Source organism: Salmo salar, chromosome ssa14, assembly GCF_905237065.1.
Source record: "Salmo salar chromosome ssa14, Ssal_v3.1, whole genome shotgun sequence".
Taxonomy (NCBI): domain Eukaryota; kingdom Metazoa; phylum Chordata; class Actinopteri; order Salmoniformes; family Salmonidae; genus Salmo; species Salmo salar.
This window is the reverse complement of record NC_059455.1, coordinates 31,559,984-31,848,341: the sequence shown is the minus strand read 5'-3', so window position 1 is coordinate 31,848,341 and position 288,358 is coordinate 31,559,984. Positions and strand designations below refer to the sequence as shown.

Genomic DNA, 288,358 nt, shown 5'->3' with positions numbered 1-288,358 from the left:
AAAACAGATAACAAAACCTACTGATTATAAATGTATACATGAATTGATCAGTAATCACAACAACAAAATATACATTTTTGTTTTGTTTAAATGTGTGTGTGTGTGTGTGATAGTTAGGTTAAATGGAGGAGATTACTGAGTAGTTTGGTTCATCAGGCTGATCCAGTCTTTGTTTGAATTTGTTGAGGGATGATATTGTTTTGGTAATGTGAAGATAAGATTTTCAGTGTATGGTACCTTTATATCTGATAGAGAATTGACTATGTAAGGTGTGGAGGGTGAAGTTTACCGCAGTGTCTTGTGTTATATACAGTACCAGTCAAAAGTGTGGACACACCTACTCAGTTTTTCTTTATTTTGACTATTTTCTACATTGTAGAATAATAGTGAAGACAACAAAACTATGAAATAACATATATGGAATCATGTACTAATCCAAAAAGTGTTAAACAAATCGAAATATACACTTTAGCTTGAAATGAAACCACTTTCTGTCAAAATTAGAGACATGTAATATCTTAAAATGTAGCTAGCTAATGCTAGACTATCTTGCTCATATACATCATCATGCATGATGAACGTGTCTCCTTGTCACGGATGCCATGCCACGGTTTCCTTTAGTTTGAAGATGTGATCTGGAGACAGGTGTTTTCTCCATCTCTTTAGCTATCATACTCTAATTCCACTGATTTCAAAACTTGATCCTCCAGAAAGTGGAGAGCAACACTCCACTACACAATACATTTTTTAAAAAGCCACGTTCGACAGGGTTTCCAACACAAACTGACCAGCTCAAATATACAGAGGCCTTCTATATGGCAGACCAATCCAAACTCCTCTCTCGGCATGTCCAGCCCAACAAATTGAATATGATCTTTCCAGGATAACTTTTCATCAATTAGAACTCAGAGGAATCTAGTGGATGTGACTTGTTCCATTTCATTCCTACCAATTGAGAATCTGGCTCTTTTTTTGTTAAATTTTTTTTGAACATTATTTCTTATTCTTACTAGGGAATACAAGAACATTTTTGTTGTAACAGTATACTTTTTTAAAGAATATCTTCAGTGGGGTAATTGATATTACCAAAAATAAATACAAAAACTTTGGCAGCCATGCCATTCTAAATAGGTTTATTCTAACTGTAAGATTTATCGGAAGATTATTAAAATGCTTTCATGTTGTTGAGTAATGGAATAAAGTTATCTGTATTTGTTGTTTGTTGTCACTTATTAAGCATCCTAAGTATTTCATATTTTTTTGTGGTCCACTTATAGGATTGCTGTAGATCGTGAGTTATCTTTTTTAATGTTGCATTTTTCCTATTGCAATTATTTCTTTTTTTTCTTGTACATTTTATATCCTCCGATTTTTTTTTTTTTTTTTATATTATGAAAATATTTTTAGCAAAGGGGAATTGAGTTTTCAATATTGGTCAGGTATATCAGGAGATCATCTGCAAATAAGTTTAGTTTATATTCGTGTTTACCAATAGTGATACCTGTTACATTTGGTTCCTGTCGGGGGAGAGGGGACATCCCTGTCTTGTGCCCCTTTCTAAAGCAATATAATCAGATAAAGTATTATTTGTGTATATATCTGCTTTAGGACATGTATACAACCTTTTTATTAAATGTATTATTTCAACTAGAAATTTGAAAGCTTCCAAAGTTTTGAATAGAGAAGGCTATTCAAGACGGTTGAAAGCCTTTTCAGCATCAACAGACATTCTTGATAAATCTATCTATCTTGTTTTTTTGCGTAATGTATTCAACTGAAACATGTTCTTGTATTTGTTTGTGTCTCTTTTTTATTAACCCTGTTTGATTGATATGAGCTCCCGAGTGGCGAAGCGGTCTAAGGCACTGCATCTCAGGTGGTGGTGTCACGACAGACACCCTGGTTCGATTCCAGGCTGTATCACAACCGGCCGTGATTGGGAGTCCCATAAGGGCAGCGCACAATTGGCCCAGCATCGTCCGGGTTTGGCCAGTGTAGGCCGTCATTGTAAATAACAATTTGTTTTTAACTGACTTTCCTGGTTAAATAAAGGTTAGTTTTAAATAATAATAATAAAGTCTAGTAAGACTTTTGCCATTTTATTGCTTATAAGCTTGTTCCCACAGTTTCCATGCATGCTTTTCAGTACAGACTTATCATATCAGAAACCACTTCGCAAAAAATGGAAACCGCTCTGTATCAGTGAGTGAAATAACACCTTTCTATCAACAATTTGCAGGTAAAGGAGGAGAAATACCCAGCACACCTTCCTTCCTTGTTAAAATAACAAAGCTCCCATATGCTAACCTTTTTTTCTTGGTTGGTTGGTTTGTTTATGCCTTGCATTTACTTTTTTCATACAGTAGCGTGGAATTTGGAATTGAAACAACAATAACTGTTCCTTTCTTAACCCCTCTCTAATAACAGAAACATCTTATGAGCACATGGGGTTGAACTGACCTTTGGCTTTCAGACAAAAAAAAAGAAGCTTATTCATCATGACAGTAGTTTCAATTTTCGAACAAACCATGTCCCCTGTAGTACTTCATTATTTCTTCTACAAGAGTGCATATATTTTCCACATAGAGGGCACCATGAAAAAAGAAACACCTGGTACATATCAGTGCAATTTCAAGGGAGGAGAGAAAACCATATGCAGTACCAATCTTCAAAAGAAGTTAGAATGCATATCTAAATGCATTAGAAGATTCAAACAATTCTGCATGAAATGTATCGCTGAGCTGAAATGCCTCTTTACCCTTGACATTTGTAAACACTGGATAGTTTCAAAGCAATAATGGTTTGTCCAAGCATCTGCGAAATTTGACAGTTATTGCCCATGGCATACCATGTGTGTTTGCAGACATATTGTGGTATTGAGATAATTGCTCTGTTTGATCCCAGCTAAACAGACTAGAATCAAATCAGTACCCACTGGAAAGGCCGGTCAATATTTGTGACCTTTTACTTATTGTTAAAGCAGGCCTTTGCTCTAAAATATCACATACATATTAGCTTTTTATATATACACTGCTCAAAAAAATAAAGGGAACACTTAAACAACACAATGTAACTCCAAGTCAATCACATTTCTGTGAAATCAAACTGTCCACTTAGGAAGCAACACTGATTGACAATACATTTCACATACTGTTGTGCAAATGGAATAGACAACAGGTGGAAATTATAGGCAATTAGCAAGACACCCCCAATAAAGGAGTGGTTCTGCAGGTGGTAACCACAGACCACTTCTCAGTTCCTATGCTTCCTGGCTGATGTTTTGGTCTCTTTTGAATGCTGGCGGTGCTTTCACTCTAGTGGTAGCATGAGACGGAGTCTACAACCCACACAAGTGGCTCAGGTAGTGCAGCTCATCCAGGATGGCACATCAATGCGAGCTGTGGCAAGAAGGTTTGCTGTGTCTGTCAGCGTAGTGTCCAGAGCATGGAGGCGCTACCAGGAGACAGGCCAGTACATCAGGAGACGTGGAGGAGGCCGTAGGAGGGCAACAACCCAGCAGCAGGACCACTATCTCCGCCTTTGTGCAAGGAGGAGCACTGCCAGAGCCCTGCAAAATGACCTCCAGCAGGCCACAAATGTGCATGTGTCTGCTCAAACGGTCAGAAACAGACTCCATGAGGGTGGTATGAGGGCCCGACGTCCACAGGTGGGGGTTGTGCTTACAGCCCAACACCGTGCAGGACATTTGGCATTTGCCAGAGAACACCAAGATTGGCAAATTCGCCACTGGCGCCCTGTGCTCTTCACAGATGAAAGCAGGTTCACACTGAGCACATGTGACAGACGTGACAGTCTGGAGACGCCATGGAGAACATTCTGCTGCCTGCAACATCCTCCAGCATGACCGGTTTGGCGGTGGGTCAGTCATGGTGTGGTGTGGCATTTCTTTGGGGGGCCGCACAGCCCTCCATGTGCTCGCCAGAGGTAGCCTGACTGCCATTAGGTACCGAGATGAGATCCTCAGACCCCTTGTGAGACCATATGCTGGTGCGGTTGGCCCTGGGTTCCTCCTAATGCAAGACAATGCTAGACCTCATGTGGCTGGCGTGTGTCAGCAGTTCCTGCAAGAGGAAGGCATTGATGCTATGGACTGGCCCGCCCGTTCCCCAGACCTGAATCCAATTGAGCACATCTGGGACATCATGTCTCGCTCCATCCACCAACGCCACGTTGCACCACAGACTGTCCAGGAGTTGGCGGATGCTTTAGTCCAGGTCTGGGAGGAGATCCCTCAGGAGACCATCTGCCACCTCATCAGGAGCATGCCCAGGCGTTGTAGAGAGGTCATATAGGCACTTGGAGGCCACACACACTACTGAGCCTCATTTTGACTTCTTTTAATGACATTACATCAAAGTTGGATCAGCCTGTAGTGTGGTTTTCCACTTTAATTTTGAGTGTGACTCCAAATCCAGACCTCCATGAGTTGATAAATTGGATTTCCATTGATTATTTTTGTGTGATTTTGTTGTCAGCACATTCAACTATGTAAAGAAAAAAGTATTTAATAAGATTATTTCTTTCATTCAGATCTAGGATGTGTTGTTTAAGTGTTCCCTTTATTTTTTTGAGCAGTATATATTGGGATTTTACATTGTTTGTGGGTTATTAGTTGCAAATCTATTCAGATAAAGTTAATGTAATAACAATGTATGTAGATTGACCAAACAATGCTAATAGTAGTCCAACAAAATCGATCATGATTTATTAGTTGAATTTACCACTGATGGTGTCTTTCAGATTGAAAGTATTGTGAATCGAGTCAAACAGCGCAGTCATTTCCCGGCCCTGCATATGAAGGTGTCATTTCATAACAAATAACATGTAGTGGGTGGGATGATGAGGAGGGAGTACTCACTCTCCTTGGGACAGAGCATACACATGGAAGTTAGATAAACTTCAAACAAGGCCTGGACATCCTGAGTGTTGGACAGTGGTTTGGCATGTCTCATTGGACCAGAGAGGAAAGAGTTTTGGCTGTGTTTCGAATGGAGAAGTCCCTGCTGATAAGATGTATTTGGGATGTCTAAACAGAGTTGGATATATTTGCTGTGTTTCACTGCTTTAAATGAGCCAGTCAGCATTGTAATCTTTATAAAATTGTCATTGCAGTTTAAATATTTATCATGGTGAATTTGCAGTCATTTGGAATATTTGGATTTCCCAGGCTTTTTTCTTAGCCGTACGCCACAGTATGATTGGGTTACTGTCTTGAGATCCTCACTCTGCAGCACCTGATTAGAGGATGGTATACTTATGTCTGGGTATACTTCTGTAAAGACACATGTTCTACATTATGATTGATTAGAGCACATCAATCTATGAGTCTTGTTTATTACTATACTGTACTGTTGCTGTGGTCTCTAGAACTCTGCACATCTCAAAGTCTTGTTTATAACAGTGTTATAGACTGTAGCTTGATTACTATTTAATCTATTCTTTGTGGAAATGTTTATAGGCCTCTCTTTAGGGCAAAGGTAAATGAAATATTGGCAATAATAATCTATTCACACAACAGAGTAAATACATGTAAATGTTGATTATACATAAAATTAAATATTGAGAAGGTGAATCATGAGGCCAGCATGAGTCAATTAGAGACACAGCTATTGTGAAATAAATTAATTTCCCCCCAATTTTAGGCAATTATCATGAATATTAATTCAACATGAAAGCAATTTTGAAAGGGCAGGATAACATAAGGTATTCCTATTTTCCCAAAGTCAAAGTTTCCACTTGTTTCTGTTCTATTTGGCTTGGTTCGAAAGGGAGAGGACATGAAGCAATTACTCCGTGTTGAGATGAAATGAGAAAGGTTTTTCCTTTTTGTTTTACTCTCTGCTTCCCTAATCATGCCAAATGATTCAATCATGCAGTGTCCCAACACTGCATGATTAGTGTAAAACCAATGTCTATAAGCCTATAATCATATTCCAGTATATTATACTGCACTGCAAGTGTTGTGTTGGTATCCACTACTTAGAGGTAAAATACATTGCATAAGTTTGTTTACTGATTTAGATTTTCATATTGTCACATCCTGACCAGTATAAGGGGTTATTTGTTATTGTAGTTTGGTCAGGGCGTGGCAGGGGTGTGTTTGTTTTGTGTTGTTGGGGTTTTTGGGTATTGTTCTATGTTTTGTATTTCTATGGTTTTTCTATGTTGTGTATTTCTTTGTTGGCCCGGTATGGCTCTCAATCAGGAACAGCTGTACATCGTTGTTGCTGATTGGGAGTCATACTTAGGTAGCCCTTTTTTTCACTTGTCTTTTGTGGGAAGTTGTTTTTGCATAGCTGTGTTAGCCTGCAATACTGTGCGTTCGTTCGTTTTGTTGTTTTGTTGTTAGGTGTTCAATAAAAGTTCAAATGAGCACTCAACCCGCTGCGCCTTGGTCGAATCCTTATGACGCCCGTTACACATATCTTCAAAACAAAGAGAGATTGGGAAAAATGAATTGCTTAAAGTTGCCAATTATTGCATGATGTATCCATATTTTAATTACATGTACATTGAGATTTTAGTCATTTAGCAGAAGCTCATATCCAGAGTGACTTACAGTAAGTGCATTCATCTTAAGATAGCTAGGTGGGACAACCACATTCTCACTAATTGGTAGGGTTTCAGATGTTTTTGTAAGATGGGCAGGGACTGCTGTCCTAGTTTCAGGGGGAAGCTGGTTCCACCATTGGGGTGCCAGGACAGAGAATAGCTTTGACTGGGCTGAGCGTGAGCTGCCCTTCCATAGGGGTGGGCCAAGAGACCAGAGGTGGCAGAACGGAGTACTCGGGTTGGGGTGAAGGCTTTGAGCATACCCTGAACTTAGGGAGGGGCAGTTCCTCTTGCTGCTCCATAGTCTTGTAGAGGATGCAAGCTTTGATTGGAAGCCAGTGGAGTGTGCAGAGAACTTGGTAAGGTTGAACAGCAGGCGGGCTGAGATGTTCTGGATAAGTTGCAGAGGTTTGATGGGACAAGCGGGGAGCCCAGCCAACAGTGAGTTGCACTAGTCCAGACCGGAGATTACAAGAGCCTGGATTAAGACCTGCACTGCTTCCTGTGTGAGGTGGGGTTGTACTCTATGGATGTTGTAGAGCATGAACTTGCAAGAGCGAGTCACTGCTTTAATGTTTTACAGAGAACGACAGGGTATTGTCCAGGGTCATGCCAAGGTTCTTTGGACTCTGGGAGGTGGACATTGTTGAGTTGTCAACCGGAATGGAGAGGTCTTGGAGTGGGCAGGCTTTCTCCAGGAGGAAGAGCAGCTACGTTTTGTTGAGGTTGAGCTTGAGGTGGTGGGCCGACATCCAAGGGGAGATATCTGCCAGGCATGCAGAGTTGTGTGTTGAAAGGGGGAAGGAGAAAAGTAATTGAGTGTTTTCTGCATAACAATAGTAGGAGAGACCATGTGAGGATATGATGGTGCGGAGTGACTTGGTGTATAGAGAGAAGAGGAGATGGCCTAGAACCGAGCCCTGTGGGACACCAGTAGTGAGAGTACCTGGTACAGACACAGATCCACTCCATGTCACGTGGTAGGACTGGCCTGCCAGGTAGGATGCAATTCAAGAGTTTGCGGAGCCTGAGGCAGCCAGCCTTGAGAGGGTGGAGAGGAGGATCTGATGGTTCGCAGTGTCAAAGGCAGGAGATAGATCTAGGAGGATGAGAACAGAGGAGAGAGTAAGCTTTGGCTGTGTGGAGCGCCTCCGTGACACAGAGATCAGTCTCGATTGAGTGAACCATCTTGAAGTCTGACTGGTTAGGGTCAAGAAGATTGTTCTGAGAGAGATAGCGAGAGAGTTAGTCAGAGACAGCATGCTTAAGTGTTTTGGAAAGAAAAGAAAGAAAGGATAGTTTTTGATATCAGAGGGGTCGTGTGTTGGTTTCTTGAGGAGGGGAGCAACTCTGGCCATTTTGAAGTCAGAGGGGACGCACACCGTCAAAATCAATACAAATCAAATAATGTATTTTTAGACTAACAGTGAAATGCATACTTACGGGCACTTCCCAACAATACAGGGAGAAAGAAAATAGAGAAATAATAATAAAACACGTAATAATAAATACACAATGGTACCAGTACCAAGTCGATGTGCATGGGTTCTAGGTAATTGAGGTAGATATGTACATATAACTAGGAATAAAGTGACAGATAATAAACAGTAGCAGCAGCGTATGTGAGTCTAAAAGGTTAGTGCAAAAAGGGTCAATGTAGAAAGTTAAATATTTAACCAAAAAGCTACCCGGACTAACTATTTAGCAGTCTTATGGCTTGGGGGTAGAAGCTGTTCGGGGTCCTATTGGTTCCAGACTTGGTGCATCGGTACCGCTTGCTGTGCGGTAGCAGAGAGAACAGTCTATGACTTGGGTGGCTGGAGTCTTTGGCAATTTTGACACTGCCTGGTATAGAGGTCCTGGATGGCAGGGAGCTCGGCCACAGTGATGTACTGGGCTGTATGCACTACCCTCTGTAGTGTCTTGCGGTTGGATGCCAAGTAGTTGCCATACCAAGCAGTGATGGAGCCAGTCAAAATGTTCTCAAAGGTGCAGCTGTAGAACATTTTGAGGATCTGAGGGCCCATGCCAAATCTATTCAGCCTCCTGAGGAGGAAGAGGCGTTGTCGTGCCCTCTTCATGACTGTGTTGGTGTGTGTGGACCATGATAGATCCTTAGTGATGTGGACACCGAGGAACTTGAAGCTCTTGACCCGCTCCGCTACAGCCCTGTTGATGTGAATGGGGGCGTGCTCGACCCTCCGTTTCCTGTAGTCCACGATCAGCTCCTTTGTCTTGCTGACGCTGAGGGAGAGGTTGTTGTCCTGGCACCACACTGCCAGGTCTCTGACCTCCCTATAGGCTGTCTCATCATCGTCGGTGATCAGATCTACCACTGTTGTGTCATCGGCAAACTTAATGATGGTGTTGGAATAGTACAAGGCAACGCAGTTATGGGTGAACAGGGAGTACAGGATGGGATTAATCACACACCCGAGGGACCCCCGTGCAGAGGGTCAGTGTGGTGGATGTGTTGTTGCCTACCCTTACTACCTGGGGGTGGCTCATCAGGAAGTTCAGGATCCATTTGCAGAGATAGGTGTTTAGTTCCAGGGTCCTTAGCTTAGTGATGAGCTTGGAGGGCACTATGATGTTGAACGCTGAGCTCAATTAACAGCATTCTCACATAGGTGTTCCTCTTGTCCAGGTGGTAAAGGGCAGTGTTGAGTGCAATAGAGATAGCTTGGATCTGTTGGCGCGGTATGCAAATTGGAGTGGGTCCAGGGTGTCTGGGATGATGGTGTTGATGTGAGAGATGACCAGACTTTCAAAGAATTTCATGGCTACATATGTGAGTGCTACGGGGCGATAGTCATTTAGACAGGTTACCTTGGCATTCTTGGGAACAGGGACTATGGTGGTATGCTTGAAACATGTAGGTATTACAGACAGTGGTAAGAGATGAGTTGATGAGGGAAGAGATGAATGGGAGAAGGTCTCCAGAGATGGTGCATAATGATGGAGGAGTTATCTGTAATGACAGACCATATTGTTGTTTCTTGGGTGGCTTAGTGGCCAATTAACATTTAAACCATATGGCTAAGGGATCATCATTAAGGGTGCGCCTGCCACCATTTAGATGTGGGAACAAGATGTGTTTTATAGCCGCTATGTTTCACTAAGATAGAGGCACTGATCACCGTAACTCAGCTAGCGGCAACCTGCTCCTCCTCAGGCGCGCAACCCTCTACATATCATAACAGATAACTGGATACACAAGACTTATTCATTGACGCTAGCGAGCATGTTGTTTAGCTAGCTCAGCTTGAAATGGTGGCCATTGTTGCTACGTGCAACTCCAGTGGATGCCCTTCAGTGGATGGTTTCTTCAGGTTTGAACATTCCACTTTAGAATGTCAAAATATTTGTAATTAAGCAGGTACGATGCATCTTGTAAATGGGTGGAAATTAGCATCTCTCAGATTTGCGGCTATTGCTAACCAGAAAGTAAATAACCAGAAACATCTACATTTACCAATTTTTTACTGTCTTTATATATACTGTGAACCACTGAGTTCATCTTAACACCATTAAAGGACAGGTTGCACGATCTATTTGCACACATCTAGCAGGCCTCATACACTCCCTGTTTTCCTGTTTATGTAAAGTGTTTTACTTTACGTCATGCTCACCTCCTACTGCACCAACACAACCACTCTCTCTTTCTCTGAGTCACTTAGCCTTCCCTGCCTAAAGGTCCTGCACAGCCTCCTCCAGCCTCCACCCTAACAGAATAGCCTGCATGCGTGGCAGGAGTCAAACTTATACCAACAGATAGCATCATAGTAACTGTGATTACAGCACAGACAGTGAGCGATGATTTCCTCTTCACTGGAGATGGTGTAGCATGCTGCTTAACATGGAGAGGGGATTTCAGTGTACATTTTAGGCCACCCTTGATGGCTTGAAGCTGAGGGTGTCCTAAAATGTACACCATAGTAGAGTTCCCCAATTGACTTCAAGGGTTTGGAGTCCTCAATGAAATACAGTGTTGCCTGGACATAACAGAAAAGCTCCTACATTCTGATGTCGGAGCTTCTCATGACGTCACAGCTATCACCTCAGAGCCTGTTTGACCAGAGGACGCCCTCTTAGAAGAGTTTTCAACTGTTTTGCTCAGTTTAGACTGCGGGTAACAAACTAGTCATAATTTGCTCATATTTCATCCTTACATCCATCCAACATGCATCAGCAACATGTATATTAAAGCAAACAACTGGGATTGCTGGAAGCTGGGTGGGTTTGTGCTTTGGTTTCAAACATTGGCTCTTCTCTTCTCAAAGGTGGGGGAAAAACTGAGCCTGAGCAGGGACGGCCACGCCTGTGCAGTCAGTGTCAGTTGAGTCATTTTATGTGGTAGTTCAGGTTGTGGTCAGTCTGAATGAGACCTGGGTTCAAATATTATTTGAAATAATTTCAAATACTTTAGCTGGGCTTGATTGAGCGTGGCTGGCACAATACAACCAATTGACTAGGCACAAAACTGCAGACCCTGCCCATCTGGCACTCCAGGCAAAAGCTTAAAGTATTTGAAACATGTCGAGTACTGTTTGAACCCAGGTCTGGACTGAAGTGCTTGGCTCGTCTTGCAGGAGCTAACGAGTCATACCATGCAGGAGGGCGAGAGAGGGGGAAAAATGGTGTATACTTAATTCATCCTCTTGTGACAGGTGTTGTTTGTTTGTTTTTTACCTAGAAATTAAAGTAAGCCTCTTCAGAGTTGGAGCAGAGGGTACCGGACCTTGGTGACTGGGCCAAATTACTGCCTCTACCACTTTGAAGGATTCAAGGTCTCTGTGTTTTTTATGATTCAGGTTACCTGTTGGAATGCTGTCATTTTAGAATATAATATAAGATATGCCATTGAGCAGACGCTTTTATCCAAAGCGACTTACAGCCAAAAAATAATTACGAAAGGGTGGTCCAGGGAATCAAGTTTAAAGTTTAAAAGTTGATTTGTCACATGCACAGGATACAGCAGGTGTAAAACAGTACATAAAGTAAAGTATAAAGTACTCTTATAAAGTAATATTATCAAGGCAGAAGAAGTGTGAAGTACGAACATGAGAAGTACGAAAAAACACACAAAAAACACGAGAATGCAAGCTATATTCAGGGTCAATGCCAGTACCGTAATTACAATGTGCAGGGTTACTGGAGTAGTTGAGGTAGATATGTACGTGTAAAAATGTCAGGATAAATAATAATGGTAATAATAATCAATAATAATCAATATAGCAGCAGCGTAAGTGGTGAGTGCATGGTGATGAGTGAGTGTGTGTATTTCAGTGCCTCAGAAAGTATTCACACCTCTTGACTTTTTCAACACTTTGTTTTGTTACAGCCTGAATTACAAATGGCAATTTAGATCGATACCCAATACCCCATAATGTCAAAGTGGAATTATGTTTTTAGATGTAATATTTGTATTTTTTTAAAAAAATTGCTGAAATATCTTGAGTCAATAAGTATTCAACCGATTTGTTATGAATATCGCTTTGTGCATAGTGAAGTTATCAATTACACTTTGAATGGTGTGTCAATACACCCAGTCACTACAAAGATTACAGGCGTCCTTCATAACTCAGTTGACAGAGGGGAAGGAAACCACTCAGGGATTTCACCATCATGCCAATGGTGATTTTAAACCAGTTACAGAGTTCAATGGCTGTGATAGGAGAAACTAACTGAGGATGGATCAATAACATTGTATTTACTCCACAATATTAACCTAAATTACAGAGTGAAAAGAAGCATTTAAGCATGATGGTGGCTGCGTCATGTTATGGGTACGATTGTCATCAGCAAGGACTGGGGAGTTTTTTGGGGGATAAATAGAAAAAGATTAGAGCTAAGCACAGGCAAAGTCCTAGAGGAAAGCCTGGTTCAGACTGCTTTCCAACAGACACTGGGAGACAAATTCAGCAAGACAATATCCTAAATCGCAAGGCCAAATATACCAAGATGACATTGAATGGTCCTAGGTTACAGTTTTGACTTTAATCAGCTTGATCTATGGCAAGACTTTAAAATGGCTGTCTAGCCATAATCAACAACCAACTCAACAGAGCTTGAAGAATTTTAAAAAGAATAATGGGAAAATATTGTACAATCCGTGTTTTCAAAGCTCTTAGAGGCGTACCCAGAACGACTCACAGCTGTAATCACTGCCAAAGGTGATTCTAACATGTATTGACTCAGGGGGTTGAATACTTATCTAATCAAATTATTTAAATGGTTTTTTTTTCTCCATTAATTCAATGTTTTTATTTTTTGGTAACACTTCACTTGGCACCAAGTGTATGTCATAATATGTCATAACAGCTGACATAACTTGTCATAACCTGTCATAATATGGTCATAACACTGTCATGACCCATATATTTACACATGTTGCGACATACATTGTGTTATCTTATGGCTGCTTATGACACCTACGTTAGAGTGTCAAAACCCACATGTATTCTAATTTGTTTTTTACTTGCAAAGAAGTTTCCTTTCATTTGAAAGTTTGTTTCTTAAATCCTTTGTTATTGTTTTTTAATCATATTTTAAATCATTTGTAGAAAATACACTCTATGACACTGTCATGAAGCATTATGACCATCCTGTGTCACTTTACTTGGACTAAAAATATACACTTTATCACATTGTCAAGAAGTGTTATGATCATCTGTGTCACTTTACTTGGACTAAGGAAATACACTTTATGACACTGTCAAGAAGCATTATGACCATCATAATAATTTAAGCCAGATAGGCCTATCACGTACATGCCCTTATATCAGTCATCAGTCAAAAAGAGGTTGTCTTTTCCTGGTCCTGAAATCTGCTCCTGCCTTCATCCCAGTCATCAGCAACAGAGCATCGGGGTAGGTGTATGTCTAACATCAATGTGTGCGCAATTACAATGTCAATTACAGTGTCAAGTAAAGTGTTACATATTTTTTCTTTCACTTTGGCATTGAGTATTTTGGGTAGATCGTTGACAAATGACAATTCAATCCATTTTAATCCCACTTTGTAAAATAACAAAATATGGAAAAAGTGTGAATACTTTCTGAAGGAAATGTATAATGTGTGTATGGTGTCAATAAATTAGTGTATTTTTGTGCGTGTGTGCACGTACGTGCGCGTGTGTGTGTGTGCGTGCGTGCGTGCACGTGCATGTGTGTGCCCGAGCATGTGAACAAGAGTGTCAGTGTAGGTGTGTGTGAATGAGTGGCTATAGACCTGTGAGTGAGCATAGAGTCAGTGCAGATAGTCTGTGGGAGAGGGTGAGCAGACGTTGTGTAGCTATTCAGCAGTCTTATTGCTTGGGGAAAGAAGCCGTTGGTCCGAGACCCTATGCTCCGGTACCGCATGCCGGACAGTAGCAGAGAGAACAGTCCATTGCTGCGGTGACAGGTGTCTTCAGCAATTTTTTCGGGCTTTTCCTCAGACATCTGGCATTGCAAGAGCCATGCTCTATCACCCGAGCTTTTGTGGTTATAATTAAGCTGATCCTTCTGTATAACGATTCATATTCATCATTTAGGGTCAGTGTTTACTTGGTTGCAAACAAAACAGTGCCTATACACAATCAATTTCTGAAGAGTAAAAACAGTACGATGATGTCCTCAGTATTTGATTTTCCCACAGCTATTACACCAAACCTGTAATGTCTCAGAGTGAATGGTGATACAATTAAACAGGAATTTTTATGCAGATTATCAAGTGCTGCAAACCAAGAGGAGGCAGGAGGAGGAGGAAGAGATAGGGAGGGGGGGGGGGGGCAGCTAGCAGGGGTTGCATGGGGAATTTCCAGACATGTGTTTTTGTTTTAAAATAGATTTATAAATCTCTTTGTTTTAGAATCCAGGGGTTGACCTATAGTATACCTCCCCGCCTTCTCACCCTCTCCAATCTCGTTTAAGCCTTTAATCAAATGCACATCTGGATTGCATTGCGCGGCTGCAGAGAGAGAGGCCTGATTGCTGTTTAGCGGACCACGCGATGATGTCACTTCTCATTTATAACGATGCTGCCCAAAGCAGTCACATGTATCTTCCTCTCTGAAGATACAGGACACGGCAGCAAGCTGGGTCACACCATTGGTCAAACTCAGATAACGAGAGTTCTCTGCATGGCAGCTGCTTCGCCAGAATCACTCGAGGAACACACAACTGATAAGGGCTGCAGGGTGATGCTGCAGTGCATTTCCTCATCATGTTTAATTTGATGATTATGATTAGTATGATTAGTATGATTGGTAATGGCATAAAGTATCATAACAATACTTAAAAAATAACTTACAAATTCGTAACATATCATAACAATTGCAGGACGTAACATATCACACAAAATGGATGACGTTGTGCAAAATTGTGCACCATTTTCAGGGAACTCTTTTTGGCTCGTGAGCGCTACTTTCAAAACTACTGGCTGAAGTTATGCAAAACCTTTATAACTCATCTTAAATATGATGTGATGAGAACAAAGCAAAAAGAAAGTTAATAAAAGTTGGTAGAAAATTAAAAGGCTAGCAAAAAGCCAAACGGAAAACATTGATTGGTAGCACATCTTAATTGACCTGCTGAACGTTTTACAAGGCTGTCAAGCAGACATAACATTGGTCAGGAGACAGCATGTATTCACGACTCTTCAAGTTGATGAGGAATCAGGAATTTCTAGGATGACTATGACATTGCGTGTGTTACAAACTATCCCACCGACCAACCACCTCCTCAATAGCAACCTAGGCCCCCCACACAACACTGGCATTCTCCTTTCTCAATAGAGCTTAATTAGAGCATTTCACTTTCTAAGGAACCCACGGAAGTCGAGAAGTTGTGGACAAAACACTGACTGACTTTCATTACCAAAGCCTCCTCCAAGCGACTGGGCAAAGACAACTCACGCGGATTAAGACCACACAGCAGCGATGAGATAAAGGAAATAATAATGCTGTGTTACACTTTCCTAACATAACACTCAAGACTGGTATAATGAAACAAAATCTTCATAGGCTGTGTTTACACAGGCAGCCCAATTCTGAGCTTTTTTTCACAAATTGGTCTTTTGATCAATCAGATCAGATCTGATGTGATTGGTCAAAAGACCAATTAGTGGGAAAAAAAGATCAGAATTGGGCTGCCTGTGTAAACCCTGCCTTAGTAACTGGCTGAATGCCTTCAACACGGAGGGTGTGAACATTTGCAGGACATTGAGTGCAGTTTGAATCTAGTCATGTACACCTGTGATATAGCTAACATGGGCCTAGATTCAAATTGTTCAGCTTTAACATGTGATAACCGACATTCGTCAACAAAATTGTAATAATAATCGATGTTTTTTTTATATATACAGTATCTGTCAAAAGTTTGGATACACCTACTCATGCAAGGGTTTTTCTTTCTTTGTACTATTTTCTACATTGTAGAATAATAGTGAAGACATCAAAACTATGAAATAACACATATGGGAAAATGTATTAGCCAAAAAAGTGTTAAACAATCTAAATATATTTTAGATTTTAGATTCTTCAAAGTAGCCACCATTTACCTTGATGACAGCTTTGCACACTTTTGGCATTCTCTCAAACAGCTTCACCTGGAATGCTTTTCCAATAGTCTTGAAGGAGTTCCCACATATACTGAGCACTTGTTGGCTGCTTTTCCTTCACTCTCAGGTCCAACTCATCCCAAACCATCTCAATTGGGTTGAGGTCGGGTGATTGTGGAGGCCAGGTCATCTGACACAGCACTCCATCACTCTCCTTCTTCGTCAAATACCCCTTACACAGCCTGGAGATGTGTTGGGTCATTGTCCTGTCGAAAAACAAATGATATTCCCACTAAGCACAAACCAGATGGGATGGCGTATTGCTGGAGAACGCTGTGGTATCCATGCTGGTTAAGTGTGCCTTGAATTCTAAATAAATCACAGTCAGTGTCACCAGCAATTCGACCACGAAGGCCTGATTCCCGCAGTCTCCTCTGAACAGTTGATGTTGAGATGTGTGTGTTACTTGAACTCTGTGAAGCATTATTATGGGCTGCAATTTCTGAAGTGCAGTTAACTGTAATGAACTTATCCTCTGCAGCAGAGGTAACTCTGGGTCTTCCTTTCCTGTGGCAGTCCTCATGAGTGCCAGTTTCATTATACCGCTTGATGGTTTTTTGCGACTGCACTTGAAGAAACATTCAAAGTTCATGACATTTTCAGGATTGACTGACCTTCACGTCTTAAAGTAATAATGGACTGTCGTTTCTCTGTGCTTATTTGAGCTGTTTTTACCATAATATGGACTTGGTCTTTTACCAAATAGGGCTATCTTCTGTATGCCACCCCTACCTTGTCACAACACAACACAACTCAAATGCATTAAGAAGGAAAGAAAATCCACAAATTAACTTTTAACAAGGCACACCTGTTAATTGAAATGCATTCCGGGTGACTACCTCATGAAGCTGGTTGAGAGAATGCTGGTTTGTTTAACACTTTTTTGGTTACTACATGATTCCATATGTGTTATTTCATAGTTTTGATGGCTTCACTAATATTCTACAGTGTAGATAATAGTACAAATAAAGAAAATCCCTCGAATGAGTAGGTGTATCCAAACTTTTGACTGGTACTGTATTTTTGGTAACAGGAAATTGTACCGTTTATTGATGGGACAATATACAAAAGTTTTTGAGAAAAATCATTTGAACAATACAATTCTATTGAGTAAATGTATTTATTGGTTCCATTTCATTTTGATAAGAGATGAAAATGTAATGATTTGAAGGTTATTTGTTGATGTAAAAAATGTAATTGACAGATTTTAAGGTTGTCATTAGATTTGGGATGGGCTGGGGTTGCGAGATATTCTTGGGAGAAAAATGGGGTCCCCAGAACTTCGGGCCAAAAAAATGGCGGCCCCGCTGAACAAGTTTGAATACTGCTGGTCTACACGTTTTCATTCTGAACATCTTACCTGAGTGGGACAGGTGTGGTTTTGTGACAATGACCACAAGAGCACCCATTGACTGATTTGACAGCTCTAACGCAGTTAAACTCCAACATCGCTAAAATAAAAACAGTGACATGCAATGTGATATTCGGTTATCGCGTATTAATGCAGAACTGATTGAATTTATGCCATAGTCTATTTGACATCTGACAAACATTCAGTCCATAATTCTTCAGAGCTTTTGCTGTATTTTAATTTGTCTTCATCATGGTGAAAAAGAGAGAGACAGCATACGAAGATTATTGCCCATGGTCATCGTCATGGTAATGTCAATAATTAGTTCCTATTTAAGTCCATATTATAAGGTCCCCACACTGTGTTAGAATTAGGATCAGAATATGTTTGATAATAGTATAGTAACAGCGCCAGGTTTCATTCCTCTGCCCAGTATCTTGCTGACATGGTCTTGAACTTGAACAATTTGGTAAGACATTTTTCAAATACTGCTGTTCTATCAAAATATCTTTAATTATATTCAAATATGTCTTAATAACATGACAGGCCAAGAGAGAATTTGGAATCACAGTTAGTACATGACATTGGCCTCCAATTCTTTTCTTAGTTTGAGTCAGAAAGAGTTTTTCATCCGTCTCTCAAAACGAATGAGTTTGATAGCCATGTAACGTACAAACCCACTCAGACAAACATTCCAGTAAAGTGACCAATTGAAAACATGGGACCTCAGATCCAACATCACTGATTGTTCGGGGATTTTCCAAGCATACTGTAATCATGATCTGAGCCTTTACCTGGCATCATGGAAGTTACTGCAAATGTTAACAACGTGCCTATGCATTAAGTCCATGATTACTCTGTTGGTGATAAAGTATAGGGTTTCACTATTAGAGAGTCCTGTGGATATTATTACAACCCCCCAACTAATTCTCACTAACGAGTGAAAAATGTGGCTTTTTATCTACATAGATTGAAATGTTGATATGAATCTGTTTTTATGAAGAATAACCCTCTTTTGAATACATTAACAATCTTTATTGTCAGAAGTGGCTGTAATTGAGAGAATGACCTGCTATAGGAGGGAAGGAGATGAGAAAAATAGTCTGAACAAAATATAGTTGAAGTCCATTATGTTATTGCCTTTATGGTAACCAGTTATATGACCTCCTCTAACAGGGCCTAAACAGCAGTGCTTTAAGTGAAACCGTATGTGGCAATTTTTTCAGTTACTCTGGACAACTGTATATTAAAAACAGCAGGAAAGCTTATGCTGGGTGCTTTGTAATTTTGACACCACTTGATGATTTATTTTAGTGGAAAATCTTTATCCTGACTAAATTAAATAACTCCAAGGAATGTGTCTTTAATAATGTTTAACAATTGGCTACAGCCATGAAAAGGCAGCAGCGATAGAAGAAAAAACATTTATTTAGAGAGAGAATGAAATGCTATGAATCCAAACACGTATTTGTTAGAACAATAAAACAATAAATACTGTACATTATGTAACCACAGTGTAGTTATGCTGTATCTAACTGTGTAAATATCATGGAATTACACAGATCAATGGAAAGGGTGACTGTTTAAGTCTGCAACCATATGAACTCTGCTGAAAGAATCTAGGAGCTGCATCATAGGTGTTAACAAACACATGTTCCTTATTGTTCAAAGGAGGCATGCTAGCTATAGAATTTCAGGATGTCTAACATTCTATTGCTGTGATACTCATATAGCAGCCAAAAGGGATATCCGGCCAACACACACTTATTTTTTAATGTCCCCCTTGCTAATATAATTGAGTGTTAGTGTTATACTATAATACTTGGTGATGAAAGGCCACATAAGTACCGATACAGTGTCTTATACCTTGTAAGTACTGGCCCATCACTGATTTGTGAGGTCCCATGTTACATGGACCAACCTTTGAAGCGGATGTTAAGGCAATACATCACAGCACTTTAGTGAATAGAAAACATTTCATGTCTTTTAGCAGTTTTAGGCATCCCATTAACATCTGCTTTCGATATTTATAAAGTCCTGTCTTCAGTCTCAATGACGCCTTGTAGTTTTTCCTCTGTCTGCTGCATGCCTTTGAAAGATGTGGACATCCCAATTTCCTATAGATTGCATTTATCTCAAACATATGAAACGTGCAGCTATGGATTTCCTTTATAACCTTGATATTTGTGTATTTAACTTTAGAGCTTAAGAGACAAGACTGTAATCGGACGAGGGAATTAAAGGACATTGGCGGTATTTCTGAACCTGCTTTTCTTCGTCAACGAAGTACAGTTGAAGTCGGAAGTTTATATACACTTAGGTTGGAGTCATTAAAACTCATTTTCAACTACTCCACAAATGTATTGTTAACAAACTATAGTTTTGGCAAGTCGATTAGGACATCTACTTTGTGCATGACACAAGTCATTTTTCCAACAATTGTTTACAGACAACTGTATCACAATTCCAGTGGATCAGAAGTTTACATACACTAAGTTGACTGTGCCTTTAAACAGCTTGGAAAATTCCAGAAAATTATACCATGGCTTTAGAAGCTTCTGATAGGCTAATCGAAATCATTTGAGTCAACTCAGTGCCTCTTTGGTTGACATCATGGGAAAATCAAAAGAAATCAGCCAAGTCCTCGGAAAAAAAATTGTAGACCTCCACAAGTCTGGTTCATCCTTGGGAGCAATTTCCAAACTCCTGAAGGTACCACGTTCATCTGTACAAACAATAGTACGCAAGTATAAACACCATGGGACCACGCAGCCGTCATCCCGCTCAGGAAGGAGACACGTTCTGTCTCCAAGAGATTAGCGTACTTTGGTGCGAAAAGTGCAAATCAATCCCAGAACAACAACAAAGGACATTGTGAAGATGCTGGAGGAAACAGGTACAAAGTTTCTATATCCACAGTAAAACGAGTCCTAAATCGACATAACCTGAAAGGCCGCTCAGCATGGAAGAAGCCACTGCTCCAAAACAGCCATAAAAAAGCCAGACTACGGTTTGCAACTGCACATGGGGACAAAGGTCGTACTTTTTGGAGAAATGTCCTCTAGTCTGATGAAACAAAAATAGAACTGTTTGGTCATAATGACCATCGTTATGTTTGGAGGAAAAAGGGGGAGGCTTGCAAGCCGAAGAACACCATCCCAACCGTGAAGCACGGGGGTGGCAGCATCATGTTGTGGGGGTGCTTTGCTGCAGGGGGTACTGGTGCACTTCACAAAATAGATGGCATCATGAGGTAGGAAAATCATGTGGATATATTGAAGCAACATCTCAAGACATCAGTCAGGAAGTTAAAGCTTGGTTGCAAATGGGTCTTCCAAATGGACAATGGCCACAAGCATACTTCCAAAGTTGTGGTCGGCTACCCAAAACATTTGACCAAAGTTAAACAATTTAAAGTCAATGCTACCAAATACTAATTGAGTGTATGTAAACTTCTGACCCACTGGGAATGTGATGAAAGAAATAAAAGCTGAAATAAATCATTCTCTCTACTATTTTTCTGACATTTCACATTCTTAAAATAAAGTGGTGATCCTAACTGACCTAAGACAGAGAATTCTTACTAGGATTAAATGTCAGGAATTGTGAAAAATTTAGTTGAAATGTATTTAGCTAAGGTGTATGTAAAGTTCCGACTTCAACTGTATATCATACTCTCTATTTTCTATAAATATCACGTCCACTCTGAGATCACATAAGCAAAAAAAAATAAACTGAGTGAAAAAAGTCAACAGTCACTTTAATAACAACAGACACTGAAAATGCAATTGATGATCAGCTGACAATGAAAAAGAGCCTTAACGTACATTGGAGATATGTGACTGTCCTAATATGGGCACTGTATCATTGGTCCTTGTACTCGAAGGTGAGGTTGGTTTAGCATGGACTGTGTCCACACTGACCGAGGGGGCAAAGAAGAGCTGTCCTCCTTGGAAGAGCAGACCTAACATTAATGAGGGTAATGGGTTTTAAAGTAAAAGGGTTTTGCTGATTACGCTGCTTATCCAAATGACGAGTATAAGACATTTCAAAAGAGGAAGCCATTTATCTGTGCAGGACAGCAGCACTGGTCTGGAGAAGCTCACTGTGCTAACTCTTATCACCAAAAGCCTGAGGAGAATCAGTGCATGATGGCACTCATTTGATCTCCAAGGAGGCAGTAGACTGTCTACTGTCAACTACTGACCTCGGCTGCTCTATATCCATTCACCCACATGTATTTATCTTCAGGGAGTTTCACCATTCTTTGAGATAAATTGGACAATTACTATTTTGCAAAAACACTCACGCAGGGGTTAGCTGTAAAAAAAAACTCAAGCAGATTCTACTTGGACGGGACACTTGAACCCCGAGAGAGAACTTGTCAATAACACTGTGAGTTGTTTCACCCCTAGAAATGAGTCGAAAATACTTCCACGAAATACCTTCCAGATTTGGGAATAAATAACACGCATGTCTAGTTTCTATCCCCGAGCAACAGCTATGCTATGATCATACACAGACCTTCTGTCAGTACAGAAATCATTAGAGAAAATGTGCTTCTAAAAAAAGATGAAAGCGTTGCAGCTGGAGCAGCGAGGTGGCCTTAAGCAGGTCTGCAGTGCTGTTGCGTGCTATCTGCTTCATCTCTGGGCACCTGGAGGTATAGAGGATGAACAGAAACACATGTGACCTGCAGGAGTGATTTCTGACAACATTACAGGTCAGGTCATTCTCCATCTTCCTCTCTGTTTGAAGACAGGAAGGTAACACATTCTTTGAACCGTTAGGGGCCAGAAGCCCACATAACACTATCATAAACATAGGAGTCTTTGAGGAGATGAATTCACAATCTAGATAGGCCACTGAAATATGGCCAAGATATTCCAATGGACAATATACTTTTAATGTTCTATTTGACAGCTTTATGGTACGGTATGAGTAGTGGGATCATATGCATAATTCTTGTTCTTTGCAATCTAGTTTAGTAACCATGCATGAGACGTTCCTGAAGCTAATGCCTAGGCTTTAGCTCAGAGGGCTAATGCAGTTTTTAGTTGTTTAAATGACCCTGGTTCAAAACCCAAATGGGGCATCAATACTATCTGTGGTATCAGATTTCCAATCAATTTTGTCATTGTTTTGACCTTTTCTAGCATACTCTTTTCCAAATGATACAATCACTCAGTTTTGGTGGCCAATTTTCACTACATTGTGTGATTAATGAGAAAAATAACTGCCAAGTTTGTTATCAACAACTTCACTCCCAGAAATGCAATCCTCATAATCACACCGTTGATCTGTAAATTAGCCTGGTGGGTGAGAAACTACACTTTCCATAACCTGTCAAGACTACTTAAGATGGTAAATTACATTTTGTTTTGGCCAGACCAAACATATTAAATCAATAAAATCCGAGCTAAATTTTCTCTGTTATTTGTATCAAGAGCCTCCTCATACCCTAATTTACCCCATGACCATATTCCTATCCCTTAGTAACAGACACAACCCTGTCTAACAAGGCACCATGTACACATAAATTCCAATTAGTCATTGATCTCTTACTAACAGACACAAAACGGTATACAATATCCTTCCCAAGAACATGACCATTTTTAATAGCCCACATTACAATAAATCAGCAGTGTCTCCTCTGAACCAAATTGTAGTACTTCTGACACTGACATGTTCACTCCTTACCATTACCACCAGTATGGTGCAGGTGTCTCTCATTGGGGGAAATGAAAGCCACCGACGTGATTCCAAGGTTTGTCTGTCAACACCTTTCTCTCAGTACCCAATGGCATCTTCTCTCCTCTGTCACTCCCTTGCCCCCCCCTCCCAACCCTACATTATGTAACGGTGTTATCTCTGTGGAGCCCTTTCCTGAATCCTGGAAGGTTGGCAGAAGGGAAGTATTTAGTAACTGGTTAATAATAGGTTGCCATTAAGAGGAAACGGGCAGGCCCCGACGCTAACTGAGGCCTGCCAGACACTGACTGGCTGCATGGTGGTGCTACTCTAAATGGAACCCCTATAGCGGATAATGTCTGTACGTCCCACACTGTGTGAAGTCTACTCTACAGCCCTTTCCCCTTTGAGACTCAGCCAAAGTACATGACTCAATATTAATTCCTTTAGTCATTGATGGCCCCAGAACAAAATATGTGGTATATTGTTTTAATAGGGGAGTAATAGTGACGCAAGGAGGGAGTGTTCTGACATCTCCAAAGGAAAGGGGTGGGGGGTCCTTTGTCTCAAATCAAATGAAGGTGGCATTGAGAGTGGTTAATTTGTTTGGATTCTCCCTATTAACTTTCATTTGTGTATTAACTGCATTTGACCTTAAGTAGGGACACATACTTTATTTGTCTTATCGTTTTTCTAAGACAAATCCCAGTGTAACTGACTGAGAAAGGGGGAAAGTAAACTGGAACATTATGGATAAGTGAAGGACCAGTTGCATGTAAAGTGTACATTTGCGTGACTTGTTGTTTATTTCCCACATTCGTTTCGTGACTGTCTTCCATATTTGTGCCAAGACTGAGGCCACATTCTTAAATCTCTTTCTCCAGTTTGTTGCTGGAGAGATTTTTCTCTTCTGGATTACACTTGGAGATCTCACATCAACTTGTATATTCCAAGAGATGTACTGTATATATTACATAAATATCCATCCAATGGAAACAATGTGTGACATATGCTAGCGTGAGATAAGATTATCCAAAAAGATACTTTAAGCTCATGCAAGATGAGACTATACAGACTTGTCAGCTTGTATCAATACCCAAACAGAATATACATCATTTTCATCACCATGTCACTAATAGAACTATGTTGATATTAGTATACGATATCACAGCACCTATTATAGCATGGCCATTCTCCATTATATATTCTCTGTTATTAAAATGAAATAAACTTCAGTTTAAAGTAACTGTTGATTAGAAATTAAGTTGGCCAGTGGTCATGTGTCATTGACATTGATGCAAATTGAAACTGCTCATCTTCTAACTTGATACATCTAGGAGGTGGACCTGGCTTTCTCTGCTCTCACACTCGACTGATACACAAAGAAGAGAAGGGTGGAACCCTGTCAGATCCCACCGTCATTGAAGACATTACAAGTGCAAGTCCACACATTTTGTAAATTATGTTCATTAAGGAAAGTTTTTCATAATGCAATTTCTGTTGGTGTTCCCACAGTGATGTGCAGCCTCTCTCTCCCTCTCTGATCTATGAGTTAGTTATCTTTGGCATGGTTGCCGAACACGTAAATGTCTTTGGCAGATGGAAAGTGTGGTTCAGTGACTCATTCTCAAGTGTTAGGTGTTAGGTATGGTGGGGAAAACTCTACCAATTCACATTTTGTCAAAGATGCCCCTGCCAATAGGATATTTTTAGTTTTGTTGCGCTGCCAATCAAATATATTGCATTACGGTGTGGGGACACCAAAACGCATACGCTACCGCTTACTTATGGGGTCAGTCTTTTAAAAAATTGTGCCTTAAAAACTGATGACGTTTATATCTTTCCTTGGAGGTCTGGGCTATTTCCTTTAACCTCTGTCATTCACGGTGTGCTCTCACGGAAAAGTGTGGCTCCGTCTTGACTTCTGCCAAATCTGAAACCTTGGAGGTTAATGGACCATGATTATTTAATTTTCTAAGAATGGAATATATAGGCCTATTTCACTTAGAGTAAGGAACAACATTCATGTACTATTACACAGCATTTAAATGTGAAACAATAAGCTGACGAGCCCAAAATGTCCATAAAATATAGTCAATGTTGCACAATTGTGTTCTGAAGGTGTCTCAGGGAGAGTTGGGATATGCAAAAAACACATTTCCAATTCGCATGCGTATGAATACACACTTGTACAAATATAAGCACCCACCAAACTATTATTATACAATTGTGTTCTACATTATAATCAGATCCAGTATACAGTATGTCAGTAATCAAGCAGGCAGAGTAATACTTCACCTTCAGTTGATGGGGACACCCCCTTTTGTATTTGACCTGTAATTTACACAGTAAAACTAGAAACCTGATAATCAATGGGTTTACAGATTCTACCAGTAATCAACCAGCGTAGGCTCTACCAATATACGTAGGCCTCACACGTCAGCAAGCAATTACTTGACAGCGTCATAGTTTATCAGACGACAGTCTCTCTAAGAACACTGGGAGGGTGTGTCAAGGGACCAATAATTACAGTCCCATCAGAAGGGTGATCATCATTTCAGTGCCACTTTTATATACTTTCCCACAGCCTGTCCCTGCTGTACCCAGTCCGAGGGGACACCACTGACGATGCTATCTGTGACCATGTTTACTTAAAATGGCACAAGAAAAACATAAAAATGAAATAATGGCAGACCACACAGACCATGGTAGAAAGTAGTCAGTTATGGAGACCAGAACATATTATTATATTATTAACACATTGTGTGATTTCAATATAAATGCACATTGAAGAGATGTGACACAAGTAAGTACACATTATCTGATACAAGTGGAGCTAATCCAAACACTGACCCACCCAGCGATTGAACGTAATTTGCAGATTGTCTACCTTCCCCATGTCCCATTCACTGTGGTGGCTATGATCATGTACTAGCTTACATTTCGTTTCAAAATAACATCTGAATCACAGAGATTGGGTGAGTTAAGACTCAAGCAAGCTGTTTTTCAACAAATGGGATCTTTTTAGAGCAAACCTTTTGCCTGTTTGGTGAGCTTGCCTGTTTGATGAATTTAACAACCTAACTTTGGATTATCTTGTCATTGTGAGCCAAAAGGACACATCTAGTTTTCCCGCAGCACTAAGAAAATACTACTTGGAACTACTGAATGTGGCCTGACATAATTCCTCTCATTAATGCTGTGTTAGCACACTGTGACTATGATTTAGTAATAGGGCTGGGCTCAACTCAAATCTAGAGGTCACATCCCTCAATATTTGTCAAGTTGATATACTGTAGGCAACCTAATTGAAAGGCAGTAGCTTAGTGGACTGGCAGATGGAGTATTTTACAGAAGCATGTGTTGTTTTCTTTGGGTGCATGGTGAATCCTGAAACTGCAAGATTTTTTATATTTTCCTGTATGGATTTCACATTTGCATGGAAAAATATTTCTTGTGTGTTTGGATTTCCATTGTGTGGACAACATAAAGGGCTCTGGGATGGGATGTGGGGAAAAGGGAGTGTGCAGTTTGCCTAAGTGCATGTTTGGGTGTCTAGTTGACAGCCTTGGTCATTGGACTGATGTCAGTGGATACACAAACTCAATGGCCCATCCTTTCCCGCTCTAGGTTTTTTCTTTTCTCTTTTTTTTGTTGCTTTCTTTTATACATTAAAGGAAACCATTGAAGAACTGCCACTGTAGATATCCCAGCTCCCCACATTATGGAAATCTGGCTTCCGTCCAACACATACAATTTTCAATCACTACGTTTAGCATTTTAAACAAATTAGACCTTTGTGGTTGCAGTGAAAAAAAAAACTCTTCAGTACAGGGATTAAATTAGCCAAGTGGCTTTTTGATGGCCACTTTGTCTGCCCAAAACTTAAGTACTTGAATTTCTTATATTTCTGAGGCTACCTTTTCACAATTCTGGAAGGAAGTTTCCCAGTCATAGATACTATTTTTCTGATAAAATGTGGTAGGCTAGCCTAACCATCCTTGTTGGCGCAACATTCTTAATGTAGATCACTATTCACAAGAATATTTAATATTTCAAAAAAAATATGATGGATATATGTTTAAATTGTTGATTACTAATATAAGAGGACAATGCTTTGCCAGCATGAACTATAATTTTTGCTTTTTTCTGTGGGCTATAATAATGTGGAAATACTGTTACAAATATTGTAAAAAAAAATGTCCATGGTATGATATTTCAACCCGGCACCATTTTCTCTGCCACCTTCTCTCTGCCATGTGACGTGGGTCATGGGGTCAGGAAAATGTCTTTCTCATACTTTAACATATTTTTCTAAAGCAAGAACCATCGAGGCATAGCGAGTGTATCCTCTGATCCAGATTCATTGGCCGGATCCCCTTTGTTGGTTTGAGGTGATCTTGCCAAGGCTGAGCCACATGCCAGAGGGCTGGCCACACCACATCCCATCCTCTCAGCAGACCTGGGTTCAAACAGTTTTATTTTTCTTTCGTATACTTTCAGCGTTTGATTGAGCCTGCCTGGAGTGCCAGATGGGCAGTGTTTGAACTTTTGGGAATATTATTTTGGTCCATGCACCACCCGTCAGGCAAGGTCAATGAAACACAGTTAAAGTGTTTTTATTTGAACCCAGGTCTGCCTCTCAGTGTGCATGACAAAGTCCAGAGCTGTGACACACACCACCTCATCAGGGTTAGCACAGTGATCACATAGGTGAAGAATCTTTAACATGAGAGGTGTTGTCTATCCCTCATTGAAAACTCTTTAAATTAACTGGCCTATTTCACTCAAACCATTCTTGTCTGGGAGGGATCCCCTCCTTCCCTCCTCGTCTTTTTCCTTCAAATCAAATCAAAGTTGATTTGTCACGTGCGCCGAATACAACAGGTGTGGACCTTACAGTGAAATGCTTACCGACAGGCTCTAACCAATAGTGCAAAAAAGGTATTAGGTGAACAATAGGTAAGTAAAGAAATAAAAACAACAGTAAAAAGACAGTGAAAAATAACAGTAGCGAGGCTATATACAGTAGCGAGGCTATAAAAGTAGCGAGGCTACATACAGACACAGGTTAGTCAGTCTGATAGAGGTAGTATGTACTGTACGTGTAGATATGGTTAAAATGACTATGCATATATGATGAACAGAGAGTAGCATTAGCGTAAAAGAGGGGTTGGTGGGTGGTGGGTGGCGGGACACAATGCAGATAGCCCGGTTAGCCAATGTGCGGGAGCACTGGTTGGTCGGGCCAATTGACGTAGTATGTACATGAATGTATAGTTAAAGTGACTATGCATATATGATAAACAAAGAGTAGCAGCAGCGTAAAAGAGGGATTGGGGGGGGGGGGGGCACACAATGCAAATAGTCCGGGTAGCCATTTGGTTACCTGTTCAGGAGTCTTATGGCTTGGGGGTAAAAACTGTTGAGAAGCCTTTTTGTCCTAGACTTGGCACTCCGGTACCGCTTGCCATGAGGTAGTAGAGAGAAAAGTCTATGACTGGGGTGGCTGGGGTTTTTGACAATTTTTAGGGTCTTCCTCTAACACCGCCTGGTGTGGAGGTCCTGGATGGCAGGCAGCTTAGCCCCAGTGATGTACTGGGCCGTACGCACTACCCTCTGTAGTGCCTTGCGGTCGGAGGCCGAGCAATTGCCGTACCAGGCAGTGATACAACCAGTCAGGATGCTCTCGATGTTGCAGCTGTAGAACATTTTGAGGATCTCAGGACCCATGCCAAATCTTTTTTGTTTCCTGAGGGGGAATAGGCTTTGTCGTGCTCTCTTTATGACTGTCTTGGTGTGTTTGGACCATTCTAGTTTGTTGGTGATGTGGACACCAAGAAACTTGAAGCTCTCAACCTGCTCCACTACAGCCCCGTCGATGAGAATTAATTAAAATGCTCCTGTCTTTGTTGTTAAAATAAATGCCGGGGGATTTAAAGTGTTTAATGAGTGTCCATAGTTCCTGGATAACAAGAAATAATACATTCCAATACATTAGTTCAATAAACACAAAGTATTACTATTCATCAATAGTTAATGAGAGAAAAGCGTGTTTGGCACGAGGCTGGCTCATCGCTGTGATGTGCCAGGAGCCTCTGTTCTGTCATTGAGAGAATCTGGGCAGCAGACCACCTCTTGGCACTGCCCACTGCAGTTATATTTTCACATGATATTTAGCAACTGACTGTGAGTCTGGTGACTTTTCTTCATATTTTATAATGGGGACTGATCTTGTGGTCCGACCGGCTATGTGGAGTCACTGACTAAAACTGGGCGGTGAGGTAAAGTGGAGTAATGTGAAGTTTAGAACAAATATCTTTAGTCCAATTGTTCTCATACACTGTTCTGCGGTTGCGTCAAGGTTCAGGATTCCTCGCCAAAACTCAGATATGCCAGGGCATCGGCCGCTCTACAGTTCTAACAGAGGCAGCACCAGCGGCGTGCAAGTAAATGTCACCCCGTCCGACCACATCGAAAATACTGTGGTGTTGGCATGAGGGATTGAAATACCATTCACAACCCTGTGATTGATGTCACCTCTGCAGGCTAAATAAAGCTGCCATAGACGGTGTACATCGTTACACAAACAAGTTATTTAGGCCATTCAACTTTCCCCTCTGCTCATGTGAGAGGGGACAGAGGCAACAGCGAGGTGTAGTGTTTCTCAACCTTTCATTTGAAATAATGACATGTCGGCGTTTGCAAATGAAACAGCACTTCAATGCATTTACTGTATATGCATTTGTTTAGACATTTCGGGGATAGGTAGCACGTTTATGGAAAACGGTGTTTGCACATTTAAACAAAGCTAAATTGTTGCATATTCAATCATATCAATAAATTCAAACTCGGGTTGTCAATCACTCAGAAATGTAATTCAGACAGTAATGTCAACAAATCATCTTTACTTCACTATTGAAACACCTGAAACTAGACCGATTAGGCAGATAATGGGGGCAACAGCAGCATGTTGCAATGACACACAGTTTGTGGCAACTTCTCCTCAACCCATGTCTGTGAACTGGAAAGTGAATCCTGCTCCCCTGTGCCAAGCACAATAGAAAACATGACATGGGAACATCTCAACTGTGTGGTTCTCCAACAGTGGACACCATGAGTCAGGTCTGAGAGGTGAGGCCCAGGTCTAGCCCAGTGGCTGCGGAGAGCTGTTCACATGAGTCTGATATGAACATGCCCTTGCCTCTCTGCCCCTGCCCGTATCCTGTTTTTCCTTCCTCGTCTCCGGGCCTCCACAGCTCTGCTACCAAGGAACCACACGTTCTGGGACGGAAAATGACAGTCCTTGTGTCATGTTCTCAAACAATACGGTCGTCCCCACGGCTCGCCCCAAGGCGTGATGGGAAAGAGAATATCTAACGGGTCGGCAGATGTGGGGAAGCTCGCCTGGAGCAGGATGCTCATAAATACTTCACACCCACTAATTTCTTCAACTCTGTGTCGTCATTACTGTATCAATAACAATCAGTGGTACAGTATTTGAGAAACTCAAGTACTTTCGTAGATACTTTCCTAAATTAGGTGTTTTCTTGAACTTTTAGAACCTTAGGTATAGGAAGTAATAATTACTAGGCATGCTATGCTGTCAAAATAAATTATTTTGGTAGAAGCTACAAGGCTTTTAATGAAGACATGTCATGTACCTTTCTTAGGTGAGCAGCAGGATTGGGGTCAATTCCACAAGCTAAATTCTAATTCAATTCTCTCTCCCTCTAAATTCCATGAGTTCAATTTAAATTCCAGGTCAGTCTTTGAATTCAGAGAATTCAATTCCTCTGAATTCCAATGTTAGGTCAATTCCAATAATTATATTTCCAATTCAATATTATCACTAACAATTCCACAATTTCCAATTCAAATGTAATTCCCCCAGGCTTTCAGGCTGATCATGTCACTGTTCAGACAACCTAGCTATACTGTAAATATACAGGTAACTGCCAAATACAGGAGGTTGGTGGCACCTTAATTAGGGAGGACTGGTGGTAATGGCTGGAGCGGAATCGGTGGAATGGTATCAAATACATGAAACATATGGTTTCCATGTGTTTCATGCCATTCCATTTGAGTCGTTCCAGCCATTATTATGAGCCGTCCTCCCCTCAGCAGCCTCCACTGCTGCCAAAATAATGGAAACACTTCGTTAAATGAGGGATACAAAGTATATCGAAACAGGTGCTTCCACACAAGTGTGGTTCCTGAGTTAATTAAGAAATGACCATCCCATCATGCTTAGGGTCATGTATAAAAATGCTGGGCAGGCTATTATTTTTCCTACCATGGCTAAGCCCCATAGGATGTTAATGCCCCCATCCACAGGGCACGAGTGGTCATTAAATGGGAAAATAACCTCTAGCTTATTAAACTGATGGATTTTTGGGATTTTTTAACAATGTTACTTAGATTGATGCATTTTCCATATTGAATTCCAATTAAATTCCAAACAGTCTAATTCCAATTCAATTCCAATTCCATAACTTGAAGATTGTTTTAATTTGAGTTTAATTCTATGTAATTTCCCCATTTCTTGAGTGAATTCAATAATTGAATTGGAATTTCAAATTAAATTGGAATTGACCCCAACCCAGGTGAACAGTTTTCACTTTGAAACCATTTACATTACCTTTCTTCAGACACCGTTCTCACATAATGTTAAAATCACTGTAAAGTGAATGGAAATTCCATATGAGACCCTCTGTCAGTTTGCTCCAAGCTAATCCCAACACGTAACCACCCCTGAGGTTTCCCACTGAACTAACTGAACTGCTATTTGACCTCTGAACCCTCCTGGTTCCCACCACTGCTTTGGGGATTACAGAACCTGCCACAACCCTGGCTCATACACAGAGGGCGCACAAATACTACTTTCCTCTGTTCCTTTTGTTCCTCTGAAAAACTCGCTAGCTTGTGTTAGCTTGATTTAGCTGGCTAACTTTTAAAGAGTTGATCTTTGTCCAAACTATTCAGATGCTGCTTTCACTAATTTCTTTCAAATTCATTGTGATAGACACTATTGGCCTCTTTAAGGACTAATGACTATGTACTTTTTACCTTAGTCTTATAATTAATTCCCCAAATCCTCTCTGTCAATACTCCGTAGTTTGACCTCTGGCTGCCTCATCTATGGGATCACTGTACAAGCCGTCTGCACCTCAGCTTTAAATGTCATGGGAACAAGACTTTCCAAATTACTTTATTAGGAAGGTCCTCCTCAATCTCTTCTCTCTTCTCCTCATTCTCTCATCATATCTTTGCATTGTTCTCTCAATGCATCATGGGCACATGTCTTTCATGATCGTCATCCTCTCAGAATTTCAGTGTCTGGCTCAAATCAACACCATCATCCTGGAAACCATAGACCCACTCCAATTCGCAGAACGCCCAAACAGATCCACAGATGACACAATCTCATTTGCACTCCACACTGCTCTTTCCCACCTGGACAAAAGGAACACCTATGTGAGAATGCTGTTTATTAACTACAGCTTAGCGTTCAACACCATAGTGCCCACAAAACTCATCACTAAGCTAAGGACCCTGGGACTAAACACCTCCCTCTGCAACTGGATCCTGGACTTCCTGACGGGTGGTAAGGGTAGGCAACAACACATCTGCCACGCTGATCCTCAATGAGGGGATCCCTCATGGGTGCGTGCTCAGTCCCCTCCTATACTCCCTGTTCACCCATGACTGCGTGGTCAAGCACGACTCCAACACCATCATTAAGTTTGATGACGAAACAATGGTTGTAGGCCTGATCACCGACAACGATGAGACAGCCTATAGGGAGGAGGTCAGAGACCTGGCAGTGTGGTGCCAGGACAACAACCTCTCCCTCAATGTGAGCAAGACAAAGGAGCTCATCGTGGACTACAGGAAAAGGAGGGCCAAACACTCCCTCATTCACATCAAAGAGGCTGTAAGGGAGCGGGTCGAGAGCTTCAAGTTCCTTGGTGTCCACATCACCAACAAACTATCATGGTCCAACACACTAATACGGTTGTGAAGAGGGCACAACAATGCCTCTTCCCCCTCAGGAGACTGAAAGGTTTTGGCATGGGTCCTCAGATCCTCAAAAAGTTAAACAGCTGCACCATCGAGAGCATCCTGGCGGGTTGCATCACCGCCTTGTATGGCAACTGTTCGACATCCGACTGTAAGGCACTACAGAGGGTAGTGCGTATGGCCCAGTACATCACTGGGCCCAAGCTTCCTGCCATCCAGGACCTCTATACTAGTCAGTGTCAGAGGAAGGCCCCAAAAAATGGTCAAAGACTCCAGTCACCCAAGTCATAGACTGGTCTCTCTTCTACTGCACAGCAAACGATACCGGAGCGCCAAGTCTAGGTCCAAAAGTCTCCTTAACAGCTTCTACCCCCAAGCTATAAGACTACTGAACAAATAATCAAATGGCTACCCTGACTATTTTCATTTGCATAAAAAAAAATTCTCTGCTGCTACAGTACTTGCTGTTTATTATCTACGCATAGTCACTTTACCCCTACCTACATGTACATATTACCTCTATCTCGACTAACCTGTAAATGATTTCCTTAACTATATTTTAAAACTGCATTGTTGGTTAAGGGCTTGTAAGTAAACATTTCACGGTAAGGTCTACACCTGTTGTATTCGGTGCATGTGACAAATACAACATAATTTTTATTTGATTTGGTAGGACTGTTACATGTCTGTGAGGTCATACTGTAGGCCAATATATAAATAACCCACACATGCAGCCTTATAATTTCCTCTCAGTAGTTCTACTCCAAAACTCATACAAAGCCACATCACCCAACAGAGCCTCCCCCCAGCACACAGCCCCATCACCCTACAGAGCCTCCCTCCAGAATACAAAGCCCAATCACCCAACAGAGTCTCCTTCCAGCAGACATAACCACAATCCTGTTGGAGAACCAAAATAAGAAAGGGAGAGGAATTAAAAGAAAAGGAAATAAAAGAAAGTGGTGGATCAACGTAAGAATCAATGGTCCAGTGTCAGGAGGATTGACTGGCATTCTAGTTTCCCAGGCAGCCTCCAGCCTGGCCCGGCTCCGATGGGCTCCGTGCTCACAGGGGGGAGCTCCATCCAACTCCTGCTGGCTTCTTATGGGCTTAGGCCACTGGACTGGTGGCACCTGTCTCCTCTTCAGCGCCAGCCTGGACAGGGAGACTGCCCCGCTAGCCCTGATCCCCACACTAATTACGCTCAAAGCAACCTGGATTTATTGGGCTCTTCTGCAGGCGCCAATAGTGTCGCAGCATAGCAGCTCACACCAGAGAAACACCTATGTACTGTTCATCTTAGAGCGTCACTTGGATGGTCTGTCATGTCTCGAAAAAGTACATTTTCTTCCATTGGCAGGACACAATGATAACCTGGTTCATATATTCCTTTGAGAACCCCAACCCCTCCAAGTCATATTCTGATGTTACTGGGGGATTCAACAAAATACAAAATGCTAAAAAAAAATCACTGAATTCAAGTGTGAGACTGAAAATAACACAGATATTTCAGTAGCTACATCATTTATATTTGGAATAAGAATAGCCTGTATGTTAATAAGCAATTACACCAATCATAACTAAGCAAAACTTCAGCTAATACACTAGCTTAACCTGTTCAACTCTATCACCCTCTGGTGGCATTTTCTAAATGACGTGTAATATTGTATACTACCCTCATAAAGTACATTTTGGCTTCAAAACTCCTAGAAGTTCTACAAATGCATGCAATTGGGGGAGGGGGGTCCCCCAATTGTCAAATGTTGAGAATTAAGAGATTTAAAAGTCTAGGTTTGACATAAAATATCTCACCAAATACTGTTCCAAAACCTTTTTGGTTTTTAAATTAAGAAAACAAAGTGAGATCTTTTACCTAATGGTGACGCTCTAAACATGTGTAAATTCCCATAGGAACACAGACATTTTAAAAGTGCAGGGCTTGTGAAACGTCATTTTTCGGAATAATATACACTACCGTTCAAAAGTTTGGGGTCAATTAGAAAAGAAAAACTTTTTTTTGTCCATTAAATTAACATCAAATTGATCAGAAATACAGTGTAGACATGGTTAATGTTGTAAATGACTATTGTAGCTGGAAACGGCTGATTTTTAAAGGAATATCTGTCACGTCTGCTCCCGCTCTCCCCCCTCTGGTGCTTGAGGGCGCCAGGCTGCCCTGCATCACTCACTCCTATCATCTATTACGCACACCTGCCTTCCCTCGTTACACGCATCAGCGATATTGGACTCACCTGGACTTACTTATCATCTGTTTATTACCTCCGCAATATTTGTCAGTTTCCCTGCTCTGTTCCCTGCTGATGCATTAACTGTTTTTGTCTGTGTTATCTGTTTGCTGACGCTGTTACTGTCTTGTTCCATGTCCGTTCTTTATTAAATGTTTTACTCCCCGTACCTGCTTCGTCTCTCCAGCGTCATACCATGTGACAATATCTACATAGGTGTACAGAGGCCCATTATCAACAACCATCACTCCTGTGTTCCAATGGCACGTTGTGTTAGGTAATCTAAGTTTATCATTTTAAAAGGCTAATTGGTCATTAGAAAATCATTTTGCAATTATGTTAGCACAGCTGAAAACTGTTGTCCTGCTTAAAGATGCAATAATATTGGCCTTCTTTAGACTATTTGAGTATCTGCAGCATGCATTTGTGGGTTCGATTACAGGCTCAAAAGGGCCAGAAACAAAGCACTTCTGAAACTCATCAGTCTATTCTTGTTCTGAGAAATTAAGGCTATTCCATGCGAGAAATTGCCAAGAAACTGAAGATCTTGTACAAGGCTGTGTACTACTCCCTACGCAGAACAGAACAAACTGACGCCTCACAAGTCCTCAACTCAGCTTCATTAAATAGTACCTGCAAAACACCAGTCTCAGCGTCAACAGTAAAGAGGCGACTCCGAGATGCTGGCCTTCAAGGCAGAGTTCCTCTGTCCAGTGTCTATGTTCTTTTGTCCATCTTAATCTTTTCTTTTCATTGTTCAGTCTGAGATAAGGCTTTTTCTTTGCAACTCTGCCTAGAAGGCCAGCATCCCGGAGTCGCCTCTTCACTGTTGACATTGAGACTGGTGTTTAGTGGGTACTATTTAATGAAGATGCCAGTTGAGGACTTGTGAGGCATCTGTTTCTCAAACTAGACACTCTAATGTACTTGTCCTCTTGCTCAGTTGTGCACCGGGGCCTCCCACTCCTCTTTCTATTCTGGTTTGAGACAGTTTGTTCTGTTCAGAGCCAGTTTGCGCTGTTCTGTGAAGGGAGTAGTACACAGCGTTGAACGATATCTTCAGTTTCTTGGCAATTTCTTGCACACCATGTCTACACTGTATTTCTGATCAATTTGATGTTATTTTAATGGACAAAAAATAGCTTTTCTTTCAAAAACAAGGACATTTCTAAGGGACCCCAAACTTTTGAACGGTAGTGTACATATGAACAGAAAGCTGAAGTCTCTACCTATCCATTGATGTAAATATATCCCCTGTATGATTCCCAGGTCATCCACTAGATAGCCGCAGGTGATCGCATGATGTCTCTTTGCCACTTGGATCCAGTTGCGTCTGGTTTGGATAGTGAGTCACTGTGCCAAAGTGGGAGAATGGATTTTCAAAGTATTTGTTCCACTCCAAAGGAAGCGAACCGTAAAACACACCGTTGTGCAGTGACCCTTCATACAGTAGCCTATTCTCTCTAACTCTTTCCTTTGCCCTGAAGTTGGACTGGGTCATTAATTTTACTAGTTCCTTATGGCTTAATACATCCTTTGATGTTTTCCAACACACTGCACTTAACAGTCCCCTTGTACTTCTGGTCACTTGTGTGTGTTGAAGTGACAAAAAAATAACCCATGTACCGTGCAGTTATCCATACACCATGCAGAGAAAAGTTAGAAAAGCAAAGTGTCCGAAGCTCTTGGCCCTCTGCCATCATATACTGCTGAGATAAGGTCCCCGTTTGATGATGTCATCGGAAAGAGGCCAGCTCTGGGAGGTCAGTGTACTCTTGACCCGGGCACATGCAAGCACACCTACTGAATATAATGGGTCAATTGACACAGGTTCAGGTCTGTGGAATGAAAAATATTCCTTCCTTGTTCCTTTCATTCAGTCCTTTCACATATGACAGCACCCGGAATGTATCATATACCTCACTGGTTCCAAATATTTTCTAATAAATAACCTGATAAAAATCATATTGATAACATTGCATGAAATCTCACATCATGATTCAAGGGGAATCTCCTAGCTTGATACATGGGTACAATACATCTCTGTTGCAGCAATACTCAGTTTGTCATGAAATACACTATATATACAAAAGTATGTGGACACCCCTTCAAATTAGTGGATTTGGCTATTTCAACCACACCTGTTGCTGACAGATGCATAAAATCGAGCACACAGCTACAGTGGGGGGGAAAAGTATTTGATCCCCTGCTGATTTTGTACGTTTGCTCACTGACAAAGAAATGATCAGTCTATAATTTTAATGGTAGGTTTATTTCAACAGTGAGAGACAGAATAACAACAAAAATATCCAGAAAAACGCATGTCAGAAATGTTATAAATTGATTTGCATTTTAATGAGGGAAATAAGTATTTACCCCCTCTCAATCAGAAATATTTCTGGCTCCCAGGTGTCTTTTATACAGGTAACGAGCTGAGATTAGGAGCACACTCTTAAAGGGAGTGCTCCTAACCGCAGCTTGTTACCTGTAAAAAAAGACACCTGTCCACAGAAGCAATCAATCAGATTCCAAACTCTCCACCATGGCCAAGAAAAAAGAGCTCTCCAAGGATGTCAGGGACAAGATTGTAGACCTACACAAGGCTGGAATGGGCTACAAGACCATCGCCAAGCAGCTTGGTGAGAAGGTGACAACATTTGGTGCGATTATTCGCAAATGGAAGAAACACAAAAGAACTGTCAATATCCCTTGGCCTGGGGCTCCATGCAAGATCTCACCTCATGGAGTTGCAATGATCATGAGAACGGTGAGGAATCAGCCCAGAACTACACGGGAGGATCTTGTCAATGATCTCAAGGGAGCTGGGACCATAGTCACCAAGAAAACAATTGGTAACACACTACGCCATGAAGGACTGAAATCCTGCAGCGCCCGCAAGGTCCCCCTGCTCAAGAATACATATACATGCCCATCTGAAGTTTGCCAATGAACATCTGAATGACTCAGAGGACAACTGGTGAAAGTGTTGTGGTCAGATGAGACCAAAATGGAGCTCTTTGACATCAACTCAACTCGCCGTGTTTGGAGGAGGAGGAATGCTGCCTATGACCCCAAGAACACCATCTCCACCATCAAACATAGAGGTGGAAACATTATGCTTTGGGGGTGTTTTTCTGCTAAGGGGACAGGACAACTTCACCGCATCATTTGACGGGGCCATGTACTGTCAAATCTTGGGTGAGAACCTCCTTCCCTCAGCCAGGGCATTGAAAATGGGTCGTGGATGGGTATTCCAGCATGACAATGACCCAAAACACACAGCCAAGGCAACAAAGGAGTGGCTCAAGAAGAAGCACATTAAGGTCCTGGAGTGGCCTAGCCAGTCTCCAGACCTTAATCCCATAGAAAATCTGTGGAGGGAGCTGAAGGTTCGAGTTGCCAAACGTCAGCCTCAAAACCTTAATGACTTGGAGAAGACCTGCAAAGAGGAGTGGGACAAAATCCCTCCTGAGATGTGTGCAAACCTGGTGGCCAACTACAAGAAACGTCTGACCTCTGTGATTGCCAACAAGGGTTTTGCCACCAAGTACTAAGTCATTTTGCAGAGGGGTCAAATACTTATTTCCCTCATTAAAATGCAAATCCTTTTATAACATTTTTGACATGCGTTTTTCTGGATTTTTTTGTTGTTATTCTGTCTCTCACTGTTCAAATAAACCTACCATTAAAATTATAGACTGATCATTTCTTTGTCAGTGGGCAAACGTACAAAATCAGCAGGGGATCAAATACTTTTTTCTCCCACTGTATGCAATCTCCATTGACAAACAATCTCAGTGACTTTCAATGTGGGACCGTCATAGGATGCCACCTTTCCAACAAGTCAGTTCGTCCAATTTCTGCCCTGCTGGAGCTGTCATGGTCAACTGTAAGTGGAAATGACTAGTAGTAATAACAACTCAGCCGCGAAGTGGTAGGCCACACAAGCTCACAGAATGAGAACTTGTTCTCAACTAGCCTACCTGGTTAAATAAAGGTGAAATAAAAAAAATAAAAAAATAAAATAGGCTGATAAACTGTCTTGTTTCTTATTGACCAACTGACAGAGGTGCTCTAGTTCCTTATCGCTTACAGGTAAGAGGCCTTCAAACCATTCACCCAGCATCCCAAAGGGATCCTAAAAAAAACAAACCACAGTGTTTGACCTTTTCAAGAGACTCTTGTACCAACAGGCTAGGCTCCCCTTACAACTCATATCAGCTTCCATTGAAGTCCAAACAAAGGCTCAGTAATAGAATCCAAATAAAATACAAGCTCTGAGTAGGAGCCCTGCCGCTAGAGCCAAGGTACCAAGACATTGTGGGACATGTGAATGCTGCAATGATGCAGAACCAGCCATCCAGAATTAACATTTTGGCGTCAGACACAGTCAATACAATATATCAATTAAATTGGTGTTCTCATTCTTCATCCTCGCACAGTATTTATACATAGAAGCCACAGTACACTAAGAGAGAGAAACAAAGTTGTCCTTTTTGGATATTATAATTGATCACTTCTCAGATATTCTCAGTTGTGTCCTAGTTGTGTTTTTAAACTCTCTGCCTTGGCGACAGTGTCACGAGTATGGCGATTTCTTTTGAAATTGGGTCTGGTATTTTTGGAGATCGTCATATTAGACTAGAGAGGGACGCTTTCTTTCTTTCTTAGGAAGTTGGGAAAGTCTGGGAAGATCTGTAATAATTGATTTGAGGAGCCAAGGAGCCAAAGGTTTCTGGCTGAGCGTGAGTCTACTGGTCTATTGGGTGAATGAGGGATCCAGCACCAGGTTCTTGTGGCGAGACATTGGAGATGTTGTGATGAAGGGCTAGGCTAAGCTCTTCGGGTGAAGGGCAGCGATCCCTGTGGTTGGGCACCGAAGGAACAACTACTGGAAGAGTTAAAAAGGGTTCATGATGAGCATTAGGCTAGAAGTTGAAACAGAGATGTTTGTTTTTCCAAAATACTGTAGTCTGTTTTAGATGTTGAGACATTTTTGTGAATCTCATTCAAAAGGTGGGATGCAGAAAGAGAAAGAATGCCTGTGGTTTAATCTTTGATCTGTTGTTTCAAGGTGCAGACCCAAACCAAAACATCCAAAATAAGGGAAACAGAATTCAATTCTGAAATTATCCTAAAGGGTTTTGTTTCCGGCCAAAAATTAAACAAGAGCAACGTTTTGGGGAAGGCATGATAATAGGGTTGTCAAAACATAATCCTGGAAATATTTCACCATCGCTGATTTTTCTTTACAAAGAAGATGAAATATGCGGTAAATTAATGGGTGAGAGTGTTTACTTAAATTGTGGTGTCATCTATCAAAAACCCCTCCCCATCAACCCTATGTCCAGACATCTTCCACATGTGTAGTGGAACACAGCATTCAAATGAATTGGTTTCTGTGATTCCATCTCCAACGTTAGTAGGGCTGTTATCCCAGTAATCCATGCACTGAATCTTCTATCTCGGGCAAAAATCTTAGCACAAACCAGCCTGAAGAGCCAATGACGAGCTGGTCACACAAGTATTATGTTTTATGTTTCCCCATTACTGTCTACTGTTTCACATCGAGGTTAGGACCATCAAGCAAATTGCAGCTTACAAAATAATGGGCCCATTGATTCCCTGAGGAATAATTTTAGTGAAGGGAGAATTTAGCACAGGCCAGTTAAAAGAGAACTAGCTTCTTCTCCAGTTCTGTGATCCATGAATGGGGCGCCTCAGTCTTAGTCAGAGGGGAGAAAGGGGACCCTAGACTGGCGCAGATTCATTCCCGTCACCTCAGTGTGTGGGAGTGATGAGGTCATGTTTAGAACGATGTTTGTTTGTTTCATTCCAGAGCATAAGATGGATATGTCGGCTGCCTCCTACCTGGAATTCGGTACAACATAATTAATCAGTGTCTGTTTTAAGATATGCCAACGTAAGATAAGCAATACCTATGAGATAAATACAGTAGTTGTTCATTTCAAAAAGTTATTGGGTTGTTCCACCTCAAAAAGCACAAGAACAAGGACTTTAACACCCACCATTTCAGTTCTGAAATCGTTTCTGTTGTTAGATTAGCATTCCTGCAACATTATTTTGTTGAAATTTAATGTAATCTCTGAGAAATTAACCTAATTGATTGCACACAAATTAGCCATTTTAATTTATAGGATTCATATAATATAGAATAAATATAGTTCCTAACATTCCATTTGGACCAAACCTTTTTCTAACAAGGAGTTAGACTTGAGGAATCCAAAGAAATGGTGAAAAGCCACCCAGGGATCCACCACACCCCATGCCAATCCCACCCCAACAATGAGTATACACTGAGTATACACTGAGTATACCAAACAGTAGGAACAACTTCCTAATATTGAGTTGCACCCCCCCTCAGAACAGCCTCAATTCGTCGGGGCATGGACTCTACGAGGTGCTGAAAGCCACAGGAATGCTGGCCCATGTTGACTCCAATGCTTCCCACAGTTGTGTCAAGCTGGCTGGATGTCCTTTGGGTGGTGGACCATTCTTGATATACACGAGAAACTGTTGAACGTGAAAAACCCAGCAGCGTTGCAGTTCTTGACACAAACCGATGCGCCTACTACCACAATCCATGTCTCAGTTGTCTCCAGGCTTAAAAATCATTCTCTAACCTGTCTCCTTCCCTTTGTATTGTTTCTTCATCATTTTTTCTCAGTGAATTTGATGTTTTTTTTCCCCCCACTTCAGAGAAATTAGTCATTGAAGCTGTTGGTTTTATGTCCCATTGTTCATCCTAATATTACCAGGTTCTGACCATTAGACTGTAATGTTCCCGCTATTAGGTGACCCCCCCCTATTTTTAAAGGGATAGTTCACTTAATTACAAAATTACATTACCGTTCAAAAGTTTGATGTCCTTGTTTTTGAAAGAAAAGCAATTTTTGGGTCCATTAAAATAACATAAAATTTATCAGAAATACAGTGTAGACATTGTTAATGTTGTAAATGACTATTGTAGCTGGAAACGGCAGATTATTTTATAGAATATCTACAAACAGTAGGCGTATAAAGGCTAATTGATCATTGAAAATTATTTTGCAATTATATTAGCACAGCTGAAAACTGTTGTTCTGATTAAAGCAATACAACTGGCCTTCTTTAGACTAGTTGAGTATCTGGAGCATCAGCATTTGTGGGTTCGATTACTGGCTTCAAAATGGCCAGAAACAAATAACTTTCTTCTGAAACTCTTCTAGTTGCGCCATTTTTCTTTGCAAATGCACAACATCAAAATCATAAGTGCACTTCTAAATCTATACATTGCATGACCTTTATATGCAATATGCATACTTTTAAAAAACAGTGACATATCATAGGCTTACCATTTAAACAGCTGCAGATTAGTGGCTGTAATACAGTACAAGGTTGTTAGCAGTCAGATAGGTCATGTTCATTGGAGTACGCACTCAGCACTCTAAAACAACACTGTAACACTCCTGTCGTCCATCACCTGGTCGTGAGCTGTGCAGCACGTTGTACTGTGGTGAACTGTCGACACCTGACTAGAGGAAATATGTGCTCTCTGTGTGCTCAGCCTCTTAGTCAGCCAGTAGAAATATCGTACTACGTTTTTGAAATCCCCCCTTCACTTGAAACATCTTGAATTTCAGAGATCTTTTCAGGTAGAATTTTTTCTCCATCTAATGGTGATGAAAGTAAGACCAATGTAACCTGTTACCAGGTAAATATGCCTTCAGAAAGTACCAGGTAAATACTCAAACTGTATGTTGAATATCTAGACATATTAAAGTACAGGCCTACTCTGCTGTATTCAGAGTTCATAGAGTGCATAGATCCAGAATGAAAAAAAAGCCAGTCCTCCAACAGTCTTTGTTACATCGAGGCATCACTTCATTCCACATAAAAACAAACTTGACAAAATGGCTGCACCAGGCCTCATTTGTCAGCCAGATCATTTGACTAGTTTTGTGTGGAGTTGACCCAAATCATGACCCGCTGTCATTGTGATCAGAGAATGCAAGGTGCACCCAGCTAACTCCCCTGGCCCCGGTCCTAGCCGGTTACAGCCAGAAGAATGGAGTGCACAGAGAGAGAAGGCACTGACAGCTGTGGAATAGTGATGAGTAAAATTAATACATGGGAACACACAGCGAGGGAGACAGTTGCTCAACCTGTCGACAGAGTCTTCATAATTCAATAAGTCAAGGTGGAGGACCATTCCTGTGTCACTGCAGCACATCCATAAATACATGTATATGTCAGGCTTGTGAGGTTTTTTTTTATGGTATTCTCGCCTGTCTCTCTCAACAGGTCTGCTAACGTAATTGAAAACATTGTGAAGGAAAACAAGAACCACTGACACAAGGAATGTCTCTTTGTCCTGGTCTGCTATGTGTGTGTTTGCTCTCCTGTTTTAACACGTCGCCAGAATCTCCCAATCCGTCTACGGGTCAACTCGTTTGACAATGCACCCCTTGTTCCTAACAGTCTCGCCAAATGAAATTATCTATCACTATGTGTGTGTTTGATACAGATGATGACAATGTTTGAATGTTTTGCATCGCTATGGAAAATACTCTTTGGTGGCATGATTTAACAATATATATTTGTAAGACATGGCAATGACTGCTTGGTTTTTTCCTCAGTCAATTTGTCTTTTTGACATGTTGTTTAGTCCAACATAGTTTAGTTAACCTTGATTACAGTCTGGCAAAATTGTCTAATACCTTACCATTCAGATCTTAATCTTCTTATCCAAGTAAATGTGTGATAATAAAGATAAAGTACATTGACTAAATTGGTAACAATCATGTTCAACTCCATTGCATTGATCAGGTAGCGGAGATGAGGAGGAGTATCCATGGAATTGGTTTTATAGTGAAACAAACCTACCGCAGACCACCGTTCCAATTTCCTCTTCAGACTGATCTTCAAATTCCCTCTTTTTGTCAAAGAAAAGCAGCATTTCAACTTTCCCACCATCTCTTCTCAATATCTCCCCCCCAGTCCTCATTGTGACTTAAGTCTCACTTGGAACCAGGCCAGTGTGTTAACTCCTGCAAAATCAATGGATTAACGAATTTCACCCCCCTGATCTTAAAGGGCCGACCTCAGCCAACAAATGACCAAATTCACACAAAATGGAGCTCCGCCCCCTCGCTCCATGTCCTTCTAGAATAGATCCCCCTCCTTTATGAGAGGTTCCCATTGAAATCCAGCAAGCCACACTTTGTTGAGTTCTTGGTGACAGATATTTAAGTGCCTCTTGGTTAAACAAGACCCCCCTATCCACTGGGATTCAATTTGGTTGGCAAACACTGGCCTTGCCGACAAAACCAGCCAGTGTGGGAATTCGCACTAAGGCAAACTATCTAGCATTTCTGGTTGGGATTACAGCAGTAGCTAGTGCTATAGGGTTGTAGTGCATTCCTCAAACTCACTCACATATCTATCACGTTTCATTATGTCATTTACTATTGGCATGTCTCAAGGTGTTAAAATACAATGGAAAAGAAAAAACTATTGGGGATAGACCTTTATTTGCACAATAACATAATTAACTATAACACTGTTGGTTGACAATGAATAAGACAACATTTAATTCAGTAAATTGAAAGTGTGTTTGAATTGGCATCATGGACTTTGACATTGACTCAAATGAGTACAAATGTGACAGTGCTCCGTGAGGTTCTCTATTAATGTAGCTCACTAAGTAGACTGTTTGAATTGCACAGCTGGTGAGACAGAGGGTGTCTGCCCACTGCCTTTCATCCCGGACACTAAATCCCTGTTCTGCTGCAGCTCTACAAGGGAAAAGGTTTCCTTTATACAGCAGTAGTGTTTAATATTGTTTACTACTGTCGATAGACTACCAGAAAGATTCTGAGAGTCATCGAGAGAGTGAGACAGATAGCGAGGGTGAGAGAGAGGGAGGAAGAGAAAAAGAAAGAGAGAGAAAATGTGAGAGGCAGAGGGAGAGAGAAAGCAAGTAAGTAAGAGGCACTGCACACTCACAGGTTGAGCAGAGAATATTTGTGTTAGAATATCTGATTTTACGGGCTACTGCAATCCCTACCTTACTTAAGCTAGTGCTGGTTATGACCCATGAGGTCAGCGTTTCTGTTGACTCTGAGCCATAGTGTCTGGTACTGTGTGTGTGTGGACTCCTTGAACCATGTGCAGCTGTGCAAGGCTCTGAGCTGGAGGGCCTCGGGTGCTCACAGCACACACCATGCTGTCACACTGTTTGTCATTCCACATGTCAGTCAATTCAAGCTCTGCCCAGCCAACATGAACACATTTCGGTAAGAGGTGGAAAGCCAGAGTTCTTCCTGTTAACGTCACTGTTTCCCATGTTTTAAAGCTTTCCCATGCTTCCCATCAGGACCTTGTAAGTTATTCCGCTTTGTAGAAATCAATGACTTCCCAATAGTTACTCTTCAGTGAGAACATGTATTCGATGTTAATCGGCTGCAAAGGGAACTTGCTATTATGGTCATTTGGACTGTATCAGAATCAACACATTCATCTGGGTGATTTCTCTGCCTACATGGGCTGATATTTCTCAACCACCAGGGTTGTCCATGGATGGGGTTTAGTGTGCCCATTCCCAGCCTCATGGTGTGTTGTGCCCAATCCTGCCCATCCCATCTCATCCCATGGTGGCATCACCCATCCCATCTCCCATCACACATTCCCAGGGTGGGCCAGAGGCGCCTGGTCTAGCCACAGTGCCATGTGGCCTAATCACGTAAGCACAAAGCCTAATCCTTGGGACAGCTGGATAATCTTTACTGGACAAACTTTATCAGGATCTGCTATGGACTGCAGACTTCAGCCTCACCGTCCGCATCGCCATCCATCTCAACCCCCTGATTGATCAGACTTTCCAACAGGCTACAGGCAGGGCATACACCTCTATATAGAAACAACCTAATAATGGTCCCATAGTCAATGATCTTGCAGAGAGACGATTCCATGTTTACTAATTGGCTAAATTCTAAAGTGGGTATAGAATTTCGCCAATGTTTTTAATTTGATTTTTTGTAGATGTTTGCGGTAAATTGTGTCATACAGTATTAATGTTTACCATGTTGAACCTTACCATGCCCTTTGTTGTTCTTACATAAAGCCGGTTGAGTTATTACATACAACCGAAACTAACTTTTGGATATCAGAGCGGCAGTAACTCACCAGCATTACGAACAGGAATAAGACTTTCCCGAGTTGGATCCTTTGTTCGCACCTTCCAGGGCAATTTAATTTATCCCAGAGGCTGTTCCAACACACCACCGGTGGAGAAGAGGTATTCAGAGTGGACTTCTAGTCCGACTTAGCAGGCAGGCACACCATCCACCGCTTCAGAGTATATTATTTGTTAATGTTCAGTCTCTAGACAATAAAGTAGATGAGCTCAGGGCGAGGATTTCCTTCCAGAGAGACATCAGGGACTATAACATACTCTGTTTCACAGAATCATGGCTCTCTCTGGATATACTGTACCCGTCCATACAGCTGTACCCGTCCATACAGCTAGCTATGTTTTTTTTTGGGGGGGATGATCTCCAATTAGAGGCAGCTTGGATAATAACATTGATGTATACATGGTCAGGAAGTGTATAGGGGATGTTGTTCCCACTGTGACTATTAAAACCTACCCAAACCAGAAACCGTGGATAGATGGCAGCATTCGTGCTAAACTGAAAGCGAATTTAACCATGGCAAGGTGACTGGGAATATGGTCGAATATAAACAGTGTTGTTATTCCCTCTGTAAGGCAATCAAACAGGCAAAACATCAGTACAGAAACAAAGTGGTATCGCAATTCAGTGGCTCAGACAAGAGACGTATGCGGCAGGGCCGACAGACAATCACAGATTACAAAGGGAAAACCAGCCACGTTGTGGACACCGACGTCTTGCTCCCAGACAAGCTAAACACCTTCTTTCGCCCGCTTTGAGGAAAAAACAGTGCCATCAACGCGGCCCGCTCCCAAGGACTGTGAGCTCTCGTTCTAGCCGACATGAGTAAGACATTTAAGCGTGTTAACCCTCGCAAGGCTGCCGGCCCAAATGACATCCCTAGCCGCGTCCTCAGAGCATGCGCAGACCAGCTGGCTGGAGTGGTTACGGACATATTCAATCTCTCCCTAGCCCAGTCTGCTGTCCATTTCCAAAAAAGAAAAGGTAACTATAGCCCTGTAGCACTCACTTCTGTCATCATGAAGTGCTTTGAGAGTCTAGTTAAGGATCACCTCTACCTTACCTGACACCCTAGACCCACTTCAATTTGCTTACTGCACCAATAGATCCACAGACGATGCAATCGCCATGCACACTGCCCTATCCCATCTGGACAAGAGGAATACCTATGTAAGAATGCTGTTAATTGACAATAGCTCAGCCTTCAACACCATAGTACCCTCCAAGCTCATCATCAAGCTCGGGGCCCTGGTTTTAATTCTGCCCTGTGCAACTGGGTCCGGGACTTCCTGACGGGCCGCCCCCAGGTGGTGAAGGTAGGAAACAACACCTCCACTTCACTGATCCTCAAAACAGTGGCCCCACAAGGGTGCGTACTCCTCCTGTACTCCCTGCACAATTGAGAGCATCCTGTCGGGCTGTATCACCGCCAGCTTCGGCAACTGCACCATCCACAACCGCAGGGCTCTCCAGAGGGTGGTGGGTCTGCCCAACGGATCACAGGGGGCACACTGCCTGCCCTCCAGGACACCTACAGCACCTGCTCCTCATGGACATCAACCACCCGAGCCACGGCCTGTTCACCCTGCTATCATCCAGAAGGCGAGGTCAATACAAGTGCATCAATTCTGTGGACGAGAGACTGAAAAATAGCTTCTATCTCAAGGCCATCAGACTGTTAAATAGCCATCACAAGCCGTTCTGTGCGTGATTTCCTGCAAGACAGGAATGTCAGTGTTCTGCCATGGCCAGCGAAGAGCCCGGATCTCAATCCCATTGAGCACGTCTGGGACCTGTTGGATCAGCGGCTGAGGGCTAGGGCCATTCCACCCAGAAATGTCTGGGAACTTGCAGGTGCCTTGGTGGAAGAGTGGGGTAACATCTCACGGCAACAACTGGAAAATCTGGTGCAGTCCATGACTAGGAAATGCGCTGCAGTACTTAATGCAGCTGGTGGCCACACCAGATACTGACTGTTACTTTTGATTTTGACCCCCCCTTTGTTCAGGGACACATTATTCAATTTCTGTTAGTCACATGTCTGTGGAACTTTTTCAGTTTATGTCTCAGTTGTTGAATCTTGTTATGTTCATACAAATATTTACACATGTTAAGTTTGCTGAAAATAAACGCAGTTGACAGTGAAAGGATGTTTCTTTTTTTGCTGAGTTTAAATAGACATGGATTCACTGGTCACTTTAATAATGGAACACTAGTCACTTTATTAATGTTTACATACTGCTTTATTCATTTCATATGTATGTACTGTATTCTATTCTACTGTATTTTAGTCAATGCCACTCCGACATTGCTCAACCTAATTTTTATATATTTCTTAATTCCATAATTTTATTTTAGATTTCTGTGTATTGTTGTGAATTGTTAGATATTACTACACTGTTGGAGCTAGGAACACAAGCATTTCGCTACACCCGCAATAACATCTGCTAAATATGTGTGTGACCAATAACATTTGATTTGATTTGATGTACCTAGTTTGTTGAAGCCTGCCATTTCATTTAAAGTAGACTACCTGTGGATTTTGTGAGAAAGCACAGCCTATCCTCTCGTCCAACTGGTCAATATTTCATGCCTCCCTGATGCAAATAACATGTGGAACTCCCCCCCACCAGTTTTGTTATAGTCCTTGTTTTTCAATACTTAGCCCAGATACTTCTACACTGTAGGTCCATTCACGTCCTCTGAAGAGGTCATTGTACAACTATTGAGTGATGAAGTCAATAGGAAGTGTGTATCCCATATGTCCTTCAACTTTCACATATGATATGCGTTTCTTTCCTGGTTGGATATCTATGGGGATGAATCGTTTTTATTCGGACTCGTCTCTGCTAGAGCATTTAGAGCATCCAACCCCTCAGAGAACATGATGAATAATGGAGAAATAGAAGGAATTTCCTCTCAGAATAAAATGTTGCTAACCCTGCATCTCTCCTGGCAAGTGCACCAATTCCCCCGATGCAATCACGAGAGCATCAGCTCTGCCAAGCGTAAAAGGCTTCTACACAGATCTATGTTTATCCAATCCCCCTAGAAACCCTGCTATTGGATCTCCAGGGCTTTTCTCACTCCCTAAGTATGTAAGCCAATGAAAGAAACACATTCTCCATTATTATTTATAGATGTATTTATTTTGAGGATATTTTTCCTGAAGGAACATTTTCAAAAGAAAGTGAAAAACAGCCCCAGACCATTATTCCTCCTCCACCAAACTTTACAGTTGGCACTATGCATTGGGTTGGGGTAGGTAGCGCTCCCCTGGCATCCGCCAAACCCAGATTGGTCCGTTGGACTGCCAGACGGTGAAGCGTTATTCATCACTCCAGAGAACATGTTTCCACTGCTCCAGAGTCCAATGGCGGCGAGCTTTACACCACTCCAGCCGACCTTTGGCATTGCACATGGTAATCTTAGGCTTGTATGCAGCTGCTTGGCCATGGAAACCCATTTCATGAAGCTCCCAATGAACAGTTCTTGTGCTGACGTTGCTTCCAGAGGCAGTTTGGAACTCGGTAGGGAATGTTGCAACCGATCACAGAAGATTTTTATGTGGCACGCACTTCAGCACTCTGCGGTCCTGTTCTGTGAGCTCTTGTGGCCTGCTACTTCTCAGCTGAGCCATTTTTGCTCCTAGACGTTTCCACTTCACAATAACAGCACTTACAGTTGACCGGGCAGCTCTAGCAAGGCAGAAATTTGACGAACTGACTTGTTGGAAAGGTTGCATGCTATGACTGTGCCACGTTGAAAGCCACTGAGCTCTTCAGTAAGGCCATTTTACTGCTAATGCTTCTCTATGGACATTGCATGGCTGTGAGCTCGATTTTATACACCTGTCAGAAACGGGTGTGGCTGAAATAGCACGCCACACCATGGGGCCGGGCGTGGCCACGCCACACCATGGGGCCGGGCGGGGCCACGCCACACCATGGGGCCGGGCGTGGCCACGCCACACCATGGGGCCGGGCGTGGCCACGCCACACCATGGGGCTGGTTTCCACATATTTTTGTAAACAGTGCAATTTGAAACTATTCAGACCCCACATTTTGTTACGTTATAGCCTTATTCTGAAATGTATTAAATCGTTTTTTCGTCATCAATTTACACACAATCCCCCATAATGACAAAGCAAAAATATTTTTTTTCAATGTTTGCAAATGTATAAAAATTACAAAAATGAAATATCATATTTACATAAGTATTGAGACCCTTTACTTAGTACTTTGTTGAAGCACCATTGGCAGCGATTATAGCCTTGAGTCTTCTTGGGTATGAAGCTATAAACTTGGCACACCTGTATTTTTTTTCTCCCATTCTTCTATGCAGATCCTTTCAAGCTCTGTCAGGTTGGATGGAGAGCTTCGCTGCACAGCTATTTTCAGGTCTCCGGGCTTTGGCTGGGCCACTCAGGAACATTCGGAGACTTGTCCCAAAGCCATTCCTGCATTGTCTTGGTTGTGTGCTTAGGGTTGTTGTCCTGTTGTAAGGTGAACCTTCACCCCAGTCTGAGGACCTGAGCGTTCTGGAGCAGGATTTCATCTCTCTGTACTTTGCTCCGTTCATCTTTGCCTCAATCCTGACTAGTCTCCCAGCCTCTGCTGCTGAAATACAACCCCACAGTAAGATGCTGCCAACACCATGCTTCACCATAGGGATGGTGCCAGGTTTCCTCTAGACGGGACGCTTGGCATTAAGGCCAAAGAGTTTAATCTTGGGTTCATCAGACCAGAGAATCTTGTTTCTCATGGTCTGAGACGCTTTAGGTGCCTTTTGGCAAACTCCAAGTGGGCTGTCATGTGCCTTTAACTGAGGAGTGGCTTCTGTCTGGCCACTCTTTCGCCTGATTGGTTGAGTGGCACAGAGATGGTTGTCCTTCTGGAAGGTTCTCCCATCTCCACAGAGGAACTCTGGAGCTCTGTCAGAGTGACCATTGGCTTCTTGGTCATCTCCCTGACCAAGACCCTTCTCCTGCAATTGCTCAGTTTGGCCAGGCAGCCAGCTCTAGGAAGAGTCTTGGTGGTTCCAAACTTCTTCCATTTAAGAATGATGGAGGCCACTGTGTTCCTGAGGACCTTCAATGCTGCAGACATTTTTTGGTACACTTCGCGAGATCTGTCCCTCGACACAATCCTGTATGGACAATTCCTTTGACTTCATGGCTTGGATTTTGCTCTGACATGCACTGTCAACTGTGGGACCTTATATAGACAGGTGTGTGCTTTTGCAAATCATGTGCAGTCAAATGAATTCACCACAGGTGGACTCCATTCAATGATGATCAATGGAATCAGGATGCACCTGAGCTCAATATCAATTCTCATAGCAAAGGGTCTGAATACTTATGTAAATAAGGTATTTCTGTTTTTATTTTTTATACATTTGCAAACATTTCTAAAAAACTGTTTTCGCTTTGTCATTATTGCGTGTAGATTGCGTATTGCGTGTAGATTGATGAGGACAATTTGTAATTTTAATCAATTTTAGAACAAGGCTGCACCGTAACAAAATTAGGAAAAAGTCAAGGGGTCTGAAAACTTTCCGAATGCACTGTATATAGTGTATGATTAGTAAGGCTAAAATCCACCCATTATTAATCATACATATGTGTTTACTAACTATTGATTCTCATTCTCATTCTCATGGTGTCAAATGCATTGAGTGACATAAGTCAGTAGTAACTCCAAATTGTTGATCGTTCACCACTTTGCTCAGACACCTAACTGACTCGAAGATTCCACCACTATCACATAGCAGACCAGCATTTGAGCTCAAACAAAGTGATCCTTGTCTTCACAGCAAATACCTTAGCACAACTCACAACCAGATGCGAACAGGTGTAGGATATTACTTTGAGCCAGCAACAGGAAATGTAAATTATTATGTGAATTATAATGAATGGACATTTTCTTGTGGAGGATGATACATTTCTCATTAGGGCAAATCTAGTCCTGCGTTGCCATACCTCCAAAATCTCATCGTTTTCACGACTCCCTTGGGGACCTGGAGAATTTTGTATTGCAGAAACGGTTTGAATGGTCCTCCTGGCTCCCAGCAGCAGGATTTTGATTGGATTTCAAGAACCTTCCCCCCACACGCCCGTAGAAGCGATGCTGTGTGTTATATGCATCACTGTTTTCCGTCCGGGTAGTTGTTGACTATGCTAGTTGTGACCGACAGTCTGCAATTTATATGTTCTAAAGCGCTCTTGAGACAAACACTTTTTTCATTGTCTCCATTCGTCCACATGGCTGCTGATTGCGCTTTGCTACCCCCAAAAATATTGTGAAGATTGCCCATTATTTTCTTTTTGTAAGGACCCAAACAATGGAGGCAGTGGCAGAACCTATTCAAGTAAGTAAATACATTTTTAAAATGTAAAAACAATCATGTATTATTAGCTAGCTAGCTGGCTACATTAGGCCACTTTGTAGGCTAACTCAACTGAGCTGCTAGCTAGATATCTAGCTAACTTTACACACTGTTTAGCTAAGTGAATTAATGTCATCAGCTAGCTAATGTTCTATCAGCTAGCTATCTTGATGTAATCATTTAAAATTAAAAACACAGTCTACAAATGCATTTGTAGATAACAGCCATGGAAGGGGGTGAAATTGCAGCTCCAGCCGTCAGTAAAGGGAGCGTGTAGGCTACTGGATAGGGCAAGTCATTTTGTGGGAGGACATTATGAAAAGATTATCCAGTTCCTGTCCCTACAGGGGAAAACTTTTAGGACAGAGAAATAATAACAATATAATATTCAGTGCTGTCTAATTTGAGTATAATGAAGCCGTTTTCTTTGTGATGTTTTCTGTCCTCTGATAATCAAAGCTGTGAAAGCCTGTTTGCAGATGAAGAGAGAGGCCCCAAGAGCCTAAGGGATTATCCTATATGTCATGGGTTATATGGGTAGGCCCATATGGGTGCTTGACTGCAGTTGTTAGGTCAGCTAGCTAATGTTAATTGTATCTGTGTAGTGATATTATTCATATCTCAGAGCCATTTGCTTTGCTAGTTATAGTCTAATGTTAGCTAGTTAGCAGATTCATGCAGGGTAGTAACGTCATGAGTTGGGATTATGGTTCATTGTTTACCTAGCTAGCTAGCTAGCTACATTTCTTAACAAAAGACTTCACTATGTAAGTAACCATTTCAATAGAATGTCACTGCGACAACTGTTGATAGACATAGCTGGTAAATTAGCTCTGGCTATCTACTCTTGTCTGAGTATGCCAGAACGTAGAATAACTAACAAATTTACAAACGCCCACACCCGTTGATTATGGCCTGTGTCTGTAAACGTTGGCAAAAAAGCGTAAATTGTTGTCAGCAGCACAGTTGCAGTCACCAATGCTCTGGATAACATAAAACAGCCTAACCAGCTCTTTTAGGGTGAGTAAAATGGTCAGTGAGCTGTTCTCTCATTTGTGTCTGGAAGTAGCTTGCAAGCTAGCCAACGTTAACCAGTTAACTTGGGTGCATGACTGCTGTTGTTCAAATCAAATCAAATGTTATTTGTCACATGCGCCAAATACAACAGTTGTAGACCTTACAGTGAAATGCTTACTTACAAGCCCTTAACCAACAATGCAGTTTTAAGAAAAATAAGTGTTAAGAAAGTATTTACTAAAACAAACTGAAATAAAAGCAACAATAAAATAACAGTAGCAAGGCTACATACATACATACAGGTACAGAGTCAATGTGGTACATATCCGACGAGCGCCGGAGCCGGTGTAGTACGATTCAATCTTAGTCCTGTATTAACACTTTGCCTGTTTGAGGACGACGTCATCGATGAACTTATTGATGAAGCCAGTGACTGATGTGGTGTACTCCTCCCGTAACATATTCCAGTCTGTGCTTGCAAAGCAGTCCTGTAGCTTAACATCTGCGTCATCTGACCACTTCTGTATTGAGTGAGTCGCTGGTACTTCCTGCTTTAGTTTTTGCTTGTAAGCAGGAATCAGGAGGATAGAGTTATGGTCAAATTTGCCAAATGGATGGTGAGAGTGAGCTTTGTACAGGTCTCTGTGTGTGGAGTAAAGGTGGTCTAGAGTTTTTTTTCTTCTGGTTGCACATGTAACATGCTGGTAGAAATTAGGTGAAACGGATTTAACCCTTGTGTGGTCTTAACATTCTGTATACTCCCCTTGTCCTAAGGGTAAAAAATGACCCGCCTTCACTAAACCCCTAAAATAAAGCAGCTTAATTTAATTTCAAACCCCAAATCTAATTTGCATGAAGAAACAACCTGTCATTCATCACAAACTTTGTGAATATCTGGGTTTTCCCTCTTCACAATGCAGAAAGACTGCATTTAATCAGTGAACACCACTCGTTTTTATTACAACACACCTGTCATAATTGTTTTCATTACTGAAGTAGAGATGTATTATTATTATTATTATTATTGCTAACGGTACTGCATAGGTGTAAACATATTTTTTGTTGCAAGACATAGCACTTGTATAGCCTAAGGAAGTAGCAGAAACGTGCAGAAAGTAGTTTTGAATGCATTTTATTGAAGGGAAACAATAACAGTCTTGAACTTTTTTGTCAACATAGTGATATTTTCTTATATACTGTACAATGAAGAAATCAACTATAAAATACTAGTCTTCTCCCATTTTTTTAACCATTGCCCCCACCAATAAGGTGTATGAACAACAACAATGAATAAGAATAAAATAAGATAATAGATACAAAACAAAAATGTGAAGAACATAAATCAATCAACTCTAACAAGCACATGTAGGACAGTATTCAAGTGTGTGTGCATGGACTTTGCAGATGTATTTCTTACATGTGCAGGATATAGTATTTATTTTACGGTCCTTCTTTGGGGGGCAGAATTGGCATCTCCTCCTCTTACCTACCCCAGCTGCAGCCTCAGGTAGATCAGGACAAGAGTCAGCTCCCTGAACAGCTTTCACAAGCGCTGCAGAGGCTGCTGTGCGGGGGAGGCGCTCCCTTCTTTGAATGTGTGGGGTTACAAGTGCCTTTCCCAGCTGCTCCAGGAACACCATCCTCTTGTTCCACGTATCAAGCATCCAGGTAGGGTTGATCTTGTTCCATATCATGAAGGCATTGGATGAGGATACATCAATGATGTTATGAAAGATGACCAGGGGCCAGCGGGCAGTCATCCTCCTGCAACTGTAAGTTCCAATCACCTTGTCCAGGTTGTCCATGCCTCCTTTCTTGTGGTTGTAATCCAGGATGATGGCTGGCTTCCTGTCCTTACGATCACTGATCTCAGCTGTTTTGTGCAGTGTGCTCAGGAGGACCACGTTCTTGTTCCTCTTTGGGAGGTAAGAAACTAGAGTGGAGGTGGGGGTGAAGGCAAACTTTGATGAGAAGGCCTCTCTCCCTGTTGTTGGGAGGAGTGCAGGGGGGAGCTCAGATTTGTTCTTTCTAACTGTGCCAACCATGGTGATCTTCCTCTTCAGAAGCTTCTGGCTGAGTTCATAAGAGGTGAAGAAATTGTCACACGTTGGATTGTGCCCCCTCAGTCCATCTGTCACATCAAGCACAACCCGCATCCCCAGGTTCTTCTCCGGGCCTCTACCAGTCGGCTTCCCTCTGTAGACTTGCATCTTCCAAGTGTAGCTGGATTGTGCATCACAGGCCACCCATATCTTTATACCATACTTTGCTGGCTTGCTGGGCATATACTGCCGGAAAGGACAGCAACCTTTTGAAAAAAAGAGATTACTATAAGTAATTAGTATCAGTGTCACAGAAAATAATCACATAAATCAATGATATTACAGCAATACATAATAAAATTAACAGTGTAAATCACTTACATTACAAATATGAAAATAAAAATGTACCTCCGAATGGAACCAGTTGCTCATTCACTGTTACTTCAGGCCCAGGGTTGTAGAGGTATGGCAGACGCTCCACTTACTTCTCCCAGAACCTCTCTTATGGCCGCCAGTTTGTCCCTCACACGTCCTGCAGGTCTTGACTCATGGTTGTCAAATCGTAGCATTCTTGAGAAAGTGTGAAAGACTTTCAGTGGCATTGTGGCACGGAAAATCTCCCTTCCACTCTCTGCATCCCAGAGACTACACGTAGCCTCACCTCGGGACCTATACACACCCGCTAAGTAGGCACGCAGGTCAACCTCATCCATCCTTTTCCAGTTGTCTCCATATTTACAGAAACCCTCCAAATTTGTCATCTCCAGGATGATGTTTTCGATGGCTGGTGTGATGAACATGTAGAATGTTGAGGCGATGTCCTGGGCATGGGCAACTGCATGTATTGTGGGCCCTGAGTCATCCTTGTGACATTTTGTGCTGCCATCCTGCCCTGGTTGTCATATGATGACAAGGACCATGTTATTTTGCTGTTCTTTGACAAAATGTCTCTCTTTCAGCTTGGGGGATTTCTTCATCTGAAGATGATGCATCATACTCTGGGTGGTATTCTTCCCCATCTTCTTCTTCAGATACCGCCTCTTCTAAATCATTGTTCTCTTGTTCCTCCTGGACATCTAAAAACAATCAGATCTACGACCTGTTGGGCACTGAAACGTGCACTCATGGCTTCAGCAAAGAGAGAACTGGGGGGACTGTCATCTGCAGCACCTTTATAGCCTCTGACCCCATTAGAAAACAATGCTTTCAATACATTTTTATTTTGTCTGAAATGTTGTTTATTTTGTCTGAAATTGTTTTTATTTTGTCTGTGTGTGTGTGTGTGTGTGTGTGTGTGTGTGTGTGTGTGTGTGTGTGTGTGTGTGTGTGTGTGTGTGTGTGTGTGTGTGTGTGTGTGTGTGTGTGTGTGTGTGTGTGTGTGTGTGTGTGTGTGTGTCTTTGTGGCTTTTGCTGTATGTAAATTATTTTATAACGGCTGGGTCAAAAATGACCCTAAGACAATCTTTGTACCCTGGTGGTATACAGCTTTCATGGCGATGTTTAACTTTTTCTAATGTTGGGGTCACTAGGGAAATGTATCAAATTTCAAGTTGAAAAAATATCATTTAGGGGTTTTTCTCTGCTGACATAGTGGCGGGTCATAAGACAACACAAGGGTTAAGTTTGGCAAGAACAGCTCAAATAAGCAAAGAGAAACGACAGTCCATCATTACTATGAGACATGGTCAGTCAATACGGAATTTTTCAAGAACTTTTAAAGTTTGTTCATGTGCAGTCGCAAAAACCATTAAGCGCTATGATGAAACTGGCCCTCATGAGGACTGCCACAGGGCTGGAAGACCCAGAGTTACCTTTGCTGCAGAGGATAAGTTAATTAGAGTTAACTGCATCTAAAGTAACAGACACATCTCAACATCAACTGTTCAGAGGAGACTGTGTAAATCAGGCCTTCATGGTCGAATTGCTCTAAAGAAACCACTACTAAAGGACACCAATGCAAAGAAGAGACTAGCTTGGGCCAAGAAACTTTTGTCCTTTGGTCTTGAGTCCAAATTTGGGATTTTTGGTTCCAACCGCCATGTCTTTGTGAGACGTGGTGTGAGTGAACGGATGATCTCCGCATGTGTATTTCACACCGTGAAGCATGGAGGAGGAGGTGTAATGGTGGGCTTCTACACCTGCCTTGCTTGCTGTTTGGGGTTTTAGGCTGGGTTTCTGTACAGTACTTTGAGATATCAGCTGATGTAAGAAGGGCTTTATAAATACATTTGATTTGATTTGATTTGTGGGGGTGCTTTGCTGGTGACACTGTCTGGGATTTCTTTAGAATTCAAGGCACACTTAACCAGCATGGCTACAACAGCATTCTGCAGCGATACGCCATCCCATCTGGTTTGCGCTTAGTGGGACTATCATTTGTTTTTCAACAGGACAATGACCCAACACATCTCCAGGCTGTGTAAGGGCTATTTTACCAAGAAGGAGGGTGATGGAGTGCTGCATCAGATGACATGACCTTCACAATCCCCCGACCTCAACCCAATTGAGATGGTTTGGGATGAGTCGGACCGCAGAATGAAGGAAAAGCAACCAACAAGTGCTCAGCATATGTGGGAACTCCTTCAAGACTGTTGGAAAAGCATTCCAGGTGAATGCCAAGAGTGTGCAAAGCTGTCATCAAGGCAAAGGGTGGCATTTTTGGAGAATCTCAAATATAAAACATATTTTGATTTGTTTAACACTTTTATGCTTACTACACAATTCCATATGTGTTATTTCATAGCTTTGATGTCTTCACTATTCTACAATGTAGTAAATTGTCAAAATAAAGAAACACCCTTGAATGAGTAGGTGTTATAAAACATTTGACCAGTAGTGTACAAGTCAGCTTATTTGTACAATTTGAAGAGATGAAGTGTTGATTCTTTGAAGTGAAGTGTTTAATCTTGTTTTAATTGTTAAACTATTATGCAAGATGAACTAGTGTCAATGTTGATTAATCACATTTCACAATCTTGAAATAAAGAGGGGAAGGGGTTATGTCTCTAATGTGTCTGTTTTTCTGTGTTATATTCACAAATTAATATTTCCATGTTGTCTAGTTGTAAGATCTCCAATCTGTTTTATTTGATTGTCACTCTCTCTCAGTATATCAGCTGTGTGAATCCATTCTGCAGCTTATCATATGGCATGCATCACAATGCATCCATAGGCCTACAGTATGATGGCATTACTGGAGCAGAGAAGCAGAGTATAGTTGAACTCACACAGTGTTTACATCTTGAGGTATATGTTCTCAATTTAAAATGATACCAGTAGACAACATATATGAGGCAAAAATATATATCAGATATCGTACATGCATTTTAAGTGCTGACATACAGAATTGTTTAGTGTAAATCCAAACTTTGTAATTTAGGTACAGTATGAAAATAAGATGACAATTAGGCTACAGGAGATGAGCATGATAGCAAACATTTTATGAGGTTTATTTTATTTCATTCATTTTAGCAGTGTTGCTAACAAAATGATTGCAGTTCCCATAGATAGACGGTACATAGTTGCTCTATTTATCACTGACCCTGGATAAGCTAGCGACTAGAATAACACAGCTAACCATTTAGGTCAATAATATGCTGTTTTTATTCATATTTTGTTGGTATTATAATCGTGAGAGAAATTTTAGCTAGCTAGGTTGTTATACCTAAGTAGCTTACCAGGTTAGCTGACTTTTTTCAACACAAATCTAATGTTGGCTAGCTACTTGTCCTTCATGCTAGTGTTTACAGCCATTTCATCACTTCAGAAATGTCATAATAAAAAATATTGATATGGCCAGCTTTGTAGACCATTTCTCCCCTCTTGCTGCAGCTTTACCTCATTTCGTTCTTAAATGTTTTGTCACCTGTGCTTGTTTTGTTGACATGTTTAGTCCTCACCCACTTTTGCTCCTAAAGCACAAATCTGGTGAGCACCTTTTGAGCTCCACCAAGCAAGGCATTTGATTGGTTTGATGTGTTGCGATGTGTGACTGATTTACATTGGGTTCCGACCCCTCTTCCCCAGACTTCCCATTTTAGGGAAGCCTGGTTCCCGACGAGGATAGGTCAAATCAATCTGACATTTTAAAGTGGAAATGTACTTTTAAACCTTGAATACCCTACAAAATTGCATGTCCTGCTTTGCAGGAAAATTCCCACCAACAAAAGAGTGATCAAATTAAGATCCTACATCTGTATTTTTCCTCCACCTGGTGCATTTTATTTTGCTCCTGTTTTGAGAGATGCTGAGCTCACATGTTTTTCCAGGCAAGAGGAACAAGTGGGAACCTTGACAGGTACTTAACAACAATCAAAAACAGTTGTAAACAGGGGACGTTATTGGGCAGGGTGCAGGAAGTGAGCGAGCTAAGGCACATACAGTACTGCCGAGCCTACAGACCACTCCTATCACACTTTCCAGACAGGAACCAACTTTTTCCCAAAGAGCTAAAAAAGACGAATAAAAAAATCTAAATTCATAAATCTGTGCGTTCCATAGACCTGTATGAGCTAAGGTGTTTTTACAGGGTAGGGCATTGCCCGTTTCGTCCTGAGCTTGTCCTTGGACAACAGACCTTTTGCCTTGATACTGTTTGAATGGTTGAAGCATTTGGATGAAAGGTCTGAAATCATATGCACTGTTGAGCTTTTGTGTAACTGGTGTTTGATAAAACTCTCTCTGCATCTCTCATGTAATTGTTACATTTCTGTCACTGGCCAGTCTTGACAGTCCCTTCTAGGTTGCATTCTAGTTCACCAAGCAGCAGTAACTCACTTAGTAGTAGCTAAGTGGTAGCTACTTCTCTGGCCTGCACCTCCTGGGCCTCAACACTGCATTCAATTACAAAGGAATTAACTACACCACAATCAACACTCCTTAGCAAAACCTCTACGAATACAGTGCCTTCAGAAAGTATTCATACCCTTTGACTTATTCAACATTTTGTGGTGTTACAGCCTGAATACAAAATGGATTAAATATATTTCTTTCTCACCCATCTTTCTCACCCATTTCTTTCTCACACAATACCCCATAATTATTATTTTTGTTTTGCAAATTTAATCTGAATAATCCTTCCACATTTTTGCAAGTAGTGAAAGGTTTAGTGTGCAAAAAAAGATTCACAGCTCCCTGAAACAACTGCTGGTTGACTCACAGGTGGTAACTGAGAGAACCCCTAGAGCTAAAAGTCTGATGGCACCAGCGCCCATATCGGCTATATCAACCATATCGGTGGACATACCGGTATGTCAGATTAGCTCAATTAGCTCAATCGCCAATTTCACAGCCTCTGAGTATTACAGAAACACAATATTTTGAATGAATAACAGACAAATGGCTATGGATGAAATTGATAAAAATATCTGTTCAAAATATGAAAAACATACAAAAACGTCTAATCATTCTCAATTTGGGGTCATAAATGACCCCTGTTGGCACTTTTAGGGTTAAAGATTTTATGTAATTTTGTTATCTCATAGCCTTATTCACTAAGCTTGACCGCCTCAGACCTATCCTATTGTGTGCCTCAGCAGACCAGAAGGATGAGAATGAGAGAGTGTTGGGGGGGGGGGGTATTTGAGGCGTGTATTAGATAATTTTTTACTCTTTTTTAGTTGGTCTGTGCTCTAGCTGCACCCACTTCCTCTATGGTAACAGCTGTCAAAACCTTGCTGGATTACAGCACACCACAGAGCTACGGCTCATATTAGAGCCTGGCACTGGGCAGGAAGTAAGGAGGGGTCTGGGCCGTGCAGGGAATATTCAGGACACACTGTTCCTCAGGGCAAGGCGAGTAGGACCCTGGGGAGTTATATCTAAGACCAGGACCCTGTAACTGTAGTGTCTGGTTGATTCAACTACACGTGTTGAGGATACCACAGGGCTTTTCCAGTGATGTTTTAGGTATTAGAACAGATACACTCCCTGTAATTGGGTTTTGTTTTTCACAATCTGATGGGAGGTTATTTTTCACAGACTCAGATTCAGGGACTCAAGTCTCTATCTTTTAGATGAAGTCAGGGCTTCCAGGCTTGTGCGCATGGAGCAATGAGAAGCTTCGCCTCTTGAAGGTTGTTGAGAAACAAAATTCTTTACACATCTGGTAGGGGAATTGGGCTTGTTGAAATAATAGGAGTTCAACAAGGAGATTGTATCAGTTTTGGCAAATGTGTCCTGTTCTGTGTAAACCAAAACAGACTGAAATGTTTGTAGTGATATCTCATATTAATGAGTTACAAAATAATTGTGCTTGACTTTCTGGTAAACGGACACCATGACAGATTGAAATGTATACTGTACGATGACAGAAGACAATCATAGGGCTTTATAATCAATTTAAAATGCTACCCTTGGGCATCGGAGGAAGACATTTGAAATGTCATAGCAAATAGTGGGTGAGTCTCCATGCTGTATATGGTAATCCAACAGGAGTCGGTATCAGATTCTAATAAACACTTAACTCGGCATGACTTAACTCAGTTCGCAGACATGACCTTCCTTGTGTGTGACATCACTCCACAACACCGGATGTACAGCTCTTTTCCAACTGAAAGTGTCTCTAATGTTCATGTGTACTTTAATTTGATGACAGAGGTGGGTACCTCTCCCTCTCTGTAGCTTCACTACTCTCAGCACCTCATCGAAATTATTTTGCACGAGGGTTTACCCCCTTTGTATGAAAATGCATTGAAAGTAAAGCAACAGCGTTGCTTTATTCACCGCAAACAGTGATCAGTGATCAGATACACCTACTGTATTTCGGTACCACTACATCACTGATTGATCCCCGTTTAACATGCATCTTTAACCTCATCCTAGAATGTTCTGAAATACCCAAGTTGTGGAAGTCAGCATTTGTCCTACGTCTTTAGAACGGAGGTGATCCTACTCTACTGAATAACTATCGGCCCATATGTCTATTCTGGCAAAGGTATTGGAGTCCCTAGTCATAAGCAGCTTAAGGTCTACCTCCAGGAAAACAATATTTTGAGTGGTATGCCAAATCAAATCAAATCAAATGTTATTGGTCACATACACATGGTTAGCAGATGTTAATGCTAGTGTAGCGAAATGCTTGTGCCTCTAGTTCCGGCCGTGCAGTAATATCTAACAAGTAATCTAACAATTTCACAACAACTACCTTATACACACAAGTGTAAACCGAATGAATAAGAATATGTACATATAACTATATGGATGAGCGATGGCTGTGCGGCATAGGCAAGATGCAGTAGATGGTATAGAGTACAGTATATACATATGAGATTAGTAATGTAGGGTATCAAATCAAATCAAATTTATTTATATAGCCCTTCGTACATCAGCTGACATCTCAAAGTGCTGTACAGAAACCCAGCCTAAAACCCCAAACAGCAAGCAATGCATGTGAAAGAAGCACGGTGGCTAGGAAAAACTCCCTAGGAAAAACTCCCTAGAAAGGCAAAAACCTAGGAAGAAACCTAGAGAGGAACCAGGCTATGAGGGGTGGCCAGTCCTCTTCTGGCTGTGCCGGGTGGATATTATAGCAGAACATGGTCAAGATGTTAAAATGTTCATAAATGACCAGCATGGTCAAATAATAATAATCATAGTAGTTGTCGAGGGTGCAACAAGCACGTCCGGTGAACAGGTCAGGGTTCCATAGCCGCAGGCAGAACAGTTGAAACTGGAGCAGCAGCACGGCCAGGTGGACTGGGGACAGCAAGGAGTCATCATGCCAGGTAGTCCTGAGGCATGGTCCTAGGGCTCAGGTCCTCCGAGAGAAAGACAGAAAGAGAGAAAGAGAGAATTAGAGAGAGCATATTTAAATTCACACAGGACACCGGATAAGACAAGAGAAATACTCCAGATGTAACAGACTGACCCTAGCCCCCCGACACATAAACTACTGCAGCATAAATACTGGAGGCTGAGACAGGAGGGATCAGAAGACACTGGCCCCATCCGATGATACCCCCGGACAGGGCCAAACAGGCAGGATATAACCCCACCCAAAGCACAGCCCCCACACCACTAGAGGGATGTCTACAACCACCAACTTACCGTCCTAAGACAAGGCCGAGTATAGCCCACAAAGATCTTCGCCATGGCACAACCCAAGGGGGGGCGCCAACCCAGACAGGAAGACCACGTCAGTGACTCAACCCACTCAAGTGACGCACCCCTCCCATGGACGGCATGGAAGAACACCAGTAAGCCAGTGACTCAGCCCCTGTAATAGGGTTAGTGGAAAGAGGGGAACCGGCAAGGCAGAGACAGCAAGTGCGGTTCGTTGCTCCAGCCTTTCCGTTCACCTTCACACTCCTGGGCCAGACTATACTTAATCATAGGACCTACTGAAGAGATAAGTCTTCAGTAAAGACTTAAAGGATGAGACTGAGTCTGCGTCTCTCACATGGGTAGGCAGACCATTCCATAAAAATGGAGCTCTATAGGAGAAAGCCCTACCTCCAGCCGTTTGCTTAGAAATTCTAGGGACAATTAGGAGGCCTGCGTCTTGTGACCGTAGCGTACGTGTAGGTATGTACGGCAGGACCAAATCGGAAAGATAGGTAGGAGCAAGCCAATGTAATGCTTTGTAGGTTAGCAGTAAAACCTTGAAATCAGCCCTTGCCTTAACAGGAAGCCAGTGTAGGGAGGCTAGCAATGGAGTAATATGATCAAATCTTTTGGTTCTAGTCAGGATTCTAGCAGCCGTATTTAGCACTAACTGAAGTTTGTTTAGTGCTTTATCCAGGTAGCCGGAAAGTAGAGCATTGCAGTAGTCCAGCCTAGAAGTAACAAAAGCATGGATAAATTTTTCTGCATCATTTTTGGACAGAAAGTTTCTGATTTTTGCAATGTTACGTAGATGGAAAAAAGCTATCCTTGAAACAGTCTTGATATGTTCTTCAAAAGAGAGATCAGGGTCCAGAGTAACGCCGAGGTCCTTCACAGTTTTATTTGAGACGACTGTACAACCATCCAGATTAATTGTCAGATTCAACAGAAGATCTCTTTGTTTCTTGGGACCTAGAACAAGCATCTCTGTTTTGTCCGAGTTTAAAAGTAGAAAGTTTGCAGCCATCCACTTCTTTATGTCTGAAACACAGGCTTCTAGCGAGGGCAATTTTGGGGCTTCACCATGTTTCATTGAAATGTACAGCTGTGTGTCGTCCGCATAGCAGTGAAATTTAACATTATGTTTTCGAATGACATCCCCAAGAGGTAAAATATATAGTGAAAACAATAGTGGTCCTAAACCGGAACCTTGAGGAACACCCGAAATGTACAATTGATTTGTCAGAGGACAAACCATTCACAGAGACAAACTGATATCTTTCCGACAGATAAGATCTAAACCAGGCCAGAACTTGTCCATGTAGACCAATTTGGGTTTCCAATCTCTCCAAAAGAATGTGGTGATCGATGGTATCAAAAGCGACACTAAGATCTAGGAGCACGAGGACAGATGCAGAGCCTCGGTCTGACGTCATTAAAAGGTAATTTACCACCTTCACAAGTGCAGTCTCAGTGCTATGATGGGGTCTAAAACCAGACTGAAGTGTTTCGTATACATTGTTTGTCTTCAGGAAGGCAGTGAGTTGCTGTGCAACAGCTTTTTCAAAACATTTTGAGAGGAATGGAAGATTCGATATAGGCCGATAGTTTTTTATAATTTCTGGGTCAAGATTCGGCTTTTTCAAGAGAGGCTTTATTACTGCCACTTTTAGTGAGCTTGGTACACATCCGGTGGATAGAGAGCCGTTTATTATGTTCAACATGGGAGGGCCAAGCACAGGAAGCAGCTCTTTCAGTAGTTTAGTTGGAATAGGGTCCAGTATGCAGCATGAGGGTTTGGAGGCCATGATTATTTTCATCATTGTGTCAAGAGATATAGTACTAAAACACTTTAGTATCTCCCTTGATCCTAGGTCCTGGCAGAGTTGTGCAGACTCAGGACAATGGAGCTTTGGAGGAATACCCAGATTTAAAGAGGAGTCCGTAATTTGCTTTCTAATGATCATGATCTTTTCCTCAAAGAAGTTCATAAATTTATTACTGCTGAAGTGAAAGCCATCCTCCATTTGCGAATGCTGCTTTTTAGTTAGCTTTGCGACAGTATCAAAAAGAAATGTTGGATTGTTCTTATTTTCCTCAATTAAGTTGGAAAAATAGGATGATCGAGCAGCAGTATGTAAACATTATATAAAGTGGCATTGTTTAAAGTGACTAGTGATACATTTATTACATCCAATTTTTAATTATTAAGTGGCTAGAGATTTGAGTCAGTATGTTGGCAGCAGCCACTCAATGTTAGTGATGGCTGTTTAACAGTCTGATGGCCTTGAGATAGAAGCTGTTTTTCAGTCTCTCGGTCCCAGCTTTGGTGCACCTGTACTGACCTCGCCTTCTGAATGGTAGCAGGGTGAACAGGCAGTGGCTCGGGTGGTTGTTATCCATGATGATCTTTTTGGCCTTCCTGTGACATCGGGGGGTGTAGGTGTCCTGGAGGGCAGGTAGTTTGCCCTCGGTGCAAAATTGATGATTGAATTGGAGGCGTGCATGGCCACGCAGTCATGTGTGAACAGGGGGTACAGGAGAGGGCTGAGAATGCACCCTTGTGGGGCCCCAGTGTTGAGGATCAGCAGGGTGGAGATGTTGTTTCCTACCCTCACCGCCTGGGTGTGGCCCGTCAGAAAGTCCAGGACCCAGTTGCACAGGGCAGGGTCAAGACCCAGGGTCTCGAGCTTAATGATGAGTTTGGAGGGTACTATGGTGTTAAATGCTGAGCTGTAGTCGATGAACAGCATTCTTACATAGGTATTCCTCTTGTCCAGATGGGTCAGGGCAGTGTGCAGTGTGATTGCGATTGCGTTGTCTGTGGACCTATTGGGGTGGTAAGCAAATTGGAGTGGCTCTAGGGTGTCAGGTAGGGTGGAAGTGATATGATCCTTGACTAGTCTCTCAAAGCACTTCACGATGACAGAAGTGAGTACTATGGGGCGATAGTCGTTTAGCTCAGTTACCTTAGCTTTCTTGGGAACAGGAACAATGGTGGCCCTCTTGAAGCATGTGGGAACAGCAGACTGGGATAGGGATTGTTTGAATATGTCCATAAACACACCAGCCAGCTGGTCTGCGCATGCTCTGAGGATGCGGCTAGGGATGCCGTCTGGGCCGGCAGCCTTGTGAGGGTTAACACGTTTAAATGTTTTACTCACGTTGGCTGCAGTGAAGGAGAGCCCGTAGATTTTGGTAGCGGGCCGTGTTAGTGCCACTGTTTTGTCCTCAAAGTGAGCAAAGAAGTTGTTTAGTTTGTCTGGGAGCAAGACGTCGGTATCCGCGACGGGGCTGGGTTTCTTTTTGTAATCCATGATTGACTGTAGACCCTGCCACATACGTCTCGTGTCTGAGCCGACTCTACTTTGTCTCTATACTGACACTTAGCTTGTTTGATTGCCTTGCGGAGGGAATAGCTACACTGTTTGTATTCGGTCATGTTTCCAGTCACCTTGCCATGACTAAAAGCAGTGGTTCGCACTTTAAATTTTGTGCGAATGCTGCCATCAATCCACGGTTTCTGGTTGGGGAAGATTTTAATAGTCACCGTGGGAACAACATCACCGAAGCATTTGCTAATAAACTCGCTCACCAAATCAGCGCATACATCAATGTTGTTGTTAAGGCTATCTGGAACATATCCCAGTCCACGTGATCGAAGCAATCTTAAAGTGTGGAATCAGTTGGTCGGACCAGCGTTGAACAGACCTGAGCACGGGCATTTCCTGTTTTAGTTTCTGTCTATAGGCTGGGAGCAACAAAATGGAGTCATCATCAGATTTGCCGAAAGGAGGGCGAGAGAGGGCTTTGTATGCGTCGCGGAAGTTAGAGTAACAATGATCCAGAATTTTAACCTGTTGGGTCTAGGGGGCAGCATTTGCACGTCTGGATAAAAAAAATGTACCCGATTTAATCTGGTTACTAATCCTACCCAGTAACTAGAATATGCATATACTTATTATATATGGATAGAAAACACTCTAAAGTTTCCAAAACTGTTTGAATGGTGTCTCTGAGTATAACAGAACTCATTTGGCAGGCAAAACCCTGAGACATTTTCTGACAGGAAGTGGATACCTGATGTGTTGTATTGACTTTAAACCTATCCCATTGAAAAACACAGGGGTTTAGGAATATTTTGGCACTTCCTATTGCTTCCACTAGATGTCACCAGCCTTTACAAAGTGTTTTGAGTCTTCTGGAGGGAGATCTGACCGAACAAGAGCCATGGAACGGTGATGTCCCATTAGACACCTGGCGCGCTACTTCATGTTGGGTACCCTCGTTCCAATACGTTATAAAAGACTATGCATTCGTCCACCTTGAATATTATTCATGTTCTGGTTAAAAAGGCCCTAATGATTTATGCTATACAACGTTTGACATGTTTGAACGAACGGAAATATATTTTTTCCCCTCGTTCATGACGAGAAGTCCGGCTGGCTTACATCATGTGCTAACGAGACGGAGATTTTTGGACATAAATGATGAGCTTTTTTGAACAAAACTACATTCGTTATGGACCTGTGATACCTGGAAGTGACATCTGATGAAGAGAATCAAAGGTAATGGATTATTTACATAGTATTTTCGATTTTAGATCTCCCCAACATGACGTCTAGTCTGTATCGCAACGCCGTATTTTTCTGGGCACAGTGCTCAGATTATTGCAAAGTGTGATTTCCCAGTAAGGTTATTTTTAAATCTGGCAAGTTGATTGCGTTCAAAAGATGTAAATCTATAATTCTTTAAATGACAATATAATATTTTACCAATGTTTTCTAATTTTAATTATTTAATTTGTGACGCTGACTTGACTGCCGGTTATTGGAGGGAAACGATTTCCTCAACATCAATGCCATAGTAAAACGCTGTTTTTGTATATAAATATCAACTTGATAGAACTAAAAATGCATGCATTGTCTAACATAATGTCCTAGGAGTGTCATCTGATGGAGATTGTAAAAGGTTAGTGCATCATTTTAGCTGGTTTTATGGTTTTGGTGACCCTGTCTTTGACTTGACAAAACATTACACACAACTCTTGTAAATGTACTGTCCTAACATACTCTAAATTTATGCTTTCGCCGTAAAACCTTTTTGAAATCGTAAAACGTGGTTAGATTAAGGAGATGTTTATCTTTCAAATGGTGTAACATAGTTGTATTTTTGAAAAATTTGAATTTTGACATTTATTTGGATTCAAATTTGCCGCTCTTGAAATGCACCTGCTGTTGATGGAGTGCACCACGGGTGGCACGCTAGCGTCCCACCTAGCCCCAAGAGGTTTTAACAGCCCGGGTCGCGCATTCGATATGCTGATAACATTTAGGGAGCTTTGTTGTCAGATTAGCTTTGTTAAAATCCCCAGCTACAATAAATGCAGCCTCAGGATATGTGTTTCCAGTTTACATAGAGTTCAATGAAATTCTTTCAGGGCCGTCAAGGTGTCTGCTTGGGGTGGGGGGATATACACGCCTGTGATTATAATCGAAGAGAATTCTCTTGGTAGATAATGCGGTCGGCATTTGATTGTAAGGAGTTTTAGGTCAGGTGAACAAAAGGACTCGAGTTCCTGTATGTTGTGATGATCACACCACGACTTGTTAATCATAAGGCATACACCCCCTTCTTCTTCTTACCAGAGAGATGTTTGTTTCTGTCAGTGCGATGCGTGAAGAAACCGGGTGGCTGTACCGACTCTGATAACGTATCCCGAGTGAGCTACAGGTTAGCATTGAACCCCGAGCCGGGATTGCTAACAAGGCTGGAAATTCAAAACATCAAAAATCTAATAATTTCAATTTCTCAAACAATCAACTATTTTACACAATTTAAATGATAAACATCTCCTTAATCTAACCACATTGTTCGATTTTCAAAGAGGCTTTACGGCAAAAGCATAAAGTTAGATTATGTTAGGACAGTACATAGCCACAAAAGTACAAACATCCATTTTCAATTCAAGGTCAGGCGTCACCAAAAGCAGAAACCAGCTTGAATTATGCACTAACTTTTGTCAATCTCCATCAGATGACACTCCTAGGACATTATGTTATACAATACATGCATTTTTTGTTCCATCAAGTTCATATTTATATCCAAAAACAGCATTTTACAGTAGCGTGAAATTCAGATTTTTTCTTCTCTGAAATGCTTCCGGTGAACATAACAAAATTACTATTCGAAAACATTGGTAAATTATAATATTGTCATTCAAAGAATAATATATTATCATCTCGTAATTGCTACCGAATGGCCAGATCTCAAAATAACTTTACTGGGAAATCACATTTTGCAATAAACGGGGTGCTATGCTAAGAACAACAGGCTATGCTATACAGTTAGCATCATCTAAAATCGATAATAACATTGTAAATACCCCTTACCTTTGATTATCTCCATCAGAAGGCAGGATCCCAGGTCCGGAAGGCATTCCAGGTCCGGAACAAATGTGGTTTCTTTTGACAAAGTTCATAATTTATGTCCAAATAACACCAAGTACTTAGCGTTCATTATGCTCCCACAAAACGTGGTTGGGGGCTGGTAAAATCACGCCCGAAAAGCTAAAAAAACCTAGTAAATAATCTATTTATGTTCGTTCAAACATGTCAAATGTTGTTTAGCATTAATCTTTTGGTCCATTTTTAACGTTAAACATCAGTAATATTTTCACACAACCTATCCTATGTCTAGATAAAAATGATGACAAACTCACGTTTCTCAGATTTATGCGCAGGCGCAAAAAAATGAAGTGATGACATGTCAACTTCCTTGGATTCTAATTTGCTCTCTGTTTATCATAGACGCTTCAAACAACTTTATAAAGATCGTTGACATCTAGTGGAAGCCGTAGGTGTTGCGAAATGAATCCTTTCTCACTATGGTATCTATAAAACAATGACACTAAATAGTACAGTCACAAAATTCACATTTTTTGGGATCTATTTTTCACAGGTTTTTGCCTGCAATATGAGTTTTGTTATACTTACAGACACCATTCAAACTGTTTTAGAAAATTCAGAGTGTTTTCTATCCGAATGTGTTAATAATATGCATATCCTAGCTTCTGAGTTGGTGTAGGAGGCAGTTAAAAATGGGCACATATTTTTTTCAAAATGTCTCAATACTGCCCCCGAGCCCCAACAGGTTTTAAGAACACATTCTTATTTTCAATGGCGGACTAGGAACGGTGGGTTAACTGCCTTGTTCAGGGGCAGAACGACAGATTTTTACCTTGTCAGCTTGGGGATTCAATCTTGCAACCTTACGGCTAATTAGTCCAACGCTCTAACCACCTGCTTTACATTGCACTCCATGAGGAGCCTGCCTGTTACGCGAATGCAGTAAGAAGCCAAGGTAAGTTGCTAGCTAGCATTAAACTTATCTTATAAAAAACAATCAATCAATCATAATCACTAGTTAACTACACATGGTTGATGATATTACTAGTTCATCTAGCCTGTCCTACGTTGCATATAATCGATGCGGTGCACATTCGCGAAAAAGGACTGTTGTTGCTCCAACGTGTACCTAACCATAAACATCAATGTCTTTCTTAAAATCAATACACAAGCATATATTTTTAAACCTGCATATTTAGTTAATACTGCCTGCTAACATTTAACTAGGGAAAATGTGTCACCTCTGGAACAGAGTCAGGGTATATGCAGCAGTTTGGGCCGCCTGGCTCGTTGCAAACTGTGTGAATACTATTTCTTCCTAACAAAGACAGCCAACTTCGCCAAATGGGGGATGATTTAACAAAAGCGCATTTGCGAAAAAATCACAATCGTTGCACGACTGTACCTAACCATAAACATCAATGCCTTTCCTAAAATCCATACACAGAAGTATATATTTTTAATCCTGCATATTTAGCTAAAAGAAATCCAGGTTAGCAGGCAATATTAACCAGGTGAAATTGTGTCAGTTCTCTTACGTTCATTGCACGCAGAGTCAGGGTATATGCAACAGTTTGGGCCGCCTAGCTCGTTGCGAACTAATTTGCCTGAATTGTACGTAATTATGACATAACATTGAAGGTTGTGCAATGTAACAGGAATATTTAGACTTAGGGATGCCACCAGTTAGATAAAATACGAAACGGTTCCGTATTTCACAAAAAAAAGAAACGTTTTGTTTTCGAGATGCTAGTTTCTGGATTCGACCATATTAATGACCTAAGGCTCGTATTTCTGTGTGTTTATTATATTATAATTAAGTCTATGATTTGATATTTGATAGAGCAGTCTGACTGAGCGGTGGTAGGCACCAGCAGGCTCGTAAGCATTCATTCAAACAGCACTTTCGTGCGTTTTGCCAGCAGCCCTTCGCAATTCTTAAAGCATCGCGCTGTTTATGACTTCAAGCCTATCAACTCCCAAGATTAGGCTGGTGTAACCGATGTGAAATGGCTAGCTAGTTAGCCGGGTGTGCGCTAATAGCGTTTCAAACGTCACTCGCTCTGAGACTTGGAGTAGTTGTTCCCCTTGCTCTGCATGGGTAACGCTGCTTCGAGGGTGGCTGTTGTTGATGTGTTCCTGTTTTGAGCCCAGGTAGGAGCGAGGAGAGGGACGGAAGCTATACTGTTACACTGGCAATACTAAAGTGCCTATAAGAACATCCAATAGTCAAAAGTAACCACGCCAGCCTAAGACCTCCAGATCCGTCTTCTTCACCTGAGAGATCTGTTTGTAATAAAGCCCTTTTGTGGGGAAAAACTCATTCTGATTGGCTGGGCCTAGCTCTCCAGTGGGTGGGCCTGGCTCCCTGCCCAGTCAAATCCATAGATTAGGGCCTAATAAATGTAAGGGGATTTCTTATTTTTTTCACCTAACTTTGAACGTAAATCCAATTACAGGGTGACATTTCTGGGTTGATATTTCATTGAATTCACGTTAGTTGACAACTCAACCAAATATAAATCAAACCTAGCCATTGAACTGAAGTCTGTGCCCAGTGGGGTATTCACTGTGCCCTGGATAAGAAGCTGCATTGTATATCTGTATTCATAGAGGCATTTGGCATGTGAACCATACTGTCTTGGTGCAGAGATTGGACTGTATTGGGATTACTGGTCATGTTCTGGAGTGGTTTGTGAACTACTTGTCAAATCGAACCCAGTGTGTTAAGCAGATGGTTGTATGTCGGACACTGTAGAGTTGTGCTCGGTGTGCCTCAAGGATCTATTGTAGGTCCCCTGTTGTTTATTATCTAGATCAACAACATTGGGAGACATATGGAGACAGCTGATGTAGTATTATTTGACCCTGCTGGTCATCTATGAACATTTGAACTTCTTGAAGAACAATCTGGCCTTAATGGCCATGTACTCTTATACTCTCCACCCAGCACAGCCAGAAGAGGACTGGCCACCCCTCAGAGCCTGGTTCCTCTCTAGGTTTCTTCCTAGGTTGCTGCCTTTCCAGGGAGTTTTTCCTAACCACCGTGCTTCTACATTTGCATTGCTTGCTGTTTTGGGTTTTAGGCTGGGTTTCTGTATAAGCACTTTGTGACATCTGCTGATGTAAAAAGGGCTTATAAATACTTTTGATTTGATTTACATTTTTATGCGGATGACACTGTTCTCTATTCAAGTAGCAGCAGTTTGACTTTGGCCTTTGATAAAGCTCAAACTGCTTTTAACATCATTCAACAGAATCTGTATGATTTGAAGCTTGTTCTGAATTCCTCTAAAACAAAATGCATGGTATTTAACAATACTAAACATTGACAACCGTGTAATTACTACCTTGGAAGGACATTCTATAGATCAAGTCAAGATGTACACATATCTGGGAGTGCAAGGGATGAGAAGTTGAGCTTCACCACCCATGTAGAGAACCTTGTCAGGAAACTCAAGCTGCGTGTTGGGGTTTATTACCGGTACAAACTTGTTTTTCTTTTGCCGCCAGAAATTAGTTGATTCGTTGTACTTTTCTCTCGGGTGGACATCACTAGCAACATGCAGGCTCTGACACTGGTACATTCTTATTTATTAGGCCATTTTATGAAAGCGGCCATTTTATTTATCCTCTCTTCTAGCTCAAAATGAAAACACATACAAGCTCAAACCTCAATCTTGTTTTATGCTAACAGTCCCGAAAATTAGAACCGAGCATGGAAAAAGTTTCTTTCCTTACTCAGCCCCCAGGGTGCTGGAATTCTCTCCAAGCCAACCTAAAGCCACAGGACCTGGTGTCCCTGGAGGAGTTCAAAGGACAATTAGATGAACAGGTTGTTTAGACATGTAGTTGTCTCTAGTTATCACCTGGTGTTACTAGTTTGCATTGCCTTATGTAAGGAAGCATGCTGTTTAACTTGACACACACCATACACATGCCCAGTGGTGGAAAAAGTACCAAATTGTCATACTTGAGTAAAAGTAAACATACCTCAAAAGAAAATGACTCAAGTACAGTTGAAGTCGGAAGACCATATATATTGAAGCAACATCTTAAGACATCAATCAGGAAGTTAAAGCTTGGTCGCAAATGGGTCTTCCAAATGGACAATGACCCCAAGCATACTTCCAAAGTTGTGGCAAAATGGCTTAAGGACAACAAAGTCAAGGTATTGGAGTGGCCAACACAAAACCCAGACCTCAATCCTATAGAACATTTGTGGGCAGAACTGAAAAAGTGTGTGCGAGCAAGGAGGCCTACAAACCTGACTCAGTTACACCAGCTCTGTCAGGAGGAATGTGAAAAACTGAGTTCAAATGTATTTGACTAAGGTGTATGTAAACTTCCGACTTCAACTGTAAAAGTGAAAGTCACCCAGTAAAATACTGATTGAGTAAAAGTCTAAAAGTATTTGGTTTTAAACACATATAAGTATTAAAAGTAAATGTAATCGCTAAAATATATAATATAAAATATACTGTTATACTAAAATTCCTTATATTATTAAACAAAACAGACAGCATGATTTTATTGTTTATTTATTTATTTACAGATAGCCAGGGGCACACTGTCACGTCCTGACCATAGAGAGCTTGTATTTTTCTATGGTAGAGTAGGTCAGGGCGTGACTGGGGGTTTTTGTCTAGTTTACTTATTTCTATGTTTGGTTCTAGTTTCTTTTTTCTATGTTGGGTTTTTTGTCTAGTTTAAATTTTCTATGTTGTGTTCTAGGTTCCTTTTTCTATGTTGGGGTTTTTGTCTAGTTTACATTTTCTATGTTGTGTTCTAGGTTCTTTTTTCTAGGTTGGGGTTTCGTATGATTCCCAATTAGAGGCAGCTGGTCATCGTTGTCTCTAATTGGGGGTCATATTTAAGTTGTTGTTTTTCCCACTAGTGTTTGTGGGAGATTATTTTGAGTTTATGCATGTAGCCCCTCTTCATCACGGTTTGTTGTTTATAGTTTATAGTTTATAGTTTATTGTCTGTCTTGCATAGTTTCACATAGAAATAAAGATGTGGAACGATACGCACGCTGTGCCTTGGTCTCTTTCATACGACATCCATGACACACACTTCAACACTCAGACATCATTTACAAACAAAAATATGGGTTTAGTGAGCCTGCCAGATCGGAGGCAGTAAGGATGACCAGGGATGTTCTCTTGATGAGTATGTGAATTAGACAATGTTCCTGTCTTGCTAAGCATTCAAAATGTAACAAGTACTTTTGGGTGTCAGGGAAAATGCAAGGAGTAAAAAGTACATTATTTTCTTTAGGAATATAGTGGAGTAAAAGTAAAAAATATAAATAGTAAAGTACAGATACCCCAAAAAAGTACTTAAGTAGTACTTTAAAGTATTTTTACTTAAGTACTTTATACCATTGCACATGCCGGCACATACATACATACACACACACACACACACACACACACACACACACACACACACACACACACACACACACACACACACACACACACACACACACACACACACACACACACACACATCCACTGTTTGGTTGCTGTTGTATTTGTGCTGTTGCCAGTGTCTTCTGTCTGTTTTGTCTTACATTGTTTTTTATCCCAGCCCCCGCCCCCACAGGAAGCCTTTTGCCTTTTGCCAGGCCGTCATTGTAAATAAGAATTTGTTCTTAACTGACTTGCCTGGTTAAATAAAATAAAACAAATACATACAAAAAGTTGCTTTGAGTTATGGGGAGAAAGAAATATGGATTATTAGTGTTGTAGAACATTTACTGTTTGCTTACTTAGACTCGGACCAAGCTCCAATTAGCAATAGCTAAATAACCATTGGGTATGAATGAGACCAAACATTAAAATAATTTAAAAATTAATTTATTATTTCAGATTTTCTTGCCTTTGTTTTTACAAAGATGTTAAATAACTTAAATACATTCTTACCAGTCATTCGTGATCTGTTTATACCTACAAGCTATACACATGAGGTAGAGGAAAATAATTTACGTTCCCATAAGACATGAATAAGTGAACATGGACAAAGCTTTGTTGGTATAGTATTATCACAAAGGGTAATACATGTTTGTTTTGTTATTAGCAAGCACAGCACAAATCCTAACAAAAATGTACATGGTGATTGTGACCCTCTAAAATATCATTTGTTGTGATCCTTTCCAAGACCATCAGAGTATACCAAAAGTTGAATGAGTTCGCACCAATAGTACTTTGTGTTTGGTCAGTGTGTTTATCTGCACAGATGGCTATGTTACTGGGTACAGACAGAACCCATATACCCCTCACCAACCGCTCAAACACATGGGTTATGCTACAAATCGGGATGCTACAAAAATACTTGTGTAGTATTGTGCAATGTCAATTACATAAAACAGCTGATTATGATCCATTTAATAGCCTTTAGAGTTGCCTTTCAATGTGTTGTACTGTATATAAAACAGTTGAAAAAGGGAAGAGAATTGTTGAGTTACTAAATTTGTTAGGATTTGTTTTGTGCTTAGGAACGGCAAATGTTATAGTTATCTTTAAGAACAATTATGCTGACTTTACAGTATTCACTGTCTCTTGAAGCCTCCACCGCAAAGAAGCCAAAACCCCATACAAGCCTCAAGAAAATAAACTGAGTAAAAAATACAAGTAAATAAAATCAGTTTTGACTTAATGTTATTTACATTGAACACATGCTCATAATATATTTTAAAATAATTTATCTTTCTTTTATTTTCATTTTTCCTACAAAATAGATTTTTATACACGATCCTCTGACAACTACACAGTGCAGAGCTATGAGTTCAAAAATAGAATATGAAGGACTAAGACAATGACATTGAAGAACAACCATTGTATCATGCCGTCCTTTGTCTTGAAAAACGTAGAATATAAAACATACAAAATACATGCAATGTGCATACTGTATTCCTCTCTCCATGACTCTGTTGACCATTTGTATCCATTCAATAAATGACCACTGTAGAGAACCACAGTCTTGGGCAGGGGAGTGTGGAAGCTGTGGGAAGCAGGCATTTATGCTCAGGCTTTCAGCATAGCCATTATGGTTTCCATGTAGCGTGCAAAGTTCTATGTATATATTTTGACCATTCTATATTTGGCATGTCTCCTCATTTTCAAAATGTTTGGAATTCAGCTCTAGAGGATGAACCAACCAACCTTCGTTAGGCTAGACTCCCTTCTGAGAGCATGCTGCTTTTTCTGGATGAATCATGGTGGGTCAAATCAGATATAAACCCTGTGAGCATCACTGGTTTAAAACTGTAGGAGAACTGTAGTCTATTTAACATAGTCGGTGGTCAAAGCTATTTTCGAGGGTATTGGCATGCTATTTACTAATGTTGGTACTCGTTTGGCACTTGTTTTTCACTTACTGATGATCACTTACAACCAAAAGTTTACAGCAGCAATGCACTCCATATTCATGGTTTAGCCTTATATTTTATATTTTACTACTTGCCTTCCCAGCATCAAATGTCTTGGTCCTAACCTCCTTATTGCTACCAACTTCCTCTTTAATTGCCTGTGAGATTTTACCATGTGCCTCATTCTTGTCTCTATACCACAGGAGAATAAACCACTGCTTTTTACAATAAACAAAAACATCTGCACTGTATATATTCATAAATACAAGGTCTTTAAATACTTTAAAGGGAAATTATAAAGGGCTTCTGGGGCTTCAGTGCGTGAATGGGGCTATCTTACAATGTTGGGTTCCTCACTCAGTAGTTCATTCTCACCCACTTAAAACAAGGCAAAGACTGTATACCTAAAGGGAATCTAAAGATGACTTTGCATTTCACGAGTTATTGTAGCTGTTTACAGGGTTGGCTCTGCCTTTGCCACCAGTCATTTTAAACTTCAAACATCCAATATTAAATGTTAGTCATACAAATCTTACTGTACAACATAATGGTAACCTGCCTTAAAGAACATTACTGTCAGAACAACACAAAAGGAGATTGTACCTTTCCAGTCACGGAGTTCTGTTAGCTATGCTCCAAACAATGGATAGACAATGCATAGGCTACAGCTAGAGAATACATTTGCTTTGTTGTCGCCAACACATTTTGTCACCATAATACACCTTAAGCTTCAGCAGGACTATCTCTAAAAGACCGCATTTGCCTCAGGGTGTTAATTTTGAAGCCATTTTGCAGACATGTCAAGATGGATTTTAGTTTCCATAGCATCATACTGTTCATTTTCAACCTCAACCATTTATCCTTGTGAATCAAATGGTGCACTCTAGAGAGAGGAAGGAAGGATATGAGAGTGTATGTATAAAAATAGGGGTTACATTTCTCCTGTACCCCATAGTTTGCTGTTTTGTTTACTTTATAGTAGTATTACTAGCAAGATTGGCTATTCCTTTTTAAACAGAGTGCTAACTAAGTACCAAGAAGCAAGGTGACATAGTTGGGTTGCTATTACTTAGAGCATTAATCAGCTGATTGGAAGATGCATTCTCTACTGGTCAGGTGGTCGGTCTCCTGTTGTCACGGTGACAGTAATAGACACTAGACTCAGAAAAGCAAGGTCATTCTCTCATTGATCTTTCGATTACATGCAGATTTTCAGTTTTTCTTTTAACTCTTCCCAAATAAGTATAGTGGTTTCAGTTATTCCCTGAACATTAGTTGAGTTCGCCCAAGAGTAGCCTAAAATTACTGGCAAAAAAAAATGAAATTTCTGTACATGTATTCACCAACAATTTCACTCTAGTGTAAAAGAATCAAAGACAAATGAGCATGTTTTCTCTCCTCGGGAAGGAGTAGTCCCAAAGGGTCCATAAATGATCCACAGAGAGACACAAAGGACACACGTGCTGCTTTCCAAAGGGCCTTGTCAAAACAAATTATAAAGCAAAAGAGAGCGAGAACACACAAACAACAATACATTTGTGTAGTTAGTGGTTTGTTTAAACATATTCAGAGAAGTGGCAAGTGTATATAATATCATTATAATACAATTTAATTTATTTACATACATATGCATACACACATTGGTGTGTGAGTGTAAATATGTGTGCGTATAATAAATCTTACACCCTGTGTTCTTAACAGTTTCAGAATATGGTTGCCATGATTGCCATATGAGTTGTCATTTGACTCCCCTGCACCCTCACTCGCCGCCAACACACACATTTCTACATTGGGCAAGGCCCCAAAGCCAGTCTTTTACCATTACGGTCATTCTATTGGATCCTCATTAACAGCAAGTTAGCCGGAGACAGCTGCCAAGTGCTGCGTTTTCTCACTGACACATCTGACTGGATGTTGAATAGGCAAGGTAGCCTTTATCCAAGGCTCTAACTCTGCAACCAGAAAGCATGAGACACGTGTTGACCCGGTTGTCAGACAAGGCCAATCTCCTGCTGCAACCCCAACCCCCATTGGCTGGGGCCACAGGGCATTAGAACCAAACGCACACAACAGAAAATCCCTCAAAGTGCTTATAAAGGTCCTCCAACTCCATTGTCTTGCTCTCTCCTCTAAGACTGGGCTACCCTTTACAGGTGTAGACCTCCTCTCTCTGTGTGCACTGCTTGCATTCGACATAGCAGCACCAGCGCACCTGACACTGGCATGGCCGGGTCACAACGCGGCTCTGGGTATTGTGGCCCCTGCCGCAGCAGATGGCGTCGCAGTTCTTGTCCTTGTAGCACTTTCTGGCCGAGGTGCCTGGCGAGTACTTGCTGGGCCGGCAGAAGCTGGGCGAGTCCTCGATGTGGAGCAGGTCCATGGTGCGTGGGATTGGGTCATTGCTGGGGCCTGGTGGGGGCTGCTGCTGCTGGGCCCGGGCCTGGGAGATTTCCCCCTCCCCCGTGGCCTCGTTGGTGGAGCTGCCCACCTTCAGAGAGGTCTCGTAGCGCTGTTTCAGCTGCTTGCCAATCTCATGGAAGGGCGAGAGCTGCCTCCAGCATGTCTGGACGGTGCAGGAGCCTGAGACGCCATGGCATTTGCAGGTAGTCTCTACCCCGGCTTTGATCACCTGGTGGTGGGAGAGGAGAGGAACATACAGACAGTCAGCCACCACAGGGGATCAAAGGGACAGCCTGAGAACTGCATAATATCAACTTTGACCGACTTTATACTTTGTATAGTAAGCAAGGTTTTAAAGAAGAAGAAAACTACCTAGACACTCCCCTGTAATTTCTGCAGCACAATGGGTCTTTGTAATACGTCCTAATATCATAATTAATAACCTCCAATATGAAGACTTTACTCATATCATACACGGGACATCAATGTATTAAAATATGATGAGCACCGAGGCCATAATGATATTTTCTGCTGATACTCCCACCATAGAGTTAGATTATCTAGAGGCTCTACTTATTGGTGATAAACTGTCATTAACATAATAACAATTTACATGGCAACATTGTCAGACTGACGTCACTTCCCGACCAAAGACCAAAACATGTGGTACACTATAAGAGAATCTTTGTGGGTGGGAGTGACGATACATACTGTTATGATAATATTGGGTAATCGAGTTTGATTAAAGTCATCATGTTTATTACTAGTAGTAAGTGGAGGACATAGCTGAGGCACTTTTTCTGAAGAAAAGATCCCTTGAATTCCACAGCCATGGGAAAGAAGGAGACAGGATACCCAGACCCTGGCCCCTGTTATTGGGTTGTTTTAAGGTATGTGGGAGACAGGTCCATCTCTTTCACCAGGCCAACTTCATAATACTGCAGTTAGACCAGCACGTGGAAAGCTAAACAAATCTATTTTACATCAAATATGTTGAGGCCTGAAGATTTCTCAAAATGCATATAATGGGATCGATTCAACAGATGGCATGGAATATGGACTCAGTTCAACTTGAGAGACCACTTCTGACCGTTAATGTTCGACAAACTAACATTATCACGGGTGAAAGGGTTGTTGCTTGGTCAAATACAGCACAACAGTATATAGTACACGTTGCGACATTGCTTGAACTCTCTGTGGCAGGCAATGGTTCACTTGTGTACAGCTCAGTCAGCATCAACTGACCACAACATAAAAAAGTTGTGTGAAAATCCACAATGCATATTCTCCAAAGGAGGCTTGGACTGGACAGACAGTTTCTCTCCGGTTCTGTTCTCACACACTGGGAAACAGCTTGGGGGATAAGAAAGACGTGGTGCATATTTGCCACACTTGCAGTTCAGTTCAGGAACATTTGAGATGTCAGCTTTAAACTGTTCTAGGGATGCATAGCCTAGCACATTCCAAGGTTTGTGCTCCATATGGGACGTGGTACACCTCACTACATGTGCAAATAAGAAAAAACCTGAACGAAAACAGCGTTGTAAATCTTTTATCACAAATCAAATATCCTGAGAGAATGGATTTGGAGAGCTAAGTTGAAGAGGAAGAGCACACCATGGGTCTTCAGGGAGAGCTTTCTGTCTGCTAACAATTGGGGAAGTGTGCTTCTGCTATAATTTATATTCATACTAAAATGAAAATGGCCACAATATGAGAAAATCTGAGTAAAGCTCGTTGATGCCAGGACCTTGACTTTGCTTTGGCTTGACAATTTAAGACCATTCTCTCTTCTTTTTGATTTTACTATTAAAATCACATCCAAGCTGAAAAACCAAACCCTCGTTCCCTCACCACAAACAATTGTCTACTCTCGCCAAGGCACAAACGAAGGCTATTATCTCTCTAATTTGAGAGGGAGAACCAAAGGTTGATAAACGAGAGGTCTCTTATTTGACTGAATTTAGCAGTCAATTTAAGTCATTTAGGCTGGCCTTTTATCTTCCTATTAAGTGGGTGCTTTAGAATCTATAGTATATGTTTAATAACCACAGCATGTGGGTAAACGATTCTCTGTCGACCACTGGAATGTAGTCATAAAAACTCTTTCATTGTTATTCCTCTCGTGGTCACATTAAATTCCAATCTGGTCATTTTCACTGGTTCTGGTCATTTTGATGTGTCTTTAGACTGATGTCAACTTAGAGAACAATAATTTAACAACCCAACATTATATATGTAGAGATGTGTATGTAGGAGAATACATTCACCTAGAATACGACCATAGAACTCAACTATCTCAAGAGAGGGCAACGCATTCAGTAGCTCTACAAGGCCTAGATATATCAAACTCCACTATCAATCAATCAGTAACTAAATCATTCAATCAATCTGTCAATCAGTCAATCAACCATCAAATATTCATATAGTCCTTTTTACAGCAACAGTTGTGACGAGTTGTGAGTTGTGGTCCCATCACACGAATCAACAATATCAAATGCACTGCATCAATCAACACGGCTCCACTCTACACTCACCTTCATGCCCACGTTAGTGTTGTGCATGTCCACGCGGGCACGCAGGTCCTTGTTGGAGCGTTTGCCCAGGAAGTCCTTGACAAACTTGTTGCTGTACTTCAGGTTGTCTCCACAGCCGCCCCACTGCCAGGCCTTGCGGTTCTCCAGGTCTGGTGCTTCATCACAGGTGCAACGCTCCATCCGCCCGGCGCTACACGCCTTGGCCATGGCGTGAGTCAAGCCTGCTGAGGAGACGGCATACAGGAAGGCTGTCTCCTTAAAACCTGGAGAGAGATGTGGAGCAAGAGGAAGAATCAGATATCAGTTATAAGCTACCAGCGTCCTACTGGACGCTCAAAATAAGCCATTGAAAGTTGACATCACATTAAAAATAACCTACAACACTCTACTGTACTATCTACTATGGCTATTCAATGTTATACCATTCAATGATGTCAGCATAAATTGCAAAAATGTCTCTCCCCCTCCACCCATGAACATTAGAAATGAGTTATCTGCATGCTGAAAAAGTCTAACTCAGAACATATTACATGTATACTGATATATGAAGTTGAGAAGCTTTTCTTTCCCTACCTCTTTTTAAAATGTTGGCTCTGTAGCGGCCCTCTAAAGAGCAGTTCCACCTCTCGAAGCGGAACTGGTACTGACACTCCAGCGCGCTCATGCTGATGGCCTCCATGAGGGTCTCGGCCACGCCCGGGTCTCGTCGACACATCCGCCTCTGCTTTTTCTCCAGTTTGAGCCGGTCGCACAGCTTGTAGTGGGCCCTGCCCACGTTCTCCTCGGGTTGGGAGCTCAGCGGTAGGATGGACAGGGGTTCATTACCTGTCAGTCTGGGGAGACAGAGAGAGATACCCATTAGATACTGCCAGTGCTGTGCTCCTGCTAGCAACGCTTTGACCCAAGGGCCTTCCTCAAGTTTATTCCAGGCATTACCTGTCAATCTGGGGGAAGAGAGGGAGATGTTGTACTGTAACACACCATTAGAAGGGTTCGGAGAATGAAAAATCAACTATGGAACACTCAGTCAGTACTGTGGACTGGAAATGTCAAGAAAATAGTATGCTAAGTCCCAGATATAGAAGGCTGACCTTTATGGTCTAAGTCAGAGCTGGTTAATGTTCGAGGGAATTCGGCTGCCATTTTTTGAAGGTTGCATTCGAGTACAATGGTTAATGTTCTGGGGAATGCAACGTTTTCTGGAGATTGAGATCAACATTCACCATGTCTGTGTATATAGCACATTCTCAGCAGCTGAAGAACGCTCTGTGCTGATTTCTCTTTTTCAGGGTAGCTACCAATAAGGTCGCTAGTCATAACATTGCTGACTAGCTAGCTAGATTGATACAGAGTGATTAAAGGACATGATATGACAGATTTAAAACAATGGTCCCACACAGTCAATTTGACCATCACACCACAGGCATGCTAAACAGTAGCCAACCAATGGAGACCTATCATATCCCAGGGACTAATGACTGTCACTCACAGCAACCAGCGGTGTATAGATTTAAACATGATCACACAGCAAGCTTTACAGCCTCATTATAGGATCCTCATACAAACTTCCAGTATTCATGACCCTAAAGCTGCAATTCATTTGAAATATAATGAGGCTTAGCTTAGTTTCTAAACACGGTATAGGAGAACATGTGGTAGAGTTGCACTCCTTTCGTCAGTTTATTTAAAGGAAGCGTATATAAAACACACAAGCTAGCCCGGGGTCTGCCGCATAGCTGGCAAAACCCTCCCTGACTGACCAGCGTTCTGAGGTTGTGACGGATAGGCAAAGCAGAGCATTACTTTCACAAACAGACGCAGGGGACATGACTGTCAGTCTGTGACCATGTTGGTCACACCATCTGACAGGATTGGCAGGGTAGATGTTCATTATGTGCAATTTCAGGGCCACTTTTACACCGTTAAAGTGAAAGAGAAAAAGAAATGGATTTACAGAAGAATTCACAAACAGACTCCTACAACGGACCCAGGCACATAATATGCCATTACTGAAAGAGTTTAATGCCTTTACAATGTCAATGTTTCCCTGCTAATATTGACACCTGCTATATTTGACAATAATCTGGGGTTGTCCTGACAACGACCATCAACAAGGGATAAACATATTAGATTTACTCTGGAGGTGACAAGGAGAGGTTGTTTTTCTTCTTGTCTCCTCAATATAACTTCAGTGCTCTGCTCAGTGCCATACGGTGACCTGTCTCTGGCCTCTGCCATCAAAATGTTGGCATTTAGCAATGGGCCTTGAGTGAACTTCCCTTCCATCAATCTCAATAAAACAGCAGAGGTTAATTTGATCTAATGGGTTTAGCATGTCACCAGACAGAAAGCTGAGGAGAGGATCCTATTTTAGTTACCTTGTCATGTTCAAGTGAATCTGGTGTGTCAGATTTGGATGACACAGTTCTGATATCATTCACAAAACAATGAACCGATTGCACCATGCACAATGAGAGTCCTATGCAGACATCACCAGTCACATGGGCAGAACAGGAAGCAATAGCTAGTCTAATGAGTAACTATGACAAGTGAACCGTACAGTAACTCTTCAGTGAGGAAAGATTCAGTCCTGGTCTGTAAGAGTAGGACACAAGCTAATGAGAGAGAGAGTGAGCAAGACACTGCCAGCCAGCCAGCCAGTCAGCCACTATTAGCATTTAGCTAGTGTGTTCCTGATGCCAATGAACCAGAAACCTATTCAATTCAATTTCCAGCCCATGAGTCATTTGGGTACAACTATTAACCAAAGTCACGGCCATAGAGATTCCTTCCAGATGTCCCAGGCATAGACCGTGTTGCAGCGAATGTGAACACTGATTGATTCACAGTCTGTATCTCTTAGAGAGTTACTGGGTACTTCTGCCATCTGTGTACTTCTCTGTGTACTCCTTCAGTCAATGGTGCTACATGGTCATTTTATGACCTCATTTGTCTTCTGTCACCATTCAGAGCCAAACGGCCTCAATGAAGAAGTCACAGAGGTCATGTTTCACACAGAGAAAGAAATCTTTCAAAACTGATAATAACTGATTGTGAAGTGTTTCTCCTAAAACCATGACAAATATGGCCACATAGTCATACTACATACCAATAACCTATTATGTTAAGCCTATGTTAGCTTACGTTATTAGCATGTTATTACACATTTTCTATGGAATACTATACAGTGCTTTCATTACCTACTATGTACATGGCATGCCCCATATGAAGAACATGATCTCAACAGTCTAGTGGGGTAAAGGGCAGGTTTTGCGATTTGTGTATTCAGATCAGGTCAAATAGCTCCTATCTCTTTTTTTTTCAAAACATGTTTGCCTTTCCTAACTTGTCTGACAACTATGAATTTTTCTAATGGAAACCTTACAAGCTGTGTCTTGACAGAAATTGTTCTCCTTTAGGGAGTAAAAGAGCTTAGTAGGATAGTCTGGCCTGACTGTGCTTCATTATGTACTGTACATACAGAGATACTCCAAACATACAAATGCTATCTTTATTCATCTTAATTGTTATTCATTCTGATACTATGTGTATCCACTACTGTACGTCTACAACACAGTGAGGAGAAAATAAATAACTCAAGAGCAAAATGTACCTGTTGATAAATGGGAACATTGACAACATTTCCACAACACTTCTGCAGTGGGCTGTGGCTCAATATTTGAATGATGGCAACACCATTTAGAGTACCTGCTTAATTAATTTCTACATACCATCAGGAGAGCCAAGAGAATGTAAACTCCAGCCATCACGCAACAAGCCCGATGATATACAGTTGAAGTCGGAAGTTTACATGCACTTATGTTGGTGTCATTAAAATGCGTTTTTCAACCACTCCACAAATTTATTGTTAACTAACTATAGTTTTGGCGAGTCAGTTAGGACATCTACTGTGTGCATGACACAAGTAATTTTTCCAACAATTGTTTACAGACAGATTATTTCACTTATAATTCACTGAATCACAATTCCAGGGGGTCAGAAGTTTACATACACTAAGTTGACTGTGCCTTTAAACAGCTTGGAAAATTCCAGAAAATGATGTCATGGCTTTAGAAGCTTCTGATAGGCTAATTGACATCATTTGAGTCAATTGGAGGTGTACCTGTGGATTTATTTCAAGGCCTACCTTCAAACTCAGTGCTTCTGCTTGACATCATGGGAAAATAAAAAGAAATCAACCAATACCACAGAAAAAAATTGTGGACCTCCACAAGTCTGGTTCATCCTTGGGAGCAATTTCCAAACACTTGAAGGTACCACGTTCATCTGTACAAACAATAGTACGCAAGTATAAACACCATGGGACCACGCAGCCATCATACCACTCAGGAAGGAGACGCGTTCTGTCTCCTAGAGATGAATGTACTTTGGTGCGAAAAGTGCAAATCAATCCCAGAACAACAGCAAAGGACCTTGTGAAGATGCTGGAGGAAACAGGTACAAAAGTATCTGTATCCACAGTAAAACGAGTCCTATGTCAACATAACCTGAAAGGCCGCTCAGCAAGGAAGAAGCCACTGCTACAAAACAGCCATAAAAAAGCCAGACTACGGTTTGCAAGTGCACATGGGGACAAAGATCGTACTTTTTGGAGAAATGTCCTCTGGTCTGATGAAACAAAAATAGAACTGTTTGGCCATAATGACGATCATTATGTTTGGAGGAAAAAGGGGGAGGCTTGCAAGCCGAAGAACACCATCCCAACCGCGAAGCACTGGGGTGGCAGCATCATGTTGTGGGGGTGCATTGCTGCAGGAGGGACTGGTGCACTTCACAAAATTCACAAAATAGATGGCATCATGGGGAAGGGAAATTATGTTGACGCAACATCTCAAGACATCCGTCAGGGAGGTTAAAGCTTGGTCGCAAATGGGTCTTCCAAATGGACAACGACCCCAAGCATACTTCCAAAGTTGTGGCAAAATGGCTTAAGGACAACAAAGTCAAGGTATTGGAGTGGCCATCACAAAGCTTTGACCTCAATCCTATAGAAAATCTGTGGGCTGAACTGAAAAAGTGTGTGCGAGCAAGGAGGCCTACAAACCTGACTAAGTTACACCAGCTCTGTCAGGAGGAATGGGCCAAAATTCACCCAACGTATTGTGGGAAGCTTGTGGAAGGCTTCCCAAAACATTTGACCCAAGTTAAACAATTGAAATGTGTGCTACCAAATACTAATTGAGTGTATGTAAACTTCTCATCCACTGGGAATGTGATGAAAGAAATCAAAGCTGGAATAAATAATTCTCTCTACTATTATTCTGACATTTCACATTGTTAAAATAAAGTGGTGATCCTAACTGACCTAAGACAGGGAATTTTTACTAGGATTAAATGTCAGGAATTGTGAAAAACTGAGTTTAAATGTATTTGGCTAAGGTGTATGTAAACTTCCGATTTCAACTGTATGCCTGAAACGTAATAATATACAAACTTTACTGAACTTAGATATCGCTAGAGGAATAAAATAAGCGATGTTGCCCAGGAGATACAAAGTGGAACCGATTATTCATGGAGCTAGGCAGTCTCAGTAAATGAAGTACCTGTTTATAGAAAATAATACAAAATCCTAGAGATTTGACAGATGTAAGCATCACACTCCTGAAGTCTGTAGAACAAAAGAAACTACATTCGGGTGCTGAGTTATAGCCTTTGTAATGTACCGTACACAGCAATTAAATTATGTTAGGGACAATGGTTGCTCATGGCATAACTCCAGACTGTTTGCTACCGGTTGTGCTAAACTATACATGGGTGTGCCATTATTACTAATAACAACAGTGGTGAAACTCTACAGACAAAAACGTTGTCTTCCTTTTCTCAATTCTATCACCACATATCCTACATTACTCATCTCATATGTATATACTGCACTCTATACCATCCACTGCATCTTGCCTATGCCGTTCTATACTATCACTCATTCATATATTTTTTTTAATGTACATATTCTTATTCATTCCTTTACACTTGTGTGTATAAGGTAATTGTTGTGAAATTGTTAGGTTAGATTTCTCGTTGGATATTACTGCATTGTCGGAACTAGAAGCACAAGCATTTCAATACACTCGCATTAACCTGTTAGGGCTAGGGGGCAGCATTTGCACGTCTGGATAAAAAAAAATGTACCCGATTTAATCTGGTTACTAATCCTACCCAGTAACTAGAATATGCATATACTTATTATATATGGATAGAAAACACTCTAAAGTTTCTAAAACTGTTTGAATGGTGTCTGTGAGTATAACAGAACTCATTTGGCAGGCAAAACCCTGAGACATTTTCTGACAGGAAGTGGATACCTGATGTGTTGTATTACCTTTAAACCTATCCCATTGAAAAACACAGGGGCTGAGGAATATTTTGGCACTTCCTATTGCTTCCACTAGATGTCACCAGCCTTTACAAAGTGTTTTGAGTCTTCTGGAGGGAGATCTGACCGAACAAGAGCCATGGAACGATGATGTCCCATTAGACACCTGGCGCGCGAGTTCATGTTGGGTACCCTCGTTCCAATACGTTATAAAAGAGTATGCATTCGTCCACCTTGAATATTATTAATGTTCTGGTTAAAAAAGGCCCTAATGATTTATGCTATACAACGTTTGACATGTTTGAACGAACGTAAATATATTTTTTTCCCCTCGTTCATGACGAGAAGTCCGGCTGGCTTAGATCATGTGCTAACAAGACGGAGATTTTTGGACATAAATGATGAGCTTTTTTGAACAAAACTACATTCGTTATGGACCTGTGATACCTGGAAGTGACATCTGATGAAGAGAATCAAAGGTAATGGATTATTTACATAGTATTTTCGATTTTAGATCTCCCCAACATGACGTCTAGTCTGTATCGCAACGCCGTATTTTTCTGGGCGCAGTGCTCAGATTATTGCAAAGTGTGATTTCCCAGTAAGGTTATTTTTAAATCTGGCAAGTTGATTGCGTTCAAGAGATGTAAATCTATAATTCTTTAAATGACAATATAATATTTTACCAATGTTTTCTCATTTTAATTATTTAATTTGTGACGCTGACTTGACTGCCGGTTATTGGAGGGAAACGATTTCCTCAACATCAATGCCATAGTAAAACGCTGTTTTTGGATATAAATATGAACTTGATAGAACTAAAAATGCATGCATTGTCTAACATAATGTCCTAGGAGTGTCATCTGATGGAGAATGTAAAAGGTTAGTGCATCATTTTAGCTGGTTTTATGGTTTTGGTGACCCTGTCTTTGAATTGACAAAACATTACACACAACTCTTGTAAATGTACTGTCCTAACATACTCTAAATTTATGCTTTCGCCGTAAAACCTTTTTGAAATCGTAAAACGTGGTTAGATTAAGGAGATGTTTATCTTTCAAAGGGTGTAAAATAGTTATATGTTTGAAAAATTTGAATTTTGACATTTATTTGGATTCAAATTTGCCGCTCTTGAAATGCACCTGCTGTTGATGGAGTGCACCACGGGTGGCACGCTAGCGTCCCACCTAGCCCATACAGGTTAACATCTGCTAACCATGTGTATGTGACAAATAACATTTGATTTGATTTGATGACATGTTACATTCCTTAGTGGACACGACACACATCAGGAGCCTCATCCACTACTGTCACTATCACAGTCTCCTCAGTGTTAACTCTCCATAGAGCACAGATGCCTGGCTGGCTGCCTGCATGGCCCTGCGGCTATCCAAGACAAGAGTCAAATAAAATGTCATTCCCCAAAAGTGTCTGTGTGCTGTGACGTCTGTCTATCCGTCCATCAGTCTGTCCATCTGTCTGCTTGCCTGTGTGTCTATCTGAGACACAAAGAAATTCTGAAGCTGGAGGGAGGTGTCACGTCCTGACCATAGTAAGATGTTATTTTCTATGGTAGAGTAGGTCAGGGCGTGACAGGGGGTGTTTTGTGTTTTTCTATGTTTTCTATATCTATGTTTAGTTCTAGTTTTCTATTTCTATGTTGTTGTTTTTTGGGATGATCGCCAATTAGAGGCAGCTGGTCCTCATTGTCTCTAATTGGAGATCATACTTAAGTAGGGTTTTTTCCCACCTGTGTTGTGGGCAGTTGTATTCTGTTTAGTCTTCAGTACATGACAGAACTGTGAGCTGATCGTTTTCGCTTTTGTTATTTTCTTTAGTGTTCTGTGTTAAAAAAAAAGTCATTATGAGCACTCAACACGCTGCGCTTTGGTCCCCACGCTACGACAGTCGTTACAGAACTGCCCACCACAACTGGATCAAGCAGCGTGCTCGGGAGGAGATGGAAACCTGGTCTCTGGAGGAGGAGAGGCTAGAGAGGATAAACTGGACTTGGGGCCAAGTATTGGACAGATATAGAAGCCTGGCAGGGAGGCACGAGAGGCTACAGAAACCCAAAGAAAATGTTTGGGGGGGGCACATGGAGCAGTCGGCCGAGGAGTAAACCAGAGACAATCCGGGAGAAGAGAGAAAATTTGGAGAAGGGACAAATGGGAGAGTTGTTGAGTTGGTGGAGGACGCACAAGTTTTTCCCAAAGGAACGTGACGTCAGTTTGGTGCCACCTGAATCAGCTCCCCGTACTCGCCCTGAGAAGTGTGTGGAAGTTCCGGAACAAGTGATACTGGCTATACACACCAGGTCTCCAGTACGTCTCAACAGCCCAGTATGTCCTTTGCCTGCTCCTCGCATTCGCCCTGAAATGCGTGTCACCAGTCTGGTGCCACCTGTCCCGGCTCCATGCACTAGGCCTCCAGCGACGGTCCCCAGTCCGGAGCCTCCAGCGACGGTCCCCAGTCCGGAGCCTCCAGCGACGCTCCCCAGTCCGGAGCCTCCAGCGACGCTTCCCAGTCCGGAGCCTCCAGCGACGCTCCCCAGTCCGGAGCCTCCAGCGACGCTCCCCAGTACGGAGCCTCCTGAGACGGCCTGCAGCCCAGAGTCTTCAGTGGCGGCCTGCAGCCCAGAACCTCCAGCGATGATCGACAGTCCAGTTCCTTTGACGACGATCCACGGTCCGGTGGTACTAAAGCAGAGGGATCAGCGGGTGGAGCGGGGGTTACACCCCGAACCAGAGCCACCTCCTCTGCTGCAGGATAAGTTTATGTGGACTGCACTAGAGCCACCATAAACAGGTGTTACCATCCCTTTTTTGTTTTTGTTTTTTAGGAGCATTCGGAGTCTGCACCTTTGGGGGGGGTACTGTCACGTCCTGACCATAGTAAGATGTTATTTTCTATGGTAGAGTAGGTCAGGGCGTGACGGGGGTGTTTTGTGTTTTTCTATGTTTTCTATATCTATGTTTAGTTCTAGTTTTCTATTTCTATGTTGTTTTTTTGGGGATGATCTCCAATTAGAGGCAGCTGGTCCTCGTTGTCTCTAACTGGAGATCACACTTAAGTAGGGTTTTTTTTCCACCTGTGTTGTGGGCAGTTGTATTCTGTTTAGTCTTCAGTACCTGACAGAACTGTGAGCTGATCGTTTTCGCTTTTGTTATTTTCTTTAGTGTTCTGTGTTAAAATGAAAAGTCATTATGAGCACTCAACACGCTGTGCTTTGGTCCCCTCGCTACGACAGTCGTTACAGGAGGCAAGAGACAACACTGATCCTTTGGGGTACTGCTCTGCCTGCCTAGCTGTGACTGACTTCCACACAAAGGCATATTTTTATCCAGTTACCAAGAAGGCTGGGGGGCAAAGTGCGGATAGGAGGAGAGATTTGAGAAAATGGAGAAACACTCCAGGTCTCGCGAGAAGAAGCTACTGTGACTCGTCTTGTGCATGTTTAATTCCAGTTCCCCCCTTTTCTAAAGGATTTCTGATATCTACAGGAGGAGCTGAGAGGAGGCTATCGGTATTAGGTTTTAAAACACTGATGGAAAGGATCATTTTACTTCTTAGAGCTATCCTCAACATGCACTATGGTGGTCATGTCACTTTGAATTGTGTTGCTGCATGTTGCCTAACAAACACATTTGAAGAGGTGTTAGACAAAGAAGGAAACCAAAAACCGTACAGGCAAACTAGCTAAAGATCAGTTTAAAGATCACTTTACCTCCATAATGTGACCTATAGGAAACCCAATGGCACACACTCACTCAGACGATGCTGAGTTCTGCAGAGCCCAGTGTTACACACTGCAGAGTGAACTCATAGGAACAAAGGATGGAGTTGAAAAGGAGAGTATTGTGCACATTCAGTAGCACTCCAGAAACTGATCTTGCGAGATCTTTGGTCTGAAAGTCATTTTTCTGTTTCTAGGAACACAGGAGTTCACAGGTTCTGAGTAGGAATAATGGAAAGCGCTGCCCAACAACAATATCTCAATATCTATGGTCCTGAAACATAACAAACAAACAAAACTACAGGGTGTACATCGTAACAATGCAAGGTATATGTTAACAAGGAGGTATAGTTTGCAGTGTAGCGAGCTACTGCTGCTAGGTTTAGGTCTTACACATTAGAATGTAAGAGCATGTAGACCTGTGTTTTTCTATCATGAACTGTTTTCAGAGACTGTTTCTGTTTGAGGTGTTGGCACAGCAACACACATGGAACATAACACCAACAGAAAAATAATAAAGTTCACTATTATCCTACGTGAGGTGGGATTCTTACTGCTGTTTGCTCAGCTTTGCTTTTTCCTAACACTCACTCATTCACTCACTCATACACTCCTCACTCACACACAGACATCATCGACCGAGGCTTCAAACAAGGCTAATCTCACTCGTTACCTTGCCTTCTTCCTCCCTGCCTGTGCCTTTCACTGGGTAGACTAACGGAGTTTGTTTAGGCCTTTCTCTCCACCTGTCAACACTCCCCATTGCCCGTGACATTTACTTTATATACATTTTCCAATGCACAGGATGGCTAAGTGAAAACAACTCATTACGCAGTGTGTGTGTGTGTGTGTGTGTGTGTGTGTGTGTGTGTGTGTGTGTGTGTGTGTGTGTGTGTGTGTGTGTGTGTGTGTGCGTGTATGTGTGTGTAGCCACACAGCCATCGATCCCTGGAGGAAATAATTTATTCAGACTAAACTTTGCCGTCATCACCCTTCTGGCTTCGTGTCAGAGCACCTACCACGACCCTGTGGACTGCTGCTGCACTGGTTTATAATATGGCTGTTAATGTCACTCTTCATCTGGGGTTTATGAAGGGTTTATGAAGGGTTATTAAGGGTTACATATGAAGGGGTAGTACAGGAACATTTAACATAATCAAATATTGGCAGCTTGATAATAACCTTGATATCACATAACCCTTGGTCTAATATTGATCATCGTAATGAGTATGTGATGAGTATGCAATGACTCATTCATTACAAACATATGCAAACATGCCGAGATGCTGGCGAATCATTCACACTTCATAACATCAGTATGTCAGAAAGGCAGCTTAGTACAAAATCTGCAGTCACAGGGGACTAATAAAAACACATGTTGTGACACAGAGAGCTGCAGTGCAACTAACTGACTGCTCTGTAACAAATTTGCTCTTGCTGTTGTGAACTACTTCATGAGTAAGTGATGAACGTAAGACAACAACCATAACTATTGATTTTTAGACCTCCAGATTGTTCATTAACAGTGTCAGGCTACGTTGGCTTTGATTGACATCTAGTGATGCTGAGTGAGAAAAACGATAACTGACCCCCCTACTCCAATCAGATCCATGCTTTTCCAGACTGCAAACCATTGGTGGTTTTGAGAGTTCCAATGGGCATTTGGGACATTACATATTACACTTGGCTGTAATATGAAGCTACAGTATTACAATCCCCATTGTCTTTCGCCAATGGCTATTCTGGTTGCACACACTGGTGGACTTACCATTAGACAGAAGAGGCCTCAGGCCTCACATCATTAAGGGGCCTTGTTAGCTGGTCATAATAAAACAATATATATTTACATTTTTATTAATAATTTCTATGCTAGAGAACCTCCATACTCGGATCAAGGCATAATAAATAAATAATCAAAAAATCCCCATCAAAATCGGAATGTTTTGTACCAAAGCTGACATGTCAGACAATAGAATAAACACGTGTGGGAGTTAGTTTTATGAAGAGCACAATAGTACAAATAACTGGGGCATATACTGTATGTTAAATAAAGCATACCCAGCCAACTTGACACAACTGTGGAAGCATTAGAGTCAACATGGGCCAGCATCCCTGTGGAACGCTTTCAACACCTTGTAGAGTCCATGCCCCCAACATATTGAGGCTGTTCTGCAGGGGGGGAGGGCGCAACTTAATATTAGGAAGGTGTTATTAATGTATGGTATAGTCAGTGTATATCAAACAGAGGCTACTGAAGGTTAGACAAATGTGCAGCTAGTGTGTACCCTTTCACCATCTCCATCCCACTTGACCAACAGGTGTGGGTGTGCATGTGTGTGTGTACATACTTGCATGTCTGCATTTGTGTGTGTTTGTGTGTGTCACGCACCTGCACATGCATGTGCGCAGCATTTGTGTGTCTGTGTGTGTGTGTTTCTACCTAAAGTCAACACCTTTAAGAGTCAAGAGTCAACCCTGGCTGAACCCTCCTGAACAGAAAAGCAAGAAACTAAAGTTTCTCCATAAGTCTCTCCTCGAAACTAAAGTTTCTCAATCAGTCTCAACTTGAAACTTCAGTTTCTCATTCAGTCTCAACTTGAAACTTCAGTTTCTCATTCAGTCTCAACTTGAAACTAAAGTTTCTCAATCAGTCTCAACTTGAAACTTCAGTTTCTCATTCAGTCTCAACTTGCTGGTTTTGTGGTCTGGTGTCTCCAAGGTCAAATCCCTCTCCCCTCTCTCCCTCCCTGTCTCTCCTCTTTCCCTCCCTGTCTCCCCTCTCTCTCTCTCCCTGTCTCCCCTCTCTCCCTCCCTGTCTCCCCTCTCTCCCTCCCTGTCTCCCCTCTCTCCCTCCCTGTCTCCCCTCTCTCTCTCCCTGTCTCCCCTCTCTCTCTCCCTGTCTCCCCTCTCTCCCTCCCTGTCTCCCCTCTCTCCCTCCCTGTCTCCCCTCTCTCCTTCCCTGTCTCCCCTCTCTCCTTCCCTGTCTCCCCTCTCTCCCTCACTACCCCCCTTACCCTCCTTTCTCCCCCTCCTCTTCCCCCCTTTCCCGCTGCCTCTCGCTCTGCTTTCCCTCTCCTATCCCTCCCTCCCCCCCTCACGGGGCTGCTCTCCCCCGTTTCTCTCGCCCTCCTCACCCCTACCTACCCCCACAGGCCAATTTACTCTAAACGAATGCCAATCCCTCCAGCTGCTGGCTCAAAACAAAGCCTGTTCCCAGAGAAAACAAACCACCCAGCTGTCTTACGAAAGGTAACCCAAAACAATGGCATCCAACCATACAGACAGCCAGACAGACAGCCAGACAGACATGTGAAAAGTGAGCAAGGCAAGCAGACAGAACCAGATCCCATATTAAAAAAGCAGCCCCCTGTCCATATAATCCTATATCAGCACTAAGACCTCTAAGACTCTTTGTAAATACAAGCCCTAGGGTAGTTTACCTTATCCCCTGTCTGTTAGGGACAAACTACCATGCTCACCTCAGAAAAGTATAAATGTGATCTAACCCTATGGTAGCCAGGCTATTGTAAAGATAACAGGTGGAAATGTTTAAGAAAATCTGGGCTGGGTGTGACCTCTGGAGGGCCCAAGCCATCGACCCACCTGGTGTCTCATGGGCCAGGCCCTGCAAGAGGTAGTAGGGATGTCAGTGTGGTATTCTCCCTCTGGCCTGGCCTGAATCCAAGGCTGCTGCCGAGGCTATGTACTACTACTGACTGAACTGAAGCTCGAGTGAAAGAGAGAAAAAACAACATTCCAACTGTGGTATCCAAGTTATTGAAAATGTTTAGGTCCACATTTGATCTGTACAGGTGGAGATGACCTACGCATGCTTCATAACAACTTTACCAAGTCCACCAATGAACATTACTTTGTAAATGTTGTCATCATACTTTGCATCATAATGCCCAAGTTGAGTCACAGTTCTGACATGTCCCATTTGGGAAAGTGACTAGAGGGACAGAGATGACATCATGCTTGGTCACATCCTGCATAGGTCAGCTGTTGAAGATAGGGGACTTCATCCCCTCCATCCCTCCCTCACCCCCCTCTATGACTTAGTGAACAAGACTTTGTAGTGTTAACAGCCTAGGCATCATATCCTCCCCATTCGGGAAGGTTCATTTTTCAAATGATAATGGCTTACTAAAATGTAAAGTTATATTGGTCTGTTCTGGCACAGAGAGGTTCTGTTATGTGTCCTGTAACTGTACAGTATCAATCTCAGGCCTTAAGAAGCAATAGCCATATAACTCCTCTCTCAACCAATGGCTGATCTTAGCTTTACCTCCCCAATAACCTTTTACTCTTTCCCCCATATCTGGCATAAATTCCAAGTGAAATGGAAACAGTGTCATTAAGGCTGTCAAAAGGAGGACATGTATCTCTATTCTCAACAGGACGTAGCTCTGCTCTGGCCTTCCTGTCGCCCATAGCCCTACTGTACAGCAGTCAGGACACACCCCCTACCAGAGTCATTATCAACCTAAACTATAGTCTTTAATCCAGAAAATGAAATACATCAGCACATTCTTATTTCCCAAATCTTTTATTCCAAATGCTACCCTGATCTGAACTATTGGCTCTGTAGCCGTGGAGCGGTCTGTACTGTATGCATACAGTACGGGGTTGGTTGGGGAATGAGACCATGGAGCTTGGTAAGAGGTTTAACTGCAATGTGAGAACTCAAGGCTCCTAGGGTCAGCGGCTCAGTTGTAGTCACTGTGTGACTGGCACAGATTGGGCGCGCCACAACAGTGTCCACATGACTCCCCTGTTCTAGCAAACGCCATGGCACAGAGCAGCGCAGAGCACCCCTGTACCAGCACACTGACTGACCAACGCACCAAACACGTTCAGCCACGGCACACATTCATACACACCCACCGCATTCACACACCATTCACACACCATTCACACACACACGAGAATCAGACCACCACTATTTGGTAAGAAAGTGAACCAGTGTATTTTAAAAGTGTACTTTTGATAATACTCTGTACAATGGTTAATTGGTTATGCAGATTATAGATTTGTAACACACACATTTACTTATTTACTCTTACTGTACAGTGAGCATTTCGCTTCCAAGGGGTATCCAAGCATGTAAAGTCAAACCACTATCAGAAAAACAGTAGCTGTTTTCAACCATGCATCAGCAACTGAAAGACTGGCTAAGTTTAGTCATTATTAACGGTTATTTACAGTTTCTACTGAGAGATTGCAAGGTTTCCTTTCTTCTCTCTCGATCAGGGAATTCAAATAGAACTACTGAAAAGCCAGCAGAAGCTAAATTCAATACTCAAGCTGTAAAGCCAGTAAGGGTGGTACAGTATATTGTTTGCACTGCAGTCTTAAGTAGAAACATTAATGAATCAAGTTGATAAACTACCTTCCTGTAGCTACACACTGGTTATAACATCAAGGTACTAACTCTTAGTTACAACTGGAAGAGATGTAATTTTGGCTCACTTTACATTAAGTACACCCACCTGGATTCAATCTAGTCATAATGAGATTCGTATGGTGTTCCATATGGGTAAGAATCATCATACACTGAGACTTTATCACCCAATAAAATATTAATTTACTTAATGATTCTGACTTTGGTTTTTGCTAAACATTCCGAGACCTTAACTCTAGATTCTACATGTAGATTCATTTCTCAAGGACTTGTATTTGAATTCCAGCTATGGATCATAGACAACATGGGGTAACGTGCTGCTTTGTGCTACCTGCCTGTATGGCAAGACTGCATGTAACTGCATACGACCTATTTGAACCCATCACGACCTGAAAATGAGGTAAGAAGAGTAGAACAGATGACTTCGAAGCCAGAATCCAAAGCAAGCATTCGTCAATCTGGTTCATCGTGGCTGGAGACAAGCGCCACACACACACACACACACACAGACACACATACACACAGGCGTTCTCCCACAGACTTGGGTAAAAGAGGAAATTGGCCTGTGGTTATGGACGGAAAACATATGACATGGCAATCCTGCTAATTAACGTCAGATCATCAATCCCAGACCACTAAAAGCATCATGATTCTATATTGGTTTTCCTGTTTTGCAAATTACCCTTGTCCCGAGCCCCATCTGTAAAGAACATCATGTGTCTAACTCTGTATACCTTCTCTTACCAATGAGAATTATTTTCCGTTCCATATCTGCGGACTACCCAGCCATGAAGTACACAGCTGACTGGTAAAGGCTGGATAGGAGCAGGAGCCACTCCCTCCTTTTAAAAGACAATATTTCTTAACTGTGGTCGTCTCGGCATGCTGACGATACCAGAACCTTAAGCCTTTCGGATGTGAGTGGGCCATCACATATTTCAAAGACCTTCCCAAATGCAATAACGCCATGCAATCTTCAACATAAACAGTATAACCATATCATTATACTGTAGTGTGTATCCAGATTATCAACTACCCAGGCCACTACAGACATCATCGACTAAAACCTTCACAACAAAGGTGTGTGTGAGTATGTAAACCTCCAAATGATTCAACTCAAAAAAATAACTAATCTCACTCCAACAGGCAACATTTGGTAGAGGGACCATTTCCATGACAGACCGCCTTAACCTGCTATTCAAGGAGAAATTAAGTGGAATGAATTCTTATTTCTACAGAACAATACAGCAAGGCCCTGCTGTGAGTGGGCTGAGTTGAATGACATTGGACATGCAAGTGGATCCAAGTCAGCATTTTGTACTTTACATTTATTTTGACCACAACTAATTTGTACTTACGCAGTGTCCGGTGCCTTTAGATTTGGCTGTTTTCACATCTCATTTCCAACTCTCCTAAGGTTACACAAAGGGGTTAAAAGGTGCTGAATGAGACCCATCCTGGGCTCCAGAAAGATGCTGCTCCCCCCTGTGGTGGCTATGGGCATAGCACTCCTTTCACTAGATGCTTCGTGGGAGGACATAGACCTAACTACACAGTGCAAACTCTAACTCATAAGACAAGCTTGAAAGAATACTGTGCCAAACATACCAGGATGGACAAAAACACAAAGATAACAAAGCTCGCTCTCTCTCTCGTTCTGTATTCATAAAGGGCATACGGGTGTTTAATCTAAGCCTCCAGCAGGTTTGTGTGGTGTGATCTCACCACTAGCCAGACTCCATGTGATCACAGCTAACCCCAAGCAGCCAGCGCTGAGAGAGAATCCTATCTTCTTGGCTCACAGTAAAGTGATACCCTTTGAGGTGTGGCTGCAGCCACAGGATATCCTCTGAAGTTGGGAAATCCCTCTATCCCAGGCAGGGAACGCTTCCCACCCTGCCTGCGCCCTGCCTGTGAGCTAGCCTAGTGTCAGGGCTAATCAGTGCTTAAGGCTTCAGTAATGAGAAGCCCGCCACCACTGTCTGCCAGCCTAGCCCCACGCCAACGCCAGCCCTGAGCCCACAGTCACGCTTAATGACTGGTAATCACCCTGCATCTTACACAAACCACTGGGATACCAGCAGCAGCACACACATGAGGGGAGCAGGGGGAAGTGTTTACATGGAGACTGGCTGTTGAGCAGCCTATAACCTCTTGTTTCATCTCCATACAACACTGGAAACACACCAACTGGAGTTTGAACCTGGTCTTCCGCCCACCACAACCGTGTTAGCCCGCTAAGCTAAAGCCTAAACATTAACGCTGGAGACTGTGGAGAAGCAGCACAGTGACTATATTGAAGGCTACAAATAAATCTGCTTTGTTACGTTGTTTTAGGCATATTGCGACTTCCTCTTAATAAAATGGCTGAAAACAATGACCTTTGGGAGCTGGAACTGAGGGCAGGGCACATAAGGCTGTCGAAGCAATAAACAACCCTATTAACACTCATTGTGATGTCTTAGTGCAGGGGTTCCCAACCTTTTTTCCTCAGGGCCCCCTTTTTCACATTTAAAAAATGTCACCCATACACACTATATTAAATACAACACCAGTTTAATTTTGTTCGTTTGAGGAACTTAGGAAAATTGTTGTTTTGAAGATAATTTCCTGCAATTCTACATATATACAGTAGTTTAACAAGACTCATGACAAATTATAGGTAGGCTAGTTCATGATAATGATCATAATCATTTAGGGCTCCCGAGTAGCGCAGCGGTCTAAGGCACTGCATCTCAGTGCTAGAGACATCACTACAGGCCCTGGTTTGATTCCAGGCTGTATCACAACCGCCCGTGACTGGGAGTCCCATAGGGAGGCAGACAATTGGCCCAGCGTCGTCCGGGTTAGGGTTTGGCCGGAGTAGGCCGTCATTGTAAATAAGATTTTTTTCTTAACGGCCTCGCCTAGTTAAATAAAGGTTAAATAAATAAAAAAATATATAGATAATCATAATAATCATGGATAAGGAAAATAAAGTTGACACCAAATGTTAATCCGCTACCAAAGATGTTTTATGATGATAATTTATATGAACCCTCAATTGAATTATACATATAATCTTTTACAGAAAGTGTTAGATAAATTGATAGCGACAGTCACACATTGCATGAGATTACTTCCCAAGAAAATAACAATTTCTTCTACTCCTCGACTTTAGAAGGTCGTAGCTCAGCTTCTGAATGCCATAGAGATAAATCAAATATATTCCCATGTGCATCAGAGTCATGTCTTCCTCTGGCATTTTACCGTTTGTTTCTAGCCTAAAGCATTATGGATTAATGCATCGTTTTATATTTGTATAAACAATTGTGAATTGTAAAAAGAATTACATTTAAAAAATACATTTAACCCTCAAGTCAAAGAAAGTCCCCCCCCACCCCACGAAATGTTGGGAACCCTTGCCTTAGTGATTGGTAATTCACCATACGTAGAGTAGCTGTGGGTATGATTCCTGTATATGCCGCAGCATGTAAACTAAATAAAAACAAATGTCTGTTTGAGTCAGTTTAGGGCTTGCATTGAATGCAGTTTACAAGACCACAAAATGCCTTTCTATGGGCCAAAAGTAGCATTTAAATGAATGAAGTTAGCTTGTTTAACAGTATTCTGCTGAAACTCCTCAAGGTGAACTCTTCAGCTGGGGTCAACTAAGTGAACAATCTCACTCCCTTCACTTCTCGAAAATACCACCAAACAAAGAATATTCCATCAAGGTACAGTATTGTCTAAGCATGAGAATGAAACTGCAGCTAACTTCCCCAATGGTAAGCCTAATGATACTGGGCTGTGAGGGAGAAGCAGCACCTGCCACAACATGCTCAACAGGGGAAAGTAAATGAGTGCTCACATTCTTGTGGTAAAGGATGACAATTTGAGTGGGTGCTTGACCACGCTAGGAATCCCACCCCACCTTCTGCCGCTGCAGACTACGGCAACAGAGACGGTGTGTTTACTTTACACTTACGCTCCACCGCACTCGGGAAATTGGGTATGCAACATCAACCATCTATTTTGAGTAAATCAGTACCCAGGAAGTGGGCCGGAGGATGTGCTGTCCTCGTGCTCATGGCAGATATTTATTTGAATAAGTGTGTGTTAGTATGTATACTCACTAGCGGTTCTGGGGGGGGGGTGGCAGTGCCCCTGTGACAACAATTTTGGCCCCCCTAAATGTGGAGTATGAAATAATTGTTACATAACTAATGTTTGCTATCTTTCTTTTTTACATCCGTTATTAGACAGTGGCAACGCGGAACATGGTCTTTTGCATGCTAATGCCTGCAATGCAGTGAAGAAAACGATATGACAACAATAACGTCTAATGTATCTGGCCCCTCTAACAGTACAACTGGCCCCAGCTTGGCCCCCCCCAGTTGAAATGGTCTTGAACCGCCACTGTGTATACTCCACTCAATGTCAGACAGCCCAGGTATATGTGTGTGTGTGTGTGTGTGTGTGTGTGTGTGTGTGTGTGTGTCTGTCTGTCTGTCTGTCTGTCTGTCTGTCTGTCTGTCTGTCTGTCTGTCTGTCTGTCTGTCTGTCTGTCTGTCTGTCTGTCTGTCATTCGCAAATTCATGGGTAACCAGGCAGTGTCTGTGGTGTCCTGTTTCTGGGTAGTCGGTTTGGCTTTGGGGCAGTATCAGAAACATTTTCTGTGTATCTATGTCACCTATGTCATCTGTTTGTCTCATGTTCTCTGGTTTAAAGGGATAAATCATTCACTAACACTCATCTCATTCATAGTATCATCGCATCCTCATACCAAATGACCCTTTGCGCTTCAATCTTATTACATGCAACTGGTTAGTTATTGAGGGCCAATGGTAATGTTGTTGGATGGTTATGATCTACCACTATGTCTCTATACCTCAAAAGCTCACTTGATACACATGTGACTTTTAGCGATGTGGTTTCTATACCACTGGGCTGCTGAACAACTCTCATATGTATCATTTTCAAGACAGCATAACAGTCCAGACTGAACTAGTGTAGATCTAAACTCTACAGTAAGAACACTAAGTGATGACAGTTAACCTAATATTAGGGGTTACTTATGTTTATTATCTGTAATAACATGTCGGATTTATGGTGATAGTAACTTCCTCTAACAACATACTGTACAGGTCAGGGGACATAACCTTTTCAGGAGTGACACATTAGACCTAAATGGACACTCCTATCATATCACACAACCTCTGGCAATGCAAACCACGATCGTGATCCAAAAAGTAATTATTTCCAAACAGCGCTATTCCTTCCTTCCACCCTAGTCCGCTTTGTCCGGTCCTTCCTAATTTATTGGTTTCCTTATATGAGATCTGAGAGAAGGTTAGACCCAAATCAGCGGCCCCTGAGGCCTAACAAACCAGTTTACAGCTTCATAATGTCCAAGGGGTCCTGGAGGGCCCCTCCCATCCCTGCGTCCCCCCACTGGTTCACAGCTAAACAATGCCCTTAACTTATATAGATGGCAGGTAGCCTAGTGGTTAGAGCATTGGGCCAGTAAACGAAATGTCGTTGGTTCGAATACCCAAGATGAAGAACCTGTTGATGTGCTCTTGAGCAAGGCACTAGACCCTCATTTATTTCAGAGGTGCTGTACTATCACTGACCCTATAAAATAACACATTTCACTGCACCTGTCTTCTGTATATGACAATAAAACATTTATATTTATTTGATACCTATGGAACTATACTGCTGGTGTTATCACTCACTCTAATCACTCTACAATTTGTTAAATAAAGGTTATAAAGCCCAGTTAAATAAAGGTTCAATTAAAATACAGTTTAACCAGCCATAATATTTCAGTGCTGCCAGGAGTCCACATTTGTTTGTGTGAATGACTCAAATCAACTTCATGAGAACTATTGTTTGCAACACAAGGTGGTGGTGATTACTTCTGTCATCAACAATCTATTGTCTGTATATTTTATACAGAATGTGATTGGAATGATATGGTGTTCATGATAGAATAAATGATCCCTAAAAATAATATTAGATTATGACTGAACTCTCATAGTTGCTGCGAGGTTGCAGGTGCCACTGAGAATAGATTAGTGATATATAAACCACCAACTGGGAAGGAACTTTCTGTTTTAACATATCCAAGCTACAACATGCCTGCTGTAGGCTACTTGTATCCTTCACACAAGAAATTTGAAGGTGATATTGCATTTTTTTTTTAGCTATCTATAGGTTAATGGTCTTCCAAGGAAGTCTGAATCCTAATTAATGAAATTCAGCAGAAAAGACAAAGGCTGCCAGTAGCCTCGCTATATTGAGGTGGTCATAGTAGGCTACACCTAAAAACGAAGGCGTTCCCTGCGAATAAATTGTTTAATTGTTCATTAAAATAACAAATACTGTCCTTGATATGATAGTATCTCATAAGATTGGGAAACGAACTGTAAATTCTGGACACATTCTTTCAAACTGTTTCTAAACTTAGTGGGAGCGCGAACCATATGCCAGAATTTTCTCTATATCGATGTTTATGCTAGACGGGGAATTTTCTATGCAAGCTGAACAGACGTTTCAGACACCGGTTAAGTGAGCTGCATTGCTTTATTGTAACCAGCTGTAGCGACTGAAGCCTTCACTCACGTTTTGCCCCATGTCTGTTTTCAGAGCCGACTTCAACAAAATAATCACAATACTCTGCTACTTTTCATTGAAATATGCTTGATAGGCCTATCAATGGTTTAGCGTAGGATACCTGTCAGAAGACTAATCGCTTTTGGGATCACCTTTCTGTTGAACATCACTTACATAAGGGTTTTGTCAGATCCATGTGAATATGTGTTAGGCAAATGCATGCTGTGTGTCTAAACCTACCCAGAGACAGCTGATATTGGTTATTTTACTGTAGATAATCCCAACTCCTACTCCCCCTAAAAATATATATGCTACAGCATATTACCCCACAAAAAACTTTCGGTAGCTTGAGCTATTACACCGGTCTGTAAACCCACTGCAATGCCGACTAATTAATCTCACGTCTACCTGCTCTCACCACCCGTAGTGACAGCCTACCCCGCTACACAAGTGTCTCTGAACTGACAGTTCTGTGCAACAATGTTGCAGATACTTGCAACAAATCACAATATAGCTACAAGGACACCATGCAGTAAGTAGCCTAACCTATTCATTTGCACCACGTTTGATATTACTAGAGGACACATCAACAGTGATGAATGTGAGTGCCATTCTTATTAATGTATGCCATATTTACGCGATACGAAAGTTGAAACAATTGAATGAACCGTATGCTAATATAAGTAAAGCAATTTATCCGCTCTATCAAAGTTGCTCTAAGAGCGCATGATATCTCGTAATAAACTCTAATCAATGACAGTGTCATGAACATGTGGATGGATACAGTGCCTACCCGAAATAAGCTGTTGTCGGTCCGGGCAAGTTGAAAAGGTACACTATAACTGTGAACGATAACCATCCCAGGAGTAGGTGTCCATCCAGCATTTTGCTGCGGCTCCAGGGCAGATCATTTCGTTTCTCCTGAGTTGCTGTGTAAAATCCCTTGTTGTACGTTCGGCACTTCTTATAGAGAGAGGACATTTCCGCTCCTCCCATTAGCGGAGAGCAAATCTGAGTGAGGGAGAGGGAGTGGATGTGTGTGTGTGTGTGTGTGTGTGTGTGTGTGTGTGTGTGAGAGAGAGAGAGAGAGAGAGAGAGAGAGAGAGAGAGAGAGAGAGAGAGAGTTTGCATTGTGAACCTGTTTGTTACAGATTATAAATATAAATTACTTTCAATATTTTAAGTATCACTGATGTTGTCAAATTCGCACCCACACACGCGCGCGCGCACACCACACACAGCCTAACTTGGCAGATTGATCATATAGACCTCTTAAAAGTTTTTGTTATAAGCCAAAAATATGATTATTATGGATTAATTTGTCAAGAATATGTTTTGATGTATATATATATATATATATATATACACTGCTCAAAAAAATAAAGGGAACACTTAAACAACACAATGTAACTCCAAGTCAATCACACTTCTGTGAAATCAAACTGTCCACTTAGGAAGCAACACTGATTGACAATAAATTTCACATGCTGTTGTGCAAATGGAATAGACAACAGGTGGAAATTATAGGCAATTAGCAAGACACCCCCAATAAAGGAGTGGTTCTGCAGGTGGTAACCACAGACCACTTCTCAGTTCCTATGCTTCCTGGCTGATGTTTTGGTCACTTTTGAATGCTGGCGGTGCTTTCACTCTAGTGGTAGCATGAGACGGAGTCTACAACCCACACAAGTGGCTCAGGTAGTGCAGCTCATCCAGGATGGCACATCAATGCGAGCTGTGGCAAGAAGGTTTGCTGTGTCTGTCAGTGTAGTGTCCAGAGCATGGAGGCGCTACCAGAAGACAGGCCAGTACATCAGGAGACGTGGAGGAGGCCGTAGGAGGGCAACAACCCAGAAGCAGGACCGCTACCTCCGCCTTTGTGCAAGGAGGAGCAGGAGGAGCACTGCCAGAGCCCTGCAAAATAACCTCCAGCAGGCCACAAATGTGCATGTGTCTGCTCAAACGGTCAGAAACAGACTCCATGAGGGTGGTATGAGGGCCCGACGTCCACAGGTGGGGGTTGTGCTTACAGCCCAACACCGTACAGGACGTTTGGCATTTGCCAGAGAACACCAATATTGGCAAATTCACCAGTGGCGCCCTGTGCTCTTCACAGATGAAAGCAGGTTCACACTGAGCACATGTGACAGACATGACAGAGTCTGGAGACGCCGTGGAGAACATTCTGCTGCCTGCAACATCCTCCAGCATGACCGGTTTGGCAGTGGGTCAGTCATGGTGTGGGGTGGCATTTCTTTGGGGGGCCGCACAGCCCTCCATGTGCTCGCCAGAGGTAGCCTGACTGCCATTAGGTACCGAGATGAGATCCTCAGACCCCTTGTGAGACCATATGCTGGTGCGGTTGGCCCTGGGTTCCTCCTAATGCAAGACAATGATAGACCTCATGTGGCTGGAGTGTGTCAGCAGTTCCTGCAAGAGGAAGGCATTGATGCTATGGACTGGCCCGCCCGTTCCCCAGACCTGAATCCAATTGAGCACATCTGGTACATCATGTCTCACTCCATCCACCAACGCCACGTTGCACCACAGACTGTCCAGGAGTTGGCGGATGCTTTAGTCCAGGTCTGGGAGGAGATCCCTCAGGAGACCATCCGCCACCTCATCAGGAGCATGCCCAGGAATTGTAGGGAGGTCATACAGGCACGTGGAGGCCACACACACTACTGAGCCTCATTTTGACTTGTTTTAAGGACATTACATCAAAGTTGGATCAGCCTGTAGTGTGGTTTCCACTTTAATTTTGAATGTGACTCCAAATCCAGACCTCCATGGGTTGATAAATTGGATTTCCATTGATTATTTTTGTGTGATTTTGTTGTCAGCACATTCAACTATGTAAAGAAAAAAGTATTTAATAAGATTATTTCATTCATTCAGATCTAGGATGTGTTATTTTAGTGTTCCCTTTATTTTTTTGAGCAGTGTATATATATAATTGTAGAATAATAGTGAAGACATCAAAACTATGAAATGACACATTTTACATTTACGTCATTTAGCAGACACTCTTATCCAGAGCAACTTACAGTAGTGAATGCATACATTTCATACATTTTTTCTCCGTACTGGTCCCCCGTGGGAATCGAACCCCATGGGAATCGAACCCACAACCCTGGCGTTGCAAACACCATGCGCTACCAACTGAGCCACACGAGACACGTATGTAATCATGTAGTTACCAAAAAAGTGTTAAACAAATCAAAATATATTTATATTTCAGATTCTTCAAAGTAGCCACCCTTTGCCTTGATGACAGCTTTGCACACTTGTCATTCTCTCAATCAGCTTCATGAAGTAGTCACCTGGAATGCGTTTCAATTAACAGGTGTGCCCTGTTAAAAGTTAATTAGTGGAATTTATTTCTTTTTTAATGCATTTGAGCCAATCAGTTGTGTTGTGACAAGGTAGGGGTGGTATACAGAAGATAGCCCTATTTGGTAAAAGACCAAGTCCATATTATGGCAAAAACAGCTCAAATAAGCAAAGAGAAATGACAGTCCATCATTACTTTAAGACATGAAGGTCAGTCAACCCGGAAAATGTCAATAACTTTGAAAGTTTCTTCAAGTGCAGTTGCAAAAACCATCAAGCGCTATGATGAAACTGGCTCTCGTGAGGACCGCCACAGGACAGGAAGACCCTGAATTACCTCTACTGCAGAGGATAAGTTCATTAGAGTTACCAGCCTCAGAAATTACAGCCCAAGTAAATGTTTCACAGAGTTCAAGTAACAGTGTCACACCCGGATCTGTTTCACCTGTCTTTGGGATTGTCTCCACCCCCCCAGGTATCACCCATCTTCCCCATTATCCCCTGTGTACTTATACCTGTGTTCTTTGTTTGTCTGTTGCCAGTTGGTCTTGTTTGTTCAAGTCAACCAGTGTTTTGTGTCTCAGCTCCTGCTTTTTCCATTCTCTGTTTTCTCGTCCTCCTGGTTTTGACCCTCGCCTGTCCTGACTCTGAGCATGCCTGCCTGACCAATCTGCCTGCCTCTGACACTGAGCCTGCCTGCCGCCCGGTACCGTTGCCCCATCTCTGGTTTACTGACCCCTGACTGTCTATTGCTTGCCCCTGTTGGAATATTAAACGTGGTAACCCCACCACCCCTCAGCAACTTGGCGGTTAGCAGCGCTGCCCCACCGGCCACTCCATCTTCTCGGGAGCCCCAGTTACCAACTCCGGAATGCTTTAATGGAGAGCTGAGCACCTGTCGGGCGTTTTTAGCTCAGTGTGCCCTCATTTTTGAGCTTCTGCCCTCCTGCTTCAGCCCTCCTGCTTCCCCTCCTGCTTCCCCTCCAAAATAGCCTACCTCATCACGCTGATGTCTGGAAGGGCTCTCACCTGGGCTACCGCCGTATGGGAGCAGCAGCCGGCCATTTGCGGGAGCCTGGAGGGTTTCGTGGGAGAGGTGAGGAAGGTCTTTGGTGCCCCGTTCTCCAGGAGAGAAGCTGCCCGGAAGCAAATCCCCCCGGCAAGACGCCCGCACTGTGGCCGACTATGCGGTGGATTTCTGTACGTTGGCAGCGGAGAGTGAGTGTAACCCGGAAGTACTGTTCGACATGTTCCTGCACAGCGTCTTGGGGGAAAGGTTAAGGACGATCTTGCGGCTCGGGAGTTCCACAGATTTTGACTCCCTCATCACTTTGACCATCCTCATTGATGGGTGATTGCGGGAATGACGGATGGAGAGGAAATTCGATTTCACTCACACGTCTAAGGATTCCACCTCACCTCCGAGTCATTCCGGAAGTCCCCGACGGTCCTGTGACCGAGAGCACCCGAGATTTACCGACCTTCCTCGAGAGTCAACGAGGAGGGCCGAGGCACTGTTTCCGAGCCCATGCAACTAGGCAGGGCTGAGCTTTCGCCAGCGGAATGGCAACACCGGATCAGCAAAAGGAGCTGTCTGTACTGCGGGACTTTTGGTCATTTGTCCTCTTGCCCAGTAAAAGACCAGGCTCACCAGTAGGAGCGAGTACTCTGGTGGGCCATATAGGAAACTTTTCTGCTTCCCTTACTCGCACTCCTTTTCATGTCATTCTGCTGTGGGGAAACCAGTCTAAATCTCTCCGGGTCCTCATTGAGCCAATGAGAGCTTTTTGGACGCCACACTGGCTTCCGAGCTGAACATCCCCACTCAGCCCCTCTCCATTCCCGTGGATGTTAGAGCGTTGAACCGGAACTCTACAGGTCGGGTCACCCATAACACCATTCCCATCAACCTACAGGTGTCAGGGAATCACAGAGAGACCTGCTCATGAAGTCCCCCCAGATCCCTGTGGTTTTGGGATTCTCCTGGCTCCAGCGACACAACTCACTCATCAACTGGTCTACGGGTTCCATCATGGGCTGGAATCCGTTCTGCCATGGCCATTGTCTGAAGTCAGCGCAACTTACCCCGGGACATCTTCCTGGTCCTCGGAGGTGGTTACGGATCTCTCCTCCATTCCCGCGGAGTACCAGGATCTCCGGGAGGTGTTCAGCAAGTCCCGGGCCACTTCCCTTCTGCTATGACTGCAGGATTGACTTTCTCCCTGGCACCACGCCGCCCTAGGGCATCTGTACTCGCCATCGGGACCTGAAACCAAGGCTATGGAGGACTACATTGGGGACTCCCTAGCTACTGGATTTATCGGCTACCACCCAGGAGCCCGAGACCATCCTTCCCACCTCGTGCCTGGCGACGGCACTCAGCTGGGGTATCGGGAAACAGGTTCGGGAGGCGCAGTGGTCCCAGCCGAACCCTTGGGGGGGCCCAGATAACCGAATATTCATGCCTGCCACTGTCTGCTCCGTGGTCCTGGAGTGGACCCATTCTTCCAGGCTTGCCTGCCACCCGGGCTCCTGGCGGACCCTGGCCTTTCTGCGACAACGCTTTTGGTGGCTTACCATGGGTCCAGTCTTCGTCGTCTTTGTCGGCGCCTGCACGGTCTGTGCACAGAACAAGACCCCTCGACAAGCTCTGGGTGGCCTCCTCCAACCTCTGTCCATCCCTCATCGCCCCTGGTCTCACATCTCCCTGGACTTCGTCACGGGTCTCCCCCCGTCTGATGGCAGTACCGCCATCCTGACCATGGTGGATCGCTTTTCCAAGGCCGCCCACTTCATTCCTCTCCCAAAGTTACCCTCTGCCAAGGAGACGGCCCAGCTCATGGTTCATCACGTCTTCCGGATCCATGGACTGCCCATGGACTTGGTCTCTGACCGTGCACGTCTTCAGTTCTCGTCCCGGTTCGGGAAGGCGTTCTGCACCCTCATTGGGTCGTCGGCCAGCCTGTCCTCCGGGTTCCAATCCCAGTCTAACGGCCAGTCGGAGCGAGCCAACCAGGACCTCGAGACCACCCTGCACTGCCTGATCTCCGCCAACGCCACCACCTGGAGCCAGCAGCTGGTGAGGGTGGAATACATCCGCAACACCCTTCTCTGCTCTGCCACGGGCCTATCACTGTTTGAGTGTTCCCTGGGGTATCAGCCCCTCCTCAAGACCACCTCCAGGTATCGACGACAAGCGGATCGCCATCGGACCCCAGCTCCCCGGTATCGTCTCGGGCAGAAGGTAAGGCTATCCACCCGGGATCTGCCTCTCCAGGTGGAATCCCGCAAACTCTCCCCCCAGTTTATCGGTCCATTCCCTATCTCCAAGATCATTAGCCCCTCTGCTGTTCATCTTCTGTTGCCCCGTACCCTTCATATACATCCCACCTTTCATGTGTCTAGAGTCAAACCCATGTCTCACAGCCCTTTGTCTCTCATTTCCTCAGCTCCTGCTTTGTCAAGTCTCGCTTTTCTCGCCCTCCTGGTTTTGACCCTTGCTTGTCCTGACTCCGAGCCTGCCTGCCTGACCACTCTGCCTGCCCCTGACCCTGAACCTGCCTGCCGCCCGGTACAGTTGCCCGGCCTCTGGTTTACTGACCCCTGCCTGCCTTGACCTGTCTATTGCCTGCCCCTGAACTATTGTTTATTCAACATGGTCTGCATCTGGGTCTAAACTTCATACCTGATAAACCGCCACATCTCAACATCAACTGTGCGTGAATCAGGCCTTCATGGTCGAATTCCTGCAAAGACCAATAAGAAGAAGAGACTTTCTTGGGCCAAGAAACACAAGCAATGGACATTAGACCGGTGGAAATCTGTCCTTAGGTCTGATGACTCTAAATGTGAGATTTTTGGTTCCAACTGCAATGTCTTAGTGAGACACAGAGTAGGTGAATGGGTGATCTCTGCATGTGTGGTTCCCACCGTGAAGCATGGAGGAGGTGTGATGGTGTGGGGGTGCTTTGCATGTCTACCACAGCATTCCACAGCGATACGCATTCCCATCTAATTTGCTCTTATTGGGACTATAATTTGTTTTTCAACAGGACAAAGACCCAACACACCACCAGGCTGTGTAAGGGGTATTTGACCAAGATGGAGTGTGATGGAGTGCTGCATCAGATAACCTGGCCTCCACAATCACCCGACCTCAACCCAATTGAGGTGGTTAGGGATGAGTTGGGCCGCAGAGTGAAGGAAAAGCAGCCAACAAGTGCTCAGCATAGATGGGAACTCTTTCAAGACTGTTGGAAAATCATTCCAGGTGAAGCCAGTTGAGAGAATGCCAAGAGTGTGCAAAGCTGTCATCAAGGCAAAGCGTGGCTACTTTGAAGAATCTAAAATCTAAAATAAATGTTGATTTGTTTAACACTTTTATGGTTACTACATGATTCCATATGTGTTATTTCATAGTTTTGATGTCTTCACTATTATTCTACAATGTAGAAAATAGTAAAAATAAAGAAAAAACATTGAATGATTAGTGTCTAAACTTTTGACTGGTATTTTAGGCTAGTGAAGTCAACAACACCTGATTGACATTTATGAGCTACCTTTCTTTGTTGGTAAGTATCCAGCAGTAGCTGTGCACCATGCTAACTGAGGTCAGCTTAGCAGAGGTGTCAGCCTGCTACAGTATGTCCCCTTTGTTTACTGCCAATTGGTCAATGACATGACAATTCATTTCTGGAATGTTAGCCTTTAGGGGTTAGTAGGGGTTGTGCAGTAGTTGCATGTAACCTACACTACTAAAAATAGTGCATTAAAACAAAAAAAGTTTGTGCAGTACTTATTTTTCACTAAATAATCTCTTGTATTTCTACAATACAGTATCCTGTGTAGCAGTGACTAAATTGGCTCTATGCTCATACAAAAACGTTCTGGCGCTGAGAAAATCTTTCAAGAAGACATATGGACAAAAATAATTGTGTATGTTTTGTATATTGTCTACACGGAGACAAACACTATTTCGATTAGCTGCAGAAGAAGCCTGCAGCTGGCCTGGGTATGTACAGTGAAAACATCATATATCCAAGACTGTCTAACCATTATTAATTATTTTGGGTTAAACTATTTTTGGTTAAACTAAGTTAAAGATCAGTGTATGTGCCTATCCTTTGTGGGATATCATTTTCTGTGTTTATTTGAACTAAGTAAGAACATAGGTTAATTTATAGTTAACAACTGCATGTGCAAAGCATATTTCTTGAGGCTAATATATCGCAAGAGCAGAAGATGGAACCTTTTAATTAGTAAGCACAAATTTATACTCAAAGCCATAAATCAATAGGATTTTGGCAAGTATGGTTAGGAAAAGATTGTCTATGCTTGTTCTGATCCTCCTATTCTGATCTACAGTATTCGGTTCCATAATAGAGACTGGCCATAAATTAAACATATAATCAATACATTTCTTGATTTTCAGACACATTAAGATCATTTCTGTGTTCATTTAGTTCATTTATGGATCAAGGAGTAAAAAATAGATATGGATCTGGACTTGGGAAGGATCCAGCTTTCTTAACATACCCTACACCTGGGGAGAACTAATGCCAGATCCAGGGATGAAGTCTATTCATCCCCAAAATTAAACAATATATCCCCATTCATCACAAAGATCATAGCAACATCAACACAAGTGCCAGGAACAGCCACGCTTCTGCCAAGTTTCTGTTTACCGAATGGCCAGTTCTGCAAGCTCACAAATAGTGGATAAGAATGACTGATGAAAGGAATTACCAAAGATCAGCATCATGCTGAAGAACGTTCCACCTCACCCATGTGATATAGAGGCCTACTGTATGTCGTTGTGCTTCATAAATCATTGTGTAGTTAGTTACTGTTACTGAAGGGTTGCCAATGTCATAGAGATCATTTGTGTTGTGTTCACCTGAGTAATGGCATAGATTACTGTGAGGCTCAAGGCAGTGGTGTAGTAGTGCCTGGAGAAGTGGTTATACTCTAATTTAGCAAAATAAATCCCAAACGGCCCCGCCTGTCCAAGGATTAACGGGGCCCTGTGTGAAAAATTCTATGAGAAACAGTGACATACCTTAAATGATGAATCCCATATTGGTCTTTCACAGTCAGGCCAACCCAAGCTGTACTGTACAAGTAGGTTAATAGTAGGCCTACTACTGAAACAGATAAATCAGGATGTCATCTGAGTTAGAAATTTACAGGTTTCTGAATTATTATTATTTTTAAACAGGTTTTCGCTCTCAAAGCAGCCTGGTCTCATAGACTAACATAGTAAACGTAAATCCGGAATACTGAAATGAGAATGATATGTTACGTTAGGTATGGTTACATAAGACAGAAGGTTATCTAAGGCCAAAGCAAAAATAGGGTGTATGGTCGGGGTGGATGGGTGGGCGTTAAAACTAGAATGTCTAGGAACTCAAAGGTTGTGGGTTCGAATGTCATCATGCAAAACTTTAGCTAATTAGCAACTTTGCAACTACTTACTACTTTTTAGCTACTGTGTAACTACTTAGCATGTTAGCTAACCCTTTCCATAACCATTTAACCTGCCCAGTACATCACTGGGGCCAAGCTTCCTGCCATCCAGGACCTATTTACAAGATGGTGTCAGAAGAAGGCACCAAAAATTGTGAAAGACTCCAGTCACCAAAGTCATAGACTTTTCTCTCTGCTACCGCATGGCATGCGGTACCAGAGCGCTAAGTCTTTGTCTAAAAGACTCCTTAACAGCTTCTACCCCCCAAGCCATAAGACTGCTGAACAATTAATCAAATGGCCACCCGTCTTAACTATATTTTTTGAATTGCGTTGTTGGTTAAGGGCTTGTAAGTAAGCATTGAATTTGGCACATGTGATAAATGAAATTTGATTTGATTTGATACATGGTAAAGTACTGTGGGCTTTTTACACTGAATAACAACATTATTCCTGAATATTGAAAGAATCTCAATACAGGTGTCCACTTGTATCCCATTTCAGAGAAAGGCTTTTTACAGGGTAACAGTTACACTTGTCAGTCAGTTCAGTTCTGACACTGTTGTCAGTTAATCTAGGTTTGAGTAAGAGAGAGATTCCTGGCCTGCTTCTTAATAACACCTGGTTTAAAGGAGATAAGCTGGAGGGTTTGTCAGCTTCATGACAAGAATGGACACTAATCCTGGTAGGCAATACCCACTGGTCCTGCATGTCTGGTGAGTGGGGTAATTGATTCCCACACCCTGCTTGACTTAAACGCTCTCCCTCAATTCTCATTACACCAGGCTGAGAAACCAGGAAAACAGTCTTTCACCGGTGTGTGTGTGTGTGTCTGTGTGTGTGCGTGTGTGCGTGTGTGCGTGTGTGTGTGTGTGTAAAGAGAGAGAGATAGAAAGAGAGCGTGGTGTTGTACCGGTACCCCCTGTATATATTCTCGCTATTGTTATTTTACTGCTGCTCTTAATTACTTGTTACTTTTATTTCTTATTCTTATCCATATTTTTTTAACTGCATTGTTGGTTAGGGGCTCGTAAGTTACCATTTCACTGTAAGTATTCGGCGTATGTGACTAATACAATTTGATTTGATTAGATTGGAAGACAGAAGTGTTTAGTCGTAAAGAGACCGTGAGGGCTGAACTAGAGGCCAGTCACACGTAGGTGGTAGTTGAAATTAGTTTTGTAACCTAGTCTAATCTCTGAGGTCTGTCAGGAGTTTTCCCTCAAACTTGTTGCTAGGACCCTACCCTAACCTACCCTACCATAACATACCCTACCCTAACCCTAACCTAACCTACCCTACCCGACCTCACTCCGCTCTTCTTTTCCACTCCTGACTTTATTCTCTCTCTCTCTCTCTCTCTCTCTCTCTCTCTCTCTCTAATAAAGGGGCTTTATTGGCATGGGAAACATATGTTTACATTGCCAAAGCAAGTGAAGTAGATCATATACAAAAGTGAAATAAACAATAAAAATGAACAGTTTACATTACACTCAAAGAAGTTCCAAAAGAATAAAGACATTACACATGTCATATTATGTACCTATACAGTGTTGTAACGATGTGCAAATGGTTAACGTACAAAAGGGAAAATAAATAAACATAAATATGGGTTGTATTTACAATGGTGTTTGTTCTTCACTGGTTGCCCTTTTATTGTGGCAACGGGTCACAAATCTTGCTGCTGTGTTGGCACACTGTGGTATTTCACACAGTAGATATGGGAGTTTATCAAAATCAGGTTTGTTTTCGAATTCTTTGTGGATCTGTGTAATCTGAGGGAAATATGTGTCTCTAATATGGTCATACATTTGGCAGGAGGTTAGGAAGTGCAGCTCAGTTTCCACCTCATTTTGTGGGCAGTGTCTTCTATTGAGAGCCAGGTCTGCCTACGGCTTCCTTTCTCAATACCAAGGCTATGCTCACTGAGTCTGTACATAGTCAAAGCTTTCCTTAAGTTTGGGTCAGTCACAGTGGTCAGGTATTCTGCCACTGTGTACTCTCTGTTTAGGGCCAAATAGCATTCTAGCTTGCTCTGTTTTTTTGTTAATTCTTTCCAATGTGTCAAGTAATTATCTTTTTGTTTTCTTATGATTTGGTTGGGTCTAATTGTGTTGCTGTCCTGGGGCTCTGTGGGGTCTGTTTGTGTTTCACACACCTTTGATATGGGAAGCTGGATTTGATGCTTGAAACCTTTCATACATTTGTTATGCTTTTTGCATTTGGGAATGAGAATAATATTTTGTGTCTCGAGATATAAAATATCACGTGAAAGGTATACGTAACTAAATGCCGGTGTAGCCTTGCCTTTTCTTTTGGATAAGTCAACCTGGTCTCAACTCCTAGTGTGACTATAATACCCAGACATGATTGGAGTTAGCCTACAGTACATTTTTTTACAATTACAATCAGTTTCTTCTGGGAATTGTGGTTAGGAGCACTTCTGATCACAGAGTAGACTCTTCAAATTAGCTGGAATGTGCTGTAGGGGGACGATGGAGTTCTAGGTATTTCCTTCAGCACAGGCTAAAGCTAAACCCAATGGCCAATGTATGTCTGCAGCCAGATAGACTATGGACAACAAACTGTGCAAAATGTTATGTTACCATGCACCTCTACACAGTGACGTAAAGTACTTAAGAAAAAATACTTTAAAGTACTACTTAAGTAGTTTTTCTGTACTTTAATGTTTATATTTTTGACGACTCTACTTATACTTCACTACATTCCTAAGCAAAATAATGTACTTTTTACTCAATTCAGTTTCCCTGACACCCAAAAGTACTCGTTACATTTTGAATGCTTAGCAGGACAGGAAAATTGTCCAATTCACACACTTATCAGGAGAACATTACCGGTCAACCCTACTGTCTCCGATCTGGCGGACTCACTAAACACACATGCTTCATTTGTAAATTATGTCTGAGTGTTGGAGTGTGCCCCTGGCTAGCAGTAAACCAAAAAATATAAAATTGTGCCATCTTGTTTGCTTAATATAAGGATTTTTGTGTTATTCATACTTTTCCTTTTGATACTTAAGTATATTTGAGCAATTACATTTAATTTTGATACTTAACTATATTTAATACCAAATACCAAGTATTTTACTAGGAGACTTTCACTTTTATTAGAGTCATTTTCTATTAAGGTGTCTTTAGTTTTACTCAAGTATGACAATTGGGTACTTTTTCAATCACTGCCTCTATCAAGACCGTTTGTATTTGTTTTATTTGTTAAGTAACTTAAAACTGAAAGGATGAGAAGAAGATACCCACAGTATCATCTTCCTGACTGAAACAGTGAGCACAGGAGACGCCACAGAAGTTCTAACATAGGGTCCTAATCCTACTACAGTTCTTCCAGTCTCTTGCGTATTAGCCTTGCTATGACCTTGTCTTGATATCACATCCCTGGAGAAGGAATGCAAATCGTATCCGTCCAATCCAACTCTGCTACCACCACGACCAACCTCCTCTCTTGCTCTCACCACCCCTACTCTGCCCGGCTGGCCCACAGGATCTTTTCCATGCCCCAGACATCATTTGTGGCTTGGGTCTGGAGGCTGACGGTGCGTCTGCGCTCGCTGCTCTGCTGTTTAAGGCGTTGGGTTGGTCAGGTCGCATCATGTACACTGTGCAGTTCTCAGGACCAGCTAGCCAGTCACTCCTCCTTCGGAACCGGATAAGTAAATGTTGTTTTTGAAACGGCAATCTGTCAATTCATGGGTTGTTTTGATTGTGTCCCTGGGTACATTCTAAATGACATAACTCACCAACTCACCCAACACTGCTAAGCGAGGATAAGTGAGGTAACTAGGGGGAGAGAGGATGTGCCCTTATAAACGCTGTTCATTACAAGTTATTTAACCACATACCTGCAGACTTGATTGAATATCATAACAAATACAGTAATCAATGTAGGGGGGATTGATTTGTATTAGAGAAGCCAGGCATTTAGTTCCATTGTAAATGAGGGACATCACCAGGCAGGATCTCTCACAATGCAACTTTACCTCATCCTCTCAACTCCCTAGTGGTGTGCTAATTCACAGTACAATTTTCTGACATGCATTACATAATGAATTGAAGTTCAAAAAGAAAATCTTAACTTAACAAATACTGGAATTCATTTAGCTCACTGAGTATGCTGAGGTCTTTGTTGATATTTCTCAAAATGGGACAGTATAATCTGTACATAATGGCGGCAGGAAGCCTAGCGGTTAGAGCATTGGGCCAGTAACCCGAGCCAACAAGGTGAAAAATGTGTCGATGTGCCCTTGAGCAAGGCACTTAACCCTAATTTGCTCCAGGGGTGCTGTACTACTATGGCTGACCTTGTAAAACAACACATTTCACTGCACTGTGTAAATAATATATATAAAGAGATTTAAGATAATACAGTAGGTGATATGGGCGGCAGCGTAGCCTGGTGGTTAGACCGTTGACTAGTAACCCGAATCAAATCAAATCAAAAATCAAATCAAATGTATTTATATAGCCCTTCGTACATCAGCTGATATCTCACAGTGCTGTACAGAAACCCAGCCTAAAACCCCAAACAGCAAGCAATGCATGTGAAAGAAGCACGGTGGCTAGGAAAAACTCCCTAGGAAAAATTCCCTAGAAAGGCCAAAAACCTAGGAAGAAACCTAGAGAGGAACCAGGCTATGAGGGGTAGCCAGTCCTCTTCTGGCTGTGCAGGGTGGATATTATAACAGAACATGGTCAAGATGTTAAAATGTTCATAAATGACCAGCATGGTCAAATAATAATAATCATAGTAGTTGTCGAGGGTGCAACAAGCACGTCCGGTGAACAGGTCAGGGTTCCATAGCCGCAGGCAGAACAGTTGAAACTGGAGCAGCAGCACGGCCAGGTGGACTGGGGACAGCAAGGAGTCATCATACCAGGTAGTCCTGAGGCATGGTCCTAGGGCTCAGGTCCTCCGAGAGAAAGACAGAAAGAGAGAAAGAGAGAATTAGAGAGAGCATATTTAAATTCACACAGGACACCGGATAAGACAAGAGAAATACTCCAGATGTAACAGACTGACCCTAGCCCCCCGACACATAAACTACTGCAGCATAAATACTGGAGGCTGAGACAGGAGGGATCAGAAGACACTGTGGCCCCATCCGATGATACCCCCGGACAGGGCCAAACAGACAGGATATAACCCCACCCACTTTGCCAAAGCACAGCCCCCACACCACTAGAGGGATGTCTCCAACCACCAACTTACCGTTCTAAGACAAGGCCGAGTATAGCCCACGACGATCTCCGCCATGGCACAACCCAAGGGGGGCGCCAACCCAGACAGGAAGACCACGTCAGTGACTCAACCCACTCAAGTGACGCACCCCTCCCATGGATGGCATGGAAGAACACCAGTAAGCCAGTGACTCAGCCCCTGTAATAGGGTTAGAGGCAGAGAATCCCAGTGGAAAGAGGGGAACCAGCAAGGCAGAGACAGCAAGGGCGGTTCGTTGCTCCAGCCTTTCCATTCACCTTCACACTCCTGGGCCAGACTATACTTAATCATGGGACCTACTGAAGAGATAAGTCTTCAGTAAAGACTTAAAGGTTGAGACTAAGTCTGCGTCTCTCACATTGGTAGGCAGACCATTCCATAAAAATGGAGCTCTATAGGAGAAAGCCCTACCTCCAGCCGTTTGCTTAGAAATTCTAGGGACAATTAGGAGGCCTGCGTCTTGTGACCGTAGCGTACGTGTAGGTATGTACGGCAGGACCAAATCGGAAAGATAGGTAGGAGCAAGCCCATGTAATGCTTTGTAGGTTAGCAGTAAAACCTTGAAATCAGCCCTTGCCTTAACAGGAAGCCAGTGTAGGGAGGAGTAATATGATCTAATTTTGGTTCTAGTCAGGATTCTAGCAGCCGTATTTAGCACTAACTGAAGTTTGTTTAGTGCTTTATCCGGGTAGCCGGAAAGTAGAGCATTGCAGTAGTCCAGCCTAGAAGTAACAAAAGCATGGATTAATTTTTCTGCGTCATTTTTGGACAGAAAGTTTCTGATTTTTGCAATGTTACGTAGATGGAAAAAAGCTGTCCTTGAAACAGTCTTGATATGTTCTTCAAAAGAGAGATCAGGGTCCAGAGTAACGCCGAGGTCCTTCACAGTTTTATTTGAGACGACTGTACAACCATCCAGATTAATTGTCAGATTCAACAGAAGATCTCTTTGTTTCTTGGGACCTAGAACAAGCATCTCTGTTTTGTCCGAGTTTAAAAGTAGAACGTTTGCAGCCATCCACTTCTTTATGTCTGAAACACAGGCTTCTAGCAAGGGCAATTTTGGGGCTTCACCATGTTTCATTGAAATGTACAGCTGTGTGTCGTCCGCATAGCAGTGAAATTTAACATTATGTTTTCGAATGACATCCCCAAGAGTTAAAATATATAGTGAAAACAATAGTGGTCCTAAAACGGAACCTTGAGGAACACCGAAATTTACAATTGATTTGTCAGAGGACAAACCATTCACAGAGACAAACTGATATCTTTCCGACAGATAAGATCTAAACCAGGCCAGAACTTGTCCATGTAGACCAATTTGGGTTTCCAATCTCTCCAAAAGAATGTGATGATCGATGGTATCAAAAGCGGCACTAAGGTTGCAAGTTCAAATCCCTGAGCTGACAAGGTACAAATCTGTCATTCTGCCCCTGAACAAGGCAGTTAACCCACTGTTCTTAGGCTGTCATTGAAAATAACAATTTGTTCTTAACTGACTTGCCTAGTTAAGTAATATAAAAAATATGGCAGCATAAAGTGGAGCTCTGCAGTCCCATAGAATACCTTACTGGAACTTAATCCCAAGACTTCATTTGTGGCATGCACATTTTTCTGTGAAATATTATGACATACTTGAGCCAAATTGTATGTGCATGTAGTGGCATGTCCATTCTCGAAAATCCCTGTTTAAAAGACACCTTGCCATGGAGACTTCACTAATGGAGTGCAATGTTGTTGAATGATCAGGTTATTGTTTTTTGTCATGAATCTTGTTCTGGAGGCAGCTCTGCAGAGTGGTCATGAAATCTGATTTTAAAGCAGTGTGATTTTAACCACACTGCTAACCCTAATACCTAATCCCAACCTTAAATTAAGACCAAAAAGCATATTTTATTTTCATACATTTTTACAATATAGGCAATTTTGACTTTACAGCTGGCCTGTCTAAGGTGAAATTGCTCAATTCTGCCTCCAGGACAAAACTCAACCTGTGTCTAATGCAGCAGTTTTTATCACAGTATCAAATCACTACTGTGATTGTTTTCAACTAAAATGGTCAAAAAGAAACAAAAATAGCTTCTTAGCAAAGAGACATTTCTCAAGCAAGAATTGTATTAGGACTGTCTGGGAGTGGTCTGAGTGGGAAGGGGACAACTGAAAACTAGCTGTTATTGGTAGAGAGAATTAGAACTCTCTTTCTTATTGGTCTATTAACTAATTTACCACCTGGTGATGTCATCAGGCAGGCCAAAACTCCATCCCACCATAACAGGTTGAAATTCCAGATGGTCTTTTCAAACAGGTCTTACACAAAAAAAGGCATATCATGATTTTCACAGTATTATTCCAACCTCTTTGTGTGGAAATATATATAAAACACAGGAAAATAACATTTTGGACTGCAAACGGCATTGAAACTGAAAGTGCATACCTTTTCATTTGGAAGCAGGGCAAAATATAAGAATTTGTTCTTAACTGACTTGCCTAGTTAAATAATGGTTAAATAATAATAAAAAAAAATAACAATAACAACATCTACATGTACATTACCAGATCCAGGGTTGGCCCTAGCCTTTTGGGGGCCCTAAGCGAGATTTGGTTGGGGGGGGACCCCCACTTCACGGGCAGAACATTTTAGTAGCCCCCCTTTTGACAGCAGAGGGAAACATTTTAGTTTTAACGTTTTCACACGAGTTCCAAATAAATCATGCCCCAGCATGAGTTTTTTAATGCATGTGATGTCAGAATGCACTCACTGTTCCAAAACGTGATTGTTACGCAACATGACAGTTAACACGCGCTGCCTTCAAACCAACACTCGCTGCCTGCTAATTATCTATAGGCTATGTTTCAACTTGTCAATTTCTTGTTTGGACCTGTGTGCAGTCTTATCAAAGTAAGTGCTTTATTTTATGTATGACATGTTGTTGTTTCTACTGTAGCATACAGTTTGTACAGAGCATTCAGAAAGTATTCAGACCCCTTGACTTTTTCCACATTTTATCACATTACAACCTTATTCTAAAAAGGATGAAATTGCTTTTTCCCCTCATCAATCTACACACATTACCCCATAATGACAAAGCAAAAACAGGTTCTTAGGAATAAAAAACGGACATTTCACATTTACATAAGTATTCAGACCCTTTACATTATTGAAGCAACTTTTGCATCAATTACAGCCTCGAGTCTTCTTTGGTATGACGCTACAAGCTTGGCACACCGGTATTTTTTTTTTTTCTCCCATTCTTCTGTGCAGTTCTTCTCTGTCAGGTTGGATGAGGAGCGTTGCTACAAAGATATTTTCAGGTCTCTCCAGAGATGTTCGATTGGGTTCAAGTCCGAGCTCTGGCTGGGCCACTCAAGGACATTCAGAGACTTGTCCCAAAGCCACTCCTGTGTTGTCTTCACTGTGTGCTTAGGGTTGTTGTCGTGTTGGAAGGTGAACCGTCGCCCCAGTCTGAGGTCCTTAGCGCTCTGGAGCAGGTTTTCATCAAGCATCTCTCTGTACTTTAATCTGTTCATATTTCCCTCGATCCTGACTAGTCTCCCAGTCCCTGCCGCTGAAAAACATCCCCACAGCATGATGCTGCCACCACCATGCTTGACCGTAGGGATGCTGCCAGGTTCCTCAAGACATGACGCTTGGCATTCAGGCCAAAGAGTTCCATCTTGGTTTCATCAGACAAGAGAATCTTGTTTATCATGGTCTGAGAGACCTTTAAATGCCTTTTGGCAAACTCCAAGCGGGCTGTCATGTGCCTTTTATTGAGGAGTGGCTTCTGTCGGGCCATTCTACCATAAAGGCCTGATTGGTGGAGTGCTGCAGAGATGGTTGTCCTTCTGGAAGGTTCTCCCATCTCCACAGAGGACCTTTGGAGCACTGTCAGAGTGACCATCAGGTTCACATCCCTGACCAAGACCCTTCTCCCCTGATTGCTCAGTTTGGCTGGGCAGCCAGCTCTAGGAAGAGTCTTGGTGGTTCCAGAATGACGGAGGCCACTATGTTCTTGGGGACCTTCAATACTGCAGAAATGTTTTGGTACCCTTCCCCAGATCTGCGCCTCAACACAATCCTGTCTCGGAGCTCAACGGACAATTCCTTCGACCTCATGGCTTGGTTTTTGCTTTGACATGCACTGTCAACTATGGGACCTTAAATAGACAGGTGTGTGTGCCTTTCCAAATCATGTCCAATCAGTTGAATTTACCACAGATGGACTCCAATCAAGTTGTAGAAACATCTTAAGGATGATCAATGGAAACAGGATGCACCTGAGCTCCATTTCCAGTCTAATAGGAAAGGGTCTGAATACTTTTGTGAATCATTTTTCATAAATAAAAAATTAAAAATAAAACATTTGCTTTGTTATTATGGGGTATTGTGTTTAGATTGATGAGAGAAACAAATATTTCATCCATTTTATAATAAAGTTGTAACGTAACAAAATGTGGAAAAAGGGAAGGGATCTTTCCAAATACTTTCCAAATGCACTGTATGTATGTATGTACACTACCGTTCAAAAGTTTGGTGTCACTTAGAAATGTCCTTGTTTTTGAAAGAAAATATTTTTTTTGTCTTTTAAAATAACATACAATTGATCAGAAATACAGTGTAGACTTTGTTAATGTTGTAAATGACTATTGTAGCTGGAAACGGCAGATTTTTTATGGAATATCTACATAGGCGTACAGAGGCCCATTGCAGGACATTTATTTTAACTCTTTGACATATACCAACAAACGGGTGTGATCATTCTACAGTGGTCCCTGCATTTTGAACGTCCAGTTTTGATTGACACAACAGTCAACATTTGAGCTGGCCACACTGTTTTTTCACAGAAACATTTTGCACAAACACAGTCCTTGTAAAGTGATGTCCTGAATGTGACTAGTTTATTTTTGGATGCAATGGCCAGCATCCCGGAGTCGCCTCTTCACTGTTGACGTTGAGACTGATGTGTACTAATTAATGAAGCTGCCAGTTGAGGACTTGTGAGGCGTCTGTTTCTCAAACTAGACACTCCAATGTACTTGTCCTCTTGCTTAGTTGTGCACCGGGGCCTCCCACTCCTCTTTCTATATCCAGTTTGCGCTGTTCTGTGAAGGGAGTAGTACACAGCGTTGTACGAGATTTTCAGTTTCTTGGCAATTTCTCGCATGGAATAGCCTTCATTTCTCAGAACAAGAATAGAATGACAAGTTTCAGAAGAAAGATCTTTGTTTCTTGCCATTTTGAGCCTGTAATTGAACCCACAAATGCTGATGCTCCAGATACTCAACTAGTCTAAAGAAGGACCATTTTATTGCTTCTTTAATAAGCACAACAGTTTTCAGCTGTGCTAACATAATTGCAAAAGGGTTTTCTAATGATCAATTAGCCTTTTAAAATGATAAACTTGGATTAGCTAACACAACGTGCCATTGGAACACAGGAGTGATGGTTGCTGATAATGGGCCTCTGTACGCCTATGTAGATATTCCATAAAAAATCTGCCGTTTCCAGCTACAATAGTCATTTACAACATTAACAATGTCTACACTGTATTTCTGATCAATTTGAGGTTATTTTAATGGACAAAAAATGTGCTTTTCTTTCAAAAACAAGGACATTCTAAGTGACCCCAAACTTTTGAACAGTAGTGTATGTATGTATGTATGTATGAATGTATGTATGGAGCATAATATATTTACGTTTTTTTTCACAAGTGAATAAAGGGAAGTGAATGGTCGTAGACGACACACACCCTTTAACATGCATACTGCAAACAGACCAAACTCATCTTGTCTCTTCTTATCTTTGGTTGACGTGAAAAAACTAACATGGTGGCATGCACAAACTATCCATTGTTGGATTACTTTCGATTTTTAGAAAGTGTTTTACTCAATTATTTATATCAATGGTGAGCTTACCCGTGATGTGATGAATTGTAAATAATAATTGCTATTAGCTATTTCATATTGTGGTTTCTGTCAGCCGAAAGTCCTCAGTTAGTGCTTGGATTAACGTAGCCTACATTTTCTGGTTTGGATGATTGTGTTATGCTGTTGCTACTTCTGTAAATGTCTGAACATTGCATCCAAAAATAAACTGGTCACATTCAAGACATAACTTTGCAAGGACTGTGTTTGTGCAAAATGAATCTGTGAAAAAACAATGTGGCCAGCTCAAACGCTGACTGTTGCATCGATCGAAACTGGACGTTCACAATAAGTGTTCTAATCACACCAGGTTGAGTGTACGCTGCAGGGACCACTGTAGAATGATCACACCCGTTTGTTGGTACGTGTCAAAGGGTTAAAATACATTTCCTGCAATTGTACACATGTTGCCATGGGGAGTAGAGAAAATTTTACAATTTTAAAGCAAGCTGTCTGCAATTCTACATATTTTGTCAAGGGGCAAAATGTGTATAGAGAAGTTTAGCTATTTTCCCCAAAAAAAGTTTTGCCATGGGGCAGAGATGTTTTTTTTTCTTCAGTTTTAAAGCTAATTTCCTGCAATTCTACACATTTTACCAAGACTTATGCCTTATGCATGTGAATGATACCTGAGCGAGTGACAAACAAAATCAATGGAGGCCCCCTGCAGGTCAGGCCCTTCGGCACATGTCCTGCGGGCCCGGTCGGTAGTTGGCTAGAATGACTTACCAATCTTAAAATGTTTAGCTCGCATGGCTAATTGAGTGACTGCCAGTGACTGACATAAAAGACAGAAACTGCTGAAGCACAACCACATTTCTAAATTGCACCATGTGTATTCTACTATTCTAACTCTCAACAGTAAGTTGAGACCCCGACTGCATTCCTGAACATGTATTTTTTGTTTAATTTATGGTAGGGGGCCTCCTAGTGGCTGGGGCCCCTAAGCGACTGCTTATGTCGCTTATGCCTGGAGCCGGCCCTGACAAGATAAAACATTTCCTCATAGCAAAGTTTGATCTTAGTTCAACAAAGTCAATATTTGCCAGCAAACCTCGGTACAGTATCGTAGACAATATAGAAACACATTGTAGGTGGGTTAGCTTAAGCAGCCCAACAACAAGGTATATTTGACAAGTCGATCTGGGAAAGATTTCAAAGGTCTATTTATTAATGAAACAGTATCTCTCAATGTTTGTCTTTGCCTTAACGATTCACTCAATTGACTACCTTCCGTTTCAAGCAAGTGAACTCTTTGTGCGTATAAACCCACAACATATGCAATTTGAATTGACCCTCAGCAGACTTGGATACTATTCAGTTATGCACAAGAGCCACAAGATATGATCAGTCGGGTGGTTGCCAAGCAAACCGAGAACACCCAGGGTAAACCATGTGTACAGAGTGACAAAGCTCCAGGAACCATTATTTGCCTTTACTCTCTTGGGCACCCAAGTTCATTTTTTTAACATGAAAAAGAAAAGGCTTTGAACCTTACAGGATGTTAAACAGTAATTCATTTAATTTTTTTAATAGAGTTAATGTGTACAGATGTAGGATTCTAATTTGAGCCAGTTTGCTACAGCAGGAAAATAATCCTGTAGCAACAGGAGATGTAAATTATTATGTGTTTCATAATTTTTCATAAGGGAAAATTAAGTCTGAAATTTCAAAGTGGAATTACAAACTTCAGAAGCCTTTTCAAGCCTCAAATACATAACATGTTTTAAATGTCCTGCCTTGCAGGAAAGTTCTCCTGCAACAGGGTGATCAAATGAAGATCCTACATCTGTATTAATTTGGAATGGGTTATGGTGTTTTATTTTGTAATAACTAAAGTAAGAGTCCGCTAAAGGAACAGCTGTAGTCATTGGTGTGTCTCTCTTGGGAGACTGTATAAGGCCATTGCTGATCTGGAAAACGACGAATCAAAATCTAAAACTGACCCTTACTTTACCCTAACCTTAACCAAACCCTTAACCTTAACCCTTACACTAACCCTAGCCTTTCCCATCTCTCTTAGCCAGCGATGACGACCGGGGATGACCTAGAGAAAGTGTCACCGTCTGTAGGAAGGGGGATAGGAAGGCATGGAGAGAGGGAGAGAGGGGGAGAGGGAGTAAAGGAGAGAGGCAGAAGCTGTGAAGGAGAGATCCCTGTATCTCTGCTCCATGTGTCCGTCCTGCCAAGCTGCAGTTGATGAAAGCCACTCTGTCCTGAGTTGACAGGGATGTCAAATGTCAAAACCTCCTGTTCAGGCACTCCACTGTTTTATCTGTGACCTCAGCTCTGACACAACTGTCCAGGTGGCTTGGAGGAAGAGCCCAGTGATCAAAGGCCAGGGCTAAGGCGACACATGCAGATAAAGAACACAGCGATGGGCGGAGTGAGACTTTACAGCCTCCCTACAGCTTTCCTCCCTTCCTACCATCCTGATCGCTGCTCATCCTGACACACACACACACCTGCCTGTCCATGTGTGTCCTTACTCCTCCGAAACTGGCAGTACAGTGGCCACATACTTGTCCTTCCTTCCTGACGTAGCATGAAGTCCTAGAGACTGTCCAAAGAGGTTGTGTCCAGATTGGAGGTCGCCTTCAATTATGTGTTTTATCAATATGGCACATTGCACCCAGGGAGGGAGAGGTAGACATAGTGTTGTCAACACCCATGGCAGTTCCCTTCCTGCCGATAAGGAACAGTGATGGCACTAGCCCTGTTTCCTACGTCTTGAAAGTTCTATTGTATTGTATTTGAACTGAGGCAGATCTCAGGAGCTGTGGTAGGAAAAGGGAAAGTGATGGGTAGTTTCCAGGTGAGCTGAGCTCCTCCTGGGGTGTGTCCTGACTTAGACAGAGACTTATCAAGACACCGCTAGCCTAGCTCCCTCCTCCCTTTTCCTTGAGAACTTTGTAATGTAAACAGAGCAGCAGCAGCGGTGCTGGAGGAATGGCTGGCTGTGTTTAATCAATAGGTTGTGTCCGTCTGGCCTGGCCTGGTCTGGCCTGCTGCTATGTGTTCCTGTTGACTGGATTTTAACTCACTCACAGTCAGGACACAGTGGGATTGTGTTCCAGACAAGAAACATTTGACCGTGCCGATACAGGTCAGATGGGACTGTGTGCACAGTACCACATCTTGGTCAACTAGGGTTGTCAATGTTTATGTTTGAATGCTGATTTTACATAAATATGTTTTTTTAACAGCATGAAACCAATATTTTTGGGGTGTGGTTAACATGCAGTTTGCCTAGACTTGTAGCTTGACCTTTGGTTTGTCATATATGCTTGTTAGAGAACATTGCCTACTGTTGCAGGAAATTAGCAAATACTTAATTAGCCACTACTGATTGTCAGCTCTTTTTGTTTTATGTCATTATCAGCTGTCAACAATGATACTGGTTGACAGTAATCAAAGCATAGTCTCTATAGTATATCCAAAGGAGACAAGGAAACAGAGCAATTGCGCAATAAAAAGCTAAACCATAATTTCCTTAGACAACGCTGACATCTAGTGGTTGGGATATAGTTGCACACTTTGTCTTATTCAAACGCAATACTACGAAAACACAGATAGCCCACCCACCAGTTGGGTTATTTTCCCTGGACAGCAAGTAAAGCAGATATTCCAGTCTATGAGTCAATGTAGACTAAAACATCAACATTATTAGACTGTCAAAACTGTAGAGAAAATAAAATCAGGAAAATAGAGAGAAATGTCCTCACTGCAATGACATTAACTTTGTACACTTTGAGTTATAGTAAAATAACAGTGGATAGTCACTCTTCTGTAAATTCATAACTGGTGTGTTTCAAGATCTCTTTTAAATATGTCCACAAATATGTCGACAGTGTAGGCACTCTGAAGGAATGCAAATAATCAGGTCGTTGTTAGACTGAACCAATGATGTACAGTATATCAGTGGAGGCTGCTGAGAGGAGGATGGCTCGGAGCAAATGGAATGGCATCAAACACATGGAAACCATGTTTTAGGTATTTCATACCATTCCACTCATTCTGCTCCAGCCATGAGCCCGTCCTCCTCAATTAAAGTGCCACCAACCTCCTGTGAAATGTATGTCTATGGAATCAACTAACGCACGTCTAACTCTCCATGTCTGAATAACACAGTGGAGTCATTTATTTTCTTGCCTCAGCTAAATAATCACATTAGTAATTCACTTTTGGATTGATTTGATTTTTCATGTCATGCCGTTATAGTGTGCACTGCTGTCTTCTGTCAATGAGAGGCTGAATGAGCCATGTGCAACCAGGGATACATACTGGCTGGCCAGGGTCACCCGCTGCTCTGGATTTGGCTTGGCCTTGACAGCATGCTGGATGACATCATCATGGCAGTGAGGTCAACATGGCCACATAGAGGTGCTATAATGGCCAAGTCCCACAATGTCCCGCTGTTTCTCTCTGAGGAAAAACTGAATGGGCTGCCACTGCTGCTGCCTGAAACCCTCGGAAGAGAAGACCGAATCACACTTTAAATCAAATTGCACAGATACTGTTTATGTATATTTTTGTATGTACTGTTGTAATTATATAGTAAGTACATATCAACTAAATAGTAGCTAACTATACCAAGAACTAACGGTAATCTGAAACATTATTTGACCAGTTATTTAAGTTCAGTAAACAATCATCTTTCTTTAGTAAAGCTGACAGGCAGCTAGGACTTGGGGGGGTTCAACACTTCAACCATGACATCAATCACGCCAGTGAAGAAGTCAGCACTAACTAGCACTACACAGTCACTCACATAATGAATTCCCCACATTGGGACTGTCACTGAATCACAGCAAATGTAATGCTGACATTTAGCTGGCCTTGTATGCAAGCTGATTTGTAAAGATGAATAATGGTCAAATCGTATCACACAGACGTCATGCAATGAGAAATGGTGTGACCGTCACCTCCTGGCAGGGCAGTTACATTGCACAGACATTCACATGCCATGCCATACTATTACTGTAAATTGAGTAGACATCATGTGTTTTCCTCACCACCCCTGACTTTGCCCGCTTGCCAATGCCGACTGACGGCAGTTGGAAAAAAGGCATCGTTCACACCTCCTCCCCTACCAGTACCCATTGACATATGGCCAGTACCCCCTTGCTTCTGCCTGTTTCCAGATTTCCCCTTCTATACTAGGCAGGTCTGGCACCCAGTTCTCTCTGCACCTGTAGCTCTCTCACGCTGAAGCTGCTGAACCCCTTGACTCCACACTACATTTCCAAAGGTTAAACCAAATAAAATAAACACTATATTTCCAGAGTTAGACTATTTATAGATTTATTGCAACGTATTATGTCAGAAATCTAGTGTTTAATCCCGTCCTCATAGTTAAATATAACTCACCAAGAACAGTGACACTTTTCAATATTCATTATTTTGTCTTGATCCATAGTAGTAAATGGAGGAATCACTTTCCTGGGAAATTGCCTCATTAGAATGAACAGCAAAGCATTCTGTCAATCAAGTGGACAACTGTAGTGGATAAAGAGAGTTTAGCATGCATACAAGAGCAATAATCAATAAGACGAATGTTTATGCAGCCCGTTCAAAGCAGTGTATGTCTTGAGGTCCTACTTCAGTGATCTTCTCTTCCTTATACAAGTTGTTGATCTAGTTGGTCCCCCGTCTTTCTGCTGGGTGGATGTGTGCCCATCATGCGCCTTCTAAAAAGTAACTTGGTTCACAGGACGCTCAATGTCCACAAGATGGCGATAGAATCAAATGTTTCACACAGAATTTCATGTAGCTATGACTCATCATACTTACGATGGTTAGGTCTTGGGGGCTTTTGAAATCATAACGAAATACTTTTATGAGTGAGTGAGGGGTGGAGTGAATTCATTCATGAATCACCTGATTGATGATTGCGATTGGGTATCACATTATAGTAACGTACATACATTTTTATAAAGCAACACATCCATAAGAAACAATATTTATGAACAAGAATAAAGTATTTCATTGATTCACTAAAACACAAAAATGTCAACGTGTTTATTGGGAACAGAAAATGTGTAAAACGTTAAAAGGATTATAACTGCTGCAGGAAATATTTCATTTAAATGCGTGACATTGGACTTGAGTTTAATCCATTTGGTTGGCATCCTATCCAGTTGTAGCCTAGTATCTTGGTTTCCCTTTCTTGTCAATTCAAAGCTTATGTCAGTGTGAATTCACAATCCGTGCGACTATAGGTAAACGGTATTAAACAATCACCGCAAGAATATAGTTAAAACGAAGATATGCACATGCGAGTGCATATCAATGGAAAGTGAGGACTAGTCCACTTCCTATTAGATCACCTATCAACAGCCACTTGACACTGAGAGAGAGGAAATATAACACCCTGCCATTTAAACTCGGCACAGCGCGGGACGGGCAACCCTTTGGGATGCTCGCGATGCAATGACATGAAGTGGAGTGGAGCAGCCTATAGATAACCCATAAGCACCATGGACAGTTCATTGAAAAAAGTCTGGTTTATCTCGCCAAAAGTTCTTCTTTTAAAAAAAAAAATCGTATTGTAATCTGTGTAAAGTGAACAATATTTGATTCCAGATTATATTTTACTAGTTTGCAGATGTTTTATGATGCTATTTGGACATTCGACATGAATTTCACTCTTGTATGCCTATAATTTTGTCATATAAATTAGACAAATGGCATCAATAATTAAGGCGATATGTGAAAGTGAATATAGCCTAGGCTATCTGAATGGGTATAATATAATAAGGACCATTATCAGGATCATGCTTTGGGCTCCTAAATTAGAAGTACTGACATAACTACATCTGCAAGTTAAAGCTCCATGTATTTACTACTCAGCTCATCACTTACAAAATAACTTTTCAGGGGAATGTAGATGCATCCATGATGGCATACAGGGGACAAATGAAGGATTAGGAAACTGAATAGCGGGGCTCAAGCAATTCACACATATCTATTTCTGCATTTTAGCAGCTTCAAACCAGGGAGCGAAATCCGGACAGGTTGTTATAGCTACCCAATCCACGGGGGTTCGATGTCTATTTAAAAGACCTCGGGCCCTCCCTCTTCTCCTTTAAACAACATTATATATCACACACAGCATGCCAATGCGACCATGTCTCAATGAGCACTAAAACACTATCTTCTTCAAATTAGCTCATTCTTGTGTTTGCTTTCAGCCTGACTGACTCAGGGATAGCGCGCTCGAAAGGGAACAGTATGACCAGAATTTCCCCTTTGGCAATACCTGCTGATTGGGTCCTAAAAGCAAGCTGCTTTTAACTTTTTATATTTGGCTCCCTTCTGCCATGACTAGTCGCAAAAGATTGTTTCTCTAGCCTAGCCTTTTTAGGACAAGGTGAGAAATATTGGTCAGCAGCACAGATTGTTTTGGGGTTTTTTTCTAATTGAAAAACGGAGTGCGCGCGTATGAACGCGCGTGTATGTGGTGAAGATGTTTTGCGAAACTTTTTTAAGGATGATATTCCTTGGATGTTTCCTGTTTCTTTGTGGGCTTACGCATGCCATACCAAGTTATCCTATCTGGTGGTAAGTTTTATCTTCACTCTACTTTTAACTGCAACATGTTCTGAAAAATTATAGCGACCTATTATTTAATCAATATACTTGTTCGTTTATTGTTGCTTTCAGTTCGTTTGTTTGAAAGAATAATATCAGCATGTGGTTTCCGATGCTGGGCGCCCCGGCAATTAAGTTGTAGCCTGGGCTATCATACCGGTCTAATTGACCCTGTCAGCGGACAGTGGATATCGACGTTAACCAGCAGAGACAGAATCGTGAAGATGGGTTATAGAGCTAGTCAAGTGAAATTGTATGAAGAAAAAAACAGCACGTGAGTCACTGAAGCTATTGATTTAAAAACGCATGCAGTGCGGAAACAATAATATCCTACTTACCCCTACTGGTTATGCAAAATAAAATTCTAAGAGATTTTTGTGTAAACTAGTTTCAGTTTGCTTTGACTACCCTAAAAAGAGGTCATGCTGCATTCTACTTGATAAGAGATCGCTGATGATAGATATTGATTCAAATAATAACGCGAAGGAAAGTAAGCTGAACGTGTTTTGTTGAATGATGATTTCAAATTATTATTATTATTTATTAATATTATTATTATTATTGTTGAATATTACATGCGTTTATGAGAGGGGCGGTGCGAAACGGAAAGGTTATTAGTTTCATGATACTAATATTCAACAACAATAATAATAATAAATAACACAAATAATGTGGAATCATCATTCAAGAAAACACGTTCAGCTTACTTTCCTTCGCGTTATTATTTTAATCAAAGTTTAAACGCAACATTTAAATGACCTAATAATCTCAATGTTTTATTCGATATGTATAATATAGATTTTATTGAATACGCGAATTTCACGATTGAGAATATTGATTATTTCCCAAAGCTCAGTATTTAATTGAAATTGGCCTATCAGTTATGTCATCCAATGGAGTGGTGTAACCCTATACTACAATTATTTGTATAGCCTCAGACACTGATTATCCTGGCTTCATCATTGAAATGAGCTTTCAATGATGCTTCATAAACTACAGCCTAACATATGTTGTTTGGTGGTACCCATACGCAATTGTTATTTATTCGTGTTATTTATTAGTCTTCTTAAAGGACTGGTGTTGATCATTTCCCAAACAGTCAAATTCTTTTTCGCATGTGTTAAGTCCGCCTATGGAGAATGAGGGATGGCTGTAGGCCTTGAGTTGGGGGTCAGTTGAAAAAGGAATTAAACCCAATGGTCCATTCACAGACCAATGGAAATGAGGATGTAAGGTTTTCAACTGGAATTGCATTTTGATTGAAAATAATCCATAATTGACCGAATGTCTTATTTTAAAGGTAAGAGATGTCTGGTGTCATCTCATCACAAAATATTGACTGTTTTCTGAGTTATTGAGTAGGCTTATTGCATGCTATAAAAGTATCTTGATTGAAGGTGACATTTATAATGTAAGTAGGACTGCCTTAGGTCATTAGAGGAGCTTCAATTGACCATTCATTGATCTGTGTTGAAAAAACAACAACAAAAATAGATGCAAGAAAAGAGTGGGATTTGAGCCAACAACACTGGGTGAACTGGTTGAGTCAGCTGATCAAACTGAGAAAGAAACAATGATGGAAGAGTGCAATTGGAGAGGAATTCATTAGTGACAGTGGGTTGAAAAAGGATAGAAAATTGGATGAATGTGAATTCAATTTTTTCCTCTTTAGGATGGATTTCGTAGAAAGGCTAGTGGAACCCTCTTTTTGAACAACTAACTCCTCTTCCCTTGAGAGGGGAGACATTTGTCAGTTACTGCAGCCCAGAGGCATAATAGCCGGAGGACAGGGGATGCTACAGTATAGACACAGTCCTAGATCAGAGATCCTCAGCCCCAAGCAATTCACTACAGATTTACATTTCACCAATCACACACTGCATCCTTCCTCAAATCAATGTTTCCCCATGAAATATTAAAGATGCTGCGTCCCTGCACTTAATTCAGCTAATAGGTCTCCTATTAATCTAATTACACGCTCAGCTGGACAGATATCCAGCATAAACAGTGGTGGGCTCTAGTCCTAAATCAGCACTCCTGCTCTGAGACCTAGGGCTGAGAGACTGGTCAGGATCAGGATGGGTTCATTCTGAGGGGAGAAACCTAAAGGCTATGGTCTACTTCTGTGGTTCCCAAACATCTCTTTCAGTACCCCCGCTAGCCGTTCCCCTATTTGATCTATACCAGTACTAGTACCCGATTCAACTAGTGCTAATCATCAAGCCCTTGATCGGTTGAATCAAGGTGTCCTAGTAGAATACCGTAGCTCAATTAAGTGGGAGTGGCTAGGGCTACTCAAGGAGAGGTTTGGGAAACACTGGTCTACTACAATGCTGACAGAGGGTTGGTCCCCAAGTTCCTCCAGATGGGTTCCAGAATCAAAGTGACAGAGTTATAACTTATGTCAATGCAAAACAGTATGTTCTTGAGGTACAGCCCACAGTACACAATCATTCACCCTCTCTTTTTGGATCATAAAGGAGCTTTCTTTTTTGTTTCTTTTTTGTGGGGCCAAGATTGTATCAAAACACCAGATCCAGTCATGATGACTGACAAAGAGGATGGCAGGCAGGCTTCCATTTGGTCACAGTAACCAGCCTCTGTCATCAACTTGTGTGTTTATGATTTGCTATTGGCGGGTGGGTCAGAGCACTGATTCAGTCTGGGCAAGAGTGCAACGACGGAAGCAAAACAGAGGCGAGCGTGTCCAATGACGCCATTGAGGTCTCTCTGGGTTTATTGTATCACCCCTACCAATACAAACAAAGCTCAGCTGGAGCTGCAGCACCAGGCTATAAGGAGCTGAAGTGAAGTCACCATTGAACTCTGCATACTTTACGTAATATCGAGTTTTGATTGATTCTGGCTTCATGGAAACTAGATACCTCACTAAAGAGTGAGATAAGAAGCTAAAATAGAAACGTGTGTTTCATGGTACTATAATTCAATCCAATTTGAACACCATGCTGTTGAACAATAGGCCTTTTTTAGATCCTCTCACCAAATGTGACTTTACTTTAGCAAATAACCTGTCAACCATCCAATAACTGACAGATAATATTATGATGAAAAGTAGCTTTGTGGAGGTATGTTGGTGGAAGCTGGTGCCTGAATGCCGCTTGGAATTGGAAGGGCCACCAGAGGTATTTCACCTTTAACTACACTCTTAGAAAAAAAGGTGCTATCTAGAACCTAAAAGGTTTTTTTTGGCTGTCACCATAGGAGAACCCTTTGAAGAACCCTTTTAGGTTCAATGTAGAACCCTTTCCATGGAGGGTTCTACATGGAACCAAAGGGGTTCTACCTCCTATGGGGACAGCCAAAGAACCCTTTTGGAACCCTTTATTCTAAGGGTGTATACTGTACAGTGGCAGGCGGATCATGGTGGAGGATTGGTGGAGGATGTGGATCTCAACCAAGAAGGTTCATGTCTGTCTAACTCCCTGACCTGTCATGGCTCAGCCTGACTGCACCCGCCACACACCCACCCCACACCACCTTAAAAGATAAATACCTGGAGGTGAAAGCTTGCCGCACATTCCTTTTCCCAAACATGCTCTCTTGATGTCAAAGTCGGCTCCAAAGCCCCGGGGCCTGCAAGAGTAAAGTGGTAATTCTACGGTACCCTGCTTGGGCTTGCTGAAATATGCATTAAACCTAGGCTGGATACACTTCAGTGAGAGGAGGAAAGATCTATACTGACTGAGACTAGAATCAAACATGATATCTATTATTTTCTCTTGTGTGTGTATTTCTGATGATAACATGCAGCTACTGTTTATAGAGATGATACAGGTCTGGTTTATATGAATCCTCAATGGTCTTGATTTTGTTTGAGTTTGTGTATCACCAACAGGAAATGTTTTTTTCTGCTCAGTGGCAAGTGGTAAGGAATGCGATATCAGACACATGATGCATTATTTACCTATGAGGAAATAAAAATACCTTTTGTAATATGTTCACTTTAGATCTATGAATTACAAGGAGGACCATTCACTAATAAATACAAACAGTTTGCATTCAACCTTAGACCACAAACTCCATATATCTGAAATGAAGTTGTACAGCATGTAAAATATGTATTTTTTAGCACTCAATAACACCATGTCCTTTATAGTCTACCTCTGTAACAAATCCATGAATCATATTCTGTTGAAGCATTGCCGCTTCTTCTCCTCATGCTTCCTTACAGGCATAGAGGTGACCTGAATCACTCAGCCTGTATGGGACGTCTTGAGACTTATGACTATGTGTCCAGGCAGGTTCTGTCTATCTCTCTGTCTGTCTGTCTGTCTGTCTGTCTGTCTGGCTGGCTGGCTGGCTGGCTGGCTGGCTGGCTGGCTGGCTGGCTGGCTGGCTGGCTGGCTGGCTGGCTGGCTGGCTGGCTGGCTTGTATTGATCAAATCATATATTCTACAGCGTACACTCCCATTCACTACCAGGTTTAGCCAGCTCAAACATGGTCAAACATGAGTTTCGCATAAATGTGAATCAACAGGCCACACCTAAAAATGTACACTAACGGTCAAAAGTTTCAGAACACCTACTAAGGGTTTTTCTTTATTTTTTATATTTTCTACATTGTAGAATAATAGTGAAGACATCAAAACTATGAAATAACACATATGGAATCATGTCGTAACCAAAACAAATTAAACAAATCAAAATATATTTTAAATTTGAGATTCTTCAAATAGCCACCCTTTGCCTTGATGACAGCTTTGCACACTCTTGGCATTCTCTCAACCAGCTTCATGAGGTAGTCACCTGGAATGCATTTCAATTAACAGGTGTGCGTTCTTAAAAGTTAATTTGGGGAATTTCTTTCCTTCTTATTGCATTTGAGCCAATCAGTTGTGTTGTGACAAGGTAGAGGTGGTATACAGAATATAGCCCTATTTGGTAAAGGGCCAAATTCAGATTATGGCAAGAACAGCTCAAATAAGCAAAGAGAAACTACAGTCCATCATTACTTTAAGACATGAAGGTCAGTCAGGAAAGGAAAACCCAGAGTTACATCTGCTGCAGAGGATAAGTTCATTAGAGTTACCAGCCACAGAAATTGCAGCCAAAATAAATGCTTCACCGAATTCAAGTAACAGACACATCTCAACATCAACTGTTCAGAGGAGACTGCGTGAATCAGGCCTTTATGGTCGAATTGCTGCAAAGAAACCACTGCTAAAGGACACCAATAATAAGAAGAGACTTGCTTAGGCCAAAAAAACACAAGAAATTGACATTAGACCAGTGGAAATCTGTCCTTTGGTCTGAGTCCAAATTTTTGATTTTTGATTCTAACCGCCATGTCTTTATGACTGTGAGGCACAGAGTAGATGAACAGATGATCTCCACATGTGTGGTTCACACCGTGAAGCATTGTTGAGGAGATGTGATCGTGTGGGGGTGCTTTGCTGGTGACACTGTCAGTAATTTATTTAGAATTCAAGGCACACTTAACCAGCATGGCTACCACAGCATTCTGCAGCGATACGTCATCCCATCTGGTTTGGGCTTAGTGGGACTATCATTTGTTTTTCAACAGGACAATGACCCAACACACCTCCAGGCTGTGTAAGAGCTATTTTACCAAGAAGGAGAGTGATGGAGTGCTGCATCAGGTGACCTGGCTTCCACAATCCCCTGACCTCAACCAAATTGAGATGGTTTGGGATGAGTCAGACTGCAGAGTGAAGGAAAAGCAGCCAACAAGTGCTCAGCATATTTTGGAACTCCTTCAAGACTGTTGGAAAAGCATTCCAGGTGAAGCTGGTTGAGAGAATACCAAGAGTGTGCAAATCTGTCATCAATGCAAAGGGTGGCTATTTGAAGAATCTCAAATATAAAATATATTTTCATTTGTTTAACACTTTTTTGGTTACTACATGATTCCTTATGTGTTATTTCGTAGTGTTGATGTCTTCACTATTATTCTAAAATGTAGAAAATAGTAAAAATAAAGAAAAACCCTTGAATGAGTAGGTGTTCTAAAACTTTTGACTGGTAGTGTATATAACCACAATCAACAGGTGTGGGGAACTGCATAAAGCAATACAGCAATAAGTGCAGCACAACGGTGAAATAAAACCACATACAGTAGCAGAGTATCAATGTAGCTAGCTAGTCAAACAGTTTGGAATCCTGCCTTTGTTTGTTTTCTTACACCTGCTAAACTCACTCAACACCCACAGAAACATTCATGAGTTCTTCCTGGCAGAACAGAACGTCTACAGGTCAAATTAAAAGCTGTGCCATTTGTTTTCCCTTCTTCCCCCTTCTGTCTTCCCCCAGACAAGATCCTATCTGCTCACACTTGCAGAGGGAGTTATACTTGTGTTGCTGGTTCCACTTGGCATGGTTCAGTCTTCACATTTCTACTCTACACGTTATGTGTATTAGGGGCAAGTGTCTGAGGTGCGTTGTGAGGTGGACTCAGGTTTCTGTTGTAAGAGGTGTGCTATGCTATGCTCTGCTCAGCACCTCAGGATGCGGATTGACAAGGGGCCAAAGAGAGGTCATTTTGTAATAGGAGTTTCCTTGTTTACTGATGCGCTTGCTTTCATTCATATTTATCGCAGACAAAATGCAGGCCATGAGGATGTGATTTCCTCACAGACACTTTTAAAACCTGTTTCTCCCTGTCTTTCTTTTTGTATTTCTCATATATGATTAACCAGAGGTCTAGTCATGTCTAAGAGTCAAACAAAATAACATGAGAAACCCTTTAAAGTGAGCATGACACATTGCTCCGCCATTTGCTCTGGGATGTACTTTGGAAAGTACTAAATGGCTACACCTATTAGGTAACCCATTGAGGTATGTAGGCTAAAGACAAGAGGTGAAAGCAGACGCATGGGACTAGATGTGTTCAGTTGAGCTTCATTTGTTTAGAGCAAACAATATATTATCTTTGTGACTGTTGATTTGCGATGCATACGTATGGTACACAAGGTCAGTGTGCTTCTCAGGGACGACCAGGACCTCTCAGTGTAGGATAATACGGTAAAAAAATGTTTTTTTTTAAATTAGGGTGTAATTTAGAAGTGCCTGGGGGTAGAACTTTGTCTCTGTGTGGTTATCTTGTTCTTGTGATCACAGAGTGATTACTTCTTAAACATCGTTGCACAGGTCAACAGTTAGTGAGCTAATTGAGCTGCACAAGACCTGCCTGCTTCCACCTGCTCTCACTCTAGGGCTACTGTTGGAGCAGCAAAACAGTGGGTGGACATCGCTTCTATCTACTTGATCTTCTTTTTGTCCACCTCATGTTATTTTGGATAAGTGTAAAATTCCCTTGTTCTACTGTTGGAGGTTGGATTAGGTCGCTATGCAAACAAACACTGCACTGTCAGCCTCTGTCATTATGGCCAGATCACTCAGACTTGGATCACCAGATTACTGTCATCAATAGCAGCCTTAGTGTGGACTGATGTTACTGCAGAAGGAGCTGTTGAATGGAGTGCCAAGAAGGCACTTGTTGCTACTATGCGGTAGTTGCCTTGCCAATGACAATAGGAAGTCAGCTATTAAATCAAATGTTATGTTATGGCCGTTACATAATATGTTTATATTCATGATGAATTGGTTAATATAACAATCTCATTCATAGAACGAGGTTTGTCCAAACCCAGCACATCTATGAGCTGTATCTACCTGAGCTGACAAGGATGGATAGTAATTGAAATGGAATTAACCCCAACTCACCCACTCTAGTACGGTGGAAGAGGATGAATGGAAATAAATGGAACATGGTGGCTAAATCAAAACAGAGTGATGGGATGAGAGGAGGAGAGCAGAGAAACAGTGAGTGAGGAGGGAAGGAAACATACTGTATGTAACAAGCTTCATGTGGAAGTGTCATGAGAGTGGTCTGAGTATATCTTCTTAATATACTGTAATAATTCATGGGTACAGTAGGATATCAACTAAGCAGCCATATTGGGGTATGGAAAATGGAACTGTGTCCTAAACAATGTCCGCCTTGGTGACAATAAAGTTTATATGCTGCTGTTAGAATATAGCGGCCATAAATTCATCTAATTTCATGGCCACTGTACAAAACAGTGGAAATACAAACTGACTGGAGCCAGATTGACTGGTGCCTTACTGCCTTCTTTAGATCAAACAATTACAGCATGCTGCTTGAAAAGTCTTCTACAAAAGTACTAGGATGACATAACACGAGATGACACAGCAGTGGACTAGTTGTCACGGTTCAATGGTTATGAGCGATGTAAATACCTCAATTGAGACACACACACAAAAACACAGAGAGAAAGATATAATCAGAGAACAATCAAGTTTGCACTTGTTGCAACCCAGAATCCCCATCCTCAAAGGGAGGGGACGATGAGGACGGATGGATATATAATTAATACATACCTCTGAAGTCTCAGTGTACATTTGCACTCTCATTACCCTAAGCCAAGGGTAAAAAAAAGGTTGTGGTTCTCTGTAATAACAAGGTGCCGTTTCAAAGTTCTCAACCTAGAGGTCTATGAACCACTTGGGGTTCACTGGGGACTTTCATCTTTCCCCGTGGCCCTGCTTTGTTACCGCTGGAGTATAGGATTGAGACTGTTTTAAATCCACACAAAGGCCAGGTGGTTACAGAGGGGATAGATGCAGGGATAAGGCATGGATGCTTAATGGTAGCATCTGATACACCAACCTGGTCTCAGAGCATTTCATATTATTCTGTACGTAACTCCGTAACACTCCATTTAGTTTAGTTTCGTATGTTATGTATTAATTTGTGGATGTCTATCACCCATCTTGTATGATATGTTACGAAATACAATTCGTATTATATGTTACAAATTTGCGAAACATACAATATGTTACGAATATGCCAAACGTATTATATGTAACGAATTCTAGGTAGGTGGCTAGCTGACTAACGTTAGCTTGGCTAGGGGTTAGAGTTAAGGTTAGGGTTAAGCTTAGGAATTAGGTTAAAGAGTTAAAGTTAGGGTTATGGGAAGGATTAGCTAAAAGTGTTAAGGTTAGGGTTAGGGGAAGGGTTAGCTAAAAGGGTTAAGGCTAGGGTTAGGGTTAGGGGAAGGGTTAGCTAAAAGGGTTAAGGCTAGGGTTAGGGTTAGGGGAAGGGTTAGCTAAAAGGGTTAAGGCTAGTGTTAGGGTTAGCTAACATGCTAAGTAGTTGCAAAATCGCTAAAAAGTAGTACCGTAATTTCCGGACTATTAAGCGCACCCACTGAATTTTTTTATATTTTTTTAACATAAATAAGCCGCACAGGTCTATAAGCTGCAGGTGCCTACTGGTACATTGAAACAAATTAACTTTACACAGGCTTTAACGAAACACGGCTTGTAACAAAAAATAAAACATTTGCAGTAAGCTTTAGTTGTCTTTTTTTGAATTCCTCACGCTGCTGTTTCCAACGTCTTATCATCGACTCATTAAGACCAAGCTCCCGTGCAGCAGCTCTATTTCCTTTTCCAACAGCCAGATCAATCGCCTGCATCATATGCATTTCTCCGTGTCTTTGCCATGATGAGGGTGACAAAATGACTACCGTAATCAGAATGATGGGAAGTTTGAGAGCGCTCGATTTAATCTAAACAGTAAACAAAAAAGTAGTTTGACCTTAACCCGTTCGGCAATTTCATTGGTCTAATGAAAGCTTCATGTGCCAAAAACTGAGTACGTCACAGAATGTGTTTTTTTTTTTTTTTTTAATTGAAAGTGGGAAAAATCCATATATTAGCCGCGTCATTGTTTAAGCCGCGAGGTTCAAAGCCTGGGAAAAAAGTTGCGGCTTATAGTCCGGAATTTACGGTAAGTAGTTGAAAAGTTGCTAATTAGCTAAAATGCTGAAGTTGTCCATGATGAGATTCGAACTAGATGCTAGATTTTCACATTATACGCCCATCCATCCATGGGTTTACATTTTGTATGTTACATCTAGTCTATGAGACCATGCTGGATACACACACACGTGCAAACGCACACGCACACACACTGCACATACACACTGCATACACCCGCAAACAGAGAAACACACACTCAGTATATCATGGCACTAACCAGCCTCCTGTTTCCCCCATGCAGGTCCCTAGCGGTGGGCCACCAGTACTCGTCCCTGGGCTCCCAGCCCATCCTGTGTGGCTCCATCCCTGGCCTGGTGCCCAAACAGCTGCGATTCTGCCGAAACTACGTGGAGATCATGCCCAGTGTGGCCGAGGGGGTGAAGATTGGCATCCAGGAGTGCCAGCACCAATTCAGGGGCCGCCGCTGGAACTGTACCACCATCAACGACAAGGCCATCTTTGGACCAGTGCTGGACAAAGGTAACATACCATAATACCCCTAAAAGACAACACATGTTACACTCATAAAACAGTGCAAGCTAGCCATCTTTGGACCAGTGCTTGACAAAGGTAACATACCATAATACCCCTAAAAGACAACACAGGTTACACTCATAAAACAGTGCAAGCTAGCCATCTTTGGACCAGTGCTTGAAAAATGTAACAACATATCTTGAGAGGAAAAGGCACTGTAATAAAACAGCGCAGCCTTGCCCAATGGTATTTTTCCCACTGAGTTGGCTACTCCTCTCCAGAACAGGAAGGCTGTGGGTGACAGGCCTACAATCTACATTTAATAACACTTAACTGTGAGAATCATGTCTAAAACCAGTTGAATTGTTGAGGGACTTGGCTACATTGGAAATAACTTTCTTTGTGCTGTACAGTACAGGTAGCAACCAAATTGCATGAACTGCATGACTTGAATACCTGAAGTGAGTGTTTTCCCCATAGCTACCTGTTCCCATGTTCTTGGAAGAATACTAGGGTACTATAATAATTTCCTTGTCTGTCAATGTTGGTTATGCTTGGCATGTCAAATGACAAACGATACCTAACCCTCTCAACTGAAACTACACTGCTCAAAAAAATAAAGGGAACACTTAAACAACACATCCTAGATCTGAATGAAAGAAATAATCTTATTAAATACTTTTTTCTTTACATAGTTGAATGTGCTGACAACAAAATCACACAAAAATAATCAATGGAAATCCAATTTATCAACCCATGGAGGTCTGGATTTGGAGTCACACTCAAAATTAAAGTGGAAAACCACACTACAGGCTGATCCAACTTTGATGTAATGTCCTTAAAACAAGTCAAAATGAGGCTCAGTAGTGTGTGTGGCCTCCACGTGCCTGTATGACCTCCCTACAACGCCTGGGCATGCTCCTGATGAGGTGGCGGATGGTCTCCTGAGGGATCTCCTCCCAGACCTGGACTAAAGCATCCGCCAACTCCTGGACAGTCTGTGGTGCAACGTGGCGTTGGTGGATGGAGCGAGACATGATGTCCCAGATGTGCTCAATTTCATTCAGGTCTGGGGAACGGGCGGGCCAGTCCATAGCATCAATGCCTTCCTCTTGCAGGAACTGCTGACACACTCCAGCCACATGAGGTCTAGCATTGTCTTGCATTAGGAGGAACCCAGGGCCAACCGCACCAGCATATGGTCTCACAAGGGGTCTGAGGATCTCATCTCGGTACCTAATGACGGTCAGGCTACATCTGGCGAGCACATGGAGGGCTGTGTGGCCCCCCCAAAGAAATGCCACCCCACACCATGACTGACCCACCACCAAACCGGTCATGCTGGAGGATGTTGCAGGCAGCAGAACGTTCTCCACGGCGTCTCCAGACTCTGTCACGTCTGTCACATGTGCTCAGTGTAAACCTGCTTTCATCTGTGAAGAGCACAGGGCGCCAGTGGCGAATTTGCCAATCTTGGTGTTCTCTGGCAAATGCCAAACGTCCTGCACGGTGTTGGGCTGTAAGCACAACCCCCACCTGTGGACCTCGGACCCTCATACCACCCTCGTGGGGTCTGTTTCTGACCGTTTGAGCAGACACATGCACATTTGTGGCCTGCTGGAGGTTATTTTGCAGGGCTCTGGCAGTGCTCCTCCTGCTCCTCCTTGCACAAAGGCGGAGGTAGCGGTCCTGCTGCTGTGTTGTTGCCCTCCTACGGCCTCCTCCACGTCTCCTGATGTACTGGCCTGTCTCCTGGTAGCGCCTCCATGCTCTGGACACTACGCTGACAGACACAGCAAACCTTCTTGCCACAGCTCGCATTGATGTGCCATCCTGGATGAGCTGCACTACCTGAGCCACTTGTGTGGGTTGTAGACTCCGTCTCATGCTACCACTAGAGTGAAAGCACCGCCAGCATTCAAAAGTGACCAAAACATCAGCCAGGAAGCATAGGAACTGAGAAGTGGTCTGTGGTCACCCCCTGCAGAACCACTCCTTTATTGGGGATGTCTTGCTTATTGCCTATAATTTCCACCTGTTGTCTATTCCATTTGCACAACAGCATGTGAAATGTATTGTCAATCAGTGTTGCTTCCTAAGTGGACAGTTTGATTTCACAGAAGTGTGATTGACTTGGAGTTACATTGTGTTGTTTAAGTGTTCCCTTTATTGTTTTGAGCAGTATATATCACTCACTTTACTCAAGGCTGCTACCTGTGTTGATATTCAGAGAGTTTAAGAGCATTATGTTGTTAGTTGTTGTTATCATGTAGTTAAACAAGCAACAAACATTTTTACTCCATTCTGCCTCAGTCAGTGTGTGTGTGTGTGTGTGTGTGTGTGTGTGTGTGTGTGTGTGTGTGTGTGTGTGTGTGTGTGTGTGTGTGTGTGTGTGTGTGTGTGTGTGTGTGTATCATATGCACTTAAAATCCTTGTTCAAATAGACTTGAGAGAGTCCTTCAGCTATGAGCAGTGTAAACAGATGAAATGATGTGTGTATACACTTTGGGTGGAGAACGTTGTCTTTTGTTGGGATTTTCTCTAGAAGGGAATCCCCTTTAAGCCCCCCCCCCCTTCAATGTGAGGAGTGTAAAATAAGGATAAAGACAGATAACTTACGTTAAATTCAAAATTCTATTTGATATGAAGTTACCCAACGAATAACCCATATTTTGCAAAATCATTTTTGTAGTTGTATCATTCAGCTGTGATATCGTGAAGCTAGTGTTTTTTTCTGTCTCCACATGTTTGCACCGTGACCCCAGGATTGTTTCCAGTAGTCAGGGATAGAGAGATGAGGTGAGAGGAGCATGGAGGGGTGATGGAAAGGAGTGGGGGAAGGAGGAAAAAGAGGGAGGGGGTCTAAACCTGTCAACTGGGTCTGGAAAAGACTGATGTTTACTATAGTGGGAGGTGGGGTTAGTTGGGGCAATTGCTTTTAATAAACTCTTGAGCCAGTTGTTCCATTGATATAGAAGGCTTGAGCTCAAGTAGGTGGGTAATGATAGGGGTTCACAGTCCCTGGCCCCATTGTGGTGTAAATACCTCCACATCTCCCCATGGCTTCTCTCCCTCCTTGTCTAAATTGCAGGGCCACTGGGTGGAAAGGGGAGGCGGGGAGGCAGGCGGCCAGGCCAGGCTACTCTTGGGCTTTGGGCTGGGGGGGGCTTTAGTAAATCATTTTGATTGGATTAAGGTCAGTGAAGCCCTTAATAACGTGAGAGGTCAAAGTGGTTGGATTAAGTGTCTTTGTCAGGGTCCGGGGAGAGTGACTGGCGGGGGCTCAGGACCTTTTGATAGGGGAGAAGTTTCTCATTTCATTTGCTTTGATTGATGCTTGTATTTGTCTGTGGATTCTGGGCCATTGTCCCCCGGCATGGCCAGTGTCTGTTCTGTTTGTCAGCCGTGCAGATGGATGTGTGTTTGTTTCCTCCTCAGGCCTTTTTAGTGGAAGAAAAGCTGAAAGGAACAGTAGGCCTCAAAAGCTTTGCCACCTATCTGTTACAGTAGTTAGCCTACTATTGCCAATACCTTGTCCTAACCAGCTCATTGGCAGACGTCTCCCTGAACATCTAACAAGCAAAGATGAGTAAAGATCAGGGCTCAAGTTTGTTCCTTCAGATACCTAACCTACTGTATACGCCATCACTAGGTAGGAAAAGGATGAATGAAGGAAAATATGTGTGATATATAATGGACTTGACAGGATAAAGTTATTTAAATATGCACACAGGTTATAGAATGCCTTGAAACATTAAGTGGAAAACAAGTTTGGATTTTGAAACATTTTGTTGCAGGTTCTGGCAACAACCCATTGTACTGATCATACCCTCTCACTCACACTATCTCTCTTTTTATTCAGTACACATCAAACAAACAGTATCATGCAGATGTTGTGTTATGAAAGCTTTCTACGTAGTATTTACATCTACAAAGTTTTTGCATCTACAAGATTTTTCCATGATTTGTTTACTTGAATACATGTTGAACCGTCCATATCCGATAAGCATGACAGAGAATATGGGCAGCCAGTGATCCTCCTGATATCTCTCTCTGTCTCTGTCTCTGTCTCTCACTCTCTCTGTCTCTTGCCTTCTGTCTCTGTCTCTGTTTCTGTCTCTCTCTCTCTCGCTCACTCTCGCGCTTTCTCTCTGTCTCTATCTATCTTTCTCTCTATCTCTATCTTTTTCTCTTGCTCGCTATTTCTCTCTCTCTCTCTCTCTCTCTCTCTCTCTCTCTGTCTCTGTCTCTGTCTCGCTCTCGCGCTCGCTCTCTCTCGCTCACTCTCGCGCTCTCTCTCTCTGTATCTTTCTCTCTGTCTCTATCTTTTTTCTCTCGCTCGCTATTTCTCTCTCTCTCTCTGTCTCTGTCTCTGTCTCACTCTCGCTCTCGTGCTCGCTCTCGCGCTCGCTCTCTCTCTCTCTCTCGCTCACTCTCACGCTCTCTCTCTCTCTGTCTCTGTCTCGCTCTCTCTTTCTCTCTGTCTCTGTCTCTATCTCTATCTCTTATGCTCTCTCTCTCTCTCGCTCGCTCTGTCTCTGTCTCTCTCTCGCTCTCGCGCTCGCTCTCTCTCGCTCACTCTCGCTCTCTCTCTCTGTATCTTTCTCTCTGTCTCTATCTTTTTTCTCTCGCTCGCTATTTCTCTCTCTCTCTCTCTGTCTCTGTCTCTGTCTCACTCTCGCTCTCGTGCTCGCTCTCGCGCTCGCTCTCTCTCTCGCTCACTCTCACGCTCTCTCTCTCTCTCTGTCTCTGTCTCGCTCTCTCTTTCTCTCTGTCTCTGTCTCTATCTCTATCTCTTATGCTCTCTCTCTCTCTCTCTCTCTCTCTCTCTCTCTCTCGCTCGCTCTGTCTCTGTCTCTGTCTCTCTCTCGCTCTCGCTCGCGATTTCTCTCTCTCTCTCTCTGTCTCTGTCTCTGTCTCTGTCTCTCCTGCCCTGCCCCTCTTACAGTGTCTAGCATACCTCCAGGCTATGTCTGCGTCAGCACTCATTAATTTACATTAACCAGTGTCAAAACATGCACCGCTGGAATCTGCCTGTGATGAAAGGGAAGGCAGACTGTGCAGGTGTTCTCAGTGTGTGAGAAGTCCTCACAAGGATAGTAAATCATGGAACATTTTGACATTGTGGGGACATTTTGCCAGTCCCTACAAGGAAAAGGCTATTTTAGGCTTAGGTGTTAAGTTTAGCGTTAGGGTTACAATTAGGATTAGGGTTACAATTAGGGTTAGGGGTTAGGGTTAGGAGTTAGGGTTAGGGTTAGGGGTTTGTGGTAAAGGTTTGGCTAAGATAAGGGTTACGGGTTATGAAAAATAGGATTTTGAATGGGTATCAATTGTTTGGTCCCCACAAGGATAGTAAAACAAATGTGTGTGTGTGTGTCGGACTTGGACAGGGTGTGCTTTGGGGAGCTTGCTCGGCACACTTGGCAGAGTAGGAGGAGTATAGGACATTGCAGCATGGCTGCAGCCAAACCCTAGCCTAGTGTGAGTCATAGAAATGCTTAGAACAGGGAATGCCAATGAGAGTGGACTGGACAGACACAGACACAAAGCTCTGTTTCACAGGTATAAACATGCACTGTTAGTCACCCCAGTGGATTAAATGGGTAAAAAGGAAATGTAAGTGTCTCTGATACAATGTATCAGAAATGTAAGTGTCTCTATTATGTAGAAGTGGATATGATAGGGACACGTGTGCTTACATTGAGTTTGATCAATAGTCTGTGGCATTGTCCCGATAGTGAATTATAGTTCAGCTGCAGTAGTTGTTCATGTGGCATCACAGCTTCTCAGTTTGACTTTATTGTACTGCAATACTATTGAGAATAATGTGCAACTGGACAACCATAGCCACAAGGCTTGGGAAATCAGGATGTTTGTACTTGCTTTAGGGACTGACATATCCACAATAACCCTGATAAGTGTCTTAGATGGAAAATACATGGAAGATATACATAAAGGCAGTGCATCTACTTCTATAATCTAGGTATATTCTATATGCACTGTATGCATTTCTCCTTGGTGCTTAATGCCTAAACTAAACCAAACAGGGAAAAGGCCATTCACAGAATTCTAGGTTACGACCCCTGACCTCAGGATGAGAAAGTGTTAGAATTTAGGATGTGCTAAGAGGACCCTGCTTTTCATAAAGTGCATGTTTCTCCATGCTGGGGAGGTGAGGTTAGTGCACCGGTATATCATTAACTCTAGCTAAGAAAGAAAGAAGGGGTATGGTAAATGGAGTTGATGGGGGACCTTAGCTCCGCTCCCCACTGGGCGCTGTTCGAAGCACAATATCTCCGCAGCCATGAGATTAAGCCGGGAGAGAAAGCGCTTTTCCCCATTCACACGCCCTTTAGATTGTTTTATTAAACCATTTGAATAGGGATTTCCCAGTCTGCCGACATGCGGGGTCTGGACAACGCATAGTTCTCTGTTGCTATGACTTAACTTGGTCCCCACTAATCACTGGCAAGGGCAGATTTCATATAAAATATCTGGGGCCATTGTGGGGCTAACGCAGTGTGACAGTGGCAACACAATAGGGGATTCAGCCCCCCAGCAGGTCGTAGGGACCACTTGCCATGCCAGGGTCCGGCAAAGTAGGGTGGTGGGGGGGGGGGGCGATGTCACAAACAATCAGTCCACTTAGACTAGGCACCCCCCGACACATTATTTTCCCAGGTAAGCCCTGGTCTGTCCCAGCCACCACCCACAGTCATCACTAGTTATCACAGTCATAAACCCCACCTATTTCTTAAATGTATCTTCTTAAAATTTGATTTTAAAGCTAACCCTAACCTTAACCACACTGCTAACCTTGTTTTTGTTTTCATGAATATTTACGATATAGCCAATTTTGACTTTGTGTTTTTGGTAACTAGTGGCAACCACCACCAATGTTTTTCTCATCTTGTCCCCAGATAATCTTATTTTCCATCATCCCTCCATTTCTCCCTTCCCCTTTATTTGCTCTGCGGAATCATTGTCAGTTAGCCGTAAGGGTTTGACCCACGGTTTATTGGCATCCTGATAATAAAAGTGGAAGACTCAGCGGTTTTAAATTGAAGTAGAAGAGGCGCCCTCTCAAGCTTTAGACCATTCACACCTCCGACTACCAACCACCACCTAGTGACTACTTCAGGGACATGGAATAAGAATACAGTCAAAATGAAAAGAGCTGACATTAGTCAAATTCTATCTGTATGTTTCAAAGGAAAGAAGACATTTTCTGATGGGGTTCAACTTGGTACAGTCCTGCTAAGGGAGTACAGTCCTGCTAATACTGCTTGGTACAGTCCTGCTAATAGTGCTTGGTACAGTCCTGCTAATACTGCTTGGTACAGTCCTGCTAATAGTGCTTGGTACAGTCCTGCTAAGGGAGTACAGTCCTGCGAATACTGCTTGGTTCAGTCCTGCTAATAGTGCTTGGTACAGTCCTGCTAATACTGCTTGGTACAGTCCTGCTAAGGGAGTACAGTCCTGCTAAGGGAGTACAGTCCTGCTAAGGGAGTACAGTCCTGCTAAGGGAGTACAGTCCTGCTAAGGGAATACAGTCCTGCTAAGGGAGTACAGTCCTGCTAAGGGAATACAGTCCTGCTAAGGGAGTACAGTCCTGCTAAGGGAATACAGTCCTGCTAAGGGAGTACAGTCCTGCTAATACTGCTTGGTACAGTCCTGCTAGGGGAATACAGTCCTGCTAAGGGAGTACAGTCCTGCTAAGGGAATACAGTCCTGCTAAGGGAATACAGTCCTGCTAAGGGAATACAGTCCTGCTAATAGTGCTTGGTACAGTCCTGCTAAGGGAGTACAGTCCTGCTAATACTGCTTGGTACAGTCCTGCTAAGCGAGTACAGTCCTGCTAATACTGCTTGGTACAGTTCTGCTAATAGTGCTTGGTACAGTCCTGCTAATACTGCTTGGTACAGTCCTGCTACTAGTGCTTAGTACAGTCCTGCTAATACTGCTTGGTACAGTCCTGCTACTAGTGCTTAGTACAGTCCTGCTAATAGTGCTTGGTACAGTCCTGCTACTAGTGCTTACTACAGTCCTGCTAATAGTGCTTGGTACAGTCCTGCTAATAGTGCTTACTACAGTCCTGCTAATACTGCTTGGTACAGTCCTGCTAAGGGAATACAGTCCTGCTAATAGTGCTTAGTACAGTCCTGCTAATACTGCTTGGTACAGTCCTGCTAATAGTGCTTAGTACAGTCCTGCTAATACTGCTTGGTACAGTCCTGCTAATAGTGCTTGGTACAGTCCTGCTACTAGTGCTTAGTACAGTCCTGCTAATAGTGCTTGGTACAGTCCTGCTAATAGTGCTTAGTACAGTCCTGCTAATAGTGCTTGGTACAGTCCTGCTACTAGTGCTTAGTACAGTCCTGCTAATACTGCTTGGTACAGTCCTGCTAAGGGAATACAGTCCTGCTAATAGTGCTTAGTACAGTCCTGCTAATACTGCTTGGTACAGTCCTGCTAAGGGAATACAGTCCTGCTAAGGGAGTACAGTCCTGCTAATACTGCTTGGTAGAGTCCTGCTAATAGTGCTTGGTACAGTCCTGCTAAGGGAGTCCAGTCCTGCTAATAGTGCTTGGTACAGTCCTACTAATAGTGCTTGGTACAGTCCTGCTAATACTGCTTAGTACAGTCCTGCTAATAGTGCTTGGTACAGTCCTGCTAATACTGCTTGGTACAGTCCTGCTAATAGTGCTTGGTACAGTCCTGCTAAGGGAGTACAGTCCTGCTAAGGGAGTACAGTCCTGCTAAGGGAATACAGTCCTGCTAATAGTGCTTGGTACAGTCCTGCTAAGGGAGTACAGTCCTGCTAAGGGAGTACAGTCCTGCTAAGGGAGTACAGTCCTGCTAAGGGAATACAGTCCTGCTAATAGTGCTTGGTACAGTCCTGCTAAGGGAGTACAGTCCTGCTAATACTGCTTGGTACAGTCCTGCTAATAGTGCTTGGTACAGTCCTGCTAATACTGCTTGGTACAGTCCTGCTAATACTGCTTGGTACAGTCCTGCTAATAGTGCTTGGTACAGTCCTGCTAAGGGAGTACAGTCCTGCTAAGGGAGTGCAGTCCTTCTAATAGTGCTTGGTACAGTCCTGCTAAGGGAATACAGTCCTTCTAAGGGAATACAGTCCTGCTAAGGGAATACAGTCCTGCTAAGGGAATACAGTCCTGCTAAGGGAGTACAGTCCTGCTAAGGGAATACAGTCCTGCTAAGGGAGTACAGTCCTGCTAAGGGAGTACAGTCCTGCTAAGGGAATACAGTCCTGCTAAGGGAATACAGTCCTGCTAAGGGAATACAGTCCTGCTAAGGGAGTACAGTCCTGCTAAGGGAGTACAGTCCTGCTGAGGGAATACAGTCCTGCTAAGGGAATACAGTCCTGCTAAGGGAGTACAGTCCTGCTGAGGGAGTACAGTCCTGCTAAGGGAATACAGTCCTGCTAAGGGAATACAGTCCTGCTAAGGGAGTACAGTCCTGCTAAGGGAATACAGTCCTGCTAAGGGAATACAGTCCTGCTAAGGGAATACAGTCCTGCTAAGGGAATACAGTCCTGCTAAGGGAGTACAGTCCTGCTAAGGGAGTACAGTCCTGCTAAGGGAATACAGTCCTGCTAAGGGAATACAGTCCTGCTAAGGGAATACAGTCCTGCTAAGGGAATACAGTCCTGCTAAGGGAATACAGTCCTGCTAAGGGAATACAGTCCTGCTAAGGGAGTACAGTCCTGCTAAGGGAATACAGTCCTGCTAAGGGAATACAGTCCTGCTAAGGGAATACAGTCCTGCTAAGGGAGTACAGTCCTGCTAAGGGAGTACAGTCCTGCTAAGGGAATACAGTCCTGCTAAGGGAATACAGTCCTGCTGAGGGAATACAGTCCTGCTAAGGGAGGGTGTGATGGATGCCAGTAAACCTCTGCTGTATCATTGCTTTTAATGCCCCTTATTCCTCAAACTGGTTGAAACCTGCAGCCTGGGAGGAGCTCTCTCTCTCCCCACTCCCTCCCTCTTTCTCCCTCTCTTTTCCAACTCTCTCACTCTTTCTCTCTTTTTCCCTACCCCGTCTTCCCATTTCTCTCCTCCCTGTTGCACTCTCTCTCTCTCTCTCCACTCTCAGACCCTCTCACCCTATCTGTCTCTCTCTGATGTTGTCATTGTGCAAGACCATACAAGACCTAAGTACATATATCCAACGAATCCTCCCTGTCATAAGGGATCCTGTAAAAAGCAGGGACAGTGGAACGTCAACAAGACCTCTGTGAAAAATTGACATCCCTGAAACACACTCTCTCTCTCTCTCTCTCTCTCTCTCTCTCTCTCTCTCTCTCTCTCTCTCTCTCTCTCTCTCTCTCTCTCTCTCTCTCTCTCTCTCTCTCTCTCTCTCTCTCTCTCTCTCTCTGTTGTGTCTCAGCCTAGAGTCTTATAGTGAGGCCATTTCCTAACCTCTCAAAAGCTTAATTGAGTCTGTTAATTATAGCCCTGTCAGGCCTGTCTCTTCCTCTCATCTCCCTGGAAGTTCCTGATCTTGATTAGTCATCAGTAAACTATGCCAGATTGACAGAGGCCTCCTTCCCTCTATCCCGTGCTCTCTCCCTCCATCTCTCCCTCTCTCCCACACACAAACATACACACGCACGCACGTACACACACGCACGTACACACACACATGTACACACACGCATGTACACACACGCACGTACACACACAGTCAACATTGTCATTCATTCCAGATGTCTATGACATGTTTTCTTTGGAAGGGTTGATGTGTGACATTTACAGTATTATACAGGATTATACAGGACAGAACAGTAGCAGGTGTCAACATCATCATTCCGCAAACACTGACCTGCATTCCAATGTACTTGTTGAGATACATTTATGGGTACATTCCAGCAAAGTTATTGGTAACAAAAATCAATCATTCTCTGCCATGGTTTTAGATGTATAGACCTGTAACCATATACATTTCAGTCATTTAGCAGACGCTCTTATCCAGAGCGACTTACAGTAGTGAATGCATACATTTCATTCATTTTTCTCCGTACTGGTCCTCCATGGGAATCGAACCCACAACCCTGATGTTGCAAACACCATGCTCTACCAACTGAGCCACACGGGACCTCATTCATGCTTGAGAAATTGCTCTTTGCTAAGAAGCAATTCGATTTATCACAGTAAGGTACTTAATTGTTACCCAGAAATGATCTGATATTGAAATAAAAACGTCTGCATTGGAACTTTAAAAACGTATGTGGTAGTTCACATCTGTAAAAATGCACCCATCCCTCTAGGATAAATATATCAATCTGACATCTACCTCTCCCCCTCCTTCTCTTTACAGCCACGCGGGAGTCAGCATTCGTTCATGCCATTGCCTCAGCGGGGGTGGCGTTCGCGGTGACGCGGTCCTGCGCCGAGGGCTCAGCCACCATCTGTGGTTGTGACACACGCCACAAGGGCCCACCTGGAGAGGGCTGGAAGTGGGGCGGATGCAGCGAGGATGTGGATTTTGGCAGCATGGTGTCCCGGGAGTTTGCAGACGCCCGTGAGAACCGGCCCGATGCGCGCTCTGCCATGAACCGCCAAAACAACGAGGCGGGACGAACGGTGAGACGTCTTCTCTCTGAATCACTGATAATATCAGCCTTATGGATTAAACATTCATAAAGATCACCAAGTGTTATTAAGACTTAGTAATATGGTGTTACTTTGACATTCATTAAACTAATTGCACCCCTGTGTTGTCCCGTCTGTCTCTCCCTCAGTCTCTGAACGACAACATGTTCCTGAAGTGTAAGTGCCATGGCTTGTCAGGCAGCTGTGAGGTGAAGACGTGCTGGTGGTCCCAGCCTGACTTCAGAGTTATCGGAGACTACATGAAGGACAAGTACGACAGCGCATCAGAGATGGTGGTGGAGAAGCACAAGGAGTCCCGCGGCTGGGTGGAGACTTTGAGACCCAAGTTCACCTTCTTCAAACCACCCACGGAGCGAGACCTGGTCTACTACGAGAGCTCGCCCAACTTCTGCGAGCCCAACCCAGAGACAGGCTCTTTCGGGACACGCGACCGTGCCTGTAACCTGACATCACACGGCATCGACGGCTGCGACCTGCTGTGCTGCGGCCGGGGACACAACACCCGGACGGAGAAACGGAAGGAGAAGTGCCACTGCATCTTCCACTGGTGCTGCTACGTCAGCTGCCAAGAGTGTGTTCGAGTCTACGATGTTCACACCTGCAAATAGATAGGGCCTTTGGGACTGCTCTTTCTGCACCTCACCAAATGTTTTTTTTAATACTTCAACGTATAAAAGAAGAAGCTACTGTATGAGCCAGGCTCAGAGAACTTGAGAGGCTTTGATTGGACTTTGATCAAGCATTAGTTGACTTGTCTGTGGATTCAGCTACAGTACAGTCACCTAATAGGCAACCAAGATGGCTGCCTGTCATGTGATGCTGTGGTGTCAGCCGCTCTTAGAATGCTGAGGTAGTTGTAGAATACAGAGGTGGACTCATGGAGGCTCCATTCAGAAAATCAACATGGTTATGTTGATGATGATGTTGATGACCACCATCTCATCGATAGAGGCAAAAGAGGAGACCATTACAGTCAACTAAGAGTAGCCAAGGAGTGACTTTCAGTGACTTCCAGAATGGTGTTTCAAGGCCTTGGTTTCCTTCCTGACACAACAAAAGAAAACTGTAGGTTGTATATGGCTATATAAACTGTACTGTTGACAAGCACCATGTTGGTGAAAAGTCTGTATACTCTGTGTTGACTCCTTCATGTAGAGCAGAACAGCACTGTCTAAACCTTTAGGACACCATACAATCTATTTTTCTAAATATTAAGTGGCACTCTGCTCTCCACCTTCATGGTACTCATTTCTTATTAATTGCTTATGAGTTTTATATATCTACAAAAAAAGAACAGCATTTCTGAGCTGTGTTCACAACTTTATATGACCATGGTGCACTCAAAAGTACACATTCTACTCGACATTTGCAGTATGTAAGTGGTAACTAACTTTTCAACTGTTTTATGATAAATATAGTGTTAACATGTTACTAATGTTGGGATTAGAATGCACTTGCACCTAAGTGAATGTAGTTTTTACATTTCTGTGTTCATGTATTCTCAAATCCTCTGTCTTTTTTAATCTGTGGTATGAAGTAGGATTATTCTGATCTCAAAAAGCACATGAGCACAAATCAACCAAATCAAACAGGTTTGAAAATAATTTATGTTTATCCCTATACAATCTTCTATCAATGTCTCGTCGGGAACCCTGCTACAACTGCAAGCTCTTTGAAGAAAGTTGCCAAGAGGTTTGGCCATAGAACGTTAGATGATAAAAACAAAGTTTAGCCCAAAGACAAATGACTTTCAGCTGGTGGAGGATGAGGTGGTCAGAGAGTCTAAAGTGAGTTTGAAAGTTCAGCACTTGTGTCTAGTTGAAGAGAATAAAGCTTGTTCTACTCGTTTTTATCAGTGTTAGTAACCGTTCAGCAGAACACGGTATGTGTATCATCACGTGTCCCGGTGCAGACAAACCCATGCTATTTAGTGTTTGAAAATGAAAGTATGTGAAAGAGATTTGCCCACTAGTATAATTCTGTTTTCATTATGCCCATGAATGCATGTATGCAATCTTACTGTTTCCTATCTGTAAGCTTTTACTAACTGTAATCTGAAATGCTTCTCAGAGTATACTTTGTACAGTATGTTATGAACAGCAATCTGATGTCACGTGGTAACCCAGCTGTAGTTGCTGTAAAACGATGACCAAAACCTGTGTATCTGATTCTGATTCCTGGCTTATAGATGTAGGATCTTAATTTGATCACCCTGTTTCAGGAGAACCTTCCTGCAATACAGGACATTTAAAACTTGTAGTGTATTTAAGGTATCAACCAACTACAAAAATGTCCATTAATTATAATCCACATAATAATTCACAAACTGGTTCAAATGATGATCCTACATCTGTTTTCTTTCTCCTCCAACCTTACAAACTGCAGCATCACTGAAACTATCAAGACTTCCCCTTTCTATGCTGCTAATTATACATGTATGTATGTATGTATGTATGTATGTATGTATGTATGTATGTATGTATGTATGTATGTATGTATGTATGTATGTATGTATGTATGTACACTACATGACCAAAAAGTATGTGGACACCTGCTCGTCAAACATCTCATTACAAAATCATGGGCATTAACCCTTTAGAGTCCAAGCCCTGTCTAAACCGGGGGATATATGTCATTGTTTTAAGAAGGTCGTACCAAGGATAATTTAGCTATTTGATTTAGAATTTTAAGACCCCTTGAAGTATCAAAAAAATATATTAAAAAAATATTTGATGAAAATGTATTTTTGACCTTACTGCTATTAGCCCATACAAACGCGTTGAATAACAGATTCACTACATGGAACAACAGACAGTCCCCCAAAAAATATCAAAAGGAGGATTGTTTTGAAGTGTCTCTCCTATATCTGAGAGAAATCAGAAATATCAGGAAACATTTTATATTCTTTTTTACTTAAGCCCTTATTTTTGGCACCAAACAGTCCAAGCCGGGGGAAGTGGGTTCTACTAAACTATATGGAATTGTTTTAAGAAGGTCATACATTTAGCTATTTGATTTTGAAGTGTAAGACCCATTGAAGTATATAAAAAAAAATATATAGGGGCCTCCCGAGTGGCGCAGCGGTCTAAGGCACTGCATCACAATGTTGTGGCGTCACTACAGCCCCGGGTTCGATCCCAGGTTGTGTCACAACCAGCCGTGACCAGGAGGCCAATAGGGCGGTGCTCAATTGGCCCAGCGTCGTCCGTGTTAGGGGAGGGTTTGGCCGGGGGGGGCTTTACTTGCTACAGCTTATCGTGCTCTAGCGACTCCTTGTGGCAGGCCGGGCACCTGCAGGCTGACAGCAGTCATCAGTTGTAATGGTGTTTCCTCTGACACATTAGTGCTTCTGGGTTCAGCAAGCAGGTGTTAAGAAGTGTGGCTTGGTGGGTCATGTTTCAGAGGATGCATGACTTGACCTTCACCTCTCCCAAGCCCATTGGGGAGTTGCAGAGATGAGACAAGATCCTAATGGTGGAGGAGGAATAATGATTCCTCCTCCACCAAACTTTACAGTTGGCACTACGCATTCAGGCAGGTAGTGTTCTCCTAGCATCCGCCAAACCTGGATTCTACCGTCGGACTGCCAGATGGTGAAGCGGGATTCATTCCTCCAAAGAATGCTTTTTCACTGCTCCAGAGTCCAATGGCACCGAGCTTTACACCACTCCAGCAGACGCTTGGAATTGCATATGGTGATCTTAGGCTTGTGTGCGGCTGCTCGCCCATGGAAACCCATTTCATTAAGCTCCCTGATGAACAGTTCTTGTGCTAACGTTGCTTCCAGAGGCAGTTTGGAACTTGGTAGTGAGTGTTGCAACCGAGGAGAGGTGATTGTTACGCGTTACACGCTTCATCACTCGGCCGTCCCGTTCTGTGAGCTTGTGGCCTCCCACTTCTTGGCTGAACTGTTGTTGCTCCTAGACGTTCCCATTTCACAATAACAGTGCTTACAGTTGACTGGGGCAGCTCTAGCAGGGCAGAAATGTGATGAACTGACTTGTTGGAAAGGTTGCATCCTATGACAGTGCCACATTCAAAGTCATTGAGCTCTTCAGTAAGGCCATTTTACCAATGTCCGTCGGCAACGGCTGTGGCTGCAATAGCCAAATCCACTAATTTGAAGGGGTGTCCACATACTTTTGTGTATATAGTGTATGTATGTATGTATGTTAGTTATTCTTCTTTCTATGAAAGACAGCGTTTAGATGTAGGTTGAACAAAAATGTGAAGTTTTCTACTAATTCATTTTGCATATAGACTGGATAGACATGTACATGAATGTTAACCAAATAGACATATTTTGATAAGTATTGTTTACTAGTCTGTGTTTCGGTTGGGGAATCATGTCCATGGTCCAACTGTGGACTAAAAGTTATGTAGAGCGTAAGCTTAGATGAGCTACTGATTGCTTGGACAAATATGAAACCTATATCACTTATGTTATATGTGAGATCAAATACAACATAATATTCATACCTTTGCAGAACAAAAATGAGACTACTGAACCTCGAATCAAGAGTTATGAATTCCATAAGGAGCAAAGAACTTCAGCAATAGTTTTGTTGGTTCCAGAAGCTCTTGGGAAATAGGAAAGGTTGATGGTTGATTAAATAGTAAACTATGTATTTTCCTGTCAGGCATGTGTAGCTCTCACCATGTTCATCTTCCATAGACATCCATAGACTTACAATGCCTCATACATTGACTGCCACTATGCTGTATAAATGAAAGCCCCAGAATGACACAATCATGTTTCACATGAGATGACTTTTTGACTATGATAAACTACTGAGCAACCATTTTCGATACAAGCTGTGCTTTTCTGCATTTATATTTGAGTTCATGTTTTGTTTGTTTGTTTGTTTGTCTGTCTGTGTAGACAATTTGCTGACGTTCAATTTTTTTTGTTATGGTCTTTAAATCCAAAGTTTTGTACAAATGTGTTATTTGCGTTTATGTATTTCTAAAGTCTGATGTTTTTGTAATGATTATTTATTTTACTGTAACTGTATATATTAGTAAGTAAGAGTATATATTTTAGTTTCCGAGACAGTGTTGTTACTTTTAGCACTGTAACAGTTTTACCTCAATGTCTGTTTTATCACTGACTGTACACAGGATACTGTCTGTAATAGATTGATAGATGTTAACTTTAGAATAACATAATAAAACAACATAAGAAACTACAAACATGGAGTCACTTTGAATCACAGGAGGTTGGCGGCACCTTAATTGGAGAGGACAGGTCGTGGTAATGGCTGGAGTGGAAGGATTGGAATGGTATCAAATACATCAAACACATGGTTTGATGCCATTCAATCTGCTCCGTTCCAGCCATTATTATGAGCCATCCTCCCCTCAGCAGCCTCCACTGCTAAATGCATTTTTCTATATAGGCCTATAGTACAACATACAAACATCCTTCCAGAATGATGTGGGGAACTTCCATGTCTCACCAACCACAAACATGTTTAGTTCTAGAGATCATGAAGTCGTTCTAACCATGTACCCATCCATATATTTCTTTAATATAGATAAAGGTAATTAGATTACAAGAATATGGCTTGTTTTAGCATCGACTGATAAATTATGTTAACTAAAGCACGTGTAGAGGTGAAATTATGCTCTAAACTCTAAAAACAGAGAGGATAATATATAAATAAAACATGTCCCGTAAACTCCATTCCTTCTCCAAGTGAGGTCACACTTTTCTTTCTCGCTCTAAAATCATATTACCATGTGGAGGATAGATGCAGCTGGCATTACAAGAACAACTAGGCAGGTCTCCAGAATACAGTTTCTTAATTCCCTATATTTCTGCATTGAGCATGGAGATACAATACAAATTCCAAAGTGAGGAGAGAGGAGAAGATTGATTCATTTTAGGAGAAGCCAGTTCTAATTGACTGGAGACAGAGACAGGGACAGAGAGAGAGAGAGAGAGAGCGAGAGAGAGACAAAGAGAGAGAGAGAGAGAGAGAGAGACAAAGAGAGAGAGAGAGAGAGAGAGAGAGAGAGAGAGAGAGAGAGAGAGAGAGAGGGAGAGGGAGAGAGAGAGAGAGAGAGAGAGAGAGAGAGAGAGAGAGAGAGAGAGAGAGAGAGAGAGAGAGAGAGAGAGAGAGAGAGAGAGAGAGAGAGAGAGAGAGAGAGACAGAGAGAGAGGGAGAGAGAGAGAGAGAGAGAGAGAGAGAGAGAGAGAGAGAGAGAGAGAGAGAGAGAGAGAGAGAGAGAGAGAGAGAGAGAGAGAGAGAGAGAGAGAGAGAGAGAGAGAGAGAGAGGGAGGAGAGAGAGAGAGAGAGAGAGAGAGAGAGAGACAGAGAGAGAGAGAGAGAGAGAGAGAGAGAGAGAGGGAGAGGGAGAGAGAGAGAGAGAGAGAGAGAGAGAGGAGAGAGAGAGAGAGGAGAGAGAGATCTGAGACAAGAGAGAGAGAGAGAGAGAGAGAGAGAGAGAGAGAGAGAGAGAGAGAGAGAGAGAGAGAGAGAGAGAGAGAGAGAGAGAGAGAGAGAGAGAGAGAGAGAGAGAGAGAGAGAGAGAGAGAGAGAGAGAGAGGGAGAGAGGGAGAGAGGGAGAGAGGGAGAGAGAGAGAGAGAGAGAGAGAGAGAGAGAGAGAGAGAGAGAGAGAGAGAGAGAGAGAGAGAGAGAGATGGATAGACGGGTTGATTAGATAGGAGAGGGAGAAAGAGAGAGAGAGAGAGAGAGAGAGAGAGAGGAGAGAGAGAGAGAGAGAGAGAGAGAGAGAGAGAGAGAGAGAGACATGGCCATAGAAAATGGCAAATGGGTTGATTATGGTTAACCTTCATCTCCTGTTTCTAACAACGCTACGCAATTTAGTACCCTAGTAGTTTACGAGACCTGGTTTGAAATACTATTTAAAATATCCCAATTACTGTCACATACATTCAAAGTAAGTATTCAGATATATTTTTTTTGGAATGACAAGTAGTTGAATATTTTAATGTATTTGAAAATACACTTGGAAGTATTTGAAATACAAAAATACACAAGACTCAAATACACTCCCATGCATTTAAACCAGGTATTTAAAAATATAATTTGAAATAAGTATTTGAAAATGCTGTCAAAAACTATTTGGCAGGACTTTTTTGTTGTTGTTTTTTTTACAAATAACCACTCAAATACTCAAATACTCAAATACTTGTTTTGGGCTGTGCATTTGAAAATACTCAAATACACAGAAAAAGTATTTGTAATACCAGATACTGAAATACACATGTATTTGAACCCAGGTCTGTAGTTTACATACTAATGTGAACGTTGGGCTCCTCCTCTGCTGTGCCTTATTTGGTCACAGGGAGAACATTGCCTGAGGCCTATTAGGGAGGACCATAGAGATGGCATCATGACATGTCTACCCACACACTCCAACCACCCCTTGAAGGTTTTGCACAGCATTGCCTATTGGCATGCCAATGGACAAACTACATGTTCACTTGTAAAGGGGATAAGATAGATAAGATGCCTCACTGCATCAATGCATAGACTGGCTGGACAGACAAATGCAGCCAGCCTCAGTGGGTCCTTCACAATAACTATCTCAACATGCAGGCAAAAGTACAATTGACACTGAATGGACCTAGTCCCTTGAGCTGCCCTTTCATACGCCTTAAGGTCATTGTATCCTCCATGGCCATCTCCTGCTGATGGGGAGACTATAAATGACACAAAACAAATTATTAAAGGGGGGGGGTAGAGAGAGAGAGGGGGTAGAGAGGGAGAGTGGGGGGAGCTTTGCGAGGAGAGAGCGCTGATCTGATCTGGGGGTAGATAGATTAAAGGGGGTGATCTGATGAATAGAGCCCACCAGTGCTCCAGCTCTGCCCCTCATTCCTGAACCAGCCACCTGATACTCTTTCAGACCCACAACAATATCACCACCAGAGGCCAGGGCTCAGTGCTATCTAACCTCATTATCAGAGAATACATTGATACACAACCCCCACTCTCAGAGGAATGGCTACAATATAGCCAGGCAACTATGATACCCATTTCATTCTGTTCTTATTCATGTGGATTCATGTCTTTCTCCTGACTCAAACGTTATCGCAGGCTGTCATTCACTGTTAAAGTTCTTCGTAGGCCTGGGGGTCCAGCAATAAATTAATGAAGGAATGACGGCAGTTGTGCCATGCAAACACTTTTTCTCTCATGATAAAGAATAAAGAAAGTGTTGATGTTTATCTAGTAACATTCACTCATATGTGTCCCCTCAAGACGAGAGCAGGCTTGCAGCTAGAGCGGATTAGTGACAGCCCAGACCAGTATAGCTCACTCATTCCACGCACTTTGATTCTTCCACTTTTCACACAGACTGAAAAGGACCCGAAAACCCAGTGTAAAACATGAAACAACCAAACAACTGGAGATCACAGGATGGCCAGAAACTCAGGCCCTGCAGCAACACCGAGGGGGGAAATGGGCCCTTCCCTCCCTCCTCTTCCACCAGAGCCACCTAACTGCATTGTCACCCTGGTGAGATGTACCAGATAGTTGCCAGAGGAGGCTACGGCGGCTCCAGCTATGGAAGCTGGCATCCTGACTGTGAGATAATCGACGCGGCTAGACCCTCAAGTGGCACCACCCAATAACCATATAAATGGGAGACAATGGCCCTAATTGCAATCAGTGCCCTCCGCCTCTTTTTATGTCCTGTTTTTGCTGTTATTGGATTGGGAGAGCGAGAGAAACCAGAGTTTCACAATAGAGAGAGTCCCATCTCCATCCCATTCATTTCAATAAAGCTGTGGTGTTCTGGAGGGGTAGGAAGACTGGGGCATGATACATAGTGGTGGTGTGCTCTGGTGGTGTGATGCAAAGCCCATTCTTTACAAGTGACATGGTGCAAAACACTCCCACGGTCTAAAGTCACACTTTACTTTGAACGACATAGACCTTGTCTCATTCTCCCAAAACCTTTTGATGTCCATGTAGTAGGGATTCCCGAATGTCATATTTGCATACAGTTCACTTTGAGATGTTGTTATTGTTGTTGTGGTTGGCCTGGTGATGGTGATAGATGTTTATGGCGTTTGACTACCGTATTACATATGACATATCTAGTATCCTATTGCACTTAGATTTCAAAGATTGTCAAAGAAATGTTGATTTGATCATCCAAGATTTCATCAAATCAACACTTCTAGTAACTAAATTAGATTTGAACCCTCGCTGATGGTATTTTATAGCACTGGGTGGAATGGCTGACATTGAACAGCAATTTGGGAAAGAACGTGGCAGTCAAAGCACTATTTGTATATCATACATCCCAAAGAGTTGGTGCAATAATGGATGTACATAGCAAGCTACTTCAGTGTGTGGGAATTTCATTATGCAGCGGACTGTGAAGAAAACCTTTTAATGTGCATGTGTGTTTCAGTCCCAGTACCATAGTGCAATGAGTGACACAATGGCATGATTATAGACTCCTTCTACACCTTTTTTTAGGTAAACTATGTCGATAATGCTAGATTGAGGTGTAACTATTACGGAGGCCTACAGTTAGTCTTACAGAAGTGCAAAATATTATCACTTGCAGCAATATAAATCCCGTTCCAATCAAGGTAAATGTGATTTCAAACACATATTTTACGTTAAACATAGACGTGTTGTTTCTAACACAAACCTGATTACTGATAGTCATTTAAAATAAACAATCACATCACACTCCATCATTGAATCCAGACTAGGTCCTGGGGTGAAATATGTATTTATTTATATTTATTGAACCTTTATTTTAGCAGGGGGTTCCATTCAGACCAAAGCCTCTTTTCCAAGGGAGCCTTGCATTAACACAATTTATAAACAAATTAAATTAAATTACAACATTCAAACATACAATGTAATAAGAACATACAATACTACAAACAATTTAAGAAGCAAACACATTTAATATAAAATAAAAGTATCTTCATCTATTTAGATGTATAACATATGGTAACTTCACACTGGACACGAATGCCTCTGTTCTGTTGCTGTGAAATATCTTATAGCTTTAGTTGTGCCAATCATTGCCCTATTTCATCTTTTACACCCATGAAGGGGAAACGTGAGAAGTGTGTCACCTGCCCTGAATGGCTAGAACTGGGTTATCCCCTTGCTTTCTACAGATGAGAGCCACCACCAGGAAAGCTGTAGCACCTGCACAGCACTCCTCTTTCTTTTGAAGTGCTTGTTTGTATTGTTAAAGCGAACAAAGGAACTTTGCCACCTTTAGTCAAACGTGGAGGGTAATAGCAGGGAGGATGCTAATGAGCTCGCTCTGTGAGGTGGGTGTGCTACTGTAAAGGCAGTCTGGGGGGCGGGGCCGGGGGCAGGGGTTGACGAGAGGTCAGCTAGACCAAGGTGGCGGGGGCAGTTAGGTGGGAGCTGACATGATTACTCAGTCACCTTTCACCTCTCAAGCTGAAGCAGTTTAACATGTATGACATCCATGGATTTCTTCTCAGTTGATCTTATCAATGTGGGACAACATGGTATTCAGTCATTCCTTGAACAAGGACCATGCACTGCATCTCGTGGCAGAGAACTTAAAATGACTTGCATCTGTAGTAACTGAACAGATAACCCAGACAATCGGTAATGAAAATACATTGCGTAAAACACAACTATGAGAGACATTTTCTGTCCGCTAAACAAAAGCAACCATATTAATCTACTCACAATACCACAGCAACACTTTGTCAAATCAAATCAAATGTTATTTGTCACATATGTTATTGCGTGTGTAGCGAAATGCTTGTGCTTGTAGTTCCAACAGTGCAGCAATATCTAACAAGTAATATCTAACAATGTGTGTGTGTGTGTGTGTGTGTGTGTGGGGGGGGAGCATGCATTTGTGCGTGCGTGGCTGTTCATGTGGCTGTGAATGCATATAGTGTGTGTGCATGTGTGCATGTGTCTATATGTGTGTGTGTGTGTGTGTGTGTGTGTGTGTGTGTGTGTGTGTGTGTGTGTGTGTGTGTGTGTGTGTGTGTGTGTGTGTGTGTGTGCATGTGTCCGATAGGGTGTATCAATGACAAGGTGACTAGCAGGGGGAGTCCCCCGGTAGAGAGGTTATCATTAGCAGGGACTGGCGCTGGCCGCTGCTAGTTCCAGTAATTACCTCACAAAGGGCGCTGCCTGCCTTCCCACTGCTTTTCCCACACTGCACTGCAGGCTCAGAATTCCAAGCGGCCCCAGACCTGCAATCTCCTTGGTTTTAGCCAGCAAATTACTGACAAGACCATTCTTCACAGCACTGTAATTGCATTTGAGTGCTGTTTTTATTGGGGCGACCCCCCCCCCCCGAACCCCCTCTGCACTGCCGTTCTCCACCTTTCAAACTAAAGCTAGTTCCCACTAAGGAGGGGGCGAGGGGTTAACATAGATTGCATTATTTCTCTTATTGGAAAATCTAAGAATGGAGGGAGGTGCGTATATTCCAAAAGATTTGAGCTTTTCTATTTCTCTCGTCTCTTCACAATATATTCCACCATTGCCGGTTCGGACATCATGGCGTCACTGCTAAATTAACTATTCATCAGTTGCATATTTTCTGTCTAGAAAATAATTGAAATGGTCAACAAACAAAAAGTGTATGGGTCAGTCTGCTATTGATGGACTTCCTGTCTTGTTTCAAGTGATATAGTAGCAGTTGAGCATCTTGGCTTGTCTACAAGTGTAATCACTGCTTATTGTCTTTCCCATCCCTCCACATTATTCCCTCAGTGTTGTACTACGTGGAAATAATTAGTCTCCATGTCAATACAAGCTCCGAGCACAGAAAACACCTCATTATCACACTGAAACAGATCCAGTTGCATTCTTGGCTCTGTCAAGCTGTACCTCTTTTTTCTCCTCAATATAGTTACTTTTCTTTTCGTGGAAGAGGGGACCAATTCTCGATGTTTCAATGCTCCACAATCAAAAAACAGCTGCTCGTTTGAAATGAGAAAAGGAGAAGATGGAAATGGTTGAAGGATTAGAGGATCAAGACAGGATAAAATAATAAGATATTCTTGGTGTGATCCAGTTGAGTTTGAAAGATGGAGGGACTTAACAAGGATTTTAGACTTTAGACTGCCATTATATCCATCCAATGCAGTTTCATCTAAATGGTCTGCAGTTTGGTGGACCGGACAGTCCCCCCCCCCCAACTCAAACTCCTATACACAAGCACACGGCCCCATGTCGTACATTAAATAATATGTTAATCAGATGTTCATTTTCACTCTCAAATAAATTGAAAAAACACACAAATACAATTACAAATATGTTTGCATTCAACTTCAGTTCCTTTTATATTTGTTATCCTTCTTTTGAGAAGCAATTATAAAGGTTACTGAAAAACCAACAGGGATGTAAGGCCATGTTACACTGCCCTATTTTCTAAAGATATATATCACTGTATGTATAGTATAACCCTGTTTCCTGTTTTTGTGTGCCAAAAGGTGGAATAAAAGGTGATACATCAAACTAAAGTACGTCCAGCTCTCCCGGGTTGTGTGCTGAGGTGCCCCAGGGTAGGACTTGGTCATTGACTCTGGGAGCAGCCCAATTCGTCTGTGCCATAATCTGTCCATCCCCCTTCCCTCCATCCTCCCTCCGTCTGTCAGTCAGAGAAGTTTGACACCTCTGACCCTGCTGTGTCTAATGGGTTGTCAGAGGGCTACAATAAAGTAAAATGACAAGCCCTCTAATGCATTATTACAGGAGGAGCTGTGGCTCCAGCCAGCAATGAGAAGCTGCCCACTGTGGTCTATTTTAGCCTGGAGGTAGGCAGGTGTGCTCCCCTCTGGAACAACACACACACACACACACACACACACACACACACACACACACACACACACACACACACACACACACACACACGGGAAAATGCATCAGGCAACTGAAATAATGATAACAAACAAAACATTATTGTTCTGTTGATTCCACAAAGTACACTGGCTGGATGACATCCTGGGAAGAACTACTGATTCAACTTCTGTCAGATAATTATGGGTGCTAATTCTGCACTACCACAATTATTTGGATAATTTCAGAAATGTCACTAATTCCATGACGATATTCTGCCCAATTACCAAGATGACATAGCAGGTGTACTAAGGTTACTTTGTATAGAGGAATAATAATCACATAACACAATTTGGAATAACCAATAGCTTATGGCTTTATTATATCACTGATGGACATGCATACACACAAAAGAGTTGTCAGCAGCAAAACAGACCCCAGTCAGTCCAGACCCAGACCACCTTGGAGAGATATGTTATGAGACTGTTGGCTTTGTCAGAGTCTAGGTCTCTCTCTCCAGACGCACAGGGTCACTAACATTCACCCTGTCAGTCGGATGCTTCCAGTGTTAGAGAAATTGAATGAGGGTGGGTTCCAAATAATTTGGCATCGACGCCGTCACAATTGCAAGGCTCGGCAATGCCAAATTAAAGGTAGTAGGTATAGGTACCTAGGATGCTACAGGTTTTCAATTGGCGCTGGGTCTCTCTGCTCTCCTCAGTCTGTGCTCCGACACGCTACTACATTCCAACCAATTATCTAGCCCAAGGTGGAACAGGTTAACATCTTACCTTTGATGCCTCCTCTACAGAGTCTTTGATTTAATCATGGCAAACTAAAGGTACAGGGTGGGGCATCCTTTATTCTTTCTTTAGTCATCATTCAGGTACAGTTCATGGCAGACGAACAGGGAGAAACTTCAAACGGACACCACTGAGGAAAAACATTTTTTTTTCCCCCCTCTCTTTGATTAACCTCAACTACTGTTGATAGTATCGTCAGGTTTCTGAATAATTGGTCACATCATTACCTGATGTTCTCAACTCAGAAAAACAGTACATTTTTTGCACACTGCAATGGAGGTCAGACAGAGACGGAAAGACTAATCCACATGAATAATGAAAGTCCATCAAAACAGTCCTTGATAACCTCCACTCCAATCCAGTCAACTAAATAGACATTCTTTGGTAACACCCTTTTCCCTGAGGAAGTGCATCATTGAAGCGCTTGTCTCAATCGTCCGTCACACATGTCCCTAGTAGATATTCCCCATGGGTCCAATGACCCACACAGTCACCACTTATCATCCCACTCAGCACCAATGTGGAATTAATGTTGGCCAAATTAGCTCCCACAAGTTAATGCTACTGGTTAGTAGATACATTCTACAACAGATTTTGTTTGAATCTGCTATAGGAAAGCGCCTCCTCATATTTTTGCAGAAGCTAGGGCAAATGGAGAATGGATTTCTGTCTTCAGGATTGGATTGGGTTTCTTTCAGAATGATTTAGTATAGGGGCTATTGTTTTATTGTGCCTTGTGGTCTGCTTAGCTCCTTATTGTAATTGGGATAATCTTATGCAAAATACCTAAAGTCCTAATTACTTTTGCTGACGACATTTAATTTATAGTGATTGGTCTACTTCATTTAGTCTTCTTCTTGGCACAATCCGTCATCAAAATCTCATTGAAGATGAACCCTCAACGGGGTACCACACATTTCCTTATGCGCCCAAGGCGTACAAAATGTTATGTAAATCCCCTTAACGACCTTTTCAGGCCGCTGACAATCGCAACACAAAGGTGATTGGCAGCCGACACCATGGTGCACAGTTATCCTTTACCCCACACCACCTCGCTCTATAGCGCCCCCTACTGTGAGAGGCGTGGGGTAGGGTGCCCAGTGGCGGTTGTTGCCAAAGGGGTAAAGCCAGCATGGATCCTCTCACGGCAACCATGTGGGTCGTGGTAATAATGTTCGGTTTGTTTCCAGCCCCACACACCCCATTCCCTTTGGGGAATAGGCCAGGGCCAATATTCCAGCACATCAGGCGCAGAGGAAGGCATCCATGCCTGTCTACATTTACATTTTAGTTCCAGCACGGCTTGGCCTTCCTCCGCCCCATTGTACTGCTCACAGGGCAGTCTATTAGTGGTCCCATTGGACCAATCTGCTCCATAATGTGTTTCTATTATCATCATTATTCTGATTATTATTATTTGCCCCAAATCTAACCCCCACCCTGGAACCCCTGTGTAGTCCTGCTACAAGGATGACAAAATACCCCCCTGTGACACACACACACACACACACACACACACACACACACACACACACACACACACACACACACACACACACACACACTAGCGCCCGACCGATATATTTTTTGGGGAATCATAGCAATTCTTTGGGGGGACAAAACTTACCGATTGCCATCCAAAACAGCAATTCTCCAAGAAATGTTTAAATTGTTGATTTATTACATTGTGAAGTGAATGACACATGGGAATGGCCGCAAATGTTCAGATCAGCATGAGATTCCTTTTTTTCATCCAATTTATTGAATATCGGTTATTGGTTACCGATACCGATAAAGCGTTAATCAGACGATAATATTAGTGAACCGATACATCACTAGGGCTCTAAGACACACACACACACACACACACACACACACACACACACACACACACACACACACACAGTAACCGACTAACAGCAACACACACACACACACACACACACACACACACACACAGAAAAACACATACATACACACAGCAACAACACACACCCAAGAGTCCACTATTCCCAAGTCCCTTACTGAGCGTGTTTTATCCTCTCCAAGCATCATCTCAGAGGGGAGCACGCTGCCCCCTACTGAGACCAATACCCACTTCCTACAGTGAGGAAAGCCTGTTCTGATCAGCCCGCTGGCCTCCTTCCTCCATTCAGACAGTGCCGACTAGCCCTGCAGACTCCCTGCCTGGTTACCCATGAATTTGCTTTGATTTGGGCATGAATGACTCAGCTACATGAATAACACATCCAGGGTTGATGACCTAAGCTGAAGACGCTACTTCAACATTTCCCATGGTCATATGTAGCCTACAGCAGGTGTTTAAGACAAATAATCTTATGGCCCTTACTGTCTTTGCTGGGGCCCAGTCTCCTTTCAACAAAAGGTTGATATGGAGAAGCTATTGACGAGCATAAGGAAACTGTGTGTGTGTGTGTGTGTGTGTGTGTGTGTGTGTGTGTGTGTGTGTGTGTGTGTGTGTGTGTGTGTGTGTGTGTGTGTGTGTGTGTGTGTGTGTGTGTGTGTGTGTGTGTGTGAGAGAGAGAGCGTGCGTGTTTGCATGTGTTTGTGTTTGTGTTTTTTCAGAAGGGAGGGTGGAAGATATAGACCCTGTATTATCTCAGTTGTAACAGTCTGTCCACACATGTGAACAGTCACTCTTCAGATAGCTATTAAGAGAAGAGGAAGAACACCAACATATGGATGCTACCACTCTGACTATGGGAGGATGTCCGCAGAATCTCGCCAACTAAAAACAGGTCAGGGTATGTTGCAAATGAGCATGATTAACTTTTTATCCGGTATATTTTTCAGATGACTACTTATGTATGATATGAAGAACCTTTCGTCCAGAAACAGTGAATATGAATATTAATAGATTTTACTGTAAAAAAAAGTTATATTTTAGCTCTATTTGTGGTATAAATGTTGTATTTCTATTCATGATGCAGTGAGTAAAATGTATAAACATTGACACACGTTTTGATTGCGCAATTGTTTGTTTGGGAAATAATATTAGGTTAAGAAATACATTTAGATAAATAAATTGTGTAATGTATTGAGAAATAAATTGAGAATGAGACCCATGCAGAATGCGGCACCTAAAAAATACTATGCCTGTATTGTAACATACCGAATCCCCTATTCACATATTCTAGCCTTACAAAGAGTATTTCAAGCATCGTATAGCGCTTGTTATTTCAAAACCTGCAGGGAAAAAGTGATTGCTCTGCTCTCACATCCGTCCTTGTGGCATTTTGGCTTATTGACAGGATAAAATGAAATACTACCAAAATAAAAAATGTATATTTGACATGATGCCACGCAGGTGTTTCCCCCTGACCTAACCTCTCAAACATCATCACCTACACCTGTGCTCTGTCTTACTCAGTGTGTCTGTAGACTAACTGACTGGGGATATACAGTGTCTTCACAAAGTATTCACACCCCTTGACTTTTTCCAAATGTTGTTGTGTTACAGCCTGAATTTTACAAAAAATATTTAGTCACTGGCCTAAACGGAACATTGTTTTTCAAAATGAAAAGCTGAAATGTCTTGAGTCAATAAGTATTCAACCCCTTTGTTATGGCAAACCTAAAATAAGTTCAGGAGTAAACATTTGCTTAAGAAGTCACGTAATAAGTAGCATGGACTCACTCTGTATGCAATAATAGTTTTTATGGTGATTTTTGAATGACTACATCGTCTCTGTACCCCACACATACAATTATCTGTAAGGTCCCTCAGTCGAGCAGAGAACAAAGATTCAACCACAAAGACCAGGGAGGTTTTCCAATGCCTCGCAAAGAAGGGCACCTATTGGTACAATAAAAAAAGCAGACATTGAATATCCCTTTAAGCATGGTGAAGTTATTAATTACCCTTTGGATAGTGTATCAATACACCCAGTCACTACAAAGATACAGGCGTCCTTCCTAACTCAGTTGCCGGAGAAGAAGGAAACAGTTCAGGGATTTCACCATGAGGCCAATGGTGACTTTAAAACAGTTACAGAGTTTAACGGCTGTGATAGGAGAAAACTGAGGATGGGGCAACAACACTGTATTTACTCGAAAATACTAACCTAAATGACAGAGTGAAAAAAAAGAAGCCTGTACAGAATACGTGCATCCTGTTTGCAACAAGGCACTAAAGTAATACTGCAAACAATGTGGCAAAGCAATTCACCTTTTGTCCTGAATACAAAGTGTGGGGCAAATCCAATACAACACAGTACTGAGTACAACTCGTCATATTTTCAAGCATAGTGGTGGCTGCATCATGTTATGGGTATGCTTGTAATCGTCAAGGACCAGGGAGTTTTTCCAGGATAAGAAAGAAAAGGAATGGAGCTAAGCACAGGCAAAATCCTAGAGGAAAACCTGGTTCAGTCTGCTTTCCACCAGACACTGGAAGATGTATTCATCTTTCAGCAAGACAATAACCTTAAAACACAAGTAAAATCTATACTGGAGTTGCTTCCCAAGAAGAAAGTGAATGTTCGAGTGGCCGAGTTACAGTTTTGACTTAAATCTACTTGAAAATCTATGGCAAGACCTGAAAACGGTTGTCTAGAAATGATCAACAACCAATTTGACAGAGCTTGAAGAACTTGAATAATGGGCAAATGTTGCACAATCCAGGTGTGGAAAGATCTTAGAGACTTCCCCATAAAAACTCGCTGCCAAAGGTGCTTCTACAAAGTACTGACTCAGGGGTGTGAATAATTATGTAAATTAGATATTTATGTATTTCATTTTCAAAACATTTCTAAAAATATGTTTTCACTTTGTCATTATGTAGTATTGTGTGTAGATGGGTGAGAAAAAAAATATTTAATACATTTTGTATTCAGGCTGTAACACAACAAAATGTGGAATAAGTCAAGGGGTATGAATACTTTCTGAAGGCACTATGTGGGGGCGGGTGACCGACGGACTTTCATTGGTTCCAGTTGTAAGCAAGCAAGTCCTCTCCAAGTCAAACAGTGCTTTGTTGCTGGATGTGCTTAATTTGGTCTTGTTAAACTGCATTTACTAATGTGGCCCTCGGGCATGGGTTGGGAAGTAGGAAATCACCCAAACTCTACAGGCTAGGAGGATAGGAGTCACAGAGCATGCATTGTTGTTGAGGCCTCCGTTCGTTCCCTTGCCTTCCATCTGTCTAATCACGTTCCTGCGTGCTAGTTCTGGGGCTGGGGCTAATGCACTGACTGCTTTTACGGTACTGAGGGTGTTACAATCACACTGTATTGATGCATGGACTGGGTGGGAGCGTCGACGCTCAAGCCTTCATTGTGAAATTGAAGGATTGTAATAGTATTCCTTATTCAGCCTGGTTTTGTTAAATAGAACCCCAATAAACGATCCATAGTTTTGAGGAAAATCGTTGACAAGACTGTGTGACATTCCACAAAGCAACCTTGCCTACCCCCTATTGTGTATGAACTTGAATTGGTGGGATTTTTCACAAACAGCATTGATGTATTTGTAAAGAGGAATCTTGCTTTTCATGTCTTTAAATATAGTCCTTCTTTTCTGGTCTTACAGCATGTTTGGATATAACGACCCAACTAATTGTAACTAATTAAAGCTGAATATTTAACTTTAATGATCATAGCTATGACAAAAACTAAAAGTGATGACAACATTGGAATCACTGATACATGAAGTGCAGACCCAGTTGGGTGGAGCTGTTTTAAGCAGTGAGGAAAAGAGGAAATAATTGACTTGAATCATACTTTTCTGAAACTGATAAAAGTGTCCCACAATAATAATGAAAAGAGCTGATAGCCTAGTAATCTTACCCAGTTTTTTTAACAAACAAAAAGTGGTTTCCATTTTTTCAACTAGGTAGTCAACTATAAGTAAGTACCCTATTAGTGGGGAAATCCCAGTCACTTTTTGCTGTCAACCTCTTATGTATGCAGTCTCTGTTTGACCCATAGAGGGCGTTAGGTCACTATTGAGAAAGGGATTCCCCAGTGCTAGGTTTATACCAGTATGATACCTAGTGCTTATAGCTAGTAATGTTTTTTGCTTGTTGTGATATTTTAATGTTTCTAGTGCCATTGCCAAAATGTGTTAATGTCATCTGTCAAAAACAGATACGCTTTAACTACAAAAACTTGTGACGATTACAATTGAAATCATCATGTTTGTTTTTTCTAAATGTTTTAGGCCTAAAACCTGATCTTAAAAAATGTGGATTGTAACTACTACAGTTTACAATTTATTCTGTTGAAATCATGCAGCCAAATCCAGTATATAAGGCACAAATCATGGTACTCTTATCTTAGTCTCAAAAGTACAACAGAGATGTACAAGGAAATGAACGAAAGAGAATTAAAGGCCAAATGATACAAATATTAGATTCATCTGGCACAGGACTGCAACATTAGAACAGTGAAACCCCAACCATCCAAAATAAAAATAACCATATTGCAGAGAAAACACAGCACTCCTTTACAAGTGAATACAACACTGTCTGCCTGCGAAACGAACCTATGCTGAAAGCTTTTCTTCCTCAGGCATTTGGCAGGCCAAAACCACAAATGAAGGTTCCAGTAGTGAGACGGCATTATGCAGGCTTCGCTGTGTGGTCCTCCACCAACCACAGACCCACTCGCCCCCCTGCTGCTCTGAGTCCCAGGCACTGCCCTCTCCACTGGAGAAGGGGCAGACATGGTTGACCCTGGTTAAAATTCAACTTGTTGCACATAAATATTTGATTACTAGGCTTCTGTGAATCAGAGGAAGAATTTGGAATATTTTGGGGACGAAATGTATTGGATTCCAGTCAGACAAATATAGGCCTATGTGACATGCACAACAAATTACAATCACAATAGTGTGAATTAATTATCTTTAGTAGGCCTAGAGAACATCCCCATTCTGTCCCTTGGAAACCTTTAGCCTGAATTGTATTTAATTGATTTATTATGTTTATTTGTTAAAGGATAATGTACAACAACATAGGCTAAGTCTCAGAAATTAGAAGTGATGCATTGCCCCAGATTTAGCTAACAGCTAATTTACTTAACTGCAGTCTCTGGGCAGGTGAACATATCAACTTTAAACCATTATATACCAACAGACAACACACACATACTGTATATCAGAATATAAAAGCACATTCACAATTTGCTCTCTCTTGAAATGGAACCAACTCACACTTTAACATTTGGTTATGAATAGAGTAGTCAAGTAATGGAAAATGAAGTCATACATCTATTCTTGCAACCAACCCTGTGGCAGCAGCATTATGTTCTCATTGCTTTTTCCAATAACATCTTTTTGCTTGCTCACATTAGCATCTATTGTCAATGTACGGACACCTGTCTCACAGTCACACAGAGGACATTGTTTCGTGGTAAGCTATTCAGTGGACAAGGTCTTGCCATGCCAGAGAAAGGGGTGATTCTGGGCCGGGTTGGCTGGCTGGCTGGCTAGCCTCTGCACTCCACCCCCATAATGGCAACAGCTGAGCTACCCTGGTTTCACCCTGAGACCGTGAGAAGACAGACATGATGAAAAGCCAAGTGTCTCGTAGACACCCCTCAAATGCCCCGGATTGGCACTGCAGATTTGCCCACATGAATAGGCCTATGTGCCATTGTACATTGTACAGTGGCGGCAATATCAAGCGGCAAGGGCGATTCATTACTCTACTCAATCTAACACCTGGGAGGCAAGACAGGACATGTATAGAAAGAAACAAGGATGTTTTGTAGTGACAGCAGCACCACCACCCCTTGACTTATATTATTATATATACACTAGAGTAGAACTAGGACAACCAATGTCCATAAGTCTGATGATGAAAACATTGGATTGGATTCATGGGTTTGCTATGACTAATCTTTTTCAAACAGTGTCACAGGTCTTGGTTAGAGTTACAGAATCTTTTTCATACCTTATCAAACATTTCAGTGTTGTAACTCAATCTGCCCTGTTGCTAAGATGTCAAGGAATAAAGGAGGGTTTGAAATGGACTATTATGGAAACGTTGATCCTTAGTGAGTTTGAATAAAACAAGGCAGTTTACCACATGCACTCTTAATTTTTCCACAAACTGATGGTCTTCCATTGTGCTAGATGTGGAGAAAGAGGAGCTGGGTCTTTTTTAGCCTTGGTCTGGATCTTGTGGGCCTTTAGTGAAGTCCCTTGAAGTCCTGTAGTCTCCTGAAGTCTATGGCAGAAAGAATTAATTATGTCATAGTGAATTATTGCCCAATGCACAAAGATTGCAAACCCATTCTTGAGTATTATCAAATGCAAAGATAATGGGTGGTTGTGTTGTGTGCAAAACGTTTAAGCTGGTTAACAATCACAAAGCAACCAAGACAGAAGGAATACCATGGCACGTTCTCAAAGCATGCGCAGACCAGCTGGCAAGTGTCTTTACAACCATTTTCAATCTATTTTTGTCTCAGCCTGTAATCCCAACATGTTTCAAGGTGACACCATTTTCCTTGTTCCTAAGAGCTCCAAGGTAATCTGCCTAAATGACTATGGCCCTGTAGCACACACATCTGTAATTATGAAGTCCTTTGAAAGGCTGGTCATGACACACATCAACACCATCATAACAGACACTCTAGACCCACTCCAATTTGCATACCGCCCCAACAGATCCACAGATGACGTAATCTCAATTGCACTTCATACTGCCTTCTCCCACCTGGACAAGAGGGGAAATAATTATGTGAGAATACTATTCATAGACTACAGCTCAACACCATAGTTCCCTGCAAACTCATCACCAAGCCAGGGACCCAGGGACTGAACCCCTCCCTCTGCAACTGGATCCTAGATTTCCTGATGGGCCGGCCCCAAGTGGTGAGAGTAGGCAACAACACCACCGCCATGCTGACCCTCAACACGGCGCCCCTCAAGGGTGTGTGCTTAGTCCCCTCCTGTACTCCCTGTTCACATACGACTGCGTGGCCACGCACAACTCCAACACCCTCATCAAGTTTGCTGACGACAAGACGGTGGTAGAGCTGATCACCGACTGCGATGAGTCAGCCTACAGGGAGGAGGTCAGAGACTTAGCAGTGTGGTACCAGGACAACAACCTCTCCCTCAATGTCAGTAAGACCAAGGAGCTGATTGTGGATTCTAGGAGAAAGAGGTGAGAGCACGCTCCCATCCACATCGACGGAGCTGTTGTGGAGTGGGTCGAGCTCTTCAAGGTCCATCACTAAGGACTTAACATGGTCCACACACATCTGCACAGTCATGAAGAGGGCATGGCAGTGCTTCTTCCCCCTCAGGAAAAGATTTGGCATGGGCCCTCGGATCCTCAAAAAGTTCTAAAGCTGCAGCATCGAGAGCATCTTGACTGGCTGCATCACCGCATGGTATGGCAAATGCATCGCCCTTGACCGCAAAGCGCTACAGAGGGTGGTGTGGACTGACCAGTACATCAATGGGGCTGAGCTCCCTGCCATCCAGGACCTCTATATCAGGCGGTGCCAGAGGAAGACTCAGTATACACACAATATACACACACACTACATTGACACTCCCACACAAAACCCACACACATTCACATACACTACATACGCACATACGCACACATGCATACCGACACATAAACACTCACACACTTTTGCACTCATAATTTGCAGCTGTTACTCTGTTCTTTATTTTACTCTTATTATTATATATTCTGATGCCTAGTAACTTTACCCTGCCTTCATGTACATATCTACCTCAAATACCTTGTACATCTGCACATTGATCTGGCACTGGTACTCCCTGTATATAGCTCCATTTTTGTTTATTTTATTTTATTTCTTGTGTTGGTATTTTATTTTTTATACTTTTTTAAACTGCATCATTGGGAAAGGTTTGTAAGCAAGTATTTCATGGTAAAGTCTACACCAGTTGTATTTGGCACTTGTGACTAATACAATTTCATTAGAAAGAAAAGGAAAACACTGCGTTTGCCAATAAGAGCACTCTTCAGTAGCTTTCACTATGCTGTACAGGAAGAGAGGAGATCAAGTTGAATGGCACATCAACAGGTAAAACATTTTTCTGATTGGAGATAATGTTCAATACAATACATTGCAACCCTTAAAATGTTGTCTTTCCCTATAAGTTTACCTTTCTGGCCAAGCTTTTGGCATTCCTCAAACTAAAGTTATATAAGAAAAAGCAGTGTGTGAGTTTTTTATTTTCATATAATCGAATAATTATTCTCACGCACCTGCAACAAGCAAACATGTTTTAGCAGCACAAAAATGTGAAAATGAGTGCCATTCGCCTCCAGCCCATAGGGCGCGACATACCAAACGCTCTGTTTCACGGAAGTCGTTCTGGAAGCTCTGACGTGGCCAAATAATAACCCGACATCTTGAGGAAGGAAACGCCTTAAAGAGGAAAGGATTGAAAACAACTGTAAGCAGAAAACTGTAATTGTTACGCTTGATGTTGTTTGAATATGATAATAGTCACATACATTGTATTTAGCTGCTTAGCTATATAATGTAAAGGGGTCTAGCTAGTTAAAAAGGTCTGAAAAAAACTTGCCAGATGGCTGGTTAGGCTAGCTTGGCGCCGCTTGCTAAAGCTAGCAAAACAGTCAGCTAGTTATCTATTAGAGAGCTAACTTATAGTGGTATTTCGATATAGCTAACGTAATAGCCATTTGTCTTTCGCTGCAAGACAGTTTTCAACGCGATGGTTATCTTCATTTATCCAACTGGTTAGTTTATGAAATGATTTGTGTAACGTTAGCTAGCAGCTATCTACGCGTTGACGCGAACTATATGATTAGTTAACTAGCTTCTTGTTCTTAGTTATATTGTTAGCTAATTAACTAACATAGTTGGCAGAAAGTTGATATACTAGGTATATTAACCAACTCAATTAGTTTATAAGATGGGTAAACCTTATGTATTTGGCAGCGCACAACTACACACTGACGGTGGGTTCCTCTTCTTGTTCTCTTCTAGTATTCCTACTGCCAAAGTTGAATCCGTCTTTCACTATGGGGAATTTATTTGCAAGCCTCTTTAAAGCATTTGGCAAGAAAGAGATGAGGATCCTCATGGTGGGTCTCGATGCTGCTGGTAAAACAACAATCCTTTACAAACTCAAACTTGGAGAAATTGTAACTACCATTCCAACTATAGGTAAGTAGTAGTACTGGTGGTGGAATGTAGGCCTAAGTGTTGTCAGCCCAGTTTGTATGAATATCATATTTTGTGTAACGTTGAGTATTTAAAAATATAGAATTAGAAACAACACAATTTCCCCCTGGACATGTTCACTTGTTGCATGAAATAGATTGTGTGGGTTATTAATGTCTTCTTTCTTCAACTCAGGTTTTAATGTCGAGACAGTCGAGTACAAGAACATAAGTTTTACAGTGTGGGATGTCGGTGGTCAAGACAAAATTCGACCGTTGTGGCGTCACTATTTCCAGAACACACAGGGTAAGATGTGTGCTGACAGCAAGTAATTTGACTCCTGTCAAAGGTGGACCAACAGACTAGAGATGTTGACTCAAAATGTTTTTCTTTTGGTGTGTTTCAGGTCTCATCTTCGTTGTGGACAGCAATGACAGAGAGCGAGTGAACGAAGCCCGGGAAGAACTGATGAGAATGTTGGCAGAGGATGAACTACGAGAGGCAGTCTTATTAGTATTCGCTAACAAACAGGTACTCCTACATTTTTCACCTGTCCATTGTGTGAAAGCAAAAAGCCTCCAACTTGCTTTTTTTGTATTAATAAAATAAAGGACGATACACCTGTTATATACTTCGGATGTCCTTCCCTGGCTTGGCTTTTGTCTCATTATGGGAGAACTTCTCTTTTCAGGACCTCCCAAATGCTATGAATGCAGCCGAACTCACAGACAAGCTGGGACTGCACTCTCTCCGCCATAGAAACTGGTACATCCAGGCCACCTGTGCCACCAGCGGAGACGGTCTCTATGAAGGACTGGATTGGTTGTCTAATCAGTTAAAAAACCAGAAATAGGCCTAATCCACTGTCCTCCTCAACTCACATATACCCTTTTCACTCTATCGTGCCGACTCAAACCGTACAGTGGCTCAGATGATTTTCTTTCACGTTGTCCTTTCCTGCACGGTTCTAGCAACTGTGTGGTAGAAGAATTACCAGGCTGGCGCAGTACAGCTCTGCTCGGCTCAGTTTGGCTCGGCTCAGTAGTGTGAAAAGTGTGACACTGTATCTTCTCTCTATCTTTGCTTTGTACTCTTCTGATGTTGAAAATTAAGTGACTTTTGTCAAAAAGTACCTACTGGAAAGCTGCCCTCATTTCTCATCTCTCGTTACAACAATACACCATATGGGCCAGGGAGGATAATAACCCAATCATGAAAAGCTGTCTGGGTTTCTTATTTAATGTAAATAGTCTTGTGGTGGGGGGTTTAAGAGGCAGCTTATTGCAGACTTTTAAAAAATCCACCTTGGTTATTTCCTCCTCTTGGGCAGACATATAAATGTCTAGTAAATAGAAAAGGGAGGCAAAAAATAATTGATGGGACCCTATGTTTAATGACTTTTTTACATAAGTCTGCTGGTAATATTTACTGAAAGGAGTGTTTCTTCTGAATTAAGCATACATACAGATGTACTACTTGCAACAATTATGGTTTACACCTCTGAATGCTACAATATCCTGCTACCCCAAAATACCATTTAGCAAAACACTGAAGAGAATATTATTGAGATGAAGCCTAAAACAGAGGTTAGTGGGCTTCAAAGTCGAGCTCTTGTCGACACTTACCAGCTTTGTTGTGTGTCAGATCATGTTGGCTTTCATTGAGAAGTGGCTGCCATGCAGAGTAACTATGTTCATGAATCTCATCATTCACCTGCTTTCTGATGGACAGAGGTGCTGTCTGGTCAGCATTATGATGTATGAAAGTGGCTCAGGTTAATAATCATGTGTACTGCCTTTGTCGCAGTGAGCCTGAATTTAATAGCAAAAAAAGTGCATGATGTGGTCTGTATGTTGGACAAATGCATGTTCAAGATGCACAGATTCTGTGCAAAGCAACAGATTTTCACAATGCCTAGAGAAGCAGAATTCCTGCCTATCCATTTGCTATAATCCATGTTCTGTGCAGAATCTAATATCTTGAACACACATTGATTGTCGGACTAGCTAATTGATTGTTAAACATTTTGTCTACATAAGCATTGTCATTACTCTTGTCAGCTGCAGGTGCTCAAGGGTTGGGATACCTTGATGTCCTCAACATCACCATCACAATGACTTAGCGCCACAACAACCTTGTAACTCAGGGGTCTTCAACCTTTTCTTTCCCAGGGACCCCCTCCCAGGCAAAACGCTGACCCAGGGACTCCCATTATGTTAGCCAAAACATTTTTCCCTCATGTCTCATCAGGTGAATGTCAAGGCGAAGTAATCAAAACATTTTGAAATGAATAGATTTGGTATATGTTTTTTCATTAGTTTGACCTCCCCACATTTATAATTGGAAGAGGAAGTGTAAACTCTAACATAGCTAGAAAGGTAACTGCAAACACTTTCGCTAAGCGCAGCTGTTTAGCTCGCTATCCATGTGTTGGCAAAAATGTATGTCCAAGTCAAGAACACTTACCAGCAGCCAGTAGCACTTGCCACACTGGTAGCCTATTTTTCAAAGCCTGTCAGATACTCCAGTGAGTGTAATTTGTTCAATATTAGGAGTGGAGAAATAAAGTTGACATCATTAGAAATAAGATATTTTCCTCTTTTCTACTGTAGGTATGTTATTCAAACTGTGTTTAGTCTGTTGTTGCTAGTGATATTCATAAAAACATTGAACCTCCATCGCAGACCCCGGGTTGTTTACCCCTGCACTCAAGGTATATGCTATATGATGCTCTGATATGACAAAAGCAGTTGTATTCTAAATTCTGATGTCCTCCATGACCTGAAGACCTTGATTTCATCCCTTTTTATTGAGAATGATAAAAGTATATTAATAGTTTTGGAACAAGGCATGCATCAATGTCAGTGGCAATATGAAATATGTATGAACTCCATATTTTTTACTTAGTGGGCGCTAGTATTTTTTTGTCCTTTGTAGCTCATGTTGTCCTTGGCTAAGTTCTGAGGGGATACTTTTGTCCTCATGTCAAAGAAACATGCTGTTCCATTACAAACCTTTTGTGCTTCTTATCAAAAGGTTCTGGGTGTTATTCCACCAGAGTGCTATGGACACTTCTTAGTCTTTCTTTTAAAGCAAGGCGTTGGATTAAAACTGATTGCCTGAACCTTTTGTTGAAACGTTAATCTCTTTAGCAGAACTTTTGTCTAAACATTTTTTTTTTTTAAATGTAAAGTTATTTCAGCTTTAATTTTTTGGAGAAAAGCACTGTAATTAAAGTGATTAGAGAATGTTTACATGTTCTGTTTTTCATGTAATTCTCTTTTAAGTGAATTTGTTATTGGATTTGATCATGCTGACATTGCACCGTTAACCTCTATCTCCTCCTTGGACTCAGAGGGCAGAAGGCACAGTGAACATTATCGATCAACAGCAAGGAAGGCAACATATACTGAATGAATCTGCCAACTGGTACAATGCAAATATTGTACATTTTTCCATATTTATTAATAACTTCCAGGTTAGAAACCCACACTGCCCCATGAGTAGGAGTTAATCAAGCCTTTATCTTTCCCCATTATGAATTCAAAGTGACACCTAATCTAAAAATGGACTTTGCTTGTGCTTTGGTCCCAAATCCTCAACCACACCCAACTACTCTCCCCCATGATCTGGACGAAGAGAGTGGGTTGGTCCAAGGTGATGGCAGCCAACTAACCACCCAAAGCGGGTGTTGAATAAGTTACAAATGGCTACAGCTTGGCCTGTCTCTGCTACATTAGGTCTGCACCAGGGATGGGTGGTGGCAATAATTGGGGAGCATTATAGGATGTTCCTTCAGGTTGATTAGACTGCCATGGTTAATGCAGCCAAGCCTATAAAACATGTCAGAAGTATGGTGGTCGTGGAAGGAGGAGGCAGGAGTCTCGAGTCCCTTACAGTGTGGCTTTGTCCATCAGCTTGGTTTGTGTGTGGCAGTCCTAATGGTACTCTGCCATATAAAAGACCAGACTTTTTTTCTTCTTTGCACTCTTTGTGAATGCCTTGCTCTTTTTAGTGCACCATCAGGTGCCAGCCAGCAGAATGCCCCCTTTCAGACCTGATTTAAGGCAAATACAAACACTACACTCCATTATGACCACTGGAGTGCATTGTATCTTACCCCAGCCAGGGAGGCAGGCAACTGAACCTAGAACACAAAAGAGTGATGGGGCAAAGGAGTTCTTGCTTGATAGAGGAAAGAAAAGGAGCAAAACTGCTGAGTAGTGTGATGGAGAGAAGTGAAGATTCTCAACTGATGACGAGACTGACAAACCAAAGAGAAGACTCAGTAACATTTAGGTGTGGCACACATTTAAATACATGTTTTACTGGTAGTATGGGCAAGTGTCACACCGGAATTAATGTCTTGGACAGCAATAGTTTGTATTGCCTAACCTATTTTCAGCACCAAGAACACATGCACTTAACTTGCTTTTTGTAGTCCCTGATTCAATTGCATGAATAGTGTCCTTCAATTTTGGTAGCTAGACACAGATCATAAAATACATTTGAGCTGGTTCAGAAAAATAAAAACACCAATAGAAACAAATTTAACAATTCAAAATTAAAGTAATAAAAACTGGTCAGTTCAAATAAGGCCACAAGCCGGCTAGTGGTTTGAGGAGTAGCCTACAGATTGACCTACTGTTCTCAACCACAGCCCTTGAGTCCAGTCCAGAAGTACATGAGGACAGTCCATAGACCAGTTAAGCTGCTCTGCTGTGGGCTAGAGCACTCCTCTCCCTCAACGTGTCTGAGTGGGGGGGGACATTAATCATCAGAGTCTGTGTCATGGCGCCGCCTGTGGCTTTGTGTCAGAGCAGCATGGGCTGCCTTGTGGCTGGCACGGTGACGGGGGACGGGGGACTCCCTGTCGGAGGAGTGTGTGTCATGCCTCTGCTGGCGTCGTTGAGAGGAGGGGTGGCGTTCACCCTTTGGTCCCCCCTTTGAATGGCTGTCATGGGGTCTGGCTCCAGTCTGACTGAGGCATGATGGATTATGATGATGGTCCTTTCTGCGCCTGAGGAGTAAAGAAACACACACACGATCAATGATTGGGACTAATAGGCAGGGGTCAAAGTAAGCCGAGGAAGATAAATTAGGGATACACTGAATGTTATGATACAAACCATTGCCTCATCTATAAAAGGATAACTATCTGGGTTCCATAGGAGAATAATAAATAAGGCCCGTCCCCAAACAAGATAACCATGACATGGGCTGGATGATGCATTCACTCAGTTCAAAATCAACCCTACACCTTACTTAAAATAAGACTACCTCTTCCTGTTGCTAAACATCCCACATAAATCAGTCCTGTATTACCACAGAATACAGCAGCTGGACACATTAACTGACACATCCCTAGTAAGGGTACAACCTGTTCTATGTTTCTACCAAGCATACAAAATTTAATGGTTGACAGAACATTTGCAGGTTGGCAAAAACTCATCTTTTGAGATGGAACCAAAGACCAGCTCTCTACCTCACCAACAGTGATTTAGCACCCTCTAGTGCTAAAGCAAATAAGCCTTTTTTACATTTTACCTTTATTTAACTAGGCAAATCAGTTAAGAACAAATTCTTATTTACAATGACGGCCTACCCCGGACGACGCTGGGCCAATTGTGCGACGCCCTATGGGACTCCCAATCCCGGCCGGATGTGATACAGCCTGGATTTGCACTGAGATGCAGTGCCTTAGACCGCTGCGCCACTTGTAACATTATTGGACATTGGTGTTCTGTTTTCTTGTGATTTTATCATTTAAAAAAGGAAAGGCAAAGATAACATGACATACAAGTGACCTACAGGTCTAAAAGGGAGAAACAACACACTAACCTTTTGTCATCTTCCGAATCGGAGGAGGAAGAAGAGTCTCTTCTCTGCCTTTTCTTCTTTTTCTCTTTTTTGCGCTTCTTTTCCTTCTTCTTTTTGCTGCTATCATGTCTATGATGGGAAAGTATAACAGACAAGCCAGAGTTTTTTTCGAGACAGTAATCTGAAGAAATTTACCTTAGATATTCGATTGTCAACACACTGTGATAAATAACACACTACCTTTGATCCACATCCTGTTTCTCTGTGTTCGCAGATGTTTTTCTGGCAGAGGCTTCCTGGTTTCCAGACTTCCCTTCTGTTTTATGGTGCTGTGAAAACAATGCTCTCCATTATGACCGTAATCATGTAACATGACTATTACAGAATCAATTCCCAAGCGGTATCATGTTTGAAAAATATGTAGCTAACACAAATGGATTAAGACACCTACACAGAGTTGTGTATTATTTTAGATGGCTCACCTTTGCGTGAGGATGCTTTACTCAGAGAGCATAAAAATAAACTTACTGTGAAGACTGACAAGCCTATTTTGGCAGCTTCCTTCTCCTGTTGGGAGAACACCATTTTCCGTGACGTTGCACTGGTGACAGAAAACATACTCATAGTTACTCAACTAGTACACTCCAATCCATTATGGCAAGCACTGTTTCTTCCACTTGAATTTCAAGGGGATACTCAGCCATGGACTCATATATGCTGCTAAAAAAAGTCTAAACAAGAGTGAAGAGCGACCTGAGAGAATGCTTAGAAGGCGTGGGAGAAAAAAAATCTAACGGTTAAAGAGCGCCGGCCAGTAATCAAAAGGTTGCTGATTTGAATCCCCAAGCCGACTAGGAGAAAAATCTGCCGGTGTACCCTTGAGCAACGCACTTGACCCTAATTGCTCCTGTAAGTCGCGCTGGATAAGAGGGTCTACTAAATTACGTATTAAAATATATATATATACATTGTTGGTGAGAAGTCTCCTACAGTATCAACCCAGCTTTAAAACAGAATTTGAGAAACAACCACTTTTGCAAACAGTTCAGTCAGTTACCCGGAGCTTCCAAGGCCAGAAACTCTGTCCACATCTCTGTCCTCAGCTTCCGCATCCTCCCTCCTGCACACATCTGCAAGGTCCTGTTGGACACATTGGAATCGGCATTACAAAAGCAATCCCGTATTCATCCTTAAGATTTATGATAAAATATGACTAGGCTAGTTACGTTAAATCACTGTGACAAATGCTATAAAAAAAAATCTAAATAAATGAGATTGAAACTAAATGTCCTCTTCCCTGGTCTAATGCAGTTGTGATACTATCAAATTAAGACATGATTATAATCCAAAACATACTAGAACTTGTGTAAACAAAAAACACATAATACAAATGAGTCTCAAACACTATGAAGGCAAAAAAAAGCACCTCTTTGGTCAGGCCAGATGGTTGTCTCTTTATATTCTTGTGGCCTCTGAAAAGAATGAATAAGACATTAGTTTGACATTTTACTCTAATATTTCTGTAAGGTAGTTGTTTCTGTCTGATGTTCCACTTACAGGGCAGCCAGCAGTGCCTCTTGCTCTGCTGCCTTCACAGCAGCAAGCTCCTCTTCTCTTGACATAGGCTTGAGACCGCCTTTTTTGTCTTTGGCATACCACGTCAGATCTTTGCCTTTTTGCCATCGCCCCACTGGTGCCATAAGAGAGTTCCCTGGGGATGGAACAATAGCAGGGATGTAAATATACTCCAAATGCATGCATGTCCAAATCAGAGACATGGCTTAAGTAATAAAGTTACATAAATAAGTGATTGCCATAACTATTCTTCTACAATCAAAGAGTATGCAACGATGCAAAACGTTGCCATGTTGAATACACCCCCCTCTTCTCCTGGCTGCACAGTGTAAAATAGTAATCGATCGTGACCAGTGTATTAATTTGGATAACATCATGTATATAATATAGCAAGCCATGTATGTGCGCAGACTAGCATCATTGCATTCCCTGACCAGCTGCAGTCGAGTGTGCGTGGCCGCTCTCCTTGGTAGCACAGTCAATTGTTTGCGCGTAGTTTTATCTTAATCTCAAATTCACCATTCCAATATAGCTAGCTGGGTTTAAAAAAAAGTATATTCCAGGCAGACAATCTGAGTTGTTGACAAGTAATGCAACGTTAATGAGGGACTGACTACACTTCGGAAAAAGGTAAGAACGTGGCACTCGAGAATACATGAGTACAAGCTAACAACCTATTGCTTTCTTACGGTAACTAACGTTACTAACTACATTGTCGATTATTATAACTTGCTAAGTAGCTACCTACTGTATCTAGTTTCATCTAGAAAGTAGCTAGCTAGTTACTAACTAGAAACATTTGACCGAATTATTAGTTGGATAGTCGCCCTGCTGTATATTCGCAAAGAAGCGAATCGTTAGCTACAGTAGACAGACAAAGGTCATTGACGACGATGGATTAATGCCCATTTTTCTCCACTTACCGAGGTAGTTTTCCCTGTGTTTATCGCCTTTCACGTCATCCCAGTTGAATTGGTCTTGCCCTCCCCTTACACCCCCAGATCTCGAAGCACCAAACATTATTATAGTGTTGAATAAAGACGATGAAAGCTTTGTTTACTGTTTAGGCCCTCTCGTTGTCCATCCGGGGAGTTTCCTTCTGGCTTTTCTCTCCCACGTCCGCTTACGAAGAGATAGCTAGCACTTGGATGATATAGCAAGCGATGGTTAGAAGCATGGATAGTAACCTTTTCCGTGTTTCGAATAAACTGAGTTAGCTAGCTAAAAAAAAAAGTGAAAAACTAACTAAACTAAGACCGAAAACCACACCGTTGCTAACTGTTCCGTCTCGAGTGTTTGTGCGCCGATCATCTGCACGCAAATAGCTCTTTTTAGCTGGGGGCGTTCATTACGCACAGTTCGTAATGCTGAATCTGCAACCTCTGTAAAATACTTATATGAAGTAATTATATTATTTCTGCTTATTGGGTTGGATGTAGACTTTCAAACGGTCTATGTATCGCGCGCGGAGTTTAAACGCTCACAAAAATACGACAGCGTTTTCTCTTTGACTGTACTCCATTGAGGACGGATGCACACTGGTATTTGAACGATGTACTCTCGTTTATTTGGCTCGTGATGATGACGTCGAAACACAATCTATATAATGGCTCTCACGCGGAATGTAGACAGAAAAGGGAGAAGACAACCTAATAAGTACGGAAAAGACGTCTTTGAGACATTATTTAGATATTGAACCGCAGTCATTGTAGATGTATACGAGGTATTTATCCAGGCTCTTCTCAGGTAGGATGACCATATATTATTTTGACCGCTAGTCTATGAACTATTTCTCAATAGCCTGCTGTTTTTCTTTATCATCACTGAAGCGAGCCAGTCTGTCACACAGGCCATACGCATTGGTCAATCCGTGTTCAAGGCATTATTCTGTCCCCAGGAAATATCACTTATTTACTGTAACATGTGGATTCCAAAATACTTTAAATATAAGGTCAGGTGTCTTTTACTTCAAAAATACAAAAATATGTCTCTTGAGAGGAAATGTTATGAATTTTGAACACTTTTTCAGTGGATGTAGACGTTTTTGCCATGTCCCCGGGTGTTATTCATCAATTTCCACGAGAAATATAAACCATAAAAGATTAAATCTTTCTTAGTTATTTTATAGTCCAAGTTAAATTGTCTTTCATCAATAACGTTTTTTAATAATTATTGTATTTATGGTTTATTTAAGATTTTCTGATATCACTTCCCACCCTGTTAATTTGTTGTTAATCTCCGTTTAAGGAACAAACCCTTCCTAAATCGACACCACATTCAGGCAATGTCATAATTTATTTGGTGGGGAAACAATGGTGCAAAGCTAAATAAATATAAACACTGTTTTATCTATTTTTAAAATCGTGCTCAAATGTTCACCATAATACTAGCTCAATCTTGCTCACTCACAGAGTTATGGCTAATTTAGGCTCCACATTCCCACCCTGTTAAATTCCACCCATTTAGGATTATGCAGCTAACAGGTTGGAAAATACATATATTTTTTTACGTGCCTGAGCTTGACCAATATGTTTTTCTGAAAGTCAAATGTCCTTTTTCTGATAGAATACACAAAATATATGCTTTTCCCCAAAAAGTATGAGCTCCAATAGGCACGGCATAGTAGGAATGACCCAACTGTCTAATTCTCTGTCCATTTGTGTTGACGTTGAAATGTCTTGTTTACATAATCATCATCTATCCTCTCCCACACAGCTAACCTGCTAGATTTAGGCTATAGCAGTAAGTGGTGCCTAAATTAGGCATCAAGTGCATTGCTCTATTATGGTTTGATATCTTATCAACTTGGATGTTTCTAGAAAGCTAGGAGTTATTATAGGGGACAATATGGGGAGAAAAGGAAAACTGATTGTTAGTACAGATTGGATCTGGTTTGGCAGCTTTTGCCTTCTTACTGTTGAATGGGAAATCATTTTTTGGCCTAATTTTAACCGCATAGAATAGGGATAGAAGACCTTTTTAGGTAAGAACCTTCTCATGCAATGTGCTTTAGATTGGGGATAGGCAACTTTGATGGGGTGGCAGCCACAAAAAATCTGAACTCATCATGGGGGGGGCATAGTGGCTTGATTGTCTGCTTACCCACATCCATACCCACACATGCATTCAGAGCATGGTTGCTGATAGGTGTATAAAATCGAGTACAAAGCCATGCAATCTCCATAGACAAATATCGACAGTAGAATGGCCTTACAGAAGAGCTCAGTGACTTTCAACGTGGCACTGTCATAGGATGCCACCTTTCCAACAAGTCAGTTTGTCACATTTCTGCCCTGCTAGAGCTGCCCCGGTCAACTGTAAGTGCTGTTATTGTGAAGTGGAAATGTCTAGGAGCAACAATTGCTCAGCTGCGAAGTGATATACCACACAAGCTCACAGAACGGGACCGGAGAGTGCTGTGCTTCCAACTTTGTGGCAACAGTTTGGTGAAGGCCCTTTCCTGTTTCAGCATGACAATAATCCCGTGCACAAAGCGAAGTCCATACAGAAATGGTTTGTCAAGATCGGTGTGGAAGAACTTGACTGGCCTGCACAGAGCCCTGCTCTCAACCCCATCGAACACCTTTTGGGATGAATTGGAATGCTGACTGCGAGCCAGGCCTAATAGCCCAACATCAGTGCCCAACCTCACTAATGCTCTTGTGGCTGAATGGAAGCAAGTCCCTGCAGCAATATTCCAACATCTAGTGGAAAGCCTTCCCAGAAGAGCGGAGGCTGTTATAGCAACTTCATAGTAATGCCCATGATTTTGGAATGAGATGTTCAACAAACAGCTGTCCACATACTTTTGGACATGTAGTGTATCTTACCTAACTGAGCACTTTATCGCAGGCTGCAGCTGATTAGAAAACACACTAATCAGTAACAGCCTAATGAAATTAGGAGCCAACTGAATTCACATGATGAAAGGTTGGTCACTGTCTGGCAAAGATCGATCACATGCTATGGAACAGTGGAACGCATATATAAGGGTTAAGCTAAAGTAAACCTAATGCCAAATCTGTAATGGCATGCAGAACAATGTTTTCTGTAACCATTTCAATTAGCCTTATCCCGTGCCTGCAGTCGGCTCACATGCACCTCGTTTTCTGTAACACATGCTTTGTTTACACAGGCAGCCCAATTCTGATATTATTTTCACTAATTTGTCCTTTGACCTATCAGATCTGAAAAATATCTGATGGGAAAAGATCTGGTGTGATTGGGCAAAAGGCCAAGTAGTGGAAACAATTTCAGAATTGGGCTGCCTGTGGAGACGTAGCCCATAGCCAATTTTTCTGTCACGTTTGAAAAGTGGTGCCTTTAGATGTTAGGCCAAGCCTATAAGATGTCCCTATGTATGGTGTCATTGTAGACCCAATTGTTTTGAATATTTGCTGTACAGGCTAACTTGTCACCTTCTCTTGAATTGTACCATTTCTGGCTGGTATTCTGACTGTAAGGAAGAGAAGGTTAAATCTGAACCCAGCGAGAAGTGGTTTCTTATGACTGGATGTAGCCTAAACCACTCTTATAGTCTGTTTTCGGTCCACATGTTTTTGTGACAATAGTCTGACCCTCTGCATCCCAGCGTCAACCCCATGACTGAATCTGACTTGGAAAGGAGCTGTGCATTTGTTTGTGGTTGAAACATTCAAGAGGCGGCAGAGAATGAATGCTTCTGTCACCTGCAGCTGTCAGGCTACACGCACTGAGGTTTTTCCTATCCTTTTTGCAGGGGGTGAGCTCAGGTCTAATTAGCCTATTACAAGAGAGAATCATTTCTAAAATGGAAATGAGCTTATATGAGATCATAGACTACATGGCTATTATAACAAACTCCTTTTTTTTTACAGATTACTCTAGTTCCTTTAAATTAGCATCTGTAGATTTATGAGGAGGCGGCATCACTTAAGTAAAGTATGACACGTCATTCGCATGGAGTTTCTTATTTTTGGACATCTAACCAAACCCACTGATACATTACTTTTCAGTAAGTAGCCTAAAACAGTATAGGCTAGCAATGTATAAATGACATGGTCGTTTAAGGTGCAATGTTATTTTGTGGCTGGAAGAGGAATTTGTAATTTATGAGATATGCCTTTTAGGTCTAGTTATGTTTGCAGTGTTTAATAGTAATGCAGTAGACTGTTGTATGATCATTTCTCACCTGAGATTATTTTGTGTTTTGCATGATTCGTTTATCATTTCCGTAGACAACTGAAAGAAGCTGTCAATATCTAGGCTATGTCACGAGCTGCTGGGCAGGGTTTAGGCTACTATGTAACTTACTGAGCGGTGATTGGAGGGAGCAGCGATTTAGTTCCCTATGTTTTGTACAGTGCTCAGTCTGCTCCCACACACACACACCACATAGACTGACACACCCGGCTCCGGTATATAATAGTGCTGCTCATTTTCTTGCCAATCCAGTCCTCCCACATCCTGCTGCTCTCCCTCACTCACACGTCTACTGAAAGTGACTGAAGGTAAGGAGGAAGAGGGACTTTAGCCTATATATATGATCTAGCCTATATGGCTAACAACTAAAGACAAAGATCATTCTGGAATAGGATAGGTCAGAAAAAAATATGATTGTTAAGCTGTTTTGTTTAACTAATTCCAAAATAGTCTGTCATTGCTATTATCACTGTCATTATCTCTGTAGTTGACCCGGCTGTGTTGACTCGGCTGATGGTTTTTAGTACACAAGCTAGATTGAAAATCAAATAACTCCACGGTATGTGGCTGTTCCTCTTTCAGATTGTACTAGTTTCAGTTTAGGCCTAGACCTATTAGTGTAACATTTGCCGGGTATGTCTAAATTGGACAACACATACAAAAATAGCCTAGGTTACATCATAAGAAACAAGTAAACATTTAGCCTAGGATCATTTTAGTCTTTTTAAATGTATTTTCTGGTAAAAAAAAACAGTAATTGCAGACAGTGTACTGAAAGCACTTATACCTTGCAATCAGAAGCAGCAGGGTCATTTTAGGCACTCCAATTAGTAGATGGTGCCGTGGTAACGGCCTAATGGGACTTAATAACCGCTCTAGCTGTGTTGGTCCTACTAGTCTTGTTGGACCCTGTTCTGATTGCTTAGGATGTTTACTACAGAATCACCTTCTGAAATGTTTATTTTTTTTCAAAAGGCAATTCATCTGTTTGTTCCATGTTTTATGGGATGCTTGGTTCATTAGGTCCATTTCATATTCATTCCTATAGTGTATCCTTTAGACCAAGCATATTACACCTAGCCTCATATTACACCTAGCCTCATATTACAGGTGAACCATTTATGTAAGCTCATGAGATCAGTGTGGTAGTACCAGCCTATACTACACCACATGTCTGATCTTTTTCAATATAGGCTACTTGAGATTGTACCAGTTTCATGTGAGTAAAGGATAGGCCTAGGTATGTTTTTAATCTGTCTGTTTCTCCTTATGACACCAGTTCCAACCATTTGTGTAAAATGATCTTTCTGTTTGATTAACCACCACACCCTGTGGTGTGTGTGTGTGTTTTCTTCTTCTTATCTCCTCTAACCCTCTGTCTCTTTCTCTCTCCCCCAGCTATGGCAGGACCCAGGCCAGTGGTGCTGAGTGGTCCGTCGGGGGCTGGGAAGAGCACACTGCTCAAGAAGCTGCTCAAGGAGTACGAGGGCGTCTTTGGCTTCAGCGTCTCACGTAAGTGTGCTCTGCTCCAGTCCCATGTTAACTTTGTATAATGTCAGGGAGGTGTCAGTTACAGAAATAAGATATCCAATTGTGTGCTCTCATCCGCCAGACACAACAAGGAGCCCTCGTCCTGGTGAAGAGAATGGTAAAGGTAGGTAGGGTTTTTAATCTCCCAGGATGGATGATCTTGCTCCAAATCCTCCTGCTGCATCTCTTTAATTAGCTTCAACCACCTATGCTGTCCACTGTGTCCTATTGGTTTCAACAACCAACCTTTTAACATGCAACTGTTGTTGTGTTACAGATTACCATTATGTTACAAGGGAGTATATGCAGGCCAGCATCGACAAAGGGGATTTCATTGAGAGCGCAGTGTTTTCCGGGAACATGTACGGGACGAGCAGGGCCTCCGTGCAGGCCGTCAAGGACAAGAACCTGATCTGCGTCCTGGACATCGACATGCAGGGAGTGAGGGCAGTCAAGACGACAGACCTCAACCCCATCTACATCTTCATCCAACCTCCGTCCATGAGCATCCTGGTGAGAGACAGGCACCATTATAAAACTGTTTACCAGGGCCATTTTTGTCTCGTTTTACTTTGAAATACCATATTGAATGCTGTTTAAATGTGTAATATGGTTATAAACCTATAATAACTGTCTGGGATTGTGATCCAAAGATAAACCCCCATGACTTAATTAATCTTCTTCTGTCATTTGTAATTTTAGGAGAAACGTTTAAGAGACCGAGAGACTGAGTCAGAGGAGAGCCTCCAGAAACGTTTGCATGCTGCTCAGGTGGACATGGTGATAAGTGAGTCTGATTCTGGAGAGACTTTGTGCTAAAACCGAGTTGCATGTTTATAAATGAAATGTTCAAAAATTGTCTAAAACTGCTTCTCATATCTTTCAGGCAAAGATCCTGGCATATTTGACGTTGTCATTGTCAATGATAGTCTTGACGATGCCTATGGGAAGTTGAAAGACACTCTTATTGAGGTCAGTTGGTATCGACATGACATAGCTGGTATGATGGACTGGACCATACGCACCATTTAACTTGTTGAAAACCAATTAGTCACATAATGTGTATTGCTAAATCCTTAATAGATCTTTGTCAGTGTTGAATTTCACCATCTCCAAAATGTTATCCTCAAACCTACTTTCTTTCTTAAGGAAATCAAAAAAGTCCAGAAAACCAACTTGTCTTCTTAAGCGACGAGAAGCCTGACATCCATTCCAGCCATCCTGGCTACTCCTTACAAAATGTCAGCCCCTCTATTCCAATCCTGAACATTCCGTCAGATACTGGTGTGGGAAGGAACTCCAGACAACATCCCTTGCACCTAACCACATACGGTAGCCTTTTGAGTGTGCACTAAGATCTAGCCTATGTTTTTACATATTGGGAGGATATAGGTAGGTATTAAGATGATAAAAACTGTAAGTAGAGGTAGAAGTGGACTATTTTGCTTTATTTACTCATTTGGCACAGTTTTATTTATTTTTTATCCACAAAGACAAAACACTCCATTAATGGTTAACTTGTAACTGAGATGGTCCCTAATATGTTTTTCCTCTGTTTACTACATACAGGAGTTTCTGCCATTTTTTCTCTTCTGTCCATTTAGTAGTATTATAGCCCCAAAGCATTAACTGTGTTCTCTCTGCTCTTCAACAACAGAAGGCCATAATAACAAGACTCATTCCCACGAATGGCAGTGTTGTAGTACTCGAGACCACATTGAGTGTCTCGGTCTTGTCTCAGTGTTGGATACATTTGTACTCCGTCTTAACTCAGCCTGGGACCAGCCGAGATCAGCAGAGTAAAAAACCTCATAATTATCAGCTTCCATTCAGTCAGCGCATAAAACTGCTTCTCCAGGCCAAATACATAAACTCCTTTCTTGAAACATGAATATCTTAACAGCTTTTATCTAGTATAGACATGTTTTCTCAGTGGTGAACCTATAGGTCTTCAGTGTGTGACAGGTTAGTACAGTGGTGAACCTATAGGCCTTCAGTGTGTGACAGGTTAGTACAGTGGTGAACCTATAGGTCTTCAGTGTGTGACAGGTTAGTACAGTGGTGAACCTATAGGTCTTCAGTGTGTGACAGGTTAGTACAGTGGTGAACCTATAGGTCTTCAGTGTGTGACAGGTTAGTACAGTGGTGAACCTATAGGTCTTCAGTGTGTGACAGGTTAGTACATTGGTGAACCTATAGGTCTTCAGTGTGTGACAGGTTAGTACAGTGGTGAACCTATAGGTCTTCAGTGTGTGACAGGTTAGTACAGTGGTGAACCTATAGGCCTTCAGTGTGTGACAGGTTAGTACAGTGGTGAACCTATAGGTCTTCAGTGTGTGACAGGTTAGTACAGTGGTGAACCTATAGGTCTTCAGTGTGTGACAGGTTAGTACAGTGGTGAACCTATAGGTCTTCAGTGTGTGACAGGTTAGTACATTGGTGAACCTATAGGTCTTCAGTGTGTGACAGGTTAGTACAGTGGTGAACCTATAGGTCTTCAGTGTGTGACAGGTTAGTACAGTGGTGAACCTATAGGCCTTCAGTGTGTGACAGGTTAGTACAGTGGTGAACCTATAGGTCTTCAGTGTGTGACAGGTTAGTACAGTGGTGAACCTATAGGTCTTCAGTGTGTGACAGGTTAGTACAGTGGTGAACCTATAGGTCTTCAGTGTGTGACAGGTTAGTACAGTGGTGAACCTATAGGTCTTCAGTGTGTGACAGGTTAGTACATTGGTGAACCTATAGGTCTTCAGTGTGTGACAGGTTAGTACAGTGGTGAACCTATAGGTCTTCAGTGTGTGACAGGTTAGTACAGTGGTGAACCTATAGGCCTTCAGTGTGTGACAGGTTAGTACAGTGGTGAACCTATAGGTCTTCAGTGTGTGACAGGTTAGTACAGTGGTGAACCTATAGGTCTTCAGTGTGTGACAGGTTAGTACAGTGGTGAACCTATAGGTCTTCAGTGTGTGACAGGTTAGTACAGTGGTGAACCTATAGGTCTTCAGTGTGTGACAGGTTAGTACAGTGGTGAACCTATAGGTCTTCAGTGTGTGACAGGTTAGTACATTGGTGAACCTATAGGTCTTCAGTGTGTGACATGTTAGTACAGTGGTGAACCTATAGGCCTTCAATGTGACAGGTTAGTACAGTGGTGAACCTATAGGTCTTCAGTGTGACAGGTTAGTACAGTGGTGAACCTATAGGTCTTCAGTGTGACAGGTTAGTACAGTGGTGAACCTATAGGTCTTCAGTGTGTGACAGGTTACTACAGTGGTGAACCTATAGGTCTTCAGTGTGTGACAGGTTAGTACAGTGGTGAACCTATAGGTCTTCAGTGTGTGACAGGTTAGTACAGTGGTGAACCTATAGGTCTTCAGTGTGACAGGTTAGTACAGTGGTGAACCTATAGGCCTTCAGTGTGACAGGTTAGTACAGTGGTGAACCTATAGGTCTTCAGTGTGTGACAGGTTAGTACAGTGGTGAACCTATAGGCCTTCAGTGTGACAGGTTAGTACAGTGGTGAACCTATAGGCCTTCAGTGTGTGACAGGTTAGTACAGTGGTGAACCTATAGGCCTTCAGTGTGACAGGTTAGTACAGTGGTGAACCTATAGGCCTTCAGTGTGACAGGTTAGTACAGTGGTGAACCTATAGGTCTTCAGTGTGTGACAGGTTATTACAGTGGTGAACCTATAGGCCTTCAGTGTGTGACAGGTTAGTACAGTGGTGAACCTATAGGTCTTCAGTGTGTGACAGGTTAGTACAGTGGTGAACCTATAGGTCTTCAGTGTGTGACAGGTTAGTACAGTGGTGAACCTATAGGTCTTCAGTGTGTGACAGGTTAGTACAGTGGTGAACCTATAGGTCTTCAGTGTGTGACAGGTTAGTACATTGGTGAACCTATAGGTCTTCAGTGTGTGACAGGTTAGTACAGTGGTGAACCTATAGGTCTTCAGTGTGTGACAGGTTAGTACAGTGGTGAACCTATAGGCCTTCAGTGTGTGACAGGTTAGTACAGTGGTGAACCTATAGGCCTTCAGTGTGACAGGTTAGTACAGTGGTGAACCTGTAGGTCTTCAGTGTGTGACAGGTTCGTGATTCTGAAAGGACAGCAACCATAATACCAGCACACTCATGTATGAGAGTGCACTTTTTGTAAAACACTATGTAGCAAGCTAAAAAAAACACGGAGCCTAACGTTAGCTAGATAGATAAACTAACTAGCTGTTTGTTGACTGACTGACTTTTCCCCCTCATCGTTTTTCGGTGGCTATACACAGCTAGAGATGCAGGTATCATTTGGTTAGCAAGCAAGAACTTGAACTGCGTTCGCAAATTCATTCTGGCAAATGGCTTGTTTGTTTAAAGGCCTACTGTGGCTCTGATTGGCTATAGCGCACCGGTCTGTGTAGACTCCGATCCTGGATAAGACAGATGTTTTATTTACTGCAGTGTCTAATGTCTATTAATTGTCCAAACACACGGCCACTTTCCCACTCTATATTGCTATGGGATTTTCACAGATGCCTTAGTATACGTAATTCCCCAACATTCTAAGAATTTATGAAAACGTGAAAATGACCATATCTAAGTGGTTGCTTGTCAGATTTTTTAAAAGTGTAATATTCTTTCTGGGTGTGTATATAAACACATTTCATGTTCCTAAAATGCTATCAGTTCCACTTTAAATGCAACAATGTTTCACACACGTTGTATTTTCCCTCAGCATGCATTTTTTCACTATTCTGAATGCCTAAAGAATCCATATGTTGTTAAATATGAAAACAGAAATACTGGACATTATGGTGGTGATTTGACCAAATTACAATCATGGTCTTGAATTGGACTTGCATTTTTCTGTCTCGGACCCCTTGTCCCCCTCCCGGTCTTGACTCGGTCTTGCCTCGGACTCTATTTGCTCCGGTCTTGGTCTTGAATTGGTCTCGCTTTACGTGGTCTCGAACACAACACTGACTAGTGGATAAACCAATTTGTTCAGCAAGAGTAGACACTGGTATGGTATGTTCGCAAATGTCATTGCTGTTCTGTTTCTGTCCAGCAGAAATGTCCTTAAACCAGTTAGTGTGGTTGTACAGAGATGCATTGGTTGTCATAATGGCCATAGCAAGATGCCATAGCCAGAAATGTGAAGAGGAGAAAATCAATGGTTATATATTTTTTTATGTTGTTGCCTTTTCATTCTTTTTAAAAGAGGTATTCTTGACTCATAGTAGTTTGTCAACATAGGGCAGCTAACAAACAATCACAATGCCAGGTGCTTGGGCACTAGCTAAGCACAGGCTAACTCTGGCTCTAAGATAGTCACACAGGGAAGCACCATATTTATTACAGCTGATCTCAGGAACTTACTGTAGCCTAGCTGCTGTTTGTTAATGATCCTAGACATCTTGTGTGTGAAAAGATCTGTTTGAAGTTTCCCTGTTTTACCATACTGATACAATTATGATGAAGTACAATATTCATTCACTAATAAAACAAAGGATTGCCATTCAGGATTTACAATCATGTTTACCTCTGTATAACAAAGTTACACTTCTGGAGACCACAACTCACGGTGACGTAGTCTAACCCCTAATATATTTTTGTTGTTTTGACAGTTGTATTGTAATGGTGTAAAACTTTTGTATTGTATGTTTATTATTTTACAATCTCACCTATATTATGATATTCAGTTGGCCTTTTTTTGGAAAGAAAATGTTTGAATGAGAATTAAAGAGAATGAATATTAAATAAATGGAGCAAATATTGGCTCTGTCCTCAGGAGAATATAGAAAAGCTTAGAACCAAGCACACAGAGCATCTGCTTTACTTGAAACTGGTTACATTGAATTCCACAAAACCTCTTTGTTCAAGGCAGCCTTCTAAAAAGGCTGCACTTATTTTAAGTTTGTAGTTTAACATGTTTTCCATTCAGAACCCAAATTCAGTTCGTTGGTAACTAATATGACATACTCTATAGCTTCTTGTCCTCTGTATTTGATCTCCCTTTGAAGAAAACATTCCTTCGCACAAATTACTTATTGCAATATATTTAACTTTTTCACTCTGAACAGCTTTTTAATGGTGCAAATGTTATACCACTGCTTTGAATGTGTCATCTTTGGCCAAATATTGACAATTTACCCAGCCTTCAACGAGTCCTTGTTTTGTAATATGTATTTCTAGTAACATTTTATGTATTTTACAAGTGTAGTCAAGTAAATTAATAAAACTGTTTTGCCTGGATATCTCTTTATTTTTTTAAGTGTAGTGATCCTGTTAACTTGACTGAAAGCGGCCAGTGATTTGCTGACCAGTATGGCAGAAGTCTGACCAGTATGGCAAAATGGCTGAAGTCCAAGCACCTGACCTGAAATGTATAATCAATGGTTAGAGCTACCATTGTTGACCCCCAATTCTGACTAGTATTTCTTAGGCCTACACTTTTATACGTGAAAGATTCAATGTAATTGAAGAGGATGTAGACTGGAGGAAGACAAAGCACAACCATTTACAGTCGGTGATTGCATTACCAACCAACCCACACATTCACCAAGAGTGAATAAAACAACAGGCTGATCAGTTCATCAGTTGCTATTTAATTATTTTGATGTATTAAACACTTGGGAGTACCCTCCCAAAAATCCATTAACTATTCATTCTCTTAACTAAACATGTGCAGGCAGTCAAAACCTATATGTGATTTATGTTGAATTTCTTACAAAGTTAAACATTCAATGCTTTTACAAGACGTTTAAAATAACATAAAAACAAAACATTACTCTTACTTTGGAAAGCGGTAATTCACTTTTTAAAACAATATATTGCAACAAAGTTAATAAATCCAGTGTACAATGGCTCACTACTAACTATGTAACTGTGCTCTCACCTGAACCGAATGTGACAAGATTAATATTAACCCTATCAGTCCCACGACCCCAGCAAAAATCGTCTTTTAATGTATCTGACTTTCATTTATCTGCATGTCCAGCCCTTATATTTAGCCTCACAATGGAGTGTTATTTTCAGGACAACCAGGGCTACAAGTAGAACACAAAACGATTTGACATAAAACAGTTGCATTCATGAGTTTTATTGACTAATGTCAATGTTTTTAAAAAAAAATTATCAGCCAAAGCAAAAACCTGATCAAATGAATTGATATGAATGCTGTAAGTACAGAAATTGTATGCTCACTGGGAAATGACAACTATTTGGATTTTGTGAGAGCCACTATGTGAGCTTATTATAGACACTATGTCCTGGGATTTCCTATGATCTTCTATGTAGAACAACCCCTTACCTTCTAACAACTCTTGTGTAGGTTTTGAGCGTCATAGTTACATGCACGTGTTCGTGAGAGTCTCACCTTTTCATAAATATCTTTGAATAGTTTGTTGCTCAAACCTTTCAGACTACATACGTTTTTGTAAAAAGACCCAGTCCAGGGCCCCTTTGGGATCGGCACTTGTCTCACAAACACAGCTCTAGCACAGCCCCCGTTAATTACACAGACTAATGGTTGGTATCTACGGATGCAGAAACAAGACAAATCCAATGGTTCTACCCAGAAGTCCAAAACGCACCGGCGTTACAGTGGGACTCATTGGGTTAATTCAATTATGTCAATCAGATAAACACGCAAATCAGCTTTCAAAAAGCTAACACATAACATGCTGGCACTTTTCTAAATATAATTAATTACATTTTACCTTAAAGTAATCACAAATACTTAATTATCTGAGGTCAATCTACTCTTTATTGCTCTCAAGAAACTGATAATGAAGTGCCTTTCTATAAAACAAATGACCCAGTTCAAAATGAAATATCCTAAATAGGTCTATGTTTTGGATGTATATAACCTAAAGTAAACAGAGACCCTTTATACGAGACCTGTATAACACAATTATAGACCTATATCATTCCACAGTCCACACCACAAGTGAGTGATACACGGTTAACGTAAAAGTATCAGCACTGCACAACATGTAACTGCCCATCTAGAATTGCTTAGAAAATTCTAGACTTCTCCATAGGACAGTACAGCCCAATCTGAAGTACAATTAAATGATCCATGAATTAGTCTTTAATCTGGCTTTCTTGTATTCTCAAGCAGACAGTGACTGCAGTTGAAAGAACATCGTCAATGTTTCACACAATCCAACAATGTCAGTAATCAATGCTCTTTTATACTTATTTTGTATTTCTAGCAATCTTGTCAATGTTTTTATGTTGGATAATATTATCCCAGAATTACCCCTTCCTCATAACATTTCAAATCAGACTTCCCTTTTGTTGCTGAAGTCATTGGTTTGGTAAGTTACTGTCGAGACAAACATTTTTCCTTTCACAGGAGTTGGTTAGCCTATTTACAAACTGATATGCTACAAGTCAAGGTGGATATTTCTTGTTCAATAAACTTCAGAGACAACACACAGAGAGAAATATGGTACTGTACTGATGTTCTCCTACAGAACAGAAGTTTAACATCAAGATGTTGACATTCAAAACATCTGTCACCTGAGGGTAAAGCAGATGGATTTTTTAAACTTTCAAATGGTGTCAGTCCATGTTGCACGACTTGCAATTATTCTGTATTTTTCTGTACATCAAATACGTGGCAAGCAAGGCAACAATAAATTGAAGCCTGGATAGTATACAATGGCGTTCGGAAATCATTTAGCCTAAACATATCCAACCCCCTTTTGATGTTTTGTCCTTTAAAAACGACTTTGTCTGACCAAAACAACTGACTTCCTGTGTCTGCATTTGACTTTCAGATGGGTTGCTTCAAAATGGAATGATCCTCCCATTTGCAATAAAATGCAAGGTTAGAATATGCTTTTTAACACTTAAGTAGTAATGTTCCCATTTAAGACTAAAACGGCTATTGTACGTATCACCAATTAACAAAAACCTGCTTGGTTCTAATCCAGCAACTGATTTTCACACACTAGGTTATTGGTTTTGATATCGGTTCTGGCTGATCTGAAGAGTGACTGGCTTGCCCACTGACGTGTAGACTTTGGTTTTGTATCTCTGCTGCCCTCCCTCCATTCTCTGCACCTCAGAGCAGTATGCAAGCTTGACTTCTTGCTTGGCGTGGCTGACCTGGATGGGAATCTCGCTCTCACTTCTAGACTGGCCTCTGCTGGGGTGGTGGTGGGGGCCAGCCAGGGAGAACATGCTGCCTGAGAGGTACTCTCTAAAGCGGCTGAAGAAGCCAGGGCTGCGCCTCCCCCTGGGCACCACCACAGGCCTCCCCACATTGAGCAGCACTGGCTGGCCCACGACAGAGCCCCGAATCTCCCTCTGAAGCACAGAGATCTCACAGGGTCTCTCGGGAGGGGAGGGCCTGGTGTTGGAGGAGCCGTAGGTCTCCCCCTCCCTGGGAACATAGTCCTCCAGGTCCTCCAGGGTGAGAACGCGACCGTCCTGGGTCAGGGTCTTAGGCTCCAGCTTCCTGGGAGGTTCCATGTTATCGTCATCATCCGGTTCTGTGACAAAGGCCTCTTGCTGCTCCTCTAGCCAGGCCTCATCATGTTCATGGTCGTTAGGGATTAGAACAGAGGAGACCTCGCAGGCCTCTTCACTGAGTCCAGGGGTGACCTCGGACCCAGCCACGTTCTCATCCTCCTCATCATCATCCCAGGTTATAGGCTGAGCCCCCTCCAGCTCGGAGCAGTTCTGCAGCTCTACCAGCTTGTTGTTGGAATTGTTGGTGTTGGGGTTCGGGGACCTCTGTGGCCGGGTGAAGGAGGGGGTGTTCGCTCGCTCCGACCCAGCTGGGGAGACCCCTCTTCTCCTGGATAGCCTGGGCGACTTGTTGACCTTGTACTCAATGATTTCCTCTACCTCCACCCACCTGTTCTCTGCGGCCCGGGCCCCAGAACCCCCCTCGGGCTCCGTGACGTACAGGGTGGGGATAGTGGTCTTCCTGCTGGCAGAAACCTGCCTCCTCTGCCTGGCCGTGCCGGTGGGGGTGGTGGGGAGATCTGGGGTGGTGGTTTCGGAGCGGTTGAACCCAGATGGAGACACGCCGCGACGCTTCATACGGGTGTTCTTCACCACCGTAGTTATGGTCTCCTCTCTGTAAGGGTACACAGCACAGAGGGTGTGAGAGAGGGACAGACCGGAAGGTACACTTAAAAAAAAGGTTAAATCTAGAACCTAAAAGGGTTCTTTGGCTGTCCCCATAGGATAACCCTATGAAGAACCATTTTTGCTTCCAGTTAGAACCCTTTTTTCTAAGAGTGTATTGTATGCAGGGAATAGAACAGAAGGTATGAGAGAGACAGCAGAGAGAGAGAACAACTTGCGGGCATGCTGTTTTCACAATAAGCCTACATACAAAAGATGTTAATTAGCGTGTACACGCACATGGACACGCACACACACAAAGTGAAGTCTTTTCTACTCATACAAACATGTCATGCAATGGTACATGAGTTAAGGAAAATGTGCAGACACAAAAAATATTAACAACCATTCCCTTATGGAACCATTCCATATGCCGGCTCCTTGGAAGTTATATTTGGCATTGAGCGAGCCCCTCTTACACTCAGGGTTCAAATACTGCCTGGCCATGCATGCAGAGGTCACACACAAGTATGCATGCTTCTTCTAGCCTGTATCATAACCTGGTCACACTTACATGATGATGGTTTTCTTTGGTGTTTTAGTCTCCTGCTCAGTGACTAGAAGGAAAGCAGGACGAGGCTTATGGAGTTAGTCAGATAAATTGATAGCTAATGTCAAGACAAAAAGACTACATCATCTAAATTGTTGATGAACTGATGGTTCATCTTTTCCTTTGAATGAACGTGGCTTATGGAAATTAAAGCATACATTCTCTACATTTTAAGGACCTGGTAAAAGAGGTAAATTATGAAACTAATGCATAACGGAATGTGCATGAATGGGAGTATTCCTACCTTCGATGGTGATCGCCTGCTCTCCTCTTCTAGCCACAGCAGAAGGAAGGCACAGATCAACTGCACATTTAGCACTGCCCAGTCGATTGGACAACTGGGATGGGCAGGGAGGAGAATACATTAGGCTTACTGAAACAATGGCTTCATCTTATCAATGTAATGTCTCATGAAAACAATCCTCTTTGGAGGATGCCAAGCATCCAAATAATGTAACTACTGTTACATGTTACTACTACTGTATCTCTCGTGTTTCTTTTATATTGATCTGTGATACAGCAGCAGCTATTCACAAGAGGTGCTTTGCAGTCCAATGTTTTACAACTGTATGGAATGGTTTCCTGGACCCATATTAGGCTAGTCCTGGATTAAGAATCCCTATTGAAAGTACATTTCAGTCTGGTACTAGGCTTTATTTGGCTGGGACACCGGCCCTGTTTTCTTTAGCTGAGGGGTGGTGAATTAAAGGCCTACCTCACACTCGTAATGTCCCAGGTCTCTCTCCGTAGGGCCTTTAATGACCAGCACCAGGACTCCACTACGGGACTCAGTGTAGGTCTGATACTTCTCCTGGTCAGTCAGCAGCCTGCCCTCCTTGAACCACCTGTTCAGGGACACGCATGAAATGACATTGAGATAATATGAATTACCTTACGCATACTTATTTATTATCTTATGCAGTATATTAACTATTAAGAATGGGCAACATAATGAGCACAGTAGGAAGAAACAAATGGCACAGTCCACTGTCACTAAAAGATTGTCAGTTTAAAGAGCCTAGGAGACAGGTGTGGTGTAGTGTACCTGATCTTGGGTCTGGGGGCACTCTGGATGGTGCAGGAGAACTGAGCATCCTCACCAACGATTAAGACAGCATTCCTCATCTTGTTCACGAAACGAGGAGGCACTACCACACACACAATATTTACTCTTGAAAACAGGCTTATTTTTTTTACAAGATTAACATTCCTCCCAGACAATTTAGATTCTTGGAATTGTAGATTTTTTTCCCCAAAGCAAAGTATCAATCACTTTTACTGTTGACATGTACACTGAGTGTACAAAACATTAGGAACTCCTTCCTAATATTGAGTTGGACCCCCTTTTGCCCTCAGAACAGCCTCGATTTATCGAGGCGTGGACTCTACAAGGTATCGAAAGCGTTCTACAGGGATACATGTTGACTCCAATGCTTCTCACAGTCGTGTCAAGTTGGCTGAATGTCCTTTGGGTGGTGGACCATTCTTGATACACACAGAAAACTGCTGAGCATGAAAAACCCAGCAGCATTGCATTTCTTGACACACTCAAACCGGTGTGCCTGGCACCTACTACCATAAGCCGTTCAAAGGAACCTAAATCACCGTCTGAATGGCACACAATCCATGTCTCTATTGTCTCAAGGCTTAAAAATCATTCTTCATCCTGTCTCCTCCCCCCCATGTACACTGATTTGATTGATGTGGATTTAACAAGGGACATCAATAAGGGATCATAGCTTTCACCTGGATTCAACTGGTCGGTCTATGTCATGGAAAGAGCAGGTGTTCCTAATGTTTTGGATACTCATTGTATGTCAATGATTCTTATGAGTAGGGTCTGGGTGTGCGCTATGTTCACTTTCACAGTTCAAGCCTAATGTTGTTGTCATTTCCCCTCTGTAATAGAGACTGACCTTGGACAGTGATCTTTCCCAGGGTGCTGGCGTTGCCTGCTGTGCTAGTGGCGAAGCACATGTACTGTCCAGAGTCATCAGCCGTCATGTTGTCCAGGATCAGGGTGCAGGAACCATCAGGGTCCTCGATGATGATGTGGTGAGGGTCGGCCTCCACTGCACGCCCGTCTGTCATCAGAGGAGGAAACAGTTTTAACACAGGAGGTGTTTCTACCTCAAAAACATGAACATGGTATGGGCTATGTAGATAAAAACAAACATGCACTGTATGCACAGCTATTGCGTGGTTTCGCACAGTGGTCTCGCTGGTGTGTCTCTTACCCTTGTACCAGGTGACCACAGGTTTGGGTACTCCAGTAACCTTGCAGGCCAGTTTCACCGTCTGTCTCAGCTCCGCTGTGCAGTCAGCCAGAAGCTCATCAAAGTCAGGCATACCTGGACAGATAGAGGGATGTATTTACACATCAATCAATCCTGAGTGGAGAGATGACACATTTTATGCAATTACCGATTAAATTATAGTATGCAATTTCATAGTATGTAAAAAGTACTTGTTTGATAGTGAAGGTTAGATCACAATATGCTATGTCAAACTATGTCTCTGTTTGTCTGGTGGATCTGAGTGAATGTGTGTGTGTCAGACTTACTCCAGGCAGGCATGGTGTAGCGCTGCTGCAGCTCCCTGAGGTCTCGCAGCCAGGAGTTCTTGATGATGACGGTGCGAGCCTGAAGCGTGTACTTCCTAACAGAGTCCTCACGCTCGTGCCAGATCTCAAAGGCCCGGTCGTCACCCTCCACTGTCTCATTCACATCTATGTTGTTCAGCTAGGGAGGAAGACAGACAGAGAAACAGTAGTTATCCTCAAGACTAATGATTGACTTTATTTATCTGTTAAAAATAATTTCCTATGTCATAGGAAGTGTGACATTGATGATATATTCTCTCCAGCAGCAATAATCTATTTCTATGCCAACCCTGAACAACAGATTGGAATTGTCTGGTATTCCGAGTTGACAAATTCTTTAGTGACTTGTTTCAGTGGATTGACATGCTGAGTTACATATGGAGTTTTTAGAAAGAGCAATGAAGAGTCTTACCTTCATCATGTTCTTAAAGACGTAGCCCTGGGTGTCTGTGTTGGTGTCTCTCTTGGATTTGCAGATGATGACATAGTTTTTGAAGAGGAACGCGTGTCGATGGTGACCTCTGGAGGAGGACCTTACCCCAGGTGCACCCTCCCACACCATGAAGGGTCCCTTTCAGAAAACACAACACCGTCACATAGGCTACAGAAACAAAATGAGTTGAAAATCCTCAAGAATATGGTCGTATTCACTAGCCACCAGAAGGAAGCAAATGGATTTTGGTTATTCACCTGTCTGATGGGCTCCCCCAATACATCCAGAGTGGCAGGGTAGTTCTCTATCATGGAGACGTGGTGTGTGTTCTCTGAACGCTGAGGCAGTGATGAAACCATGGCATAGGCCTCCTCCAGCAGGCAGCAGTTCTGACCGTTCCTGGCCTTGTTCCTGATCAGCTCCTACAGTCACAGAAATGGGCACAACGATTTAAGATAATAATAATAATAATAATAATAATAACAGTAATATTTAAACAAGATTTTATAACATAAAAACATATGACAATTTAGGCTCAGGTGCATTCATTTCTAGTGAACAAGAACAAAGAATACCCTATTGTCACGTCCTAACCAGTAAAGGGGTCATTTGTCATTGTAGTATGGTCAGGGCGTGGCAGGGGGTGTTGTTTTTGTGTGTTTTGGGGTTGGTTTATTTAGAGGGGATTTGTTCTAGTTTTCTATGTGTGGCCGAGTATGGTTTCCAATCAGAGGCAGGTGTCTTACGTTGTCTCTGATTGGAAGCCATACTTAGGCAGCCCTTTTTTCCTTTGGGTTTGTGGGTGGTTGTTTTCTGTATAGCCGTGTGCCTTACGGAACTGTTTTGTCGTTTGTTTATTTTGTTTGAGTGTTCACTCTAAATAAAGAAAGAAGATGAGCACTATACCCGCTGCGCATTGGTCTGTCCCTTACAACGCCTATGACACCTATTTACAGCTTTAAACTCTCACCTTGAGCAAGGCCTTGTACTTCTGGATTCTGTCCAGAGGTTTCTGTAGGTAAGCGTTGATGCTCAGTACAGGACCTTCAGCAGGGTCGGCACTGGCCTGTTCTTTGTCTGTGTATTCCTGTGACAAAGACAACAGGGTTTAGAAACATGGCCATTACTAGCCTTACATCAGTCAGCCATCATAATCACAAAGATGACGAGACTTACACATTAATAACCATTTGTGCTAACAGTATTTGTGAAGGGTTCACTTACCTTGAAGAAGCGGTGTACGGTCTTGTCACTGATAGCGGCCTCTGCCTTTTGCTGGCCTACGAGGTACTGGAGGTATTTCTCAAAGCCCTCGCTACTCCTCAGGAAGCGCATGGCCACGTCATCATCAGTGTCGCAGTGGATCAACTTAGGGAGCATGGACCTGCACATCACACAGTATGGGGTCAATTCATTCAGCAGCTTTGTGAGAAATGTAATTATTACCAGTATATTTAAGCAATACACCCAGAGGTGGTGTGATATGTTTAAGCAATAAGGCCCGAGGGGGTGTGGTATATGGCCAATATACCAAGGCTAAGGACTGTTCATTCGCACATTGCAAAACAGAGTGCCTGGATACAGCCCTTAGCCGTGGTATATTGGCAATGTACCACAAACCCCCGAGGTGCCTTATTGCTATTATAAACTGGTTACCAACGTAATTAGAGCAGTAAAAATACATGTTTTGTCATAACCATGGTATACGGTCTGATATACCATGGCTGTCAGCCAATCAGTACTCAGGGCTCAAACCACCCAGTTTATAATGGCAAATATATCACGGCTAAGGGTAGTTCTTACGCAAACCTTAGGCATGACGCAAACCCCAGAGGTGACTTATTGCTTTAACAAACCGGTTACTAAGATAAATAGAACAGTAAAAAATATACTGAACAAAAATATAAATCCAATATGCAACAATTTCAAAGATTTTACTGAATTACAGTTCACATAAGGAAATCAGTCAATTGAGATAGGCCCTAATCTATGTATTTCACACAACTGGGAATACAGATATGCATCTGTTGGTCACTGGTACCTTAAAAAAAAGGTATGGGGGTGGATCAGAAAACCAGTCAGTATCTGGTGTGACCACCATTTCTCATGCACGCCACACATCTCCTTCGTATAGAGTTGATCAGTCTGTTGATTGTGGCCTGTGGAATGTTGTCTCACTCCTCTTCAATGGCTCTGTGAAGTTGCTGGATTTTGGCGGGAACTGGAACACGCCGTCACACACACACACGTCAATCCCGAGCATCCCAAACGTGCTCAATATGTGACATGTCTGGTGAGTATGCAGGCCATGGTAGAACTGGGACATTTTCAGCTTCCAGGAAATGTGTACAGATCCTTGTGACATGGGGCCATGCATTATTATGCTGAAATAAAGTGATGGCGGTGGATGAATGGTATGAAACTGGTCCTCAGGATCTCGTCACGGTATTGATGTGCATTCAAATTGCCATTGATAAAATGCAATTGTGCTTGTTGTCCGTAACTTATGCCTGCCCATACCATAACCTCACCATCACCATGGGGCACTCTGTTTACAACGTTGAATCAGCAAACCGCTCACCCACACAACGCTATACACGTGATATGCAGTCGTGAGGCAGGTTGGACGTACTGCCAAATTCTCTAAAATGACGTTGGCGGCGGCTTATGGTAGAGAAATTAACATTCAATTCTCTATCAACAGCTCTGGTGGACATTCCTGCAGTCAGCATGCCAATTGCCCACACTTCAAAACTTCTGTGGCATTGTGTTGTGTGGCCTTTTATTGTGCCCAGCACAATGGTGCACTTGTGTAATTTGTATTTGTATTAAGGCAGTTATATACAATTAGAAATATTACATGATGTTTAATCAGCTTCTTAATATGCCACACCTGTCAGGTGGATGGATTATCTTGGCAAATGAGAAATTCTCACGAACAGGGATGTAAACAAATTCGTGCACAAAGTTTGAGAGAAATACGTTTTTTGTGTGTGTGAACATTTTTGGGGATATTCTATTTCAGCTCATGAAACATGGGACCAACACTTTACATGTTGCGTTTATATTTGTTTAGTGTAATTTTATGGTATATTGTCTGATATACTCACAGCTGGAATGCTGTTTCATCTGTTGGGTTCTGACTTTTAGACTTGAAAACATTAAATATCCTTTTTCATGTCACTGGAGGAGAGAGGGGAATGTAGAATGTTTACATTCTACCAGGATATGTTATTGTCAGACATTAGGGATCCTATGGGAGGAGAAGAGACACAGTCTCATGACAGCCGTGAGTTGGGGAGGAGTGAGGAATTTGAGCAGAGGTCAGGTTAGATGAAGTGAGGAAGAACATATATCACTAATCTTCTGCATAGCAACAGAGGTGTATTGGCTGTTCAGATGTGTAAGGAGGGGCTCAGCATAGGAGAAAGGATTAAATACTAGTGCTTGTGTGGATATGTCTTTGTCTTATGCAGCTGTATGACCCAGTGGGTGAATAAACTTTGTTTGAGCTTTAATAAGAGTCTGAGTTTTTTACTGTGTTTATTTAGAACCTAACACATCCAATCAGCATCCAGAACCCAAACTATCCACTTTATAAGTGGTATATACAGAGTGTACAAAACATTACAAACACCTTCCTAATATTGAGTTGTACCCCCTTTTGCCCTCAGAATAGCCTCAATTCGTTGGTGCATGGACTCTACAAGGTGGCAAAAGCATTCCACAGGGATGCTGGCCCATGTTGACTCAATGCTTCCCACAGTTGTGTCAAGTTGGCTGAATGTCCTTTGGGTGGTGGATCATTTTTGATACACATGGGAAACTGTTGAGTGTGAAAAACCCAGCAGCATTGCAGTTCTTGACACACTCAAACCAGTGTGCCTGGCACCTACTACCATACCCCGTTCAAAGGCACTCAAATCTTTTGTCTTTCCCATTCACCCTCTGAATGGCACACATACACAATCCATGTCTCAAATGTCTCAAGGATTAAAAATAACCCCTTCATCTTCACTGATTGAAGTGGATTTAACAAGTGACATAAATAAGGGATCATAGCTTTCAGGTGGATTCACCTAGTCAGTCTATGTTATGGAAAGAGCAGGTGTTAATGTTTTGTAATGGTATGGTATTATACAATGACAAAACATCAATGCAATAGAACCAGTTAGGTCATTTCTGAAGCATATATACAGGCCTTATAAAGGGTTTATGAAAGCTTCATTAATCCTTAAAAGTTGAAGTTTGTTTAAAGACGGGCCAAAAAAACAGTCAGTGGTACTTACTCGCTATGGAAGGCCTTGATCTCGTTGATGTTCCTGAATATGGCCTCCTTCTGGCTGGTGATGTCAGATGGGGCGTCAGGGCTCTCCACTTGCTTGACGTGGTGGGAGGTGAAGAAGTCCATCTCTTTGACAAACTCTGCCTCGCTGTTGATCATGTCTTGAATCAGTTGGCTAAGGATGACAGAGCATTGTGGTTATTATGGGGTGTCGTTGAGTGTGGTGGTGTTTCTTGCTTGTGGTTGTGTTTCTTGCAGAGCCGAATCCTAACTATCTTCTTTTTACATTCATTCAAAAAAAAATAAAGGGAACACTAAAATAACACATCCTAGATCTGATTGAATGAAATAATCTTATTAAATACTTTTTTCTTTACATAGTTGAATGTGCTGACAACAAAATCACACAAAAATAATCAATGGAAATCCAATTTATCAACCCATGGAGGTCTGGATTTGGAGTCACACTCAAAATTAAAGTGGAAAACCACACTACAGGCTGATCCAACTTTGATGTAATGTCCTTAAAACAAGTCAAAATGAGGCTCAGTAGTGTGTGTGGCCTCCACGTGCCTGTATGACCTCCCTACAATGCCTGGGCATGCTCCTGATGAGGTGACGGATGGTCTCCTGAGGGATCTCCTCCCAGACCTGGACTAAAGCATCCGCCAACTCCTGGACAGTCTGTGGTGCAACGTGGCGTTGGTGGATGGAGCGAGACATGATGACCCAGATGTGCTCAATTGGATTCAGGTCTGGGGAACGGGCGGGCCAGTCCATAGCATCAATGCCTTCCTCTTGCAGGAACTGCTGACACACTCCTGCCACATGAGGTCTAGCTTTGTCTTGCATTAGGAGGAACCCAGGGCCAACCGCATCAGCATATGGTCTCACAAGGGGTCTGAGGATCTCATCTCGGTACCTAATGGCAGTCAGGCTACCTCTGGCGAGCACATGGAGGGCTGTGCGGCCCCCCCCCAAAGAAATGCCACCCCACACCATGACTGACCCACCGCCAAACCAGTCATGCTGGAGGATGTTGCAGGCAGCAGAACGTTCTGCACGGCGTCTCCAGACTGTCACGTCTGTCACATGTGCTCAGTGTGAACCTGCTTTCATCTGTGAAGAGCACAGGGCGCCAGTGGCGATTTTGCCAATCTTGGTGTTCTCTGGCAAATGCCAAACGACCTGCACGGTGTTGGGCTGTAAGCACAACCCCCACCTGTGGACGTCGGGCCCTCATACCACCCTCATGGAGTCTGTTTCTGACCGTTTGAGCAGACACATGCACATTTGTGGCCTGCTGGAGGTCATTTTGCAGGGCTCTGGCAGTGCTCCTCCTGCTCCTCCTTGCACAAAGGCGGAGGTAGCGGTCCTGCTGCTGGGTTGTTGACCTCCTACGGCCTCCTCCATGTCTCCTGATGTACTGGCCTGTCTCCTGGTAGCGCCTCCATGCTCTGGACACTACGCTGACAGACACAGCAAACCGTCTTGTCACAGCTCACATTGATGTGCCATCCTGGATGAGCTGCACTACCTGAGCCACTTGTGTGGGTTGTAGACTCCGTCTCATGCTACCACTAGACTGAAAGCACCGCCAGCATTCAAAAGTGACCAAAACATCAGCCAGGAAGCATAGGAACTGAGAAGTGGTCTGTGGTTACCACCTGCAGAACCACTCCTTTATTGGGGGTGTCTTGCTAATTGCCTATAATTTCCACCTGTTGTCTATTCCATTTGCACAACAGCATGTGAAATTTATTGTCAATCAGTGTTGCTTCCTAAGTGGACAGTTTGATTTCACAGAAGTGTGATTGACTTGGAGTTACATTGTTTTGTTTAAGTGTTCCCTTTATTTTTGTGAGCAGTATATTTATAAAGCCCTTCTTACATCAGCTGATGTCACAAAGTGCTGTACAGAAACCCAGCCTAAAACCCCAAACAGCAAGCAATGCAGCTGTAGAAGCACCCAGAGTCAGAGTTGCATGGCAGTTTGATCTCAGTTTAAGTTTTGGCCCTAATAGAAGAGAGTGTGAGAAGTTCTAGAAGTTCTAGACTCACAGTAGTCTCTTCTTGTATTCTCCTTCTGAGACCTCTTCTCCACCTCCCTCTGGGATGTCACCAGCAACATCAGACAGCTAGAACACAATAGTTTAATATAACATTAAGAACAAAATAACATTTAACTAAAGTAGGGTCAAGAGAGTAGAGGTCGATGTACAATATTGGTGCTAAAGCAATTACTTGTATCTTCAAACACACCTTGAGTTTTTTATCCAGGTAGGCAGGTGAGACCCAGCCTTGGCGGGATGGAGTGGTTTTGGTGGGTTTGGTCCGGACCAGCCATTTCAGTGGATGTGCTGAGTCCAGAACCTCAACATACTGGCCCTCCTTCAGGGAAATGGTATCTTTGTTGGGGATGGTGGGGTTGTAGTCAGCCGTAGCCACATAGATGTCAAACATCTGTAGAAAGAGTCGAACATCAGACAAAGTCTTGTCTATAAGAGCTTACATTTGCAGTGACTTGAATGAAAAAACGTAATTGTATTTATAAGAGATTTGCCCAGAACTGGGTTTGCTGGTGATGCAGGCCAGTTGAGGCCCTTTTCTGCACTAGAAGCTGAAAGGAATAAGTCAAGTAAGTAGCCTGCAAATCCAGTCAAAAATATAAGAGAAAAAACTTCAGAGTCATTAGAGAGGACCCAGTATGAGTGATGTGATACTGAGGTGTTCCAAACAAAGAACAAGAATGACAGATCCTTTTATATAGTTCCATACCTCTCCCCTGGCATCAGGGTCGTCAGACTCAGAGGAGGAGTCAGCGAGAATGGAGCCGGGGCGAGAGCGACCGTGGTGTGGTGAGGCGGAGGGTGTCTTGGTCTCGTCGTCACTATCGCCTCCCGGGACACGTAGTGAGGCTAGGGCAGCGAGGGGGAGGGGTTCAGAGGGAGACAGCCAGGAGAGCATACAATACACACACCTCAGAATATCACAGTATATACAGGTAACTGCCAAAATAAAGTAAACACCTACATTAAGTGTCAATAGAATCCCTCATTTACACAAGTGTTTCCTTTATTTTGGCAGTTACCTGCACATAGGCCTAATACTGTACACACATTCACAGAAAGGTGAAATTGGCCACTGAAACATCGACAGACCAACTGGAATGTGTAGCTTTGGCTTCTTGACACGTGAAATTAATAGTATCACATTTATTTTAAAGTTAGCACAATGAATTATCAAGATTCCTCAGAAGGTTAGCTAAGCTACACATTAGTGCCATCAACAGTTTTGCTGCTACTGCACAAGTTATTTGATTAAATAGTTTTCACTATTACAAACTAGTTAGAACACTAGATGCATGCATAAGAAAGACACTGTACAAATAAGACGTGGGGTCTTAAGTTGTGTCCATACATGTCTGAGTGCAGGCATGTATTTCAGCTATATGCTATCCTGAGTATCACTTCAAAGCCATTTGAATCATGTGCTCAGGTAATCACTGCTTTGCCAAGACACAACTTCTACTAATGCATCAAATAAATATCATGGAGCACAAAATCATAAAGGGAGAAATGTTTGACCACTTATATATATATTCTTTGTTATACTGAAATGGCAGCAGAATAATGGTACTGTTTTAATGATAGTTTTGTCCCCCACTATACGATGGAATCTTGACCATTTTGTTTCAAAATGTTTAAATGTGTCTTGAATGGTGAAATACTGTATGTTAATGTCATCTCCACAAGTCATCACCGCCGGTGATAGCCAAGATATTCTTACTGTCGTGCAACACGAACAGAGGGACGTCATTTTCTAACCCCTTGTTTCATGTCAAGTGGTACTCCTCTATTAAATTCAATGAATCCAATCCAAGTCAGACAGCTAGAGACAGATGCAAAGAGGACATAGTGAGTCTCCTCTTATGTTCTAACTTGGGTAAAGGATGTATCGTTTTTAGTGAGAGTAGCTGAGATCTTTATGTACTGTGGATACATACTGGAGGCTTTGGGCCATGATTTCATCCACTGGAGCACTTGATGGTTCTGTGTGCTGTCTGAATAACAAATTAACGATCGGATGAGAGCATGTGAGTGAATTAATGGATGGATGGATGGAGGGCTGAAGGATGATGAAATGAAGCAATGACAATCCATATCTGTCGGTCGTAGGGGAGGACATGGTGTAGGAATCCACACATTGCTCAAAACACAAGCAGAACAAGTATTAGCGAGTGAGAAGAGAGATCAAATCACATTTATTTAAAAAAAAAAATATTACATTTTAGCAGATGCTCTTATCCAGAGCGACTTACAGTAGTGAATGCATACATTTCATTTCATTTCTTTCATTTTTTTTTTTGTACTGGCCCCCCGTGGGAATCGAACCCACAACCCTGGCGTTGCACACACCATGCTGGCGTTGCAAACACCATGCTCTACCAACTGAGCCACATAAAGAAAATGGCGAGCAGCAAGAGGCAATGTGCATGACATTTTCTTTGAGCTGTTCATTCTTAAAGCCTGCATGAAGCTCTATTAGGAACGGACATATCCACAGTCGCAGCGGTGTAGCTGAGTCCAACAAACGCTGGTGTGTTAGTTGGCCCTTTGCCTGATGGACTGCATGTGGGATGACAGTAACTTGTCATAACATTACATAAACTGTGATGAAGTGTTATGACAGATAGCTTATAGTGTTTATGACAGCATTACAAAGGTAATGTATATATACAATTTGAATTTAGACTTGATCAATGGCAATATTATATATATATATATATATATATATATATATATATATATATATATATATATATATATATTATTATTATGCTATTAAAACACTAAGAACCTTCTCTGTATTACCAGAGACAAGCAGATACAAATGTTTTAGCCTGCAATAAAAGCACACAGACTGTACAATACAACAGGATGTATTTGTCTGTTATATCCCCATTTCCCAGATATTAATATTACATTACTTTAACCTATTCTAGAAGTCATTATAAGTTACATGTAAAATCTAAATAAATTTGCATCAAATCACAAAGTGTATTTACTTGATCTTAAATCAACACAAAGAGTGGAAGAACATTTCTTTAAATCAAATAAGAAAATGTTCTAACTGTGCCCTATTTTGGAGCTTTGATGGAACAGCCCATGACACATTTTCACTCACCTTGGCTGATCTTGGCAGATACCATTTCTGTGATCTGGGAGGTGAGCTTCATAAGGAACTCTTCTGATCCAACTTCACCTAGATACTGCATTTTTCCTCTGCCAACATCTTCGTCTGGAGGGCTGATAGTAATCCCCAGAGGGATTGTGGTCTCTTCCTTTGGTTGTGGTGCTACAACAGAAAGCAGATAATACATTAGGAATGTTTCACATTAGAACTTGCTGTCTGCCACGCATATACTACATCAATTTATATTATGTATGATTAGAAAAGCATGTGTCAGTATGTTTTGCTGTTTATATGTATTGTGGACTCAAGAAATGTTGCTATTGTAACAGCTAATGGGGATCCAAACAAACAAACCAAGTACGGTATATCGTTCAATTTCTCACCATCCTCCACCTCAAATTGGGCAGTGCAAATGGACTGTCCGGCCTTGTTGGTGGCGATGCAGGTGTATGTGCCTGCATGCTTAGAGCCCACATCCATCAGGATGAGACTGTGTTGGCGCCCAGAGCTGGCCACCTTGTAACCCTTAGTGTCTGGCTTGATCCACAACACGTCCTCAGCAGACTCCTCTTTCAGCCAAGTCACCATGGGGGTGGGAGAACCTTGGAGAGCACACATATAGATAGTGGGACTTGGGAATTCACATGGTGTATGATGAATAGTCTTATCAAACAGTAGTCTGTGGACTCGCATGCATGTCTGTATGATGAATGACAATATCCTTTATGGAAGCGTATCTCTCATAGGACGCGTGACTGATTCTGGGTCTGCTCCTGGGTCTGCTCCTCTGACTTGGTCAACTCTCAGCCAAGGTTGAGAGATATACTGTACTGTTACTGCGGCTATAGAAACCTATTACTACATGCCAAAACAATCTGAGGTTGAAGTTGATGTTTCTATAGCTTAGCGTCACACTACAAAACAAAAACGTACAAGCATATTATAATGAATAAATAAGGACCGAGGTGGTGTGGCATATGGCCAATATATCACGGCTAAGGGCTGTTCTTAGGCATGACACAAATTATCAAGTTTATAATATGTTTTATAAACCGGGTGGTTCGAGCCCTGAATGAGAATTGGCTGACAGCCGTGTTATATCACGGGTATGACAAAACATTTACTGCTCAAATTAAGTAGGTAACCAGTTTATAATAGCAATAAGGCACCTTGGGCGTTTGTGGTATATGGCCAATATACCACGGCTAAGGGCTGTATCCAGGCACTCCACGTTGTGTAGTGCATAAGAACAGCCCTTAGCCGTGGTATATTGGCCATATACTGTACAACCCCCCCCATGGGCCTTATTGCTTAAATATACCATCATTATATATGAGTTCAGTGTACAGTGTTGTTGATAGATACCTTCCACTCTGACAGACATGGTGACGCTGGCTCCCTGTTTCACCTTCCTGTTGCTGAACCTCTCTAGGAAGCGGGGCGGCACCAGAGGCACCTTGGGATCTAGGAAGTCAAACATGGGTGTAGAAAAGCGTCATCATCACGTAGCTCAAAATTCAGAACAATGTGGCATGCTATAGGCAACAGTGCAAGCAGTAATGAATGAATAAATAAATCAATGAATATTATAAAATCATAATTAAATACCGTGCTTCTCTACAGGCGTGAGCTCTCCTGGACCTGTTGAGAGGGTAACCATGAATTCTTCAGTAAATACAAGAATGTTATGTTGTGTATACAATAACACACATATCATAATGCAGACTAAATACATCATCCTAAGTAGAAGACAGAAATCCCTCTCAATATAAACCTTTCAGTCATGAGTAGACCTACCCAGAACCAGCAGCCTAGCAGAGGAGTATGCTGTTCCAGCAGCGTTGCTGATGTAGGCAGAGTACTCTCCTGTGTCCTCCCTCTTCACCTCCAGGACTTCCAGGCTGTGGATGTCTCTCTTGTCCAGCAGCAGGATCCTGTCTGAGGAACGCAGCGGGTGGCCGTCCTTGAACCAGTACACCCTTGGACTAGGGAACCCTGGGAAATATCAACAAAGAGTAAGCAACTCACTTAGTTATTGACCCTGGGGGCAGAAATAATAAATTGCCTCTGACTTACCTGCCCGGTGGGCAGTAGTTTTTACACTGCTGCTACTCACTGTTTATTATCTATGCATAGTCTATTTACAAATTACCTTGACTAACCTGTACCCCGCACCTTGACTTGGTACCGGTACCCCCTGTATATAGCCTCGTTATTGTTATCTAATTTCCTTGAGTTACTTTTACATTTTATTGTATTTTTTTTACTTTAGTTTTTCTATTTCTTGAACTACATTGTTGGTTAAGGGCTTGTAAGTAAGCATTTTGGTGCATGTGACAAATAAAATGTGATTTTAGTGTTTACTTGGCTTTTTTAGCTGCTCTACCATATCTAGGTACGCATGACTCTAGTTAATTCTTCTCTATTAAAGTTAGACCTCTGAAGTACCTGCACAGAGACAACGTAGTCTAGCAGGGTTTGACTAATGCAGAGGAGGTGGAGAGTAACCCACAGACCAACCTTTGACTTTCAGCTGCATCTTAGCGATGGGTGAGCCTGGGCTGACGTGCACATCATGGAGCTCATCCAGTACTTGTGGCATCTGCTCATCCTCTACCACAGACTCAAAGGCTTCCGTTTCCCTGAGGGGAGAGGATAGGAAGAAAGTAAAGCTGTCAGTAAAGAAGTAACATGACCAGGGAAACGTTTTAGGTACTATTAGGAATCAGGATTCCATTGTAAAGAAGGTTACATTCAAAGTCAAAGGGCTTGTAAACTCTGGGTTGTCTCATTCACCTAGACATGTAACCCTTGGCACTGATATAGGAGCCTGTCTCAGTGGCATCAGCTGCAGTATCGTAGTCTGAGCTGCAAGACACTGAGGAAAGAGAGATGCATTACACAATTACTCTCAAAATAACACGGATGAGGATATCCTATGCATACAGTCAACCAACCAACTAAATACCCAAATAATCAACTAAATAAACAACGAAATAACCAAAAGAACCAACAACAAAAACATAACAAAATAAACAAAATAACCAACCTACCAATCAATATCATATGTTCTGTACTCACTGTCGACCCTTAGCTCAGCCTTGGTGGCAGCGATGCCGCTGGTGTTCTCAGCCATACAGCGGTAGACGCCCATGTCAGAGGGCAGCACGGTGGTGATGATGAGCTGGTGGCAGCCCTCCTGGTCCTCGTTGATCATGTAGTGGTCGTTCTCCTCCAGCAGCTTACCATCCTTGAACCAACGCACACTGGGTGGAGGCTTCCCGATCACCACGCAGTCAAAGCTGACCGGGTAACCGTCTGGCACGTCCTGGCTCTGGAGTTCAGTCAGGAAGACTGGGGCCGCTGGGGGAGAGACAGGGACAATCAGTTAGGCACAACAATAAATTAGGAGATTTTATTCATTATGCAGGGGATTAATTTGACTGGTATTCCATGTGTAATTCTTACTGAACAGGATTATCTATATATTTTTTTACAATTTGCTTTTACAGTACAACAATAAACAGCACAGATATGAAAGGGTGTAAAGGCAGGCAGTATAACATGAGGATTATTGGATGGAAAGGATTGTATCAATTCTAGAATGGAGTGGGTCAAGGAGAGCAAAGACACAAACACATTTAAAACTGAGGACTACGGCAGGGCAGCACAACATGAGGAGAAATGGAGGGTAAGTGTGAATAGAACGGATATATAGTGTCAATACTGGAAAGAAGTGGGTAAAAAGAAATTGAAGCAACCATTAAATTACAGCAAAGACAAACAAACAAATGTTTGGGACAAAACTGAGGACACATGACACTACATCAAAACAAACATATCAAAGAAGACACACACTGACATGACTGAAATACAAACTGTTTGGACAAAAGAAAAGGAACATTAGGTCACACACAAAGACAGAAAAGGTAATGTAGTAACCACACGGAACACACAACACACCATTGAAAGCAAGATGAAAGCCTGGATGAGGACAATTTGACAAATTATTTAGCAAGTACACACTAAACGTCTTAGCTAACAAGCAATGGCTCCTGTTAATGTGCAAAAAAGTTTGGAATTTAAACACATTGAAACATGTATTTATATTATTCAAGCGAAATAAACTACATTACTTCAATATCAAACATTGCTTGACTTAAAATCAATATGACCTTTCCTGAATTACCAAGGCATTAGTCTTTTTGTGATTTAACTGGTTAATTTTGATTACTAAATAGAATGGTAGACAAAATGATTTAGGATTACCGATAGAGATAGAATTAAATACCTATTTAATTCTATGTTATAATCTCAACATCAAACTTAATTGCAGCAAGACGTACAGAGAAATGTACTCTCTGGTTTTCATACCGGGGGCTCCTGTCATGAACGCAGGCAGCTGCTTCTCCTGTGTGGGTGTTGCAGAGCCATCTTGAGTGTATCCCATCTTCATGATGCGCAGCTCCACTTTGAGAGGTCCAGCCTCCTGGATGGTGGTCTCCACAGGGACCCCCTGGGCCGTGAACATCTCCTTGAAGCGCTGAGACGCCACCTGGGCCTCAGACCGCTTGTCGAAGCGGATGTAGATGTATCGCTCGTCCTCGCGGTACGATTTGGGGTCGGGGGCCTGCAGCTCAGCCTCATCATCACAGCTGACGAACGACTCCTCCTCCGACGTGGCCGGCAGGCGTGTGCGGAGGAGGCGGCGAAGCCGTTTGCTAGCCTGCCTCAGAGACTCGTCCATCTCGCTTTCTGCCGACGAGCTCTCCGCCTCGCTGTCGGCACTGTAGCCCATGGTCAGGGGCCTCCTTCCAGATGCCTCCCGCGCCGAGCCCACCGTCACCTTGCCGCTGTGGGTGGTCACACCGAACTTGTTGGTGACCTCACAGGTGTAGACGCCCGTGTCCTTGGTGGTTACGGCGGTGATGACCAGAGAGCAGGTGCCATCGTTGTAGATGTCAATGTGGTGGTGCTTGCCGTCTGCCAGGTGCTCGCCATCCTTCAACCAGCGCACCTTCTCTGGCTTGCCCTCCGCCACACACTCCAGGTGGATGGTGCCATTGGGTTCCTTGGTCTGGTCCTTGAAGACGTCTTTGAAGACTGGACGCATGTCCTTGCGGGCTTTGTACCCCTTGAAGGCAGCCTGGATCTTTACAGCAGCATCCAGCAGCCCCTTTTCTTCGTCCTCCTCATCACCGACCTTCGTGATGTCTGTGGTCTGTGCTGTGATCTGCTGTACTGAAGATGAGGTCTGTTGGACTGAGGTCTGTTGGACTGTGGTCTCCTCTTTCAACTTGAACTGTGCGTAGAACTTCTCAGTGGAGATGGACTCTGTCTGGTCACACACAGAGAGGGAGGACTTGCTGCTCTTCTTCAGGTAGGAAACCAGTGTTGGAGGCCTGGACTCGTCCTCAGAGCTAGTGTACAAGTTTGGCTCCAACACCTTCTTCTTAGGGACGATGACATGCTCTATGACCTTTTCCTTTTCTTTCACCTTCTCTTTCTCTGGTGCTTTCACCTCCACCTTCTCCTTCTCCGGGGCTTTCACATCCACTTTCTCATTCTCCAGGGCTTTCACCCCCACCATCTCCGGGGCTTTCTTTTCCTTGACTGGTCCCTTGGGTGTCTTGGGCTCCTTGTCCTCCTCATCAGGCAGCTCAGAGATGGAGTCAAGGGTGGGCTCTCGGCTCATGCGGCGTTTCTTGGCCAGGTCCTCCCACAGTGCATGGACGTCACCCTCGGAGGCAGCCTCAGGAGGCAGGCTGGGCTGGGCCCCCTCCTCCAACTGAACCCCATCTCCACCTACAACCAGGACACAATGGAATGTTATACGCAGCAAATGGACACCTCTACAGTATAGCAGCCCCAACACACACTACATTTATAAGAACTATGTTGATCATGTAGTGACAAATACCCACGGGATTAAATTATTTTCTGATAGGAGTAGTGTGTTCGTGCATACTTTGGAAGAATGAGCTCACCTCACATCATTACTAGCTGATAATAATTATAATCTACAGCCAGAAGACGACTGGCCACCCCTCATAGCCTGGTTCCTCTCTTCCTAGGTTCTGGCCTTTCTAGGGAGTTTTTCCTAGCCACCGTGCTTCTACACCTGCATTGCTTGCTGTTTGGGGTTTTAGGCTGGGTTTCTGTACAGCACTTTGTGACATCAGCTGATGTAAGAAGGGCTTTATAAATACATTTGATTGATTGCTAGAAATAGCAGATCAACTTACCTTAACCTCAAATAACAAACACATCTCCACCAAGCTTCCAGTTTGGCTTGAGGAGAATGGCTTACAAGAGTTTCATAATAAATTAATGTGGGCGAATGGAAAAGCAAAATTAAACTTACATGGTATAATATTCTGGTTTGTTTGGGCATGTGTACCTTTTGGTAGGTTGAGATTAAGGGAGCTTTCTGCCTCGTCTGAGGCCACACAGGTGTACACACCCTGGTCAGCAGACTCAAAGTCTTTGATCAGCAGCACTTGTGTCTTGCCCTCTGTGGTGACCTGGTACTTGACCCCATACTCCAGCTCCTTGTTGTCTTTGAGCCAGGTGACCGAGCTTCCCTCAGCAGAGAGTTCACACTCCACACGGGCCATCTTACCCTCCTGCAGGTCTGGACAGGCCAACTGTTGTGTTACTGTCACTGGAGCCTCTATGGACCAAAACGATTCATTGACTGTTCGTTGATTGATTGGTTGTTGATTGATTTATATTTTTTCCAATAGATGGGACACTACAGATACAATTCATGCCAATGGGAAATGCATTAGACTCTCCTATGTTTTAAATGGTATAACTAACACATACATGATCTAGGACGAGGTTATAATTAGGGTGTTCAACATGCTGGGCTTGAGACAGAGCCATATAGAGATATCTATGTTTGTCTCAGGTGTGAGCTCATCATATAGGCAACTCACCCAGCTGAACGCTCTGAGGCAACTGGACAGGTTCTCCTGTCCCAGCTCTGTTGATGGCTGCCACCCTGAACCTGTAGCCGCTCCCTGGGATGAGGTTATCCACAGAGAACTCTGTGTTACACACAGGCTCTGCATGGCACGGCAGCCAGAGGACACTGTCCGCCAGCCTCATCTCCACCCTGTAGCCCAAAATAGGGCTGCCTCCGTCGCTGAGGGGTGTGAACCAAGACAGGGTCACCGCCTGCTTACTCTTACTGACCAGCTCTGGGTCCTCCGGGGGGTCAGGAACAGCTATAAAAGGAGAGCGGGTCAGTGGTGGGTTTGAAGAGAGAGGAATTTGTATTTGTAATTATTAGGATCCCCATTAGCTGCTGCCAAGGCACTTATATTATACAAACAAAAGATCATATAGCATTAGCACACCGCTACATATCTACGATACAAAATGTATAATAACACCATACAACGATATTTCAATGTACGTGTGTAGAGTGCTATTGTTTGTGTGTGTATGTGTGTCTCTGTACCTGTGTGTCTCTTCACAGTCCCCGCTGTTCCATAGGTTGTATTTGTATCTTAAAAAAGAAAAATCTGATTCTACAGCTTGCATCAGTTACCTGATGTGGAATAGAGTTCCATGTAGTCACTGTCCGCCTCCCATAGTCTGTTCTGGACTTGGGGATTGTGAAGAGACCTCTGGTGACATGTCTTGTGGGGTACGCATGTCTCACGTGTGCCGTCTTTGAATTCCCTGTCATAAATCAGCCAAGGCGCAGCATGCCGGTAGTTCCACATGTTTTATTAGTGAACTCGAACAAAACAAGAAACAGGTGAAACTGAAACAAACGTGACGTTCTGGGGCTGCTCAAACACAGCTGCACAAAAACAAGATCCCACGAAAACACAGGGAAAGACTGGAAGCCATACTTAGGCAGCCTATCAGAGACAACGAATGACAGCTGCATCTGATTTGAAACCATACCCGGCCAAATGCCCACCCACCTATCATACCCTGACCTAACTAAACAGAGAAAACACAGCTCTCCTAGGTCAGAGCCGACAGCCCCCTCAAAGGTGCGGACTCCCGGCCAGAAACCTGAACCTATTGGGGAGGGTCCGGGTGGGCATCTATAATTGGCGGCAGCTCTGGTTCCGGGCGTAGCACCCCCCCCCCCGCCCATTGATCCCCCCGCTTCTGTGTGTCCGGAGGAACCAGACCATGGATCATCTCCGAAGGCTCTGGAACGCCAACCGCCGCTGAAGACTCTGGGCTGAAGGCCGCCGCTGAAGACTCTGGGCTGCAGGCCGCCGCTGAAGACTCTGGGCTGCAGGCCGCCACTGAAGACTCTGGGCTGCGGGCGCCACTGAAGACTCTGGGCTGGGGAGCGTCGCTGAAGACTCTGGGCTGGGGAGCGTCGCTGAAGACTCTGGGCTGGGGAGCGTCGCTGAAGACTCCGGGCTGGGGAGCGTCGCTGGAGGCTCCGGACTGGGGAGCGTCGCTGGAGGCTCCGGACTGGGGAGCGTCGCTGGAGGCTCCGGACTGGGGAGCGTCGCTGGAGGCTCCGGACTGGGAAGCGTCGCTGGAGGCTCCGGACTGGGAAGCGTCGCTGGAGGCTCCGGACTGGGAAGCGTCGCTGGAGGCTCCGGACTGAGGAGCGTCGCTGGAGGCTCCGGACTGAGGAGCATCACTGGAGGCTCCGGACTGAGGAGCATTGTTGCAGGCTCCATGCCTTGGATCATCAATACAGGTTCCGTGTCCTGGATCATCACTGGAGGCTTCGTGCCATTGATCATCTCTACAGGTGCCGGGCCATGGATTATCCCTACAGGCTTCGTGCCATGGATTATCCCTACAGGCTCCGGACCATGGATAATCCCTACACGCTTCTTGCCATGGATTATCTCTACAGGCTCCGGGCCATGGATCATCACTAGAGGCTTCGTGCCATGGATCATCTCTACAGGCTTCGGACCCTCAATTATCACTGGAGGCTTTATTCGTGGAGCTGGAACAGGTCTCACCGGACTGGGGAGACGTACTGAGGACCGAGTGCTCAAAGTAGGCACCGGCCGTACTGGGCTATGGAGGCGTACTGGAGGAAGAGTGCGAGGAGCAGGCACAGGACGTACTGGGCTAGGGAGGCGCACTGGAGGGAGAGTGCACGGAGCAGGCACAGGACACACTGGGCTATGGAGGCACACTGGAGGGCAGGAATGCTGAGCGGGCATACTCCAAGCTGGCTGAGTGCCAACCTTAGCACGACAACGGTGAGGAGCTTGCACCGAGCGCACCAGGCTGTGGTGCTCATGGGTGACGCCGTGCGCACCACCGCATAACACGGTGCTTGTACAGTCACTCACTCCCCACGGTAAGCACGGGGAGTTGGCTCAGGTCTTAAACCCGCCTTAGCCAATCTACCCGTGTGCCCACCCCCCCCAAACATTTTTGGGGGCGCTGCCTCTCGGGCTCCTGTAGCTCTCTTAGCCGTTCTTCCCAGTATCGCCATTCTGCCTTTGCTGCCTCTTTCTCCTCCGGCGGGCGGCGATACTCTCCCGGACTTGTCCAAGGTCCTGCCCCATCCAGGATCTCTTCCCAGGTCCAGTCCTCTGATCCACACTGCTTGGTCCCGCTCGTCTTCCTGGTGAGTGCACGCTGCTTGGCTTTCTTTTGGTGGGATCTTCTGTCACGTGTGCTGTCTTCGAATTCCCTGTCATAAATCAGCCAAGGCGCAGCGTGCCGGTAGTTCCACATGTTTTATTAGTGAACCCGAACAAAACAATAAACAGGTGAAACTGAAACAAACGTGACGTTCTGGGGCTGCTCAAACACAGCTGCACAAAAACAAGATCCCATGAAAACACAGGGAAAAACAGGCTGCCTAAGTATGGCTTCCAATCAGAGACAACGAATGACAGCTGCATCTGATTGGAAACCATACCCGGCCAAAACATAGAACACAAAACATAGAATGCCCACCCACCTATCACACCCTGACCTAACTAAACAGAGAAAACACAGCTCTCCTAGGTCAGAGCGTGACAGCATGGGTGTCTCAGCTGTGTGCTAGTAGCTTAAATTGACAGCTTGGTGCATCTCAGAATGTCAACACTTCTTACCAAAACCAGTAGTGCTGAAGTCAATCTCTCCTCCACTATGAGCCACGAGAGATGACATGCATATCATTAATGTTAGCGCTTCTGTGCACTTTTAAGGGCTAGCCGTGCTGCCGTGTTCAAACCAATTGTAATTTTCCTAAGTCCCTTTTTTGTGGTACCTGACAACCCAACTGAACAGTGGTCAGAGTTTGAAGGTTGGCCTTGAAATACATCCACAGTGTCACGTCCTGACCAGCAGAGGGAGCAATTGTATTAGTTTTGGTCAGGACGTGGCAGGGTTTTTGTGTGTGTTAAGTGTTGTGTTGGTGATTGGACTCCCAATTGAAGGCAGGTGTGTTGAATTGCCTTTGATTGGGAGTCCTATATAGTAGTGTGTGTTTTTCTTTGGGGTTGTGGGTAGTTGTTTTTGCACTGCGTTTGTATAGCCTGCAAAACTGTTGCTGTCGCGTTTATTGTTTTTTTCCTGTGGATGCCTTACTTGAGTTTATTAAAAGTATGAGTATTCACATTCCCACTGCGCCTTGGTCTTCTCTCCACTACGACACATGTGACAGAACTACCCACCACAAAAAGACCAAACAGCGGAGAAGAGGACAGAGGGAAGTCAAGGAGGACTATTGGAAGCAGCACGCTCGGGAGGAGATGGCATCCTGGTCGCTGGAAGTATTGGAGGAAAATGATTGACTGGACATGGGATCAGTTGCGGGTCCACTGTGACAACCTGCCTGGGAGGCAGGTAGAACCCGAGAGGCAGCCCCAATAATTTTTTGGGGGGCACAAGCGCTATTTGGCAGGGCGAGATTGGAGCCCAGAGCTGCCAGAATGGCCCGACTGCCCGGAGCTGCCCGAGTGGCCCAACTGCCCTCCGGCCCAGCCCGAGTGGCCCGACTGTCCTCCTCCGGCCCAGCCCGAGTGGCCCGACTGTCCTCCTCCGGCCCAGCCCGAGTGGCCCGCCTGTCCTCCGGCCCAGCCCGAGTGGCCCGCCTGTCCTCCGGCCCAGCCCGAGTGGCCCGCCTGTCCTCCGGCCCAGCCCGAGTGGCCCGCCTGTCCTCCGGCCCAGCCCAAGTGGCCTGCCTGTCCTCCGGCCCAGCCAGAGTGGTCCGTCTGCCAGGGTCAGCCCGAGTGGCCTGTCTGCCCAGCGCAGCTATCGGCGCCACCGAAGTGGGCGACGCCGAAGGTGGAGCGAAGTCCACATCCTGCAACTGAGCCACCTCCAGGATAGGTGGGTTGGGGAGGGAGGGTGTAGCACAGTGCCGTCGTTGACGGCAGCCACCCTCCCTTCCCTCCCTTATTGTTTAGGGGTTATTGTTTATTGGTTTTGTTGGGGTATTGTGGATTTTTTTGTGTTTTCTTTTTTAAGGTGCATTCCGGGGTCTGCACCTTGAGGGGGGGGGGTTCTGTCACGTCCTGACCAGCAGAGGGAGCAATTGTATTAGTTTTGGTCAGGATGTGGCAGAGTTTTTGTGTGTGTTAAGTGTTGTGTTGGTGATTGGACTCCCAATTGAAGGCAGGTGTGTTGAGTTGCCTTTGATTGGGAGTCCTATATACACTGCTCAAAAAAATAAAGGGAACACTAAAATAACACATCCTAGATCTGAATGAATCAAATAATGTTATTAAATACTTTTTTCTTTACATAGTTGATTGTGCTGACAACAAAATCACACAAAAATAATCAATGGAAATCCAATTTATCAACCCACGGAGGTCTGGATTTGGAGTCACACTCAAAATTAAAGTGGAAAACCACACTACAGGCTGCTCCAACTTTGATGTAATGTCCTTACAACAAGTCAAAATGAGGCTCAGTAGTGTGTGTGGCCTCCACGTGCCTGTATGACCTCCCTACAACGCCTGGGCATGCTCCTGATGAGGTGGCGGATGGTCTCCTGAGGGATCTCCTCCCAGACCTGGACTAAAGCATCCACCAACTCCTGAACAGTCTGTGGTGCAACGTGGCGTGTTGGTGGATGGAGCGAGACATGATGTCCCAGATGTGCTCAATTGGATTCAGGTCTGGGGAACGGGCGGGCCAGTCCATAGCATCAATGCCTTCCTCTTGCAGGAACTGCTGACACACTCCTGCCACATGAGGTCTAGCATTGTCTTGCATTAGGAGGAACCCAGGGCCAACCGCACCAGCATATGGTCTCACAAGGGGTCTGAGGATCTCATCTCGGTACCTAATGGCAGTCAGGCTACCTCTGGCGAGCACATGGAGGGCTGTGCAGCCCCCCAAAGAAATGCCACCCCACACCATGACTGACCCACCGCCAAACCGGTCATGCTGGAGGATGTTGCAGGCAGCAGAACGTTCTCCACGGCGTCTCCAGACTGTCACGTCTGTCACATGTGCTCAGTGTGAACCTGCTTTCATCTGTGAAGAGCACAGGGCGCCAGTGGCGAATTTGCCAATCTTGGTGTTCTCCGGCAAATGCCAAACGTCCTGCACGGTGTTGGGCTGTAAGCACAACCCCCACCTGTGGACGTCGGGCCCTCATACCACCCTCATGGAGTCTGTTTCTGACCGTTTGAGCAGACACATGAACATTTGTGGCCTGCTGGAGGTCATTTTGCAGGGCTCTGGCAGTGCTCCTCCTGCTCCTCCTTGCACAAAGGCGGAGGTAGCGGTCCTGCTGCTGGGTTGTTGCCCTCCTACAGCCTCCTCCACGTCTTCTGGTGTACTGGCCTGTCTCCTGGTAGCGCCTCCATGCTCTGGACACTACGCTGACAGACACAGCAAACCTTCTTGCCACAGCTCGCATTGATGTGCCATCCTGGATGAGCTGCACTACCTGAGCCACTTGTGTGGGTTGTAGACTCCGTCTCATGCTACCACTAGAGTGAAAGCACCGCCAGCATTCAAAAGTGACCAAAACATCAGCCAGGAAGCATAGGAACTGAGAAGTGGTCTGTGGTTACCACCTGCAGAACCACTCCTTTATTGGGGGTGTCTTGCTAATTGCCTATAATTTCCACCTGTTGTCTATTCCATTTGCACAACAGCATGTGAAATTTATTGTCAATCAGTGTTGCTTCCTAAGTGGACAGTTTGATTTCACAGAAGTGTGATTGACTTGGAGTTACATTGTGTTGTTTAAGTGTTCCCTTTATTTTTTTGAGCAGTATAGTAGTGTGTGTTTTTCTTTGTTGGGTAGTTGTTTTTGCACTGCGTTTGTATAGCCTGCAAAACTATTGCTGTCGCGTTTATTGTTTTTTTCCTGTGGATGCCTTACTTGAGTTTATTAAAAGTATGAGTATTCACATTCCCGCTGCGCCTTGGTCTTCTCTCCACTACGACACATGTGACACACAGGTACACTCAAATGATGTCAATTAGCCTATCAGAAGCTTCTAAAGCCATGACATAATTTTCTGGAATTTTCCAAGCTGTTTAAAGGCACAGTCAACTTAGTGTATGTAATCTTCTGACCCACTGGAATTGTGATACAGTGAATTATAAGTGAAATAATCTGTCTGTAAACAGTTGTTGGAAAAATGACTTGTGTCATGCACAAAGTAGGTGTCCTAACCGACTTGCTAAAACTATTGAAAAACGAGTTAATGACTCCAACTTAAGTATATGTAAACTTCCGACTTCAAATGTACATAGACACACTGGCTTGTCGTTCATCAAGATTGAAGAAAGTAAGGGGCCTAGACAGTTGCCCGAGGAATTCCTGATTTGACCTGGATTATGTTAAAGAACACCCTCTGTTCTCTGTTAGACAGGTAACTCTTGATCCACAATATAACAGGGGATGTAAAGCCATAACACATATGTTTTTCCAGCAGCAGACTATCAATAATTCCAAAAAACGCACTGAAATCTAACAAAACAGACCCCACAATTTTTTTATCATCAATTTCTCTCAGCCAATCAGTAATTTGTGTAAGTGCTGTGCTTGTTGACTGTCCTTCCCTATAAGTGTGCTTAAAGTCTGTTGTAAATTTGTTTACCGTAAAACAGCATTGTATCTGGTCAAATATCATTTTTTCCATAAGTTTACTAAGGGTTGATAACAGGCTGATTGGTCAGCTATTTGAGCCAGTAATGAGGGCGTTACTATTCTTAGGTAGCAGAATGACTTTTGTGCCCACCAGACCTGAGGGCACATACTTTCTAGTAGGCTTGAATTGAAGATATGGCAAATAGGAGTGGTAATATTCATCCGCTATTTTCCATCCAGACCCCGGTAGCATGTCATTGTCAATAATTTTTTCACCTCTTCCACACTCACTTTACGGAATTCTAAATTACAACGCTTGTCTTTCGTAATTTGGACAGATATACACGGATGTGTAGTGTCAGTGTTTATTGCTGGCATGTCATGCCTTAGTTTGCTAATCTTGCCAATGAAAAAAATCATTCAAGTAGTTGGCAATATCAGTGGGTTTTGTGATGAATGATCCATCTGATTCGATGAATGATGGAGCTGAGTTTGCCTTTTTGCCTAAAATATCATTTACGGTGCTCCAAAGCTTTTTACTATCATTCATCTTTGTTTCATAGTATAGTTTATTCTTCTTTTTATTCAGTTTGTCACATGATTTCTTAATTTGCAGTACGTTTGCCATTCGGTTCTGCTGACTTATTTGCCATAACTTTTGTCTTATCACTCTACCATACAATTCTTAAATTCCTCATCAATCCACAGGGATTTAACAGTTTTTACAGTCATGTTCTTAATGGGTGCTTATTAGTAACTGGAATAAGAAATGTCATAAATGTTTCAAGTGCAGCGTCTGGTTGCTCTTTATTACAAACCACAGACCAGCAAATATTCTTTACATAATCAACATAAGAATCACTACAAAACGTATTGTATGAGCTCTTATACACTATACTAGGCCCAGCCTTTGGAACTTTGGTTTTCCTAGATATGGCTACTAGATTGTGATCACTACATCTGATGGATTTGGATACTGCCTTCAAGCTAATTTCTGCAGCATTAGTAAAGATGTGAACAATACATGTTGATGATTTCAACCCTGTGCTGTTTGTAACTACCCTGGTAGGTTGTCTGATAACCTGAACCAGGTTGCAGGCACTGGTTACAGTTTGAAACTTTTTCTTAAAGTGGGTAGCTTGATGAAAGCCAGTCAATATTTAAATGACCCAGAAAATGTACCTCTTTTGATATCACATACATTATCAAGCATTTCACACATATTATCCAGATACTGTGCACTTGGTGGTCTATAGCAGCTTCCCACCAGAATGGGCTTTTGGTGAGGCAGATTAACCTGTAGCCATATAACTTCAACAGTACTTAACATGAACAGGAATGTGGTTCTGAATGTAGACCGCAACACCGGAGAATAGGAGAAAGAGAGACGAATGGATCTAACAGAATTGAGAATCACTTCCCTGGAGAACGCTTCTATTATTGATTCCAAAATGGCTGTTCAGACACTTACTGATGATGGTGAGCTTGGCCATGGAGATGGCGTCCCTGGCAGCGAAGGTGATCTCCTGTGGTGGCATGGCTGGGGCCTGTCTAAGCACCAGGTGGTAGGAGCAGCCGTCAGCCCTCATGCCCCAGGTGTCATCAGCCTTTAGCTCGGCTCCATTAGAGTACCAGGCTACCTCCGCCTCAGGCACAGGCTCAGTCAGCATGCAGCTGAACTCTAGAGTCTCTCCCACCACAGCTACCTTATCCTCCAGACCACTCACCACATCCAGCTGCCAGCCTACTCACACAAAATCCATGTCATATAATGCCTAACATAAACTCAAGACTCACAATACTGTTACATATACAGAAACTAATGCTAGTCTTAGTTCCTATAGCAATTGCAGGCAGATTTTCCTTATTTTCATCTGTAGTATGTAATTTCCACCAGTAGACCAGGCCTAAGACTTATGTTTCCAGAAAAAACAGGAACTAACAAACATAAGGAAACATTAAATGGAGTGACTAATTGACAAACAAACATACTGTAAGTTGGACATTAATTGGGGTGACACACCTTTGACGTTGAGCATGGCGGAGGTTGTTGCGGTGCCCGCTTGGAAAGTAACTTTGCAGCTGTCTCCAACGTGCAGATCCTTGAGCAGCAAGAGGTGGCGGCGTCCACTTTCGAAGGACACGATCTCCGTGGTGGGCGACTCCTTCACCGGCTTGCCCCCGATCAGCCAGCGGCAGTCTTTGATCTCGCAACGAGAGATGGAGCACTCGAATAGGGCCTCCCCGCCGTCAATGGTGTCCATGTTCTCCAAGCCTTGTAGGATTTCAATGGGTTTGGCTGTAAGGGAGGAGAGGGAAGCAGGGAGAGGGCAGTTTACTGTAAAAGAATAGCTTTGACTGAGAGGGGAGAATGTGTCATAAGACAAGCTGTTGTGGGGTTTTCAGGTTTACGGTGCCCTGTAGGTCAAGTGGATTTTTTATGCTTGACACTTGCTTCTATTCAAGCGGAACCTCACAATGAAAACCTGCCAAAACTGCTGGACACACACATAATGCATGAAATGACCTGCCAGGGATGTCAATGCAGTCTTTGGTGAATCTTACAATGCTTTGTTTTCTGATACCCATTTTCACACTAGGGCCATGAGTTTTTCCTGTGCATGTGACCTGACCATGAGAAACAAGTGCCCTATTTGATCAGAGTTTTTCCTGATCAGGTCTCATGGTTTAGAAGTCATGTCTCATGGTTTAGAAGTCATGTACATTTATCATTTTGCCTTGCCTGCTAAAGAGGGGTGTGGGGAAAGATGGCATAAATTAAAGGATAAAAAAAAGACCCACTTGAAATCGCTATCTGCTGATCATAATTGAAAACAACAACGAACATTTTTACAAGTTCAGGGGAAGGGTAGAATAGCAAGGTGCTCTTTCCAAACGGAGAGAAGCTCACCTTCCACCTCCAGTAAGGCAACCACACAGGTCCCCTCTGCCTCACAGGAGTATCTCCCCCTGTCCTCAGTGGACACGTGGCTAATGTACAAGCGAGCCACGGTCCAGTCCTGCTCCACTACCACCCTCTGGCCGTCAGGCTGCAATGGCCGACCGTCTCTCTTCCACTGGGCCTGGACCGGCCGGGAGTACTGGCAGATGAACTCAGCCGGCTTGTCCTCAGCCACCCGCAGGTCCTGCATCTCGCTCACCACCTCTACTGTGGGGTCTGAGAGTGGGGGCAGGGGTCATATGACAAGGTCATCATGACTGACATGCACTCTCTCGACATGCCAAGGAACAATACCTGGGCTTTATAAACACCCCAGTACACCTTGGAGTATTTTGATGTATATTACTTTGAATTGAGTTAACTTTATTGATCCCCAAGGGGGAAATTTGATAAATGGCTTGAGTTGTTGGTGGTATCAGAGGTGGCTTAGAATGTGTTGTGTGCTGCTGTGGCAAGCCCTTAGAGGTGCCTTGATTAACAGTACATCTTATGGATGCAGCACTCTGTGGCCAAATATGCACTTAGATACAGTATGTGAATGTCTACTTATCTGTGACAGAGGTTTTTGTTACTCCAAACTGAAGGGGGAGTGAAAAGCCCAATCATCTCAAGAGGCAGGGGGAGTTGGACACAACTACTGCCCACTAACCAACCAATGAGAAAGGGGAGATATGCCAGCGGGTGGATAGAGATGCCAGACTGACAGGGCACAGGTAGGAAGGATTAGAGAGTTTTAGTGCTTGCAGGCTAGGGGCGGTGCAGTGCAGGGTGGAGGTGAAGCGAAGAGTGAGAGTGAGAGTAAGTAAGGGAAAGTGGCCGGCCAGGGTGGATGGGTGGAGCAGCACTGCCCTACACTGTAATTTCCAGCTACTGCTGATTCTATAGGTTGACATATCTGTAAACAAACTTTGCTGTTGTAAAATCTGTCCCACTGTACCCATAGAACTGCATCAAAACTAAGTTAATAAAATACACAATGCACACTTTATTTCTTAATTACTAACTGTGTGCACACATCACTTATTATCAGCAATCATACATCCCACATACTGCCACAAAATAGACGACATAATATGTCATCTATTTCAATGTGAATACACTACAGTAGGCAGATATGATTTCTATAATTGTTGGATAAGATTAGAGTGGATGATTCCTAGAACTATATTTAAAGCTGCAACATGTACATTTTTGGGTGACCCGAGCAAATTCACATATAAATGTGAGTTATAGATCTGTTATTTTCATTGAAAGCAAGTCTAAGAAGTGGTAGATATGTTCTATGTGCGCTATTTCTACGCTTACCGTTCTTAAGTTTCGTTTTTGCATCTTTTACTTTCGGTTTTGTAAACCAGCTTCAAACACATTATTTTTGGTTATTGAAAATGTATTTGAAAGCGCTTTAGATGGTACAATGATTCTCTACACACAAACTGAAGTTAGGAGAACTATTCACATTTTTGCAACCAGGAATGACGGTGCGATTTCTGCATATTCCACCTTTAATTATCAAAATATGTCCACCAGTCCTACTCTATTACAACTAGATATTCTGTAAACCACAACTGTTAGGTACCATTTGCCATTATTAGCTAAAAGTATAGATACACAATGGAACTATGGGTGTGAATCCTCATTGGATATCATTGCTCTTGATCCATCTTACTAAGAAACTGGTGGAAACATCCTCTACTGCTGCACCATCTTGTATGTTTTGGTCTTATCAAAAGCATGCAGCATGAAAACTCTCATTCTAACTCTATTAGTGAAATGACTCAAATGTATGCTCATGCATGGAAGCATGCATGGATGAGGCACAAAAAGACCTTAGCTACTGAACTAGTCATTCCCACTACTGAATCAGGGAGCTTTGAACTCTTGAGGACACTGGCATAATACTGTCAAGATTAACATTAGCCTTAGACAGAAAGTGTGCAAATAGTAGTCTACTCTCAATGTGGTGAAAATGCTCTGGTGGTCACTTACAGATAAATACCATAATTGAATATTATATCTAATCACACATATGTATGTTGAGTATTATGAGCATTGATGCTGCAAGGTCTGGAGAACACAGCTGGATCTTTAGAAGTCACTCTCCTCCTCCTCTCAATCCCTCTAGTTCCTCCTCCCTGATACCTTTAACTAAGAGCTTGGCGTAGGACACCAGGCTGCAGGCTTTGAACGTGACGGTGCCAGAGGCGTCTGGGGCCAGGTCCTTTAGGGTGAGGGTGTGGACGTGGCCCTGGCTCAGCCCTATCTCGCTGGAGGGGCTGTCCTGGAGAAGGGTCCCGTCCAGCCACCACTGCACCTCCCCGGGCCTCACACCGCGGGACAGCTGGCAGGAGAAGGTGGCCCACTCGCCCAAAAAGACATCGGTGCTCTTTAGACCACACACTATGAGGACTTCTGCCTCTGCAGAGTAGTGGAGATACAGTCAGACACTCAGCTACTGCCACTCACACAACTCACCTCAAACTCACAATGCCAGCCTATGGGATAATAAAGATTACTTCGACCTGTCTCATTCCTCATTTAAACTTTGACTTTAAGAGGGCAAGCCTCCTTGCTCACTTCACTGGGTTATTTATTCCCTACACATTCCATGATACAATATACATTTTGTTCAACTAAATGTCAACTATCTGTTTTCAATCAAGACTGGAAACTGTCTGTCTATGTAAACAAATAAATCTTACATCTTTTTAATTTACAATTACATCCTACAACTGATCATCTTTAACTTGCTGAAAAACATACAATAGCCTTTGTGGTTTCAACAAGTGTATCATAAACTATTCGAAATGCATTCCTTGATCCTAGAGAAATGAAAAAACGATACAGAAATGAACCCTTTCATGGACAGATGGTGTAGTTGTGACATGATACCTTGCACTGCCACCGACGCCGTGGTGAGCTGGTCTCCAGCGTCGCAGGTGTAGTATCCATTGTCGTCTGGCTCCAGGTTACGAATGCGGAGCTCCTGAACGCAGCCCTCCTGCCTCATCTCATACTTCTTACCAGCCTGGAGGACCATGCCTCCCTTCCTCCACTCCACTTGAGTGCACGCCTTGGAGAGCTCACAACGCAGAGTGATATCGTCGCCTTCCTGGGCTTCCTTGTTCTTCAGCTCCTTCAGGAAGAATGCCGGGGCACCTGGTGGAAGTAGGAGACATGACATCAGTGTCAGACAACAGAAGATGTGTAGACAATGGTGGCATGGTGGACAGGGGCGTAAGATGGCTCTGTTGTATGTTGACGGAAGACTGGGTGCCTGATAGTTTGTAGAGGGCAAGCAAGTTAAGAACAGTATTGTGGGGGAACTCGTCCTGAGTTATTCTTGATCCTGAGCCTTCAATTTTAGGAGACTATTTTCTAGTACCCATTAGATGCAGTGTAGAGGGTCCAAACTTTTCAAGTGGCAGCATCATTCTTTACCTTCCACAGTCAATGTGACGGTGCACTGTGCATCCCCGGTATCACAGCAGTAAGTTCCAGAGTCCTCCATCTCCAGGTTGTGGATACGGAGCTGCATGAGAGCTCCATTCTTCCGCAGATCGTACTTGAGGCCTGCTTTGATGGCAACATCATTCCTGCTCCAGGTGATAGTGGCCGTGGGGTCGGAGACGGTGCAGGACAGGGTGACTGTCTCACCCTCCAGGGCCACTGTGTCATGAGGCTTCTCTAGGATTAACACTGTAGATATGGGAAATCCCAAGCTAAGTACATACAGTGTAATGCACTTTGAGTGTCAGATGTCATGCATGTCAAACTTGTATGGTATTTCTATGGGCAGTGTTTAAAGTGGCTCTTTTTCCACAGGTCTACAATGCCGCCAATGCTAACCATAAAGACTATGTCTATTAGGCGTGCATCACTCAATTGATATTCAAATTGATACTGAAGTTAGCAAAGTGATATGTTTATGTAAGTGACAACCATCTTGTTGTCAACTTCAATTTATAGTATCTTTAAAGACAAAGATGCTACAAAAAGAAAAGCCAGGAGGATGGCCAACACACGTCTAAAGAAACGTTAGAATGGAATGGATGATGGTGCACAGCAGATGAACAGAGGTTGTTCCAATGCTGTTTGATGGAAGATAGAGATGAAGAAGGGTGAGGACTAGATGGCCATCTTTAACGTCTCCGTTAACATCTCCATTACCTTTGGGCTTCTCTTCCACCAGTAGGCAGGCGACGGTCTTCTCTTCGCCCACCACAAACGCCACGTCCCCTGACTCATCAGTGGTGACCATCTGCAGTGTCAGCCGGTGCACCCGGCCCTGGAAGGTAATCTGGTTCAGGTCGTTGTTCTGGAGGAGGTTATCCCCTAGCCACCACTCTCCGTTGGTCACGCCCTCCTGGGACAACTCACACGCAAAGACAGCATCCTGCCCGGTGGTCACTGTGATGTCGTGCAGCTCCCGAGTGATGCGTACAGACTCTGGAGGCGAATGAATTTGACGATGGGGGAGTGAGAGATTTAAAGGTTCCCAGGGTCAAGGTTTCCCAGGAGATTCATTAAGGTGAAACACTCAACATTAGAGCACCAACATTGGTATCCCGATTTAAAAGTGAGTTCTAAAGAGGATGGACACTTGCACTCCAGGAGACACCATGGATATTAGTGAAACTATTTCTGCCAACTCAATGTTTAGGACTTCTCATTGAAAGAGTACAATATTACACAAAACACACTTTCACTTCCTACGTAATGGCTAACGTGTAGGAAGGTACTGTAGACATATGTATATGCAAAAAGTGATCTCTGACACAATAGCTTAGTATAGGTCTGAATATGAAAACAAAACCAACATGCAGTAGTCCCCAACACAGCAAATAGACTGTGGTTCAAACATAAAAACACATATTGATTATGAAACCTACATTTCATGATCAACAAACATTTTATTGTTACCTCGACAACTATGCTTACTCACAGATTATACTTCTAAAACTGGTTGCTATAGAGCCACGACTACATAGAGCCATGACTACATGGAACTCTATTCCACATCAAGTAACTGATGCAAGCAGTAGAATCAGATAAAAAAAGATACAAATACACCTTATGGAACAGCGGGGACTGTGAAGAGACACACAGGAACAGACACATGCATACACACACACGGTAACATACGCACTATACAGTGCAGTCGGAAAGTATTCAGACCTCTTGACTTTTTCCACATTTTGTTATGTTACAGCCTTGTTCTAAATTGGATAATTATTATATTTGTTTTATATAAATCTGCACACAATATCCCATAATGACAAAGTGAAAACAGTTTTTTATACATTTTTGCAAATGTATTAAAAATAGAAACATAAATACCATATTTACATAAGTATTCAGACCTTTTGCTATGAGACTAGAAATTGAACTCAGGTGCATCCTGTTTCCATTGATCATCCTTGAGATGCTTGTATGCTACAACTTGATCGTTCATCTGTGATAAATTCAATTGATTGGACATGATTTGGAAAGGCACACACCTGTCTATATAAGGTCCCACAGTTGACAGTGTATGTCAGAGCAAAAACCAAGAGCCTTGGTCAGGGAGGTGACCAAGAATCCGATGGTCACTCTGACAGAGCTCCAGAATTCTTCTGTGGAGATGGGAGAACCTTCCAGAAGGACAACCATCTCTGCAGCACTCCACCTATCAGCCCTTTATGGTAGAGTGGCCAGACGGAAGCCACTGCTCAGTAAAAGACACATGACAGCCCACTCAGAGTTTGCCAAAAGGCACCTAAAGCGTCTCAGACCATGAGAAACAAGATTCTCTTGTCTGATGAAACCAAGATTGAACTCTTTGGCCTGAATGCCAAGCATCACGTCTGGAGGAAACCTGGCACCATCCTTACGGTCAAGCATGGTGGTGGCAGCATCATGATGTGGAGATGTTTTTCAGCGGTAGGGATTGGGAGACTAGTCTGGATCGAGGGAAAGATGAATTTAGCAAAGTACACAGAGATCCTTGATGAAAACCTGCTCCAGAGCACTCAGGACCTTAGACTGGGGTGAAAGTTCACCTTCCAACAAGACAACACAGAAGTGGCTTCAGAACAAGTCTCTGAATGTCCTTGAGTGGCCCATTCAGAACCTGGACAACTCTGGAAAGACCTGAAAATAGCTGTGCAGTGACGAGCTTGAGAGGATATGCAGAGAAGAATGGAAGAAACTCCCCAAATACAGGTGTGCAAAGCTTGTAGCGTCACACCCAAGAAGTCTCAAGGCTGTAATCGCTGCCAAAGGTGCTTCAACAAAGTACTAAGTAAAAGGACTGAATACTTATGTACATGTGATATTTATTGTTATAAATTTGAACATTTTCAAAAAATCTGTTTTTGATTTGTCATTCTGTGTTATTGTGTGTAGATTGATGTGGAAAAATGTAATGTAACCATTTTTTTAAATAAGGCTGTAACATAACAAAATGTGGAAAAGGCAAGGGGTCTGAAAACTTTCCCAGATGCACTGTACACACACATACACATGGATTTTGTGTTGTAGATATATGGTAGTAGAGTGGTGGCCTGAGGGTACACACTTCATGTGTTGTGAAATCTTTTGTGAATGTATTGTAATGTTTTTAAAATTGTATAACTGCCTTAATTTTCTTGGACCCCAGGAAGAGTCGATGCTGCCTTGGCATTAAGATGGAAGTTCTTAGTCCGTTGGCACACTGAATGAAAGCAGACGATAATGTAGAGTCACAGCAAACGAGAGACCGATGTGAATACAGAGGCTCCATTACCTTTGACTGTCAGGGTGGCCGTGCTCTGCTTATCCCCGGTATCGCAGGTGTACTCTCCAGCATCCTCGACCTTCAGCTTGTGAACCATCAGGATGTAGGTAGAACCTGTGTGCTCCATGGAATACTTCTCCCCCTGGGTGAGGAGCACGGAGCCCCTTCTCCATGTCACCTTGCCCTCAGCACTGATCTCACAGGTCAGGGAGACACTGCCCCCCTCAACTGCTTCCTGGCTCTCTAGCTCCTTCTTGAACACCACAGGAGCCCCTGGGGGGACACAGCAAGATAGATACAGACCAGGTTAAGATTGATGGAGACGTTACCAGGTTTAGGGAGTGGACACGGACGGGACGGACATCTAATCACATCCAATATCTTGAAAGGAAACATTCAACACAACATTTAAAAGCATTTGCTAAACAGACATTAACCACTGCAGGTTTCAAATAGCAAATGACAAAAACGGGGAGGTTTCTTGTTATGTTGTAATGTGAGAGAAATTAACAAGTGGCCTACCAATGGCATGCACTGCTATAATAATCGATCTCCACAACAAGATGAACATGAATTGAGAGATCCATTATTGATAAGAGAAGATAAAAGACATGAAGAATCTATGAAAGAATGGACAGAATGGCTCCAAGTATTGCGGTACAATGGAAAAGGGTTAGGTCTAGTAAAAGTCAGTGATTAGCGTCATACATATATTATATAACCCCTTACCTCAGACTATACAGTATATGTACCCTTTACCTTGGACGTTCAGGGTATAAAACGGATTTGGAATGGACAGAATGGATCCTGGTATTGGGGTACAATGGGAGAAGGTTGGGGCTGATCGCCAGCAGATGTATCTCTTACCTCAGACTATGTACAGCATATGACTATATACTGTATACTCCTAACCTTGGACTATGTATATGCACCCCTTACCTCGGACGGTCAGGCTGGCGGTGGAGGTATGGTGGCCCACGGTGAAAGCGACTGTGGCCGAGTCGGCCTGGGTGACCCCCCTGAGGGTGAGGCTGTGCACCTTGCCTTGGCTGCGGATCAGATTCATTTCATTGTTCTGCAGAGGGACGTCCGCAAGCTTCCACTGGATCCCCTTGGCATCCTCGTGGGACAGATGGCACTCAAAGTGAACGTCCTCCCCCTCGCGCACCGAGCAGCTGTTCAAGACCTTCACTATGGTCACCTCCAGCTCTGTTTTAAAAAGCCAGTTATGTGTTACTGCTTAGATGCGAATCTCACTCTAAGGGAGCACTAGTGTCTATATGGGTGTACATGGTGAGATTACAACAGAAATAAGGCACCTAACCATACACACTCAATACAGTTACAATACAGAGACAACTGTCAAGACATAAGGTTGCTCCTGTCAAGACAGAAGAAGTGGAAGTGTGAGACAGATCATTGTCCTTAACAGCAGAGCACTCGGGTGGAATGGTTATGAAGGTAGAAGTGCAGAAGAAGGTATGTGAAGGATATGAAAGACATAGGAAGCAGTAGGTGAATCAGGAAATGTATGAAGATCCCAACAAGCTTTACTTCTGTGCTCTTTAGATCTTTGGTCCTCTAAAGCCTTGCGTGATATTAGTCTTGTGGGAATCACTCAGGATGGAAAGCGGTGGTAGGGATAGAGTGAATTAAAAGAGGTGCCATGATTCAAGAGGTGTGTAGAGAGAGAGAATGATTGAAAATAATGTCAGAAGACAGTAGCAGACATTTCATCTTGTCCCCTACCCTGTACAGTGAGCATGGATGAGGTCTTCTGGTAACCCGTGTCACAGATATACTCCCCAGAGTCAGCCCCTTGTAGGTTATAGATGATAAGCTTCACTATGGCACCTTCCTGTTTCAGCTGATACTTGTTGTTAGACTCCAAGACCCTGTCGCCCCGGCTCCAGACAACGCTGGCCCCAGGATTTGTGATCTCACAGCGGAGGATGGCGATCTCACCTGCGTCCCACTCTAGATTCTGTAGTCGGGTTTTGAAGTAAACAGGCAGGGCTGTGGAAAGCAAGAGGGGGGTAGGAATGATGTAGGTTGGGAGAGGTGTGATAGAGAAACTTTTAGAGGGCAGAATTGTGCCTCCAAACCACAAAATATGTATAATACATGTGGGAAAGTTTGATTTTCTTTCCCGACAGCATACACAGCTAAAACCAGAAGAGTTTTCTCTCAGCCTACCCTTCACAGAAAGTTTTGCTGTGGTTTTCCGGTCGCCACTGTCACAAGTATAGCTGCCTGAGTCTTCAGAGTCTAAGCTGTGGATGACTAGTCTGGCGCTGTGCCCTTCCTGGACGATTTCATACTTGGCACAGGGGCAGAGACCCACCTCCCCCTTCGTCCATTCTACAGGGACTCCAGGTTTAGATACCTCACAGTGCAGGGTAACACTGCCCCCTTCCTCAGCCTCCTGGCTCTGCAGATCTTTGGTGAATATGACTGGGAGAGCTGACAAATCAAAATCGCAAAAGATCAATTATAAGCCTACACTTACATAATAAATGGTAGGTATTATTCCAACTGTTTTGTTGCATCACTTATTTTTACTAACTATTTATTGCATTTCAGTTAATACATGTGGTGCTTCAGATCAATTTATCATAAATCAAGGTGATATTTTCTGTGCTAGGGAAGAATTGGGCTGCAGTGAAAAGGTCTTCATCATCCTACCATTGACTTTCAGGTATGCTGAGCTCTCTAGGTCTCCAGTGCTGCAGTGGTAGTTTCCTGTGTCTTCAGGTTTCAAATCACAGATTTGTAGTTTCACACTGCAATCTTTCTGCTTCATCTGGTACTTGTCTCCAGACTTTAGAACCTGTGTTCCCTTCTTCCATTCTACAGGGAGCCCAGGTTTAGAGAGCTCACAGTGCAGGGTAACACTGCCCCCCTCCTCAACCTCCTGGCTCTCAAGATCGTGTTTGAATGTGGCTGGAAGAGCTGAGAAATAAAGGGTTAAAAAATATCTTCATCCACTGTCACAATGCCTCAAAAAGAGACATCGCAAACCCGTATGGTGTTAGCGTCTAGAAGACGATCCCACTGGGATGGTGTCTCTATGTATGGTAAACACTTTCAATGACCGTTAATGTATGCACTCTTCTCTGCTTGGTGTCCATCCGTCCAGGCCAGCAGTTCAAAAAAAGATTTGTGTGTGTGACCCACCACCACATTGAAAGTGAGATTTTAACTACTCTGGGTTTACACATAACCAAGGTTATGTACAGGACTGCATGACCAATCCTGGTCTCTGCCTAAATTCAATATTTTGTACGCAGAATACACCTGGAATATCATAATCAAACTACAACAAGGAATCTACAACAAGGAGACTCCAGCAAGGTCAACAAAAGACAACCAAGTGAAGACCTAATACATTACAACTGCAAGCTCCATGGCAGCATTATACAGGAATAGACTGCAAAAGAAAGCTCCTCTTTTCCCACCATGGGCTTCTACCACTGTCTTCTCCTCCTTTTCAGTCTCTGGTTTTGACTGGACAGGAGCAACTGGTGTCTCCACAACTACAGTACAAACATGAACAATCTGTTGAATATATCTTCATTATAACATCAACTTTAAAATTGTGCACCTAAGCGAACCAGACGGAAGCGAACAAAGCCCAATGTCCACGGAGCTTCAAGTCTTACCCATTCAAATGGCAACCATCATTGTAGCCTACTTTCTTTCCACCACCATTTAGAAGCATGGCAAAGTATGCAGACAAAACAATACTTGTAGCAAAATCTACTGAATATATTGTCAATAAAGAATGTACTTCGTCGAGTTAAGGATGAAAAGAACAGGAACTATATCAGATAGCCTAAAGTACGAGTTGAATAACTTTTGCATTTAAAAAAAATGCACGTGCAAACCTGATGGAAGCAAACAACGTCCAAAGTCAAACATTTTTATCCATTCATACGAACAATGGACCGATGTACTGAACTTAAGAATGACAAACTAATCTCCTCTCTCTTTGGTCTCCTGCTTCTGAGGCTCTGGTTTAAGGGTGACTGCAGGAACTGGAGGTTTCTCTACTGTGGCACAGTAATACACTTGATAAGATCCTCAACACCTCTTAAGAGAACAGCCTGACAAACCAGCTGAAGCCACAAGATAAGGGAAGCTAACTGAAGGGCTACAGAAAGACTATGTGACACAACTTGCCTTCAGAAAGAATCTAGCCACACTGTTCACCACATACAACTCGAATCAAGAGCAAAGAGTCTACATTCTGAGTCTACATTGAGAAACACAGTATGATGGGACAGACAATGCACAGGTAGGAGCTCAACAGACAACAGCAAGCTCATATTTTCCTACCAGCGGCTCCTACTACTGTCTTCGTCTCTACTGTCTCCTTCCTGGGTTCCAATTTGGGGGCGGCAGGAGGCTTCACGGCTATGACAAAACAGCAAAGCCAGTATATGATTTAACTTCCCAATGTCATACAACAAAAAGTATTTAAACAGACAAACTGCCATTACATCCCTTTGAGTGAAGGGCAACCGTCATACATGACACAGACTAATAGGACCACACAAGATAAAGCAGAGACCCAAAAATGTGCCACACAATGTGAAATCACAAATGATGTCCAATTGAACGGATAAAGAGCAGTAGAATTTGAATTGATATGACAGACTTTGCACAGGTATGAGCTTAACAGGCAAAAGATAGCTGATCTTCTCTACTGCTGACTTATTTTCTACTGTCTCCTCCTGTGGCTCCAGTTTGAGGGCAGCAGGAGCAGCAGGCTTCTTGGCTATAGCAAAACACCGAAATAACTACCAGTATATAATTTTACTTCATCATCTGTCTAGTAAGCAGAAAGCTCAACCAAAAGCATGAACTCATGAACATGAATTCCCAACGTCATACAACAGTCTTCAAAGAGAGAAACAGACAGTGACACAGACTGCCAATACATAGCCTACACTGCAAGTAAAGGACAAAGACTAAACAGAAGAAGCTTACAGGACACACTAACAGGACCACAAGGTGAAGCAGAAACCACAAAATTAGCCATACAATGCTAAAGCCACAAATGACGTTCGCTTGAACAGACTGACCAAAGAGCAGCAGTCCCTATACGAAAGTACCCACCCTGAGCATCTGCAACAGTCTTATTTTCTACGGTCTCCTCCTTCTGGAGCTCCGGTTTGGGGGTGGCAGGAGCAGCAGGCTTAAAGGCTATAAGAAAACACCAAAATGACTATATACACCCCCAAAATGTGCCACACAATACTAAAGCCATGAATGATGTTTGCTTGAAGTTGAACAGATAGGCCAAAGAGCAGCCATATTTGAATTGATGTGACAGACTACCCACAGGTATTAGTTGAAAAGACAACAGATAGGTCATCTTTCCTACCAGGGGCTTCTACGGTCTTCTTTTCTACAACAGGCTTAGAGACTATGACAAAATATCAAGATGACTACCAGAAAACACTGAGTAGACAAAACATTAGGAGCACCTTCCTAATATTGAGTTGGACCCCCTTTTGCCCTCAGAACAGGCTCAATTCGTCGGGGCGTGGACTCTACAAGGTATCGAAAGCGCTCCACAGGGATGCTGGCCCATGTTGACTCCAATGCTTCCCACAGTTGTGTCAAGTTGACTGGATGTCCTTTAGGGGTGGACCATTCTTGATACACAAGAGAAACTGTTGAGAGTAAAAAACCCAACAGCGTTGTAGTTCTTGAAACACTCAAACCGGTGCGCCTGGTACCTACAACCACAACCCGTTCAAAGGCATTTAAATATTTTGTCTTGCCCATTCACCCTCTGAATGGCACACATACACAAAACATGCTCAGTTGTCGCAAGGCTTAAAAATCCTTATTTAACCTGCCTCCTCCCCTTCATCTACACTGATTGAAGTGGATTTAACAGGTGACATAAATAAGGGATCATAGCTTTCACCTGGATTCACCTGGTCAGTCTATGTCATGGAAAGAGCAGGTGTCCTTAATGTTTTGGACACTCAGTGTATAACTGAACTTCATCAGTTGTCTAGAAAGCAGAAAGCTCAATAACACACGCATGAACATGAATTCATATTACGTCATATAACAAAACATCTTTAAAACAGACACACACTGCCATTAAAGCTGAGGGAAAACCAAGTAAAAACATATTATTATTACATTACTACATTATTACATATTTGTGTCAAGTAAGAAAATACTAAGAGGATCACAAGTTGAAACACAGACCCAAAAAATGAGTCACACAGTGCTAAAGCCACAAAGGAACAGATATGAACTGCTGCTTGTTGGCCTATCTGACTGCAATTATCGACCAGATAAAACAACACAATTACATACAGCAACACCAGAATACAATTTATTTTTTAATTGCTGTGACAGACAACAGATAGTTCACCTTTCCTACCAGAGGCTTCTACTACGGTCTTCTTCTCTAATGTCTCCTTCTGGGGCTCCGTTTTGGGGGTGGCAGGAGCAATAGGGGTCGCGGGCTCCAAGACTATGACAAAACACCATAATAACTAAACATTTTTTAACTTTACTTCAACAAGTAACCAGAAATGTTAACTACTGTATTCTTTTCTACGGTCTCCTTCTGGGGCTCTGGTTTAGGGCCGGCAGGAACAGCAGGCTTCACAGATATAGCAGAAATCAGAATACCTCAATATTCTATAACTTCCAGAATGAGCTCAACAGAGAACATATCTTATCTTTTCCTACCATGGGCTTCTACTACTGTCTTCCTTTCTACTGTCTCTTTCTGGGCCTCTTTGGTCTCCTGCTGCTTCTGGGTCTCCTGTTGTTTGTGAGTGACTGGAGGAGCTGGGGGTTTAAACATTTCACTTTAGATCCTGAGCTGAGTATGCTCACAAAAGCATGCCCTCAAAGGGAAGCAGAGAATCCAAAACAATGTCAGGCCGCTCAAAGCTAAGGTGACAATTGTGCACAGACAAGGTTTGCATACACATACAAAACATAGTTGCAACCTGGTTAAGGGTTAATTCTTGACAGATAAACAACAAACTAAATCTGGCTAATAAGAATGGTCAGTGCTAACCGGAATCCTCGGGACGTCCCTACCCTAAACCTTAACCCTAACCTTAACCCCTAGCCTTAACCATAACCCTTACCTAACCCTAACCGTAACCCCTAGCCTTAACCATAACCCTTACCTAACCCTAACCTTAAACCTTACCTTAACCATTTTCAATTTCAACTTCAATGGTGTAGGAATGTTCCAAGGATCCCGGAGAGCACTGACATAATAATAAGAAAGCTACTATATTAGTCCCGCCCTGCACCCTTGATTGACAGAGGAGAAGTTGCACATTCTGTAGAGATGAGGTATCAGATAGAAACTTTGAATGTTCTCCAGTCACTATAAACAAAGTTACACCTGTAAATTAGGTAAATTTGTCATTGAAAATAGCACTAGGAAAAATGTATTTGGTGATATGCATATTGCATAGCCTAGGCAGCCAACAGTGGGCACTAAATTTGCACTATCATTTAAGTTTGATGTGCATTCCAGGTAATACACTTATGTTCCCCGTGGACCGGCTAGTACATAAAGCATCCCCCATTCAGGCTGCAAAGGCATCATTTTCCTCCTTAACAAGCTTTAATGGTGAGCCGCCATTTGTATATTTGTACTGTCCTAATTTAAACACAAATTTACACCAACATGTTCAGATTTCCCGACAATTCAGGATGTTGCACACCGCATTCAGCCAAGACATAGGCACTATAGACATACCATAAAGACAGAGAATCAAGCAGTAAACCAAACTGTTACTCTCCTTGTCCTTCCCTACCTTCTTCCTTTTTGGCCTTCTCCTTCTGGGGCTCCTCCTGTTTGGGAGTTACTGGAGGAGCTGAATACTTCAGAGCTGCCATAAAACATGCAACTTAGAATACAAAACCTCATAAACAAACCTTTTATGACAAGACTGACCATAACAGAAAAACAGCCAACAGAGGGATGTATCATACAAACTGCCAACAAAGGATGTACCACACAAGTCTCAAATAAATACATGATAACTGTGAACACCAGAAGCAATGAGACAAAACCTTCAGAACACGTGGACTGACTGCAAACAGAATACAGAGACAAAGATGCCTACTCAATTTCCTTTCTAAACACAACAAACAGTGGCACAAACAAACCACAAGAAACTTCAAGTACAGTGACATATGCACTGACTGTAAAAGGACAACGAATACTATCAGCATCATCACCGACATTGTCAACAGGACCAAGAAGCAGGACAAACTGCACAGATGACAAGTTAAAGCAGACAGACAAACTGTTCTCCATGTACGCTCCCCTTCCTACCTTGATCCAGTTCGGTCTCCTGCATCAGAGGCTCTTGTTAACCCTAACCCTAACCGTAACCTTAGAAAGCAGTTTCTTATCAACATATAGTTTGTTGATAGAATGACCATCTGTAGCGCATCCAAATATAGTTTTACCAAACATATTTAGTGACAAAGGCACATCTAAATGTATTAACTCTCTCCTACCCTTAATCTTGAGACTGGATGTAGTCTTCTGGTCTCCACACACACAGCTGTAGTCTCCACTGTCCTCAGGTACTACTTTGCTGATCAGGAGTTCACTCACAGATTCTTTCTGCTTCATCTGGTACTTTTCTCCAGACTTCAGCACCTGTGTTCCCTTCCTCCATTCTACAGGGACTCCAGGTTTAGAGAGCTCACAGTGCAGGGTAACACTGCCCCCTTCCTCAGCCTCCTGCCTCTGCAGTTTATATTTGAAGGTCACAGGTTGGGCTGAAAGTCATTCATGGTTTAGTTACGAATGATGACAGTTAACAACCAAAAACTAAAGTCATCCTCACATAGTCAATGAAACACACTTAAAGCAATAAATGGAAGTAAACCGTACTAAAACAATACATAAACAACAATATAACTCCTTGAATCAAAGCGATATAAACAACGATACTCTGACGTAACACTGAAGCAAAGAATCCATAGACAGACACAAAGACAAAACACAGAGAGACAGACATAACATGGCATTTCACAAAACATGATGAAGTTAACCAACAAATGGACATCATAATTGACAATTACCGAATACAGATATATTTAAAACCAAAAGTAATCTGCTTGACAATGCACTGAAACTCCATTTGAAATATTACCTACAATTGATCAGAACATCGCAAGAACACAACAATTATACAGTACTGTAAATAGTTAACATAGATCTTCCCCCTACCCTTAATCTTGAGACTGGATGTCGTCTTCTGGTCTCCACACACACAGCTGTAGTCTCCACTGTCCTCGGGTACTACTTTGCTGATTAGGAGTTCACTCACAGATTCTTTCTGCTTCATCTGGTACTTTTCTCCAGACTTCAGCACCTGTGTTCCCTTCCTCCATTCTACAGGGACTCCAGGTTTAGAGAGCTCACAGTGCAGGGTAACACTGCCCCCCTCCTCAGCCTTCTGGCTCTCCAGCTTCTGTTTGAAGGTCACAGGTTGGGCTGGGGATTCAGATGAAACCATATAAAATACACTGAAAAACGATAACCACTGATATGAGGCAATCAGACATGAGTTCATCCTCTAAAACCATGAGAATGGCACAGTTCAGAAAGCAGATACTTGAATAATGAAACCAAACCCAGAAACAGAGACAGAATGATCACCAGCACACAAAGACTAACAACATGATAATCAACGCAATTCAGACAGACAGACTACAAAGATCAAACTGGACAGAGACAGATAAGACACAGAGACAGTTAAGACACAGAGACAGATGAGACACAGAGACAGATGAGACACAGAGACAGATGAGACACAGAGACAGATGAGACACAGAGACAGATAAGACACAGAGACAGATGAGACCCAGAGACCGATGAGACCCAGAGACCGATGAGACACAGAGAAAGATGAGACACAGAGACAGATGAGACACAGAGACAGATGAGACACAGAGACAGATGAGACACAGAGAAAGATGAGACACAGAGACAGGTCAGAGACAGATAAGACACAGAGACAGATGAGACACAGAGTCAAAAAAGACAGAGACAGATAAGACACAGAGACAGATAAGACATTGAGAGAGTAATATTAAAATGGGAACATTTCTCAACTTAAGCACTAGATTTTCAGGCAATTCAGAACTTGCTGCTGACAATGAATCATTAAATGTACAAAATTCATCAAAGCCAAGTTGACAACTATGCCTACTCAACACAAATCAGAGCCGTTATATACCTAACCAACTTCTTTAAAATCTTCTGCTGAATCACACGTGAAACTTTGATAACGACAGTGACAAAGACAATACAGAACAACTTCAGCGGAACATAAAGTAGCTATTTAATGACACCAATCTGGCCCCTACCCTTAATCTTGAGACTGGCTGTAGTCTTCTGGTCTCCACACACACAGCTGTAGTCTCCACTGTCCTCGGTAACTACTTTGCTGATCAGGAGTTCACTCACAGATTCTTTCTGCTTCATCTGGTACTTTTCTCCAGACTTCAGCACCTGTGTTCCCTTCCTCCATTCTACAGGGACTCCAGGTTTAGAGAGCTCACAGTGCAGGGTAACACTGCCCCCCTCCTCAGCCTTCTGGCTCTCCAGCTTCTGTTTGAAGGTCACAGGTTGGGCTGGGGATTCAGATGAAACCATATAAAATACACTGAAAAACGATAACCACTGATATGAGGCAATCAGACATGAGTTCATCCTCTAAAACCATGAGAATGGCACAGTTCAGAAAGCAGATATTTGAATAATGAAACCAAACCCAGAAACAGAGACAGAATGATCACCAGCACACAAAGACTAACAACATGATATTCAACGCAATTCAGACAGACAGACTACAAAGATCAAACTGGACAGAGACAGATAAGACACAGAGACAGTTAAGACACAGAGACAGATGAGACACAGAGACAGATGAGACACAGAGACAGATAAGACACAGAGACAGATGAGACCCAGAGACCGATGAGACCCAGAGACCGATGAGACACAGAGAAAGATGAGACACAGAGACAGATGAGACACAGAGACAGATGAGACACAGAGACAGATGAGACACAGAGAAAGATGAGACACAGAGACAGGTCAGAGACAGATAAGACACAGAGGCAGATAAGACATTGAGAGAGTAATATTAAAATGGGAACATTTCTCAACTTAAGCACTAGATTTTCAGGCAATTCAGAACTTGCTGCTGACAATGAATCATTAAATGTACAAAATTCATCAAAGCCAAGTTGACAACTATGCCTACTCAACACAAATCAGAGCCGTTATATACCTAACCAACTTCTTTAAAATCTTCTGCTGAATCACACGTGAAACTTTGATAACGACAGTGACAAAGACAATACAGAACAACTTCAGCGGAACATAAAGTAGCTATTTAATGACACCAATCTGGCCCCTACCCTTAATCTTGAGACTGGCTGTAGTCTTCTGGTCTCCACACACACAGCTGTAGTCTCCACTGTCCTCAGGTACTACTTTGCTGATTAGGAGTTCACTCACAGATTCTTTCTGCTTCATCTGGTACTTTTCTCCAGACTTCAGCACCTGTGTTCCCTTCCTCCATTCTACAGGGACTCCAGGTTTAGAGAGCTCACAGTGCAGGGTAACACTGCCCCCCTCCTCAGCCTTCTGGCTCTCCAGTTTGTGTTTGAATGTAACAGGTTGGGCTGTGAATTCAAATTAAACCATATAAAATACACTGAAACACAATAACCACTGATATGAGGCAATCTGACATGAGTTCATCCTCTAAAACCATGAGAATGGCACAGTTCAGAAAGCAGATACTTGAATAATGAAAACAAACCCAGAAACAGAGACAGAATGATCACCAGCACACAAAGACTAACAACATGATAATCAACGCAATTCAGACAGACAGACTACAAAGATCAAACTGGACAGAGACAGATAAGACACAGAGACAGATGAGACACAGAAACAGATGAGACACAGAGACAGATAAGACACAGAGACAGATAAGACATTGAGAGAGTAATAGTAAAATGGGAACATTTCTCAACTTAAGCACTAGATTTTCAGACAATTCAGAACTTGCTGCTGACAATGAATCATTAAATGTACAAAATGTATCAAAGCCAAATTGACAACTATGCCTACTCAACACATATCAGAGCCGTTATACCTAACCAACTTCTTTAAAATATTCTGCTGAATCACACGTGAAACTTTGATAACGACAGTGACAAAGACAATACAGAACAACTTCAGCGGAACATAAAGTAGCTATTTAATGACACCAATCTGCCCCCTACCCTTAATCTTGAGACTGGCTGTAGTCTTCTGGTCTCCACACACACAGCTGTAGTCTCCACTGTCCTCGGGTACTACTTTGCTGATTAGGAGTTCACTCACAGATTCTTTCTGCTTCATCTGGTACTTTTCTCCAGACTTCAGCACCTGTGTTCCCTTCCTCCATTCTACAGGGACTCCAGGTTTAGAGAGCTCACAGTGCAGGGTAACACTGCCCCCTTCCCCAGCCTCCTGGCTTTCCAGCTTGTGTTTGTAGGTCACAGGTAACGCTGACAAACCATTGATTTAAATATGAAGTTATTCTGTATATACAGTCCACTAACTACACACATTTCTGCTACCAACACGAGCTTACACATATCAATTAAGACTGACTGAGTCCCTGTAAACAAGACCTCCCCAACATTCCCATTGACCAAGAACATGTACCCATACCATTGACTTTTATAGTCGCTGTGGTCCTCTGATCTCCACACTCACAAGAGTACTCTCCACTGTCTTCAACCTTCAGATGTTTTATCTGAAGCTCACAGCCGGCATCTTTTTGCTTAATCTCATATTTGTTTCCAGCTTTGAGATTCTCAGTGCCTTTCTTCCACTGAACCGTGGCTCCAGGTTTGGCTAACACACAGCAGAGAGTAGCATTCTCTCCTTCCGTGGCTTGCTGGTTCTTAAGCTTCTGTTTAAAGCTGGCAGGCAAGGCTGGAAAAAGACCAACATGCCCGACTTCATTAAAAAGTAGGCTAAATCATTTTCTTTGCCATCTTCAGTTTTAATGGAAGGGCATAAGAATCAAAATGGTGGAGAAGAATGGGTCGTGGACAATGATCCCGATGCTTTTATTGCTGTCCTTTGGAACCTAAATATGATTCCAATGATTGGGTTGTTCAATGAAACAGATGACTTGTTAACTGAAGATAGTTATCAAACCAGTACATGGAATGAACATGGTGTTCACAGCTGATCACCACCACAAAATGAAATCCTTCCAAAGTACACAAAGGATCAGCAGCATACAGAGAAATACATTTGCGGAGCTTTTGCATCACTTATGCAGCTTAACTTTGCATTGAGGCACACATCTGTACATGAACAATATTCTGAATAGTTTCAAGATAGGAATAATGCCTTAGTTTATGACCCTGCAGTATTTTCCAAGACACAATAGAAACATTGTCCAAACCTTTGACGTAAACTGAGCCTACACGCTAAAAAAAACTGTTCTTTCCATAATATGGACTTGGTCTTTTACCAAACAGGGCTTATATTCTGTATACTACCCCTACCTTGTCACAGCACAACTGATTGGCTCAAATGCATTAAGAAGTAAAGATATTCCACAAATGAACTTTTAACAAGGTATACCTGTTAATTGAAATGCATTCCAGGTGACTACCTCATGAAGCTGGTTGAGATAATGCCAAGAGTGTGCAAAGCTGTCATCAAGGCAAAGGGTGGCTACTTTGAAGAATCTCAAATATAAAATATATTTTGATTTGTTTAACACTTTTTTTGGTTACATCATGATTCCATATGTGTTATATTATTGTTTTGATGTCTTCACTATTATTCTACAATGTAGGAAATAGTACAAATAAAGAAAAACTTTAAATGAATCTTTTGACTGGTATTGTACCGTATACATCTTTTTTTACATAGACATTTGTTAACTGTCTGAGTGGAGTGAGCAAATAAACTGGACAACTAAGAATCTACAGATCAGGGATGCCTCTATTCATCAAGTATGCATCCTTTAAGAATCAAATCGTTCTGTCTTTACTCTTTTACCTGCGTCATGGATTCAAATACATCATGCACTTCCCATGAGGATGGGAGACCCAAAGACGAGAGAATGATTAACAAGACCAACGCAGACCGATACAGAATGGTTGACTGAGATCTGATGGTATGAATGGTGCCACAGGCATCGAAGACACCAGCGGTGGTCACTTATGATATTGGATAAACTGTGCATTTCACAATGCACAATGCACACTGCAACGACGAGTCTAGATGAACGTCAAGCAAGTATCATTTCAATTTCAGAGAAACTGAAAAAGAGGGCAAATACAGTGATGCACTTCCATCTCTGGTATCTACTGGAGCTGTAGACCTACAATAGATATAGATACAGTATTATGGGGGAGGGGTGGATTGTTATCAGGGTTCCCAGCCCCCTCTTGCTCACATATAATTCGAACCATGGACCTGGCCATGGGAGTTACCTTTGATCATTAGCGAAGCGTGCACTCTCTTATCCCTAACCACCACAGAGATTGTGCCTGAATCCATAGGGGTCAGCTCCCTCATGGTGAGGGAGTGGAAACCCCCCTGAGGTACCTGGATCTCATTGAGGGGGCTGGGCTGCAGAGGGGTTTGGTCTAGGCACCACCGCACCTGATGGGTCAGGTCAGGCAGGCTTACAAGGCACCTAAACGTGGCAGAGTACCCCTCAAAACACTCAACGTCCTGGGGTGGCTCTACTATGCGCACTGTCTGGCCTGGATGGAACACATCCAGGTCAAATGCTGCTCTGTGTCACGTTCGTTGGAATGATCGGACCAAAGCGCAGCGTGAGTAGCGTTCCACATAATTTATTAGAAAGTGAAACTTAGCCAAATACAAAACAATAAAGAATAAACGAACCGTGACGACAATGCAGTGCTAACAGGCAACTAAACATAAACAATATCCCATAACCCACAGGTGGAAAAACATGCTACTTAAGTATGATCCCCGATTAGAGACAACGATTACCAGATGCCTCTAATTGGGAATCATACACATAGAAAAACAAACCTAGAACCCCACATAGAAATAATAAAGTAGACTAACCCCCCAGTCACGCCCTGACCTATTCTACCATAGAAAATAAGGACTCTCTATGGTCAGGACATGACACTCTGAGCATAATGTATTTCTTGTCCACCAACCAGCATGGGAATAGACAGTAAGAAGGAATGATCTCCCAAATGTTTAAAAATGAAGCAAAGCAAAGGGACATGAATTATGCTCAGTCAATACTGTTGCATCGTATGAATGTTGTAATAATCGGCATGTCTGCCCAAGAAGACAAGCAGGGGAGTCAATCTTACTAGATGTCACAATGTCAGCTCTGATACACCACAACCAAACTATGACTCATATGGCCTCTAGTAATATTCAAGTTCTGATCTTTAAACGTTGGCAGAGGTCAATCACATCACTCACAAAACATTTTTCAGGAAAGAATCCAAATTCTCAACATTAATTCAAAGCTCTTTGCCCTGCTATGCACAGCAGTCAGCACGTCAGCAAAGCTCTTTCATTTACAGCGAGTGTAATTACTAAATGTGCAAAACCATGATTTCAGACAAAGACAAACATATAGACCAAGATCTTACCTTTGACTGTCACCTTAGCCGTCATCTTGGCGGTGCCCACGTCACAGGTGTAAGTTCCGCTGTCTTTCTCCTCCAGCTGTTTAATGGTAAGTGTGAGAACGGTCTCCTTTTGGGTCATCTCGCAGCGTCCCCCGGCCTTGAGCTCAATGCCTCCCTTGGACCAGGTGGCCTTGGAGGCAGGCTGGGCCGTCTCACACTGTAGGGTCACTGAGCCCTTTTCTTCCGCCTCACTGTCCTTCAGCTCCTTGGTGAACTTGTGGACTGGCTCTGAAGAAAGGGACATTCCGGTAGGAGCACAGCAGAAGGCATTGAGGTAGGAGAGGCAACGCTTATATTTAGTGTTATTTAACATTAAAAAGCAGTCATAGTTGAAAAGTGGTAGTTCACGGTCAATGATACCTGAATATCCAGTAAACAAGAACCATTAAACAACTGAAGGTGTCTGTGAAAGGAACTTGTCAGACTTACCTTTGATCACCAGCTTGGCCTTGGTAGTGGCTCCTCCGATGACCTCACAACTATATTCTCCAGAGTCCTGGACAGTGACGCTGCGGACGGTCAACTTCATGACCCTCTCCTCTTTGCTGATGTTATACTTCTCACTCTTCCTGATGTCCTTCCCATCCTTGGCCCACTGGACGGTGGCGCTGTTCTGTGTGACCTCACAGGTGAACACAGCATCCTCCCCTGAGACAACGCTGACGCTCTGCAGCTCCCGTGACACAGATTGGGCTTTGCCTGAAATAAAGGACATTTATATTACCTTTGTTTTAATTTTGAGGATGGCTCAATTTCCTTCCAATTACACAAACAAAAAAGCTCAGAAATTGGTTAATTTTATTAATTGATTAATTTGATTAGTTTCTCCTAATGGTCTACATATCCAATTTAAAACGATAACCTCAGGGATCAGTTGATCGAAGTTTCAAAACAATGAATGCTAAAAGCCCTGCAGATTGATGTTAGAGCCTCAACTGGTACAGATGTCTGACCTTCAACAGCTAGGGTAGTCTTGGAGTTCAGGTTCTTGATGTTGAAAACCACCTCACCAGTATTGGCTGGTGTCACATCCTTGATAACCAGCATGTGTTTGCAACTTGTACTGGAGACCTGGAAGCGTCCTCCATTTGCCACAATCTGGCCATTCAAGGTCCAGGCACACTCATCAGTGTTCTCCCATGATAGAATACACTGAAAGCTACATGTCTCTCCCTCCATCGCCTCCACAGACTTCAACTGCTTGGTGATACCTGTGCTCAGGTCTACGTAAAGGGTGGGGAGAGGATTTTTGTTTCAAGGACATGATGACAAAATTGCTGTAGAGGCTTCAGCGCACTATACTCATTTGTTCGCAAATTATGCTGTGTCGTCAAACACACCTCTCACAGTGACCTTTGACTTGGAAAGCTCAGTTCCCAGGTCACATCTGTAATCCCCTGTGTCTTCCTTGGTAACTGCTTTGACGATCAGACCCAGGGACTTGCCTGTGTGCAGTACCTCATACTTAGGCCCAGCGGTCAGGACCGTACCATCTTTCCTCCAGGTGGGGGAGACCCTGGGCTTAGATGCCTCACACGTCAGGGTGATCATACCTTTCACTTCTCCCACCACGTCATCCAGAGACTTGAGGAACACTGCACACTTCTCTGGAGGAATCCAAATGGAGAGCAAGACTTAACCCCACAACCACCAGTCAAAGACGTTTAACATATTCTTTAGTCCCACTTCTACACTACAGTATTTTGAATGACTAGGTCATGACTAGGTCATGAGTCCTTACCTTTGACCTTTAGGGTCACAGCCTCCTTGACCTCCCTGACCTTGAAGGTGATGGTGCTGCCATCCTCAGGTGCCGGGTTCTTGAGTGTGAGCGTGTGCATTTTGCCCACCTGAGTGATGGTGTTGACTTCGTTGGAGAAGAGTACTTTGTAAATTGAGCAGCCAATGCACCTCCTTATCAGCGTAGTTGAGCTCACAGGTGAACACTGCATCACTGTCCTCATCCACCTCAGTGTCCACCAGTTGCTTGGTTATCTCCACTTTCCGAACTGTGATAAACCACAGCACACATCATCATTGTACCATGGATTTGGATTAAGTTAAGAGGATGGAATCTCATTTGAACCATCATTGCTCAGCAAAGCAAATAGCATTGAAGTCAAATCAACACCAAAAAGCAATACAAAACATACACTCTACAGTGAGAGTGGCTTTGGTCTCGGCAGCAGTCGACTGACAGCGGTACTCCCCAGTGTCTTCCTCAGTCAGCTTCTGTATGGTCAGCTTAGCCCGCACAGCGTCCTGTTTCAGACTGTACTTGTCTGATGTCGCCAGGAGGGTTTGGCCTTTGAACCAGCTCACCTCTTTGGGTGCGGTGGAGAACTTGGAGCTCAGCGTGGCTGAGCCCTTCTCTTTGGCTGTCACATCCTTAATGGGCTCTACAACCTCAAGAGGGCGCTCTGTAGTCGAGACAAAAAGACATGCAAACTGCTCTGATCATAGGCAAGTCATGTAACATGCTCCTAACCCAGTTTTGGTTGTAATCTGGTTGTAATAACGTCATTTCAACCAGTTATATCCACTGGGAATATGGTTCTCTGTGTGAGGAGCCTCTGACCTTTGACAGTGAGCTGGGACACAGACTTGCTCTTGCCAGCACTGAACTGGACAGGTCCTGTCATGGAGGCCTTGGTCTTCTTGAAGGTGAGGCGGTGCATGGAGCCCTCCTTCTCCATCTCCAAGTCAGCGCTGTCTTGCATGGCCACACCATTCAGGGTCCACTTGGGGGGCTTGACTGAGTTGATGTTGATCTCCACCTCGAAGAAGGCGGCGAAGGGCTCGATCACTTCCATGGCACTTAGCTCCCGTACAATGCTGATGGCCTGCTCTAGTGGGACCATAGATACCGAGCGTATAGGTCAAACTTGAGAGAGAAGCACTCTTAATTACACTCTTTAGGGATATTATAAGAGTGCTATTTCCATTCATTCACTCACTGACTGGTAATCCTGTGTCCTGAAGTATTCATACATGCTAAAAGAGATTGAAAGTGTATTTTTATAAAGTCCCATCAACCTTTATAAAAATACACTTTAAAGAAAATTCCTAGAAGTTTACAATAGACGATGTCCTGATTTTCATCCCGTTACCTTCCACAACAAGTTTACAGGATGTCTTGTCGTCGATGGCGTTGCAGGTGTAATTATCCTCGTCGCCCGCGCCCATGTCATTGATGGTGAGTTTGCGGTATATACTCTTGCTGCTAATCTCGTGCTTCTTGCTGGGCTTGATCTCCTTCGTGTTTTTGACGACTTGACCTTGGCGCTTGCCCGAGACATTTGACATTCCAGGAACCCACGGTGTGTATGCATGGCTAACTTATCCCTGAGCTTCTTCACAAACAGGACAGGGAGCTCTACAGTAACAATAACAACCGTATCAATACAAGGAAGCCATACTAAGCAGTACCAGAGTAGCATATAAAAACTCTATCATACATCAAAGCTGTAAGCAGCACTAAAATAATACAGTCTACAAAGAAAAGAAAGTACTTGACGGGCCATGGCAATACCAAAGAAGCCTATAAGCCTATGCAGAAACCCTTTGTAAGCATATTTGATCTATTGACTGTACAGTTGCTTCCAGCATACACTACAAGACCAAAAGTTTGTGGACACCTGCTTATCAAACATCTCATTCCAAAATCATGGGCATTAATATGGAGTTGATCCCTCCTTTACTTCTATATCAGCCTTCACTCTTCTGGGAAGGCTTTCCACTAGATGTTGGAACATTGCTGAGAAGACTTGCTTCCTTTCAGCCACAAGAGCATTAGTGAGGTCGGGTACTGATGTTGGGCGATTAGGCCTGGCTCACAGTCTGCGTTCCAATTCATCCCAAAGGTGTTTGATGGGGTTAAGGTCAGGGCTCTGTGCAGGCCAGTCAAGTTCTTCCACGCCAATCTCAACAAACCATTTCTGTGTGGACCTCGCTTTGTGCACAGGGGCATTTTCATGCTGAAACAGGAAAGGGCCTTCCCCAAACTGTTGCCACAAAGTTGGAAGCACAGAATTGTCTAGAATGTCATCGTAAGATTTCCCTTCAATGAAACTAAGGGGCCTAGCCCGAACCATGAAAAACAGCCCCAGATCATTATTCCTCCTCCACCAAACTTTACAGTTGCCACTATGTGTTGGGGCAGGTAGCGTTCTCTTCGCATCCGCCAAACCCGGATTCCTCCATTGGACTGTCAGATGGTGAAGCGTAATTCAGGACCCCCGAGCGCTACAGCACCCGGGGGTCCTGTTCTGTGAGCTACCACATCGCGGCTGAGCCGTTGATGATCCCAGACGTTTCCACTTCACAATAACAGCACTTACAGTTGACTGGGGCAGCTCTAGCAAGGTAAACATTTGACGAACTGACTGGTTGGAAAGGTGGCATCCTATGACAGAGCCACGTTCAAAGTCACTGAGCTCTTCAGTAAGGCTTGGTTTAAATATACTTAAGTATCAAAAGTAAAAGTGTAAATCATTTCAAATTCCTTATATTAAGCAAACCAGATGGCACAATTTTCTTGTTTTTGTTTTCATTTACGGATAGTCAGGGGCACACTCCAACACAGACATCATTTATAAACAAAGCCTTTGTGTTTAGTGAGTCCACCAGTTCAGAGGACCATTTTCCTGTCCTGCTAAGCATTCAAAATGTAACTAGTAGTTCTGCGTGTCAGGGAAAATGTATGGAGTAAAAAGTAAATCATTTTATTTAGGAATGTAGTGAAGTAAAAGTAGTCAAAAATATAATTTAAAAAGTAAAGTACCGGTACCCCAAAAAACTACTTAAGTAGTAATTTCAAGTATTTTTACGTAAGTACGGTCGTGGCCAAAAGTTTTGAGAATGACACAAATATTAATTTTCACAGTCTGCTGCCTCAGTGTCTTTTGATATTTTTGTCAAATGTTACTATGGAATACTGAAGTATAATTACAAACATTTCATAAGTGCCAAAGGCTTTTATTGACAATTACATGAAGTTGATGCAAAGAGTCAATATTTGCATTGTTGATCCTTCTTTTTCAAGACCTCTGCAATCCACCCTGGCATGCTGTCAATTAACTTCTGGGCCACATCTTAACTGATGGCAGACCATTCTTGCATAATCAATGCTTGGAGTTTGTCAGAATTTGTGGGTTTTTGTTTGTCCACCCGCCTCTTGAGGATTGACCACAAGTTCTCAATGGGATTAAGGTCTGGGGAGTTTCCTGGCCATGGATCCAAAATATCGATGTTTTGTTCCCCGAGCCACTTAGTTATCACTTTTGCCTTATGGCTATGTGCTCCATCATGCTGGAAAAGGCATTGTTCGTCACCAAACTGTTCCTGGATGGTTGGGAGAAGTTGCTCTCGGAGGATGTGTTGGTACCATTCTTTATTCATGGCTGTGTTCTTAGGCAAAATTGTGAGTGAGCCCACTCCCTTGGCTGAGAAGCAACCCCACACATGAATGGTCTCAGGATGCTTTACTGTTGGCATGACACAGGACTGATGGTAGCGCTCACCTTGTCTTCTCCGGACAAGCTTTTTTCCGGATGCCCCAAACAATCGGAAAGGGGATTCATCAGAGAAAATGACTTTACCCCAGAGGGATCTCCATAAGCAACATGAGAGCAAGCTCCCGAGGGTGGTCAGGTCACCCTGGGATCTGGGTCCTGTGGTTCAGGTTTCCAGAGGATGTAAAATAACCGTATATCAAAAAAAGACTGCACCATGGATTTCCATGGAAACAACTCACAACCTCTACATATTCTTAGGGGTCATCTTGCCCTCTGGCCAGGGATACAAAACACCAACATTTCAGAATAAAAGAGGCAATATCCACAGACATCTGGCTGCTGAACCAAAATAAACCTCAGGACAATAACTCTGAGGACACAGAGGACAGACTAACTAGCTGACCGATTGACTGGATCAGATTTTAGTTATGGTTAGAGCACTGAAGTCACCATTGGTATGTTTAATAACTGTTAGTGAATTCTGTGAATTTGTTATGTATATTGTGATGAGCTGACCTGAACATCATTCATTTAACAAAGGTATTCTATCATATGACATATTGTGCCGTATATAGCATTCTATGGGGAATGCATGCTGGAAATAGGTTTGTTTCTTTACCTTTCACTGTCAGTTTGGCCGTTGAAGAGGCCTTTTCAGCTGTGAATTTAATCTCCGCCACGTCTTCTGGTGTCACCGACTTAATCAGCAGCACATAGATTTTACCTTTAATTGAAAGAGGGCAACTTATAAGAACAGTACAGAATGGTAAAACACAGAAATAGTAAATTAGACCTAATTAATCAATGATGGCTAATAATTCAAAAGCTGATGCATGAGTGTCTATTACTAAAATGTATGAGTGTCTATTACTAAAATATAACATATACTTGGAAAGAATTCTAAATGTGTGTATCCTCCTCACCCTCTTGTCTCATCTTGATGTTGTCACCGACTTTGAGTTTGGTGTCTCCTTTGAACCACTGGCAGGCCACTTCATCGTGAGAGATCTCACACAGGAATGACGCACTCTCCTTCTCCATCACCTCCACATCCTCCAACTTCTTCACTATCTTAATGTCTCGGGCTTTGGGGGAGAATCACAAGAGATCATAAAAAGAGACATCAGAGAGCCTTCAACACATCTAATGCTGAATGGAATAGGGGCATTCTTTTCCATTGATTCATAGCTATATATCTGGTAAGAAGGATGTCTATTATTTAAAATTGAGACATGCACTATTTTACCAACCTGTAAGTACATCTATCATTGACAAGCCTATTCAATCATCATTGGATTGTATTATACGATCATTATCTTTGGATTGCATAATATACCATGTATCATGTTGTATCATATGAATAACATGTAGGGACTCATACCATGTACAGTGAGTTTGGCTGATGTATTGTCGTCAGACGTTCGACAAACGTATGTGCCCTCATCCTCTTTGGAACATTTATGGATGAGGAGGCTACGTGTGCGACCCTGGGAGTGGATGCCAAAGTTCTTTCCTGGTTTTAGTTCCGTATCACCCTAGGAAACAGTGATATTTTAGTACAAATGATTACTTCACTTTGTATACACAATTATGCAAAGTAAATTGCTGACATTGAACACTTTCTCGTTTTGCATGACTGGATGTTCGAGTTCTATGATTAACCACAAGAATATGTTTTCTCACCTTGAACCACTTGACCTCAGCATTGGTTCTGGACACCTCACACTCAAGTGTTGCCTTCTCCTTCTCTGGAGCTTTGACATCCTTCATGGGCCTAGAGATCATGGCAGCAGGTTCTGTACGAGCCACAATGCAAAAAGGTACAGTATTTAAATAAGAGGTGCCACTTCAAATAACACTCAACTTGATGAATAGCTTAATGTTGGACAAACATTGAGATAACCTACCTGCAACAATGAGCTTGCCAGAAGACTTGACCCCTTCCGCTTGGAAGACAATCGTTCCTGCGTCCTCCATCTTGAGTTGGGACAGTGTAAGGGCATGCTTCTTTCCAAGGGCCGTGATGCGACAGTTGGACCCTGCCTTGAGCTTGGCTCCGCTCTTGGTCCAGGAACCCTCCACATCAGCTTGACTGAGCTCCACCTCTAGGGTCACTGTCTCCTTCTCATTGGCCTTGACCTCGGCCAGCAGGCCCTTCACCACCTCAATCTTCTGCACTGTGAAATACAGATAGAGGGAATGTTTAGGTGTGTTGGAATATGCTAAATGTTTAGGTTATACAGAATCATCACTAAGTGTCCTGTGCATCTATTTTCAGCACTGAAACTGTAGATATAAATAGTCTGGGGCTACCGAGTGGCGCAGCGGTCTAAGGCACTGCATCTCAGTGCTAGAGGCATCACTACAGACCCTGGTTCAATTCCAGGCTGTATCACAAACGGCCGTGATTGGGAGTCCCATAGGGTGGCGCACAATTGGCCCAGCATCGTCCGGGTTAGGGTTTGGCCGGGGTAGGCCGTCATTGTAAATAAGAATTTGTTCTTAACTGACTTGCCTAGTTAAAAAAGGTACAAAAATATATATATAAAAAAATAAACATCTGTGTGGAGATCAAATGTTCAAACTGCATGTCAGATTAGGAAATACTGTCTGTGCTTAACTAAGATCACTAGGGGCTATTTATACATAATCATAAAACTACAGCATCTGTAAATGGGACATACTCTTACTTGGGCGGTAGGTAGTCTAGTGCTTAAGAGTGTTGGGCCAGCAAACCGAAAGGTCGCTGGATCGAATCCCCGAGCTGACTAGGTGAAAATTCTGTCGATGTTCCTTTGAACAAGGTACTTAACCCTAATTTCTACTGTAAGTCACTCAGGATAAGAACGTCTGCTAAATGACTAAAATGTAAATGTACTTACCATCCACAGTGAGTTTGGCCTGGGTCTTGTCATCCAGAGTTTCACAGGAGTAGTAGCCGCGGTCAGCGGTAGTCACACTCTTGAAGACCAGGGTCTGCTTGGCCCCGTCCACCCTGATGTCCATGTTGTCTCCGGGCTGCAGCACCACGCTGTTCTTCATCCACCTGACCTCTTTAGAGGGTCTACTAAGCTCCACCTCCAGCTTCACTCCCTTCTGATCCTCTACCGTCGTCACGTTCTGCAGCTTCTTCTTGAACATCACCGGCTCCACTGTCAGGGTACAAAGAAAACACAGATATTACAACTCCTTCGTGATAACTGTAGCCCTTCTAAGCTAAAATGCTTAAAAGCCTTATACATTTTTGTAAACAATGGCTATAATTGTGTATCAGTCAATCAAAACAATCTGATGATAATACAGAACAGAACTATAGCTCAGATATTATATCATACAGTTAGTGTAAAAGCGAATAGAGGTTGGTTCTTACGTTGCACTTGGAGGGTGGCGCTGCAGGTTTTGCCCTCAGCTGCCATGCTGATCTCCCCAGCATCCTCCTGACTGACTGACGTGATGGTGAGGGAGTGGCTGGTGGCCCTGTGCTCAATCTTATACTTGGGCCCAGCTGTGATTGGCACGTTGTTGCGGAACCATTTTACTTTGACGTCTGCTGGGGTGACACTACACTTGAAGATGACATCTTTCCCCTCCACTGCAGCGATGCTGCTCAGCTTGGAAGTCAGATTCACCAGTCTGGGGGCTGAACAGTTCAGAATGGAAAAGATTATCTGGAGACACTTAATTAGACTCAGGCACACAGAAAATGAGTTAATATTAAAATACATGGGTTAATATCTAGAATGTTTGACGATATGTCTGTAACTATGTTGTTTTTGTCTGTAACTATGTTGTATATGTCTGTAACTATGTTGTATATGTCTGTAACTATGTTGTATATGTCTGTAACTATGTTGTATATGTCTGTAACTATGTTGTATATGTCTGTAACTATGTTGTATATGTCTGTAACTATGTTGTATATGTCTGTAACTATGTTGTTTTTGTCTGTAACTATGTTCTATATGTCTGTAACTATGTTGTTTTTGTCTGTAACTATGTTCTATATGTCTGTAACTATGTTGTTTTTGTCTGTAACTATGTTGTATATGTCTGTAACTATGTTGTATATGTCTGTAACTATGTTGTACAGGTCTGTAACTATGTTCTATATGTCTGTAACTATGTTGTATATGTCTGTAACTATGTTGTATATGTCTGTAACTATGTTGTATATGTCTGTAACTATGTTGCACAGGTCTGTAACTATGTTGTACAGGTCTGTAACTATGTTGCATTTGTCTAACTATGTTGTATAAGTCTGTAACTATGTTGTACAGGTCTGTAACTATGTTGTACAGGTCTGTAACTATGTTCTATATGTGTGTAACTATGTTGTATATGTCTGTAACTATGTTGTATATGTCTGTAACTATGTTGCACAGGTCTGTAACTATGTTGTACAGGTCTGTAACTATGTTGTATAAGTCTGTAACTATGTTGTACAGGTCTGTAACTATGTTCTATATGTCTGTAACTATGCTGTATATGTCTGTAATTATGTTGTATATGTCTGTAACTATGTTGCACAGGTCTGTAACTATGTTGTACAGGTCTGTAACTATGTTGTACAGGTCTGTAACTATGTTGTATTTGTCTGTAACTATGTTGTATATGTCTGTAACTATGTTGTACAGGTCTGTAACTATGTTCTATATGTCTGTAACTATGCTGTATATGTCTGTAACTATGTTGTATATGTCTGTAACTATGTTGTACAGGTCTGTAACTATGTTGTATAAGTCTGTAACTATGTTGTACAGGTCTGTAACTATGTTGTTTTTGTCTGTAACTATGTTGTATATGTCTGTAACTATGTTGTATAAGTCTGTAACTATGTTGTACAGGTCTGTAACTATGTTGTATTGGTCTGTAACTATGTTGTATATGTCTGTAACTATGTTGTATATGTCTGTAACTATGTTGTACAGGTCTGTAACTATGTTGCATTTGTCTAACTATGTTGTATAAGTCTGTAACTATGTTGTACAGGTCTGTAACTATGTTCTATATGTCTGTAACTATGCTGTATATGTCTGTAACTATGTTGTATATGTCTGTAACTATGTTGCACAGGTCTGTAACTATGTTGTACAGGTCTGTAACTATGTTGCATTTGTATAACTATGTTGTATAAGTCTGTAACTATGTTGTACAGGTCTGTAACTATGTTGTATATGTCTGTAACTATGTTGACTTGTCTTTAAGTATGTTGTATATGTCTGTAACTATGTTGCACAGGTCTGTAACTATGTTGCACAGGTCTGTAACTATGTTGCACAGGTCTGTAACTATGTTGTACAGGTCTGTAACTATGTTCTATATGTCTGTAATGATGTTGTATATGTCTGTAACTATGTTGAATATGTCTGTAACTATTTGTATAAGTCTGTAACTATATTGCATAAGTCTGTAAAAACGTTGTATTTGTCTGTAACTATGTTGTATATGTCTGTAACTATGTTGTACAGGTCTGTAACTATATTGTATAAGTCTGTAACTATATTGTGTCACGTCCTGACCAGTAAAAGAGGTTGTTTGTTATTGTAGTTTGGTCAGGGCGTGGCAGGGGGTGTTTGTTTAGAGTGTTTCGGGGTTTGTTGGGCTATGTTCTTATTTAAGAGGGGTGTTTGTTTAGAGTGTTTCGGGGTTTGTTGGGCTATGTTCTTGTTAGTTTATTTCTATGTTAGTTCTAGTATGTCTATTTCTATGTGGTGTTTATTGGGTTGACCTTCAATTGGAAGCAGCTGCTCCTCGTTGCTTCTAATTGAAGGTCCTATTTAAGAGGGGTGTTTTTTCTATGGGATTTGTGGGTAGTTGTTTCCTGTTCAGTGTTTGTTGCACCTGACAAGACTGTTTTCGTCGTTATTTTTGTTTGTGTGTTTTGTTTTGTTTCTTCAATAAAAGAGAATATGAGCATACCCATTCCCGCTGCATTTTGGTCCAATCCTTACGACGCCCGTGAATTATTGTATAAGTCTGTAACAATGTTGTATATGTCTGTAACTATGTTGTATATGTCTGTAACTATGTTGCACAGGTCTGTAACTATGTTGCACAGGTCTTTAATTATGTTGCACAGGTCTGTAACTATGCTGCAGAGGTCTGTAACTATGTTGCACAGGTCTGTAACTATGCTGTACACGTCTGTAACTATGTTGTACAGGTCTTTAACTATGTTGTACATGTCTGTAACTATGTTGCACAGGTCTGTAACTATGTTCTATATGTCTGTAACTATGTTCTATATGTCTGTAACTATGTTGAATATGTCTGTAACTATGTTGTATATGTCTGTAACTATGTTGCACAGGTCTGTAACTATGTTGTACAGGTCTTTAACTATGTTGTACAGGTCTTTAACTATGTTGTACATGTCTGTAACTATGTGCTGCAGTGGTGAGAGACCAAGCGTTAAATCTAATGAAAGTAAAGCCTTAGCTACCGTTGGTGGAGACCTTGGCAGAGGTCTTATCATCTTTGCATTCACAGATGTACTCTCCCTCATCCTCTTTGGTCATTCCTGTTACGGTAAGGACCCGCTTGGCACCGTCAGCGCTGACACAGAACCTGCCACCGGGTTTGACCTCACGACTGTTGTGGCGCCAGAGTACGTCCCCTGAGGCTTGGTTCAGTTCACAGGTCAGGTTCAGCGTAACACCCAGCTCTGTGGCTACAGGCTGCAACTGCACCACAAACTTCAGCGGTGTATCTGAGAGGAAACATGGACAGAACTTAATTTACTTCATTTTATATGCATGTTCTTATGTCAGTACTGACTGTACACGCCAATCAATTGTTCTGATGAATGAATTGCTAACTAACGTTTGACTTGAACTTTGAACTCAAGCTTGTCATCATCAGTGTGGCAAGAGTAGGTGCCACTGTCTTTGACTTCGGTGGACTTCACAATCAGGGTACGAGAATGTCCCTCTCTCTTCATCTCATATTTAGTGCCCTCCTTCAACTCTACTCCATCCCTGAACCACTTAACACTGGCACTCTCCGAAGTCAGCTCAGTGGTCAAAACAATCTTCTCACTTGCTTGAACACTGCATACATCCTTCACGGCAGACTTTTTAAACTTGGCAGAGGATTCTAGAGAAAAAAATAAAACTTGTTAGCGTAGTGATGATAGTACTGGGTATAACAAATACGGTTGAATGAGTCAATGCCATCATACCTGTCACCTGTATCTTATAGACCAGTTTCTCTGCTCCAACCTCACAGGTGTACTGTCCAGCATCCTTCTTCTCCACCTTCTCTATCACCAGCTGACGAGTCTTGCCCTTTGTCTCCATGGAGACTGTCTTACTGGAAGTCAGCAGCTTACCATCCTTGTACCATTTCACCTCCGTCTTGGTGTCAGATACCTCACAGCTCAGAGTGGTTTTCTGGGAGAGAGCAGCTTTCACCTCCTTCTTTACAGACTCCTTGTTGGTGAAAGCAGCTTGAATCTCTGAAGGAGAAATTATTACATGCCACAGTAGAATTAGAACCCCTTCATTCAGGGTTGAACACAAAACAAACAGGAAGCGCATCTCTACACTGGACAGACATGAGACTGGGAAGTGTTGAGCAAAACAATGGCTAGACTAGTAAGTCAATAACCAGCTATTCAAAAATAGTTTTAGACAAATATGCAACCAAGAGACAGACATCTAACAAAACAAAATGGGCAATACATTCAGAGGCCATCGGCTTGAGTATACAAAACAACATCTTGTTTGGGACCATTCAGCCTACAAAGCCTTAAGAGAAACATCAATAGACAGCCAGCTTTCATATCCTCCATACCTGTCACCTGTATCTTAAAGACCAGTTTCTCTGCTCCAACCTCACAGGTGTACTGTCCAGCATCCTTCTTCTCCACCTTCTCTATCACCAGCTGACGAGTCTTGCCCTTTGTCTCCATGGAGACTGTCTTACTGGAAGTCAGCAGCTTACCATCCTTGTACCATTTCACCTCCGTCTTGGTATCTGACACCTCACAGCTCAGAGTGGCTTTCTGGGAGAGAATAGCTCTCACCTCCTTCTGTACAGAGTCCTTATTGGTGAAGGCAGCCTGGACCTCTGAATGGGGATCATTGAAGGGCATGGTAAAACCAGAAACCCTTCATTCAGGGTCAAACAATCCCAACACCAAATCAGAAACCCTTTGTGTATCTTGCACATGACATACAAAAGGGAAATCAAGCGATATTGTCAGAGTAATTTAAAAAAATCTGCATTTCTAAAGCATTATGAGACAGACAAGAACATACAATTCAGACTTCCACACTAACAAAACAATCATAACAAACAACAGTATAACATCTCTTTCCTTGGGAGAACAAAATTGTAGACAATGTAAAACGCAGACACAGTACATTGACAACCATCCAGCCTCCAAAACCTTGAGAAAAACATCAATAGACAGCCAGCTTTGAAATCGTCCCATACCTGTCACCTGTATCTTAAAGGCCAGCTTCTCTGCGCCAAACTCACAGGTGTACTGTCCAGCATCCTTCTTCTCCACCTTCTCTATCACCAGCTGACGAGTCTTGCCCTTTGTCTCCATGGAGACTGTCTTACTGGAAGTCAGCAGCTTACCATCCTTGTACCATTTCACCTCCGTCTTGGTATCTGACACATCACAGCTCAGAGTGGCTTTCTGGGAGAGAATAGCTCTCACCTCCTTCTGTACAGAGTCCTTATTGGTGAAAGCGGCTTGAGTTTCTGAGGGAACAATTATGGAGGTGCATGATAGTACCAGAAACCTAACACTTAAGGTAAAAAATATCCCAACAACCAAACCAGATAACATATCTTACACACAACAGACATTAGGGGACATAAAGCAATACAAATGCTAGGTAAATCAATCAGGTGCATTTATAAAGTAGTAAGACACAGACCAAGACAATGCAACAAACAGGGAAACGGACAATTCAGACATTTGCAAAACAATCAAAAAAGACAACAATATAACATCTCTTTCCTTTAGGGAAAACATTTGTAGACAATGTAGAGAACATATACATTGACAACTATTCAGCCTCCAAAGCCTTCCGAGGAACAATAATAGAGCCAGCTGTATCTTAAAGACCAACTTCTCTGCTCCAGCCTCACAGGTGTACTCTCCAGCATCCTTTTTCTACACATTTTCTATCACAAGCTGACAAGCTTTGCCTATTGACAACATGTGGACTGTCTTAGTGGAAGTCAGTAGCTTGCCATCTTTGTACCATTTCACCTCTGTCTTGGTATCTAACAGCTCACAGCTCAGAGTGGCTTTCTGGGAGAGAGTAGCTTTCACTTATTGGAGAAAGCAGCCTTCATTTCTGAAGGAGGAACAATTGAGGGATATGATGGAAATGAGAAACCTCAATATCACATCAAAACAGGAACCATATCTCTAGACTGGACAAATACGGGAGGTATTGGACATAGAGCAGCCTTGCAAAGTAAACCATCTGAAATTCCAATGTGACATGGAGACGGACACACAGTCCAGAACAACAAACTGGGAAACAGAGCACTCAGATATCCCCATGAGAAACATCAGTGAATCGAGACAAAATATTCAAAGGACAATGCTGTGCGCAATCAAAACAACCAATTAAACCTATATGTTTGCAAGATAGAACTCACAAATGCTAAGGTAATATAACCAATTACACTTAGAAAATAACTAAATAGCTGTAAGTTAAAAAATAGAACTAAAAATGTAACTGTGTATGTCCCATAACATCTCCTCCGACATCAGAACATCTCTTACGATTATCTTTAAATAAGGAGAATACAATTTTAATTAATAGGACAGACAAACGGACAACCATTCAAGCAACCAAAACCTAAATCACATCACAGAGGGCATCTAACTAAAAAATAACTCCTGCATACCTGTCACCTGTATCTTAAAGACCAGTTTCTCTGCTCCAACCTCACAGGTGTACTGTCCAGCATCCTTCTTCTCCACCTTCTCTATCACCAGCTGACGAGTCTTGCCCTTTGTCTCCATGGAGACTGTCTTACTGGAAGTCAGCAGCTTACCATCCTTGTACCATTTCACCTCCGTCTTGGTGTCAGACACCTCACAGCTCAGAGTGGCTTTCTGGGAGAGAGCAGCTTTCACCTCCTTCTGTACAGAGTCCTTATTGGTGAAGGCAGCCTGGGCTTCTGTAAATCAACCATTAGCAGTTCAAATATAGAATGGGAACAGACACACAGCTGCAAAAGGGACAGAGACCAGTGAGACATCCCCATAAGCCACAAAGCAAAACAACCAGAGCCAAATCAAGCAAGGAAACAACCTTGAAGCCTCAAACATAGCCCCTTGTCTGATGGAATCAACTAATCCTAAGATCTCAACTTTATCATTATGACAAAAAACTAGGCATTGGTTTCTTACTGAGACAAAAGCTAAATGTAATTTAACAGTACACTTGCCAAAGCATCTGAGGGGAGAGCTAACTATTTCATAGTTATCTTCTCCTAAGATAAACATGTCCAATGTGTAGAGCAGGAAGCCAGTATGAGGGTTTGCAGTCAGGCTACAATGGAAGGCAGACGGTGTATAGGAGAAAAAAATATATGTAGAGTTCAAAAGGTACTGGCACTCAAAACCATGAAAAGGAATAACCCAAGGAGGCCGATGTTCAAAAATAATATACTTAATTTAATCCACGCTCAAAAGAATACAAAAATTACAAAGTTAATAAACAAAAACGGAGCATACGTTTCGGCCTGATCATCAGTAATGTACAAACAAATCAGGAAGACGTACTTAAGAAGACACACCTGCTGTGCGTAACAGGGGCAACAGGTGCAAGCAGATAGTTGATCAGATACTGGCGAATAAGGAGTGAATACATATTAGCAAGGAATATGTGGAAGAATAAAAAAAAAAATTGACAATTCAAATGTCACATATAATTGAAAAAAGACAACGAGCTGGGCTACATAACAATATCAGAAGCAATAGATATGAAATACTCCAGTAGGCTAAAGAGCTCAGAGTGCGGGGGGGGTGGGGTGGGGACTGCTGGTGCCTGTAACATGCAAGGTCCAATTCCTCATTAATGTGAAGAGCAGACAGACAACCGTTCAAGCAATCGGGCAGAAAGGAGACAAGACGATATCCTCCTTACCTGTCACCTGTATCTCATAGACCAGTTTCTCTGCTCCAACCTCACAGGTGTACTGTCCAGCATCCTTCTTCTCCACCTTCTCTATCACCAGCTGACGAGTCTTGCCCTTTGTCTCCATGGACACTGTCTTACTGGAAGTCAGCAGTTTGCCATCCTTGTACCATTTCACCTCCGTCTTGGTGTCAGATACCTCACAGCTCAGAGTGGCTTTCTGGGAGAGAATAGCTTTCACCTCCTTCTGTACAGAGTCCTTGTTGGTGAAGGCAGCCTGTTGGGCTTCTGAGGGAACAATCATGGAGGGGCATAGTAGGGGTCAAATAATGAAAACAGGAATAATTTTTGGACACTGGACAGACATGGGTAGCATTGACATACATAACAGTCATAGTCAACCAGCTACAGCACTAATATAGCAGAGACAGACACATCGCATCATTGAGGTGTCCTCAGAAGCCATGAAAGCAAAATCATCCAATGAAACAACTTTGAAGCCCATATCTACAAACAATATTTTATCTGATAACCCCACACATTTTTAAGTCTCAATTAGAACACATTGAAACTAACAAAACAACCATACATTTCTGACATAATGAGCAGAGCTGAAGAAATTCAAATGTTGTACATTGTTCAAACCATCTCCAAGGACTAAGGGGGAAAACGTTTCAAATTTGCAAGACTGGCACATGGACAACCACTCCAGCAACCTCGGTCAAAAGTAGACAATAGACAGTCAATCAATATTTGGCTTACCTGACACATGTATTTTAAAGACCAGCTTCTCTGCTCTAGCTTCACAGGTGTACTCTCCAGCATCCTTTTTCTCCATTTTGTCTATTACCAACAGACGACTCTTGCCCTTTGTCTCCATGGAGACTGTTTTACTTGCAATGATCTGTTTGCCATCCTTGTACCATTTCACCTCTGTCTTGGTATCTGACACCTCACAGCTCAGAGTGGCTTTCTGGGAGAGAGTAGCTCTCACTTCCTTCTGTACAGAGTCCTTATTGGTGAAGGCAGCCTGTTGAACTTCTGAGGGAACAGTCATGGAATGGCAGAGTAAAATCAGAAACCTTTCTTTTTGGGTTGAACACTAAAAACAGGAACAGTATTTGTATGGGCAGTCTGGGATTCTGAGGGGATACTAGTTTTTCTAGCTTAAACATTGAAAAAAAAATATATGACTAGGTTATTATACAAGCTGAATACAATGATATTGTTTGTCCGGTGTGCTCTACAGACATTCCCTCTCTCTCTTACCTTTTATCTTGACCTGGAATGTGACTTTGTCTTCCGCTGTCTCGCAGGAATAGTGTCCCTCGTCACTCTTCTTGGCGTTCTTGATGACCAGTCTCCTCTGTGTCCCTTTGGAGACAATGGTAGTTCTTTGGTCCTCAATGACCACTGTCTGATCCTTCCTCCACACCACCACCCCGCTGGCAGACGATACCTCACAGTTCAACTCAAGGTGCCCACTGAGGGCAGGTGCCACCCCCATGGGACCCCTGGGCTTGTTCAGGAATTTTGCTTCATCTGGAAGAGAAACATGGATGGATTTGTCATCAAGAACAAAAACATGATTTGTACGCTTTTTTAATTTATAGAGTTGTGGTAGAAATCTATTAATACCTTAAGGTTATAATTAAATGTTAACAAAGGCCCATGTGGAATTGAATATGACAAAAAAATATGCAATAACAGAATCATCTATGATGATTTATTCTCTTTACAAATATTTGATTATGCTTTTATAACCGAACAGCTACATTTCAAACACCATCATATGATAGGTGGGTATCTGCCTGTGCGTGGTTGGAGGATTGGGGACGGTACCAGTGACACATTGGACTTTATTACATGATGACAGAGAGCTCTTTCCCGTGCTCGATGGCTCACTACCACCTGGTGTTAGTTGTCCCAGTCTGTCGCTGTGTGCCACGTGGTGTGAGAGGGGCTTTCTGTAGGCAATGTAGGTTAGAGGTTGCACTTCATACGCCGTGTCAGTTTAAGATCTGGGGTCAGACTAACCTACTGGATTTCGAGTGTAAAAATATCGGTCATATGTAAAAAATAAAATAAAATAAAAAACGGGTTTTCAGTGAAGCTGTACAAAATGTAGCTATTTCTGTTATTGTATTACAATTATATGGGAATCTGAGGGATCAGGTTTCCACTTTCCACCAGGTGTCAACAAGTTATTAATATGTTGTAGACATTGGAGTGGTTTCTTATTTCTAGCATGATAGATTACTACAGGAGTTGAGTCTTTATTCTTGATATTTCGGCTGTCCTGTTGTACCTTTTAGAGAAAGCTTCAGGGACATTCTGTCTTCGTTTAGGACACACTCATAGATTCCCGTGTCCTCTTCAGTGACATTGTGTACCATCAGGATCCTCTTGTGGTCAGTGGTTATGCACTCATACTTCTTGCCCATCTTCAGCTCCCGTCCATTCTTCATCCAGACCACCTAGAGTTAGAGGAAACATTGAAATGCACAATCCTCATAAGAGACAGCATTACACAGTGATTTACACAGTGAATTGAATCTGAACAATTCAAAAGAGAAAGTCTTAAGTATTTTTGTATTTATAACACTACGCCTAACCCTAACAGACCAATAAAGTATTAATTTGTTCATTAATGAATTCAGTCATCTGGACTTCTATATAATATGTGCCATTAGATAATATATGCCATTTAGCAAATGCTTTTATCCAAAGTGATTTACAGTCGTGCATACATTTTATGCATGGCTGGTCCCGGGATTCAAATCCACTAACTCGGTGTTACAAGCGCCATGCGCTACCAACTGAGCTACAAAAGGACCACTACACACCTGGGCATGGTAATCAGACACCTCTGTGGTCAGCTGGGCGGAGGACTGGGCGCTGCAGGTCACCACCTCAGTGTGAGCAGACTTACTGGTGAACCGGATAGGTGGAGCTGTAAATAGAGGTTTCACATAAGCTACCAGGGCTATGCTAATTACAGAGTATTGAATTGTAGTTGTTGTATGGGAAATTCCAATGGAAAGATGGTGACTGTCTACCAACAGAACAGCTAACAGATGAGGATCCTAACTGCTTGTACAGCACTATGAGGTTGGAATAATACTGTGAAATTGTAAAAATTAGGATTACGCCCTTTTAGTGTAAAAGCTATTTGTAAAGAAAGCCTGGAATTTAAGCCTGTTTTGGTTGGATGGAGTTTTGGTCTGCCTGGTGACATCACCATGCGGTAAATTAGTTAACAGATCAATAAGAAAGAGTGGAAAGGGTTCTACATGGAACCCAAAAGGGTTCTATCTGGAATCAAAAGGGTTCTATCTACAGTAGTACCAAAAAGGGTTCAACAAAGGGTTCTTCTCCTATGGGGACAGCCAAAGAACCCTTTTAGGTTCTAGATAATACCAATTTTTGATTATGTATATATAGCCTTTATACTCATTGTGTTATTGTTACCGTTACTCATTGTGTATTTATTATTTATTATATTATTACATGTTTTACTTTTCTATTATTTCTCTATTTTCTTTCTCTCTGCATTGTTGGGAAGGGCCCGTAATTAAGCATTTCACTGTTAGTCTACACTTGTTGTTTACAAAGCATGTTTTATTTGATTTGATTTATACAGGCAACTCAAAGCATCATGCTAATGAAGACATGCATATTCAATCCACAGTTCTTATTCTTGGTATTGCCCCCTATTCCAGTGCTTACCCTTCACTTTGAGTATACAAGTGCTCTCAGAGCCACCGCCCACAAATTTTACCACGGCTCCGTTCATCTCCATCAAGACCGTCCGGATCATCAGCGTGTGTGTGGTCTTTTGGCGGGTGATGAGGTAGTCACCACCACTACGCAGGAGGCGTCCGTTGATAGACCAGAAGCCAGAGCACACGGCAGACAGATCCACGGAGAGTGAGGCCTCCTCACCTGAGATGGCTGTGCTGTTCATCAGGCCTGTTTTCACCTCTGCACTGGGCTCTGTAAGAAAGGGTTGAATCACATCAGCATTACAAAAGTAGCATGGTGGTGTTTTTATATATTTTTTCTTATTACGGTTTGATTGTGAGTACCTGTTGAAAAGTTCCAAAAAGGTTCTTCTGCTGTCCCAATTGGAGAACCGTTTTAGGGTCCTGGTAGAACCCTTTTTGGATCCAGGTAGAAACCTTTTGGGTTCTATGTAGAACCCTCTGTGGAAAGGGTTCTACATGGAACCTCAAAAACTTCTACCTGGAACCAAAAAGGGTTATTCAAAGGGTTCTCTTATGGGGACAGCCTAAGAACCCTATTAGGTTCTAGATAGCACCTTTTTTTCTAAGAGTGTACTTAGTTATTTTACTCTTACGTACAAGTCACCTTCTACCTACAAGTCTTGGTACACACCCACATTCTTCTTGTCTACCTCATACATCTCCAGGAGTATTCCTAGACTGCCATTAGTTTCTTCTTCAATAAAACCAAGTAATAAGGAGTAAGAAGATGTTTGTCTGTCTCACCAAGGTAGAAGGTCCCGGGCACCTCCAGGTATTGGCTCTGGCCATAGTTGTTGACTGCAGAAATGCGGAACTGGTAGCTGGCCTCCTCTGTGAAGTTCTGGATTGTGATCTCGGTAAAGGGGCTAATCTCCATGCCATTGCACCTCTGCCAGGTCTGGGCACCCACCTTCCTCCTCTCTACCATGTACCCCTTGATGGGTACAGGGCGGTCACTGTCTGGGGGGGACCAGTGGAGGGTGATGGATGAGTCGGTCTTGTTGCGCACCACCACATCGATGGGGGGATCAGGAGGATGCTTTCTGGCAGCTGGGAGGGAGGGAGGTATAGTTTGAAATGGCTCATGTATGTATGATAAATTCTGAGAAAAGTCAGTGATATGATGTATCTGCAGACGTATAGAACAAATCCAGATAGCTGATGTTCTGAAAGAGCGGCAAAATATGGACCCCTACAAATCAGCTGGGCTAGACAATCTGGACCCTCTCTTACTAAAATTATCTGCCGAAATTGTTGCAACCCCTATTACTAGCCGGTTCAACCTCTCTTTCGTATCGTCTGAGATTCCCAAAGATTGGAAAGCAGCCACGGACATCCCCCTCTTCAAAGGGGGTGACACTCTAGACCCAAACTGCTACAGACCTATATCTATCCTACCCTGCCTTTCTAAGGTCTTTGAAAGCCAAGTTAACAAACAGATTACCGACCATTTCGAATCCCACCGTACCTTCTCCGCTATGCAGTCTGGTTTCCGAGCTGGTCATGGGTGCACCTCAGCCACGCTCAAGGTCCTAAACGATATCATAACCATGATCGATAAGAGACCATACTGTGCAGCCGTAGTCATCGACCTGGCCAAGGATTTCGACTCTATCAATCACCACATTCTTATCGGCAGACTCAACAGCCTTGGTTTCTCAAATGATTGCCTCGCCTGGTTCACCAACTACTTCTCTGATAGAGTTCAGAGTGTCAAATCGAAGGGCCTGTTGTCCGGACCTCTGGCAGTCTCTATGGGGGTGCCACAGGGTTCAATTCTCGGGCCGACTCTCTTCTCTGTATACATCAATGATGTCGCTCTTGCTGCTGGTGATTCTCTGATCCACCTCTACGCAGACGACACCATTCTGTATACTTCTGACCCTTCTTTGGACACTGTCTTAACTAACCTCCAGACGAGCTTCAATGCCATACAACTCTCCTTCCGTGGCCTCCAACTGCTCTTAAATGCAAGTAAAACTAAATACATGCTCTTCAATCGATCGCTGCCCGCACCTGCCCGCCCGTCCAGCATCACTACTCTGGACGGTTCTGACTTAGAATATGTGGACAACTACAAATACCTAGGTGTCTGGTTAGACTGTAAACTTTCCTTCCAGACTCACATTAAACATCTCCAATCCAAAATGAAATCTTGAATTGGCTTCCTATTTTGCAACAAAGCATCCTTCACTCATGCTGTCAAACATACCCTCGTAAAACTGACCATCCTACCGATCCTCGACTTCGGCGATGTCATTTACAAAATACCCTCCACGCTCTCGTTGGCTGGCCCTCGCTTCTTACTCGTCGCCAAACCCACTGGCTCCAGGTCATCTACAAGTCTTTGCTAGGTAAAGCCCCGCCTTATCTCAGCTCACTGGTCACCATAGCAGCCCCCACCCATAGCACGTGCTCCAGCAGGTATATCTCACTGGTCACCCCCAAAGCCAATTCCTACTTTGGCTGCCTTTCCTTCCAGTTCTCTGCTGCTAATGACTGGAATGAACTGCAAAATCACTGAAGCTGGAGACTCTTATCTCCCTCACTAGCTTTAAGCACCAGCTGTCAGAGCAGCTCACAGATCACTGCACCTGTACATAGCCCATCTGTAATTAGCCCATCCAACTACCTCATCCCCATACTGTATTTATTTATTTATCTTGCTCCTTTGTACCCCAGTATCTCTACTTGCACATTCATTTTCTGCACATCTACCATTCCAGTGTTTAATTGCTATATTGTAATTACTTCGCCACCATGGCCTATTTATTGACTTACCTCCCTTATCTTACCTCATTTGCACACAATGTATATAGACTTTTTTTTCTTCTACTGTATTATTGACTGTATGTTTGTTTATTCCATGTGTAACTCTGTGTTGTTGTATGTGTCGAACTGCTTTGCTTTATCATGGTTATCGCAGTTGTAAATGAGAACTTGTTCTCAACTAGCCTACCTGGTTAAATAAAGGTGAAATAAAATAAATATAGTTAACCTTTGTGATCAGATTAATCAAAAGGGAATTTAAATGTAGGATTTCCTAATTTGATGTTGCGATAGGAAAAGGGCTTTAGAGTCTGTGCTATGCATGTAGGTCTATGTCTGTAGCTCACCTGTGACAGAGAATCTTGTGGAGGTCTTGCAGTCTCCAGCCATGAAGGCCACCTCTCCTGAGTCGTCAGCTTGGCAGTGGCTGATGGTTAAAGTGTACTGCCTGAGGGTGCATGCAATTAATATGCGTGTGTCCGGCTTCAGACGCTCGGCATTGCGTGTCCAGTAGGCGTCAGAACAGGGGTGCTCCAGCTCAACGCAGAAGATCACTGTATCACTCACTGGCACTACAGTCCTCCTGGGCAGCTTCTTAGTGATGTTGCCTGTGAGTGACAAGTACAAGGGTCACCAAATGGCAAGTGTAGTCTACAACGCTGCAGCACTAACACTGTGTAAACTAAATACCAAGGTTATTGCCCCCTTGAAAGGTCAGAAAGGAAATTGGAGACTCCCTTTGCATCATTAAATGTTTTGACAGTTTTTTTTACAGTATTTTGACTGTATATTTTGACAATATATTTTGACACTGTATTTTGACAGTATTTTGACAGTATATTTTGACAGTATTTTGACAGTATATTTTGACAGTATTTTGACAGTAATAGGCAGTAATGCCTATTACATGATGAAACTGCACAACATTTCATTGTAAACTTCTGTCTGATATATTTTCCATCGAAGTATAATGTAGGAACAATCTCAATGTTGATAATGTTGCATAATATTTGTTATTGGAGGCATTAGGAGTTTATCAGAAGACTAGAGACAAGAAAATGGCTCTCGTACCAAGCACAGTGAGCTCGGCCACGGTGCGGCTCCCCTCCTTCATCTCGCAGATGTAGACGGCATCATCATTGGTGGTGACGTTGTGGATGGTGAGGCGCCGCATGGTGCCCTCCTCCTCCATTCGGTACTTGGAGCAGTCCTCTAGTCGCGTCTCCTCCATGAACCAGCTGGCCTGGGTGGTGGAGATGGGCACCTCACACAGCAGTGTGGCCGTCATCTTCTCCTGGACCTCCACATCCTGCAGCTTCCTCCTGAACGGCACCTTGGGCTCTGAGGATCATTGAAAGAACACAGAATAATTGTCAGAAGGTGAGTGAAATTATGGAAATTGGTGGATGCGTAAATCAATTGCTCATAAAGTCAATCTCTTTCTGTTTTGCCGATACAATGGATGTATTTATTTTAATATGCCATACCCTGCCATGGGCTCTGACATAGGAGGATTGCAGAACATTTTTAAAAAGGTGAGTGACTCCAGTAATTCAATTCATGTATCTTACTTTTGAACACTTCTCAGCAGAAAGTAAACAGCATAGTGGGTCAATTTCAGCAACAACTAAGAGCATTGAAGCGCGAGACTCAACTTCTCCACTGTGTTGGTGCCCTGGCTACCACACTGTACACAGCACAAAGCGAACCTGTGCACATGCGCAGATACTATGTGTGACTCTCGCTCATCTCAATATCTCCGGTGCTGCTCGTGGCAACGTAATTTCACTGAATCTACCTTTAAAGTACTTGTACAGTACTAGAGTTTCAATCACATATGTATTTCAGCTGTACTCCATCAACAACCCACGGTTGAACCAGTCCAAGCCAGCATTTTGTCATGTATCCACCTCATGTGATACACACACATTCTATAGGACTGATTTCTATGTGCTCCAATACATCACAGAGTATTTCCATCAAATAAAACTAACATTTACAGTCCATAGAAAGCAGATTAGATAGACAAGTGCTGTTCCATTTTCAGCAACAAAAGGAAACATCTCCATTTGGGGAATGCTTTAGTTCTCTATGATTTAACTGTCTGTTTACTTTATTATGGAATGAGCTTACAAGGCTACTTACAGGGCTATTATTATGTACTGCATTTCCATTTGGACAATATTAGAACAAGACATCAGCACTCAGAATAATCAGCTCTATTTATTCATAATTTCAAAATAGGCAACTCAGTCAAATGATCTAGTTGCCTCATGGGTGGAATGTTATTCATATTTTTCATAATTTCTTAATTAATAAACATTATTTCAAAAACCCACCCGAAAATATGGTGTTTCTATGTCACACAGTTTTGTTATATTTTCATTTTACATTTACATTTTAGTCATTTAGCAGACGCTCTTATCCAGAGCGACTTACAAATTGGTGCATTCACCTTATAATATCCAGTGGAACAACCACTTTACAATAGTGCATCTATATTTCAGTCTTATGTGATATATATCAAGTGTAACATTGTGATGCAAACTCAAAATGTAATACATTAAAACTCCATATCTGACATGGTACAGGAGTCTTATTGTTTTAAGACCATAACCATGTGTGTGAGGTGTAGACTTTTGTTTAAAAGTATATTTGTTTAAGACTACCAAGAAATACTGTGTGACCCTTGTTTAGCCCACTGCAGTAAAATATTAAATAATGGCTTATGCTCTTTGAAAACAGTTGAGAAGGAACAGAGGCTAAACCATATTCACTTACATTTTAGTTTAGCGTTTATGTGTTGCTTTCATCTTTCCATATAACTTATCATTTGAATGTGTGTTTTGAATGTTTGGCTGGGACTGTGACTACTGAGTATGTTTCAATTATGAAATTTCCTAGAGTTGCTTATTGTACACCAGAGGGTCATCAAATGATCTGCTGTTAATAAAAACACTGGTACATAAAGGGTGGAGGGATACAGTCCCTCTCGCTTGCAAAGCCTCTCAAGAATCCATTATCTAGTGTCAATTACTGTATAACCAGATGCAACCAAAATCACTGCCATGGGCACTGCACTCGCTGTCAAATTGAGACAGAGATTAACAACCGCCATTGATAGATCTCCATGCTCCAGGCTTCTAGCAAATCAGGAGTTGCTCATGGAAAATCACCCTAGCTCTGGCACCTAATGGCCATCATTGCAACTGTGAACTACTCATCACTAGCAGAAAATAGATGAAACATGACACTCCCCCTTCATTTCGCTCCCAGCATTCCACCACTTAGTTGCACAGTTTAAGTCTATGTTGGGGCAAAGTAAAACTGTGCTCAGGTGAACGTTTTAGCTCACTTTGGTTAATTATTTTAGTGTGGATAGAATTGTTGAGACTAATTTCCGTAAGAGCATGACTGTATGACATTATCCGATATCTCAAGGACAGCACACCCTCGGTTAACCTCTTCAGAGTCCTTGCACTATCATGTTTAAAGGCCCAGTGCAGGACCATGTGATTTTCCTGTGTTTTATATACAGTATATTTCCACACAATGAGATTGTAATAATACTGTGTATTGTAAAATTGTTGATAATGCTCTTTTAGTGTAAAAGATGTTTGTAAAGACCGCCTGAAATTTCAGCCTGTTTTGGTGGAATGGAGTGTTGGCCTTGCCATTGAGACATCAACATGCGGTGAATAACAGCTAATTCTTTCGTTTTTAACCTCTCCACTCAGACCACTCAGACAGTCCTAGTAAAATTCTTGCTGGAGTAATTGCTCTTTGCTAAGAAGCTATTTTTGTTTCTTTATGACCATTTTAATTGAAAGCAATCACAATAAGGTACTTAACTGTCACTCAGAAATTATTTGAGCTCAGTACGGGAAAAAAATTAAAAAATGTATCCATTCACTGCTGTAAGTTGCTCTGGATAAGAGCGTCTGCTAAATGACTAAAATGTAAAATGTAAAAAATTTGAAAATGGCTGCATTGGGTCTTTAAACACTCTTTGAAATCAATGCTTTCACATACATAAGCCCATGTACAGGGGGACCTCAACATCACAAGAATGACAAACTCCAATGTTATGCAGGCCTGCATTGCAGAGACATTTGAGCTATATTTAAACAAATGTTATATATGTTATATACTAGTCGATTATCAGCAATTCATAAAGAGCAATGAGAGAGAGTTAATCTAAGGTCATCTCCCCACATGACAAGCATTGTCATGTCCCTTAAATAGTCATGAATCCCTTTGCCTCGTTATGGAAACGTTAAAGAAAACTACCCTCACTTTTTCCTTTAACAGCCAAGTGATGAACTAGACTTGGGAGTATGATAATGGCAGAATATGGAAAAACTAATGCTAAACATTTTATTTGTAGAAGACTTAGATGTGATGCACTATCAAATTAAAATAATAATCCATGGAGTAAATGCACTATTCTACATAATTTATATTCCAATCAAACATCGCTCTTGAAATACCAACCATTTGTGATTTTTATATATTTTTCTGCTTACCTTTAACTATCACCAGCACGGCGCTGTAGGTGTGTCCGGCCATATTGGAGGCGTTACAGGTGTACAGACCATTGTCCCTCTGTTTGCAGTACAGGATCTTGAGGATGAAGTTCTCGGCCTGGTCCTCATACATGATCTGTCTGCGTCCCTCGCCAATGTTCCCCCCATCCTTCCTCCAGATGATGTGAGGCTTGGGGTGGCCCGTCACGAAGCAGCTGAGTTTGGCGTGCTTGCCTTCAGTCACTGTGCAGGTGCGGGTGAAGACGCCTTTGGGCAGATGACTGACCAGTGCTGCGCTGCTGTGGTCTAGACCCAGAAGGCTCAGCCCGTCTGTGACCATAGTGGTGGCGGTCGAGGAGGTGGTGGTGGAGTTGTAAGTGGAGCTGCTGGTCTCGGCGGTGCAGTAGATAGAGATTCCTTCTTTACGTTTCTGCAGGTGGGAGAGGAGGGAGGTGCTCTTGTCCTTGCCCAGATGACGGGAGTCCTGGGTGTCTACAACCAAGGTGGCGGCGGAGTTAGAGCGGCCTACCGAATTCTGGGCGCGGCAAGTGTATGTGCCGCTGTCCAGGCTGCGCACGCTCTGGATCCTCAGAGAGCTGCTGTCACTGTCCGATGTCACCTTGATGCGGTTCGTCTCGGCCAGGTAACGCCCGTCCTTCTCCCAGTCAAATTTGGGCTCTGGGTAAGCCGCAACCCGACAGTGGAAGACCACGTCGCCCCCCAGGCCTACGCGTGCGGAGGTAGGCTTGACCATGAAGACGGGGGCCCTCTCCACCATCTCCTGTGGAAGGCCTACGTGAAGGGTTACGCATGCATATGCTTCCCCAACATTGTTTTTGGCCCGGCACATGTACTGGCCGCTGTCCTCCAGGGTTAGATCGTAGATGGTGAGGCGGTAGACGTCACCATCATCCACCATCTTGAAGCGGCCCCCAGAGGTCAGACGTAGCTTCTCCTTTTCCCAGGTAATCAGAGGGGTGGGGTTGCCCACGATGGTGCAGCTCAAGGTGGCATCCTTTCCCACGCACACTGCGAAGGCCTTGGGCCGCGTGAGAAACCTGGGGGCCCCTCCAAACAGGTTCTGGTCCATTACTAGTTCCTAGAGTACCAAGAAAATAGTGTCATTTAGAATTGAAACACACCGTTGAGAGAATAGAATAATCAAGAATACTGGGCTATATCAAGAAGTGCATACGAAAGGCAACCAAAACTATGAGATATCCTTCTAATCTTATTGTCAATCATTTAAATCACTTGCCTCTTGAACTACAATGTCACTTGCATGACACTACACAGCCTCAAGTGTCTCATCCTTCTCATGCCTGACATAATAATGTAACAACTCTACATCAGCAAGTAATGACTAAAGTTTGAAAACCTTGTTCACACATAGCGTCACACTGTGTTTGGGTGGGCCATTGTAGAGCTAATTGTTTGCTGTAAATTAAGATTGTTTTCATAGGAACTTGGAGGAATGTGTTAACATGTCTCACTTATGGCCTAGATATTTTTAGTGACGTCTGTCTGCAATGGACAGATAACAATGATATCTCACTAATTAAAAAATGTATAGAGCAAATCACTCAGCCTTCATATGTTTACATTTACATAAACAATACAGAATACTGACTTAAATATTGTATATAATGTCTCTATGTAGGTCGAACATAAAATTGTCCCATTCAATGTAACAATCTGCAGTTTTATTGTTTTGTACAGCACATTTGCCTACCCAGGACAGATTTCCAACTAAAACACCGTGATACAGAGTAGGCTAACAAGATTACAAGTAACAACCATAAAATGGATCATATTCTAGCAAAAATAGTCCAACTGATGATAAATAATCATCAGAGCTAACCAAGAGGGAGGGAGATTCTAGAGTGAAAGAGGGATGCATAGAAAAACAATCCTCCTCATTCTTTCCAAATAATAGCCTACAGTAGGTTTTTGGGTTAGAGGTACATATTTCATAGGTTTCTGCCTATTTGTTACACTTAAAACAATACTAGCCTACTGAAGTGGAATATTTAGATTAGTTGGTGCCATAGGCCTACTGTTCTTCAATTCTGGTCCTGGGAACCCACAGGGTTCTTTATTTATACATTATTTGAGTCCGCAGGACAGGACTTGAGAAGCACGGTTGCATAGGACATCAACCAGACCCATATCAAGATCAAATAACACCTACACACTTGCTAAAAAGGCGTATCCAGAGGGGAGCGGGTGGTTTATTAGGCCTGTAGCCTACCCAAACTGATCAGCGCACCGTCAGATTACGATAAATGCTGTTTTAACTAGGTTAAATAGAGCAAATATTGTCTTTGAAAGGGTGACATTTGCCATCTTTGTCACCTCCCTCCCCTGAGCTGCCTGTCCCAAAAATAACCTCAGCTGTCAGGCCGCGTCTCTGTCCATTGCCATTTGTAGTAGCAAAGAGAGTTCAGCTGTTTGGTAGGGAACCCACAAGAGAAGGAAAAGCTTCGTTATTCGATATTACTTGATAAATGTACCATTACAATTATGCAAATAAATCATACATGTTTTATGTAGTTGGTTTGATGTACTGTAGAGAGTCGGCAACAAAAAAACATTTTAAATATGGTCTTCTCGGACCTACAAGTTACTCATTGCAATTCAATATATAAGTTATAAAAACATAGGTTTTAGACAGTGTAAAACTGTCACCACAAACATAGAACAGCACACTAATGAAGATGATTTGTCTAAAAATAAGAAACTCAACATTTAAAAATAGGCCTAAATTAATTAGGCCTGATTAAGTTACAATTTATGTTGTTCAGTTATTGCAAATTGAATTTACATTTAGACTATTTCAACTGGGAACTGGGTTAATTCAATTTCAGCAATAATTTTCTCACCTTGAGTCTTCAGACACTCTCTGGTAAAACAAGCGCTGAAACATGTGGACGAAAACTTTAACAAAGTTTTACAGTCCGAAAGATGATCCAATCTTTGCCGTTGAGATTCAACAAATTTATGTTTGGTCAATATTCCTACAATGATGATTTGTATCCAGGGCAGTATAACATCCTTCAGTCTCCTGCAGTGAGTGGTTGACTACGCGTGTTTCTTTTTTCTTCATTGGTACCTCATGATGCCAAGTAGCTGACGTTCCTATTATGGTGTAGCCTCCTTCCCAAAATAGACTTGTCATTTACTGTAGATATAGCCTGGGTGCTGGAGCAGGGGGCTGGACAGGCTGGTATACCTTATCTACCTTGACTAGCCTACCCCATAACAACAGATTCAAAATTGTGCATATGAGGGCCATCAGACATTTGTATTATTATTTTTGGTATTTTATTATGGATGCAGATTAGCTTCTGCCAAGGCAACAGCAACTCTTCCTGGGGTCTAAGCACATCAAGACACTTACATTACAATTAAGCAAACAATTAAACAGTAAATCATATAACATCGCTACACCACTACATATTCACAACACAAAAAACCCCACCACACAACAATACCACAATGTACACTACCGGTAAAAAGTTTTAGAACACCTACTCATTCAAGGGTTTTTATTTATTTATTACTATTTTCTACGTTGTAGAATAATAGTGAAGACATCAAAACTATGAAATAACACATATGGAATCATGTAGAAACCAAAGAAAGTGTTAAACAA

The 288,358-nt window shown here is 42.6% G+C and overlaps 7 protein-coding genes across 40 annotated transcripts; 3 read left to right on the top strand and 4 right to left on the bottom strand.

Annotated features, from left to right (window-relative positions):
• Window positions 1-76,427: 76,427 nt before the first annotated feature.
• Window positions 76,428-105,963, bottom strand: wnt9a (wingless-type MMTV integration site family, member 9A). The gene is made up of 4 exons (XM_014140586.1): window positions 105,759-105,963; window positions 83,465-83,724; window positions 82,892-83,154; window positions 76,428-80,583 (listed from the first exon to the last, which is right to left on the bottom strand). Exons 1-4 carry the CDS (start codon window positions 105,959-105,961, stop codon window positions 80,095-80,097), a joined length of 1,215 nt encoding a protein of 404 aa, XP_013996061.1. The 5' UTR covers window positions 105,962-105,963; the 3' UTR covers window positions 76,428-80,094.
• A 27,082-nt stretch (window positions 105,964-133,045) lies between these two features.
• Window positions 133,046-158,193, top strand: LOC106569341 (protein Wnt-3a). Its single transcript, XM_014140588.2, has 4 exons — window positions 133,046-133,501; window positions 143,604-143,842; window positions 155,180-155,445; window positions 155,604-158,193. The coding sequence occupies exons 1-4, from the start codon at window positions 133,407-133,409 to the stop codon at window positions 156,081-156,083; spliced, it is 1,080 nt and encodes a 359-aa protein (XP_013996063.1). The 5' UTR covers window positions 133,046-133,406; the 3' UTR covers window positions 156,084-158,193.
• Window positions 158,194-179,335: 21,142 nt separating this feature from the next.
• Window positions 179,336-183,472, top strand: LOC106569343 (ADP-ribosylation factor 1). 2 transcript variants are annotated; one of them, XM_014140595.2, is made up of 5 exons: window positions 179,336-179,486; window positions 180,044-180,223; window positions 180,416-180,526; window positions 180,627-180,751; window positions 180,912-183,472. In XM_014140595.2, exons 2-5 carry the CDS (start codon window positions 180,079-180,081, stop codon window positions 181,071-181,073), a joined length of 543 nt encoding a protein of 180 aa, XP_013996070.1. In that variant the 5' UTR covers window positions 179,336-179,486; window positions 180,044-180,078; the 3' UTR covers window positions 181,074-183,472. The 2 variants fall into 2 exon arrangements, with proteins under 2 accessions (XP_013996070.1, XP_045550171.1); XM_045694215.1 differs by lacking the exon at window positions 179,336-179,486 and adding an exon at window positions 179,754-179,793.
• A 1,042-nt stretch (window positions 183,473-184,514) lies between these two features.
• On the bottom strand, window positions 184,515-189,139 carry cssa14h1orf35 (chromosome ssa14 open reading frame, human C1orf35). The gene is given in 8 exon segments (NM_001140253.1): window positions 184,515-185,240; window positions 186,062-186,169; window positions 186,281-186,369; window positions 186,569-186,641; window positions 187,098-187,180; window positions 187,467-187,512; window positions 187,598-187,751; window positions 188,539-189,139. Coding segments are annotated over 8 exon segments (900 nt in total). The 5' UTR covers window positions 188,636-189,139; the 3' UTR covers window positions 184,515-184,990.
• Window positions 187,904-196,454, top strand: LOC106569342 (guanylate kinase). Of its 4 annotated transcripts, none has more exons than XM_014140592.2 (7): window positions 187,904-188,245; window positions 194,195-194,308; window positions 194,409-194,450; window positions 194,604-194,839; window positions 195,029-195,113; window positions 195,213-195,298; window positions 195,476-196,453. In XM_014140592.2, the coding sequence occupies exons 2-7, from the start codon at window positions 194,197-194,199 to the stop codon at window positions 195,512-195,514; spliced, it is 600 nt and encodes a 199-aa protein (XP_013996067.1). In that variant the 5' UTR covers window positions 187,904-188,245; window positions 194,195-194,196; the 3' UTR covers window positions 195,515-196,453. The 4 variants fall into 4 exon arrangements, with proteins under 4 accessions (XP_013996067.1, XP_013996069.1, XP_013996065.1 ...); XM_014140594.2 differs by lacking the exon at window positions 187,904-188,245 and adding an exon at window positions 189,201-189,271; XM_014140590.2 differs by lacking the exon at window positions 187,904-188,245 and adding an exon at window positions 189,228-189,361 and having other exon boundaries at window positions 195,476-196,454.
• Window positions 196,455-200,904: 4,450 nt separating this feature from the next.
• LOC106569344 (obscurin) lies at window positions 200,905-287,815 on the bottom strand. Of its 30 annotated transcripts, XM_014140601.2 has the most exons (76): window positions 287,586-287,815; window positions 284,704-285,802; window positions 281,249-281,518; window positions 280,525-280,785; window positions 278,153-278,458; window positions 277,371-277,637; window positions 276,488-276,594; window positions 275,950-276,118; window positions 274,911-275,183; window positions 274,404-274,682; window positions 273,651-273,929; window positions 272,404-272,679; window positions 270,961-271,236; window positions 270,316-270,591; window positions 269,702-269,977; window positions 269,344-269,616; window positions 268,964-269,230; window positions 265,892-266,161; window positions 265,404-265,673; window positions 264,429-264,698; window positions 264,205-264,317; window positions 263,903-264,056; window positions 263,445-263,606; window positions 263,141-263,245; window positions 257,435-257,704; window positions 256,967-257,233; window positions 254,019-254,285; window positions 253,586-253,852; window positions 252,710-252,976; window positions 251,651-251,917; window positions 250,509-250,775; window positions 249,788-250,054; window positions 249,076-249,150; window positions 247,982-248,083; window positions 247,659-247,760; window positions 246,377-246,463; window positions 245,594-245,671; window positions 243,941-244,207; window positions 243,452-243,718; window positions 243,005-243,271; window positions 242,195-242,464; window positions 241,265-241,528; window positions 238,669-238,947; window positions 237,940-238,197; window positions 237,391-237,657; window positions 236,641-236,916; window positions 234,451-234,717; window positions 233,563-233,838; window positions 233,011-233,283; window positions 224,473-224,763; window positions 223,932-224,204; window positions 221,906-223,336; window positions 220,613-220,894; window positions 220,328-220,409; window positions 220,052-220,173; window positions 219,329-219,526; window positions 219,140-219,172; window positions 218,897-218,995; window positions 217,915-218,133; window positions 217,523-217,693; window positions 215,114-215,253; window positions 214,598-214,798; window positions 214,397-214,473; window positions 212,340-212,510; window positions 209,275-209,434; window positions 209,021-209,137; window positions 208,308-208,472; window positions 208,030-208,188; window positions 207,579-207,756; window positions 207,253-207,366; window positions 206,932-207,099; window positions 206,061-206,163; window positions 205,731-205,860; window positions 205,260-205,353; window positions 204,980-205,022; window positions 200,905-204,415 (listed from the first exon to the last, which is right to left on the bottom strand). In XM_014140601.2, the coding sequence occupies exons 2-76, from the start codon at window positions 285,791-285,793 to the stop codon at window positions 203,284-203,286; spliced, it is 18,456 nt and encodes a 6,151-aa protein (XP_013996076.2). In that variant the 5' UTR covers window positions 285,794-285,802; window positions 287,586-287,815; the 3' UTR covers window positions 200,905-203,283. The 30 variants fall into 30 exon arrangements, with proteins under 30 accessions (XP_013996076.2, XP_045550163.1, XP_045550164.1 ...); XM_045694207.1 differs by having other exon boundaries at window positions 243,005-243,718; XM_045694208.1 differs by having other exon boundaries at window positions 223,995-224,204; window positions 243,005-243,718.
• Window positions 258,277-259,968, bottom strand: LOC106569345 (obscurin-like). The gene is made up of 2 exons (XM_045694214.1): window positions 258,747-259,968; window positions 258,277-258,612 (listed from the first exon to the last, which is right to left on the bottom strand). Exons 1-2 carry the CDS (start codon window positions 258,967-258,969, stop codon window positions 258,323-258,325), a joined length of 513 nt encoding a protein of 170 aa, XP_045550170.1. The 5' UTR covers window positions 258,970-259,968; the 3' UTR covers window positions 258,277-258,322.
• Window positions 287,816-288,358: the final 543 nt, after the last annotated feature.

Bases quoted from the DNA above. Each gene is read 5' to 3' on its own strand.
- wnt9a (XM_014140586.1), bottom strand. From the start codon at position 105,961: ATGGGAGGAGCGGAAATGTCCTCTCTCTATAAGAAGTGCCGAACGTAC. The intron at 83,725-105,758 runs GTAGGCACTGTA...CTGTCTCCCCAG, and splicing joins CCGACAACAGCTTATTTCGG to ACTGACAGGTAATGAACCCC. The intron at 80,584-82,891 runs GTGAGTGTAGAG...TCCCACCACCAG, and splicing joins ACACTAACGTGGGCATGAAG to GTGATCAAAGCCGGGGTAGA.
- LOC106569341 (XM_014140588.2), top strand. From the start codon at position 133,407: ATGTTTTGCGAAACTTTTTTAAGGATGATATTCCTTGGATGTTTCCTG. The intron at 143,843-155,179 runs GTAACATACCAT...TTCTCTTTACAG, and splicing joins TGGACCAGTGCTGGACAAAG to CCACGCGGGAGTCAGCATTC. The intron at 155,446-155,603 runs GTGAGACGTCTT...TCTCTCCCTCAG, and splicing joins ACAACGAGGCGGGACGAACG to TCTCTGAACGACAACATGTT.
- LOC106569343 (XM_045694215.1), top strand. From the start codon at position 179,769: ATGGTTATCTTCATTTATCCAACTG. The intron at 179,794-180,043 runs GTTAGTTTATGA...GTTCTCTTCTAG, and splicing joins TATCTTCATTTATCCAACTG to TATTCCTACTGCCAAAGTTG. The intron at 180,527-180,626 runs GTAAGATGTGTG...GGTGTGTTTCAG, and splicing joins CTATTTCCAGAACACACAGG to GTCTCATCTTCGTTGTGGAC.
- LOC106569342 (XM_014140590.2), top strand. From the start codon at position 189,328: ATGTATACGAGGTATTTATCCAGGCTCTTCTCAG. The intron at 189,362-194,194 runs GTAGGATGACCA...TCTCTCCCCCAG, and splicing joins TTTATCCAGGCTCTTCTCAG to CTATGGCAGGACCCAGGCCA. The intron at 195,114-195,212 runs GTGAGTCTGATT...CATATCTTTCAG, and splicing joins TCAGGTGGACATGGTGATAA to GCAAAGATCCTGGCATATTT.
- LOC106569345 (XM_045694214.1), bottom strand. From the start codon at position 258,969: ATGAGGACAGTGATGCAGTGTTCACCTGTGAGCTCAACTACGCTGATA. The intron at 258,613-258,746 runs GTAAGGACTCAT...GGATTCCTCCAG, and splicing joins TGTGACCCTAAAGGTCAAAG to AGAAGTGTGCAGTGTTCCTC.
- LOC106569344 (XM_045694207.1), bottom strand. From the start codon at position 285,793: ATGGACCAGAACCTGTTTGGAGGGGCCCCCAGGTTTCTCACGCGGCCC. The intron at 209,435-212,339 runs GTAAGTACCACT...TGTGATGTGCAG, and splicing joins ATCAAGGCCTTCCATAGCGA to GTCCATGCTCCCTAAGTTGA. The intron at 207,367-207,578 runs GTAAGTCTGACA...CTATCTGTCCAG, and splicing joins CTACACCATGCCTGCCTGGA to GTATGCCTGACTTTGATGAG.